We start from the raw sequence: 288,358 nt of genomic DNA on the forward strand, positions 1-288,358 counted from the left end.
TTGCTCTTTCAAGACTGCTTGTGTGGTCTTTGGAAATCTCTCTTGCTGAAGGAATGATGGACAGAATGCACATTCTAAAGACAAGGGAGAGGGTGAGGTGCACACAGGTCCAGTGTGCCAGTCAACCAGATGTCACCTTCTCCAGATGACCTCCTCCCATGGTCCTAAATGAATCTGCCAAATGAGTCCCTTTATGTGCATGAGTCCTAAGTTGCTTCAGTCGTGTCTGACTCTTTGTGACCCTCTGGACTGCAGCTCACCAGACTACTCTGTCTATGGGACTCTCTAGGAAAGAACACTGGAGTGGATTGCCATACTCTCCCCCAGGGGATCTTCCTGGCCCAGGGACTGAACCTGCATCTCCTGCAGCTCAGCAGGCAGACTCTTTACTGCTGAGCCACTGGGGAAGCCTGAATCCCTTTATACACAGTGTCATATCCATATTTCCAGAAGGAGTTGAATGCAGTTAATATCTTGAAAAAATTGTATGAGATGGCCGAGCTACCCTATGAGTAGTCAAGTAAAGTGTCTTGTGTCCCTTTAGAGGTGAAAGCAAACTTCCTCTGAAAGGCAGTTGAAGTAGGCACTGAACAGAATATATTAGCTAAATCTGTCTGCAGAAGACTTGACACTTGCTAATGGAATGAAGTCAGTAACTTCATTGCTATTGCCTAGTCAAGGCTATGGTTTTTCCAGTGGTCATGTATGGATGAGAGTTGGACTATGAAGCAAGCTGAACACTGAAGAATTGATGCTTTTGAACTGTTGTGTTGAAGAAGACTCTTGCGAGTCCTTGGACTGCAAGGAGATCCAACCAGTCCATCCTAAGGAGACTAGTCCTGGGGTGTTCATTGGAAGGCTGATGCTGAGGCTGAAACTCAGTACTTTGGCCACCTCATATGAAGAGTTGACTCATTGGAAAAGACTCTGATGCTGGGAGGGATTGGGGGCTATTTTCACCTCTCTATTCTGGTTTCCATTATTATCAATTCAAATTAATTTTATGTTCCTGTAAATATTTTGTAAGCCACTTAAAATTGTTTTGGGGATAAAGATAGTTAATTTAAAATGATGATCTTTCAGTGTGGTTTCCAAATCGTGTTTGTCTTTGATGTTATGCATATTTAGCCCTTTTACTATAAAACCAAATCAGTGAGCTGACCATTGGGTATTATGGGATACTATTTATTTTTTACAAGTGTGTATTTCAATGCAATGTCTATAAAAGCAACAGTCATTTTTTAATATATAATTTCTGTTTTTATTCATTTATTTATTTCAGTTTGGCCACAAGGCATGTGGGATCCTAGTTCCCAGGCTAGGGATCAAATCTGGACCCTTGCAGTGGAATCAGGGAGTCTTAACCACTGAACCACCAGGGAAGTCCCAATAGTCATAATTTTTATGCAGATTTTCCAACTTGGACAAAAGAATCATTAAGCTGATCTTTCTGTCCAGGAACACCCAAGAGATAAGAAGTAGGTACATCTGGCACTTAGGTTTCAGCTAGGAGTTCTAACTAGAATGCTCACCCCTCACATACTTACTGCATGAAAGAAACATCAGCCACAATTCATCTCTCAATCTTCCTAAATTACTCACATCCTTGATAATTGCTGTTGTTCTGCTGGCCCCATTTAATTCATTCATGCTTGTGGGGTTTTTTTGTTTTGTGTATGTTTGTTTATGTGAATGTAATATGTTGAGCTGAGGTTGCCCGTCTTCATTAAGTACTTGTCCTTTGCTATATCTAGATTTTAAGTTCTTGTGATATTCTATACATCTTTCTGGAATATAGTATATTTTCTCACAAAAGCAATTTCTTAATTTATTGAATAAATTAAAATGAGTCAACTTGATTGTTTCTTTACAATAGACCCCAAGATATAAGCAGGATTTCTACCCAAAATTCAGAACAACCTCCTGTACCCTCCTGTTTTATTTACTTATTTAATTCAGTGTAGACTGTAGTACTTGGATACTGATTAAAATTGCTTGTTGAAAGAATCATCAGTCTTTTTAGACCAGTACAGTTCAAGTGTAGAGGGTGTGTGTGTCTAGAAATTATATCTTCACTCACTCTTGTAGCAGTTGCAAATTACATCATTGTTTTCAGTATATCATACATAACTTCCATGGTATGTGCTAACTAATTTGAAAGTTCACAGAGACGAAGCCATTGCAAAGAAGAGACACCCTATATCCATATTCTAACAGTTTTAAGTGAGGACGAGGGTCAACATTTCAGCTACAGAAGTGTAGACACACATATGGGGCAGAAGGAACAGTCCATCCAACACTTGAGCACCCTGGGGAATTCCTTTCCCTAGGAAAGGAAAGCTAAATAAATCCATTTTACAGCTACATATTTCAGACTACTTATATATTTATATTTTACATATATATATATTAAGGATCAGAAGGTATTTAAACTTATTATTATAGAATTTTCCCAATGAAAATGTGATTTTAAAAATAAAAATGCTTAGACTGAGTCTTTAAAATGATCAGAAACAGGGGTCTGATAGGTGACATTATTAAGATATGATTTTATGTGTATAAGACTGTGAAACAGTGCCTATTTTTTTCATTACCTTATCCTGACACCTTTATCCATGTTTATTCACCTATTTAATTTAAATTAGAGTGTAATACTTGGATACTGATTAAAAAATTGCTTGTTGAATGAGCCATCAGTCTTTTCAGTCCATTATGCATCATGCCCTACATTTGATGATTAACCTCTGCCTTCAGAAACTACTGTCAGTTTTTTTTTCTTTTATTGTATCTTCTTTTTATATAAGGTCTTCTCTCATTTTTTGGACTTCTGTCTAAATTATTCCTTTCTGTTCAAGTAGGATAGTACATTTGAATATCCCTAGGTCAAGAAGATCCCCTGGAGAAGGGAAAGGCTACCCAGTCCAGTATTCTTGCCTGGAGAGTTCCATGAACAGAGGAGCCTGGTGGGTTACAGTCTATGGGGTCACAAAGAGTCATACATCCCTGAGCTACTAACACTTTCATTTTTTCACACAGGGTAGTCCATTTGAAAATTATACTGAAACTCAGGTTCAAAAAATAGCCAGAAGAAGTAAAAATACAGAACTTGCAATCAAAAATACAGTGTTCTTAATGTACTGAAATATTTTTTATTCTTAACTTTGCTTTTCTTTGTCAAATAGACCAAGATTTTATGAATCTTAAGTGGAATTACCAATGTAAAATCATATTTAAAGTAAGAAATATTAAAGCTATTCAAATCCTACCCAAGTTACACTTATTTTATAAACTCAATCTCATCAAAATTTTTCTTCTCAAATCTTGCAATGTCGCTGCTGGTTTCCAACTTCCGGAAACCTTTAGATAGCACGACTACTACACTCGAAAGAAGAGCCACTAACTTGTTCAGGTTATGCAGCCACTTTTGTTTTTATCCAAATAATCATGTTTGCTTTTCCAGTCTTTCCACTATGTGAGGATGATAATAAGCATGTACTCTGCTGCTGCTGCTGCTAAGTCGCTTCAGTCGTGTCCACTCTGTGCACCCCACAGACGGCAGCCACCAGGCTCCCCCATCCCTGGGATTCTCCAGGCAAGAATACTGGAGTGGGTTGCCATTTCCTTCTCCAATGCATGAAAGTGAAAAGTGAAAGTGAAGTCGTGAGTCTTGTCCGACTCTTAGCGACCCCATGGACTGCGGCCCACCAGGTCCTCCGCCATGGGATTTAAAATGTACATGCTTATTGAAAGCAAGTTTGTAAAATCAAATTGAAGATAGGAAATAGAAGTCTAAAATGGTGACTCCAGAAGTCTAATTCCTTTCTGCTGCAGTCCATGGGTCACAAAGCATCGGAACTGAATTCCTTATTTGAATCTTCTAAAGATTAAAATGAAAACATACCAAAATCTCTTTCATATTGTCAGATTCAGTTACCATAAAAGTTATTTTTAACAAACGGATTTGATGTAAATAGGGTGAAAATCCTTTTAATAAAGTTCATTTGCTATCTTATTCCTTAGTTATATACAGTTAATTTTAATGAGATATTGCCAGATTTAATACATGCAAGCTTCTTAAATACATACAAACACATAGCAATCACTTAATAAAAGTTAGCATTTAAATTATTATGATAGTGATGCAGAAGTTGGTAAACTTTGGTATACTAGCCCACTATATTATAAAGTACTTTTGTAATTTTTTATTTGATAATATAATGATGTGGGTCAGAAAAGTAAAAAGACTATCTGAATCAGGGTTTTGAAATTAAACAACAATAACAACAAAAGTCTCCTTGCTAAATTTTCTGAAATGAGTGGTTTTTGCCTGATGTTACATATAAACAGATACATTTAAAACGAAATTCGACATTGGACTAAAATGAGGCATGCTCACCTGTTTAGATGAAGTTAAATATGATGCTTAGCTTTATTAATTGAGTTATTGAGTTAAAAGCTGATAGAAACTGTGAAAGGTTGTTGTGTGTGTGTGTGTGTTTTGGCAGTTAGGTAATTAGTGATACCAAGAATTTGATACCAGGCTTAACCGCCCTCTAAAATATCTTCTATCTTCATAACAAATAGGGCTCTTTAAATAGGAATTATTCTTACCCTTGGCATCAGCTTCTTCCCCAGGTCACTTTCTAATTGAGCTAAACCTTTCTGCCTGCCACTTAAGAAATTTGGTGCAACAAGCAAAACCAAACCTGTCTACACCATGTGTTCTCCACATTCTCTATATCTCTTGCTGATTTTTGTAATTACTAAGAAATATAAGCATTGTAAAACAATAATTCAAGATGATATATTATTTTTAAAATAAAGATGATCTAAGAAGATGTAAATATACACTGTCTTACAGGGAATTTTGTTTTTCTGACATTAAGTGTTCTGCAGTAAGAAATCCAGGACTGTCAGGGCAGCTGTGTCATCTTCAATACAGATCTTCCATATCTACGTCCACATGAGCCAGATAGTCCTCACCACCTCCCAGACTACAGGGGGATACAGAGGAACGCTCACTCACTCCTTTTCAGATGTACAAACTGGAAACAGAATACTGAATTTCCAGGCATGACCCCTCATATCAACATTAGTTACAATCAGGCTAAACTGGAAGAGAGGATGGAAATATTTCTAGCTGTGCTGCTGTGTGTCCAGCCAAGACTCCCATTTCTATCAACTGCCCTCAGTTGTCACAAACTAAAGCTCCAAGAAGTTACTGTACTGTCTTCCCAGCCAAGCATGCCCTTAAGTTAATTGTGGCAACTCTTGGTACAGTGATTATAAAGTAATAGAACTGTATTTTCTGTAGCACACCCTACAAACACACATAGACACCAACTCACAAAATGCAATAGAGAAGAATATTAGATTTAACTAAGGCAATGGCACCCCACTCCAGTACTCTTGCCTGGAAAATCCCATGGTCGGAGGAGCCTGGAAGGCTGCAGTCCATGGGGTGGCTGAGGGTCGGACACGACTGAGCGACTTCACTTTCACTTTTCACTTTCATGCATTGGAGAAGGCAAAGGCAACCCACTCCAGTGTGCTTGCCTGGAGAATCCCAGGGACGGGGGAGCCCGGTGGGCTGCCATCTATGGGGTCACACAGAGTTGGACACGACTGAAGCAACTTAGCAGCAGCAGCAGCATACGGAGTAGGAATAGATTTATACTCTTACAAAGATTAATAATTAAAGAGATAATTTAGAAATTTGATGCCCTGCATTGAAAGCTATTCAAAAGTTATATATATACAAACCAATTTTGAATTATATCATTTTGTAATTTGTTTAACTCTAACAATTGAAATACATGTTTAGCATAATCTCATTTTTGTTTTCATTTGCATTTTATAATGACTAATGACAGTGACTATCCTTTATGTGATCATTTGACTTCTGCTTATCTCCTTTAGTAAAGTATCTATTTAAGAGTTGTGTATATTTAGTGAACATTTAGATTACTTCCATGCCTGGCTGTTGTAAATAGTGCTGCAGTGAACATTGGGGTCCATGTGTCTTTCGAATTGTGGTTTTCTCAGGGTATATGCCCTGGAGAAGGCAATGGCACCCCTCCAGTACTCTTGCCTGGAAAATCCCATGGACGGAGGAGCCTGGTGGGCTGCAGTCCATGGGGTCGCTGAGTCAGGCACGACTGAGCGACTTCACTTTCACTTTTCACTTTCATGCATTGGAGAAGGAAATGGCAACCCACTCTAGTGTTCTTGCCTGGAGAATCCCAGGGACGGAGGAGCCTAGCAGGCTGCCGTCTATGGGTCGCACAGAGTCGGACACGACTGAAGCGACTTAGCAGCAGCAGCAGCAGGGTATATGCCCAGTAGGAATTCTTGAGTCAATGGCAGTTCTACTTTTTTAGTTTCTTAAGGAACCTCCATACTGGTCTGCACAGTAGCTGTATTAATTTAAGTTCCCACCAACAGTGCAAGAGGGTTCCCTTTTCTCCATACCTTCTCTAGCATTTCTTGTTTGTAGATTTTTGATGATGGCCAGAGAGCTAGTGGGAGCCTACTGTAAAGCACAAGCTCAACTCAGTGCTCTGCGGTGACCTAGATGATGGGATGTCAGGAGTCGGAGGGAGGGGATGTATGCAAACATATAGCTAACTCACCTCACTATACAGTAGAAACTAGCACAGTACTGAATAGCAGTGATACTCCAATGAAGGAAAAAAGAAAAGTCTTGTACACTGATGTTAGATGGCTTCTTTTCTTCCTGTTGGTTTTGAGACTTCTTTGCATCATCTTTCTATATATTTCTTATTTGAAATGTGTGACTTTCAAATATTTTCCCTTTTAGCTTGTATTTTCTATTTGGGCTTCCCTGATAGCTCATTTGGTAAAGAATCTGCCTGCAATGCAGGAGACCTCGTTTGATTCCTGGGTTGGGAAGATTCGCGGGAGAAGGGATAGGCTACCCACTCCAATATTCTTGGGCTTCCCTTGTGACTCAGCTGGTAAAGAATCTCCCTGAAATGAGGGAGACCTGGGTTCGATACCTGGGTTGGGAAGATCCTCTGGAGAAGGGCAAGATTACCCACTCCAGTATTCTGGCCTGTAGAATTCCATGGACTGTAGAGTCCATGGGGTCACAAAGAGTCAGACACAACTGAGCGACTTTCACCTTCATTTTATATTTGTGAAGACAATTAGGACAACTGACTCCTCCTTTAGAGACCTTTCAAAAACATTTTGCCGACTTTATCTTAATGATAAAATTTTAGATGTAGGAGTTTATTAGGACTCTATGAATATTCAAAACAAAAATAGATTGAAAATAAGTACAGATCAGTGCAGATACAGGTATTATTAACAACGTCTCTTGAAATCATTTTTATCTTTGGGCTACTATTTCAAGTAATGATGAAGGGGTCATACTTGTCATGAACCAAGTTATAAGAAAAGTTCAAGGCCTGCAGTTTAACAATGCTTTTACATGTCAGAATTATACAACAAAAATTGATTATAAAATGAAATATTATTTAAAATGTAAGGGATTTGTCTAACAACTGCTTTAAGATCATCAAATTCCTAGCTGTGGAATATCATAATTATGAAAGCCACACTTACAGAAGCATGCAATTCTTTTCTGTGAAATATCAAGATCATTCCAGGGCCTTTCTTACTATTCTTCCCATTGACATTGTGGATATATTAAATTCTTGCAAAATGCTTATGAAATGTGTCTATATTCACAGCTATCTACATCCACAGAAGTTCAGAAACTGGATGAAGTTGGGTTGAATGCATGCACAGAAAAGAAACGCACACGTCCCTTGGAACACCCAAAATGTCAGTCATAACACACACATTAAAGTATTAAAAACTGATATTATTCAGCTGCTAAAAAGAATGAAGTGATGTAATTTGCAGCAACATGGATGGACTTAGAGATTGTCATACTGAGTGAAGTCAGACATAGAGAAATACGCACGGTATCATTTACATGCAGAAATTTAAAAAAAGATATGACGAACACACTGCTATACTTAAAATGGATGTTGAATGAAGACCTACCTACTGCACAGGGTGCTGCTCAATATTATGTAACAATGTAAATGGGGAGAGAGTTTGAAACAGAAAAGGTACATGTATATGTATAGTTGAATCACTTGCTTTACACATGACATTTGGTGAATTTAGGGAACAGCACTATTCCCACGACGTTGTGATTCCTGCTTTCCTAAATTTCAGAAACAAAACTGCTATCATCATCTTTATCATCACTATTATAATCCTCATCCTAGATTACATTACAGACTATATATAAAAGTATATAAACATACTAAACATTTAATTAGAAGGTATATGTGCATATAGACACTATGAATAAAATGCCTAAATAACTAAACCTCGTACTGCCTAGATATTAAAGGAAGCAAATAGACTGAGACGTGAACTATGCCTAGCTTCACCATGGGAGCTAACATTGCCTTAACACATGTGGACAATTATAACTAAAACAACAAAAGAGCATACTGTCCAAAGCACTGCCAGCAGACGTAATCTCTAAATGAGTTGCTGAGTGTGTGTGTGTGTGTGTGTGTGTGTGCGCGCGCGCGCACGCGCTCAGTCGCTCGGTCGTTTTTGAGACCGCCTGGACTGTAGCCCACCAGGCTCCTCTGTTCATGGAATTTCACAGGCAAGTAGACTGGAGTGAATTGCCATTTCCTGTTCCAGGGCATCTTCCTGACCCAGGGATCGAACTCATGTCTCTTGCATCTCCTGCATTGGCAGGCAGATTCTTTATCACCATGCCATCTGAATGGAATTGGGAGGATACCTGTTAATGATTCTATTGACAGATGCTCATTTTCCTTGTGAATATCAGTTCAAAGGTTTAAAAATTATATCACTTATAGAAGGTTAAAACTATGGAGGATTAGGCAAGGCACACTAATGTAAACGCAATTGTGGAAACTTTGTGCCATTCTGAAAAGAACTAACATTTTCTTTACATTAAAAATGCATATATTTTATTTTTAAAATATGAATTAGCATTGGGGTAGTTTGGAAGGCAGTGATGAAATAATTCTAAGCAGATTATTTTGGGGTCAAAATTGTTGCATAGTATATAGAAATATATACAAAGTAAAAGTGTTGAGACAAACAGGGAGATTCTTCTATAACATGCAGTTAGGAAAAGTACTCAGTACACGAAAGATTTTCTTTTGCTATGATTATTGAAGTAATTCCTCATGAGGGTACAGTGGGCTAAATAAACATACTCCTAGTGTTTATTGATTCTTTGAAGTTTTAGACTTTGCCAGGAGTCTGACATAGGGCAGGGTAATATGCATTTGTTCATTCACTTGTTCAATTCCTCCTTCAAATGGTCATTACTTAACTGCTACTGGTCAGTTTCCATGCAATTGAACCAAAAAATGCCAACAATAGTAGAAAAATAGAAGCTGTGATTTAGGTAAGGAATCTTGCATGTTTTAAGGTATATTTAAGCCAAAAGTCTTAAGAGCTTGAATTCTATTTTGTTTTTTTCATAAAGTATGTCATGAACATTGTTGGTTATTCACAATACAGGATTATTTAGGTATGAAATATTGAAGACAATTTTACTAATTATCCCACCAGGCACCTGTGTCTGTGGGGATTCTCCAGGCAAGAATACTGGAGTGGGTAGCCATTCTCCCCCCAGGGATCTTCCCAACCCAGAGATCAAACCCAGGTTTCCTGCATTGCAGGCAGATTCTTTACCAGCTGAGCCACCAGGGAAGCCCAAAAATATTTAAGCACAGTCAACTGTGGGTTATTTTAAAGTACCTAAAAGTATCTTATAAGCTAGAAATAGTTAAGTTTTTAGGGGAAAATATAGATATTTAAAATCTTTCTCTGATAACTGTGTGACAAACAGCTAAAACATTTAAAATACTCATCACTATATTATGTTTTCAGTCACACAGTGGAGTCCAATTCTTTGTGACCCCCATGGACTGCAGCAGCCAGGCCTCCCTGTCCATCACCAACTCCCAGAGTCTGCTCAAACTCATGTCCATTGAGATGGTTATGCCATCCAACCATCCCGTCTTCTGTCATCCCATCTGCTCCTGCCTTCAATCCATACTTTAAGTAACAACTTTCTCAATGCTGCAATCACATCCTTGTTCTGAAGGCTGTCTATCATGGGATTGAACATCCGAGTCACTATGGTATAGAACAGAGAGAGAGTCTGTCAGTTCCTGCAGAATGTCTGGATTTGGCCCTTAAGTAGGTAATGGTAGCAGAGCCAAAGAATAAAAGCACAACCAACAGGTGAGAAGAATACGTGGAGAGGCTTTGGCTCTTCTGGCTGTTGGCAACCTTAAAATAGTGCAGACATTTTACTGTAAGAGGCAAGTATTAATATAAAAGGCACTGCAGCAACCAGCAGAACTGCTACACAGACTGAGAGCGCATGTGCAAAAGTGTCTCTGCAGGCCAGCTTCAGAATGGGGAATCACAGAAGTGGTTAATCTCGTTCGAATGACAGAAGTGCAGAGAGAAGATCTGGCACATTTGCCCTGTCTGCACTGGGATTCCACTGACCCGGAGCCCACAGCCAGCTGGAGGCACACCTTTGGGGTCATGACCAGGGGACAGTGCAGAGGGCCACAGATGGCCACGCAGCAGTCACAGGCCATCACCGCCAGGAGGAAGCACTCAGTGGCTCAGAGGATAAGGAAGAAGCACGTTTGGGCAGCACAGTCCAGCACAGAAATGCTTCTGTCCTGAGTCCAAAGGTTCACCAGAATCCTAGGGAGAGTGACGGACACGGAACAGATTTCCAAGGAGGAAAAGTTTGCCAGGAAGAAATACATGGGTTTCTGCAGAGTTGGGTCAAGCCTAGTTAGTATTATTATGAGACTATTTCCAGTTAAGATAATGATGTAAATGATGGAGAACACCCCAAATAATAGCCCTTGAAGGTTTGGAAGGTCAGAAAACCCCAGGAGAACAAGTTGTATCACTGCAGATACGTTGTCTTCTGCTTCCATCTCTTCATATCTCATCTGTGGAATGATACAATCAGAAATACCATTTTTCACTTTTTGACTTTTGTTTCCTTACTATAAACAAGATGCTATGTCCTCTTATTTTCCCAGTTCCCTATAAAAACAAAACCTATTACTTATAAGACCTGTGGAAGTGTAGTGAATATATTTTTCATTAATATTAAATATATTTTTAAGAAAATAAATCTCTTCATCTCTTTTATCTATCATGGGTTATCATATATTTTTTATATCAAAGCTCATATGTTTATAATGTAAGTATGTGTCTTCAATTAAACAATAAAAAATGTAAAATATGAATTTGTATTCAGTTCTATCAGTCATTTCCCTATTCTGGCTGCTCTGTTTTGCTCCTCACCTCTCAATTCTGTTTTTAATCATTATCAATGTGAAAGTAATTTGGTTGCACAATTAAACTATTTGTAAGCCATCTGAAAGAGAAATACCAAACCACCTGACCTGCCTCTTGAGAAACCTATATGCAGGTCAGGAAGCAACAGTTAGAACTGGACATGGAACAACAGACTGGTTCCAAATAGGAAAGGAGTACATCAAGGCTGTATATTGTCACCCTGCTTATTTAACTTCTATGCAGAGCATCATGAGAAACGCTGGGCTGGAAGAACACAAGCTGGAATCAAGATTGCCGGGAGAAATATCAATAACCTCAGATATACCACCCTTATGGCAGAAAGTGAAGAGGAACTAAAACCTCTTGATGAAGGTGCAAGAGGAGAGTGAAAAAATTGGCTTAAAGCTCAACATTCAGAAAACTAAGACCATGACATCTGGTCCCATCACTTCATGGGAATAGATGGGGAAACGTGTCAGGTTTATTTCAGGGGGCTCCAAAATCACTGCAGATGGTTGAAGCCAGGAAATTAAAAGATGCTACTCCGCGAAGGAAAGTTATGATCAACCTGGATAGCATATTGAAAAACAGAGATATTACTTTGCCAACAAAGGTCCGTCCAGTCTAAGCTACGGTTTTTCCAGTGGTCATGTATGGATGTGAGAGTTGGACTGTGAAGAAAGCTGAGTGACGAAGAAGTGATGCTTTTGAACTGTAGTGTTGGAAAAGACTCTTGAGAGTCCCTTGGACTGCAAGGAGGTCCAACCAGTCTATCCTAAAGGAGATCAGTCCTGGGTGTTCATGGAAGGACTGATGCTAAAGCTGAAACTCCAATACTTTGGCCACCTCATGCAAAGAGTTGACTCATTGGAAAAGACCCTGATGCTGGGAGGGATTGGGGCAGGAGAAGAAGGGGATGTACAGAGGATGAGATGGCTGGATGGCATCACTGACTCGATGGACATGAGTTTGAGTGAACCCTGGGACTTGATGATGGACAGGAAGGCCTGGCGTGCTGCTATTCATGGGGTCACAAAGAGTTGGACATGACTGACGACTGAACTGAACTGAAGCCATCTAAGAAATTTTTAGGGGTAACTACAGTTAATCTTTTAAATTTCTTTATTTTTTATTGAATTATAATAGCTTTACAGAATTTTGTTGGTTTCTGCCAAACATTGACATGTAGTTAATTTTGAAATTGATAGTTTACCTGCTGCTCTTACTTTGGAAATTTGCATATTTAGGCCATTTTATCTGAAAACAAAATTGACATGTGACCAATAGTATTATGATGATAATATAATAATGTTTAAAATGATGCATTTCAATGTAGGGTCTATAAATAAAGCAGTCATAATTTATATTCAGATTTTTCAGTCAGAAGAAAAGGAACTAAACTCATCTTCCTTTCCAGGAACTCTAGAGGTAAGAGGCATGTTCATCTATCACTTCTGTTCAAGCAAGTAATTCTAACAAGAATGTTCACTCCTCACACACTTATTTTAAGAGACATCAGCCCAACTCACCTCTGAAACCTTCCTAAATTACCCCGTTCCTCTATAATTGCTATTGTTCTGCCAACCATTTAATACATTCATTCTTTCTTTTTGTTATGTGTATGTCTGTTAGTTCAGGCATGAGATGTATTGAGCTGCGATTGCCCATCATTATGTTATACTTTTCTTATTGCTATAATTAGATTATAAATTTATTTGGATATTCTATACATTTTTTGTACAAGCTTAGCATATCTCTTCCATAAAACTTGATACATTAACTGCTTGAATAATTAAAAGTGAATCAATTTGATTCTTAATTTTTTAGAATAGTCCTCAAGGTGTAAGCAAAGGTTCCTACCCCAGATTCAGAACTTCTCTCCCCATCTCTCCTGCTAGAGTTTAACCATGCCTTCAGTGGTGTGTGCGTAGGAGAGTTGCTGTTATTCAGTGGCTAAGTCCATCTCTTTGCAACCCATGAACTGCAGCACAGCAGGCTTCCCTGTCCTTCATCATCTCCCTGAATTTTCTCAAACTCACATCCATTGAGTCAGTGATGCCATCCAGCCATCTCATCCTCTGTCGCCCCTTTCTCCTCTTGCACTCAATCATTCCCAGCATCAGGGTCTTTTCCAATGAGTTGTATCTTTGCATCAGATGGCCAAAGTATTGGAGCTTCAGCTTCAGCATCAGTCCTTCCAATGAATATTCAGAGTTAATTCCTCTAGAATTGACTAGTTTGACATCCTTGCTGTCCCAGGAACTCTCAAGAGTCTGTGTTAGAAATTATACTCTTTCTACTCACTCTTTCACAGTAGCAAATTACTTCATCATTTTCAGTATGTTGTATGTAACTTGCATACTATATGTTAGTTAATTTGAAAGCCAGTAAATCCCTGCAAAGGAAACACACCTATATCCATATTCTAAAATGATAATAAGTGAGGACAGTGGTCAAGTTTCAGCTACAAAAATGTAGAGATACACGAGGCAAAAACAATAGTCCAAACAAGATTTGAGAATCCTGAGGAATACTGTAACTTAGAAAAGGCAAGTTAAGTAGAAATTTCTTTTACCATCTACACTATTCCAGACTATATACATACTAAGGAACTGAAGGTATTTGAACCTTGCCTCATTATTATACGTCACTTCAGTCGTATTCTCCCAAAGAAAATGCTATTTTAAGAAATATAAAAATGCTATAACTGTGTGGTTAAAAATGATCAGAAACAAGTGGCTGATAGGTGATGTTACTAAGAAATGGTTTCATCTGTATAAGTCTAGACAACCATGAATATTTTTTACTACCTCATCCTGACAGTTTAACCATGTTTTATTCACCTGTTTAATTCAATGTAGATAATAGTACTGGGACACTGATTAAAGTTGTCTTGTGGAATGAATCGCACTTTTTGTTTCAACTAGCTTGTATCATCCACCTACATTTGATGAGCTAACCATTGCTTTCAGAAACTGTCATCTGCTTTATTCTTTTTATCGTATCTGCTCTTTATGTAAGGTCTTCTCACAATTCTTATTGTTCCCCTCTCTCAATTATTCCTACTGTTCAAGCAGAGTAATGCATTTGAAATGCATACAGAAATAAAATATTGCCAGAAAAAGAAAGAACAACAGAACTTGATAGCAAGACTGTAGTGAAATCTTGTTTTGCCTCAATTTTTATTTGTCAAATGGAACCACATTTTATGACTGTTAAGTGGAATTATCAGTGTAAAGCCATGATTTGAAAGTAAGAAATATTATAATTTTTCAAATTCTATCAAATTGGACTTATCTTCAAAACTCTAAGTGTTAGTTGTTCAGTCATGTCCGACTATTTTGCCATCCCATGGACCGTAACCTGCCAGGCTCCTCTGTCCAAGGGTTTCCCAGGCAAGAATACTGGAGTGGGTTGCCATTTGCATTCACAGGGATCTTCCTGACCCAGGGATTGAACCCGGGTCTCCTGCACTGCCGGCAGACTCTGTGCCATCTGAGTCACTAGGGACCACACTTCTGAACTCTATCTCACCAATAATTTCCCTCAAATTATGCCACACATGTTCTGGGTTCTGTGACTTCTAGAAACTATTGGGTCCTTCTATTATACTATTCAGAAAGAAAAACAAATAGCTAATTCAGCTATATGTAGCAACTTTCTTTTACTTAAATTATTCATTTTTTAATATTTCCACTAAAATAATGATTTTGTTTGCTGTGGGGGTTATGATATTAAGTGTAGGTGGTATGTCATAATTCATTTATTACAACTGACAGCAAGTTTATAAAATCAAATTGAAGACAGGAAATAAAATCTAAAATTGATGAATGAAGTACAGAAACCTTTCTTTTAAGGAGAATTCTCCAAAGACAAAAAGAAAACATGCCAATATATTTTTAATACTTTCAAATTCATTTACCACAGAACTTAATTTTAACAATCAAACGATTCCCTTGGTGTTAGTAGGATGCAAACTCATTATAATAAAGTCCATTCTCTTATCTTACTCCTTAGTAATATACAATTACAATTTTAAGAGCTTGAATACATACAAACTGTTTGAAAGAGGTATAACACATAGTAATCAATTAATAAATACTCACAGTTAAGATGATAATGATGATGATGAAGATGTCAGTAATCTAGTATATTGGACCATTGTGTTACAAAATACTTTGTAATTTCTCATTTGATAATATAATGATGAGAACAAGAAAAGTAAAAAGCTGTGTGAATCAGGGTTTGAAGTCAAACAACAACAATTACATGCAACAATTTCTTTCTTAAATTTTCCAAAGTAAGTTTTGTCTTTCTGATGCTAATTATCTACAGATATATTAAAAAAATAATTTGCAATTGGAAAAAAATGGTTCATGCTTACCTGTTTAAATTGATATCAAATATAATGCTTACCTTTACAGATAGAGTGAAAAGACAGAGAGAAAATGAGAGTTTTTCCCTCATAGTTAGATAATTCAGATTTATTTAAAACAGAGGTTAATTGGCATCTAATATATGTTATATTGTTTTACCATGTAGAGTTCTTTAAATAGGAAATATTTACTCCTGGGATCAGCTCCTTCCCCAGGTTACCTCCTAATTGAACTAAACTATTCTCCCTGACACTCAAGGACTTTATTACAACAACCAAAATCATATCTGCTCATACCACTCCTCAAAATTCTCTACCTCTCTTATGGTATTTTGTGATCATTAAGAAATATACACAATGTAAAATCAGAAGTTTATGATTACATATTACTTGTGATATGAAATAAAGATGTTCTTAAAAAGGATGCAATTATACAATGTTTCAAATTGAAGATAATTTTCTGAAGTAGGAAAAAATTCAGAAGTAGGAAATCCAGGGATGTTGGGGGTGGTTATGCCATCTTCAGCATGAATCTCATCTACACAATCACAGAGTAGCCAGGTCTGCCTCTTAACTTCCCAGACTACAGAAAGGGAGCTGGTGATCAGGGGAATCAATCACTAATTCCTTTTTTGATGTACAAGCTGGAAACAGCATGCAGTTTCCAGAAATAGTCCCTCATCTCAACTTTAGTTGCAAGATCACTCCAAGTAGGAAGAGAGGATGGAAATATTTCTAGCTGTCCTGCCATGTGACTGGCTAAGAATCCTTATTTCTATCATTAATTGCCTTCGCTTGGAACAACCTGAAATTCTAAGTAGTTACTGTATAGACTTCCCAGTAAAGGATGTTCTCAGATTAGGTCGGGCTAGTCAAGGCTATGGTTTTTCCTGTGGTCATGTATGGATGTGAGAGTTGGAGCATGAACAAAGCTGAGCACCGAAGAATTGATGCTTTTGAACTGTGGTGTTGGAGAAGACTCTTGAGAGTCCCTTGGACTGCAAGGAGATCCAACCAGTCCATTCTAAAGGAGATCAGTCCTAGGTGAAGGACTGATGCTAAAGCTGAAACTCCAGTACTTTGGCCACTTCATGCGAAGAGTTGACTCATTGGAAAAGACTCTGATGCTGGGAGGGATTGGGGGCAAGAGAAGGGGACGACAAAGGATGAGATGGCTGGATGGCATCGCGGACTCGATGGACGTGAGTCTGAGTGAACTCCGGGAGTTGGTGATGGACAGGGAGGCCTGGCGTGCTGCAATTCATGGGGTCACAAAGAGTCGGACACGACTGAGCGACTGAGCTGAGCTGAACTGATGCCAAAACTATTACTGCTGCTAAAGAAACAATGTGTCAATGTCCCTTGTGAAAAAGCATTCTTCAACATATAACAACATCCAACCAAAATGAACCCAGACAGGAATATGCATGTTTTCTGTCTCATTAAACATACATTTTTGGTGGTATATATTTTGAAGCCATTGTTTTAACATAACAGAGAATCTAATCTCACTAAATGACTCACAAAGTCATATACTGGGTAGCCCTATCAGGTGGCCAGAGGTGAAGAAACGCTGCTACCCAGAAAGCAGGTATAATTTAAAATTCTGTAAAAACAAGATACAAGAAATAATGTTTGGTCTTTACTTCAAGAGATTAATGGAGCCCCAGATGGCAATCTTTGGCTAATTTTTCAAAAAAGTATAGATAAAGTCCAGTGTTTTTATGAACCATATCATAAATTTCTTTCCTGTCAATTTAAAATATATTACCTGGTAATGGGTAGAAAACAAAAAAACAAATGTCAAGAAATAATTTCTAGGGGCTGCCTCATGTGAATTAAAAGTTTGGGAAGACAAGGCTTAGAGAAATAAAAGGAATAAATATAAACATCACAAGGAATTTTGTAATGGTATAATCCTGCCCTTGTTAATAAACACTGAGTTCACAATGATATACATGTTTACTGAGTTTCATTTGAATATTACTGAAGGTTTAGCTCTGACTTAGAACTCAGTGCATGAAAGCCTTTCTTTTGGTATTCTGATTGGAGTAATTCCACATGAGGGTAAAGTGGGTTAAATAGCTATGCTCCCAATGTTTAGTGGTTCTCTGAAATCTCTAGATTTTTTGACACCAGTCTGAGGTAAGCCATAGCAGTGTTTATTTCTCTATTCATCCATTCAATCCCTCTGTCACATATTATTTAAGTGCTACTGAGCAGTTACTGTGCCACAGAATCAAGGAAAGCCAACAAGTACAGGTGTGGATAAGTAAGCAATTATGTAGGTAAATAATCTTGCATATCTGCAGTATATTTGAGCCAAAAATCTTAGCAGACTGAATTCTGTTGTTGTTGTTGTTCACTGGCTAAGTCATGTCTGACTCTTTGTGATCCATGGATTGCAGCATGCCCAGCTACCCTGTCCTTCACCATCTCCCAGAGTTTGCTCAAACACATGTCCATTGAGTCAGTGATGCCATCCAACCATCTCATCCTCTGAAACGATGCACCTAACACTTTTATTCATAAACAGGATTATTTTTAGACAGAGTATTGAAGATAGATTAATTTGCCTGTTATATATATAAGCACAATAAATTTTGGTTTATTATTTAAAAGTATCTAAAAGTGCATCATAAGCTAGAAGTAGTTAACTTCTTAATAGAAGAATGTAGAGATTTATAATGATTCTCTGATAAGTACATGCAAGTAGATAAAGCGTTGATAATTAAACTCATCATGCTATATTTTAAGTAATAATTTTCTCAGTGCTGCAATCATATCCTTGTTCCAAAGACCTGTATATCATGGGATTGAACATCGGAGTCACTATGGAGTAGAACAGAGAGAGGAGTCTGTCAGTTCCTGCAGAATGACTGGATTTGGGCCTTAAGTATGCAATGGTAGCAGGTCCAAAGAATAAAAGCACAACCAACAGGTGAGATGTGGAGAAGGCTTTGGCTCTTCCTCTGGCTGTTGGCGACCTCAGAATAGTGGAAATGATTTTGCTGTAAGAGGCAAGGATCAACATAAAAGTACAGCAACAAACAACAGAGTTACTGCATAGACTGAGAGCTCATGTGCAAAAGTGTTTCTGCAGGCCAGCTTCAGAATAGGGGGATGTCACAGAAGTGGTTAATCTCGTTCAAATGACAGAAATGCAGAGAGAAGATCTGGCACATTTGCCCTGTCTGCACTGGGATTCCACTGACCCGGAGCCCACAGCCAGCTGGAGGCACACCTTTGGAGTCATGACCAGGGGACAGTGCAGAGGGCCACAGATGGCCACGCAGCGGTCATAGGCCATCACCACCAGGAGGAAGCACTCAGTGGCTCCGAGGATAAGGAAGAAGCTCATTTGGGCAGCACAGTCCAGCACAGAAATGCTTCTGTCCTGAGTCCAAAGGTTCACCAGAATCCTAGGGAGAGTGATGGACACGGAACAGATTTCCAAAGAGGAAAAGTTTGCCAGGAAAAAATAAATGGGTTTGTGCAGTGCAGGGTCAAGTCTAGTTAGTATTATTATGAGACCATTTCCAGTTAAGATAATGATGTAAATGATGGAGAACACCCCAAATAATAGCCCTTGAAGGTTTGGAAGGTCAGAAAACCCCAGGAGTACAAATTCCATCACTTTGGATAGGTTGTCTTCTGCTTCCGTATCTTCATATTTCATCTGTGGGAATGATCCAATCAGAGGTACTATTATTTCACTTTCATTAGCTCTTGTTTTCTTATTTATAAAACAGGATGTTGCAACTTTCTATTTTTCAATTTCCTATAAAAACCAAACCTATAACACCAGGTGCTCTAAATGTGTGATAAAGTGTGTTTTTCATCATTATTAAATCTATCTGTAAATTAAAAAAAACTTTAATCTTTCTTTTTCTGCTGTATACAATAGTTATTTAGTTCTGAAGATAAGTGATTGTAATTTTACTATTCGTCTCAACACTCAAAAATACAAATTCTAAATTTAAGTTCCTTTGTGAAATAACTTGATATGTGCATTTGATGTGTTATTCTTTTCACCTCTCCATTCTGTTTTTCATTATCAATTCAAAATTAATCTTTTTTGCTCTTTTAAATGTCTTAAGCGATATAAAATAGTTTTAGGGATACATATAGTTAATTTTTAAAAATGAGATTTTTTTCAGTTGTATTTCCAATGTCTTTTTAACTTTGACATATTTAACTTCTGCATATTTAGCTATTTTATTATAAAACAAAATTCATCAGCTAACCACTCAAGATTTTTTGAATGGTATTTAATTTTTAAAACTGTGTATTTCAATATAGTGTCTGCAAATTCAGCATTCATAATTTTTATTCACAGTTTTCTGCTCAAAGACAAAGAATTCTAAGCTGGTCTTCCTGTCCAGGAACTCTCATAACGGTGAGAGGCATGTTCATTTAGCATTTATATTCATTAAAGCATTCAAACTAGAATGTTCACCTGTTACACACTTATTGTAAGAAATACATCCATCACAATAGCTATCTCAGAGCCTCCTAAATTACAAAGGACTTCAATAATTGAAACAATTCTGCTGAATACCTTTAATTAATTAATTGTTGTGGGGTTTTTTGCCCCATGTGAGTGTTAGTTCATGCATGTGAAAGCCTTGGGTTGAGATTGTCCATCTTTCTTTGCTATATCTAGATTTTAAGCTTTTGATCATCAGTGTATCTTTGTATGTAATGTGTAATATATTTCTTCCACAAAAAGTGATTTACTAACTTCTTGAATTAATAATTAAACTTTCTGGCAAGCTGCAGTTACAAGGCATCAGGAGAAAAGGCTCAGCTTTGTCAACAATCTGTTAGATATCTGGGCCTAATCATATCAGAAGGGACTAGGGCCATAGGCCCCGAGAGAATTAAACCTATGCTGCTGCTGCTAAGTCGCTTCAGTCGTGTCCGACTCTGTGCGACCCCATAGGCGGCAGCCCACCAGGCTCCCCCGTCCCTGGGATTCTCCAGGCAAGAGCACTGGAGTGGGTTGCCATTTCCTTCTCCAATGCATGAAAGTGGAAAGTGAAAGTGAAGTCGCTCAGTCGTATCTGACTCTTAGCGACCCCATGGACTGCAGCCCACCAGTCTGTGGGAGTTTCCAGGCAAGAGTACTGGAGTGGGGTACCATTGCCTTCTCCGATAACCTATACACGCTAGTAAAATAATGCTCAAAATTCTCCAAGCCAGGCTTCAGCAATACGTGAACCGTGAACTTCCAGATGTTCAAGCTGGTTTTAGAAAAGGCAGAGGAACCAGAGATCAAATTGCCAACATCCGCTGGATCATGGAAAAAGCAAGAGAGTTCCAGAAAAACATCTATTTCTGCTTTATTGACTATGCCAAAGCCTTTGGGTGTGTGGATCACAATAAACTGTGGAAAATTCTGAAAGAGATGGGAATACCAGACCACCTGACCTGCCTCTTGAGAAATCTGTATGCAGGTCAGGAAGCAACAGTTAGAACTGGACATGGAACAATAGACTGGTTCAAAATAGGAAAAGGAGTATGTCAAGGCTGTATATTGTCACCCTGCTTATTTAACTTCTATGCAGAGTACATCATGAGAAATGCTGGGCTGGAAGAAGCACAAGCTGGAATCAAGATTGCCGGGAGAAATATCAATAACCTCAGATATGCAGATGACACCACCCTTTATGGCAGAAAGTGAAGAGGAACTAAAGAGCCTCTTGATGAAAGTGAAAGAGCAGAGTGAAAAAGTTGGCTTAAAGCTCAACATTCAGAAAACGAAGATCATGGCATCTCGTCCCATCACTTCATGGCAAATAGATGGGGAACCAGTGGAAACAGTGTCAGACTTTATTTTGGGGGGCTCCAAAATTACTGCAGATGGTGACTGCAGCCAGGAAATTAAAAGATGCTTACTCCTTGGAAGGAAAGTTAAAACCAACCTAGACAGCATATTGAAAAGCAGAGACATTATTTTGCCAACAAAAGTCCGTCTAGTCAAGGCTATGGTTTTTCCTGTGGTCATGTATGGATGTGAGAGTTGGACTGTGAAGAAAGCTGAGCGCCGAAGAATTGATGCTTTTGAACTGTGGTGTTGGAGAAGACTCTGGGAGTCCCTTGGACTGCAAGGAGATCCAACCAGTCCATTCTAAAGGAGATCAGTCCTGGGTGTTCATTGGAAGGACTGATGTTGAAACTGAAACTCCAATACTTTGGCCACCTGATGCGAAGAGTTGACTCATTGGAAAAGACCTTGATGCTGGGAGGGATTTGGGGCAGGAGGAGAAGGAGACGACAGAGGATGAGATGGTTGGATGTCATCACCAACTTGATGGACATGAGTTTGAGTAAACTCCGGGAGTTGGTGATGGATTGGGAGGCCTGGAGTGCTGCGATTCATGGGATCGCAAAGAGTTGGACAAGACTGAGCGACTGAACTGGAACTGGAACTGGAACTGAAATCATCCCCTACCTATGACTTTAAGACAATTGAGAGGATTTGGGGGAATCACAGGCTACAGTCACATTGGGATTCCGGGTTATGGGGAACTTGCCCGGCCTTTATATAAACTTATAGCTGAAACTCAGCAGGCCCAAACCGACAAACTGGTTTGGTCTCCAGATACTCAAAAGGCTTTTAAGGTTCTTCAGACTGCTCTCCTGCAAGCTCCAGCTCTGAGCTTGCCCACAGGGTCAGAATTTAATTTGTTTGCAACTGAAAGAAAAGGTGTGGCCTTGGGAGTTTTGACACAACCCCGAGGGCCTCACCAGCAACCTATTGCTTATCTAAGCAGAGAATTAGATGTAATTTCATGTGAGTGGCCCCACTGCCTAAGAGTAATTGGGGCAGCAGCTTTATGAGCACCTGAAGCTTTAAAAATAATTAATGGATGAAACCTTACTGTCCTGACTTCTCATGATGTGAGTGGAATCTTAAATCCTAAGGTTAATATTTGGATGACAGACAGTAGACTTCTTAAACATCAGTCATTGTTGTTAGAAGGACCAGTAACTAAGCTTAAAGTCTGTAGTAATTTAAATCCTGCCACTTTCCTTCCTGAGAAGGAAAATGAAACACCTGATCACGATTGTTCCCAGTTCCTAACTTTAAACTATGCAGCTTGGGAAGATCTAATGGATACCCCATTAGACAATCCTGACATGGAAATATTTACTGGTGGCAGTTCTTTTGTTCGGGATGGAAAGCATAAAGCAGGTTACGCCGTGGTGACTGCTGAACAGGTTTCCCCTCTTCATCAGTGGAAGGCTTCCCATGGTGGACATCTCCACTTCAAGGAAAAGACTTTCTCCAAGTCTGAGAATACCTTCAACAACAATCATATGGGATGCCTCTTCTTCAACTGATGACATCTAACAATCCTAAGATGGACTGATGTAACTATGGACATAATATGACTTTTAATTTTGATTTTAACTTGTTTTAATGATTATTTTGCCTTACATCTGTAACTGTGTAATTGGATTTCTTTCTAGTCGCATGAAGGCTTTTAAGTTACAGATGGTTGTCCAAGCTCCTACTAGCGCCACAGCCTCCTCCAGCAATCACTTGGGGCCCCTGGATCAGAGACCCTCAATATGAGGGTTAGGAGAATACGTTGCCTTAACAATTTAGGGACCACACCCCTAAATAGCAGGAAGTAGTTATGGAACGAAAACGACGCCCCTTTCCCTTGGCAACATAATTCTCCTATAAGAAAAGGGGGGAATGAGACAGTCACTTCCTAGGCAGGTTGATAAGAAGTCTAGGGGTCCCCAAGGAGAGAGGGGTCTGGAATTTTCAAGGAGGAAGAAAGGACAAACTTTTTTTGTCCCTCTACATTCCTTAGGATTATATAACAATAATGTATCCTGCCTGAGGACAGTCTCTGGAAAAAACCTTCTGGCTAATCCTGTTATCTTAAGGTGTAATTATTGGAGTTAGTGAGGTCTTTACAACCTCCAGACATTCTTTTGATTCACTGTAATAACTAATTAGAGAGTATATAACTCCATTTCTAACACTAGCAAGGGGGTACTCTTTCTACCCCCTTCTGATGCCTATGTCAGAAGCTTTCTCTATCTCCTTTATACTTTAATAAAACTTTATACACAAAAGCTCTAAGCAATCAAGCCTCGTCTCTGGCCCCAGATTGAATTCTTCTCCTCTGGAGGCCAAGAATCCCGGTGTCTTTGTGTGGTTCAGCAACAACCTTTCATGGGAAGGGTCTCACCCAAGAGATTGTAGACATATGACCCCAGATACATGGTCAGTGAGATGGGGTCACCCTGGAGACTGTGAATATGTTACCTCAGGTGCAGGTTCTTGGAGGGGTTTACCCTGGAGACTATGGTCATGAGAACCCAGGGGCAGGGTCTATAAGGTTAAGTCACCTCAAGACTGTGGTCCTGATACCCCAGACCAGGGTCAGTGAGATTGGGTCACTCTGGAAAATGTGGACGTGTGATCCCAAGTATACAATCTGGGGAAGACTGTCACCCTGGAGACTGTGGACATGTGATACCAGGTGCAGGGTCTGGCAGGGATGTGTCACAATGGAGACCAGGGACGTATGACCCCAGGTGCAGGGTCTGGGAGAGGTGTCACCCTGGATACTGTAGACTTGTGAACTGAGGTGCAGGGTCTGGATGGGGTCACATATGAGACTGGATATGTGAACCCAGGTGCAGTGTTAGGGAGTTGTCACCCTGGAGACTGGATACGTGACCCCGGGTACAGTGTTTGGGAAGGGTGTCACCCTGGAGACTATTCAAGTGTAACTCCAGGTGCAGGCTGTGTGAGAGGGGTCACCTTGGAGACTGGACGTGTGACCCCAAGTACATGGTCTGGGAGGGAAATCACACTGGAGAGTGTGGACATGTGACATCAGGGACAGGGTCTGGGAGGAGGGGTCACCCTGGGGGCTCTGGACCTGTGAGCCCAGGTGCTGGGTCATGGAAGGGGCTCACCCTGGGAGACATGGATGTGTGTCACCAGGTACTGGGTCTGGGAGAATGCACATGGTAGAGACTGGATATGTGACCCCCAAATACAGTGCCTGGGAGAGGTCACCCTTGGGACTGAAGACATGTGATCTCAGATACAGGTTCGGGGAGGGTGTCACCCTGGAAACTGTGGACATGTAACACAAGGGTAGGGTCTGGGAGGGGAGCTCACAATGGGAACTGTGGCCATGTCATCCCAGGTGCTCAGACTGATGTGGCAGTGTCACCGTGAAGTCTGTGGTCTGTATCCACAGGTACGGGTCTGGAGGGGGGTCACCCTGGAGACTGGAAATGTGACCAGAGGTTCAAAGTCTGGGAGTGGTGGTCACCCTGGAGACTGTGGACATGTGACCAGAGGTAAAAGTTCTGGTGAGGTGGGGTCACCATGGAGAATGTGGAAGTGTGACCCCAGGTGTAGGGTCTAGGAGAGGCAGTTACCCTGGAAGCTGGAAATGTGACCCCAGGTACAGTGTCTGGGTGAGGTGTCACCAAGGAGACTGTGGACATTTGACCCCAGCTGCTTGTATTTCAAAGGGGTCACCCTTTAGCCTGTGGATGCGTGACCCCAGGTGAAAGGTATGGGAGTAGGGGTCACCCTGGACTCTGGCCGTCTAACACCAGGTGCAGGGTCTGGGGAGAGGGCTTTCTGTGGAGACTGTGGATACATGACCCCAAGTGCAGGTTCTGTGAGGTGTTTTCTCCCTGGGGAAAGTGGACGGGTGACCCAAAATGCAGTGTCTGGGGTAGAGGCTGACCCTGGAGCCTGTGGATGTGTAAAGCCAGGTGAAGTGTCTGGGAGAGGGTTCATCCTGGAGACTAAGGACATGTGCCCCTATGAATAGGGTCTATGAAGGGGTTCACCAGGGAAGCTGTGGCCATGTGACACCAGGTAAAGGATCTGATGTGGGGTATGAACGTGGAGACTGTGGTCATATAACCCCCTGTGCAGGGGGAAAGGAGGTCACCCTGGAAACTGTGCGTGTGTGATCCCAGGTGCATGGTCTGGGAGGGGTTCATCATGGAGACTATGGACGTGAAATTCCAGGTATAGGGTCTGGGAGGTGGGGTTACCATGAAGATTGTGTGCAGGTGTTTCTGGTTACTGGATCTGGGTGGTGGAGTCACCCTGAGGACTATGGACGTGTGACTCAAAGTGCAGGGTCTGGGGAGGGGCTTTCCCTGCATACTGTGGATTGTGATCCCAGATGCAGGATCTGGGACGTGGGGTCACTCTGGAGATTGTAGACATGTTACATCAGGTGAATGGTCTGGGAGGGGGTTACCCTGGAGACTGGACATGTTACCCTAAGTACAGGGACTGGGAGGTGGTGTCACGCAGGACGCTGTGGTCATGAGACCTCAGGTACAAAGTCTGGATTTTAGCTCATACTAGAGACTGTGGACATGTGATCCCATGTATATGGTCTGGGAGGGAGTCACCCTGGATACCACAGGAATTTGACCCCAGGTACAGGGTCAAGAAGAGGTTACTCTGGAAACTGTTTATGTGTGACCCCACATGCAGTTTCTGGGAGGTGGAGTCACACTTCAGACTGTAGACATGTGACCCTGGCCCAGGGTGTGGGAGGGGGTCACCCTGGATCTTGTGGACATGGGACCTTAGGTGCAAGGTCTGGGAAGTGTTGTCACTCTGGGGATTGTAGACATGTTACTCCAGGTGTATGATCTGGGAGAGGTTCACCCTGGAGACTGTGGATGGGCAACCCTAGGTGCAGGGACTGGGAGGAAATGTCACACTGGGCACTGTGGTCATGTGACCCCAGGTACATAGTCTGGAGGTGGTCTCATCCTGGAGACTGTTTACGTGTGACCCCAGGTGCAGGCTCTGGGAGGTGGGTCACCCTTTAGACTCTAGACAGGTGACCCCAGGTACAGGGTCTGGGAGGTGGGGTTACCCTGGGGACAATGGACATGTGACCCAACGTCCCAGGTCTGGGAAGGGGGTCACGCCAAGGAGGCTCTGGGAGGGTGTCACCCTGATGAATGTGGACTTGTGAACCTGGTAAGGTGTAGTCACACTGAAGACTGTGGACATGTGAACCCAAGTGTGGGGTGTGGGTGCTGTCAACAAGGAGAATTTTGACATGTGACCCCAGGTACAGGTACTTTGAAGCAGTCAACATGTGGATGTGTGAACCCAGGGCAAGGGTCTGGGAGAGGGGGTCACCCTTGAGACTGGACATGCGACCCAGGTGCAGGGTCTTGAGGCGGGTTCACCTTGGCAACTGTGGATATGTGACCCCAGGTTCAGGGTCTTGGAGGACATTCACTCTGCAGAATGTGGACATGTGATCCCATGTATGGTCTGCAAAGGTGTTCACCAGGGAGACTGTGGACATGTACACCAGGTGCTTGGATGTGGGCTGTGGTCACCCTGGAGACTGAATATGTGACCCAGTTTCAGTGTCTGGGGTGTTTGTCACCCTGGAAACCTTTGACCTCAGGTACAGGGTCTGGGGGTGCTGTCACCCTGGGGACTGTGGACATATGAGAGCAGGTGCAGGGTCTGAGTGATGGGGTCACCCTATGGACTGTGGACATGTGATCCCACATGTAGGGTCTGGAAAGGGGCCTCTGTAGAGACTGTGGATGTCGTACCCTAGGTGCAGGGTCTGGGAGGAGGTCACCATGAACACTGTGGATGTGTGACCCCAGCTACTGGGTCTTGGGGGCAGGGTCACCCTGGAGACTGTGGACATGTGACCCCAGGTACAGCGTATGGGAAGTTGGGTCAACATGGGTAATGTGGACATTTGACCCAAAGTGTAGGGTCTGGGGAGAGGGCTAACCCTGAAGACTGGATGTGTGATTCCCGGTGCATGGTCTGGGAGGGTGTAACCTTGGAGACTGTGGATGTGTGACTCCACATATAGGGTATAGGAGATGGGGTCACACTTTAAACTGTAGACATGTGACCCCGGTCCAGAGTCACCCTGGAGATTGTGGACATAGGATCCCAGGTGCAGGGTCTGGGAGGTGGCTCACCCTGGAGACTGTGACATCAGATGCCAGGTACATTGGGAGTTGGATCACCCTGGAGACTGTGGACATGTTACCCCAGGTGCAGGGTCTTGAAAGGGGGTCACCCTGGAGACTGTGGACATGTGACCCCAGGTACAGTTTCTGGGAGAGTGTCACCCTAGACTCTGGACATGTGACCCCAAGTGCAGGATTTGGGAACGGGTTCACCCTGGTGACTGGACATATGTCACCAGGTGCAGGTTATGGGCAGGAGGGACACCCTGGATATTGTCGAAGTGTGACACCAGGCACAGGGTCTGGGCATTCCCTCACAGCTCAAAAGCTTCCCCCATAGCTCAGTCGGTAAAGAATCTACCTGCAATGCAGGAGACCCAGGTTCGATTCCTGGGTCAAGAGGATTTCCTGGAGAAGGAAATGGCAACCCACTCCAGTATTCTTCCCTGGAGAATCCCATGGGTAGAGGAACATCGCAGGCTACAGTCCATGGAGTCACAAGAGTTGGACATGACTTAGCGGACTAACCACCAACACTAAGGACTGTTAAGGGGTAAGAGGTTAGTAAATAGAAAATAAATAGACAGGGTCTGGGAGAGGGGGTCACCATGGAGACTGTGTACGTGTGATCCCAGGTACAGTGTCTGAAAAGGGGGTCACCCTGGTGACTATGGACATGTGACCCCAGGTACAGGGTCTGGGAAGAGGGTCACCCTGACCCCAGGTACTGGGTAGGTGGTGTGAGGTCCCTGTGGAGACTGTGGACATGTGACGCCAGGTGTAGGGTCTGGGAAGGGTTCACCTTGGAGACTGTGGACAAGTGACACAATGTGTAAGGTTGGGTGTGGGGATTACCCTGGAAACTGGAAATGTAACTCCAGGTACATGGTCTGGTAGGTGGGGTAACCATGGAGACTGTGAACTTGTGACAACATATCTATGGTCTGAGAGTGGTTAACCCTGAGACTATGTACATGTGACCACAGGTGTAGGCTTGTGAGGGAGTGTAAGAGTGTGTGAGGGTGTGAGAGGGAATGTAAGAGTGTTCAATGGTGTGCAAGGGAGTGTAAGAGTATGCAAGATGTGCGAGGGAGTGTAAGACCATGCAAGGGTGTGCGAGGGAGAGTAAGAGTGTGTAAGGTCATGTGAGAGAGTGTAAGTGTGTGCAAGGGTGTATGATGGAGTGAAAGTGTGTGAGGGTGTGTGAGGGAGTTGCAGAGTGTATGAGAGAATGTAATAGTGTGCAAGGGTGAGTGAGGGTGTGTACGAGTGTGTGAGGGAGTGTAAGAATGTGTGAAGGTTTGCAATGGAATGTAAGAGTTGAGGGTGTGCAGGAAAGTGTAAGAGCATGCAAGGGAGTGTAAGAGTGTGCAAGGGTGTGCAAAGGAGTGTAAGTGTGTCAGGTTGTGCTACAGAGTGTAAGAGCATGCAAGGGAGTATAAGAGCATGCGAGGGTGTCTGATGGAGTGTAAGGGTGAGGGAGGGTGTGCAAGGAAGTGTAAGAGCATGTGAGGTTGTGTGAGGGAGTATAAAAGCATGATAGTTTAAGTGTGCAAGGTTGTGGTAAAGGGTGTAAGAGCATGTGAGGGATTGTAAGAGTGTGTGTGTGTGTGTGCAAGGAAGTGTAAGAGCATGCAAGGGAGTGTAAGAGTGTGTGATGGTGTGCAAGGGAGTGTAAGAAGGTGTGCAAAGGAATGTAACAGCATGCAAGGTAGTGAAAGAGTGTGCAAGGGTGTGTGATGAAGTGTAAGGGTGTGCGAGGGTGGGCAAGGAAACGTCAGAGCATGTGAGTGAGTGTTAAGAGTGTGCAGAGATGAGCAAGGGAATGTAAGAGTGTATGGGCATGCAAAGGAGTGTAGGAGGGTGTGAGGCAGTGTCGTAGCATGCAAGAGAGTGTAAGAGTGTGGGATGGTGTGCGAGGGGGTGGAAGAGCGTGTGAGGGAGTGTAACAGTGTGTGAGGGTCTGCAAGGGAGTATAAGAGTGTGTGAGGGTGTGTGAGGGAGTGTAAGAGTGTGAGGGGGCATGCCAGGGAGTGTAAGAGTGTGAGAGGGCATGCCAGGGAGTGTAAGAGTGTGCAAGGGAGTCTAAGAATCTGCGAGGGTGTGCAAGGGAGCATGAGTGTGTGAGGGTGTTGTGAGGGAGTGTAAGAGTGTGCTAGGGTGTGAGATGGAATGTAAGAGTGTGAGATGGTGTTCCAGGGAGTTTAAGAGAGATCCCAGGTTCAAGGTAGGTTGGGAGTGACCCTGGAACTAGTGGTCATTTCAGGGATTGTAAGAACATGGGAGGAAGTATAAGAATGTGTGAGGATGTGCAAGAAGTGTAAGACTGAGCAAAGTAATGTAAGTGTGTGAGGGTGTGCAATGGAGTATAAGAGTGTGTGAAGGCATGCCAGGGAGTATAAGAGTGTGCAAGGGTATACAAGGTAGTTTACGACTGTGACAGTGTGTGAGGGAATGTAAGGGTGGGTGAGGAAGTGTATGACTGCAAAGGTGTGTGAGGAGTATAACAGTGTGTGAGGTAGTGGGAGGGAGTGTAATAGTGTGCAAGGTGTGCAAGGGCATGTGAGGACATGCAAGGACATAGAGGGAGTTGAGAGCATGCGAGGCAAGGCAGTGTAAGTGTGTGAGGGTTTGCAATGAAGTATAAGAGTGTGTGAGGGCATGCAAGGGAGTGTAAGAGGGTACAAAGGTGTGCGAAAGTGTATGAGGACGTGAGGTGTGAGAGAGTGTGCGAGGATGTGTGAGTGTGTGATGGTGTGCAAGGGCAGGCGAGGTCATTTGAGGATGTGTGAGGACGTGTGAGAGCATACAAGGATGTGTGAGGGTTGCAAAGCTGGGCAACAGCGTGTGAGGGTGTGCACGAACACGCAAGGACATGGAAGGGCGTGTGTGGCCATGCGAGTGTGTGTGAGGGCATCTGAGCATGTGCAAAGGCATGTGAGAGCGTGCACGGATGTGTGAGAGTGTGCGAGGATGTGCGAGGGCATGTGAGGGCATGCAATAGCATGAGAAGGCATGCAAGGGTATGTGAGGACATGCGATGGTGTGTGAAAGCAGGCAAGGGCATAAGAGAATGTGCGAGGATGTGCAAGAGTGTGCAAAGATGTGCAAGGGCATGTGAGGACATGCAATGGCATGTGAGGACATGCAAGAACATAGAGGGAGTGCAAGAGCATGCGAGGCACTGCGAGAGCCTGCAAGGGCATGTTAAGCCATGTGAGGGTGTGCGAGGGTGTGTGAAGGTGTGTGAATACATGTGAGGTCGAGCAAGAGTGTGCAAGGGCATGCAAGGCCGTGTGATGATGCGCAAGAGCAGGCAAGGGCAGGCGAGGCCGTGTTAGGGAGTGTGAAGACATGCGAGGTCATGTGAGAGTGTGCAAGGACTGCAAGCATGTGCAAGTGCATGCAAGAGCATGTGAGGGCCTGCGAGAGTGTGGGAGGGCATGTGAAGGCACGTGAGACAGTGCAAGTGGGTGTGATGGTACGTGAGACAGTGCAAGGGGATGTGAGAGTATGCAAGAGTGTGTGAGGGCATGCAAAGAATTGCGAGAGTGTACGAGGACATTCGAGGGAGGGTGAGGCCATGTGAGAGCATGTGAGGCCATGCAAGCATGTGTGAAAGGGTGCAAGGTCATGCAAGGAGAAGCAAGGGCACGTTAGGGCTTGTGAGGATGTGTGAGGACATTTGTGGGTATGTGAGGCTGTGTGAGGGTATGCAAGTGTATGCAAGGATATGTGAGGGAGTGCGAGGCCATGTGAGAGCACGTGAGGGCATGTGAGCATGTGTGAGAGGGTGCCAGGGGATGCAAGGGCACGCAAGGGCATGCTAGGGTGTGCAAGTGCATGTGAGGGTGTGACAGAGTGTGTGATGACACACGACAGCATTCATGATGGTATGTGAATATGTGCGAGGGGATGTGAGAGCATGCAAGAGTGTGGGAGGGTGTGCAAAGAATTGCGAGAGTGTATGAGGACATTCGTGTGAGAGTGTGTGAGAGTATGTGAGGGAATATGAGAGCATGTGAAGACATGCAAGCGCATGCAAGAGGGTGCAAGGACATGAAAGGGGATGTGAGTGCATGTGAGGGACTGCTAGGGCGTTCGAGTGCATGTGAAGGTGTGGCATTGCGTGTGATGATGCATGAGAGCATGCGAGGGTGTGTGAGGGTGTTTGAGGGCATGTGAGGGCTTGCAAGAGTGTGTGAGGACATTTGAGAGTGTGTGAGAGTGCATGAGGGCTTGAGAGCTTATGTGAGGATGTGCAAGGGCATGCAGGAGTGTGTGCAGGCATGTGAGGCCATTTGAGGTCATGCAAGTGCATGCCAGGATGTACAAGATTACATGAGCATGGGCGAGAGTGTGGTAGGGCCTGCGAGGGTGTGTGAGGGCATGCGTGGTCGTGTGAGGGCTTGGGAGTACTTTTATGGCTGTGTGAGAGTGTGTGAGTGCATGCAAGAGCATTTGAGGGTGAACAAGGGTGTGTGAGGACATGCGAGAATGTTGGAGGGCGTGTGAGGCCTTGTGAGGCCTTGCGAGAGCATGGGAGGGCATGCAAGGATTTGTGATGCCATGTGAGGACATGAGAGGGCATGCGAGTGTGTGCAAGGATGTGCAAGGCCGTGCAAGAGTGGGTGAGCACATGCGAGGGTGTGGAAGAGCATGCAAGGCTGTGCAAGAGTGTACAAGGGCTTGCAGTGGCATGCGAGGGTGTACAAGGATGTGCGAGTGTGTGTGAGGCCATGGGAGAGTGTGCGAGGGTATGCGAGGATGCGTGAGAATCTGAGAGGGCATGCAAGGACGTGCAAGAATCTGTGAGGGCATGCGAGAGCATGCCATGATGTGCGAGAGCGTATGAGGACATGTGAGGGTGTGCGAGGCCGTGCGAGGCTGTGCAAGAGTGTGTGACGGCTTGCAGTGGCATGCAAGGGTGTACAAGAATGTGCGAGTGCGTGCAAGGCCATGGGAGAGTGCGCGAGGACATGTGAGAATCTGTGAGGGCGTGCAAGGGCGTGCAAGAGCGTGCCATGATGTGCGAGAGCGTATGAGGACATGTGAGGGTGTGCGAGGCCGTGCGAGGCTGTGCAAGAGTGTGTGACGGCTTGCAGTGGCATGCAAGGGTGTACAAGAATGTGCGAGTGCGTGCAAGGCCATGGGAGAGTGCGCGAGGACATGTGAGAATCTGTGAGGGCGTGCAAGGGCGTGCAAGAGCGTGCCATGATGTGCGAGAGCGTACAAGGACATGTGAGGGTGTGCGAGGCTGTACAAGGGTGTGAGGGGCATGCAGGATTTGCGAGAGTGTGGACATTAAAGGACATTCAAGTGCGTGCAAGGCCATGTGAGAGCATGCGAGGACATGCAAGAACGTGTGACTGCCTGCTCGGGCGTGCATGGGCATGTGAGGGCGTGTGAGGGCATGCAAAGATGAGCGAGAGCATGTGAGGATGTACATGAATATGTGAGCACGGGCAAGGGCATTTTAGGGTTTGTGCAGGCATGTGAGGGCATTCAAGGACGTGTGAGAGCATGTAAGGATGCGTGAGCATGGGCGAGGGCATGCTAGGGCATACACAGGCATGTGAGGGTGAGTCAGGTCATCCGAGAGCATGCGAGGATGTGCAAATGTGTGAGTACATGAAAGAGAATGTGAAGGTGTGCAAGTGTGTGCAAGGACGTGAAAAAGTATGTAAGGGTGTGTGAGAACGTGTGACAGTGGATAAGGGCGTGGGAGAGCTGGCGAGAGTGTGTGAGAACGTGCGAGGACTTGCAAGAGGGTGCAAGGCTGTGTGACAGTGTGTGAGGGTTTGTGAGTGCATGGGAGAGTGTGAACGAGCATACGAGGACATGCGAGGGTGTGCAATGCCATGCAATAGCACGCAAGGTCGTGGGATGGTGTGTGAGGATGTGTGAGAGCATTTGACAATGTGCAAGAAAGCATGGGGGTGTGCAGGGGTGTGTGTGGACGTTTGAGGATGTGCTAGGGCATGGGGAAAGGTGTTAAGGCATGCAAGTGTGTGCAAAGGCATGCAAGGAGGTGTGTGGCTGTGCAAGAGTGTGCATGTGAATGTGAAAGCATTTGATGGTGTATGAAGATGTGTGAGGGTGTGGGAGTGCATGCAAGGGTATGCAAGGGCATGTGAGGGTGCGCAAGGATGTGCGAGAGTGTTCAATAAGGTGTGAGAGGACACGAGGGCATGAAGGTGTGTGCGAGGGCGTTTGAGGACACGTTAGGTCATGGGAGGACATGCTAGGATGTGCAAGTGCATGCAAGGTGTGTGGCTGTGCGAGATACCCATGTGAGTATGAGAGCGTTCGAGGGCGTATGAGAGCGTTCGAGGGCATCTGAGGGCATGAGAGGATGTGCGAGGGTGTGCAAGTGTGTGTGAGGGCGTGTGAGAGCATGTGAGGATGTTCAAGGGCATGTGAATGCTTGCAAGGGTGTGCAAGGAAATGTGAGGATGTGCAACCCTGTGTGAGGGCGTGCAAGGATGTGCAAGAGTAGGTGAGCAAGTGTGAGGGCATAAAGAGCATGCGAGTCCATGTGAGAGTGTGCAAGGGCATGGGAGGACACGCAAGAGTGTGCAATGGTGTGTGATGGCATGCCAGGTTATGTGAGGCACCCTCTGTGCGACCACCTGGACTGTAGCCCACTAGATTCCTCTGTCCCTGGGATGCTCCAGGCAAGAATACTGGACTGGGTTGCCATGCCCTCCTCCACGGGATCTTCCTGACCCAAAGACTGAATTTCCGTCTCTTATATCTTCTGCACTGGCAGGCAGGTTCTTTTCCACTAGCACCACCTGGGAAGCCTCCCAGGGCTGGGATCTTCTTTAAAGAAGGAAAATACTTCCTGTTCATGTGAAAATTCTGCTTCTGTGACACCCCATGTCTCAATCACCTCTTGTATCATCAGGGCAGCAGAGACTGCTAGCTGTCTACTCGAATACCTTTCTTCCTTTCTAAGAACTCTCAAACCAAACAAGGTCGGCCCAAGAAAGGAACGTCAAAAATTAACCTCATTTATGAGCAAACATGGAAAAGTCCTGAATGAAACACATGCATCACTTCCACTTAGATTTCACTGGACAGAACATACATGTCATGTTGCAAAGAAGATGAGAAAATATATTCTTCACTCCAGGCAGTGTTGTGCCCCAATAGAAACTGGTTTTAAATTCTCGGGGAAGTCGTCTCCCCTTCTCTCCATTCAGAAACAAGGTCAAGATAAGCAAGTTTCCTTACTGGCCACTTGTGTGATGTGCATTTATTTCTACTTTACCCTGACACACAGGACTTAGCATTTTGCAGGCTCAGCTTTACAGAGAGGCCTTCTACTAAACTCTGTGATGGTTTGTCACCTATCCTCCTGCATTACAGTCAAGTATCAAAACTGAAATTTAAATTTGTGAGATGCCCCGAGGGAAAAATATGGCTTTTTGCTTTTTCTAAATTCCTGCTTTCCTCACTCTTTTGATTTTTTTTTTCTTTTTCTGCCACCTCTGCAATGCAGTTACATAATTTTAAAAAATTTATTCTAGCATGCACAGTTGTTTTACTGGAAAGTTTGTCCAGGGTATCCAGATATCATCCTGCCCAAGTGAGAGTTCACTCTGATATTTTCAGAGGTTTGTTTAATAAAACTTCAAAAGACAGTTAATCTTCATCTTATATAAACCATTTCAGAGAACAAAAAAGAAGCAAAGTTACACAATTATTTTACAAGACTTATTTAGTCGTGACACCAAAACCAGACAAGGTCAGCACAAAAAGAGAAATTTAAAAATCACTCTTGCTTATAAACATAGGTGGAATGACCATTGTAATTTCCAGTTAAATGGACTAAAAATTTCTCTTTTGTGCTTAAAACATTGTTTATAAACATAGATGGAAATATTTTAAATAAAATATAAACAAACCCAGTCCAATGGTGTATTTAAAAAGAATGATTCCAAAATAGTACAAGGATGGTTAAATATTAGAAGATCTATCAATGTAATTCATGAAATTAACAGATTTAAGAAGAAAGCCACATGATATTCCTATGGATGCAGAAAACACATTTGATAAAGGTCAACTCTCATTCATGACAGACTCAAAATAGAAGGAAACTTCCTTAATGGAAAATGGACTTGTCCTAAGACCTTCAGTGCTCATGCATATTGCAGTCAACATCTGTATCCTTACAAGCCAGAAGCAGCTTGTAAGGATACTTCACATCAAAGCTTGACTTTGATGTGAAACCAGCAACATGTCAGGCTCCTTATCTGATTCTTGGTAGTATGATAAAATTCATTCATCCCAAGGAAGCAATCTCTCTCAAGTCATGTCATCCCAGAAGAGCAATGAACCTTTTTCCAAGTTTCTAACTGCTACTTCATTCTGGTCACTAACCCATGATCACACGATAGCTATAGATAGGCAAATGTAAAAGCAGCCCTCATGATCATCTAGTTCAATTCACTTATCTTACAATGACATCCCAAAAGCCCAGAGTTAAATGTCAGTGATAACCTGGCTCAGCTAAAATGTGCACCTGGGATGGGGACCCAGCCTCATGAAGCTCAGTTCCTCATAAAGCTCAAGCGCTTTAACTTCCTCCTCATGAGCAAAAACAAATTCTTCTCAATTTCCTATGTCAGTTTAACTATCTCCTTTAAATATTTTGGGCTTCTATGGACACTCATGGGAGAAGGCAATGGCACCCCACTCCAGTACTCTTGCCTGGAAAATCCCATGGACGGAGGAGCAGTCCATGGGGTCGCTAAGAGTCGGACACGACTGAGCGACTTCACTTTCACTTTCCACTGTCATGCACTGGAGAAGGAAATGGCAACCCACTCCAGTGTTCTTGCCTGGAGAATCCCAGGGACGGGGCAGCCTCATGGGCTGCCGTCTCTGGGGTCGCACAGAGTCAGACACGACTGAAGTGACTTAGCAGTAGCATGGACACTCATGACCTTGGGGATGACCTTGGGGATTTACCTTCTATCTCAAGTAGTAATAGTGGCAGGGGCTGGAGGAAGGAGGTCAGCAGATGAAGAACTGGAGACTTTCTCAGAAGGAAAGCAACACCTATTTTTAGCAACGTTCTAGTGTAAGGAGTTAGAAGCACAAAGGGGCTCTGGAGAAGCACTTCCCACTGCAGGAGGCAGGGAACACAGGCCACTGGGTCTGATTATACAGGTTGTGGGTGGCATGACTTTGGTGGGCACCAGTCACATCATACTCATTGTGGATTTGTGCATTTATTGCTATTATCTTGGGGTTCCCTTGTGACTCAGCTGATAAAGAATCTGCCTGCAATTTAGGAGACCTGGGTTCCATCCCTGGGTTGGGAAGATCCCCTGGAGAAGGGAAAGGCCACCCACTCCAGTATTTTGGCCAGGAGAATTCCATGGACTGTATAGACCACGGGGCTGCAAAGAGTCAGATACAACTGAGCGACGTTCACTACAATCATCTTGAGGCAGGACAGCATCCTGGAAGGAGTGTCTAGTTCTAATTCCTACACAGGTGCTATGGGGCTACCTGTAATGCTGAGGGGAGGGTCTGGCTGTAGCAGGGCTGGAATAAGATCTGGAGATGGACCAGCCCTGCCTGATTCTGGAATTAAGCTTTGGGTGTCAGGGCAAGATGCTGTACAGCAGGAAGTCCTGGGGGACCAGGAAATCTTGAGCTCTAACTTTTAATGGACTTTTTTTCTCAACCTGCTCTGCCAGGAATCCATTTCATCTGGACCCACTGTCTGTTCTGGGCCCAGTTCCTGTCTCTGGCACCAGCTGGCCTCAGCCTTCTCTCTTCTTGGCCTCATCACCTTCCTCCACTGCAGTCCCTATAGCCTGATTTTTCAATACATGCCTTGACAATCTATAAGCATAACTGCCTTACTAGAGAGTAATTACTCTGGAATTTTCCCGGGGTGGGGGCTGGGGGGGGGGGGTTGCTTCTGTCCACAAATAGAAAAAGATGAAATGACTGGCAGTACACTGTGCAGAAAGTTAAAAGCCTCTTGGGAGAAAAAAGAAACTCTTTAAGAGTTGTCAGATTATCAATACATCAAAGCTACAAAGACCTTTTTGGAGGAACCCAAGACACAAATAAGAATCTCTTTGAGGAAAGGGCCTTAGAGCTGCAATCAAAGGACTCTAAGAAAAAAATCAAGTGCCAATGGTAACCTCACTTGTTATTTTAGGCCCCAAGAACAGGAATGTAAAGAACCAGGGTAAGATATTAGACTGCAGGAACTCAGTGGAAATAGTACTCATTTTTACAAAGAATTTTGCAAATTTTCAGAGTTGAAAAGAGCCTATAATGAAGTTAATTTTAGTAAAGAGATAAAATCTGAATTCTCAAGGGTTGAACAAAAATATACTGGATTTAAGAGACTTAGACACCTACAACTGGAAGCAGAAAACTGAAAAAAACCTCTGTGATCTAATCATACATTGTCAGAAATTGCCAAAAGACATAACAAGTGCTCTTGCTCACAAAGAAAATGAAATTCAGATTTTGAGTAATGGTTTTATGTGGTGGAAATACCCAGCAGGTGACCAGACTGAGAAGTTAAGAAACACATGATAGATGGCTCGCAAAATGAACCTTTGTTAACAAAAGATAAAGGCCATTTCCAATATAAGCTAAATGCTGAGTTGCTAGCTCAGCAAGGGCTGGAAAACAGAAATGTTGAAACAAAAAAAATCATAAAATTTCTGTCTCCTTTATTAACACAGCTAATTATGGCTTTTACTTAGTGTGCATTAAGTCAAATAAACAACTCAGAAGTTCACCAAATTAAAAATAAGGATCATTCATATAAAAAATCTGAAACCCGGTGCAAAAAGATAATAGAACTAACCTAGGTCAAGTAAGTCTCCATGCTGTTATTTGAAGGGCGTGGACTCTGTGGGAGAGGGAGAGGGTGGGGAGATTTGGGAGAATGACATTGAAACATGTATAATATCATGTATGAAACGAGTCGCCAGTCCAGGTTAGATGCACAATACTAGATGCTTGGGGCTGGTGCACTGGGACGACCCAGAGGGAGGGTATGGGGAGGGAGGAGGGAGGAGGGTTCAGGATGGGGAACACAGGTATATCTGTGGCGGATTCATTTCGATATTTGGCAAAACTAATACAATATTGTAAAGTTTAAAAATAAAATTAAAAAAAATACACAAAGACAACTGAAAAAAATCAGTAAAAAAAAAAAAAAAAGAAAAGCCTACATTTGCTCTTGGAGTAAGATTTCCCTTGAGCACTAAAGGATTATTGAAATTTCCAACACAAGGGGGCTCCAGCACTGGCCTCGAGCTAAGAATGCCGAGTCAAGATCTGTTCTGCTCTTTCTCCACCTCAAGTTTGGTGCTGATCACTGCCAGCCTCTCATGAGTCCTGGGGAAGATGGAAAACACCAACTTAATGATTTGCATTTTTAAAGTTGCCATATAGTAAATGGAATTCCCAATAAACTGTTTGAACACTGAAAACACAGAGCAGACCTCCTGTAAACAATGATAGCTGTAACCTTGCTCTAAAGAAGTACACGTGTGTCTAGGGCTCCTCAAGTAAAAGTCACAGTTGGGAGAGGAGAGAAAGGGCATCAGGGAGAAAGGGAGGTGGCCTCACAGTGACACCTGCTGCCCTCTGGGACACACCTGCCTCCAGGAAACAGTTCAGGGATAAAGAAACACCACATCCCACAAAGCCACTTTCAAGCATTTGCTTTCACCACCCTTGTATACACACTCGTTTCACTCATGACCTCAGAGAAATTAAGTTTTGGCTCTGAGGAATCATCTAGAGTCACAATCTAGAGGGGAAGACAAGAAAGTCAATGGGTTATTGGAAAGAGCTAAAACAGCCCCAGGAACAATTACAAGTATCCCCTGCTTTTCCAAAGTTTACTTTATGTTACTTCACTTCTAGGAAAGGCCTATGTCAGCATCTGTTTTTGATAATCAAAAAACAAAAACAAATTTTTTTGAAGAGACTTTTTGATTTCATATAAAAAGTTTCCGTGTACGTTTTACAGTGAGAGGCATCGCGCTCCCCAAGCAGGGAGACTGGCCCCACTGAGCTCCTTCCCTGGAAGCCACATCCCACAACTCAGTGTCAAGTCACCACAACCCTGAACCCTCTATGGGAGCACCTGTGCTTCACTTGTGCATATTCATTTTAGGCTTCAACTAGCAGAACGTGCCCTCGGGTACCTGCTTCTTTGCTGTATGCTGCTTTGGCTTATGAAAGGCTTCCTAGAAATGCTCTGCTTTCAGACAGTGGGGAAACCCGGACTAGGCACTGGAGGTGCCATCTGCCCTTCCCATCCTCCACACCCCCTCCCTCAGTCAGATCACCATACTATTTCTAGCCACTCTGTGAATTATCCCGTCTTTCACTCCTGTGTTAATTGCCCCCAGTTTCACAAGCATGCCTTTATGCAGTGTGCTGCTGTTGCTAAGTCACCTCAGTCGTTTCCGACTCTGTGGCAAAACTTAAAAGGACACCGTATTAATAGTTTGTCTTAGGCCGCCTTCTAGCAGTGACCATCTAGTTAGCTTTCACTTCCTACTAATCTCATGAACTGTGCTCTATAAAAATTAGGCTTTAGAGACAAATTAACGAACTAAATTTACTTTCTGTGTTTTGACTTACTTGTCTAGTTTACCTTCCAATGACTTTCTAACTTTCAGTTCTACTAGGTAGAGTTGCTTATATTTTTCCAACTCTGCTTTTTGAGAATCTTCTTGCAAAGTTTTCACCTTGGAGAGTTCAGATTCCAAGTCTTTAATTCTGAGTTCCATCTGAATTCTTCTCTTGTAACTGCTCTAAATTCTCCTGAGATGCTGCTTGTATCTAAGGCAAATTTTAAAAGATAACATTTTAAAAATAATCATTAACCTGGAAAATGGTATTTGCTCCCTTTACTTTTGAGTCAGTGATTCAGAAAGCAATTTTAAAGGTAAAAAAAAAAAAGAGAGAAGTTTAAAACAATTATTGTCAATGTGAAGTGAATTAAATGTGAATTATAAAATTAAAGTGGAATTATTGTTATAGTGGTGCTTATATAATCTGATAATTCAAAGAACAAGAGGATCAACTTAAAATTTTAAAAACTGAACAAGACAACTTAAACATAATTCGAGAGGTTGGTACCAGTTCTAAGCCACAATACTTTCTTTTCCTCCTAGTAGTCTTGTTTTATACCAATTGGTCTTATAAATGAAAGGATTCTCTAGTGAGAATCATTCTGATAGGTCAATTTGGTGATAACTGTGATGGAAACGGAAATATTTAAAGGGAGAAACAAGTGCCCCCTTCCTTCCAGAAAACTACCAAACCAACTGCTCTAAGGGAAGTAGAGGAAACACGTAAGCTGTATAGATCCAAAACGTAATTTACAACGAGGTGAATTCAAGCACATGACAGATGAACAAATTAGCCTGCAAAAATAGGTTGACTTACTTTAATTTCTCTACAAGATCCTGTCTCGCCGTTTCTTCAATCTCCCATTTATACTGCTCTACTTCACTGTGTTCTATCATATTCATTTCTATATGACTTCTGAGGTGCACTACTTCTTGCTCCAACTTCTTTTTATTCTTCTGTAGTTTTTCACATTTCTTTTGCATTCCTTTCATAGATAATAACTCCTCTCGAAGAACTTGATTTTTTGCATCCAGGTGCAGACCTTTTGAAGATGCACTTTCCAGCTCTGCTGTAAGATCATCAATCTGCAAGAATAAAACAATACTCTTTGGTAATGAGGCAAGTGGACTGAGCACAGCCTAACTCAAACCCAGGATCAAATAGATATGATGGTATCTGTATTGTAGAATGTAGGACCAGGGATTACTCAGAGAATCAAGTAAGAAGTTCAAACCACCAAGAGTCACAAAATATATTCTTCACCGTCAGCATCATTGTCACACAACATTTGCACCTGATTTTACACTCTTTTCTATTTTTTCTCCATAAAATGACTACAAGTCACCTCTTAGTAGAATGTCTTTTATTCCTTCCCCCCATCTTAATGCCCCATGTTTTAAAGAAGTTTGAGGGATACTGTATTGAGTTATCTAGGGCTGAGTTAATAAACGCTTCCCAAAAGAAGATTGTGAAAATAAGACTCTCATTAATAATTTTTATAAATATGGATTCTAATCCCATAAGTCCTTTTCTGAACTATGAATAATAGTTTTTGCTAATTTGAACTGCAGTCCAAAGAAAAATAATTCAAAAGGTTAAAGAAATCCCATCTCCTAATAGCTTAGTAAGATGATCCATACATTTTTCTGAACAACAACAACAAAAAAAGCCTCGTTTTTGTAACCATTTGTTACTTTTCACAGAACAGAACATACAAAACAAAACAACAAACAAAATTTGTGCAAATTTCAGTGACACCGAGTTGCAAAGAACTTTCCTTTAGACAGAATGATTACTCGGTAAGTCGAGGTGAGTGGAGGTGGTGGTACTGAAACTGTCTACAAATTCTTTGACACTTTTCTCTGAAATTCCCTCCCCTTAAATATGTGTTGGCCTCGGTAACTGATTTCTACTGGACAGAGTCTGGGGAAACTGACTTTTGCTCTGTGGGAAAGCCCACCCTTAGCATCAATTACTACACTGTGAAGAAGCCCAGACCACATACTGAGCACCTTGTCAGTGCCCCCACTGACCACCCCCAACTAATGACCATCCAAAAACCAGCTCCAACTACCAGACATGTGCATGAACTAATCTTCAGATGACTCTGGTCCCCACCTTCACGACATCCCAGCTGATGCCAACTGGAAAAGAAATGTGCTGGTCTCACTCACTGAGCCTTGCCTCAACACAAATTTGTGAACAAAGTAAATGCTGTTTTGAGCCACTAGGCTTTGATGTGGTTTATTATACAATTTGCTAGCAATAAATACCTGGCATAGATACTGATATTAAAAATGCCATTAAAAAATAACTAAAAGATGTGAGAATGCCTTTCAACCTGGAGGTAGTTGAGATCTGAATGGATGCAGAGAAAGAAATGAAAACCCAAAGGGCTTCATGACATTGTAGACTGAATCCTGATGGCCCTTAAAGAGGCTGCTGGTGACAGCTTCTAGGCAAGAGAAGAAAACGACACTGAAACACAGGGGAAAGGAGACTCTTGCTATGATCCAGCTGAAAGTAACATCAATGAGAGGGATAAGCTATCAAAAAAAGGGGAGGGGGGACAATTAAATATAAAGGAATCAGGCTCAATTATATTTGGGTTCAATATATGTTATCTCCTTTACAGCATCTCCACATGTCCAGTGGTCACATGATGCTAAAAGAGAGAAACAGCTTCTGGGCTAAGATCAAATCTAGGGTGCTTTCAGGAAAATATGGTCTAAAGGTGAAGCCTGTAAAACCCTTCATTAAGACCCTGGAAAGACTTAAGATGGTGCCTCAAATTCCTTTAAAGATCTTAAGGGCATAAGAATTTTAAAGGCATCATCCTACAAAGCTTCACAAGAAGCCCATGGTGCAGAGCTTCTCTCAAAAAAGATTTGTGAGGGTAGCCTCTCCAATGACATGAACCCCAATCCAATTCACAGGACACTAAAATCTTTAAAGAGAATCTTGGAAGCAAAAAAAACAGTGCTTGGCCTAACAGAGACCAAGACATGCAAATGAGAATAGGCCTTTGGGATTTTCTTAGAAGTTCAACAAAGAGGAAGCTGGCTTAAGAAACATGACTCAGCTACAGACAGAGGTCATTTCTTATGAAAAGGACAGCACACAGAGCTCAGAGGGTAGAGCAAAGGAGAAGCACTCCTATGGGCAGGACCAAGTCCTCATCAAAGAGCTGGCAGCACCAAACTGGACCTCAGAGCTGCTATGGACTACGCTGCCTCCCGTTTCCCGTTTCTGAACAGGAGAGTCTAGTCATTCAGCAGAATGGTGGGGGTGTGGGTGGCAGATAACTTGTCCCTTTAGTTCTCAAGTCTTAGTACTGAGAGGGTTGTGCTCACAGGGTCACACTTTAGAAATCACACCTGCCGGGGTCCAGCCCCGGCTGATCCAGGGTATTCGAAGCAGGGACGGCATCGGCGACCTATTTAATTACTTATTCATCAAAGATATAAAGAGTAATAGAATAAGGACAGCTCAGTAGGAAAATTCAGTGGAGAAAAGAGGCTGAGTAGCTTGGTTTACGCGGGAGACCAATAAAACTTCAAGACAAGAAGTTTGCACCACTTATGGAGGCCGCAGGCGTCCTTCCGTTCTCCCAAAGGAGAGGAGATACTGAGGCCTCCCCGGTCGGATCTTAGAAGCCCAGGCATAATTAGTAAGCATGGCAGGTTCCGTGCTCCAGGTGGAGATTCAGCCAGAGTGAGAGAGAGCGCAACATGGGGAGACCAGTATTTTGAGAAACTGATCCCAATTCTTTATTTTCCAGAGTCTGTTTTTATACACTGAGATGTTATGCAAAAGTCACGTGGGGTCAGCAGTCCTGACTTTTATCAAAGTCAGGTGCTTCATACAAATGTACACAGAGGTCTTAGGGGTGTTACATCATCTTCTGGCCAGGGGGCCTGCTGACAATTTATGACCCTCTCCTTGTGACAGCGGTCAGTCAACCAGGACACTTATTTCTCCAAGGGTGATTATTCTTAAAACAGACGCCACCCAAATAAAGTTACATTCCTATAAGGTGAGGGTGTAGTGGGTTTTAGTTAAGGAAAGAATTTACTTAGCCTAAGGTCTAATGTGATTTATATCAAAGGTTAATACTTATTTCTTCTATATATTCATTAATGTGTGTAAGGGCAGGGGATATGGAGTTGGCTCAACAAATGAAAAACCCTTTACCAATACAATTTCTAATCAGCCCACTATACTTATACTAATGGTTTTCTAACTTTTCTAAGGAACCTGTTTTTAGAAGGTTTAAAGCACCTCGTGCCTCTCACAGTTGGGAGGCTGTGAGCAATCACATGTGGCCGGACAAGCCTGTCAGGCAGGCTAGAGAACCTTCAGAGGAGTTTGTAGGTTAAAACACTCTTGTCACGCCCAGGAGTTTTTATTAACTGGAGCTCTAGGTAACTCCTTCTCCGAAAGAGGTGGTGGGGGACAGCCCCCCGTAAAGTCAGAGGTGTAGGTGAGAGCACAAAGTAGTAAAGTAGGCAGGCTCTGGTTATGGGGGTAGATGCTCGAGGATTTCCAGGGGGACTCCTGAGGCTCAATCCCGCCTTTGTGTATGTCGAGCCTCCTTCCTCATGACCTTTGCCATGGGCGGAGTGCCTCATGCCAGCCCCCAGCACACACCCAGAAACCTCATCCCCATGTGCCATCTGTACCTGATGAAGATAGTAAGACCTCTACTTGAGCCTGAGCCTGACACTGTTAACAACTGAGACTTGTGAGGGAATGGGTGGGGAAAAGGGTATTTTTCATTGGAAGGAATATAAAAAATTTTGGCCAGTGAGTAACTGTGCTAGTTTTTAAATGTACCCATTAGTTTTAAAAACTTTATTCTGTAAAAAAGGTAGAATATAGGCCAAGTATAAGTGACTTGCTCCTATTGAACACAAAATGATGAAAGTGATGCTGTGTGAACTGCAAAGTGAGGTTAGACAAGCCAGCAGAGCTTCTGCCTGGCTCTCAACCTGAGAACCAGGCTCCATGTTGCAAGTAAGCCCAGGCTGCAAAGAGAGCCTAGGTGTTCAGGGTAGGTGTTTCACTTGTCTGCCTTTACCAAAGTCCAGCCAACCACAGATGCCAACTATCAGACATGGGCATGAACACACCTTCACCCGATTCCAGCCCCCAGCCCTCGAGCTGTCTCACCTGAAGCTGAGGGGATGAGAAGCCAGCCATCCTGGCCACCTTTTCCTAAGTGTAGATTTTGAATGAAACCAATGTTGTTTATTGAAGCCACTAAACTTAAAGCTGATTAGGAAAAAACAGAAAAATGGATTTTTGGAAAAGAGAAAATAAAAGCATAACTTAAATGCAGGTAGAAACTGATCTCTTATAAACTGGAATATAATATAAAGGGTGAGATTTTTAATGACAATGTTGATGAGAAGAAGCAAATAACTAGAAGAAAGACTTAAGAACTATTCAGGAAGAAGTTTTTTCGGGTTCCCTTCAATGACAATTTCTTACAAATAGGCAGGTGTGACTCCTTAGAATTTCTGCTCAAGTTTGAAAGCAATGAAGACTAGTAAGCAATGAGACATATGATTTGAACTATAAGAAATAACTAGAAATAGTTTATTTACCAAAATCAGACTTTTGACCTCATCTCAATGTACTGAAATTCTAAAAGAGATGGGTAGCTTTGAGTAGTTACTAATCTAGAACTCAATCTTCATTGTCCTCTCCTCAGAGAGAGAAATAAAACACCACGAGATGCCACTTCATACTTGCTAGGATGGCTATACTCACAGAGACAGGTAATGACTAGTGTTGACAGGAATGTATAGAAATGAGAACGTTTTACATACTTTGGATACAAATATAAAATGATGCAGCCATGCTGGAAAACAGTATGGCAGGTCCTCAAAAGATTAAACAGAGTTGCTGTGTAATACAGCAATTCTATTCCCAACTATATTCCCAAAAGAAGTGACAAAACATGTTCACAAACAAACGTTCACAGCAACATTACTGACATTAGCCAAAAAGTAGAAATAACCCCAAAGGTCCATCAGATGATCAATGGATAAGTAAAATGTGGTATATCCATACAATAGAATACTATTGAGCAATAAAAGCAAGAAAATACTGATACATGTTAGATGTACCTTGAAAATATTATGCTAAATGAAAGAAGGCGGTCACAAAGGATCCCATATTGTGTGATTCCACTGACACGAAATGTCCAGAAAAGGGACATCTACACAGTCAGGGAGTGGAGTCATGGTTCCCTCAGGCTGGGAAGATCAGGAAGGGAAAACTGGCACAGGGTGATTTCTTTGGAGGGTGATGAAAATGTTCTAACGTGGTAATGCCTGTATAACTCTTTAAACACAATAAAGTTACTGAACTGTACAGTTTAAATGAATGAACTGCATGGTATGTTCATTAGATTTCAACAAACCTGTCACCAAAAACAACGGATGCTTTGGGGTCATTAATGCTGTGCTGCTCAGCTTCAGATCACCAGCCAGGGTTCAAGACAGAGAGAGTCAAGAGTGTGCCCTTTTTATCTCAAAATGATATAGGGAAAAGCTGTCTTTTTTACTGGTGTCCAACCTAAAAAATTAATAGACAAATCTGTGTTTCACTGTTCAAAGCATGAAACGATTTATATTTCCCCAAATTAAGTGATTTGGGGGTTCTAAAACTGATTAAAAATTACCTTATGTTTTAGCATATTACTTTGAATATCCATTTCAGTTTGATTGGTTTTTAAATCTCCATGGAAACTAAGCTCTCCATTTTTATATTCATTTAACTTCCTTCTTGTCATTTTTAAGAGTTTCTTAAATCTGTAGAAATGTATAGAATAAGTAAGTTCTTTAAGAGCAGATATTTAATAATTAAACAGATATATGTTTTCTCAGATAAAACAAACAAATCTCTAAATTATAATCCTTTTTCATTGTTCAAATTTAATATTCCTTGAAAGCATAATAACTAAATTCTAATCTTAGATAAACAGTATGAAGAAAAATTTTATCACATTTAAATATACTGTGTGTGATATATGTAATATATGAGTTCTTATAAATAAGTTAATGTCAATATTTAGCATGCTAGTGTGAAATATTAATTTATTATTAAATATTAGTTATAAACCAGAGATCAGTATTCAAGCTAAAGATGAAGAGATATGATATATGAATGTTTTTTGAAAAGACACAAGATACGTTTGTTCATACTGACCACAGCCTCTACAAAAGGAAAAGAAAGTAGATACAAAAAACCAACAAGATTCTCACTCAAAATTGAAAAAAGAAAGAAAGAAAGAAAAATCTTTGGAGCCTGACTTAAGTGGGAAATAACCCAGGCTGAGAGTTTTAGAAGAAAGGAAATCAGAAGAGAGATAGAGTGTACCAGTCTCTTCAAGACTGTTTTAAGAGATGTAGAAATCTTGCCCAGCACATTGTTAACAAAATGCAAAGCAATGTAGAGAAAATTAAAAAAAGAAAAATATTAATGAGAATCAGAGAAGAACCCTTTGTATAATCATCCCTTGGCATCCACAGAGGACTGGTTCAAAAATCCCCCAACACTCCATGGATACAAAATCCACAGATGCTCAAGTCTCCCTAAGCACATCTTCCCTATACTTTCAGTCATCCCTAGATCACTTACATTATCTAATGCAATGTAAATGCTTTGTAAATAGTTATAAATACATAATATAAATATTAATTTATATTAATAATTATAAATAATTAATGTATTTATATATTAAATATTAATAGTTATAAATACATAATATAAATATAAATATTATGGACATAGTTGCCAGCTTGAGACCACTCCAAGTTTTACTTTTTGGAACTTTCTCAAATTTTTTTCCCTGAATACTTGTCATCTTGGGTTGGCTGAATCTGTAGATGATGAGGATTAACTGTACTCAGCAAAAAAACAGAAGCAGTTTTTTATCTTACTGATCAAAACATGGTCACTAATTTTATTATTCTTTAAGTTACACAAAGATTTTTGTATGTACATTTTATAACTAAAATTTTGGGGCAAAAAGAAAATATAAGCCAAATCAAGATACTTTTTAATGTTGTTCAACAATAGCACAGGTAGGTTTTTAGATAATAAATTACTCAAACGATGAAGGGAAGGAACACAATTAAAAGAAGGCAGGATTGCCAAAAAGAACAAAGAAACTTTGCAGAAGTAAAAATTCAGCATAGATGATGAGGAAGAGAGTGACATTACTATATGCAGGGGCACGGTTGTTACTGTTTTAGAAATCATTAGAGATAGTATAACACTGCTGCACTCAAAAACATTTCAGATTGTGCTGACATTCCACAGTAAACTTTGAAATAGGATAATGTGTTTAATTATGAAAATACACATAAAAATGAATTTGTGTCTAAGGTTTGAAATAAAGTAAAATTATACTTTTATTCATAGTTGAGATTATCAGAATTATTAAAATTTTACCCAGTGATCTCTTTTTCTAACTCACTGTTTTTCTTCTTTTCTTGGTCCAAGCTATTTTCCAGAGATTGTTTTAATTCAATGTATTTCTTTAATTGTTCCTTGTCATCCTCAGACTTAGAAAAAAACAATTTAAGAAAAATTAGTTTTAAATACCTAGAGAGACTTATTCTTTCTTAAAAATATGATTTCTCATGAATTCCCAAGTTAATATGAATTTATAGTAAACACAGTTTTTAAACCAGATTGATGCCAATAACAGATTTCAAAATTGATGACTTTTCTTAAAACAACTTAAAATGATTTTTCATTTCATCATTTTTCTGGAATTTAAATTGCCAACATTTATTTGTTAAAAATAGAGACTTTTACACATAAAATACTAGATGTTAATGAAAGTTTTTTAAAGACTGCCTATATTTACATTTTACTTTCTAGAGATGCTCGAAAATCATTTTCATCAATGGTTCAAGATATTCCAGGTTTTGTTAAGTCACAACTTACTAAAATAATCTTTGAAAAATTCCCATGCAACCCCCATCTCTTAAAAAAAAAAAATCCAACAAATGAAAAATACAGTCATTCAGAAAAATGGTTCTATACAGATATAGTATTCATTCTTAACGAAGAGAACAAACTACAATATTTAAAATGATTCATTCTCAAAAATATCACAGAAAGATCTGGATTACAAAAGAAACTCAAAATTCTCAATCAAATCGTTACTCAAATTTCTGGACTCAAATAGATATTTGTGTACCAATGTTCAAAGCAGCATTATTAACAATAGTCAGAAGGTGGAATGTCATTGACAGATGAATGAACAAACAAAAATGTGGTCTCTATAAAATATTGCTTTTGGACTGTCACAATTTTTTAAATTAAAATCTTACTATAAAAATCATTAATTTTATGAATTCAGTCGACTTCTTCTATAGAGGAATCACAGTACTAGTAGCAAGCAGTATCAATAAAAATACAATAAGCTAATAAATGAAACTTTTCACATTGTCCAACATATTCTTATATATTACTAGTAAAAAAATTAAAATCTTTTCTCAGTATGACAGAAATTAAGAGGTTGACTTACTGATTTTGTCCTTAACAGGTTTTTCTGAAGCTGTTCAATTTTGCCCACTTGCTTTTTGACTGTAGTTTGTAACTCAGCATTTTCAATTTCAAGACTAAAATTCAGATTTTAAAATAATTATTCTCACATGTAAGTTTTTTTTTTAAGATTTTTTTTGGACGTAGACCATTTTTAAAGTCTTTATTGAATTGACTGCAATATTGCTTCTGTTTTATGTTTTGGTTTTTTGGCTGTGAGGCACGTGGGGTCCTAGCTTCCCAACCAGGGATCAAACCCACACCCTCTGCCTTGGGAGGCATAGTTTTAACCCTTGGACTGTCATGACATTCCTTCACATAGATTTTTAAAATATCACACTGTTTTTGAACAAACATCTGCAGGTTCAATTACATAGGTTCTTAGAATTTTGAAAAGTAGATGATTTGGCAACTGTACTGTTTTTCTATTTGTGACTAATCGCCTTCCCTGGTGGCTCAGATGGTAAAGAATCTGCTGGCAATGCAGGAGACCCAAGTTCAATCCCTGAGTCAGGAAGATCCCCTGGAGAAGGGAATGGCAACCCACTCCAGGATTCTTGCCTGGAGAATTCAATGGACAAAGGAGCCTGGAAGGCTCGAGTCCATGGGGTTGCGCAGAGTCAGACATGACTGAGTGATTAAAACTTTAACTTTTCACTTGTGGATAATGTGCAAAATATGGAAATAATGGGGGGAAATTATGCATCTCAAAACAGCTCAAAGCTGAAATGTTACACAGCTTCACGATCATGTGCTTATTATAACTATTGATCTATTCTCATATTATACTGTTTATCTGCTTTATACTTATTTTCTATGCTGCTTTAAATCGTACTTTTGGACATGATCCTGTGTTTTCTCAGCACATCTCACAGCCTCTGTAAGTTGATCCTGTGCTTCTTGCAACTAAAAAAAAAAAGAAAAAACAACTGTTTTAACTACTAATAACATAGTAAATCCGCCATCATTGGTTTTTGTCTCTTTTGTCTGCATATTGTTAACAGCTGCTTTCCTGCCATACAGCAGAGATGAGTTGTTGCAACAGACACCTTACAGTCCACAAAGTGAAAATATTTCCTGTCTGCCCTCTGCAGGTTACTGACCTCTCCTCCAGCACTCAAACACATCATCCATGCTTTCAATCAGATTTTCTCAAATAAACACATAAATTTATAAATTACTCAAATGGGGAAAGACAGAAAACTACCTTATGGTAAACAAGTTTTTTTTTTTTTAATCCAGGCTCCACATCGGCCATCACTTTAAATATCCACATATGTAAATGACCACAGATCTTCCAGTAGTTACGAGAGCTAACACTGCTATTGATGACAACCTAGTGTGAGAAGCAGTAGCTACACAGGAGCCAGAATGCGTGGGCCTGTGTCACAGTTCCATCAGTTCTGAGCTGCGTGTCCTGGAGCAAATCACTTAATCTTTCTGTATCTCAGTTTCTCCATCCATAAAATGGAGATAATGGTAGCATCAACCTCAGTGGGATGTTTGGAAGACTATATTGTGGAGTTTACATACTGTACTTTAGAGAAGGAAATGGCTCCAGTATTGCCAGAAGGAAACCTGCTCCAGCATTCTTGGCTGGAGAATCCCATGGACAGAGGAGCCTGGTGTGCTACTGTTCATGAGGTCACAAAGAATTGGACACGACTGAGTGACTAACCACATACACAAACTATTTAGAAGATGAAGTGGCACAGAATAAGAACTGTTTGTAATTGGCATTATTACGGTCACTGCATTTTACCTGCAAAACAATTTGATATATCAGGCAGATGTCATGCCAACAGAAGTAGTCTTCAACACAAGTCACACTGAAATCACTCTCCATACCATTGCAAGTGGCAGTAAGGAGGAGCCTGAGGCCCAGAACATATGCATCCAGTACTTCAGAAATGTTCACTGACTCCACTAACCAACTAGCAGTGTTCTCCACTTATAATAATTTGTAACTCACTTCCTCTCTGTACTACTAAGTGGACAATGACCACGGGTTAATACGCAAATAGCACCTCCTGGATGGAGTGGCACAGAACTTACATGACCATCAGAGGAAGGGTGAAGTCACTGCCATGGAAATATTACCCTACTGCTAAATCAAAGTTCTGAATCAATTCGTTCCCAGGAACTGGTAATGTTTAGCAAGTACTCAGATGAGAAAATTAAGGTTACAAGCTATGAATATCAGAGAAGCCAACTCCAGAACTTCACAGGTGGTGAAAGGCTAGAAATCTGTAAATCCCACTTCTGGCTGCATATTGAAGGAAGGAAAATTTACATTTTTCTTCCAGAGTCAGGGAAAAAAATGAGCATTTAATTGAACAATTCTATTCTATTAGACTAATAGAATTTAGTTTCTTCATACTATACCAGTATCTCCAAGAAGAAATTATTGGTATGGTAAAAAGTACCTAGTTGTGTCCTAACAACTGTTAAGCTAAAATATTTTCCATTTATGCAGACAAGTATTGTGCATATCAATAAATATTCCCTGTTAAACCAATGTATACTTAGACAAGATTCTCCCTCATGAAAAAAAGGACAACAATGTAAAATTAAGGGCTAAAATATTCTTCACAGACTAGATGAGAAAGGCTAAAGAGAAAAGGCTCAATGAGAACTGGACAGTCAGGAAAGCTCCATGGATGAGAAGAGACTGGGCACCAGGTCCGAATAAATGGAGGACTACCCAAGAGAAAACAAAACTGTGAACACCGAAAGGACAGTCTGAGCAAAGGCCAAGAAAAGGTGAAATCAGCCAGTTATCTCTGAGGATAAAATCCAACCACAGGAAAACAAAAGCATGTCGACACAGAAACTTGTAAATCAGTGTTCATAGCAGCATTTTTAATAGCCTCAAAGTGGAAACGACCCAAAGCTTCATCAACTGGTGAATGGATAAATGGCTTAGCCACATACTGTTTATTTTTTGACAATTAACAGAAATAGAAGAACTGATAACGTGCTATAACATGGATGAAACTCAAAAACATGACATCAAATGAGAAAAGCTAATCACAAAGGAGCACACACTGTGTGATTCTGTTTATATAAAATACCAAGACAGATACTGCACTGGTGTTTGCCTGGGGCTGAGGGAGATGGGGGGCCATGAGGGGTGGCTAAAGGATGCAGGATTTCCTTTTCGGGGTGATGGAAAGGCTCTAAAATAGGTCACAGGTGACACTTTTCTACACCAAGAGACAGTGAACTACACATTTTCAGTGGGTGAATTATATGATACGTGAATTATATTTCAATAGCTTTTTAAAAAAATCCAATGGCAGGATCTAAATAATCTTCTTAATTCTCTATTTTGGATGTACATACTATACACCATCTGAGTACCTCCAGGCTTTTATAATATATCTAAAATGAAAAGAAGGCAATGCCTTACTTCAACTAGTTTGTATAATACCCTTTCCGCACAAGTTATTCTGAAATCCATGAAATAAATATATATATAACTCTACAGTCATTGACATAAGTGAAGATGAGAAATGATATTTTCCTGAAACATTCCATTAAACATCCTCTGATTTTATCTGGCTTGCCTTATCATGGCAATACAGGTATCACACAAAAAAAGTATTGTTTCAAAGAAACAGTCTCTCAACTTCAGTGAAGAATGCTGCACAATTCTTAACTTTCCTAAGGGTAAATAATATAAGAAAAAATATATATATAATGCAAATGGCAGAATGAAAGTCAAGTTTTAGAAATGAGTGTATTATAAAGATAATAAATTTGTAGTAAATTACCTGCAATGAAAATACAAAAGAAAGCTGTCCATGAAAACGAGTGTCCTAAAACACTTAATCCTACATATAAACAGTCAACACATTCAATTTCATACATACCTGACTTGTGAGTTGACATAACTTCTTTAAATCCTGTGCCTCAACTTCTAAGTTGGCACGATAACGTGACAAGACCTCCAGTGACGCCTCTGACATAGACTGCTTTCTGAGGGTATCAGCCAGTTCTTGTTGAAGTTGTCTCACACCTGCCTAATAAGATGCTCTGTCACTGAGTTTATCAAATCACTTTACTATTACATTATGTTAATAATAAATAACTCCAACATATGGACTTGGAAAATTATCACCAGAGACAGCAACTCACCTTCTTTTTCCTCCTCACTGAGTTTGGTTACAGACACAGAAGGGGCCACCCTCCAGCCTTCCTGATATTAAGTTACTCAGACAACAGATGTGGCCCCACTGTCCACGCCCTTTCCCTCCCAATAAATCTGCAGAGCTTCACCACCTCATGTCCAGAAAGAAATGAGTGTGTAGGTGGGAAAAGTGATGGAAAATTCCACACTGTGGAAACATTTTCCCTTCCTTTTTTATTAGAAGCTTTGATTAACTCAGAGATCTTCACATATTCCAACCAGTGCTCAGATCTTTCCAATAGATTCCTACCTCAGCAGAAAAAGGAGGCCATTCCCTTGTTGCTTATCTATTTTATATCCAGTAGTATGTCTATATTAATCCCAAACTCCTAATTTATCCCTCCTCCCCACCTTTGCCCTTGGCTAACCGTAAGGACATACTGGAGAGCACAGGGAACTCTACTCAATATTCTGTAGTCACCTACCTGGGAAAAGGAACTGAAAAAGAATGGATATATGTGTACAAATAACTGAATCAATTTCCTGTACATCTGAAACGAATACAAAATTGTAAATCAACCATATTCCAATATAAAAGAAAAATGAAATTTTAAAAATGAGGTTGCTCCCATAGCCTTCAAGGAGCCTCGATATCCTAACCTCCACCTGCCTCCAGACCACAGCCCCTACAACCCTCTCCCTGACCCTCTATTACTGCTGCTCACGAATCCTGCCATCCTTTATTTTTAGTGAACAAACTTGTATTCAAACGATACTAATTGATTCTTAAAACGAGAACTATGTGCAAATTGTTTGTAAAAATGCTCTAAGTAAATAACATAAATAGCAATGGGAAGATTAAATCAGGAATAGTTTGGCTAAAACTCGAGTCCCAAATTATGATTCAATGACAAACAGATGCCTTTAAAGAGTTGAGAGGCCATAAGAAAAAATGATTCAAGGCTGAAATTTTCCCAAATTAATTCAAATTGATGGAAATAAAATTAAAATTATACCAACAAATATGACCGAAAGGTATGACAAGCTACTGAAGCCAAAGTACAATACATAAAATATAGCATCTGGGAAACCTGGAATTGACTGTCAAGGTAATCCATGTAAGTGAAACTTATTTTTGAAATATTCATTTTAGGTTTGAGCATTTAATTTATCCACTTCATCATGATACTGAAATGTGGTAACACAAAGATTAAAATCCTTATCCTAATAGTGAAAGAGTAAATTACTAACACTATCTATATTAATAATTTAGAACTGAATCTCTTAACATTTCATAAGCAATATGATGTCTCTACTCAAAGTAAAGCATCTCTTGGGTCCAATTTTTATTTTCTGATACAAGGTGTGCTTTTAGGCTGGTTTAGAGACCATAGATTCACAGCCTATTTATTTTTTATGTTCAACTAGATTCAACATTTAGCCAGAATCAAGAATCACTTTAAACTTTCTTTCAGGAAGTCTGAGAATTTCTTCTTCTGGATATTCACTTCTCTTTCTGCTTTCTTATTTTCGTACTGACACATTCTCTCTTTTAAATGATTACACTCATTGATTAACTCCTTGTTTCTTTCCTCCAGCACCAGACCTTGTTTCTCACGTTCACCATCTGCTGAAACTGGTCTTGGATGCTAATGACCATCTTATCTTTACTGTAGGCTCTGTTTTGTGTATCATCCAGTTGCTGTTGGAACATGTTTTCACTCCGGAGTTGAGATAATCTCTCCTCTAAGGATTCCTGCTTTCCAATATATTTATTCACTTTGCCTTGTTCGTTCTGATACATGTGTTCAATTTCCTGCTTTTGACACTCTGGCTTAGGTCTCTCTGGACACGTTCTAACATCAAAATCTTTTCTCTGAGAGAATCTCTCGTGTGATTCAGCTTAATTTCTAGGTTACTGAACTTACTTTTCACTCTAGAAAGTTGCTGGGAAAGCATCTCGTTGTTATCTTTCAGGTTAGCCACATCGGACTTCATTTAGTCATGCAAGTGTAACCGCTCGTCTCTTGCTCTCTGGAAGGCAAGTTCCAGGTCTCTTTTTGATGTCTGACATTGATCATGATCGTGTGAGGCAGCAGCCAGTCTAGAACGGTAAGATTCCACTTTCGTTTCCAGTCTTCATTTGCTTTCTTTTTTGTTCTCCAGCTTAGAGTTTAGCATTGTATTCTTAGCTGTCAGAGCATTAAGCTTGCTTAATATACTTAATATACTGGGATATAGTCTTTGTTAACGTTTCCTCATTCCGTTTTATTGTCTTTTGAAGATCATCATTCTTTCCTTTTACAATTTCAATGTCCTCAAAATATTTCTTTTCCTTTTCCTGGTACCGATTTTTCACTGCATCTATCTCGTCTTAGCATGGCAATTTCATCCTTCAGCATGTAGTTTCTGCACAACAGGTCTTTTGCTTCTTCACAACTATCAGAAACCTAAGTGAAACAAAGGAGACTTTTAGCTAGTACTCAATAAAGTGACATTTCATGATTTCCTCTAAAATGAAAGACTAACCTCTATGTTTATACAGTGAAAAGACTGCACCAAGTGTGTCTCCAAATGGAAAAAATAAGGTTCGATACAAATCTCAGACATTACACAAGCAGAAATATCCAAAAGTTCAAAAATTTAATTGAAGACAACGAATCCATGAAAGTAAAAAAGAAACCCCAAGAGACTTTTCAAGAAGCTCAGAACTGGAAAGGCTTTTTTTTTTAATTACAATGAACTTGGGAAAGCTTAAACCAAAGATGTATAGATCTGACTACACTTAAAAATTGCATCTGATGTGGTATATTTGTACAATGGAATACTACTACACCATAAAAAAGAATGAAATGCTATTTGTAGCAACAGGGATGTTGGACCTAGACATTACCACACTAAGTGAAGTAAGTCAGACAAAGACAAGTATTATATCATACTGCTTACATGTGGAATCTAAAAATGAACTTATTTACAAAACAGAAAGAGCTTCACAGACATAGAAAACAAACTTACAGTCACCATAGGCAAAAGGGAGGTATGGGAAGGGAGAAATTAGGATGTTGGGATTAATATATACATACTGCTGCTGCTGCTGCTAAGTTGCTTCAGTCGTGTCTGACTCTGTGCGACCTCATGGACTGTAGCCTACCAGGCTCCTCCATCCATGGGATTGTCCAGGCAAGAGTACTGGAGTGGGTTGCCATTGCCTTTTCCTAACATATACACACTAGTATATATGAAATATATGAATTGATACTTTTGAACTCTAGTGTTGGAGAAGACTCTTGAGTGTCCCTTGGACTGCAAGGAGATCCAACAAGTCCATCTTAAAGGAAATCAGTCCTGGGTGTTCACTGGAAGGACTGATGGTAAAGCTGAAACTCCAGTACTTTGGCCACCTGATGGGAAGAACTGACTCATTTGAAAAGACCCTGATGCTGGGCAAGACTGAAGGCGGGAGGAGAGGGGGACGACAGGGGATGAGATGCTTGGATGGCATCACAGACTCAATGGACATGAGTTTGAGTCAACTCCGGGAGTTGGTGATGGACAGGGAGGTCTGGCGTGCTGCAGTCCATGAGGTCACAAAGAGTCAGACATGACTGAACTGAAACTGAACTGATATATAAAATAATCAACAAGGATCAACATAAGGAACTACACTTAATATTCTACAAGAAAAATCTGAAAAGGAATATGTGTGTGTGTGTGTGTGTGTGTTAGTGTGCACGTGTGTTAGTCACTCAGCCATGTCTGACTCTTTTGAACCCCCATGGACCGTAGCCGATCAGACTCCTCTGCCCATGGAATTCTCCAGACAAGAATACTGGAGTGAGTAGTCATTTCCTTCTCCAAGGGACCTTCCCAACCCAAGGATCAAACCTAGGTCTCCTGTACTGCAGGTGGATTCTTTACAGTATGAGCCAGCAGGGAAGCCCTATATATATATATATATATATATATATATATATATAGCTGAATCACTGTGCTGAATACCTGAAACAACACAATACTGTAAATCGACTATAATTCAATAAACAACACTACTTGCTAGCTTTAAAAACACTGCATCTGATATCTAACCTATACAGCTACCTCACAGTAAGAGCCTTAGCCCTATATATATTTAAACAGACTAAATTTCATAAAAAAAAAAAACTTTTCTGAGACTATGCTATCTTTCTAACATTTTAACAATTAGAAGAATTATCCCTCTTGATAACTGTACTAAGCACTTCTACAAATATCAATTAACTCATTAGCTATAATTCTGGAAAGGAAGAAGTTAAAAATATAAATAAGCTGCAGGCTTTTCACCAGGTCTTCTCACTCTAGTAGGCCTCTTACATCAAACCACAGTTACTTCTCTAGTACAAACATACAAAGTAAGCCTCTTATTTCACTCATGGTACACATGCTAATGATAAATAAGGTAAAATGTAGAGAGCTCTTCTTAGAAAATCATGAGATTATTTGCTACAGCAATAACTTTCATTCTCTCTTCATAATGTTTAAAACAGTAAGATGGGGGAAATACAATGAAAAACACAATAATCATCACTAATATATATTATGGCATATCTATCACTGTTTTCAAAAGTTCCCTGTACGGAAACAGGGCACTCACAGAGTGCTCATTTTCTCACAAGTAGAAGAATGACATCCAAAATGTGGCTTCTGAACGGCCTATAGTTTCCTCCTTACCATCAGGGAAGTGATAAAGTAACCTAGTGATCTTTCGAGGAAACAACATCACTACCAACAACCAGAACATCTACTGTCAGTAGCAAAAGTTTGTTTTCTTTAGAGGGGGAGGGGGGACTTTTATAAGTTTTTTCTATAGAAACAACTTTTTAAGGTGTTCAAAAGTGTTTTAACAACTGATGGCACAGTGTTTACAAATTGAAAACCTGTAAATGATGTAGAAAGGTCGTTGATAGGGTATTGGTTAAAGAAATGACAGCAGAGCCAAGAACAGACTCCGATTTAGACACTGAAGATGATGACGTGCATGGAGTGACCGACACGTTCACTCCAAAGCAGAGGGACTTGGTCGGGTAGCACAGTCGATGGTGGACCACACACGGTCTTCCTTGCCTAAACCACAATCAGGGTGCCAGCTCTTCCAAGACAGTTGCAAAAACTTTGAGATCAATTCCTATGGAAAATATTAAAGGCCTCTCCTTGGATGAGGCCATCATGTGTCACTACCTATCTGCAGCAGACAAACAGATTTGAATTACAAATATTACTTTATCCAACAGATGGAAAATGTTGCCCTCCTCAAAACATAGATATATAGGCTTTCAAAACCCTCTACACTTTCTATGATGTATAGTGTTGGTTTTTAAAATATATACATACACAGAGACATATACACATCTTTGAAAATGACTATAGAAAATACCTCAGAGTTCATTTCCTTATTAGCCCTTTCTATTTCCTTTTGTTTGGCAAGGTGATTGGCCAGAATTCCATCCCATAACATTCTGCCATTCCATTCTCGAGAAAGCTGCTTCTGAGTGTCATTTCGTGCTTCTATAACCTGGAGAGACATTATATGAAGTTTGGGGTCTATATCATTAAAAAAAAAAAAAAGTTAAAAGCTTAGGAGAAGAATTTAAAATGAAAAAAACTGTTTAAAGGAAGTAGGCTTTTTAAGCACAAGGATCTGTATTCCCACATGAATAACTCAGATCTTAATTTAAATGCCTGCTAAATTTATCACAGAGCAAAAACATAGGCAGACATAGTATTGTGAAGGAAAATTTCTTTACAAAGCACTTAGCTAGTTTCTTCACAGTGTCAACGCAAGTTAGCCTATATTTTAACACAAGAAAGCCAAAATTAATACATGGATTGGAATTAAGAATATTACTTTGCCTAATGTATCAAAAATGCCAACCATTATGTTAATGATTCAGCTTGATTTATGTCCATTCCTCCACTCAGTAAACATACACAGAGCATCTATGAGAAGCCAAGAATGGCAAGAAATTAATAACTTAAGCTCTAAATGTCACCATTCATACTTTAGATAACAATTTTGTTCTAAACCTAAAAATACATATTAAATTAAAGGGATACTATAAATAATATTGACGAAATAGTGTCAGAAATTTGAAAATTTCACCAAAGAATGCCCTACCTGATTCAGATCATTTCTCACAGTCTTCAGTTCCATATCTAGTTCTCTGAGAGTGAGTTCAAGTTGCTGTTTCATTTCAACTTTTTTACTATATTGGTCTTCTTTTCTTCTTAACTGCTCCCTAATATTTTCATACAACATATCAGCATTTCTTCTCTGCTCTCCTTCTTGCTTTAAGGTCAATCTGCAAAACTCATACAGCTCTTCTTAGAAAATCATGAGATTATCCACTGCTACAATAACTTTCTCTACATAATGTTTAAAATAGTAAAATAGGGGAAAATACAATGAAAAACCTTAATAATTTCACAGTTTTCATGCTGAGGGTTAAGAATAAAACTGCATCCATTTTTTTTTTTTTCTGTCTTGAGAAAAATGACTACTGTATACATCTGTGCATGGGAATGTAAAGTAATATAAACTTCAAATATAGATCAAAGATCTTTTTTAAGTTCTCATACTTTGACCAAATAATACGATATTATTAAAGAAAATGTATTCAAAATAATTAGAAAGGTAGAAATGAATTTATAGAAAAACATTTCATGTCATATTAAATATAATACAGAAAAGTGAAAAACAACCGAAAGTCAATTTGCTAAATAATTAATAAGGTTTCCATTATGGTGGACTTCTGTACGGTCATGAAAATGATGATTTGGAAAAACATACATTAAGTTATTAGAAGCACTCACTGTTAACAACCTGCTATATTATTTCCAAGAATTTCACACTCCACAATACTAGTAACACTTTCTCCTCTGTAAAATCCTAGAGGATAAGCTAGTCCTTATAACACTTCTATGTCTCTGCAGTATTAAAGGAAACAATAGTTCAAATATTTCTCTAAAAGCGAGATGTACAGTACTTCAAGCTGCCGAGCTCTCGTTCCCACTCCACTTTCTGATGCTCAACTGTGATTTCACTTCTTTGGTTTCTGACAGCTCTTTCTGTAGCCCACAAACCTTACTTTCCATTTTTTTAATCTTTCCTCTAAGCAGTTCACAGTGGCTTTTTTTTAAGTTCCACTAATTTTTCATACGAAAGAATCGTATCCTGGATTTTCAACAAGCTAACAGAATCTGCATAATGAAGAAAACAAAGATAAAAACAACAACAAACAAAAATTTATGTGAGTAAGTTTTGAGTACAAAGGACTGTGCCTTTCACGTTCACGCATCCACACATTGAACAAATATTAATTCTCTATAATGTGGAAGACATTATTCTAAGCTCTGCAGATGAAACAGACTCCCCTGGCTCTTGTTTAGCTTCAAGTCTAGTAGAAGAGAAAGATAAATAAAATAATTATGAACTCAGAAGGATATTATAAGAAAAGAGAGTTCTATGATCACATAATAGAACTTGACATAGATTGGGTCCAGGAAAGATTTCCCTGGGGAAGAGATGTCACACTGAGAAATGAAGGATGAGCAGGAAGTAGTAAGTACAGTAGGAAGAACAACATTGTGGACAGTCTCCAGCTGCCATATGTTTTTAACCAAGACAGAGTGAACAGCTACTGATTTACCTTCCTGAGTGAAGTGAGCAAAAACGACACCGACAAAATACATTAAACAATGATTTTCATGACAAAGGACTTCAGGGAATGAAAGACAATGATCCTGGAAACACTTGGGGTTAGCCTAAGGAATGCCCCAGCTCACTGCCTTGAGAGAATTTCCAGGCCCCAACATGAGGAGAAGGAATGGAAGCTGAGTCAGCCAGACTCCCTGACAGGAGGTGATGAAGCTGACAGTCCGGTGAAACCAAAGTGGGCAGAGATCACAGATCAGAACCACAGAGAGGAGAGAGTGGAACAGAGAGAAAAAGGACCCTGGAGATCTGAGGAGGAGCCCCTCGGGTACTCAGCAGAGGAACAAACAGCGCCCATCTGGGAAAAACCACCTGAGACCAGGGAGAAACCATCTGAAAAGACTATAGGAACCTGTGACTGGTGCTCACTCAGTCCCAGGAATTCTATCTAATCTCATGAGCCAGGCTGGAAAAACTTCTCCTTACAGTAGAATGAACAGGGTAGTCAGTAAGGTCTTGCCTTCGAGGGAGGAAATAATCAGCCCTAGCCCCCGGGTCCCTCTGGATGCACGTATTAAATCACAAGAAGCAAGAGCACAGAAGGATCTCTGGAAAACTCTCAATATTTGGAAACTAAATCACACGGATCTAAATAACCCTTGGATAAAAGAGGTAATGAAAAGAAGAATTACAAAGTATTTTGAACTGAATGAAAATGAAAATGTAAGACCAGCAGACATTTTAGGAAATTGACACCCTGATGCTAAAATTCATGTAGAAAGAAGGGTAAAAAATAAAACAAGGTGAAGCTAGACAATTGTGACCTTTAACCATGAAGCAAAGAGAAGTAACAGTTGGGCTTTAAGCAAAAGGGTAACATGATGAGATCTGAATTTTTAAAAATAGATAATCATTATAGTTGCTGTGTGGATTGAGGTTCCAGGAGGTAGAATGGGAGGGAAAGAAGTTCTGAGATTATTTCAGTTATTCCAGGAGGAAAGTGATGCTAACCTGACCTTGGGTGAGGGCACAGGAAAGAAGAGTCAACAGAAGGTACAGTGAGTGAGAATGATCATAGGCCTGTGGTGCAGAGTATACACTCATGTTCATGTTCTTTTAATACAGAACCTATTTCTGAGATGCCCAGCACTGTAACATATCCCTGGCTCTAGAGCAGTACTAGACATATATTACTACTACACCATACACAAACAGGCTTTGTATTTATATTTACACTGCAGTCCTACCTTTACACCCTGTGTCAAGTTGTTCAATTAACAACATGGAATTCTTATAGTAAAGCAACTCACCATCCTCGGAAGCTGTTTCAGATGACTGAGTTAAGTCATCACGGTCATCCACAGAATTAATTTGTTCTTTGACCTACACATAAATAATACTATTTCATAATGTCCTTAAAATATTTATAGAACATACTAATTGTACAAAGGTGATAAACATCTCTTCATTAAAGCAAAAACAGACACTTTTTAAAAGGACAGATTTTTTTATCAAAAGGATAACTTTATCAATAGTGTTTCTAAATTAAGTTGTCAAAGTATATGTCTCTACAACAAAGGAAGATTTTATATTTTGCTACTCTTCCTTTTACAAAGTATTTTTTACTAGGAAAATATTTTTTATAGTTAACTTTTTGACTATACCTTGTTATTTTCATTAGATGTTTTCTTTGCAGGCCTGAAAAAACAAATGATTCTTTTCAGACTAATATTAAATACTTAAAAATACAAATACCTAAACTTTGTTTTTTATATAAAATCTTTGCATTTGCATTGGTAAGTAATTTTTATAAAAGGATTAAAACAATAAAGAAGAGTAACATTAAAGGACAAACAAAATACATTTATAATACTAATAAAACATTTAATTTAGATCAAAGAAAAGGAAAAACACAACATTACTTGCATTATGTGAAGGGAACCAGTATACCAGGATTTCTTGCAGTTGTTATTTTCAATAAGAACTATGTTTTGCAGCAATAAAACCTATCTGGGATGTATTCCTTAAGTCCTTATAAGAAAGAAACCCATTTTTAATAACCATGATATTAGCCTTCTGAGGACTTCCTATGCAACTGCTATGCATTATTATAAGCACTTTATATGTCTTAATGGCATTTTAATCCTCACAAACTTTCTGGGAAGTAGGGAATACATTAGGTCCTCTACAAAGGAAGAAACGGAGCACAGAAAGGCTGAGTAAGTTGCCCAAGCCCACACAGCAGATCACCAACAGATCCAGAGTTCAAACTCAGGAATCTGGCTTCAACACTGCGGTTCGAAAATATGCAGAGAAAGTAATATTTAAATAAGTCTTCTTAAGGAATATGATAGCAAATGAATCTATATTATTATTCCATGTCCAGTTATAACTATAAATAATACTTTCTGAATCTTAACACGTTTCTCAAAAAATAAAAAGACTTTAGAGGTAGGCAATATTGGAAATCTACTTTCACTAAACACTTGCTTTTGTAAAGAAATTTATCAGTAGGCCTTCATTTAGCCATTCTGCTGTTTATTCATGAATCTGATATACACTTATTGAATACACAATATGTGTTAATAACACTCTTACTATGGGAAGCATAATTTTTCTAATTTAGAACTTTATAAACCAAAATTAATAATTTGTGAAAGATTGTTAGTTTTTTTTTCTGTTGAATATAAACAAAATTTTTCCCTTTTCCTTAGAATCTATAAACAACTATTACGTTGATATGATGTAATGTTTAAGAGTACCTTACAAAATCATAGCTACTCACGATGTTACTATCAACTAGAATCATCTAGGAATGATCAAATCCTATTCAGCATAGCCTAAGTGTTAGTAAGTTCATGATTATATAATTTTTTAAAATCTATGTAGGATAGAATTAACTGAACTAATCATCTACACATACAATTACATAGGAATATTACACTTCAGAACCAACAAACAAGCCCTTACCATAAAACTATATATAACAGAAGTATTATGTACAATTAGTTTACTGTAATAGTTTAAAGATAATGTCATATAATCAATAAGCTTTCTAATATTGGAAATGCAAACAAGATTAACTCAATAAACATGTCCTCTTCTGGCTCATTTCTAGCAGCACACATACTCTAAAAGCTCCCATCTTAACATAAAACAAGAAACTCCTTTGAACTCCACATTCCTCTTCAGTTACCATCTAGTTCTCTATTGCCTGTCCCAGCAAATATTCCATACAGGGCTGTTTATATGTATTCACTACAGACCAGCTTTCAAGGAGACTATTTACTGAAATGATTTCTGGCCAAAGGCACTGGTCCTCACTTTAATCTTTCAGCAGTGTTTTCCACTATAGTTGAGGAATCTCTTGTTTTGGCCTGTACACTATATTATGTTGCTCCATTTCCAGAAGTATTCAGTGCTTATTTCTTCCTCTAGAAATAAAAAATTTGTAGATATTACCTGTCATCATCCTGATCCACTTCACTTAAAATGCCGTCATTATTAACACGCAGCAGACCACCAGTCAGTGAATCGGTCTTTTCAAATATTGTTGCAATCACACGTTCTTCTGGTGTCCATTTGCTATTGTCCTTTTTCTTTACTTCCTTTCTATACATGCCAGGATTGCTACTTTAAAAAATTTCAAAAAAAGCCAATGTTTTCTAATAATTCAACTGAATAAAAAAAGCAATTCTTGTAAAATTCCTACTCTTACCCATCTTAAATCATTGATTAATTCACAAAATAGTTATTAAGTACCAACCATAGGCAAGAAAACACAAATTCTTGCCTCAAAGACAGATATACAATTATGATATGATGTGATATGTAAGAGTTGATATATGAAAGTTATCAGTGAAATAAAGAAGGCTTTACAGAAGAAGTGAAGAGAGAAGGTTAAAAGGAAAAAAAAAAGGGAGAAAATCATTCTACTTGGAGATTAGAATACAGAGCACAAAGATCAGGCACGTGGCATCTAGGCTGTTTCCTAGGAACCTGGAAGGAAAAGTACGAAGCACATGAAAGAAAGCAGAGAGGTGCATCTTTGGAAAGACACTGGGAAGAACCTCAAGGGCTACACTGGAAACCTAGAGTTCACTGCCTAAACACAATGACTCTTACCCATGGGAGTCATAATTAGATTTACACTATATTTTCTGTTTTGCTTTTAAATACAATAATGCTTAATTTAGGGATTTCCCTGATGGTCCAGTACTTAGGAGTCTGCCTGCCAATGAGGGGACAGTGGTTCAGTCCCTGGTCCAGGAAGATCCCACATGTCACGGGGCAACTAAACCCATGCTGCACAACTACTGAAGCCAGCACCCTAGAGCCCATGCTTGGCATCAACAGAAGCCACCACAATGAGAAGCTCAAGCACTGCAGCAGCAAAGAACCAGAGCAGCCAAAAAGAAAAAAAAAAAAAAAAAGTAACGCTTAATTTGGGTCACTTTTTAAATGACATGTGGCACATATACCATGAAAGAAAAAATCAAGGAAATATTTGGTGGTGGAGGGGTAGTGAGGCAGTTTACTTTTAAACCACCCACATGATGCAGTGATTTCAGCATTATGGATGAAAGACCAGTACCTCATCAGTTCCCCTGCCACCAACAACAATTTGGCTTCCATCCATGGACATACTCAAAATGATATGATAAAAAAAAAAAAAACCTGCCAACCAAGAATACTCTATCCAGAAAAGTTATGTTCCAGAAATGAAGGAGAAATAAAAACTTTCCCAGAAAAACCAGAGCTGAGGGAGTTCCTCACCACTAAACCTGTCTCATAAGAAATGCTCAAAGAAGTGCTCAAACTGAAATGAAAAAACGTTAAGTAGTGACATAAAATATATTTAAATATACCACACACTGGTAAAGGCAAGTAGGCAGTCAAATTCAGCATACTCTAATACTGTAATATGGTGGTATGTTAAGAAATTGACTTTAGTATTATGTCTAAAGGACAAAAAAATAAAAATAACTATATCCCTGGCAAAATGTATTCTTGCCTGCCAAATCCCATGGATGGAGGAGCCTGGTAGGCTGCAGTCCATGGGGTCGGGAAGAGTTGGACATGACTGAGCGACTTCACTTTCACTTTCCACTTTCATGCATTGGAGAAGGAAATGGCAACCCACTCCAGTGTTCTTGCCTGGAGAATCCCAGGGACGGGGGAGCCTGGTGGGCTGCCATCTCTGGGGTCACACAGAGTCAGACACGACTGAAGCGACTTAGCAGCAACAGCAGCAAAATGTAAAATGTGATCATCACAACCATTAGCTCAGTTCAGTTCAGTTCAGCTCAGTTTAGTCACTCAGTCATATCCGACTCTGTGCGACCCCATGGACTGCAGCACGCCAGCCCTCCCTGTCCATCACCAACTCCCGGAGTTTACCCAAACTCATGTCCATTGAGTCAGTGATGCCATCCAACCATTTCCTCCTCTGTCGTCCCCTTCTCCTCCTGCCCTCAATCTTTCCCAGCATCAGGGTCTTTTCCAATGAGTCAGCTCTTTGCCTCAGGTGGCCAAAGTATTGGAGTTTCAGCTTCAACATCAGTCCTTCCAATTAACACCCAGGACTGATCTCCTTTAGGATGGACTTGTTGGATCTCCTTGCAGCCCAAGGGACTCTCAAGAGTCTTCTCCAACACCACAGTTCAAAAGTATCAATTCTTTAGCGCTCAGCTTTCTTTATAGTCCAACTCTCACATCCAAACTTATTTCACAGAAAAATAACAAATGACCTGCTGTTAAATAGGCTTACCTATCAGAACCTTCATTCTCCATAGCAGCAAACTCCTGATTGCTGTTTCCTCCACTCTTTGTCTGCTTAATCAATCCACTCTCATCAGCAGTATCACATACATTGTCTGATACTTCCACTTCACTACTTTTGTGCTTCTTCTTTTCTTCTTCAACCTTTAATGAAAGTTTGATACTAAGAAATTCTTTTACTTAATTATAAACATCTTTTTTTTGTTGTTTTCATTAATTTTATTATTTGACTCAGGGTTTGTCCTGATTTTAAGTGATAAAAAAAATCTTTTTGTGCTTACTTTATCACTAACAAGTCACTGAAATATTTGTAAATCCTATTTCTTCTTGTTTGATGAAAAGAAACAAAATTCCCAAAATTTCAAAAAAGGCTTTCTTAAGATGATGCAATTATTCATCCCTAGTCTTCCCCATCTAACTGGCAGAGATAGAGAAATAAAAGGACAAAACACACAAAATCTGTCCTCTTCAGTCTTTACCACCTGGATTTTCCACTAAACAGCCAGATTTAGAGGATGTGACACCTTAGTGCCTCAAAAACACTAAAGCTATTCTTTCCCCATGGCCTTTTACATTTCTTTGTTCATTTGGATCCAGGCTATATATAACAAAAAAGTGATGGTGTTCACTAAAATATATGAACCAAAGTTTACCAAAACACAAGGAGCAGAGTGAAACGGATGAGTTGTTAGTGTGGAATTCTGGAATATAAATAATGCTTCCCAATTTCACATTCAATAACCATCAAACTTTATAGCTAGAGGATATAGAAATAATTACCTATTGTAGCCCCACTATTTACCAGAAATAGGAGCAAAACCAAGAAAGTTTAAATGATTTTTTTTTCAAATTAACTTATTTTTTAATTGAAATTGCTTTACCAAATTTTGTTTTCTGTCAAACCTCAACATAAATCAGCCAAAGTTATACATATATCCCCTGCCTTTTGAACGTCCCTCCCATCTCCCCCCATCCCACCCCTATAGGTTGATACAGAGCCCCTGTTTGAGTTTTCTGAGCCATACAGCAAACTCCGGTTGGCTATCTTTTTACATATGGTAATGTAAGTTTCCATGTTACTCTTTCCATGTTACATCTCACCCTCTCTTCCCCTCACCCCAAGTCCATAAGTTTATTCTCTATGTCTGATTCTCTACTGCTGCCCTGTAAATAAATTCTTCAGTGCCATTTTCCTAGATTCCATATATGTGTTATAATACGATATTTATCTTTCTCTTTCTGACTTACTTCACTCTATATAATAGGTTCTAGGTTCACCCAGCTCATTAGAACTGACTCAAGTGCATACCTTTTTATGGCTGAGTAATATTCCATTGTGTATATGAACTGCAACTTCTTTATCCATTCATCTGTTGATGGACATCTAGGTTGCTTCCATGTTCTAACTATTGCAACAGTGCTGCAATGAATTATGGGATACATGTGTCTTTTTCAATTTTGGTTTCCTCAGGGTATATGCCTGCTGCTGCTGCTGCTAAGCTGCTTCAGTCGTGTCCGACTCTGTGCGACCCCATAGACAGCAGCCTACCAGGCTCCCCTGTCCTTGGGATTCTCCAGGCAAGAACACTAGAGTGGGTTGCCATTTCCTTCTCCAATGCATGAAAGTGAAAAGTGAAAGTGAAGTCACTCAGTCGTGTCCGACTCTTAGCAACCCCATGGACTGCAGCCTACCAGGCTCCTCTGTCCATGGGATTTTCCAGGCAAAAGTACTGGAGTGGGGTGCCATTGCCTAGGAGTGGGATTGCTGGGTCTTATGGTAGTTTTAGTCCTAGTTTTTTAAGGAATCTCCATACAGTCTTCCATAATGACTGGATCAATTTACATTCCCACCAACAGTGTAAGAGCATTCCCTTTTCTCCACACCCTCTCCAGCATTCATTGCTTGTAGACTTTTTGATGATGGCCATTCTGACTGGTGTAAGGTTATATCTCATGGTAGTTTTTATCTGTATTTCTCTAATAATGAGCGATATTGAGCATCTTTTCATGTGTTTGTTAGCCATCTGTATGTCATCTTTGAAGAAATGTCTATTTAGGTCTTTTTCCCACCTTTTGATTGGACTGTTTTTCTGGTATTGAGTTGTATGAGCTGCTTGTATATTTTGGAAATTAATCCTTTGTCAGTTGTTTCATTTGCTATTATTTTCTCCCATTCTGAGTGCTGTCTTTTCACCTTGCTTATAGTTTCCTTTGCTGTGCAAAAGCTTTTAAGTTTAACCAGGTCCCACTTGTTTACTTTATTTACAGGTCCCACTTTATTTACATTACTGTAGGAGGTGGGTCACAGAGGATGTAGCTTTGATTTATGTCATCGAGTGTTCTGCCTATGTTTTCCTCTAAGAGTTTTATAGTTTCTAGTCTTACATTTAGGTCTTTAATCCATTTTAATCCAATCAAGCTGGAGAAATCAACCTTCTTGACCAGATTATATGACAAAGCTACAGTCATAAAGAAAGTATGGTACTGGCACAAAAACAGAAATATAGACCAATGGAACAAGACTGAAAGCCCAGAAATAAACCCATGCACCTATGGGTACCTTATTTTTGACAAAGGAGGCAAAAATATACAATGGGGCAAAGACAGCCTCTTCAATAAATGGTGCTGGGAAAACTGGACAGCTACATGTAAAAGAATGAAATGAGAACCCTTCTTAACATCATACACAAAAATAAACTAAATGATTTCTTCAAAGCCCCTAAGGTGGCATTCCCTAGCATTTTATGGCACCAAAAGAGATGATAAAATTCTGTAACTTGAATCTCATAAATTACCAAATGAATTTATAAAATGAATAGGTAAGTTAAATGGAGAAGGTGATGGCAACTCATTCCAGTACTCTTGCCTGGAAAATCCCATGGATGGAGGAGCCTGTTAGGCTGCAGTCCATGGGGTCACTAAGAGTCGGACACGACTGAGCGACTTCACTTTCACTTTTCACTTTCATGCATCGGAGAAGGAAATGGCAACCCACTCCAGTGTTCTTGCCTGGAGAATCCCAGGGACGGGGGAGCCTGGTGGGCTGCTGTCTATGGGGTCGCACAGAGTCGGACATGACTGAAGCGACTTAGCAGCAGCAGCAGATAAGTTAAAAGCATGACTTTACCCAAGTAATTTAATGTCTTAGCTGGGGATAGGGCTGATCTCCTTTTTCTTTTAAAGGACAATACCTACAGATTTTTGTCTGTTGTTAAAACTCAGTCAAGGCACCTCTTACACAAAAGAGCAAACAAGCAAACAAAGAAATTTAAAAATATATTACTGGAAGGAAGAAAAATCTCACAGCATCTCAAAACTCAGTTTTCTCCTTTGGAGATAAATATTTAATTTTCGGGGGGTGGGAGTTTATACTACTTATGTGACAAAATCACATGTGTCAAAACTTACTACATTTTAGTAAACAACATAATGGAAAAGTCTGTCTCAAAAGAAACATCTTCAAGTGATGATTAAAGAATATGTGGGAGTACATGTGAAAGTTAAAGTGAAAGCCACTCAGTTGTGTCCGACTCTTTGCAACCCTATGGACTATACAGACCATGGAGTTCCCCAGGCCAGAATATTGGAGTGGATAGTCTTTACTTTCTCTAGGGGATCTTCCCAACCCAGGAATCGAGCCTAGGTCTCTTGCATTGCAGACAAATTCTTTACCAGCTGAGCCACAAGGGAAGCCTTATACATGTACGGGGAAGGGAGTACATGTATTTGTTATTAATTTTTTAATTTGTTTTGTATTGTTTATTCTATTCTTTATTTTATGTTTATTGTTATTAAATTTGTTATTAAATACATAAAGGGAAGGGAGTACATGTATTTGTCATTAAAAATATCCTGAAGTGTCCATGTTGGAAATCTAAAATTTATTAAAATTTAACTCTTAAACTTCTTAATCTATGCTTAGCTACTCACAAATCACTGGATCATGAGGAAGAAATGAAAAATAACTTGCCTTAGCCTAAAATAGGGGAAAAACATGAACTCACAAACCCAATTTTATCACTGTTTGAATTAATTCATATATGTTAAATCTACCAAAAATTAATTAGATAATTTTTAATGTTATAAAGGCTTCCTCACTTAAAAATATTTCACCTCACTAAACCTTAAATAGGGAATCCCTATAGTACATTTGTAAGATTTTTTTTTAAGGACCAATACGTGCAAAACAGACAAACTTTACATTACTAGGAGCCAAAATCAAATTAACAACAATCAGAAAGAGGAACAAATCCCTAAATTTTAATGCAAATTATATTTTATGATAGTGTTATTCATCAACACATATTACCTGCTTACATTCACTTATGTGTATGCTCAGTCATGTCTGATTCTTTCCATCCCTAAGGACTGTAGCCCACCAGGCTCCTCTGTCCATGGGGATTCTCCAGGCAAGAATCCTAGAGTAGGTTGCCATGCCCTCCTCCAGGGGATCTTCCCAACCCAGGGATTAAACCTAGGTCTCGCACATTACAGGTGGATTCTTTACCATCTGAGCCACCAGGGAAGCCCAACAATACTGAAGTGGGTAGCTGAACCCTTCTCCAGTGGAATTTCCTGACCCAGGAAATGAACTGGGGTCTCCTGCATTGCAGGTGGATTCTTTACCAGCTGAGCTACCAAGGAAGCCCCTACATTCAGTTATATTATATTCTAATATCTACCAATGAAAGTGGATAAAGCATTTTTAGTAGTATTTACTGATTTCTCACCCCAAAATGAGATAAATTAAAAAGTTATTATTTGTGCCCTAACAACAAAGGTCCAATCTGGAAGCTTCGATTCTCTTAATAGGTAACTGGATTGATTCTATGACCCCACTCTCTCCCTGAATGTACATCCCTAATCAATTACGCCAAGATCACAGACAGAATGAATCTTTCATCTTGGCATCACTGACTGGTAATTTCAATGGAAAACCCTGAACCACTGGGAATGATTTCTCTCTCCATGTATCTAGGTCCGGGATCATCATTGTCATATTGTTCATAATTTCAACTGTTTACTCTTACAATTCAGTATTTGATATCACCTTCATAATCATGTAATGAAGTTATAAAAATGGAAGAAGTAAACAATAGTCAGGAAAATTTTTTCCCTCAATTCCAAAAACAAACTATAAACAGATTCTAAAAATATTTGAAATTTTATAATTAAGGTGCTATAAAAACTATTAAATTTTTATCTATTGATTAAATTTTGAAAGGTAATTTTATTTGTCATGACCTTTGTTACACACTGTATTATGCTGTTGAAGCACAGGAAACAGTATTAAACCAGAAATTTAAATTTACATTTTTACATACCTGGGAATGGTTGTTTTCATCTCCAACAGGTTTTTCCTCTTCTTCCTCTGATGTCATTTCTAAGTCTAGTTCTGCTGACAAATCTGTATGTTTAGTTAAAATTACTTAGAATATTTAGATAAAAGACATAATCTTTATTTAAAACATAGATTTAAAACACTGTATCAAATGACATCTTAAATCAATCTTAATCTTCAGCTGAATATTTACTTCCTTAAGAAATACTTCCAATGATCTAAAATTTCAACTAACAATTTGGAAAATACCAGATGTCACCAGGATACAGGCACACAAACAGCTCAAAGATTCATTCACAAAATCATCCAAACATCAATGAACAAAACAATCAGAAACCAAACAAAATTTCAAAATACAGGACAGACATATAAAGTCACAATACATTCTCTTCTCTACTTCATAACATTACCTTTTTAACAACATGCCAAGCTTTAATTGCAACATTATTCATGGTTTACAAAATTCCTTATTTTTTTATACTTTTATCAATTCCTTAATCTGAAATGCTACCCTGTACTCTTCCTGACAAATAACTTTTCATCTTTTAAGACTCAACCTGCTTTGTGAAGTTGTCCTTGATTACAGCTATCTTTTCTCAGATAAACAGGTATCCCTTTCCTTGTAGCTACCTTAGAACTTTATAGATTTTTCTAGTGTATCTTCATCACCTGAATTGTAAATTATTTTTTCACATGCCTATCTTCTTGGCTCCTAAACTGCACAGGACAAGCTCTTAAAAATCACTTTTGTATAAATAGTCCTTATTTATTTTATTCAATAATTATTTATCAGCTTTCTGCTCTGTACTAGACACTGGAGTTTAAAGAAAATGTAGATAAAAGATGTCAGGGAATGCTTTTCTAGAGATAATGCCTGAGAGGAGACTTACACAGTCCAAGGGAAGGAGAGGGAAGGCATGCAAGGCTGTAACAAGACAGGGAGAGAAGCACACACACAACAGGGTAAATATCTGTCGAAAGTACAGAGACAGGTCAGGAGGGCATCACAAGCAATTCAGAATTCCATAGCAAAAGACAGAAAGGGCGAGAGATGAAGTGTCAGGCAGAAGTCAGATTAGGAAAGCCTCACGTGTCACTTTATGATGCTTGGAGATTAATGTGATTTGAAAAGTGGTTCACAGTCACACTTGCTTTTGAGAGAGGTGACTCTAAATGCTACAAGAGGAATGAATTTGAAGGGCATACAAATAAATGGAGGGAGATGAATCTGAAGGCATTATTAATGGAAGAAAACAAAGGTGATGCAGGCCTGGACTGGGGGAGCATTTCCAGAAATATTTAGGATATAATATTATCTGAGTCCAGTATAGAATAAATCATTATGAAATGAATAAATGTACAAATCCGGGGGCCCTGAAGGAGTAGACTCTGCTGGTTACTTTCTAAAAGGTATCGACTGAGATGAGAAATGATCTACATGAACAGTCTGAAGTTGCTTCTATTTATTTTGTAGTTTCCCTATTTCCCATCTTCCTCTGTTGAAGGGACTGGATAGATTTTATCTGAATTTGTGTTTTGTGGACATACGAAGCTAATGGACAAACAAGAGCAAACAAGTCACTTCTATAGATTAAAAGAAACAAAACACTGAGTTTATAGCTTGTAGTCACTATTCTAGGAAATAACTGAGAATCTTTTGTAAATGCAAAGTTAACCCTATAGGTGAGGATAGAAAAGAAAAAACTAGGAGTGAAAAAAAGAAACAGTATATATTTCTTACTATAGCTCTGACAATATGACTGATTAAAGGTGCTAAATTAATTAGTATTTATGGACAACACATATTAGACATGGTTACTCAATAGACTGGGCATCCTAGTAGAATCAGAATTGACTTTCTATATACAGCTTTTAATGATACAGCACTCCTTCAATATTGCTATGAAGTTACATTTTGAGAAGGCAATCTCTAGTTGTCTACTGAGGTCTCCCAACTAGTCCCAGAGTTCTAAATATAATCCTGCTACCCACTCTCAGGTGTATGCTAAATACTAAGCTAAACAAACTTACTTTCTCCTAACTCTCGCTGTATTTATTGTATTACTATGGTCAGAGGGATAATGCAAACACCTTGATAAGAGGTATTGCTTGGCTGTAGGTTGCATAAAAGGAGTCAGCACAAGGTAGGTTTTGCCACAAAATCTAATTTGGAACCGTCAGAATAATGGTTAGGCCATGCCCAGGTGGCCCACAGCTGAGTGCCCTGGGCTTCTGCATTACCTTGTTTGCTTTTTCTGTTTTCTGGCAGCTGAAACTGGCACAGCTCATTGAGCGTGTAATTCCCCAGAAACACCACTCCAATAGTCATCTTTTATCTATTACCATCACCTGTCCAAATTCTGTGGATGCTGACTGATTTTTGGTCATTGATTGTGACACCAGTGGACACTGATCAACTTTCAAATGCCCCGCTCTTTGATAAGTCTCATTATTGCGGCTCAAACTAGGAGAATCAGAATCTGAAAAATCTGAAAACAGTTTCCATTTATTAGAATGTAAGTAAGAATACTGCTCTAACTAACTTCTACAGTCTTTCTTCAGAGAATCAGTTCCATGTCCTCCTCTCCCCTCACTCACTAGTCCTTCAGAGCTTATTATATCTTACACTCCACTGCCATTCATGAAGAGACGTTAACTAGTGTCTCATTTTTTCTACTTGCTAATTTTCTAGTATTACTTACTTTAATTCACTCAATCTCTATTACATATTCTGTATTCGATAAGAACTTTATTAATTATTTTTCTTCAACATACAAATATTTTATTAACAAAATGTATGGCATTTATTTTACATTTAATTATGCATGACAATATTGTGTGTTCTAGAGACCATGGTTTTAAAAACACTTTTAATGAATGATACTACCTTAATTAATGGTACAAACCAAGACATGTATTAAAAAGCAAAGACATCACTTTGCCGACAAAGGTCTGTACAGTCAAAGCTATGGTTTTTGCAGTAGTTACAGAGGGATGTGAGAGTTGGACCGTAAAGAAGGCTGAGTGCCAAAGAAATGATGCTTTCAAATTGTGGTGCTACAGAAGACTCTTGAGAGTCCCTGGAGAGCAAAGAGACCAAACCAGTCAATCCTAAGGGAAATGAACCCTGAATACACACTGGAAGGACTGATGCTGAAACTGGAGCTCCAATACTTTGGGCACCTGATTGATGTGAAGAGCCAACTCACTGGAAAAGACCCTGATGCTGGAAAATATTGAGGGGAGGAGAAGGAGACAGCAGAGGGTGAGATGGTTGGATAGCATCACTCATTCAGTTGACATGACTAGGCAAACTCGGAGAGATGGTGAGGGACAGGGAGGCCTGGTGTGCTAAAGTCCATAGGGTCACAAAGAGATGGATACGATTTAGCAACTGAACATCACCAACAGCAACTACTTTAATTACAAAGAGACAGCCTTTTTTCAGTGTATCAGTGTCTTCAGAACCCATCTTTTAAGCCTTGGATAAACATCATAAACATATAAGAAATGATAGGCTTGTGTGCGGCTAATTGTTTCCACGTGAAAATAGGATGTCGAGGACAACACTGGATCTAAAGAGCACAGAGCACCATGAGACAAGAATGAATACAACACAAAAATATTTGCTTCAAAAAAAAAAAAGCTGTCAGGTCCAAATTTCTTAAGAGAAGTCAAAGGAACAAGCAAGAAATGTATAAGTGAAACTTTAAACCCCATTTCAACTCAAGGCCCCCTTTATCATTTCACATCTAACCACTTCAACAGTTTAAAATTGTGGTTCTCAAGTGTGTCCTGAGAATCCCTGAAGTTCAGAGACCATCAGGTCAGGGGGTCCAAGAGGTCAGAACTATTTTCACAACAACACTAAATGTTACTTCCATTCTCATTCTCTTCTGAGTGCACAGTGGAGTTCTTCAGAGACACGACATGTGATATTATAACTCTAATGACAAATGGAATTAGCCATTATGATTCTGTGCTCTTGTATTTTAAGTTTTTCAGCTTTGTTTTCCAATACAGTGAACATCAATAAATACAACCTACTTAAACAAAAGTTCCGTGGTATTCTCAATGATTTTTAGAAGTACAAAAGGATCCTAAAGCCAAACTTTCAGAATCACTGTTTTAAAAGATTATGTCTATCAAAAAGTCATTAAAGTATGAGTACTTCCCCTACTTCTAATAATCAAAGATACCACAAAAACAACACACACACAAAGCCTGCTAAACAAAACATCTGTTTGGCCTACATTCATCTGTGTAACAACACTAAAATGAAATAATTATAAGCTGAAATACAACTGATATATTAGCAAGAGAAGCTTTACTCTAGGTAAAGGTCAAAGTTCAAATAAGCATTTTTGGACACTGGAACAAATCTTAGGATCTAATAATTAATTTCTGAGAATCCCTAAGAAGTATACAGACTGCAAACTGAGAACTTCAGGGTATTGAAACATATACAGAAACATATTGAGTTCAAGTTTACATTTTAAAAATTTCTTGTTCTTATGCTTGTACCTATCTTTTTTTCAAAACATGGATACCAATAATAACATTTGCCTTATGTATGTCAAATGCTTCAATTAAATTTGCAAAAAAAAAAAGTTAGCAGTATGAAGACTGAGCATTTCAAATACTTCAGTGTCCCTCTTTTCAAAGTGTGTATTGCAAAATTTACCTGAACTGGATGTTTGTAAATCCTTCATTCTGACTGTTTTACTAGGAACAGAATCTTTCACTAAGACTGCAGGCTGAATGGGTTTGGAAACAAGTTGGTTAATAAATAATGTACCTTTGATACTATCCACAGTTCATAATTCAAGATAAAAACATAAATGATTTTACCTTCACGTTAGGATATTTCTCAGGAGAATCTAAAAGGCAAAAGGCACATAGAGTTAATTACATGTAAATATGAAAGCCAGCTCTACATTCATGCAGAATTAGTACTGAGCAGAAATCCTTGTGCTCAGCCTTGGCAGCGAATACATTTGGTTTTAGTGTCTTGTTTTCAGGGGGATGTTAGGACACCAGCAAGACAGACTATGAATCCACTATAGATAGTGAAGAAAAAATAGAAATAAAGGTTTAACAAAACATGCAGTTAAGATTTCAAAAGTAACATTACGTTTTCAATGACTTAATAAAATATTAAAGTACACACAGACCAATGTGAACATGCTGACTGATGAGGAGAAAAGTGATCTTAATCAGAGGAACAAATCATGACCCCAAAGAGATAAATGTGATAGTAGACGGTAAACTGCAACAGCATTATCTTGAATGCAATACAGCAGTATCATTTACACCATTATACTACAAGTATTTACCATGTTCTTCAATCTGTCCAGTCATTTAAGAAGTGCACAGCTGGGATGACAGTTCAACTGAATGCATAATTCATTTCTCATCAGAGAAAGAGTAATGAACAGATTAGCTGGGATACACACTTGTAGAATAATGGTTCATAAAAATATTCACTTTTTTTCATACCCATGTGGGCTACTGGTATGCCTACATGTCTTGGCTCCTCTAGTTTAGCCATCTTAAAGTTTCTCGATCCAATCATGCAAGGTATATAAGACACATCTAGAAAATAATGTATAATAAGTTCTCAATATTGAAATACAATTATCAAAAAGGAAATAATAAATGTAACTGTCACACAATTATTAGATATTAAAAACCTTGCATGTTTCAAAATCAGTGTCAGATCAGATCAGATCAGTCACTCAGTCATGTCCGACTCTTTGCGACCCCATGAATCACAGCACGCCAGGCCTCCCTGTCCATCACAAACTCCCGGAGTTCACTCAGACTCACGTCCATCGAGTCAGTGACGCCATCCAGCCATCTCATCCTCTGTCATCCCCTTCTCCTCCTGCCCCCAATCCCTCCCAGCATCAGAGTCTTTTCCAATGAGTCAACTCTTCGCATGAGGTGGCCAAAGTACTGGAGTTTCAGCTTTAGCATCGTTCCTTCCAAAGAAATCCCAGGGCTGATCTCCTTCAGAATGGACTGGTTGGATCTCCTTGCAGTCCAAGGGACTCTCAAGAGTCTTCTCCAACACCACAGTTCAAAAGCATCAATTCTTCGGCGCTCAGCCTTCTTCACAGTCCAACTCTCACATCCATACATGACCACAGGAAAAACCATAGCCCTGACTAGACGGACCTTTGTTGGCAAAGTAATGTCTCTGCTTTTGAATATGCTATCTAGGTTGGTCATAACTTTCCTTCCAAGGAGTAAGTAAGCATCTTTTAATTTGATGGCTGCAGTCACCATCTGTAGTGATTTTGGAGCCCAGAAAAATAAAGTCTGACACTCTTTCCACTGTTTCCCCATCTATTTCCCATGAAGTGGTGGGACCGGATGCCATGATCTTCGTTTTCTGAATGTTGAGCTTTAAGCCAACTTCAGTGTAGTACTTACCAAAAATAACAATTCTAGCATTTAGGGAAGGAACCCTATTAATCTGTTTTGTTTCAAAACTTAGTTTGGTTTGGTACACCATATTACTGCTTCAAAGGATTTCTGTGAAACAACTTTCAAAAAAAGTCAACACCCCCATATTCACATTAATCTAATTTGAATAACAAATACCGATATAACATATATCTTTGATGCCTGATAGGTATTTGGAGTGGCTGGAGTTTCCTCCACTTCTAGCACCCCCTCCCACCTCCAGTAATCTCTGGAGCAACAATGATCTTATCTCTTCTCATTGCAAATACACTGAAGCCATCTAGGAGTTTCTTCAAGTTTCCTCAACTCCCAACTCACCTCCCTAAGGCCTTGCTTTCTTCCCTCCATCCTTTCACTAGATTCTTTCCTCTATAAAGGGTAATCTCTGGATCTGTGGTCTTAATTCTTCCCCCTTTACATTCTTTCTATGGATCATCTTCACCACTTCTTTTTCCCTCTTTGCTTAGCAATGGTATCTTTCACCTGTAATTGCTACTTCAACTCTTTGCTTCCCTCTGGATATAGACGTGTTTAGAAAGAAAAACAAAATAATGCTTTTCCTTGATCCTTTTATGTCCTGAACTCTCCAAAGCTCTACTTCCAAATTTCTCTAAATGTAAGGCTACACCCTTGCTACTTGGAGAGCTTGTTAGAAACACAAATTCTCAGACTTCCTGCTCAGTATGTGCACTTCACACAAGGTCCCCAGGCTACTAGTTAAAATCTGAGGAACTCTGGTCTATATTGAGTCTGCTTCTACATTACTTCAACTTAATTTATTCTCCTGGAATCTTAGCCTCAACTTCCTCACTCTAACACTCCCCCCAAAGTGAAACTGCATTACAAGTTGGAAACTTTCCAGTGGACTCTCTATCAAGCTGTAGGTTACTTGATCTCCCTATCACGCCCCTGCTAGCTCCTTCTTTCTAGTTCTCTTTTGTTGGCCTATGTGACACCATCCTATAAAGCAGCAACATTTCGTATGACACCAATTTGCACACATTACAGCAGAGCACCTATGCCCACACTCCCCCACAGAGGATTGCACACCGCTCTGCACACCCAGGGACCACAATCCTGAATGCCTTCCCAACAGTGAGGAAGACAGGAAGAGGGGAAAGCTTTGCTATTCTTCTCTGACACGTTTTGGTGCTGGAAGCTCACTTCAAATGCATCGTCCATATCAAATACTCTCCCTTTTTCTAAAGTGTTATCTTACTTATTGCCACCTTCCCCACAGACCTGTGCTTCCTTTTCCTTCATTCCCTCCCTATACCCTCTGCCTCTCTAATCCTTCATTCCCTCTTTCCTCTTGTTTCTCAACCTTCCTTAGGTCATAGAGTATCTTGAAACAGAATCTTTTTTTTTTTTTGTCCCATATGTCAAATGGAATCTTAGTTCCCTGAGTAGGGATCAAACCAGCACCCCCTGCATTGGAGACTCTTAACTGCACAGAGTCCTAACCACTGGACAGCCAGGGAAGTCCAGGAGCTAAATAATTTAGCTCCTTAAACTGGATTATCAATATACTCTGTGGCTGACACCTGATAAGAGACACTATTTCCCTCCTTTTCTCGTCTTTTATCTCACTACACATCTGACAGGTGATTTTCTTTGCCTATTAGAATATATCAGCATTTCCATTTTAAATCAACATTCTGTCAAATGACTTTTCTATAAAATATAGTTCTTACCTTCCACTTGTCCATTTAACATATTTTTTCCTCTTTGACCAGCAGCTCCAGATAAAAGATCCACATACTTTAGTGGAAGGCTATCAGAGATACTCTGTTAAAATTAATATTGAGTTGCATGAAGATTTCCTAATTCCTTTTGAAGAAAATATCCTACTTTTAAAAACTGCCTACATTTAACCAAGTAAGACAGGTTTGCCAAGATCCACAGCTGCTAAGTGACAGATTCAGGATGCTGACTTCAAACGCAGTGCTGTATCACCAAGCAGTGGCTACCTGCACCTTAGAGATCAGGCCCTTCTCATCTCCTTCCATAGCTGCCGCCTTCAAACAGAGCACAGCTACTTCATGTTACTTCAAGTACGGCTGCCATAAAGGTTCTCTGCGCTTGCTGGTTAAACTATCCAAAATGGTTTGTACTTACTAAAACATCACAAAGCAAAGCTAACTGCTGTTATTATACCACATATTTCTTACTATTCCCTATGCTTTTGCTCCTCTTGAAATGTTCCTCGCAGATTAACTTGACAATCCAAACGTAATAATACTTTCAGGTTTCAAGCACTATCTTTTCAATGTTGACGTGGTAAAAAACCACAATTCAACCCGTTTCTCTCTGGCCCTCTCTAGCAGTTTTACACAGGCACATGTACCAAAGAAACATACATTTGTTTGGGAGATTGGGGATGACACAAACACACTACACACTACAGTGTATAAAACAGATAACTAGTAAGGACCTACTGTACAGCACAGGGAACTCCACTCAACATTCTGTAATGGCCCATATAGGAAAAGAATCTAAAAAAGAGGTGATATATAGAGAGAGATATATAACTGATTCACTTTGCTGCACACCTGAACCTAAGACACTATTGTAAATCAACTGTACTCCAATAAAAATCGAAGGAAGAGAGGAAGAGAGGAAGAAAGAAAGAAAGGAACATTTGATCATAGACTCACCTGGAACAATGCTTCCATTTTTAGATAAATGCAACTTCAGAACACAAAGAGATTCCTTATGACTTCTAAGCCTTGATTTCCGTATTACACTGATTTCATTAGGTAAACCTTGAAAATTAGCTAAAGTGTACTATGTGGTAGTATTTAGCACAGAATTATCTTATTGATTAAAAATCAATAATTAAAAATAAAGATTAAAATCAGATTAAAAATAAAAAAATTTTGATGGGCAAATGCAAAGGTGGGAAAGTCACAGCATCTTCTGATTTTATGTTTTTACATCACTCGGTTGTTTACATTTCAAAATAACAGAAGACAGTACCTCAGAATCCCAAGGTGATTCTATATCTTCCTCTTCTCCCAATCCTAAGGCTGACATCATATCTGTAAAATGGAGTCACAGATACATTAATGAGAACATTTACTACTATGAATTTTAATACATATATGTCTATCTCTATCCACAAATTGGAGAAGGAAATGGCAACCCACTCCAGTGTTCTTGCCTGGAGAATCCCAGGGATGGGGGAGCCTGGTGGGCTACCATCTATGGGGTCGCATAGAGTCGGACACGACTAAAGTGACTTAGCAGCATCCACAAATAGTTCAATAAAATGAACTAGTGGAAAAGAATTTCAGAGGGTTGAAGCATTTTCAGGAAAAAAAGCTGGTAGTACTTGGGACACTTCTGAAGAAAAGACAGCAGAAGAAACATACTTACAAAGAAATGGATGCCATATTTGCATCTATGCACTTTAAAGGTTTTTATTTGAGCTTTTACGCATAGAAAAAAATCCACAGACATTCACTAACTTACCACTTCTATTATTTTTATGTGTTCCGTCAACAGAATTCAAATGGTCATGATTTATTTGCTCTTGTGGAGCCCTTTCAATAATATCTGTATCACTTTCTTTGTCTACAATCTCTGGCTTTGTGGCTCCTTCCTATAAAAACGAGACAAAATAAAACAAAAACCCAACTTCAGAAAACATATTCATTTATTTGGTCATTCAGTCAATCAGTTAGATGATAAACATTCACTGTTGTCTAAGAAATCATAGACACTGTCCTCGGAGAAGTTAGAAATGTAAAGAAAAGAGCAATTATGTTCTGTGTTCTAGGCAAGGCAGAGACACATGAAAACAAACAAGAGGGCAGAAAAGTATCAGCTTTTCAATAGCTCTGCAACTGAAGCGGACAGAGCACAGGAAGGGAACAAAGGAGAGAGGAGGCAGGTGAACCTGTGAAGCTCAAGGCACGCTGTGACAAAGGGCTGTGTCTCAGAAGAGAGAGTACAGAACTGGGATGTGAGGGGGATTCTGGAAAGGGCAGCCCAAGAAAAGGACGAGGTGTGAAACAGTGTGAATAAGTCATGTGGAAAAATAGAGCACAGTTACTGGGAACCCTACAGAGAGACAAAACGGAAGGACCAGGATCAAATGGCAGAAACCAAGTGTCATCTTCTTTCTTCACGTGACAGGAATCTACTACACAAGTAAAGGGTTCAGTTCAGTTCAGTTCAGTCGCTTATTCGTGTCCGACTCTTTGTGACCCCATGAATCGCAGCACGCCAGGCCTCCCTGTCCATCACCAACTCCCAGAGTTCACCCAGACTCACATCCATCGAGTCACTGATGCCATTCAGCCATCTCTTCCTCTGTTGTCCCCTTCTCCTTCTGCCCCCAATCCCTCCCAGCATCAGAGTCTTTTCTAATGAGTCAACTCTTCGCATGAGGTGGCCAGAGTACTGGAGCTTCAGCTTTAGCATCATTCCTTCCAAAGAAATCCCAGGGCTGATCTCCTTCAGAATGGACTGGTTGGATCTCCTTGCAGTCCAAGGGACTCTCAAGAGTCTTCTCCAACACCACAGTTCAAAAGCATCAATTCTTTGGTGCTCAGCCTTCTTCACAGTCCAACTCTCACATCCATACATGACCACAGGAAAAACCATAGCCTTGACTAGACAGACCTCTGTTGGCAAAGTAATATCTCTGCCTTTGAATATGCTATCTAGGTTGGTCATAACTTTCCTTCCAAGGAGTAAGCATCTTTTAATTTCATGGCTGCAGTCACCATCTGTAGTGATTTTGGGGCCCAAAAAAATAAAGTCTGACACTGTTGCCACTGTTTCCCCATCTATTTCCCATGAAGTGGTGGGACCCGAAGCCATGATCTTCGTTTTCTGAATGTTGAGCTTTAAGCCAACTTTTTCATTCTGCACTTTAACTTTCATCAAGAGGCTTTTGAGTTCCTCTTCAATTTCTGCCATAAGGGTGGTGGCATCTGCATATCTGAGGTTATTGATATTTCTCCCGGCAATCTTGATTCCAGCTTGTGTTTCTTCCAGTCCAGCGTTTCTCATGATGTACTCTGCATATAAGTTAAATAAGCAGGGTGACAATATACAGCCTCGACAAACTCCTTTTCCTGTTTGGAACCAGTCTGTTGTTCCATGTCCGGTTCTAACCGTTGCTTCCTGACCTGCATACAAATTTCTCAAGAGGCAGATCAGGTGGTCTGGTATTCCCATCTCTTTCAGAATTTTCCACAGTTTATTGTGATCCACACAGTCAAAGGCTTTGACATAGTCAATAAAGCAGAAAGAGATGTTTTTCTGGAACTCTCTTGCTTTTTCCATGATCCAGCGGATGTTGTCAATTTGATCTCTGGTTCCTCTGCCTTTTCTAAAACCAGCTTGAACATCAGGAAGTTCACGGTTCACATATTGCTGAAGCCTGGCTTGGAGAATTTTGAACATTACTTTACTAGCGTGTGAGATGAGTGCAATTGTGCAGCAGTTTGAGCATTCTTTGTCATTGCCTTTCTTTGGGATTGGAATGAAAACTGACCTTTTCCAGTCCTGTGGCCACTGCTGAGTTTTCCAACTTTGCTGGCATATTGAGTGCAGCACTTTCACAGCATCATCTTTCAGGATTTGAAATAGCTCAACTGGAATTCCATCACCTCCACTAGCTTTGTTCCTGGTGATGCTTTCTAAGGCCCACTTGACTTCACATTCCAGGATGTCTGGCTCTAGGTCAGTGATCACACCACTGTTATCATCTGGGTCATGAAGATCTTTTTTGTACAGTTCTTCTGTGTATTCGTGCCATCTCTTCTTAATATCTTCTGCTTCTGTTAGGTCCATACCATTTCTGTCCTTTATTGAGCCCATTTTTGCATGAAATGTTCCCTTGGTATCTCTAATTTTCTTGAAGAGATCTCTAGTCTTTCCCATTCTGTTGTTTTCCTCTATTTCTTTGCATTGATCGCTGAAGAAGGCTTTCTTATCTCTTCTTGCTATTCTTTGGAACTCTGCATTCAGATGCTTACATCTTTCCTTTTCTCCTTCATCATCACAAATACATTTTATTTTATTTGGTGCCATGCTTTTTTTCAAATGAAAGGGGAAAGACTACACTGCACCAGGGAGTAGCAAACATGATATTATTTTACAGGACAGCATTGTAAAAAAAAAAAAAACACTACAAGCAATGCTCCAGAGTGGACAGGAAGCAAACTAAACACTGCATATCACCCAAGGTTTCCATGAAACTATAATTAAAAAGTTGAATTGGCTTTAAAAACAGCCAAATAAAAACAGTAAAAACCATTCTAAAACAAACTGTAAAGCCAAGAGGAATGAAAAGATTGACAAACATATTTTAGGAAGATTACTCTGGCAGCAACATAAAGATAAACATCAGGGAAGTAAAACTTGAAAAGAATATTTCAAGATTATAGGTGAGAAAGTGGATTATGATAATAAGACATGAAAAATGATAAGCAGGTAGAAAATACTGAATTTGCTGAGTGACTGGATGCAGTAATTTCAAGGAAGTTTGGCATCTGGGATCTTTCCTGCTGCGGCATTTCAATGATGCTGTCTACTAGGATGGGGAAAACAGATGACAGTGTAGCTTACAGAGAGTCAGGGATGAGGGAAGCGTCAGGAACAAGGCCTTCAGTTTGGGGAGTAATTAATTAATCTGAGGCATGCAAGGGACTCGGAAGAAAGGATTTGGGTAAATACCTTTGGGTTCAAAATAGATAGCCTTATTCAGGAAAAGCATAGCTGTTAAGATAACTATTTGTAAAATATGCTGCTGCTAAGTCACTTCAGTCATGTCTGACTCTGTGAAACCACATATACGGCAGCCCACCAGGCTCCCCCGTTCCTGGGATTCTCCAGGCAAGAACACTGGAGTGGGTTGCCATTTCCTTCTCCAATGCATGAAAGTGAAAAGTGAAAGTGAAGTCGCTCAGTTGTGTCTGACTCTTAGCGACCCCATGGACTGCAGCCCACCCGGCTCCTAATTAATGCAAACCTATGCCTGGAATGTGAAGTCAAGAGGGCCTTAGAAAGCATCACCAGGAACAAAGCTAGTGGAGGTGATGGAATTCCAGTTGAGCTATTTCAAATCCTGAAAGATGATGCTGTGAAAGTGCTGCACTCAATATGCCAGCAAAGTTGGAAAACTCAGCAGTGGCCACAGGACTGGAAAAGGTCAGTTTTCATTCCAATCCCAAAGAAAGGCAATGACAAAGAATGCTCAAACTGCTGCACAATTGCACTCATCTCACACGCTAGTAAAGTAATGTTCAAAATTCTCCAAGCCAGGCTTCAGCAATATGTGAACCGTGAACTTCCTGATGTTCAAGCTGGTTTTAGAAAAGGCAGAGGAACCAGAGATCAAATTGACAACATCCGCTGGATCATGGAAAAAGCAAGAGAGTTCCAGAAAAACATCTCTTTCTGCTTTATTGACTATGTCAAAGCCTTTGACTGTGGGATCACAATAAACTGTGGAAAATTCTGAAAGAGATGGGAATACCAGACCACCTGATCTGCCTCTTGAGAAATTTGTATGCAGGTCAGGAAGCAACGGTTAGAACCGGACATGGAACAGCAGACTGGTTCCAAACAGGAAAAGGAGTTTGTCGAGGCTATATATTGTCACCCTGCTTATTTAACTTCTATGCAGAGTACATCATGAGAAGAAACGCTGGACTGGAAGAAACACAAGCTGGAATCAAGATTGCCGGGAGAAATATCAATAACCTCAGATATGCAGATGCCACCACCCTTATGGCAGAAATTGAAGAGGAACTCAAAAGCCTCTTGATGAAAGTTAAAGTGCAGAGTGAAAAAGTTGGCTTAAAGCTCAACATTCAGAAAACGAAGATCATGGCTTCAGGTCCCACCACTTCATGGGAAATAGATGGGGAAACAGTGGCAACAGTGTCAGACTTTATTTTTCTGGGCTCCAAAATCACTACAGATGGTGACTGCAGCCATGAAATTAAAAGACGCTTACTCCTTGGAAGGAAACTTATGACCAACCTAGATAGCATATTCAAAAGCAGAGACATTACTTTGCCAACAAAGGTCGGGCTAGTCAAGGCTATGGTTTTTCCTGTGGTCATGTATGGATGTGAGAGTTGGACTGTGAAGAAGGCTGAGCACCAAAGGATTGATGCTTTTGAACTATGGTGTTGGAGAAGACTCTTGAGAGTCCCTTGGACTGCAAGGAGATCCAACCAGTCCATTCTGAAGGAGATCAGCCCTGGGATTTCTTTGGAAGGAATGATGCTAAAGCTGAAACTCCAGTACTTTGGCCACCTCATGCGAAGAGTTGACTCATTAGAAAAGCCTCTGATGCTGGGAGGGATTGGGGGCAGGAGGAGAAGGGGATGACAGAGGATGAGATGGCTGGATGGCATCACTGACTCAATGGACGTGAGTCTCAGTGAACTCTGGGAGTTGGTGATGGACAGGGAGGCCTGGCGTGCTGTGATTCATGGGGTCGCAAAGAGTCGGACATGACTGAGTGACTGATCTGATCTGATCTGATGCAGATTCTGAGCTTTTGAAAATAAAATACCAGGGGAAGAAAACTATGACATTAAAATTTTCAGTTATATATTTTAACATCTGTTTCAAGAACATAAAAATATACTTTTATAAATATGTGCAAATATTCATTTCTGGGATATTACAATAATAAGCATTTTTTAGTGTAATGAAAAGGTTTAATAGTAAAACACCAATTTAAGATGCTACAAGAAGACTCCTTTTTAAAATTGATCTTAAAAGACAAGTTTTAAGTTGTAGATGAGAAATGCTTATGTAAGTATGAAATTATGAGTCATTTTAAAGTACTACTATGAGGTAAGAAAGAAATATAAAACCTTATTTGAAAATTCACAAGGTTTTCTTCTTATTTCCCTGTAAACAGCACACTAACAACTCTAATTTCCTATCTGTGCCTTCTGGAATAGTAGGTAAAGATTGAAGGAATGATCTAGATATTAAAAATAGTAGTAAAATTATGATTATCCAAGCTGGAGATATAAAGGTTTCAAATACATCTATGATTATCAAGCAGGGCTCAAACTTTATATCAGGAAAGAACAAACAAACTAAAAAAATCAAGTAACCACAATTTCTGGGTTTTGGATACAAAAGAATTTATATGTTGATTTCATATGTATAACAAAGAATTGACAGGCTAGTTTAACACCTATAAATACTGAAGTTAATATAAAGTTTCTTAAGAATAACATGGAGTATACATATAGCTAGAGATATTTTAAAAAGTAAAAAATTATCTTCCAGAGATAATTTTTAAACTCTGTTGGTAGTTTTTCTTTCCTTATGACTTTATAACAAGTAGTCTGTATAAGAAAAAAAAATCATAAATTGTGATTTCATTCATTTACTGTAAGTGCCATTACATGTAGATATTAGGAAAAGACAAATCAGAATCTCTTCAGCAAAAAAAAAAGTTCTACATTTTTTCTTTAAGACTATTGCAGCTGAAAAGTTTCTCATTTAATGAAGAGAGAGTAAGAATCTCATTTATATAATTATAGCTTTGGTAAAAAGACTAGATAAAATGCTTATTTATTTCCTCTTTATTTTCAAAAAGATCTAAAACACCCACCAAGATTATACCAAACAGTAAGATAAATTAATTAAGTACATTAAGTATTTATCAAACAGTAAGTTAGAAACCACAAGAAACAGAAAAGCCAAAAATTCTTAAATCGTAATAAATCTGCTAAGGCCTAAAACAGAAGTCACCTTGAATTGTCTATGAACTAAAGTTCTGCTATATTAAATAGAAGACATCACTTCATTACTTTCAAAGTGAGAATTTTTTTTAAAAGACAAATCACTTCAAACTGAAATGAACTTCCAGAGGGAACTATATTCAATATAGATACATACATACATGTGTGTGTGCTAGTCCCTCAGTTGTGTCCAACTCTTTGTGACCCTATGGACTGTAATCCACCAGGCTCCTCTGTCCATGGAATTCTGCAGGCAAGAATACTGGAGTGGGTTGCCATTTCCTTCTTCAGGGGATCTTCCCGACCCAGGGATTGAACCCAGGTCTCCTGTATTGCAGGCAGACTCTTTACCAACTGAGCCACCAGGGAAGCCATATATACATATATAAGTATAACCAAGTCACTTTGCTGTACACGTGAAAGTAATACAATATTGTAAATTGATTATACTGTAATTAAAAAAAAACAAGAACCACCACCAACCTCAAAAACAACCACCAAAAAAGGTAAGGAACAAATTTTCTTTCAGTTCTTCATAAAAATCAGCTATATGTCATTCAAAAGAGTATGAGCATTGTTTTTTCACAACCTCACTGTCTCCTCTTAAGTTGAATTTGAAATAATTCTTCTCATATTTATAATATAGAGTTCCTCGTCTGACATAGCCCCACTATTTCCATTCTGTTTGTATAATAATCTGTCTCATCCTGACCCTCATTCCATTTCATATTCATCTTGTCCTTCTTAAATGAATTCTTCCGTTTCATCCCCCTCCCCATGTTCATATTCATCTAGCTGTTCTTCCTTTGTAATTTTTTTCTTTCATAATGGCATACTTAGTATGCCAACATTTATAAATCTGAGTCATGCACATATATTGCTCTTATTATCACGCCATTTTGTATCGTGACTTTGAAGGCTTCCATTTCTGTGGTAGGATCCTTTTTGTCATGTAAGGGGACATGACATGTGAATGGCATGTAAAAAAGTACAGGGAAAAAAGAGTTACAAACAAAACAACTTGCCTTTGTAAGACAAGGCCTGTGAGAGACTTGAGAGGTTGTGGAAGAGGCTCAGGCAATGGGAAGGCAGGATGAGAGAAGCCCTGGACTCCAGGTGATGGTTCGGGAATGGTTTCAACCACATCTTCAATTTCCCTATCAGAATTATTGTCCTCAGAGAAGGTTGTACTCTCTGGTCTCACAATGCCACATTTTGCTTGTACTACAGTGAAAAAAAGGGAAAGTACATGAGAACATCTATAATTTCAAATCAGTGAATAATTGAACTGAATTTCAAATCAGTGAATAATTGTCACCAGGAGGACAGTCTTAGATAACTTACTGTTTCTTTTGGATTGCTGAGAAGCATTCATTAGCTTTATTAAGTTTGGTTTCAGGACATTCTGGAGAAGAAAATAAGAATTTTAATACACAATGGAGTATTATTCAGCCATTAAAAAGAATACATTTGAATCAGTTCTAATGAGGTGGATGAAACTGGAGCCTATTATACAGAGTGAAGTAAGCCAGAAAGAAAAACACCAATACAGTATACTAACGCATATATATGGAATTTAGAAAGATGGTAACGATAACCCTGTGTACGAGACAGCAAAAGAGACACTGATGTATAGAACAGTCTTATGGACTCTGTGAGAGAGGGAGAGGGTGGGAAGATTTGGGAGAATGGCATTGAAACATGTATAATATCATGTATGAAAGGAGTCGCCAGTCCAGGTTCGATGCACGATACTGGATGCTTGGGGCTGGTGCACTGGGACGACCCAGAGGGATGGAATGGGGAGGGAGGAGGGAGGAGGGTGCAGGATGGGGAACACATGTATACCTGTGGCGGATTCATTTTGATATTTGGCAAAACTAATACAGTTATGTAAAGTTTAAAAATAAAATAAAATTTAAAAAAAAAAGAAAAAAAAAAGAATAATAAGGGTCAAATTTAATAAAATAAGTAAAACATCCCCCATTCCTCTATGATCTTACACAAAAAGCACAGGCTCTGGAGTCATTTGGATGTGGATTCAAATCGCAGTTCTGCCACTGATTAACCTTCTCATGGGGTAAGGATTATGACAGATGACATAGGAAGCCCTGGATGTTTCTCTCTTTACCCCTAATATACTGCTATACAAATACTATGACACCCACTAGATTACTTTCTCTACCAAAATGTTCTAGAATAAAAATGTATCCCCAATACTTTAGAGTACTATATCTGAAAAACTAAGCTATTTAAATTAGTTGCTGTATTTTGAAATTTACTTGCATGATTTCTATATGCATGAATTATCACTTGGGAAGGGAAATATGAAAGTTTAATTTTTAGCAGAACCTTATTTAGATGAGTTAGAACTGTGAACAGGAAAAGTTATTTCTATTTTGTTTGTCAAAGAGCTAAAGACAAATGATTATTTTTAATTCAGCTCATTCTAAGGAAGAGGGAAAAAAATGAGTAAACCTGTAGGGCAGTGATCATGAATGAAAGCCACAAACACTCTAAACAGAAAGCCATAAGCAAACATGTTAACAACAGAGGCAGAGAGAGACGGACTCAAAGAACAGACACTGAAGAAATGTATTCTGCAAGGAAAAATTAGGTTAACAGGAAATATTAAAAATGACAAAAGGTAGGGGAGGAAAAAGAAACGAAAAAGTGAGATATGCCTAGTGAAGTACAAACTTAAGGGAAAAAAAAGAAAAGCGTAAGTATAATGAGGTATGTGGAAAAACATATATATTTAGAATTTATATAAAATAAATTCTAAATATATATGTTTTTCCACATACCTCATTAGTAATATACCAGTATTGTTAAGGATACACTATGAAGAAAGCCTGTGCTTTATATATTTTTATTAATACATAAATTATATATCTACACTGTTCAAGTTTTATGAAAATATCAACATAAATTGTATATAAAACATATATTTAAAACAGAGGCTTTTGTTCATTGTGTATCCCTAATAATAGTGATACATATTACTTTAAAACTGTTTATAAATAATACTGTAATAAAGAGTTTAATTTTGCCACTATAAAAAAGTCATTCAATTAGCCACACATGGTCATCTATCACTACCTGAATGCTGTCAAGTATTACTAGAGAGAGAGGAATTGATAAAGAAATATTCCTAACATTTCACTGGGAACAAGGACTGGTAGTCAGAATTCTAAGGAGAATATATGGTATGAAAAAAAAAATTAATGGAATACAAGATGGAGCTAAAAAGAAGGTCAAGAAATATTAATCTAAAATTCTCAGCTCCCAGTTGGACAACAGTGAAAAATATGCAATAACATTTTTATCACGTATTTCTTATTTATTTTCTTGTGCAGGACCTCCTTCCTCAACATAACTCAACTGAACTTCTACATCCTAAATATTAAGAAAATCTAAATTTAAGTCATATTTTTAGAATTCAAACAGATTTAACTGCTATATTATATATATTAGTTGTAACATTATGTAGGATTCCATTTGTCTCTTCATTTATTCACATTCAAAAACTATTAAAATGGTTCTTACATTTGAGATATATGTTACAGGCTGTAGGAGAGGCACAATTGTTTCCTGAACTCCACTAGTTTATACTGATACAGGGGCTATAACATGAATATTTAAATAGCAAAATACAAAATGTCTGAAATCTGAAATTTTAGAATATGACACAAGAACTTTCAGTAGACTTTTTTTTTTTACTACAATACAAAAAATATCTGAAGTTGTAAGTTTTATCTTATGGTTATTAAAAGCCTGTGCTTCTACAAACTGGTTATTATTTTAGGCAAACATGTGTTCTTCAATGAGATGAACAGTTGGGAATATCTTCTTAATGGAATGCTTTAGAAAACACAGTGGAATCCCTTTATAATATGGATTTTGAGAAACAGATTTTTAATTTTTATATTTCCATAATTACAACTATTACTTTAGTTTTAATGCAGAGCCAAAGACAGAAACAGAGAAAGAAAGAAAAAAAATAAAAAAAAGCACCCTCCTAACACTTCTAAGAAACCAAAATAGTGTCTAAGGGTAGAAAAAAATCTAGATGATATAAACTATATAGTTTTGGAACTGAAAAGCTCCAGGAAGATTTCATGATTATTACAGTAAGTAGTTGTATCCACTATGAGTATTATAAAAGTCAAGTCAGTATGGTTTAAAATTCACAATAAGATTCTTTTTCCTTGACCAAATTTTGTATTTCCTCCATTGTAAGAAAGCTTTTCCCAATACGATTTTCCTCTCACTGTGTATTTTCCAACCCATTTTTTTTTTCTTCACTCCACCTTCAGTATTTGAGACTTCCCTGGTGGCTCAGACAACAAAGCATCTGCCTACAATGTGGGAGACCTGGGTTCAATCCCTGGGTCGGGAAGATCTCCTGAAGAAGGAAATGGCAACCCACTCCAGTACTCTCGCCTGGAAAACCCCATGGACGGAGGAGCCTAGTAGGCTACAGTCCATGCGGTCGCAGAGTCGGACACGACTGAGAGACTTCACTTTCACTTTTCACTATATACTAAAGTAAAAAGAAAAAAAAGTCAACTACTCATATTTTTATAAAACAGTTTGTTCTCACCAACATTCCATTACAAACATAAAACAGTGAGAGGGACACCACTGCTGAATATTAAGAGTAAATGCTATATGAAACTAAATTCAGAGCAGGAAAACTGTTTACAGAAGAGAGTACTTTACCTTGGTTTCAAATCTAAGCCTTCATCATCTGATGTAGGCCATGAATCAACACCAGGTTTGTTGGAAAACCTTTAGAGCAAAAGCATATACAACAAAAATGAGTGAGTTCATTTCTTTAAACAAAAAAACGAGTCAAAGTTTGGCTATCTGCGTATTAAATGAAGTTTCTTGACATAATTAAAACTTGGTCTCTGTTTTTAAAAAGCTTTAAAAAAAAAAAAAGATATTTTGATGTGGACCACTTTGAAAGTCTTTCTTGAATTTGTTCCAATGTTGCTTCTATTTTATGTTTTGGCTTTCTGACCCTGAGGCATGTGGGATCTTAGCTTCTGGAACAGGGATCGAACCCACACTGCCTACACTGGAAGGAGAAGTCTTATTAACTATCTTAACCACTGCAATCCCAGGGAAGTCTCTAAAAGATTTTTAATTACCTATTTCTGTTTCCATCTCTCCCAAGTATTGAAATATCTAGTTAAGACTCATTCTTAGTTTCCACGACATACAGTGACAGCCAATAATACACTGGCAGAGCCTGAGAATAATTTGTTTTCACCAAAAGTCCTAATAACTGAACTGAAAATCGAATTGGTGGATTGAAATAACTCGTTTGCCCAAACTCGAATAAACCTGATGACTTTTGGATGCTTGCGGCTGGTGCACTGGGACGACACAGAGGGATGGTACGGGGAGGGAGGAGGGTGGAGGGTTCAGGATGGGGAACACATGTATACCTGTGGCGGATTCATGTTGATATATGGCAAAACCAATACAATATTGTACAGTTAAAAAATAAAAAAAAAATAAAATGTTATGGTTGAAACTGGAAAAAAAAAAAGTGGAAAGCTATGCTGTTCCTTCTCCATTCTCTGTCCCTAGTTCAGAGACTAAATAAATGGCATCCATCAAAAATGGCAGTCATGGTCCTTCAGCAGCAAAACCACTTACTGAGATGCACCCCCCCACACCCCCCCTTTACTCTGGAACAGTACAGGAGTTCTTGGCAATGTCTGAAACTTAAAATGTACAGAAATCAAAGAACTAATTTATATGTTTAACTTATATACTACACAGTACTTCTCAGTCTCTGCTGAGGGACGTGAGAGTGGACAGGGGAGCCAAGCAGGCCAGCCGTCAAATCACAGGTCAACTCATTTTAACCATGGAATCATGGGTCAATTCATCAACCTCCTGAACCACAGTTGGCTAATTAAGTAAAAGTAGGACACAGCTACTTTACAAAGCTGCTGTGATGACTCTATGAGGTCACAAATGTTAAGTAAGTATTGCAGTGTCTAACCCAGAGTAGAACACTCAACAAACATTAGTTTCTCTTCTCCATGTTCCCTTACTTAAACATATAATTTTAAAACATCCATAAAATCCTACTGCTTAAAGAGTCTTCTTCAGAACTCTCATTCTCCACTAAAGAAAAAAGTAAGACACATTTTAAATCAACAAAAGAAAAATACAGACTATTAAAACCTCAAGACTGATGCTCTGTTTAAAAGTATTCCTTTGGGACCACACCTGGCGACCACACTAGAGGGAATAGTGGTTGTACTATACTCGCAGGCTATTAATGCCTAAGAATCACTCCTCTCCTTTATAGTCATCTAATGCAAAACAAAAAAAAGAAGAAAGAACTGCTGTTTAAAATGTCTATAATCCTAACCAAACTCTAGGAGACTGATAGAAAACGGCATTATACCATTAATAGAATCAGTATGATAAACTGACAATAGCACACTTAAACAGCACAGGATTTCTGGACTTCCACTGCCTGGAGCAGTGAACAGAGAACACAAGTGTCTTGCTGGGACATAACACAACTTCTCTGGCTCTTCAGTTCAGGATGAAAACACCCTTTCACAGGGAAGCTTGGTCTAGAGGCGCTGAACTTCAGAGTGTGGTAAAACATAGGAAACAAAGTCTTCCTGGCCCTATTTCCAGATGCAAGAGAAGTGTGAAAGATGTAGTGATTCCAGATTTAGAAAGAATAATCTCTTGAAAGGGAGGTGGGGGAGGGTAAATGGGGGTCAGTGGTGAGGATGGGGACTAGACTTGTACTGGTGAGCAGGCAGTAGGGTACACATGAGCTCAACTTTTAAAAAAAGTTTTAAATATATATATATATACACACACACACACACACACACACACTAACTTTTTTAAAAGTTTTTTTTAACTTTTAAATATATATATATATTTAACTTTTATATATAAACTTATATATATATTTATATATATACTTATATATACTTTTATATATATATAAACCTTTATGTTCAAGCTGGTTTTAGAAAAGGCAGAGGAACCAGATATCAAATTGCCAACATCCGCTGGATCATAGAAAAAGCAAGAGAGTTCCAGAAAAACATCTATTTCTGCTTTATTGACTATGCCAAAGCCTTTGACTCTGTGGATCACAATAAACTGTGGAAAATTCTGAAAAAGGTGGGAATACCAGACTACCTGACCTGACTCTTGAGAAATCTGTATGCAGGTCAGGAAGCAACAGTTAGAACTGGACATGGAACAACAGACTGGTTCCAAATAGGAAAAGGAGTACATCAAGGCTGTATATTGTCACCCTGTTTATTTAACTTATATGCAGAGTACATCATGAGAAATGCTGGACTGGAAGAAACACAAGCTGGAATCAAGATTGCCAGGAGAAATATCAATAACCTCAGATATGCAGATGACACCACCCTTATGGCAGAAAGTGAAGAGGAACTCAAAAGCCTCTTGATGAAAGTTAAAGTGCAGAGTGAAAAAGTTGGCTTAAAGCTCAACATTCAGAAAACAAAGATCATGGCATCCAGTCCCACCACTTCATGGGAGATAGATGGGGAAACAGTGGAAAGTGTCAGACTTTATTTTTCTGGGCTCCAAAATCACTACAGATGGTGACTGCAGCCATGAAATTAAAAGACGCTTACTCCTTGGAAGGAAACTTATGACCAACCTAGATAACATATTCAAAAGCAGAGACATTACTTTGCCAACAAAGGTCGGGCTAGTCAAGGCTATGGTTTTTCCTGTGGTCATGTATGGATGTGAGAGTTGGACTGTGAAGAAGGCTGAGTGCCGAAGAATTGATGCTTTTGAACTGTGGTGTTGGAGAAGACTCTTGAGAGTCCCTTGGACTGCAAGGAGATCCAACCAGTCCATTCTGAAGATCAGCCCTGGGATTTCTTTGGAAGGAATGATGCTAAAGCTGAAACTCCAGTACTTTGGCCACCTCATGCGAAGAGTTGACTCATTGGAAAAGCCTCTGATGCTGGGAGGGATTGGGGGCAGGAGGAGAAGGGGACGACAGAGGATGAGATGGCTGGATGGCATCACTGACTCGATGGACGTGAGTCTCAGTGAACTCTGGGAGCTGGTGATGCACAGGGAGGCCTGGCGTGCTGCGATTTATGGGGTCGCAAAGAGTCGGACAGGACTGAGCGACTGATCTGATCTGATCTATTTTTAAACTTTTTAAAAAGTTTTAAATTATATATATATATATATACACACACACTAATATATTTTAAAAGTATAATCTCCTGAGACTATGTCCTTCCATTGTTCAAGAGTATCTGGACCACAAAGAGCACGATGATCCAAACAGTGCTGTGTACTAGTAAGGGATGTCATTATATCACTCCTCCCCATTATATGACAAATGTTGATAGAAATCATGCTTTTTCAGGTTGAAAGGCATACATCATCAGATCCAAAGCTAATCAACAAAGGGAGGGATGGAAGGAGGGAGGGAGTGATGGACTCTGGTACTGTTGGACAACATTTCACGTGTCGTCATGATCTGATGCTGGAGGGATGACTCACATGCAGTGACTCCATGGGGCGAGGAGTCCTGCAAGCTTGAGCCTGGAGGGCAGGGGCAGTGACTTTTAAATGTTTGTACTCTGTGACATCAGAACAATGCTTAGTACACATAAAAGACATACAATGATTTCTTCAGTGAACAAATGAACAAATAAGAATGTTTTCTTTGAAAATTTTGTTTATAAAAATACAGAAATTAACCAGGGACAACTCTATTTTATTCTGAGCATATTGAAGACCAAGACTCTATGTCTTCTTTGTGTCTCCTCTAATGTGTAAAACCAACCTACAGGAGTTCTTTGATGGATGTTGTTGTTAAATCACTGAGTCAAGTCCTACTCTTTGTGACCCCATAGACTATAGCCCACAAGGCTCTTTTGTCCATAGGATTTTCCATGCAAGAATACTGGAGTGGGTTGCCCTTTCCTTCTCCAGGGAACCTTCCCGACCCAGGGATCAACCCTGCATCTCCAGCATTGGCAGGCGGATTCTTTATTACTGAGACACCTGGGAAGCCCTCTTTGATTATATAGAGGTCTACTAAGTTAAAGGTTCCTCAGACAGCTTGTGCAACGTGCTAGATGCCACATCGAGGGGCCGTGATGGTGTTTTTGTTAATGTGACGTGTTTTTGTGCTTTTATTAAGAGTCTGCAGAGTCCCAATTTGATCTATGTGAATATTTTATACAATAATCTTTTAACTAATGGCAAGAGAACATCTTGTTCTAAAAAAACTATACTGTCATGACAATTATCCAACACACAGAAGAAAACATCTGGTTCTAATGAAGTCAATCTATCTCACTCTTGTTGGATCTGTAAGGAATGAAGTTGGTAATAGAGACCTTGTTGGTACAACAATATGCAAAATAACTGGTTCTCAACCAGGCATTGCTTCTCTGTCTCCTGTACTATTGGTAGGTACTTTTCAAAAATAATCTCTTCCTGGTATGCTGCACACTGGCTCAGCTTTGCAGTTCCTATTGTTTATCATTTGGTATCCTACCAGGAAGGTATTGGGAGGTTCCCAGTTGTAACGATGGTAACTTTTTTAGTGAAATTACTCACTACACAGGAACTACTTACTAACTGAAAACCATTTGTAAAAATTAAAGTTCCCCTTTTATAAGATGTCTAATTTGCCATAATATGATTATACAGAAAATATACATCATATTAACTTAAAAAGTTTTTTCTATCTACAAGAAGATCTAATACAGGATTTTAGGGGCCATGATTAAATACATGGATTTGTTTTAAGGTAATACAGTCTCTGATTTTAAGTTACCCTACAATTAATTTCTTAAACAATTCAGAATACTAGACTATTAAGAAATTAATTTAAAAAATAAAATACACATGCAAATTAATATGCTTTTTCATTGTTCTTTCATCACTAAAAGTTGCTCATTCCTATTTTATCTGTGGTAGAATCACCAATAGTAATTCATTGTCAGATGACTTACCTGGGTTGCTGTCTTCAGGAGGAGTTTTAGGTCTCTCTTCTTTATATTCAGAAATCAGTTGGTGAATGCTATGTATTAAAACTGTGATAATATTTTAACACCAATATGAAAAACAACTACCAAAGTCTTAGACTATTTCAGAAAATATCACAGATAATATCAAAACTTCAATTGTTCCATCCATTATAAGTTTCTAAGTTCTACAAACTTTTATTTAGCATGTAATTAAAGGAGAACGAAAAGGAAAATGAAGAACTCATGAACTAAAGGCAGTATAGCTCAGTAAAATAACTAGAGTTAACTTGGCATATAAAAACTCTCTTGAACTCAGAAAACCAACTGCTTGTCATTCTGGAGAAGTTACTTCTCAATTCAAAGTCTTCCTCTACACAACTGGGATCTTACTGCCTTATTTCACAAGGGGATTAAGAGGATTTAATGAGATAATATACCCCCAAAATGCTTGGAAAAACAAAGAATGGAATAGTTTGGTCTAGAACTTTATTACTGGAACTACTTTAGAATTCCAAATAAAATCTAATGTGTGTTTTTTCATACCTTTAACATTCAAGTGTTGCAGGAAACTGTTAATTATGGTGATTAGCTGTTATTTGTGGTTTGTAAGTTAGGGAATCTCAGCTATTATATAATCTGAACCTAAATTTATTTATAAAATACAAAAACTCACTACATTAGATAACATAATTGTCTCCAATTATTGCAGCTAATTACACCAAGAGCAGAAAACTAATCACAATCAAAACCTGGCCTGGACCACTACTCTCCTTCTCTACCTACTCAAACTCTGAACCAGCAGATCTTTCTGAGATCAGTATCTAATCTCCACGCTCATCTTCGTTTCACCTGGAAGACATACTTCTTAGTCCCTACTCTTAGAATGGACACTGGCAAGTCCTGCACAGGGCTTACCTCACTTAATTCCAACTAACTTACTTGAGACTTAGGGATTTCTGGTGAATAAGTTCCTTATGAGGCAGACTCTGAAAACAAGAGCTTCCCTTGTGGCTCCCAATGCAATGCAGAAGACCTGGGTTCAATCCCTGGGTTGGGAAGATTCCCTGGAGAAGGGAAAGGCTGCCCACTCCAGTATTCTGGCCTGGAGAATTCCATGGACTGTATAGTCCATGGCGTCACAAAGGGTCGGACACGACTAAGCGACATTCACTTTCACTGCACTGAAAACATTTAAGGCTGAAGCACATATAAATCCTCTGAAAGACTTTCATTATTATAGGAAACAGATCTCATGAGGGGCCAATCGTCAATATGGACTCTCAGGCAAGCTGGCACCCACTACTCTGGGAAGGATGACAGGGAACCTATGACCTAAGAAAATGTGCCCCTCCTGCCCCAGGACAGAAAGCCACCTTGAGGTTCAGGTCTAGAAACAAAGGAGAAAAGGAAGTCTGCTCAACCCCTGCAGGAGCACTTGAACCTCCCTGACAGACTAAAATGGTCCGCACTGGTATCTGCTAGCAGAAAAGATAAATAACAGCCTCAATGGACACCTCATTGTGAAGATCGAGGTTTAGATCTAGGCTTACACGTGGGCTCCACATAAGGTTTCTGAGTGTGGGGGGAGGCTACGAGGCCCAGCTGCCAGAACTGGATGCTGGTGCTTTGCAACAGTGGCTGAGCTACAAACATACGTATGAGAACTAAGAAGTTGTCACTAATAACATCAGCATTCTTCTAAGAAAGTAATTTAAAGCAAAGAGTCATCCAAAAGACAAAATCAAGTCTTTTATGTTCAGTATGCAATTTTTAGGAAAAATATATACAAAGTAGAGATTAAAGAATTATTACAAAAGAATTAAGAAATTAAATATTGTGTCATAAACTAAAAAAGCAGAATCCATATTTTATAAAGCTAATAAAAGCTAATATGAAATCCCTCAGCAACTACAAAATCAATGAAAAAAAAGGGAACCGGATGCATGTGACATCAGTCAATATTATAAAGGAATATGAATCCTGCTATCTATTCCTGCTATATATTGTTCATGATTCCCAATCAGAATAATTGATTTTCTACCTGCCTGATGATGTGTTGATTACAAATTAGTCCTTTTATTAATTTAATCTTGATGTTACCACCTTAGAACAGCACAAAGGTTTTTAAAAAGAAAAAGGACTGTACCTTTTCATCTTATCAACTGCATGTATATTTGCTTCTTTCTTTGTGAAAAACTCCACCATTTGCTGTTTCCTTTCACTTATAGCAAGCGACAACGGTGTGAGGTCATCCTGTAAAACAGGGAAAACCATTTCTAACGTACACAGTTAACCTATTTCAAAGCTGAACTTTGAAATCATGCAATAGATTCTCTGAACTTAAACACAGAATTCAGAGAGCAAATAAAAGGAGCCCCCTCTTCCTTATGCCCCTGCATGCCTTCTTTCTCTCAAAGATGCTCCTCCTCTGGGCCTTCCCTGGTGGTCCAGTGGCTAAGACTCCTAATGCAGAGGGTCCAGGTTCCATCCTTGGTCAGGGAACTAGATCCCACATGCCTCAACTAAAGATCCCATGTGCCACAATTAAGACCCAGTGCAGTCAAATATGTCTTTTTTAAAAATGATAAATAAAATGTTCCTCCTCTACCTCTTTAAAAGACAAATCACAGAGTCATTCTCTAAAACTCACTTCTAACATTTACTGGCTCCAAGGATATTTGCTCCTATCATACTATTTATCAGGGATATCATAGTATTCACTTGCTCTATTACTACACTCAACACTCCTCCAGAGAGAATCAATTAACTACTCAATCAACAGCATATTTTAGGAACAATGCTGAGGCAGAAATATATATTATTATCTGTAGCATGTATAACCAATCCAAGGATGATGATGAGTAACCTCACAAGGTTTACAGACATTCCAATGGGAATATTATTCTCTATATGAACATGCAAAGGAAAAGAGTTTGTTTTTTGTTTTTTTTTTTCCAAAAACACCAACTAATAATTTCTACTTTGAAAAATTCAATCTCATTCTTAAGAAATCCTTTTAAAATATGAAATCAATTACAGATTAATTAGAGTGTCTCTAAAATATTGAAATAATTATCAAAATAAACTATAAAACAAGAATTGGAAACTCAAATGCGTATGGAAGGAAAGTTGGTGACCTGAATAAGTGAAAAGGCCAGGTAAGGCCAGCAAACCCAAGAACACATGCTCCATACAGAAGGGGCGGCCTCTGCATGCTGACCAAACAGTAGAATGGGCTCAAGAGGGACCAGATTTGGTTCTTTGAGAAGCCTGAAATGCAGACCTCTGCATGAGTCTCCTAAATTTTAAATGTTGACTCAATTTGCAGAGGTAAATAAACATATCCAAGGGCCATGCTTGGTCGATGGCCCACTTGTGGTTTGACGTTTGCTGTTCCCACCCAAACAGGTGGGAATAAAGCAAGTATTTGTATGTGAAACCGTCCCTTCTTCATATCATGTGTTTCACAAAAAGTAGGCCCAACACATAATAAAAATTGCTATTAAGGCTCATAATTTAATTAAACATAATTTTTTAAAAAATCATAATTCCACTTCAAGAATGTTTCCACTACCTGTTGAAACTACAATCTATCTCTAGAATTCCTCTAGATTGTTAATCAAATGGATATTCAGTACCTAAGACTGCTGAAACTAAATCATCAAAACAATTCCCATCTATACTATTACTAACTTCATGGGTTTTGATGTTTAAAGCTTTCATTTTGCTTATGCCAGGGCTCAGCAAATCTAACAGGCACACTGCAAGAGTCTGTCCTGCAGCTGACACGAAAAGAAGGCTCATGAATTACTATTACTGCAGTCAGGAAAACCCTGTTGGTAACAAACATCTGTTGACCTAATGACCTGGATGAAAACAGAAGGTGCAAAATCCTAAAAAGGTCAGACTCTACAGATGAACTGACCTCACCATGAGCAAATCTCTGAAGACTGAGTACAACTGAATAATTAGTGGTTGAAAGGAAAAGGAGTTATCATTCAAGCCAGTAGATATTGCCAATAATATTCCTTTTAACTTCTTAATCACACAGGCAGAGAAAAAGTCAGGTTAATACTGTTGCAAAGGAAGGGAGCTGATGGAAGTAGCTAGCATTGATCAAACTCCAACTCTTCTAGAGATTACTTATTTTTGAGATAGGTGCATTTAGAAATTACACTTATTCAGTCCATAGTTCTTCACCACAGATCATATCAGAATTTCAAGGAAACAGCTCTAAATACACACATCCAGGCCTTCCTTGATTTATTCCATCAAAATCTTCAGGGAACAGCCTAGGCTTGTAAAAAAAGTTTTCCCAGGTGATTGTGGTTTTCACCAGCACAATCTAACCAAGAATTAGCACAGCAACCACTCCAGTCTCATCCCTTACCCACATGGCCAGTTCCTTCTCTTACTTGAAGATTTGAATAAAAAAGAAAAGTGTAAGAGGTGGAAGTCATCAAAACAGCATGAAATTTTCCTGGGTAAACACTGGTAGAACAGGGACTGCCGCTGCTGCTGCTGCTAAGTCGCTTCAGTCATGTCCGACTCTGTGCAACCCCATAGATGGCAGCCCACCAGGCTCCTCCATGCCTGGGATTCTCCAGGCAAGAGTACTGGAGTAGGGTGCCATTGCCTTCTCCAGAACAGGGACTAGTAAACTCAAAAGGCTACCTGATCTCATTATTTATAAACCACTTACTTTCCATCAAGACATTCTAGACTGGAGAGCAGAATCTAGACTCTTATCTAAGTGGGTGTTTCTGCCAGAATAGGATAAGATTGCAGTTAATTATTTGTTCTTCTCTCTTATTTCCCACTTAATCACCACCTGTTCACTGCCAGTCTGATTTCCTCAAATTCTTCCTAAAATTGATATATAGGTTACTATACCATCCACTCACCCTCTTTCTCAAAATAACAAGTATTATCCCTGAAAACTGAAAAGCACCTTACCAAATTATATAAACTGAAGGGGGAAAAAAAAGACAAAAACAAAAATCTCAGGATTTCTGTGGTGGTCCGGTGGCTGGGTCTCCAGGCTGCCAGTGTAGGGGCCTGGGTTTAATCCCTGGTCAGGAAACCAGATCCTGCGTGGTGAAACTAAGACTCAGCACAGCCAAATAAATAAATATTTTTTAAAAAAACAACTCTTTTTGGCATCTCCCAAAGGCCGAAATTCCAACTTGACCTACATTTTTCACCTGCTCTCTCCTTTTCCCTTTTCCTTTACTTTCTTAAGCTTTGGGAAATAAGAGAGGAATCATTTTTATATAAATCATTTTTTTATAAAATAGGAATTTGTTAACAACAGCGAGATGTCTATTATGTTGTAAAATGTTTATGCTATGTTTGAGTTTGAAGACAAAGTCTATTTCTAAGGCAAATTTTGCTTTACTGTGTTTTTATGCCAATCAAAAAAAAATTCAGTGGGGGGCAAAGTATTTGGAAAGTTTTACCTTTAACAAGTGCAGTGTTACCACAAATATCTGTCATAAACACATGAATGAATGCTTTACTCTCTAATACATCTTTAGAAATATGTATAAAGTGAAATCTTAGACAATTCAGTTCTTTCAAAATACTTGCACTCAGGGAAGGCTGCAGCTTCCAAACACGGAAAACTGAGCCCACCTGTGAGAGTGGAGGGAGTTCCTGGAGGGGCTGCAGCTGCAGGACGTCACGTGTGTCCTGGAGAAAGAGCAGAAGGGGCGGATTCACCATCACCAGCTCCACGTGCACAGCTGCAACCCCAATGAGTAGCTCCCCAGGGCTGAGAGCAGGAGACTCCGAGGTGTACATCGCAAACCAAGCGGTCACCAGCACAAGTGAACACCCTTGCTGGGAGTCAAACATGATCTGAGCCTCTTGGCTGGGTCTCAGAACTGGGGTCCTGGAGGGCTCAGGGCTCCAAGCCTGCTGCCTCCCAGGCCCACTTGCACTCACCTGGCTCCCCCTCAGGGGCTCTGGGTCTCCTTCCTCCTCCCACCCACCCTCAGGGGCACCCATTCCCTGAGCCCCTGGAAGCAGCCACTCCTCACATCGCTTCACTCCCCCGAGGCCTTCATCATTTGTGGGCTCTGAGCCTACTACCCACTCCCGGGCACATTCTGATGGGAAATCTTCCTTCAGGGGTAGACGGGTGGCTGGGAGACAGAGCTTTGTCCTTTCTGTGGACACAGACACACATCCCCCACCCATGCCTTGGTCTTGGAGTTGTTTCCATAGTAACACGGCTTGATGGACACTATTCAGTTTACCTATTTACATACTGTTATAAATAAAACAGTTGTAGACTAAAAAAATGCTTCACAAATATTTTGTAAATAAAATTAGTTGAGATATACCTTCTTCCTGGCTTCTATATTGGCCTCGCAGGAAAGCAGCTTTGCTGTGAGTGATATAGTCTGGCAAATGATAGCGTAGTGGAGAGCGGTGTTCCCACAGACGTCCATGACATTAGGGTCGGCACCATGCTCCAGCAGAAGAGTTGCACACTCCTCTTCTTGGCATTATATGGCCTGTCAGTGTTGTGCCAAAAAACAGAGTGTAAATTCTAGGAATTCAAAGTAAACAGTCCACAAGCTTCATCGGTTTGCTATATCTAAACGAGATGAATTCACTTTAGTCTCAGTAGTTAAATCACATCCACCTCTGTGGACACGGTTCGCTGCCCCATACCTTCATCAGCGCGGTCCTGTTTTCATTGTCACAGAGGTTAAGCAGGCGTTTTCTCTCCAGGAGCAGAGTGACCACCGCTGAATGGCCATTGGCACAGGCCAAGTGGAGCACAGTCCTAGGAAAGCAAGAGGAGTTTTCAGGAAACTGTAGTTTTACTGTTTCAAAACAAACAATTGTTCCTGTGATTGAAAACATTCAATAGCATGCTATTTCTATCCCTCTAAAACAAATATTTTGTTTCCTTCTGGAGAAAGAACATTATATATTAGTTTTAGTTCTTCTTACCACATTAATGAAAGAACAATCTACTTGAATAGAATAAGCATGACCTCGAGATTCAGCTCAAGTTGGGTTGGAATTTGACTTTCACTCTGTCACTTATTAGCTGTCACTCACCCTCTCTGTACCTCAATTTCCTCATTAACATAATGGAGAGAGAGTAGTAGTTATCTCACAGAACACCACCATGATGCTTAAATGAGATCCAAGGAAAGGATTTAGAACCACTCCTCAAACAGATAACAGCTCAGTAATTGCTAGGTAATATTATCATACTTATTACTATTATCTTACAAGGACAACATTTCAATAAAGTCAAAAGTTATTACACATCCTTTGCAAATATGTTTTGAATATTAGAGACAACATTGTACTTCGCTGATTTTAATATCCTCATTTTCTTACTTTTTAACGTCTCTAACATTGGGATGAAATTTATAATTCACGTCTTTACAGTTATAATTGGTAGCATTTTTGTTTGTTTATTTCTCATTTTTTTTGTTCATCTAATTACCGTAAGGTCTTTCTTTCTAAGGTTGAAGTATAGATGATGTATATTGTATATTATTATATTTTATAGGTGCACAACATAGTGATTCACAATTTTTAAAGGTTATACTCCATTTAAAGTTATTATAAGATATAGCTATATTCCCTATGTTGTACAATATATCCTTATAGCTTGCAGGATTTTAATTCCCCCACCAGGGATCCAACCCCAGGCCCACAGTAGTGAGTCTTAACCACTGGACTGCCAGGGAATTCCCAAGATTCCCCTGACTTCTGAAAAGGCTGAAAGTTGTCAGAGGATACCAGTCTCAAAAGAATTCTAAAAAAAGTTATAAGTGAGCAATTATTTTTATCTGTACCACATTCCTATTAGTGCCAGAAAGACAAGCCCTGTCTGCTATTCCGACTTTCGTACAGACAGCTTGATCTACAGAGAGTTTTAAGTTTTTTGTTTGTTAAATCAACCTCCAGATTTCTTTTCCTTTTTTTTTTTTTTTGGGGGGGGGGGGTGCTGAAACTCAGGAAACTCCAGAATTCTTGCTTTTGAAATCATTCTTAGGAAGGTCTTTGGGGTGGGAAGGAGACTCAGGACTAAGAGGATATATGTATACTTAACAACTGATTTACAATGTTGTTTAGCAGAAAGCAAAACAACATTGTAAAGCAATTATTCTCCAATTAAAAATAAAATTAAGGTTAAGAACCAGTAGAAATAGAAAGAAAAAGAAGGTCTCTGTCAGCACACACACAAAACATGTATAAACAGGAATTTGTGTTTTCTTCTGGTACTTTTCTCACTGTGCGTATTTAAAATTTTTGATCTGTACTCCATCTGAAGCTTTTTTGTGAGATAAAAATCTAGTTACTTTTCTCTAAATAGTTACCAGGTTATTTCTCCACCATATACACATAATTTATCTTTTCTAATAGAAAATGTCACCAGTATCAAGTTCTAAATTCTTACATATATTTGGGTGTTCGGGTAGTTTATATTCTGTTCCATTCATTTATCTATCTTTTCAGTTGTCAGTAAATGAATACTTTGTGGGCATTTACAGCACATTTTGTGGAGAAGGCAATGGCACCCCACTCCAGTACTCTTGCCTGGAAAATCCCATGGACGGAGGAGCCTGTTGGGCTGCAGTCCATGGGGTCGCTAAGAGTCGGACACGACTGGGCGACTTCACTTTCACTTTTCACTTTCATGCATTGGAGAAGGAACTGGCAACCCACTCCATTGTTCTTGCCTGGAGTATCCCAGGGACGGAGGAGCCTGGTGGGCTGCTGTCTATGGGGTTGCACAGAGTCAGACACGACTGAAGCAACTTAGCAGCAGCACAGCACATTTTGACATCTAGAAGGGCAAATCTTTGTCTACTATACAAAACTTTTAATTTAATCACAACAATTAAAGACAGAATATGTAACCCAAAATCTTTAAAACCACAATATGTTGATTTGGTTTAAATATTGAAAGACCATACATCCTAAGAAAATGTCTTCCTATTCAAGGACACAGCCAGCTCCGTACTTCAAAGCTTCTAAGGTCCTTCAGCAAAGAAAATATATACCTAGGCATACACTGATATAAAACAGATATTGAATTGTATCTTAAGAATTTTCAATCCAGAAGTCGATCTGGCATGGGAGTTATTTTGTTCACTATGCGGTTTTCTATAATATATAACCTTAAGGTATAAAAATGTGTACATTACAAATAAGATGCTAACAACCTCAGAAATCTGTCCACTGCCATGATCCACAATAGGCGATCCATAAAGAAGTATTTTCATAAATCACATGAGGAAAAATGTGAGAGCCAGGAGATTCCAGATTTCTTGAAAGCTATATAACTTAAGAGCTCTTACTCATGAGTACATCATGCTAACCCATGCATAATAACAAATAAAAAGGAAGATGAAGAAGGGAAAAAAAAGATATTTATGTTTCATCTCATTGATCACCGACATTCAGTTAAACGACTTCAAAACTTATCAGTAAAGTGCTCTATAAGGGAAATTATAAGTGGGTCCGAAATGAGCTAAGGCTTTTTGCTGCCTATAAAGTCTGCAGGGCGCTGGATCCCGGGAAGGTGTCCGCGAGCCTTGGAGAGGAAACTCACAGGAGGGACCTTTGCCAGGCCCTTCCACCCCGCTTACCTGTTTATCTTGTCCCTGTCGTTCAGGCCATTCTTGCCCAGCAACAGAATCTGCTGCACTTTGGCTACATTCCCTACAATAGCAGCTTTGTGGATCGTTCCGAGGTCCTTGTGTAGGATGCGATACCCAGGCTGGAAGTGGATTCTATGACCGCCTTCTCTCCCTTGACTGATGGAGGAGCCTAAGGGCAACTGGCCCTTCTTACTCCCGAAGCCAAAAATCTTCATCACAGAGCCCACGGGCTTCAAACACACCTCACCTCTCCCTCGGCTCTTCCCTGTCCCCAAAACCCAATATTAATGCTACAGATAGCCTAAGCAGTTTCCCCACAATATCCCAGTTGGGAAGCTCCATGGTTTTCCAATCTTTCAGCCCAGAAGAGTCCTAGCTAAGCACGCCGCGAAACACAGCGCGCCTGCGAGCCTCGGAAGCGGGCATTCCCTCGTGTAAGCACGGAGACGTTGGGCCATACTGCCCAGTGCGCATGTGCTAGGCCCTGCGGCTCAAGTCTGAGATTGACTGTGGGCGGTGCTAGGCACATTCCAATCAGCTGTGCCAGTTGGCTAAGTGTTTCCAGATGCTTAACAAAAGATAGTGCAGGTGAGAAAGGAGTCTTTGCTGGAGGCAAGGAGCTTCAGGATGCTGAAAGCCTGTCCCCCAGAGCTTTTTTAGGGCTCTTCTAAAAAACAACAACAACTCTAAATCTACTTATCCCTCAGCTTATTCATTTCCACATCCCTCATGGACCAGCGAAATTTAGCAAGTGTAACTACAGAAAACTGTTTTCATGGTTCCAGAAATTGTGGTAACAGGTATTATCAAGTGCAAATTTAGTGGAAATCAACTCAGGTTCTCCGGATGAAATGAAACCGCGTTTCCGTATCCCTCTGATCCTCCCGTGGGCCAGCCTTCATCTACACATTTTCTTCATTTTAATTTTTTGCTTTTATTTTCCCCAAATCTTTAATCAACCTGTCAGGCGAGTGTATGCTCCTCGGTTCTTTGTCTCATCACAACAAAGATTTAGAGTGACAGACATTAAAGCCCCCTCGGAGTGTCAGGGCTCTCAACCCTTTGGCTCCTCTTTTTATGTTTTTTTCTTCCCCCTGGGCCTGCCCTATGCAAACTGAGCTTAGTCACAAGAGCTGTTCTACCTGAAGTCCTCACCCTGGTCCTCAGACCTTCCTTTGACCTTCCTCTGTTCTATTTCCGCAGGCTTTTCCATTGTCTTTTAGCCACCACCATTTTAGACTCCTTTTCCCTATTCTAACTAGCTAACAAACCCAAGGTTTATTTTGGAGCATAGTGTAACATTTGAGAACTTTTTTAAAAAATTATCATTCACATGTCTGAAATAATCCATCTTTTCTCATCTAGTTTAAAATACCACTTTTTAACTCTGATGTTCTGTCTCTGGGTTTTCCATTCTGTTCCATTGAATGGTCTGCTGCTTCTAGCATAGGTAGTATATAAAATATATTTTAATATCCTTTATGGGTCCAAAGTTCCTCCCCTTATTTGTCCTTTCCAGCATTCTCTTGGCAATATTTATTTCTACTTTATTTGAGATGACTTTTTAATCACCATGCCAGTTAAAGAGAATTCTCAGTGAAATTTGTATTAATTAGGTTAAGAGAAGTAATTTTAACTTGACAATCACTTGTATCAGTGTATCCAGGTAGTTGTTATGTCTCTGTCCTATTTTATGTCCTTCATTAAACTTTGGAAGCTTTTTTTTTTTTTAATGTAAATCCTATACCCTTATTGATGTATTTATATCTGGGCTTTTAAAAAATTTTGCTGTGATGGTACATGATTTTTCATAATAGTTTATGAATGATTACTGTTTTGATGTCTGGGTATTCTTTTGACAACCAGAATGAAGAACTTTTAAAATTATAATCTTGTCATAGGAAGAAAGAGTTGAGTTTCTGGTGGTACTTAAGGAAGGCACAAACTTTTGGTATAGATTTCACCAGGAAGATGTAATACTGATAATATGCAAGACTGTAAAAAATCAAGCAAATGCAAACAAGATGGGCTTTTTTAAAAACTGAAGTGTAAGACCATTGCTACAAATTAAAAAACATTTAATATAGCTAAATTTCACTGAAATCCTATTAGCCAGATTTTTCAGTAACTTGCTAACTAATGTGTGTGTGCGCATGCTCAGCTGTGTCTGACTCTAGGGACATCTTTTTTGGTTCCTCTTAATAGTCTCTTTGTTCATTTGCTTTATTCACCCAAATCTATTTTCCACTCTGAAGTGTGTGTAATCATCATAATGGCCTTGCAGAATATTATCAACTCCATTTTTATGAGGCATCTTATGCTCTATACTTGTTCCATCCTCTTTAACATTTCCCAAACTTTAAATAACCTTTTCCCTTGTTTCCATTTGCCCGCAACTTGTGTGTTTCCATCTTTATTCCATTTCTTAGGAATAAAGCAAAACAGGTTGAATCCATACTGCCATAAACAGGTAAGTATATACCAAAACTTCTTTCAATGTAGTTATTGATCCAGTAGTTACAATTGGACTAAGCCTAGTATTGTGGGTGAAGCAGAAGCAGGCTCACAAGTTAATAGAAAACAGGCTAACCCAAAACTCCCCAAGTTCCTGTTCCATTTGTTAATGATTTGAAGTTAATGACTTCAAGAATTTTGATTAACCAAATTCAAAGGGAACAGATACCTCCATTGCACAAGATGCACCAGCAAAGTCTGAATGTATGGCAGACTTATTTTATAGCGAGACAAATTAATTTACATACTTATTCTTCAGAGGCCATTTAATGCCATTTCATTCTTTGTAGACTGAATGAATTGACAGCAAATTTTTGGGATTAGTGACTCAGAAGCCAAGTGTCCAGACCTTCAGCAGAAATTGCTGCTGGGATGCACCAAAGGACTCTGAAGAGAGGCTGGGTCCCTGTTGAAGTGATGTCTGGTTCCAGGACAGCGTTTTCACTGATGAAAGAGCAATGAACAAAAATGAAAACAAAAAAAAATATTTCTCAGGGCTATCCAGCTTAGCTACACCAAATGGTTTTGGTGTATGTGACTGGTATCAATTCCTGATCACCAAGCATTTGCTTCCTACAATAGCCCAACCAAAAAATTATCTTTTGTCTTCTGCCTCCACAGTATTCTCCAGAATGACCTATGAGACCAGTAAAAACTATAGTGATACCTGAAAAAGACTCTTGACACTTCCTGAAGCAGCCTGGAATGAGGGTCAAAGCCACCACCAAGCTGCAGGGAGATTAGAACTACACACCAGGACTTCAGGTAGGTTGTCAAAATTTGGTTTACTCTAGTGTTTTTGTATGGACCAAGATACTCAAGGAGTCTTCATTAGATCATCCCTACACTTCTGTATTTCCTTCGTCAAATGCTGTCTGGATCCCCAAGCAATGGAAACCTAAGATTTCCCAATCCCAATTTCTATGGAAACAGATGCCCTCTAGAAAGTTGTTGCCTAGAATACCCACAACTAAGACTCCTACTAAGCCTATCTAAGATTCAAATAATGCCCTGGTGGTGAATAAGCATATTACTGGAAAACAATATAGAGGTGAGAACTTATTAATATAACAAAAACTACACAAATCAATGAGAAATTATATGGATTAATAATAAATGGTTTGGGATAAATCAATTACTGATAAGAAGTAACTACACATCTCAAGGTATCACCAAAATAAACTCCAGGTTAGTACATGTTTAGTCTTTTTATAAAAACCATTAAATATTTTAGAAGAAAATATGGATGAGTGGTATTATTTATGTTTAGAAGGTCTTTCCAAAAAAATGGAAATTAGAAAATATCAGTACATTTGGCCACATAAAACTTGAAACCAAAAAATTTAGTATAAATCCAAATATAGAAAATGAACAAAAAGACATAATTAATGAAACATTCTTAGCTTGCAATTAAGGAACTACGTTTTTTTTTAAATGATCAAAGGATACCATTGGTTTACAAATTAACCATGGGTACCAGACATTTTCTACTCTTATTTGACATTTCAATTTCATCAGTTTCATCATCTTGCCTTAAGACATTTGCTCTTCAGTTCTGTGATAATTTAATCCACTGGGAACTTGATATTCTCACTGCCTTACAGCTCATCAAATTTACCCATTAAGTGGATGACTTCATACTGATGATACTAGATGCATAAGAAATGGGATATAGTTTGAAAGTCCTGGTAAAAATTTATGCAAGAATTTATGTTAACCCACTTAAAAAAAAAACAGATCAGCATTATCCATTTAAAGAAATACCCACAAATTAAGCACAAATCTAAACTATCATCTTAGCATCACAAATTTTTATAAAATATATATTTACAAAATATAATGTTAACAGTATAATCAGTTCTAACAGTGGCCAACAGCTTTGGTGGATAAATGAACTTTGTGATTTAGGATAGTGAGAAGCATAGTAACAGCTCACTTTTCTTAAAAAAAGGTTAATTTTTAAAAGGTCTATTTTTTAAAAAAATAAAATCTAACCAAAGGAGATATTTTATTTTCTATGTATTCCTCCAACAACTGTTTCTTCAAATTATTTATGAGGATTTGAGATTTTATGACACCAAGAAGCAGCATGAACTTAAGAATCTTAAAATCTAACAAAGATGAAAAAGCATACAGAAAGTGGAACCAAACCACAGCACAGGTAAGCACTTGCCCATCTGTCAACTTCTCAAACAGGAAAAAAAAAAAATCACATTGAAAGTGAATGTTAGTCGCTCAGTCGTGTCCAATTCTTGCAACCCCATGGACTGTAGCTTACCAGGCTGCTCTGTCCATGGAATTCTCCAGGCAAAAATACTGGAGCGGATAACCTTTCCCTTCTCCAGGGGATCTTCCCAACCCACGGATCAAACCCAGGTCTCCTGCATTGCAGGCAAATTCTTTACCATCTGAGCCACCAGGGAAGGCCAAAATTTTGCTGAATTTTAAAGTTAGTTTTCTTTGTGCTATAACAGTATAAAACACTACCTTTCACCGAAGTTAAAAACTGTGAACCTTTTGGCCTTGCATTGTTAATACTGACAACATGCTTCTACCTGGCAGGTGCTATGCTTTCTCCCCACCAGGGAACACTGCACCAGACTTTGCAAAGTTTGATTCACAAATTTCTTAACAATCATTCAGTTATTTCGTATTTTTTTATTATAGTGGATTTAGGTTTCTTTTTGAACAATGATGCTTATTTCCTAATAATATAGAAAGAGTCTCTTTTGTTCTTCCTGAAATCCTTTAGCAACCATCTTCTTCAATCCTATTTTGTCTTCTTCCTCCATCTTCTCCAACCTCTGCATCTTTCATCACCTAGTTCAGAATTTCTAGGAGAGCTATACAGACATTACTAACATCTCAACTTTACTAACAACTGGTCTTTAACATGTGAAAGGAGGAAACTGGTTGATAAAAGATGAAATACCTCTTGTGTGAAATCAACCCATAATACCTTAAGGAATTTCACATGCTACAGGTCTTGAAATTATCGTTTTACCCACTTAACAGATCCTTCTATCTACAAGATACTGTTAGCCTGGCACTCGATCCTACCTTGCATATTTTATCTTCTACTACTATATAAAAAATAAATAAGGACTTACTGTATATCACAGAGAATTATACTGTATCTTGTAGTAGCTTATAATGGAAAGAAAGCTGAAAAAGAATATAAATATATATATAACAGAATCACTTTGCTGTACACTTGAAACTAATACATTATAAATTAACTATACTTTGTAAATTATTTTACATTGTAAATTAACTATAGTTCAACAAAAAATTAGAAAGTACAAAGACAGCAGAAGCTTTGTTAGTTTTTCACACATGTATCCCATACATGATTATGATGGAAACTACAAATAGTTCAATCCTGAAGAATCTTATGAATTGTATCACCCAAAAGTGTTCAAACAAAAATCTGTTAATATGTGTAATCACTATTTTTGACTCATGGAATATAATTAGAAGGCAACATCATCTCCCACTACCCTTTGAAATTTTCACAGAGTTTCTTCTCCCAACCCAGGTTGAAAAACCTTACTCTCAAATAATAAAAAGTCCAGAATTGCTTTCACTCACAAAGTACTTAAAAAGAATTTCCAGTCTCTAATTATAAAAACACCAAGTCAGGGTTAACCAGCTCAGCCACACTACAGGATGCCCACGTGCAGTAGGGGTGGAAGGCAGGCATGGTCCTCTTTAGCTTTCCTGCCTAATTCCATTCTCCCTCCTTTAGATGGCAGTTTATGGTTTCCAAATTTGCTGGCATATTGAGTGCAGCACTTTCACAGCATCATGTTTCAAGATTTGAAATAGTTCAACTGGAATTCTATCACCTCCACTAGCTTTGTTCATAGTGATGCTTTCTAAGGCCCACTTGACTTCACATTCCAGGATGTTTGGCTCTAGGTGAGTGATCACACCATCGTGATTATCTGGGTTGTGAAGATATTTTTTGTACAGTTCTTCAGTGTATTCTTGCCACCTCTTCTTAATATCTTCTGCTTCTGTTAGGTCCCTACCATTTCTGTCCTTTATTGAGCCCATCTTTGCATAAAATGTTCCCTTGGTATCTCTAATTTTCTTGAAGAGATCTCTAGTCTTTCCCATTCTGTTGTTTTCCTCTATTTCTTTGCATTGATCGCTGAGGAAGGCTTTCTTATCTCTCCTTGCTATTTTTTTGAACTCTGCATTCAGATACTTATATCTTTCCTTTTCTCCTTTGCTTTTTGCTTCTCTTCTTTTCACAGCTATTTGTAAGGCCTCCCCAGACAGCCATTTTGCTTTTTTGCATTTCTTTTCCATGGAGATGGTCTTGATCCCTGTCTCCTGTACAATGTCACAAACTTCAGTCCATAGTTCATCAGGCACTATCTATCAGATCTAGTCCCTTAAATCTATTTCTCACTTCCACTGTATAATCTAACCTTGTATAATTGAGAATGGTCTGTTATCCTTATTTGCAGTCCTGTAGTAAGAAGCCCAGTAAACTCTTGCTTCCTTCCTTGGCTTAGAGGAACCTCCTTCATAACAGTAGGGGGTACACTGTCCCCTTTCTCAGGTCTTTCCAGGGCACTTGGGGTGGATGAAGGGTGGGTGGAGGTGTTTGGTATGGCCATCAGGCTGAAGCTGAAAAAGACCAGAATGGCATGAGCTGCCATCCAAGACACTGGCCCATCACAACTCTGGCAGTAGTCTTAGCTCTCAACATATCAAAGCTTCGGGAGTGGAGGTGTGGATTGTGCTGGGAGGGGGGTGGGCAGGGGAGTGGACAGGGACTGCTTCCTTCTTTGTCTGAGGCCTTCATCCTTCTTTGTCTGATCCTTCCTCCTGATTGCCTCCTCCTTCTCCTCTCTGCCCTCCATTTCTTTAAGAAAGCACACACTCTTTCCATGTCCCATTGTTGGCACAGGTCAGGGCATCGTTCTGTCCAGAATGTCCATGCTTCCTTACTTGGCTTAATGGAACCTCCTTTGTAAGAGTAGGGGGTACACTGTCCCCTTATGTGGGTCTCTACAGGGCACTTGGGCTGGGGGGTGGGCTGGGGAGATGCAGGTATCAGGCTCCACCTGAAAAAGCCCCAAAGGGCGTGAGCTGCCATTTGAGATGCTGGCCCACTGTGTCTCTGGCAGTAGCCTTGAGCTCCAGGCAACTCAAAGCCCTGGGGGCAGTGGACTGGGACTGCTGTAGGGAAAGGACGCCAGGAGGCCACGGAGGAGTTGGGGAGGGATGTGGGAAATGGAGGCAAGGAAAGCGAGGGATCTAGGTGGAGGAACTGGAGAGAGTGTCCAGTGTCCGGGAATGCCTGGAAGGAGCCAGCGGAGGCAACTGGGACCAAGGTATGTGTGGAATGTGAAAAGGTGGGAAAACCCAGAGCATTTTGGAAGGCAAGGCAGGCTGGGAAAGGGGCATGGGCGACAACTTCAAAGGGACCTAGGGGAATTCCTGGGAAGTTAGGACTCTGTGCACTGCTAACAGCACTGAGGCTGAGGTTGATCCCACGTGCTGCATTGGCAGGGCCACAGATCAAAGACCTGAATGGCCCACCCAGCCCAACATGGACCTTGGGGGTCTGTGAAACAGGCCGTGCCTGTGAAAGTCCACTCACTCCACAGGATTCTTTCCAGGGTCTCTGCTTGGAAAGAGGCCAGGGCGTCCCCTCCATCTAAGCACCCACCTCTATTTACATAAATGGAGGCAGAGCCACCTCACACTCTCCAAAGTCCTGAGCTACTGGATCCTGGCCCGCTAGGCCAGCAGTCTGCAAAATCCTTGTGGCTTTCCCACCATGCCTTCATCCAGCTACTCCAGCACCTCAAGCAGTACATTTAGCCTCAGTCCCTGAGGTTAGGGTTAGGGTCAGTGTTAGCCCCAGCCCCCCCAGCCTTAAAAGATCGACAAGCCTCCTATATGAGCTCTTGGCAGCCACGGGTGTCCCGGACATGCAGGCACCTTCTCTAGGGGTGGCTGCCGATGCAGGAGTGCACACTGCCCTCCCAGGCGCACCCAGCTTCCTAGACGAACTCTTGGTGGCCACAGGCATCCCGGACAAGCTGAGGCCTTACACGTGGGCCTCTGTAGTCACAGCACAACAGCCAGCTCTCACCAGCACACCCAGCCTCTTAAAGGAAATCTTGGCTGCCACGGGCAGCCTGGACATGCCAGGGCCTTCCCTGGGGCCCTCTGCCAATGCACGAGCCTGGGCCCATGGTTCCCAGGCGTCAGGTGTGCCCAAAGAGGCATCATTTGTTCATTTTGCTCCTTTGGCACATACATTGCATCTCCTTTCTCTTTTCTGTGATGATGGTGTTTGTTGAGGTGTCGGGGGGAGGGGGGATTGGGATGGGGCCCTCTTTCCTCATCTTCCTGTGGAAATGGGAGTCGGGGAGCTCTGTGGCTTTGCCACCTTCAGTGGCTTTCTCTCCACAATGACCTAGTGCCTTCTGTCTTCTGTCAGGCGTTGCATGTTGGGCTTCACTTTGGCTTCCTTCCCTTTCCTTTCCTACGGCCCGTGGTCGTGTTAGCCCCGAGAAGCTAGGTGCTCTCCCATTGGCATCGTGATGGAGGGAAATCTGGGAGAAGCCCCATCAAGACGTTTCCCAGGCATCTCCCTAGACAGGAGGAAAAATGAGGCAGGATAGCATTGTGGTCTTTGGTGGGTGGGAGTTCTTGCCGCCTTTGTTTTGGGGCTGGGTTTGGTTTCCTTTCTGCTTGCTCGTGTTTCTTGGATTCTGGCGTGGGTCGGGGTGGGGGATATCCCCACCACCCTTTCCTCCCAGCCTGGCTGTCAGGGTGTAGCCAAATGACTTTCAAATGCACACCCATCCCCGGGTTCCCAGCTTTGCTCAGGCACAGGGGCAACTAGGCTGGGTGGGGAGCATTCTTGGATTCTTCCATCGAGTCCTCCCCCATGTCCTCTGAGACTTTTCCCTTTCTTCTGTTGCACATGTCCCATCACCACAGGAGCTCAAAGGAGGAGGCTCCTTCTGAAGTTGAGCTGAAAAGATGCCCTACAAGTGCTCTTTCAACAGAACCCCTACCCTGGGATAGCAGAGAACGACTGGCCCGAGAGCTTAGCATTGCCAAATGCAGAGTTCAGGTAGGCCCCCATCTCTCCATCCGTTCTCCTTTTCAGGCTCTCCATGCTGATCCAAGTCAGTTGAAAGCATCTGGCGGCCTTTCTCTTAAGAAGGAATTCTCTCTGTTTGCCCATAGGTCTGGTTTCAAAACCAACGAAGAAAACGATTAAAACAGAGCCAATTGCCTTCTGAAAATGTGTCCCAAAATGGGGAAGGGGCACCAAGGTGCACGCCCAGGCCACCATCGCCACCTCTTTGTCCTCAGTCTTGCTCTCAAGGTAATTTACCCAGTGTTCTGCGAAGGCTAGTCCCCCAGAGGGGGCTCTGAACCCTGAGCCTCTTGCCAGAGTATTCTCTCTGCTGGTAGATGAGCACCGGAGGCCCAGAAACAACAAGGAGGGAGGAAACAGGGCCATCTGGTTCTTGCGCCTATCAGTGACCCAGACAGGGGGACCACGCCCCCAGTCGGTGGGGACAGGCAGCACTGTTGCCCTTTGCACCCCCTCCCCAGCCCCCATCGGGAACATTAGCCTCTGGCTGCCCAGGCAACCTTGGCCGAGGAGCATGCTTCAGGACACTCCATGGCAAGACTGGAGGAGGAAGGAGACACACATGGACATGCATCTGTGTGGAGTTTGCCTGTGTGCGTGTGTGCACGCACACATCCACAATGGATCCAGGCACATGATCCATCTGTGGGTGTATTCCTTAGAGCCCTGCCCCATCTGCAGAGCCACATGAAGTGATTCAGGTGTGTGGGACTCTCCATCCTCTCCATACCATCTAGGTTATCTGTGCTGTGAACGTTCCATGGCCTTAAGGTCCTCTCCTCTCGGTGTGTTCTTTCTTTGGTAGAATACTCAGCCAGAGAGGCCAGCAGAAAGAGGACAGTCATTTCTCCTTCTCGAACAAGTATCCTTGTGCAAGCCTTCAAGAGGGATTGCTTTCCGGGGATTGTCACCAGGGAAAAGCTGGCTCATCAGACGGGAATCCCAGAACTTGGTGGGCCGAGTGGTGGGTTGTGGGCTGCTTTTGGCTTTGCAGGCACCCCTCATTTCCCAGGACCAAGGGACTCATTTGCAGAAAATGGCCCTGCAGAACTCACGCTGGACCTGACAAATCAGAGAACGGGCAGCCAGGTGGGGTGTTGAATGGGCGCTGGGGAGGCACCAGCACGTTGATCTAGATGGTAACGACTTCTGATGTGCCTGTCTGCCTTTTGCTCCCCTGGACATGGTTTCAAAACCGAAGATCTCAGTACCCCTAGCAGAGCACAAGGGGCCTGGGAATGTCTGGGCCCAAGGCCCAGGCGGCGCATCAGCGATGACTACTCCTGCTCCAGAGAACTGAAGGGCCCCTCCCACTGTTCAGAGCACCTCTCCTCCCCTTCACACCTCTCAACCACAGGAGAGCATGCCATCCTTGGCTGCAGCTACACCTTTGGGCACCCCACCTTCTGGGTGCCTGGTACTGCCTCTGGGGTCTGTGTGGGCCAGCCGTTGATGATCTTCATGGTCCAGCCCAGCCAGGTGGATCTCCAGCCAAGTGGGAAGCCACCACCTCCTTCCCAGGTAGCAGTTCCCTGGGCCAAGCTCTCCCCTGCTGTCACGGCCCCTTGGCAGCCTGGGCCAGGTGCCATCTTGCCACCTGGGCAGCCTGAGACACACATCCCATGGTGGCCAGAGTCACCCTATGGTGAAGTAGTGGCCCCTCCACTACAACCACAGCCCCATCCACCCAGGCTTCCAAACTCAACAAGCCTCCTAGATGAGCCTGTGGTAGCCACGGGTGTCCCAGACATGCAGGCGCCTTCCCTGGTGGCCGCTGCAAATGCAGAGGCACACTCTGCCCTCCCAGGCGCACCCAGCTTCCTAGAGGAGCTCTTGATGGCCACAGGCATCCCGGACATGGAGGCGCCTTCCTTGGGGGCTGCTGCAGATGCAGGAGCACACCCTGCCCTCCCAGGTGCACCCAGCTTCCTAGACGAGGCCTTGGCGGCCTCGGGCATCCCGGACATGCAGGCACCTTGCGCAGAGGTCACTGCTGATGCAGGAGTGCACCAGGAGCCCCCAGCTTCCTAGACAAGCTCTTGGCGGCCACAGGCATCCCTGACATGCAGGCACCTTTCCCATGGTCTTTTGCGGATTCAGGAGCACATCCTGCCCTCCCAGGAGCACCCAGCTTTCTAGATGAGCTCTTGGTGACCCTGGGCATCCAGACATAATGGGGCCTTCCCTGGGGCCGTGTGCAGATGCACCAGCACACCTCCCCCTCCCAGGCTCACCCAGCCCCCAAGACGAGCTCCTACCTGCCACATGCATCCCAGGCTCGCCGGGTCCTTCCCCAGCGTCCTCTACTGTCATCACGGGGACCATCTAGCCCTCCCCGGGTCACCCAGCCTCCTAGAGGAAATCATGTCTGCCACGGCCATCCAGGACATACCCCTGGTCTTCACTGGGGTCCACTGCAAGGGAAGGAGTTGAGGTAATCCTAGAAGCACCCCTCAGTAAGGATGATTACCAGGCCCTCCTGGACATGCTGCCAGGCTTGCCAGCCCCTCTGGCTTAGAGGGAGAGGAAGGAAGGAGCACCATCCCCCAGAGCACCTTTCGGGTCTCCTTTTCTGGGATGTGGAGCCATGGAGCTCGGGGAGGGGGGCTATATTGGGTGCGAGGAGGAGAGAATACAGATGGGATGTCTACCAACAACTTTGGGGACAGATCCCAGAGCTGGACATTTGGGAAGCAAGAGCCCCCCAAGAGGGAGAGAGTAGGGAAGGCTGAGTGGGAGAGGGAGGGAGGGAGAGAGGGAAGGGAAGCAGGGAGAGTTGGAGACAGAGGGAGGGAAAGGTGGGTCGGGGGAGGTGGGTGGAGCCCCCATCTGGGACTCAGCTTCAAGCCACGGGCAAACCTGGCAGGTATCCCTAAAATACTCGGTCAGGGACATGCTTCCCTGGGTTTCAGGATGCCAGCTCTGGGCGGGTTTCCCAAGGTCAGATCCTCTGAGCCAGCAGTAGGGACCTACTCAGACAACCGCTTTCACAACCAGACTCCATGTGAACACACAGGCCCGCAATAGCTACAAAGGCCAATCATCTCCATGTGTCTCTCTGATCCTCACAGTGTAGTGACTGAGCTCGCCCTGCCACCAGCAACACCCACCCCCACCCCCGTCACCCGCAGACATAGAGACCTTTTATACTTGCAAACCCATTCCTGAATTTGTAGATCCAGTGGTTTTGAAGTACATCCAAACCCCTGACTGTTCTCATGTGAACCCCCGTGGTTGGGTTGAGAGACCTGGGTGGCCATAGAATACATTGCTAAAGATGGCTGTGGGTGTGGTGTTGTGGTTCATTCGTTTCTTTTCAATTCATTGGGACCTGTTCAGAGCGAAAAGAGAAGTGCCTTTCTTCGTGCATCACCCGCGTTGCCTCATGCAGCCTCCTTCCTTCTTTGTCTGCTCCTTCCTCCTTTGTCTGCTCCTTCCTCCTGATTTCCTCCTCCTTCTCCTCTCTGCCCTCCATTTCTTTAAGGAAGAACACATTCTTTCCATGTCTCTTTGTTGGCACAGGTCAGGGCTTTGTTCTGTGCAGAACGTGCATGCTTCCTTCCTTGGCTTAGTGGAATGTCCTTCGTAAGAGTAGGGGGTACACTGTACCCTTTCCTGGGTCTCTCCAGGGCACTTGGGCTGGGGGGTGGGCTGGGAAGGTGCGGGCATCAGGCTCCATCTGAAAAAGCCCCAAATGGTGTGGATTGGCCCATCACATCTCTGGCAGTAGGCTTGAGTTTCTGGCACTCAAAGACCCATGGGTGTAGGTGGGGGTGGGGGTGGGCATGGCAGTGGACTGGGACAGCTGTAGGGAAAGGATGCCAGGGGGCCCCAAGTAGCTGGGGAGGGATGTGGGAAATTGAGGCAAGGAAAGGGAGGGGTCTAGGTGGAGGCACTGGAGAGAGCGTCCAGTGTCTGGGAATGCCTCAGAGGAGCCTGTAGAGCCCATTGAGGCCAATGTATGTGTGAAATGTGAAAAGGCAGGAAAACCCAGAGAGTTTCAGAAGTCAAGGCAAGCTGGGAAAGGGGGCATGGTCGGCAACTTCAAAGGGACCTAGGGGAATTCCCAGGAAGTTAGGACTCGTGCACTGCTCATGGGGCCCGAGCCTGGGGTTGATCTCAGCTATTGCCTGTGTGGGCCACAAACAAAAGCCCCGAACAACCCTCCCAGCCCAAAGTGGACCTTGGGGTGTGGGGCATGGGCCATGCCCGTGAAAGCTTACTTGCTCCATGGGATTCTTTTTTAAAAAATATATAAATTTATTTATTTTAATTGGAGGCTAATTACTTTACAATATTGTATTGGTTTTACCATACATCAACATGAATCCGCCATGGGTGTACACATGTTCCCCATCCTGAACCCCCCTCCCATCACCCTCCCCATACCATCTCTCTGGATCATCCCAGAGCACCAGCCCCAAGGATCCTGTATCATGCATCGAACCTGGACTGGCAATTCGTTTCACGTATGATATTATACATTGTTTCAATGCCATTCTCCCAAATCATCCCACCCTGGCCCTCTCCCCCAGAGTCCAAAAGACCATTCTATACATTGGTGTCTCTTTTGCTGTCTCGCATACAGGGTTATCGTTACCATCTTTCTAAATTCCATATATATGTGTTAGTATACTGTATTGGTGTTTTCTTTCTGGCTTACTTCACTCTGTATAATAGGCTCCAGTTTCATCCACATCATTAGAACTGATTCAAATGTATTCTTTTTAATGGATGAGTAATATTCCATTGTGTATATGTACCACAGCTTTCTTATCCATTCGTCTGCTAATGGACATTTAGGTTGCTTCCATGTCCTGGCTATTATAAACAGTGCTGCGATGAACATTGGGGTACACGTGTCTCTTTCAATTCTGGTTTCCTCAGTGTGTATGCCCAGCAGTGGGATTGCTGGGTCATATGGCAGTTCTATTTCCAGTTTTTTAAGGAATCTCCACACTGTTCTCCATAGTGGCTGTACTAGTTTGCATTTCCACCAACAGTGTAAGAGGGTTCCCTTTTCTGCACACCCTCTCCAGCATTTATTGCTTGTAGACTTGTGGATAGCAGCCATTCTGACTGGTGTGAAATGGTACCTCATTGTGGTTTTGATTTGCATTTCTCTGATAATGAGTGATGTTGAGCATCTTTTCATGTTAGCCATCTGTACGTCTTCTTTGGAGAAATGTCTATTTAGTTCTTTGGCCCATTTTTTTATTGGATCATTTGTTTTTCCGGAATTGAGCATTCTTTCCAGGATTTCTGCTTGATGGCCAGGGGTGCCCTCTCTGACTAAGCACCCAACACTATTTACAAAAATAGGGGTGGAACCGCCTCACCCTATCAAGTCCTGAGCTGCTGGGTCCTGTCCCAATGAGACAGCAGTCTGCAGCGTCCATGTGGCTTTCCCACCATGGCTTCGTCCAGCTCCTCCAGCACCTCAAGTGATACATTTGCCCTCGCTCCCTGTGGTGGGATCATGTCTCCGGGGGTTTGTGGATCACCCGGCCAAGGGTTCATTGCAAACCCATCAACTGACCGCCTGGAATGGCAGGGACCAATTGGCTGGGCCCCTGGTTTCCAGGCATCATGTGTGCCCAAAGAGGCACCATTTCATCATTTTACTCCTTTGGCATGCACATAACATCTCCTTTCTCTTTTCTGTGATGATGGTGTTGGTTGCGGGGTTGGGGGGAGGAGGGAGGAGTGGGGCCTGGGATGGGGCACTTTTTCCTCATCTTCCTGTGGAAATGGAAGTCGGGGAGCTCTGTGGCTGTACTACCTTCAGTGGCTTTCTCTCCACAATGGCCTAGTGCCTTCTCTCTTCCATCAGGTGGTGCGTGTTGGGCTTCACTTCAGCATCCTTCCCTTTCCTTTCCTTTTCCACTAGTGAATCATATATGGCCCGGGCATGTGTTAGCCTGGAGAAGCCAGGTACTTTCCAATGGTCATCGTGATGGAGGGAATTCTAAAAGAAGCCCCATTGAGATGTTTCCCAGGAATCTGCCCAAACAGGTGGGAAAATGTCTCTGCAGACAGGCAGGATAGTGTTGTGGTCTTTGGTGGGTGGGATTTCTTGCCAGTTTGTTTTGGGGGTGGGTTAGGTTTCCTTTCTGCTTGCTCGTGTTTCTTGGATTCTGCAGTGAGTGGGGGTTGGGGAGTTTCCCCACCAGCCTTGACTCTCAGCCTGGCTCTCGGGGTGTAGCCAAGTGACTTCCAAATGCAGACCCATCCCTGGGCGCCAGGCTTTGCTTAGGCACAGGGGCAACTCCCCTCAGCGGGGATCATGCTTGGGCACCCCCGTCGAGTCCTCCCCCACCCCCACGTCCTCTGAGACTTTTCCTTTCTTCACTTCCACAGGCCCCATTGCCAAAGGATATCGAAGGAAGAGGCTTGCTCTGAAGCTGAGCAGAAGGACGACCTGCAAGCCCTCTTTCAACAGAACCCCTACTCTGGGATAGTGCCCAGAGAATGAGAGCTTGGCATTGCCGAAAGCAGAGTTCAGGTAGCGCCCTCTCCCTCTCAGGCTCCCCGTGCTGATCCACATCAGCCGAAAGCATCCGGCGGCCTTTCTCTTCAGAACAAATTCTCTCTGTTTGCCCCTAGGTCTGGTTTCAAAACCAATGAAGACGGTTAAAGCAGAGCCGATCACCTTCTGAGAATGTGTGCCAAGACGGGGAAGGGGCACCAAGGTGCACAGCCAGGTCACCATCACCACCTCCTGGACCTCAGTCTTCCTCTCAAGGTAATTTACCCAGCGTTCTGCAAAGGCAAGTCCCCAGAGGGGGTCCCGAACACTTCCCCACTTGTCAGAGAATTCTCTCTGCTAGTGGATGACCACTGGAGGCTCAGAAACATCAAGGAGGGAGGAAACAGTGCCATCTGGCTGCTTTCCCCATCAGTGTCCCAGATAGCAGCACCATGCCCCAATTCGGCATGGATGAGCAGCACTGTTCCCCCTTACATCCCCTCCCCAGTCCCCATCAGGAACTTTAGTCTCCAGCTGCCCAGGCAAACTTGGCCAAGGAGCATGCTTCAGGGCACTCTGTGACAAGACTGGAGGAGGAAAGAGACACACATGGACATGCATCTGTGTGGAGTTTGCCTGTGTGTGTGTGTGCACGCACACATCCACGATGGATCCAGGCACATGATCCATCTGTGGGTGTATTCCTTAGAGCCCTGCCCCGGCTGCAGAGCCACCTGAAGTGATTCAGGTGTGTGGGACTCTCCATCCCCTCCACACTGTCTAGGGTATCTGTGCTGTGAACGATCCATGGGCCTTAAAGTCCTCTCCTCTCGGTGTGTTCTTTCTTTGCTAGAAGATTCAGCCAGAGAGGCCAGGAGAAAGAGGACAGTCATCTCTCCTTCTCAAACAAGGATCCTTGTGCAAGACTTCATGAGGGATTGCTTTCCAGGGATTGCCACCAGGGAAGAACTGGCTTGTCAGTAGGGAATCCCAGAATCTGGAATCCGGGTAAGTTCTCCACCCAGCACATGGGCCCAGGACATGGCCCAGGAGAAAGGAGTGTTAGGCCCTGCTGAGCGTCTGGAACTGGATACACATAGGCTTGGGCTGGGGCTTGGGCTATGGGGGAGGGGGCCAAAAGTTGGTTTGGGGCCAACTGTGGCCGTGCAGGCATCCCTCATTTCCCAAGGCCAAGGGATTAGTTTGCAGAAAATGGCCCTGCAGAAGTAGCCCTGGGCCTGAAAGATCAGAGGATGGGCAGCCAGGCAGGCTGTCGAATCGTAGCTGCAGAGGCATCAGCATGTTGATCTGGACGGTCATGACTTCTGATGTGCCTGTCTGCCTTTTGATCCCCTAGATATGGTTTCAAAACTGAAGAGCCTGGCACCCCCAGCAGAGTGCTACATGGGCTGGCAGTGGCCGGGCCCAAGGCCCAGGCGGCGCATCAGCCAGGAGTACTCCTGCTTCAGGGAAGCAAAGGGCCCCACCCACTGTCCACAGCACCTTTCCTTCCCTTTGCCCCTCTCAACCACATGAGAGCATGCCACCCTTGGCTGCAGCCACTCCTTTCACACCCCCACCTTCTGGGTGCCCAGGACTGCCTCTGGGGTCTGTGTGGGCCAGCAGTTGATGATCTTCATGGTCCAGCCCACCCCGGTGGTTCTGCAGCCAAATGGGAAGCCACCACCTCCTCCCCAGGTAGCAGTTCCCTGGGCTGAGTGCTCTCCTGCTGTCACGGACCTTTGGCAGCCTGGGCCAGGGGCCATCCTGCCGCCTGTACAGCCTGAGATACATTTCCTGCAGTGGCCGCAGTCAGCCTATGGTGATGGCATGGCCCCTCCGCTACAGCCACAGGCCCATCCGCCCAGGTTTCCAAGCTCAACAAGCCTCCTAGATGAGCTCGTGGTGGCCATGGGCATCCCAGACACACAGGCACCTTCTGCGAGGGTCGCTGCAGATGCAGGAGCGCACCCTGCCCTTCCAGGTGCACCCAGCTTCCTAGGCGAGGTCTTGGAGGCCTCAGGTGTCCCGGACTTACAGGTGCCTTCTGTGGGGGCCGCTTCTGATTCAGAGGCGCACTCTGCCCTCCCAGGCGCACTCAGCTTCCTAGATGAGCTCTTGGCGGCACTGGGCATCCCGGACCCACAGGCACCTTCCCTGGGGGCCACTGCAGATGCAAGAGCGCACCCTGACCTCCCAGGTACACCCAGCTTCCTAGATGAGCTCTTGGCGGCCACAGGCATCCTGGACACGCAGGCGCCTTCCTCAGTGGCTGCTGCAGATGCACAATCACACCTCACCCTACCACACTCACCCAGCCTCCAAGACGAGCTCCTGGCTCCCATGTGCATCTCAGGCTCACCAGGTCCTTCCCTGGGGTCTTCAATTGTCATCACAGGGGACCACTCAGCTCTCCCTGGGTCATCCAGCCTCCTAGGGGATATCTTGGCTGTCATGGCCACCCAGGACACGCCCTGGTTTTCCCTGTGGGCCACTGCAGAGGAGAAAGGAGTTGAGGCAATCCTGAAAACACCCCTCAGTGAGGACGATTACTAGCACCTCCTAGACATGCTGCCAGCCTCCCCAAACCCTTGGGCTTAGAGGGAGAGGAAGGAAGGGGCACCTTCTCCCCTGAGCCCCTTTCAGGTCTCCTTGCCTGGGATGCAGAGCCATGGAACTCGGAGAGGGGGGCAGTTTTCGTTTGGGAGAGAAGAGAATACAGACGGGATGTCTACCAGTAACTTGGGGACAAACATAAGAGCTGTACCTTTTGGATGCATGGGTGGGGACAGGAAGGCTCTTTTTTGCCAGTGCCCCCTCCCAATGAAGCGCTCAGCCGTCCTTCCCTACCCACCCCACCCCCCAACCCCTCCGTGGCCTCTCAGCATCTCAAGCCAGCCTGGACATTCTAAAAAGATCCATGTGTCTTAGCAGAAAGACAAGAAAGGCATATGGGTGCAGCCTAGGAGGGACACCCACTCACTCACTGATCTTGCATCATCGGAGATCACAAGTGCGCTCGTGGTAGGTGGTGGTCGGATGGTGGGAAATTCAATGAAGCAGCAGACGTCTAGGCGTCCACCATGAGCTAAGCTACAGGGCTGCAAAATCCTAGGTGAGATGGGGAGTGTTCAAGCCATGCTCCTGCTCTGCCCCACCTGCCTGCCTGCCCCTGCCATTCCAGTGGGCTGGTAACTGATCAGAAGGGGAGGAAAGGCAGAATTGGAGCCACCCGCTCTAGTGAGACTGCATCCCTCCGCATGATCATGCCAGGGCAAAAGGGCAATAGGTCTATTTCCCGCTCCATGACTGAAGCTTTGCGACCCCCTAGACTAGTTCTGGAAGCCAGATGGTAGCTTTCTCCCTTCTCCAGGGGATCTTCCCAACGCAGGAATCAAACCAGGGTCTCCTGCATTGCAGGCGGATCCTTTACCAACTGAGCTATCAGGAAAGCCCTGAGCACAGGCAAGCCAAGTTCAAGGCCATGCCCCCAGGAGAGAACAGGCTAGCTGATCTCAGCGTCATCCATCCGCCACCCCCCAGCCCCCCACATCCCAGCCAACGGCACGTCCCAGCATGAATGAGGAGGCATAGGTCAGAGGAACGAGCCCCAGTGGAAGCACAGTCCTCCAGGGACTGGCTTCTTTCCCCTGGCATCGGTGTCCTCCAGGTTCAGCCATTTGGCTTACACCATGCAGAAAAGTGTCTTCTTTTTGAGAGGTGGGAGGAGAAAACGCATTGGGGTGGACGCAGCAGCTTATCAGCGTCCACACACCTTTCCTTTTCCCTGGAGAGTTCGGGTGCTTGACAAAAGTTTTCATGCTTGAGAACCTTGGTGCCAATAAACAGGGCATAGCTCCCATCTCTGCCAGGGGCCTTACCCCATTTCAATTCTTCTTGGTTTGGCGGGAGGGGCAGTGTGGTGAGCCCGGCCTGACCTGCTTGATCCTGTGGTAGGTCCTTCCACTCCACTGCTGCAGGTCCAGGGCAGCATCAGCATCTGCACCTGGCAGGACCAACACTCACAGCCAGGCTCCTTTTGCCACGACTTGCCCTCCTCAACCCTGCCCCCGTGACCCAAGGACACTCCCCCTCTCAGGTGCTTTTTGTGGTGGGGAGGGGTGGGCAGGGGAGACTAGTTTTTCTTTTTCAAAAACAATGATGTTGGCCATAGGGCCTTTTACCAAGCTTAGTAAGCGGGATGGGGTGGCATGGTGTGGTTAAAATTTGAAGGAAGTTCTTGCTATATATCCCCAGGCAAACAAGAGGAGCCTTTCTCTAGTAGGACTTCTCTGGCCTACACCCTCTGGGGGAAAAGGTCATTGCACGCATCCTAGGCCATTAACCATCCGGGCTTTCCAGAATTCCCCTGCTTCAGGTGGCGGACAATTTGAGCCTTCTCCATTGGTCCTGGCCAGGAGAGTGCACTCCTTCAGGCATGGGTGGAGGCGTGGGGCGAGGCTCCACTCCTTTCTCCTCTCAATCCCTGCCCACCGCCCCCTGACCAAGGTTACTTAAGGCCTTGCCCAGGGGGCTCTGGGTCTCTGTTTGGTCATGGACATTCATAGGAGGGACACTTTGGTTGGACCTTCTCCCTGTGCCTAGTGCTTACAGCGTCCTGCGACCTGGAAGCCCATTGCCAAGACAGAAGGAGGGAAAGCCTGAGTCTTTGTCTGTCTGTTTTGTTCTTATATCTGAGCTGCTGGATGGTGTGGGGAGTGTTGCTTTTGCTCTTGTTTTTGGTGGTGGTGGTGGGGCGGGGGGACGCGTTCCATCCTTGACCCTGCAGGCGCTCACCTACACGTTCACGGAACCGCTATCCTGACACGCTGCACACGCGCGTGCACACACACACACACACACACACACATGTACATGTACACATACCTCACCCCCCATTGCTGTTGAGGGCAGTGGAGGAGGAGAAGAAGGAGGAAAAGGGGTGTGTGGTCAGGGTGTCCTAAAAGCCAAAGGTTTTCCCCAGTTGTCTCATGAAGAGACAGACACAATGGACGTCTCTCACCCCAACGGTCCTCTGGCCTTCACTGCCCACATGGTGGGCCTGGCTCACCCAGCCTCTCAGGGTGCAGAGGTGATGCCTCAGCAGGGGCACCGCAGGGGCAGGTTGCCTGCACCCCCAGGCCAAGCACCTTGGTGGTTCCACCTCTAGCACCCTCCTTGGATTTCCCACTTCCCTGGGGAGAGAGCACGGGGCAGTCCCCACCGGATTCAGGGGGCTCGACATCAGCTTCTTCCCGCGTGGTGTCCTCGCTGTCCCCTGGCTTCACCACGAGGTACCATATGTTTGTCCTGTCGTCGCCTAGTCCTTCACGCCCTCCCCTCATGGAGTCCTCCGTGGGCCACAGCTGCTTGTCGCCCAGCACACCTCCCAGACCCTGGCAGGAGTCAGAACCCAGTCCTTGGGACACCAGCGTTACCTGGCAGAGTTTCCCCATGTCTTGCGCAGGGTCACCCCTGGCATCAGCAGCAGCCGCCTGGGACTCTCCTGAGGACACCAGCTGTTCTCCAACTGTCTCCAGGCTTGTGGGTCCCTGGGCCTGTCCCACGCAGGAAGCATCAACCCAAGCACTGAGCCTGCCAGGTGCTGGCCCAGGATCTTCCCTGGGTTCACCCATGGCCCTTGGCTCCTCGCCACCCTGCACCCTGCCAAGCTACCGGCAGGAGGCAGAGGCCAGCCCCTCCGGGCACCGAGGGGCCCTGGCAGACCTCCCCCGTGTCCTTGGCTGGCAGAGTCCCCCCTGAGATGGGGTGCAGAGCCCTGGGAGCCCCGTGGGGACCCCTGCAGCTGCCAGAGGCGCCGGCGGGAGGCAGAGGCCAGCCCGCCAGGTCCCTGGCAGACCTCCTGGGTCTCTTCCACGGAGTCTTCCATGGGCTGCATCAGAGACCCTGGGGAGACCCCCAACTCTCCCAGCTCCTGCCAGCCCTGCAGCCCACCAAGCCGCTGTCTGGTCCCTGATGGCAGCTCCACGGGTCCCTGGCAGACCTCCCCAGTCTCTTTGACAGGGTATCCCCTGAGCTTGGGCCCCAAACCAGGCAAGCCCCTGTGAGGCCACCAGCTCCTGGCCACCGTGCACCCCTCAGATGGGCTGGCACGATGCAGAGGGCAGCCCAGCGGGCACACCCGGGCCCTGGCAGACCTCCCCATGTCTTTGTCCAGATCTCCCCTGAGCTGGGGCGCAGACCCCTGGGAGCGCCGCGGGTACCCCTGCAGCCACCAGAGGCGCCAGTGGGTGGCAGAGACCAGCCTGCCAGGCCCCTGGCAAACCTCCTCAGTCTCTTCTGTGGAGTCTCCCATGGGCTGGGACCTAGATCCCATGGAGTCCTCCTGATGCCCACAGCTCCTGGCTGCCCTGCATCCCGCCGAGCCCCCAGCGGGTTGCAGATGGCAGCTCCCCAGATCCCTGGCAGACTTCCCCTGTCTCGTTGACAGAGTATCTCCTGGGCTGGGAACCTAAATCTAGCGAGTCCCCTGAGGGCCCCAGCTCTTGGCCACCCTGCACCTCTCTGACGGGCTGGCGGGAGGCAGGGCCCAGCCAGCCGTTGCCCTGGCAGACCATCCACATCTCTTTGGCAGTGTCTCCCCAGAGCTGGGGTGCAGGCACCTTGGAGACCCATGGGGCCCCATGCACTCTTCCAAGGTACCAGCAGGAGGCAGGCAGGAGGCAGAGCCCAGCCCACTGCCGGGGCCCTGGCAGACGTCCTGTGTCTCTTGGGTGAAGTCTCCTCTGGGCTACCCTGCAGCGAGCTGGGGCTCTCCCATGGCTCTGCACTCGTCTCCCACCAGCCCCACCCGTCTGCTGGAGTGGGCAGGTTCCAGGCTGGAAAGCCCTGTTCTGGCACAGACCTAATGGCTTGACTCCCTTCCCTTTGCCATTTCCCCAGCAGGGACTCTGGCCTCTTTTTCCATGCTCCCATGCTCACCTGGCTTCCCACTGGGATGGACCCAGGGTGTCCCCACCCCTCCCCCTGACAGTTTCTTCCAGGACAGGAAGGCATTGTCTTGAGGATCAAATGGCAGATTCAGGATTTTTGGAGTCAGCAGCAGTAGGCTCACATAGATTATCAGGCCCATCTGAAAAATACAGAGTCAGAGCCTAGAAAGTAAAGACATAAAATGACATCACTTAGTTCTCCTCAGGGTGCCATCTCTTAATTCAAGTGTGGTATATGCACAAATCAATTCCTGGCACTTTGACAGCTGTGGGAGAAGAATAACCTGGTAAGGGCCTTCCCAGAGGGGCTTGAGGGATTGGCCCCCAGATCCCAATGTTTTTATCAGGACCCTGGTTCTTGGCTCAAAGGGCAGCTGGCTTGACTCAGAGGCTGGGTCAAGAGTCACCTCTTGGACTTCCATTAAGGCCTGTTGAAAAGCTGAGAGATGAGTTTCATAGTTAATTCCAAAGTTCTAGGAAAACTTTTCCATTGAGCATTTTCAGGAATTATTAATCATCCATCCTCTGACTGTAACCACCCTTTATCAGTGATCTTTAGTCCTCTTTTCTCATATCTTTCTAATTCTTCCTCAGTATATTATAGTTTTTCCTGTTCCACAGGACATGTTCAGATCAAAGGTGTTTGCATTGAAGGGGTTTTCTAAAGTGTGGCCTTTCTGGCTTGACAGTCAGCCAGCTGATTACCTTCGGCTACTTTAGTCCTGGCCCTGCTGTGCCCTTGGCAATCCATAACATCTACTTCTTTAGGACAATATATAAACAGATGACAAGAGTGAACATCAACATTCTAGGTATCAGTGAACTAACATGGACTGGAATGGGTGAATTTAACTCAGATGACCATTATATCTACTACTGTGGGCAGAAATCCCTTAGAAGAAATGGAGTAGCCATCATAGTCAACAAGAGTCTGAAATGCAGTACTTGGATGCAATCTCAAAAATGACAGAATGATCTCTGTTTGTTTCCAAGGCAAACCATTCAATATCCTGGTAATTCAAGTCTATGCCCCAACCAGTAACACTGAAGAAGCTGAAGTTCAACAGTTCTATGAAGACCTACAAGATCTTCTAGAACTAACACCCAAAAAAGATGTCCTTTTCATTATAGGGGACTGGAATGCAAAAGTAGAAAGTCAGGAAACACCTGGAGTAACAGGCAAATTTGGCCTTGGAGTACAGAATGAAGCAGGGCAAAGGCTAATAGAGTTCTGCCAAGAGAATGCACTGGTCATAGCAAACACCCTCTTCCAACAACACAAGAGAAGGCTCTACACATGGACATCACCAGATGGTTGACACTGAAATCAGATTGATTATATTCTTTGCAGCCAAAGATGGAGAAGCTCTATAGGGTCAACAAAAACAAGACTGGGAGCTGACTGCGGCTTGGATCATAAACTCCTTATTGCAAAATTCAGACTGAAATTGAAGAAAGTGGAAAAAACCACTATGCCATTCAGGTATGACCTAAATCAAATCCTTTATGACTATATAGTGGAAGTGAGAAATAGATTTTAGGGACTAGATCTGATAGACAGAGTGCCTGATGAACTATGGATGGAGGTTAGTGACATTGTATAGGAGGCATAGGCATCAGGTTTCAGAGGATACTTCTTTTTATGTGGAAATAAATGTGCATCTTTGCATTTGACAACTACAGAAATAGCATTTTGTGCTCGACCCACAGATTTTCCATCAGCCCACACTCTAGGATTTACATTTTGTTCAATTAAAGGGAGAAAAAGGGAGGGCTTCATATTCATGAAAACAGAGGCATGTACCTTGCTCAGTATATCCCTCCCTAAAAGGGGTGAGGGAGACTCTAGCATGATCAGAAACTCATGTGAAAATAGCACAGAGTTCCAGCTGCAGCTTAGAGGACGACTGAAATAACAACGTTTGGCTCATCCTGACAGTCCTATTATGGAAGTGGATTGGGGAGAAATAGGCCAGGGTCTTCAGTAAGCACAGAGTAAGTTGCCCCAGTGTCTAAAAGGAAATCGATGGATTGTCCCCCACAGTTATTAATACCCGGGTTTCCTCAGGTGTAATTAGGACGGGAGCTTGTGTACAGATCCCCAGACACCTTCAGTCCTGATTGTCTTGAGAGTCCGACCCCTGAAACCTACGCCTCTAGGGGCAGTCTTTCTTCGAGTGTGGTCCCTTCCAAACTGGATATGTAGCCAGGGGCAACTTAAATGCCCGAGAGCAATCCCACTTGAGGTGCCCTCCTTTCCACAGTAATAGCAAGCCCATCCCTTTTCATCTAGGTCCCTTTGCGCATTTTTCTCTGGCTGTTTCCAGCTGCTTCTGACAGCCATTACAAGGGCTTCTGCCTGTTCCTTTGTCTTTCTTTTCCTCATATTTTCTACCATAATAGACTGAGCCAGTTGCAACAGATTATTTAAAGACTGATTTGGTCCATACACCTGTTTTAATAGTTTACGGCAGATATCTGGAGCCAACTGACTGAGAAATCTATATTTTAAGATCACTCTTCCCTCTTCACTCTTGGGATCAATTTCAGTGAATCTGTGAAGGGCTTCACTCAGTCTAGGAATTTACCAGGAGCTTCCTTCTCTTCCTGTTCTATGTCTGCCAATTTGGTATAGTTTAAAGTCTTAGCACGCACTTGCCTGAGTCCTTCAAGAATACATCTGACAAAATGACTTTGATCTCATCTTCCTTTAGCCGTGTTATAGTCACAATCTGGTTCTATAGTCAGGACCACCTGATTCCCAGCAGGGAGGGCAGCTATATCATCCTCCCCCTTCCCTACTGATTCATCACTAAGCCATTAATCTCCATAGGCAACAGCTTTCCCCAAAACTCGAATTTTTGAGTCAGGAGTTAGCGTTTGTCCCAAGTAAGGGCCATTGTCCTTCCAAGTAAGGTCATAAAGCAGAGTAACACCCTTAAAAGCTCTAATATACTTTTCTGGGTTCTGTAAATAATCTTCCAGATAATTCTTGATTCTTTGTATTTCTTCATAAGAAAAGGGCTTATTAACTCTCATAGATAGATTATTTCTCCTGGTGGGTGCTTCATGAAGAGGCAAAAGCTTGTGTGGCTGTTCCTCAGCCTCTCTGGCTGCGTGGTGCATATGATCCTATGGATAGACTGGAGAAACTTGCTTTTCTTTATCTCTTTGTCTCCTGTCCTCCATCTCAACCTGTATTTCACCCTTAGTTTTTGCTGTCTGAGCTTCTCTTACTTCAATTGTCTGAGTTTCCTTTGAAACCTCAGAGTTCTGAGGTTGTACTGAGACAGGGGTTGTTTGGACCTCTACTTGGACAGTTTGAATCTGTTTGGGTTTTTAGTGACACCAAGGGAATCCTTTCTGGGGGGGGTTCCCTGACTTTCAGTTTGTTCGGTTTGGAGCCCCAGGTACGGGGGCAAAGTAGGAGGACAGGAGGGAGCAGAAGGCTTCATACCTAAATCTATACTCTTAGGACATACGTCTGACATGTCTCACAGAGAGAAAAAGGGCAACACATATGCTACTTCTATCCATTTACCTTGTTTTCTACAGAACTGGTCTAATTGTAAAACAGTATTATAATTAAGAGACTCTCCAACTGGCCTCCATTCACCATTCTCCAGTGGATATCGTGGCCATGTACTATCACATTGGAAGATCAGGCATGCTTCTTCAAGCTCTGGGGATCAAATCTATCCCAGTTTTTCAGGATACAGTTCAAAGGAGTGAGGCTGGAATTGTTAGCTCCCATCTGTATGAGAGGAAAAAAGTGACCAGTGCCATCTTTCTACTGGAGATGTCCCTCCCTGATCTAGATGGGGGTGTAAACAGACTTTACAAGAAAGCTTTCCTTCCCTGGTCAGACTTAGTCTGTCCCTTTCCAATGCAGGCACCATACTCAGCCCTCCCAGTTCTACCACTGAGGCAGGATGGCAATGCACCAGGGGTAGACCTGATGGCATCCCAGACTAGTATCCAGTTCCTCACCATTAAAACCTTGTTTGCCTCTGATGCCATCTGGGGTGCAATCAGAGTAACCTTCCAGAATGCCTCCAAGCTAAGACCACTGGGGAAAACATTTGTCTCCTGAGTGCCTGTGCATGACCCTGAGTATATTCCTGACCATAATAAGACCGGTATGAACATAAAACCAATATGTTCCTTTCAAGCGTCACCACACCAGTATGTGATAGCAAAAGAGACAGTGAAGGGGTGGCCAGTGAGGAAAAAGTGATTTTTGTCCTCAAGTTATTAGAGCTAGTCCTTCCAGTTCATTCCCACAGATTCCACAGAAAGGATATCTAAGGAGTTGGGACAACAGCCACTGGAGAGCCTCCACTGGTCCACTGAGAGCTAGCTTTACAAAAGAAGACCGCTGTACTTCCTATCTGAGCAACCTTTAACCTGAGAGATGCTCTTGGACTAGAGCTCCATCTAGCTTTCGAACTTTCGACTCCTAGCAAGTCTAGGTGCTTCCTGACTACCAGTTCAAGTTTGGGACCTAAGTAACAGTACACAGTAGCAACATAGATCACAAGTCCCTTGAAAGTCTATGATCTGAGAGATTGGGTTAGTATTTCTAATTCCCAGGAAGTTATGAAATAGTCAAAGAGACTGGAAAGTTTGACCAAGAAAGGAGAGTTTGGTCCACGTGCTTTGTCCGTTTCTGGCCATTCCCGAAGGAGGCATTTGGTGCCTCTTGACATTAGCAGGGGGCTATAATCCCCTGACAGGGTTTTCTGCCATAAACTGTATGAGGTCACCTCAGAACCACAGATTAGGACACAGCTCTTTGTTTGCACGTGTGTGCCTCTTTCAATTGATCACACACATAAGCACCCCCTAGAGTTAGTAAAGTACAGCAGAAAACGTGTTTGCTAGGAGACGGAGAAGGCACTGGCACCCCACTCCAGTAGTCTTGCCTGGAAAATCCCAGGGATGGAGGAGCCTGGTAGGCTGCAGTCCATGGGGTCGCACAGAGTCGGTGGCTACGAGTCGGACGCGACTGAGTGACTTCACTTTCACTTTTCACTTTCACGCAATGGAGAAGGAAATGGCAACCCACTCCAGTGTTCTTGCCTGGAGAATCACAGGGATGGCAGAGGCTGGTGGGCTGCCGTCTATGGGGTCGCACAGAGTCGGACACGACTGAAGCGACTTAGCAGCAGCAGCAGCAGGAGAACAAGAACTAGAGTTTCAAGCGTCCTTAACTTGTCCTGAAGAATCCCAGATGAGTCCCCAAGATGAAAGGTTGTTGCTGAGCCATGAAGACACCAGGATTCTTGGCCTCTGGAGGAGAATTCAATCCAGAGCCAATGAGGAGGCTTGATCACTCAGAGCTTTTGTGTAATAAAGTTTTATTAAAGATAGAGAAGGATTCTGACATAGACATCAGAAGGGACAGAAAGAGCGCCCCCCTGCTAGTCTTTAGCTGGATGTTATATAGCTACTAGCAGTCTGATAATTAGAAAAAGGAAATGGCTCTAAACTCTGAGACTGGCACAAGGCCCCTCACCCACAACATGCATTTTGAGATAACATTGGCACAGAACAACAAGGTGAGTTGTCCTGGGCCATAAAATGATTGACATGAATCTTGAAGAAAGGCAGGTTTCCAAGCAAATACAGTCTCATTAACATAGCTTAAAGAACATTTGCATAAGTAAAACATACTGGTTTGTCAAGTGGGTTCTGAGTCTTAGGCAGAACAGACTTGAAGACAGAGTCTAGGGTAAATACATAGTTCATTAACATAGCTTAAGACAAACATTTCCATAAGAAAAACGCATTGGTTAGCTCAAGGTTTGAGAAAGGTTAAGTTCAGCTGGAGCGAGGCATTGTCATGGCAACCCAGAATTTTAAGAGAAACCCCTTTTAAGTTTGTATTAGTTCAGTTCAGTCCCTCAGTTGCCTCCAACTCTTTGTGACCCCATGGACTGCAGCACGCCAGGCCTCCCTGTCCATCACCAACTCCCTAGGTTTACTCAAACTCATGCCCACTAAGTCGGTGATGCCATCCAACCATTTCATCCTCTGTCATCCCCTTCTCCTCCTTCCTTCAATCTTTCCATCAGGGTCTTTTCAAATGAGTCAGCTCTTCGCATCAGGTAGCCAAATTATTGGATTTTCAGCTTCAACATCAGTCATTCCAATGAATATTCAGAACTGATTTCCTTTAGGATGGACTGGTTGGATCTCCTTGTAGTCCAAGGGGCTCTCAAGAGTCTTCTCCAACACTACAGTTCAAAAGCATCAATTCTTTGGCACTCAGCTTTCTCTATAGTTCAACTCTCACATACATGACTCCTGGAAAAACCATAGCCTTTGTTGGCAAAGTAATGTCTCTGCTTTTTATTATGTGGTCTAGGTTGGTCATAACTTTCCTTCCAAGGAGTAAGTGTCTTTTAATTTCATGGCTGCAGTCACCATCTGCAGTGATTTTGGAGCCCAGAAAAATAAAGTATGCCACTGTTTCCATTGTTTCTCCATCTATTTGCCATGAAGTGATGGGACTGGATGCTATGATCTTAGTTTTCTGAAAGTTGAGCTTTAAGTCAACTTTTTCACTCTCCTCTTTCACTTTCATCAAGAGGCTCTTTAGTTATTCTTCACTTCACCACCATAAGGGTGGTGTCACCTGCATACCTGAGGTTATTGATATTTCTCCTGGCAGTCTTGATTCCAGCTTGTGCTTCTTCCAGCCCAGTGTTTCTCATAATGTACTCTGCATATAAGTTAAATAAGCAGGGTGACAATACACAACCTTGACATACTCCTTTTGCTATTTGGAACCAGTCTGTTATTCCATGTCCAGTTCTAACCATTGCTTCTTGACCTGCATATAGGTTTCTCAAGAGCAGGTCAGGTGGCCTGGTATTCCCATCTCTTTAAGAATTTCCCACAGTTTATTGTGATCCACACAGTCAAAGGCTTTGGCATAGTCAATAAAGCAGAAATAGATGTTTTTCTGGAACTCTCTTGCTTTTCCGATGATCCAGCAGATGTTGTCAATTTGATCTCTGGTTCCTCTGCCTTTTCTAAAACCAACTTGAACATCTGAAAGTTCATGGTTCACGTATTGTTGAAGTCTGGCTTGGAGAATGTGTAGAGAAGGGGGAAAATCTAGCACTTATTTGTTTCCTCCTGCAGCTTAAGAGAGAGATAGGAAATGTCTGACACTTGCAGCCTATTTCTTCCGTTTGGAGACTCCAGTCCTTCCTGCCTGTTACCCTCTCAGTAGGTCATTTGTTTTTGTTTCTCCTTGCCATCTACTGGTGCCATTTAAGAAGTGATTTTCAACTGGGGCAATTTTACCCCAACCCCCCACACCCAGGCAACAAGTGGCAATGTTTGGAGATATTTGGGGCAGCTACCACTGAGGAGGTGCTAGTAGGCTGAGAACAGGGGTGCTATTCAACATCCCACAATTAACAGGGAGCCCCCACACCCAAGAATTCTCCAGCCCAGAATGCCTTTGATGCTGTGATTGAAAAATCTTGCCTCAGAGCAAGAGTAAAGAGCTTAAACTTCACACAGTGTAAATTGTGCACTTTTAAAGCAGTGTTTGACTAATATCTTTGTACAGAAAGTACAGACGTCTTTGAGGTGAGTTGCATTGTAACATCTTTTATTGAAACTCACCCTCCAAAAATGCAGTTCTTTTCCTGAGCTTCTGGTATATATTGGAACTGTCTACAGCCAGATGTGGGGCTATACAAAACTCTGTTAAGAGGATTATACTGCCAGAGGGGAAAAGAGCATGCAGATGAAACAAGCTCTGAGAGCTTAGAGTGCCCACAACAGGGAGTGGAGTCTCTGGATAAAAGCTGCAATCACAAACTATGAGAAAATTAGGAGTGTATGCTCATACAGTGTCGACCACTCTGTCCTTAGTAAGTGTTCGTGGAATGCCTGCTACATGCCAGGCATGGAAATGTCACAGCCTAGCCTCAAGCAGCTCCCCTGTGAGCCTGGACCCTCAGGACATGGAATAGGTGCTGTTATAGATACTAGAAGATTCTTCAGTTGAGGAGGGCACAAAGCATAGCCTGGGGACAGCAGAGGCTCTAATGTGTAAACCTTGAGGCTCCAAGTGTCCTGGTAATGTGAGAAGCCAAAGAAGACCCTGATGAACGGCCAATATTCTTACTCTGTGTTTCCCTAGGAAGGCTGTCTGCCTGGGGCGCTGAGAGACCAGCCCCAGGGAGGACATGGCCAAGATGCCACCACAGCTGCCTCCATAAAAGATCTGAACTGTCTGCTCCCACCAACCATGCTGGGCCAACTTCCTCTTTTGTGTTAACAGAAAAGGTCTCTAGTTGACTTTTCTCTGACACCTCTCTGGATGATTATGCAATAACATTTTAAAAGTAGTCAGACACTTTTGACCAAATTAAGTGTTTTGCAGAGTTTTCTACATTAAATTCCTGTTTAGTCTGCCATCTGGAAAAAATGGCAGCTAATAAATTTCCCAATGACCAATCTTTGCAAATCTGAGTAGAAGTTAGAAATCTCTTACTTTAAACATGTAGAAAACCAAGTGTACGAGAATAAGCTCACTCAAATTCTGAATTTATTCAATCATCCTACTTTTATCAAGGGAGTTTTCTTCTTCTTATTTTATTTATGAACTACAGCTTAAACCAACTCACTGTTTGTGCTTAAGTGGAAAGTATTAATGACCTCCAATCCATTCTAGCATCCCCACTTGGGGGAATTCAGAATTGCCCTTAGTTGGCCTGCACATCCAACCATCTGGAAGGGAGGAAGCTGAGAGCAGGCATCCAGGATCTCCAGCCAGCTCTAAAGGAGGAGGATAGGGGCAAGGACAGCTCACTGACTGGAAGGAAGGTGCATATGTCTGGCTGTGTCCCCAGCCTGGGTGGCACCAGCCGGAGAGAATCAAGGAAGGGAAAGAAAAGAAACGGGAGGGAGAAGAGTTGGGAGACAGTAACTTGACTTCTAGATAGCCAAACACAAGTGTCAGAGCAGACACTGGGGAGGAGAAAGAGGGTCCTTTGGGAGGGGCTGCAGAAGAAATACCTGGAGGATGCTTCCTCCTCTGCATCCTGCACTCCAGAAAGGGTGTGTGTGTCAGGAGAGGGAGTTTACATCCACTCCTTTCACTAAAACTGTGCAGTTCAAGTTGGTCCTGATAACACACTTCATGCTTCACTTGTGTAATTTAGTTCTGGTGCCTTCCCTATAATTTCCCAGAGAAGCTGGGTCTTCTGTGCCCACTTCCCCCTCATGCTTCACTATGGTCTCAAGTCTTCATTTGGGGGGGGGGGGGCAAACAATATATAGTCAGTGGGCAGAGCTGACCATGCAAAAGGCAAAGGATTGATTCCTAGGCATAATATATATTCATATTATTATATTAGTTTATTTATACTTATTAATTTAACTAATTATAATATACATCTTCCCTCAAAACTCAGTCAGTAAAGAATCTGCCTGCAAGGCCAGAGACCTGGATTAGATTCCTGGGGTGGGAAGATCCCCTGGAGAATGAGATGGCAACCCACTCGAGTATTCTTGCCTGGAGAATCCCATGGACAGAGGAACATAATACTATATAAATGATGTGTATATATAATGTAAATAAAAAGTTAAATATGGTTAGTATTATTATTTTAATATAACAACATTTATATTAATAATATATAGGCTGATTTAGTTAGTGACATCCTTAGTAAGAAGACTGGTAAATACTAAAGAAATCAGAAGAACCCAGAATTTTGAAAACCTTTGAGGGAACTCCATGCCCATGACGTAAATGGAGAGAAGTATGGGAGGGCCTCCTGGCCAGGCTACTAACAGGGCTTTTCTAAGCCCCTTTTACTGGGTCAAGAGTGAATCATGGAGCCCTGAGTGTATGGGCAAAGCAGGAGCCTGAAGGCCAGGGCTCAACCTCCCTGGCCAGCTCCCTTCCTTTTTTCACCACATCACAGTGGCCCCAGCCCACCTGTGTATCACCTCCTCACTTACACTAGTATGAACAAATATTATCACTTCTACAGAATGAAGTGTACATGCTGTATGCAAATTGGCACAAACCCAATGGTGACACACATCTTAAAAATACAGAGAGAAGGAGGAGAGGAGAGGTAGATAAATAAATAGACATATATTCCCCAGTTTAAGACTATAGTGTAAGATTTATGAAAATAGAAAATGATAATAAAGCTGTTTAGCTCTCAGTTTTTGTTTTTATCAAACAAAAAAAAAAAAAAAAAAGAACTAAAGGCTCTTGATGAAAGTGAAACAGGAGAGTGAAAAAGTTGGCTTAAAGCTCAACATTCAGAAAGCTAATATTGTGGCATCTGATCCCATCACTTCATGGCAAAAAGATGGGGAAACAGTGAAAACAGTGGCTGATTTTATTTTTCTGGGCTCCAAAATCACTGCAGATGATGACTGCAGCAATGAAATTAAAAGACACTTACTGCTTGGAAGGAAAGTTATGACCAACCTACACAGCATATTAAAAAGCAGAGACATTACTTTGTCAACAAAGGTCCCTCTAGTCAAGGCTATGGTTTTTCCAGTAGTCATGTATGGATGTGAGAGTTGGACTATAGAGAAAGCTGAGCACCGAAGAATTGATGCTTTTGAACTGTGGTGTTGGAAAAGATTCTCGAGAGTCCCTTGGACTGCAAGGAGATTCAACCAGTCCATCCTAAAGGAGATAAGTCCTGGGTGTTCATTGGAAGGACTGATGTTGAAGCTGAAACTCCAATACTTTGGCCACCTGACGCGAAGAGCGGACTCATTTGAAAAGACCTTGATGTTGGGAAAGATTGAAGGCAGGACAAGGGGATGACAGAGGATGAGATGGTTGGATGGCATCACCAGCTTGATGGGCATGGGTTTGGGTAAATTCTAGGAGTTGGTGATGGACAGAGAGACCTGGCATGCTGCAGTTCATGGGGTCCCAAAGAGTCGGACACGACTGAGCGACTGAACTGAACTTTGTTTTTATCAATGCCTGAATTAAACAATTTATCAGTCACCTGAGTACAGTAGATTCTAAATCATAAAATAAGATTTTAACTTTTGGAATAATGCATTACAGTTTTTTACATTACCAAAATGTATCTTTGGAACCAATGTTCAAATCCTCCAGTGTCTTAAAAAAAAAAAAAAAATCCTTTGTTGCATCTTTAGAGGGTTTGTCAGAATATTTCCCAGAGGGTAGGGAGAAGTTTACTGGAACATAGCTGGCCTTTCCCCAGTTGAAAGAAGTAAGAATGCTTATATATGGATGTTAGTTTTGAGAGAGCTTGGTGAACTGATCCAGCTCCTACAGATGTGGAAGGAATTTGTCTCCATCAACATTCTCCCAGAGGTTCAGCCTCCACTTGAATGTGCCCTAAATCCTGAGTCACTATGCACGCCAAAACCCTTGCTGTCCCACCGCCCCCACTGCTTCCACCTGCAAGGATCTTGGAACCATGGGATCCAGAATGGACTGAACTCTCTAGGCCATTTGTCCCTTTCTACCCTTCTTCACAGGCATAGGCAAGTCAAGCTCCTTGCCCTAGTTTAAGGAGTAAGAAGGTCCAGCAACCATCCTGATAAAGGCACATTGGAGGGGTCCTGCCACTCACAGGGGACTGCGGACTCATCTTTGGATTGAATGGATCATGATGGCTGGAGGAACCTTACCATCTAACACCTGTGGGAGCTTGTCTGCTGAAGAGACTCAGAAACTGTCTATGGGTTGGTGGAGCTGGGGAACAGGGGAGATTTGGATTGGCTGAGGATAGAGGGGGAGGGTTTTCTATGTTCCAAAGCACAGGGCTGTGGTCTTTCTGAGCTGGAAATATTGACAGCTCAGCACCAGCTCCCACCAAATGGAGGATATTAGTGGGAGGTGTTGAGAGTTTCTTAGGGAGATGAGAGGAGATACTGGGAGAATGTGAAATGGCTTGTTGAACCTTGAACAACATACCTAGCATTCTGACCCCAGCTGTGGGAGGTAGCAGTTATGTTTAAGGCTGTCCCAGGTCAGGGCAACTCATTTCCCGGGGCCTGATCAGAGAGGAACAGAGGTGGGTGTTGCTACTAATGAGCAGTGTCCCAGAGAAGAAGACAAACAAGGGCTCCCAAGCAGCCAGAACACAGGTTGCTGAGTCAGCAAGACAGTCATGAAGGGGGTGAGGAGGACATCATACTGGAGCCTCTCCCTGCTCTCCCCTCAGTGCGCCCTACTTTCCATGGTTTGGCCTAAACATGTAACGGGGGAGGACCTTTTGTATTCCTTTTTTTTTTTTTAATTCTTTTTTTTTTTAAACTGTATAATTTTGTATTGGTTTTGCCATATATAGAAATGAATCCACAACAGGTTTACATGTGTTCCCCATTCTGAACCCTCCTCCCTCCTCCCTCCCCATACCATCCCTCTGGGTCATCCCAGTGCACCAGCCCCAAGCATCCAGTATCATGCATCGAACCTGGACTGGTGACTCGTTTCATATATGATATTATACATATTTCAATGTCATTCTCCCAAATCTTCCCACCCTCTCCCTCTCCAACAGAGTCCAAAAGACTGTTCTATACATCTGTCTCTTTTGCTGTCTCATATACAGGGTTATTGTTACCATCTTTCTAAATTCCATATATATGCGTTAGTATACTGTATTGGTGTTTTTCTTTCTGGCTTACTTCACTCTGTATAATAGGCTCCAGTTTCATCCACCTCATTAGAACTGATTCAAATGTATTCTTTTTAATGACTGAGTAATACTCCATTGTGTATATGTACCACAGCTTTCTTATCCATTCATCTGCTGATGGACATCTAGGTTGCTTCCATGACCTGGCTATTATAAACAGTGCTGCTATGAACACTGGGGTACCCGTGTCTCTTTCCCTTCTGGTTTCCTCAGTGTGTATGCCCAGCAGTGGGATTGCTGGATCATAAGGCAGTTCTATTTCCAGTTTTTTAAGGAATCTCCACACTGTTCTCCATAGTGGCTGTACTAGTTTGCATTCCCACCAATAGTGTAAGAGGGTTCCCTTTTCTCTACACCCTCTCCAGCATTTATTGCTTGTAGACTTTTGGATCGCAGCCATTCTGATTGGTGTGAAATGGTACCTCATAGCGGTTTTGATTTGCATGTCTCTGATAATGAGTGATGTTGAACATCTTTTCATGTGTTTGCTAGCCATCTGTATATCCTCTTTGGAGAAATGTTTGTTTAGTTCTTTGGCCCATTTTTTGTTTGGGTCATTTATTTTTCTGGAGTTGAGCTGTAGGAGTTGCTTGTATATTTTTGAGATTAGTTGTTTGTCAGTTGCTTCATTTGCTATTATTTTCTCCCATTCTGAAGGCTGTCTTTTCACCTTGCTTATAGTTTCCTTTGTTGTGCAGAAGCTTTTAAGTTTAATTAGGTCCCATTTGTTTATTTTTCCTTTTATTTCCAATATTCTGGGAGGTGGGTCATAGAGGATCCTGCTGTGATGTATGTCAGAGAGTGTTTTGTCTATGTTCTCCTCTAGGAGTTTTATAGTTTCTGGTCTTACGTTTAGATCTTTAATCCATTTTGAGTTTATTTTTGTGTATGGTGTTAGAAAGTGCTCGTTTCATTCTTTTACAACTGGTTGACCAGTTTTCCCAGCACCACTTGTTAAAGAGATTGTCTTTTCTCGATTGTATATTCTTGTCCTCTTTGTCAAAGATAAGGTGTCCCTATGTGCGTGGATTTATCTCTGGGCTTTCTATTTTGTTCCATTGATCTATATTTCTGTCTTTGTGCCAGTACCATACTGTCTTGATGACTGTGGCTTTGTAATAGAGCCTGAAGTCAGGCAGGTTGATTCCTCCAGTTCCATTCTTCTTTCTCAAGATTGCTTTGGCTGTTCGAGGTTTTTTGTATTTCCATACAAATTGTGAAATTATTTGTTCTAGCTCTGTGAAGAATACCGTTGGTAGCTTGATAGGGATTGCATTGAATCTATAAATTGCTTTGGGTAGTATACTCATTTTCACTATATTGATTCTTCCGATCCATGAACATGGTATATTTCTCCATCTATTAGTGTCCTCTTTGATTTCTTTCACTAGTGTTTTATAGTTTTCTATATATAGGTCTTTAGTTTCTTTAGGTAGATATATTCCTAAGTATTTTATTCTTTTCGTTGCAATGGTGAATGGAATTGTTTCCTTAATTTCTCTTTCTGTTTTCTCATTATTAGTGTATAGGAATGCAAGGGATTTCTGTGTGTTGATTTTATATTCTACAACTTTACTATAATCATTGATTAGTCCTAGTAATTTACTGGTGGAATCTTTAGGGTTTTCTATGTAGAGGATCATGTCATCTGCAAACAATGAGAGTTTTACTTCTTTTCCAATTTGGATTCCTTTTATTTCTTTTTCTGCTCTGATTGCTGTGGCCAAAACTTCCAAAACTGTGTTAAATAGTAATGGTGAAAGTGGGTACCCTTGTCTTTTTCCTGACTTTAGAGGAAATGCTTTCAATTTTTCACCATTGAGGATAATGTTTGCTGTGGGTTTGTCATATATAGCTTTTATTATGTTGAGGTATATTCCTTCTATTCCTGCTTTCTGGAGAGTTTTTATCATAAATGGATGTTGAATTTTGTCAAAGACTTTCTCTGTATCTATTGAGATGATCATATGGTTTTTATTTTTCAATTTGTTAATGTGGTGTATTACATTGAATGATTTGCGGATATTGAAGAATCCTTGCATCCCTGGGATAAAGCCCACTTGGTCATGGTGTATGATCTTTTTAATGTGTTGTTGGATTCTGATTGCTAGAATTTTGTTAACGATTTTTGCATCAATGTTCATCAGTGATATTGGCCTATAGTTTTCTTTTTTTGTGGCATCATTGTCAGGTTTTGGTATTAGGGTGATAGTGGCCTCATAGAATGAGTTTGGAAGTTTACCTTCCTCTGCAATTTTCTAGAAGAGTTTGAGTAGGAGAGGTGCTAGCTCTTCTCTAAATTTTTGGTAGAATTCAGCTGTGAAGCTGTCTGGACCTGGGCTTTTGTTTGCTGGAAGATTTTTGATTACAGTTTCAATTTCCGTGCTTGTGATGGGTCTCAAGATTTTCTGTTTCTTCCTGGTCCAGTTTTGGAAAGTTGTACTTTTCTAAGAATTTGTCTATTTCTTCCATGTTGTCCATTTTATTGCCATATAATTGCTGATAGTAGTCTCTTATGATCCTTTGTATTTCTATGTTGTCTGTTGTGATCTCTCCATTTTCATTTCTGATTTTATTGATTTGATTTTTCTCCCTTTGTTTCTTGATGAGTCTGGCTAATGGTTTGTCAATTTTATTTATCCTTTCAAAGAACCAGCTTTTGGCTTTGTTGATTTTTGCTATGGTCTCTTTTGTTTCTTTTGCATTTATTTCTGCCCTAATTTTTAAGATTTCTTTCCTTCTACTAACCCTGGGGTTCTTCATTTCTTCCTTATCTAGTTGCTTTAGGTGTAGAGTTAGGTTATTTATTTGACTTTTTTCTTGTTTCTTGAGGTATGCCTTTCCCCTTAGGACTGCTTTTACAGTGTCCCACAGGTTTTGGGTTGTTGGGTTTTCATTTTCATTCGTTTCTATGCATATTTTGATTTCTTTTTTTATTTCTTCTGTGATTTGTTGGTTGTTCAGCAGTGTGTTGTTCAGCCTCCATATGTTAGAATTTGTAATAGTTTTTCTCCTGTAATTGACATCTAATCTTACTGCATTGTGGTCAGAAAAGATGCTTGGAATGATCAATTTTTTTCAGTTTACCAAGGCTAGATTTATGGCCCAGGATGCAATCTATCCTGGAGAAGGTTCCATGTGCGCTTGAGAAAAAAGGTGAACTTCACTGTTTTGGGGTGAAATGTCCTATAGATATCAATTAGGTCTAACTGGTCTATTGTATCATTTAAAATTTGTGTTTCCTTGTTAATTTTCTGTTTATTTGCTCTGTCAATAGGTGCGAGTGGGGTATTAACATCTCCCACTATTATTGTGTTATTGTTAATTTCCCCTTTCATACTTGTAAGCATTTGTCTTACATATTGTGGTGCTCCTATGTTGGGTGCATATATATTTATAATTGTTATGGTTTCTTCTTGGATTGATCCTTTGAACATTATGTAGTGTCCTTCTTTGTCTCTTTTCACACCCTTTGTTTTAAAGTCTATTTTAGCTGATATGAGTATTGCTACTCCTGCTTTCTTTTGGTCTCTATTTGCGTGGAATATCTTTTTCCAACCATTCACTTTCAGTCTGTATGTGTCCCTTCCTTTGAGGTGGGTCTCTTGTAGACAACATATATAGGGGTCTTGTTTTGGTATCCATTCAGCCAGTCTTTGTCTTTTGGTTGGGGCATTCAACCCATTCATGTTTAAGGTAATTATTAATAAGTATGATCCCGTTGCCATTTACTTTATTGTTTTGGGTTCAAGTTTATACACCCTTTTTGTGATTCCTGTCTAGAGAAGATTTTTAGCATTTGTTGGAAAGTTGGTTTGGTGGTGCTGAATTCTCTCAGCTTTTTCTTGCCTGTAAAACTTTTGATTTCTCCTTCATATTTGAATGAGATCCTTGCTGTGTACAGTAATCTGGGCTGTAGGTTATTTTCTTTCATCACTTTAAGTATGCCCTGCCATTCCCTCCTGGCCTGAAGAGTTCTATTGAAAGATCAGCTGTTATCCTTATGGGAATCTCCTTATGTGTTATTTGTTGTTTTCCCCTTGCTGCTTTTAGTATTTATGCTTTGTGTTTGATCTTTGTTAATTTGATTAATATGTGTCTTGGGGTGTTTGGCCTTGGGTTTATCCTGTTTGGGACTCTCTGGGTTTCTTGGACTTGGGTGATTATTTCCTTCCCCATTTTAGGGAAGTTTACAACTATTATCTCCTCAAGTATTTTCTCATGGCCTTTCTTTTTGTCTTCTTCTTCTGGGACTCCTATGATTCGAATGTTAGGGCATTTAAAGTTGTCCCAGAGGCCTCTGAGATTGTCCTCATTTCTTTTAATTCGTTTTTATTTTTTCCTCTCTGATTCATTTATTTCTACCATTCTATCTTCTACCTCACTAATACTATCTTCTGCCTCCATTATTCTACTATTTTTCCCTCCAGAATGTTTTTTATCTCATTTATTGCATTATTCATTATATATTGACTCTTTTTTATTTCTTCTAGGTCCTTGTTAAACCTTTCTTGCATCTTCTTAATCCTTGTCTCCAGGCGACTTATCTGTGATTCCATTTTTATTTCAAGATTTTGGATCATTTTCACTATCATTATTCAGAATTCTTTATCAGGTAAATTCCCTATCTCTTCCTCTTTGGTATGGTTTGGTTTGGTGGGCATTTATCCTGTTCCTTTACCTGCTGGGTATTCCTCTGTCTCTTCATCTTGTTTGTATTGCTGTGTTTGGGGTGGCCTTTCTGTATTCTGGCAGTTTGTGGAATTCTCTTTATTGTGGAGTTTCCTCGCTGCAGGTGGGGTTGTATGGTGGCTTGTCAAGGTTTAGAGAAGCTTGGTCAGTGTTCTGGTGGGTGGTGCTGGATTTCTTCTCTCTGGAGTGCAAGGGAGTGTCCAGTAATGAGTTATGAGATGTCAATGGGTTTGGAGTTACTTTGGGCAGCCTGTATATTGAAGCTCAGGGCTGTGTTCCTGTGTTGTTGGAGAATTTGCATGGTATGTCTTGCTCTGGAACTTGTTGGCCCTTGGGTAGTGCTTGGTTTCAGTGTAGATATAGAGGCATTTGATAAGCTCCTGTTGATTAATGTTCCTTGGAGTCAGGAGTTCTCTGGTGTTCACAGGATTTGGACTCAAGCCTCCTGCTTCTGGTTTTCAGTCTTATTTTTACAGTAGCCTCAAGACTTCTCCATCTCTACAGCACCATTGATAAAACATCTAGGTTAAAGATGAAAAGTTTCTCCACAGTGAGGGACACCTAGAGAGGTTCAGAGTTACATGGAGAAGAGAAGAGGGAGGATGGAGTTAGAGGTGACCTGAATGAGATGAGGTGGAATCAAAAGAGGAGAGAGCAACCTAGCCAGTAATCACTTCCTTATGTGTGCTCCACACTCTGGACTGCTCAGAGATGTTCATGGAGTTATACAGAGAAGAGAAGAGGGAGGAAGGAGACAGAGGTGGCCAGGAGGATAAAGGGAGGAATCAAACGGAGAGAGACAGATCCAGCCAGTAATCAGTTCCCTAAGTGTTCTCCACCGTCTGGAACACACGAAGAGATTCACAGAGTTGGGTAGAGAAGAGAAGGGGGAGGGAGGAGATAGAGGTGACCTGGTGGAGAAAAAGGAGAGTACAAAGGGGGAGAGAGCAGTCAAGCCAGTAATCTCGTCCCAAGTAAAAATGGGTACTGAAGATTGGGTTCTTAAAGGTACAACATTGATAAGAAATACCAAAAAGCAAAGATTAAAAATCTAGAGTACAAGTTGGATTTTCAAAAATACAATATTAAAGAAAAGAAAAAAAGTCACAAAAATTATTAAAATATATATATATATGAAGTTTGCTTTAAAAAATAGGGGCTCTCTTTTTTTTTTTTTTTTGCAAAGTAATAGTACATTGTAAAAATGAAAATTAAAGGAGTAATCGAGGACTTAAAAGTTAAAAAGATAAAGAATGATAGTAAAAATAGTAAAAGTATATCTAGGACTTTCTCTGGTGTTGTGGTGGGCAGTGTGGGGTCAGTTCATTTTCAGATAGTTCCTTGGTCCGGCTTATATTTCTCAAGATCTATAGGCCCCTTCCTATGTAGTCGGTACTAACTACAGGGTTTTAATCTATTGCACCTGTCACTTCCAAGGCGGTTCCCTCTGTTTTAGCTTCTTCTGTTTGCTGGTCTCTTCAGTGTCTGATTTCCACCCTGACACAAGGGGGCAGTGGTGGACACTTTTTTAGGCTCACTTGTTCAGTCGCGCTGTGGGGAGGGAGGGATGCTGCAAACAAATAACACTGGCATGTGCTTGCAGTATCTCAGCCACACTGGGCCTGCCCCAGCTCATGGCGCATGTGCCCTCCCTGCCCACACTGCTCAGGCTCTAGGTTGCTCCGCCGGGAACTGTCTGAGGCTGGCCCTGGGTTGCATGCACCTCCTAGGTCTAAGCCACTCAGGTTCAGGCACTCAGGTAGTCTTCAGAGGTGCAGACTCGGTTGGGCCTGCATTTAGTGCCCTTCCCAGGTCTGAGCAGTTAAGGTGATCAGGTATTTGGAGAGCGTGGTCACTGGGACTTATCGCCTCCCCCATACCTGCCACTGGGTTTTCTGGGTGTACAACCAGCGCACCTTCTCAGGTGCATGTTGACCATCCAGAATCCCAAGAAGTCTTAGTTGGCAAAGAAGCCTGCTTACAGTTTGGTAGATAATGCCTCTCTGGAGCCACAATTGCCCCCTTCTGGCTCTGGCTGCCTGTAACCAGAAGGGGATGGTCTGCAGCCGGCTAGCTCTGCTTTTAGACCTTTGTTCTGTGAGCAGGCCTAATGGTGTCTCAGGTTAGGGCTTTTTGCGTAGCTCTAGTCAGTCCTTTCTTCTGGGAGCAGTCCTGGCGGTGTCTTGGGGCTTTTCGCGTGGTAGCTATCCCACAGTCTGGTTTGCTAGCCCAAGTTAGTTCCCTCAGATTGCCCTCAGGGCATTCAGGCCCAGTCCTTACTCTAAGCAATGCAGCCCGCGTCTCCCTGCCCAGCCCCCGCTTGCTAGTGGCGGATGCAGGCGTCTGCACTGCTTCTCCGCTGGGAGAGTTACCACTGGACATGTAATCTGTGGGTTTTAATTATTTATTTTTCCTCGCAGTTATGTTGTCCTCTGTGGTTCCAAGGCTCACCACAGACTCGCAGTGAGAGTGTTTCCTGGTGTTTGAAAACTTCTCTTTTTAAGACTCCCTTCCCAGGACGGAGCTCAGTCCCTACCTCTTTTGTCTCTCTTTTTGTCTTTTATATTTTTTCCTACCTCCTTTCGAAGACAATGGGCTGCTTTTCTGGGTGCCTGATGTCCTCTGCCGACATTCAGAAGTTGTTTTGTGAAATTTACTCAGCATTTAAATGTTCTTTTGATGAATTTGTGGGGGAAAAAGTGGTCTCCCCATCCTATTCCTCCACCATCTTAGGACTGCCCCTGTTTTATCTACAATTTTAATAACCAACAACTATATTACAATGATGTAATGTTATTTTATTTTTCATATAAATTTATTTTATTGGAGGTTAATTAACTTAAAAAAAAAAAAAGCAGCCTTGCTTAGGGAACTGACAGAAAGCAGCACCTGGGGAAAGCAATGAACAGAGATTAGAGTTCCAGTCTTGTTCTTCAGCGATTGTATTCTCTGAACTTCATTAGCAAACGATGAGGACAGGATTCTTAGCATCTGCATGAATTGTTCTTGATTTTACTACTGTTTTGCCTCCTCCTTCTGTGCCTCCCCCCAGTACTGCTAACTTGCTTCCTCTCTCCAGATCTGACATCTTTTGAGTTCAGGTGGGTACTGCTTCTCATTGGTAGTCTTAGTGGTTTCTTGACACAGCCCTCTGGCTGCACCTTCTCCACTCTCCTGTTTGCCTTCTCTGTGTGATAAGTGATCTGTTTTAACTGCAGCTCTGAACATGTCAGGTCTCTGTAGAATTTGAATAGCTCCCCATTTCTCTTGGAAGGAGAATGGCATGTATGGCCAGGCCCTAACCCTTTCATTCTCTCTTCCTTGTCCCCTTCTCTGCTGCACCCACTCTGCATGAACTCCTACAGCCCATGCTTCCTTTGACATCCTCCAGAAGCTTAAATGTATCCTATTCCTTCTCACCTGCCTTTTTCAGAGACTTTCTCTCTATGTTGCACCTACCATTGGCTCCTGGCTCCAGATTCTTGGCTGCTAACTGTATTTCTCAGGCCTTGCCTGATAACCATCTCCTCTGACTCCCTCAGGCTGAGTCGCATCTCCTTGTCCATTCTTCTGGTCCTCTGTGACATTTGCTTGGTGAGCATCTACCATATGGTGGGACAAATATTTCTTGTCTGACTCCCTTCCTAGGCCCAGGGCTTCCTAAGAGCAGGAACCCAGTCTCCAGCCTTGCATCGGCACAGAGGTGCTCACTGTTTGTCTGCCCAATGACTGGAAGCTGTGACTGTTTCATAAGGCCTCCTGGCTTCCTTGGTCTTTCATCACAAACACTGTCTGTGCTGTGGAGGAGCAGCTTTTCACTTTAAGAACCCCCATCTCTCCATCTTTACAACAGAGTCGCATGCTTTCCAGTTTATCCTACTCTACTCCTTCTCCCATTCACTCTTCAGTGTCTGCTGTCTACCAGGGCTATGGGAGCCCAAAAACACAGACGTGCAGGATTCATCAGCCCTGCATTCCAGGAGCTTCCAGAGCAGTGGGAGGTGTGGAGAAGGAACAGACAGGCAGGAATTTGAGCACGCCACTTAATATAGGCCCTATGTGTGTTAGGGAAAACAATAACTGAAACCACTCACCCTACCCAGGCACCCTGTAACCATCTGCATGAGCTATTTTATGACAGGAGGTCCTGGCAAGGAACATAGAACAAATAAGCCACCACTTACCAGAAGAATCTCAGTTAAAGATTCTTTAACTCAGAATGGGTGAATTTAATTCAGATGACCATTATATCTACTACTGTGGGCAAGAATCCCTTAGAAGAAATGGAGTAGCCATCATGGTCAACAAAAGAGTCTGAAATGCAGTACTTAGGTGCAATTTCAAAAACGACAGAATGATCTCTGTTCGTTTCCAAGGCAAACCATTTAATCTCACAGTAATCCAAGCCTATGCCCCAACCAGTAACACTGAAGAACCTGAAGTTGAACGGTTCTATGAAGACCTACAAAACGTTTTAGAACTACCACCCAAAAAAGATGTCCTTTTCATTATAGGGGACTGGAATGCAAAAGTAGGAAGTCAAGAAACACCTGGAGTAACAGGCAAATTTGGCCTTGGAGTATAGAATGAAGCAGGGCAAAGGTTAATAGAGTTTTGCCAAGAGAACGCACTGGTCATAACAAATACTCTCCTCCAAAAACACAAGAGAAGACTCTACACATGGACATCACCAGATGGTCAACACCAAAGTCAGACTGATTATATTCTTTGCAGCAGCCAAAGATGGAGAAGCAAAGACAGTCAGCAAAAACAAGACTGGGAGCTGACTGTGGCTCAGATCATGAGCTCCTTATTGCCAAATTCAGACTTAAATTAAAGAAAGTAGGGAAAACCACTAGACTATTCAGGTATGACCTAAATCAAATCCCTTATGATTATACAGTGGAAGTGAGAAACAGATTTAAGGGACTAGATCTGATAGATAGTGCCTGATGAATTATGGACAGAGGTTCGTGATTGTACAAGAGACAGGGATCAAGACCATCCCCATGGAAAAGAAATGCAAAAAAGCAAAATGGCTGTCTGGGGAGGCCTTACAAATAGCTGTGAAAAGAAGAGAAGTGAAAAGCAAAGGAGAAAAGGAAAGATATAAGCAACTCAATGCAGAGTTCCAAAAAATAGCAAGGAGAGATAAGAAAGCCTTCCTCAGCGATCAATGCAAAGAAATAGAGGAAAACAACAGAATAGGAAAGACTAGAGATCTCTTCAAGAAAATTAGAGATACCAAGGGAACATTTCATGCAAAGAAGGGCTCCATAAAGGACAGAAATGGTAGGGACCTAACAGAAGCAGAAGATATTAAGAAGAGGTAGCAAGAATACACAGAAGAACTGTACAAAAAAGAGCTTCACGACCCAGATAATCATGATGGTTTGATCACTCACCTAGAGCCAGACATCCTGGAATGTGAAGTCAAGTGGGCCTTAGAAAGCATCACTACGAACAAAGCTAGTGGAGGTGATGGAATTCCAGTTGAGCTATTCCAAATCCTGAAAGATGATGCTGTGAAAGTGCTGCACTCAATATGCCAGCAAATTTGGAAAACTCAGCAGTGGCCACAGGACTGGAAAAGGTCAGTTTTCATTCCAATCCCAAAGAAAGGCAATGTCAAAGAATGCTCAAACTACTGCACAATTGCACTGATCTCACACGCTAGTAAAATAATGCTCAAAATTTTCCAAGCCAGGCTTCAGCAGTACGTGAACTGTGAACTTCCAGATGTTCAAGCTGGTTTTAGAAAAGGCAGAGGAACCAGAGATCAAATTGACAACATCCATTGGATCATCAAAAAAGCAAGAGAGTTCCAGAAAAACATCTATTTATGCTTTATTGACTATGCCAAAGCCTTTGACTGTGTGGATCACAATAAACTCTGGAAAATTCTGAAAGACATGGGAATACCAAACCACCTGACCTCCCTCTTGAGAAACCTATATGCAGGTCAGGAAGCAACAGTTAGAACTGGACATGGAACAACAGACTGGTTCCAAATACGAAAAGAAGTACGTCAAGGCTGTATATTGTCACCCTGCTTATTTAACTTCTATGCAGAGTACATCATGAGAAACGCTGGGCTGGAAGAAGCACAAGCTGGAATCAAGATTGCCGGGAGAAATATCAATAACCTCAGATATGCAGATGACACCACCCTTATGGCAGAAATGAACTAAAAAGCCTCTTGATGAAAGTGAAAGAGGAGAGTGAAAAAGTTGGCTTAAAGCTCAACATTCAGAAAACGAAGATCATGGTATCTGGTCCCATTACTTCATGGCAAATAGATGGGGAAACAGTGGAAACAGTGTCAGACTTTATTTTTCTGGGCTCCAAAATCACTGCAGATGGTGACTGCAGCCATGAAATTAAAAGACGCTTACTCCTTGGAAGGAAAGTTATGACCAAACTAGATAGCATATTCAAAAGCAGAGATTTTACTTTGCCAACAAAGGTTCGTGTAGTCAAGGCTGTTTTTCCTGTGGTCATGTATGGATGTGAGAGTTGGAGCATGAACAAAGCTGAGCGCCGAAGAATTGATCCTTTTGAACTGTGGTGCTGGAGAAGACTCTGAGAGTCCCTTGGACTGCAAGGAGATCCAACCAGTCAATCCTAAAGGAGATCAGTCCTGGGTGTTCATTGGAAGGACTGATGCTTAAGCTGAAACTCCAATAGTTTGGCCACCTCATGCGAAGAGTTGACTCATTGGAAAAGACCCTAATGTTGGGAGGGATTGGGGGCAGGAGAAGGGGGAGACAGAGGATGAGATGGCTGGATGGCATCACTGACTCGATGGACATGAGTTTGAGTGAACTCCGGGAGCTGGTGATGGACAGGGAGGCCTGGCGTGCTGCGATTCATGAGGTCACAAAGAGTTGGACACGACTGAACGACTGAAGTGAACTGAACTGAACTGAACCAGAATTCGGTAAAGGGCAAAAGGAGACTTCCCCTGCCACCTCCCAGAATCCATCTTGGCTGAGCAACATATGTGACACTATAAAGGACCCTGAGTGAGAATGATTGGTCAGAGACAACCTGGAAACCAACCCATTATCATTAAACCTGAGAATGTGAGCCATGTGGCAGAGCAGTTCTCCTGGGTTCCCTTACCCTCTATTCTGCCGAGTTTTAATTTTCATCTGAGGTTCAAATGATTTGTTAACAAAATAAACCACTTGTTATATACATATTAACAATACTAATATTTATTAGAGAATTATCAAGCTTATTTTCAAGACACTAACAGTAAAGTAAAAGAGACAGAAACAGCAGAGGATTCATCAGCAGATTTCAATCAACATTTAGACTTCAACAGCACTGGGACATCCCATGTCATAGCTTGTCCAGAGTCCCAATTGGGAAAAGGTCCCAGGCAGTACGTTTGCTCCATGGGTGAGACTTCAAAAGTTGCAGTTTGGTGTTCCTGCTTATCATCCTAGGGCCACAAACTGATATCATCATCAGTCTGTGAGCAAACTGCAGCTCCGGTTTCATGTTAATGCTGTTTATCTTGTGAGTGTTGATATTCTCTAGATCTGGGAGATTGGTTGGATCTCCAGGGCTTGGGAGAATTCCACGACTCACTACCTATCCTCTCTATGACGCTACCCAGCTGGCTGGTAACAAGTGCAGGCAGGCATGTAGCCAGGGTGTCATCCAGGCAGGTCAGGGACAAGTCAGAGGCCTGCTATGCTTTGTCTCTGAAGCCTGAACAAGACTATAATTTTCATTTCCCTAACACCCCTCCTGCTTTCCATCAGGGTGCCCCCTTCCCAATAAAGTCTCTCCTTTGTCAGCACGTTGGATAATTCATTTCTGAGTGTTAGGAAGGGGTCCCCATTCCTGCAACATGCACAGACCACATGGGTGGCCCAGATGGGGTGCAGAGAGAGGACTGGCTACCCAACTGACTCCCAGGATGCTGGCCTGTGTGCATCAGAAGGTAAGAAGAAGAGGGCCATCATTTCAGGACATGGTGGGGACCAGATAACGCCTGTAGCTGCCCCAACACCACAGTTGTCCCTTCCGTGTCTGCAGTGACACCACTTGGCCAGAGCCTCCCCAGCTGTTTGCAGGGGCTCTGGTACTATGGAGTTGCCAGACAGAGACCTCACACTCCTGACACCTGCCAACTTTGTTGATGCCCAAACACTGTTGGAAAATCAAGTCACCCCAAGGAACTCTTAAGAGTAGCCTCATTTTACATATGAGGACGTTGACCCCAGAGGTGTCACCCAGTGTGTGGTAGAGCCAGAGCCCAGGGTCTCTCCTGAGCCCACTGCCTTCTCCCACATCAGAAATAAAAGCCCTGTGTCCACACCAGGCCACTCAGGGCCACCGGGCCATCAGGAGGTGTGTCCGAGGCTTGGGGGCGTGGACATCACCTTTAGTCATAGAAGCTGAGAGCTAGGAGTAGCCCATCTGGCTCCTGTGTGGCACAGATGTTTCTTTTCCTTCCCAACTTTCTACTCCTCACAGTGAAACACAATTTAAAGCTTCTCAAGCAAGTCCATTTCATTTTTTACCAACTGTAGCAAAGATTCCTCCCTATATTGCTTTAAATCGTTCATTTCCCACTGGAGCCTTGAAACAATGATGACAAACTGAGTGAAGTCCTCATGGAAAGTGTGACTGTAGACACTAAGAAGGGTTCCCAATGAGCCCTCCAAGAAAAATTAAATGCCCAGAATGTTAAACCACTTGAGTTATATAACCCAGTCTGTGAAAACCACTGATTTATTTTTCTCTGTAGCAAGGAAACACTACCTCAGTTCACCCACAGCTATTTCAGGTTGTCAGGAAAGGAGGCCAAAATGGCCCTTGTGCTCCACTCATTATAATTGTAATCTGATCCCTTAGAAACCAGCCCAGCTAATCTCCACCCTCAGGTGCTTTAAGACCTTGCTGTGGGCTTCCCTGGTGGCTTAGTGGCAAAGAATCCACCTGCTAAGGCAGGAAACATGAGTTTGATCCCTGAGTTGGGAAGATCCCCTGGAGAAGGAAATGGCAACCCACTACAAAATTCATGCCTGGGAAATTCTGTCTAGAGCATTTTGAGCCTAGAGGCCTAGAGTCCATGGGTTCACAAAAGAGTCAGACATGACTGAGTGACTAAACAACAACAAATTCAAAATACAACCCAGGGACCTGAAGTACTGGCATTTTCTTTTCTGGGTGCTTGTGAGAAATGCAGGATCCCAGTCCCATCCCATCCCATTGTATCAACGGCCGTATGTATCCTTTACCTTAATGACAAGAAGGGAAGACTGCAAACCCTGAAGGAAAGTTCATCGTTTTGGCTTTGTTTGGAATTGTTAGAATACTTGTTGCCCTCTCCCCACTCTCCCCTGGCTTTTTTCCTGTTTTTAATTGATGCGTAATTCACATATACCATTATATTAGTTTCGGGTGTACAATATGATGACTGAATATTTGTATATATTGTGAATGATTATCATACTTCCACTTCACACCCATCATCTATTCTGTTGTTGTTCAGTTGCTCAGTTGTGTCTGACTCTTTATGACCCCATCGACTGCAGCACAGCAAGCTTCCTTGTCCTTCACCATCTCCCAGAGTTTTCTCAAACTCATGTCCATTGAGTCAGTGATGCCATCCAACCACCTCATCCTCTGTTGTTCCTTGCCCTCAATCTTTCCCAGCATCAAAGTCTTTTCTCATGAGTCAGCTCTTCGCATCAGGTGGCCAAAGTTTTGGAGCTTCAGCTTCAGCATCAGTCCTTCCAATGAGTATTCGGGGTTAATTTCCTTTAGGATTGACTGGTTTGATCTCCTTGGTGTCCCAGGGACTCTCAAAAGTCTTCTCTAGCACCACACCTCAAAAGCATCAATTCTTTGGCAGTTAGGCTTCTTTATGGTCCAACTACACCTGTACATGACTACTGGAAAAACCACAGCTTTGACTATACAGATCTTTGTTGGCAAAGTGAGGTTTCTGTTTTTTAATACATTGCCTAGGTTTGTCATAGATTTCCCTCCAAGGAACAAGCATCTTTTATATAATAGCTGAGAACTTCCCAAACCTGGGGAAGAAGCTGTATATATAAGTCCATGAAACTAAGAGAATATCTACCTACTTCAATGCAAAAACCTTCTCCAAGACATATGAAAATTGTCAAAAGTCAGTGACAAAGAAAAAATCTTAAAGGCAGCCTGTGGGGGGAAAAGAAAGTAATCCACAAAGGAATCCCCATTAGGCTATCAGCAAAGTTCTCAGAAGAAACTCCACAGGCCAGGAAAAAGTAGAATGACATACTCAAAGTGTTAAAAGGTAAAAACTGCCAGTTAAGAATACTTTTATCTAGCAAAGTTAGCCACCAGATCAGAAGGAAAATTAAAGGCTTTCTCAGATAAAGCTGAGAAACTTCACCACCACTAGATCTACCTTTCAGAAAGACTGAAAGGAGCTCTTCAAGCTGAAATAAAGACACTAACTAGTGACATAAAAGCAAATGAAAGTACACAATATTCTTAACAAAAATGAAAAGTAAACAGAATGAGAAAACTGTGACTCCATATATTACAATGGTACATCAACCACTTAATATAAAGGCTAAAGGGACACAGCATTCATACAACTACAGCTATTATAATTTCTCAAAAAATTCACAGCATAAAAAAGGTAAATTGCAACATTAAGAGATGTAAAATGGTGGAAACTTTATAGGTGGATAAAGTTAAGGTGCTATCTGCATAAAAATGATTATTTCGCCTGATATGTTTCACATAAATCACATGGTAACCACAAAGCAAAAACCTACAGTAGAGTCATGAAACACACACAAAGAGAGGGAAGCTGAGAAAATTCCATGAAAAAGCAGACAGAAAGATGAAAAGAAATGATGCAAGACTTCCCTGGTGGTACAGTAGATAGGAGTCTACCTGCCAGTGCAGGGGACATAGGTTCAATCCCTTGAAGATTTCACATGCCATGGAGCAGCCAGGCCCATGTATCATAGCTACTGTGCCCACACTCTATGGCCTGCAAGCTGCAACTACTGAGCCCACATGCCACAACTACTGAAGCCCACATGCCTACAGCCTGCAATAAATAAGGTGACAGCAGTAAGTCTTTACCTGTCAGTAATTACTCTAAATGGACTGAAGTCACCAGTCAAAAAATAAAAAAATGGATGGATTGATTAAAAGACAAGACCCAACTATAAGCTACCTACAGGGAACTCATATCAGCTCTACAAATACACAGGTTTAAAGTGGAAATATTGAAGAGGATATTCCATGCAGGTAGAAACCAAAAGTATGCACAGTCATAGAGCTATCAGACAAAATAGACTTTAGCCCAAAAATGATAATAAGAGACAAAGAAGGACAGTATATATTGATAAAAAGATCAATTGTAAATCACACTGGAGCACCACAATATAAACAAATACTAACATATCCAAAAGGAGAAGCAGACAATACATTAATAGTGTGTGCATGCGTGCTCAGTCACTAAGTTGTATCCAACTCTGCAACCCCATGAACTGTTGCTTCCCAGGGTTCTCTATCCGTGGGATTTCCTAGGCAAGAACACTGGGCTGGGTTGCCATTTCCTCCTTCAGGGGCTCTTTCTGACCTAAGGATCAAATTCGTATCTCTTGCTTGGAAGGCAGATTCTTTACCACTGAGCCACCAGGGAAGCCCATATTAGTAGTAGGGGACTTCAACACCCAACTGCCAGCAATAAGTAGATCATTCGATGGAAAATCATCAAGGAAACAGTGGAATTGAAAAATACTCCAGAACAAATGGAATTAACAAATATCTATATTTTTAAATTTCATTCAATAGCAGCAGAATACAAGTTCTTCCCAAGGGCACATTCAAAATTCTCCAGGACAGATATTAGATAGAAAACAGATCTCAGAAAATTTAAGAAGACTGAAATCCTATCAACTATGTTTTCTGACCACATGGTATAAAACTAGAAATCAACAACAGAAAAACCTTGAAAATCTACAAATATATAGAAACAAAACAGCATATTTCTGAACAACCAATGCGTCAATGGGAAAATTAAAAAAAATCGCCAACAACTGAAAATGAAAAAACAACATATAAAAACTTATGGAGTGCAGCAAAAGCAGTTTGGAAAGTTTATAGCAAAAAATACAAATATCATCATCAGAAAGACATCAAAAAACACAACTCAATGCACTAGAAAAGGAACAAATTATGCCCAAAGTTAGCACAAAGAAGGAAATAATAAAGATCAGAGTGGAAATGAGTGAGAGTTCAGAAAAACAATAGGAAGAATCAACAAAACTAAGAGGTGGTCTCCCCAAAGATAAAATTGACAAAACTTTACCTAGACTAAGAAAAAAAGAGAAGACTTAAAATAAATTAAATTAGGAATGAAAATGGTGGGGTGGTGGAGACATTACAACTGATCTAACAGAAATACATAGGTTCATAAGAAATTATTATGAACAAGTATAAGCCAAAAAAAATTAAATAACCTAGAATAAATAGATAAATTTATAGAAACACACAAGTTACCAAGACTGAAGAGACAGAAAATCTGAACAGACCAATAACAAGTAAATAGATTTAATCAATAACCAAAAACCTCCCAACAGAAAACCGCAGAACCAGAAATCTTCAATGACAAATTCTACCAAGCATTCAAAGATTTAAGACCAGTCCTTCTCATACTTTCAAAAACCGAGGAGGATGGAATACTTCCAAACTTATTCTAGGAAGCCAGAATTACCCTAATAGAGCAAGATAAGGACGCAATGAGAAAACTAGACCAATATCTCTGATGAATACAGATGCAAAAATTCTCAACAAAATATTAGCAAACAGAATTCAAAAGCACATAAAAGATTATACACCATGATTAAGTAGGATTTATGAGGAGCTTCAAGATGGCAGAGGAATAGGACAGGGAGACCACCTTCTCCCCCACAAATACATCAAAAGATCATCTCCATGTGTAACAATTCCCACAGAACAACTTCTAAACACTGTCAGAGGACCCCAGACTTACAGAAAGGCAAACCAATCTCCTCGGAATGAGGTAGGGCAAAAGAAGACGAGAAAGGAGACAAAGGATTTTGGGACGAGACGAGAAGGAAGACCAAAGATTTTGGTACAGGGGACCCATCCTAAGGAGGGAGCCATGAAGGAGGATATGTTTCCACACAATAGGAAATCCTCTCACAGGTGGGGTCAGGGATGAGTTTAGGAATGTCAAAGGGAAGCACAATGAGGCAAAATGGAGAAAATTCACTACAAAGACTGCACCAAAATGCAACTTCCAGCCAAGCAGCAGCTCCCACACTTGTGTCCAGCAGGAATGAATGGGGGCTGGGTGCAGAAGCACAGGCTGTGTGGGTCAGTCCTAAGGAAAAGGACTGAGGTTGAATGCCATGAAGACATGCTGAGGAGGCTAATGTGACACAGCATAGCCAGGATAGAGAAAACCCTGAAACCACCAGAAAAACAAAAGATCATTCCCACAGGAAGGCTCTAATGCCGCACTCTAACTCAGTGCACTCACAGAACAAAGGACTGTACCCTAGCAAATACCGAAGTGGGGTGGGCTAGCTGTAGTCTACAGCTCCAGAGGAAGACAGGCAGGTGCATGACTGCCAGAATCAGAAGGCAAGGGCCTGCTGCTGCCAAGCTGTGAGCAGCCACCAGTTGCCACCCACTTCCTCCTGTGATCCTCGGTGGCTCGTATCCGCCAGCAGCCTAGGGAAGCGCACAACCCACCTGGGACTGTGACCTCATGGACTAGCCAGGAGCCCAAGCGGCTTGGCCAAGGGTCCCACAGACTGAGACCGACTCTCCTGGGAGGTGCATGCCCACCTATGGCAGTGGCAACCTCCCATGTGGTCCAGCCACAGCAACTGCACCCCATACATGTAGCAGCGTTTACAGTGTCCCTCCCTCTCCACAGCATAACTGAGCAAGTGAGCCCAAATAAGTGGCCCCTTTCACCCCCTCATGTCAAGGGGTAGATAAGACATTGAAGAGAGACTTGCAAGCAGAGGCAGGCCAAAAAACAAAGCAGAAGTGTGAGCAAAGCAAAGGGGGAATCACACCAGAAGTGGCAAGTGCAACAGATTAAAATCCTACAGTTAACTTCAGACTGTGTGCTTTAGGCAAAACTGTAGGCTTTCAGAGCAAGTAAAAACCTGAACAATGGAAGATCTTGAGACTGAACTGATTCCACACCGCACACAAGTCCAGAAACCTTCCAAGATATATTGGAGAACCTTCTGAGTAGGCAAAGCGACTGGAGCAGAAAAAGGGAGGAATCACAAACATTTCTCTCACTACCACCGTATACATACTATCTACCTCCTATAAATTTATTATTTTTAAATTTTTTATTCTTTTAACCCCCTTTTCCCCCCTTATAGTGTTCTAATACAGTTCTTTATTACTCCTTTTTTATTTTTATAGCCTTTTACCTTTCTTAAAAAAATAAAAACCTTATTTTTAAAATAAATTCCATACTTTACTTTTGTGTTTGATATTTAGTGTTTTTATATTGGACTTTTGAAGGACTAATTTTTATACTAGGTTTTTAATTTTTGCTTTATGATCTTTTGTTAACTTTTTTTTTTCCTTTGTTAATTTTAATCTTTGAGAATCTAAGTTTTAGTATCCATTTTCACTTAAGAATTTGATTGTTGGCTTGGTTGCTCTCTTCTGACTTTCCCTTTTCTCCTTTTCACCTTCTTCTGTTCTCTACATAACTCTGTGAATCTCTTTGGGTGTTATTGTCTGTTGAGAGTTGTTTCACCATTAACCTATGGGTTTTGTTTCCTGTGCTATGTGGCCTGAGAAGTTCTGGTCCTCCTGTAAGAGGTCGGAATTAAATCCAAGGCAAGAGACTCAACTCCAGGACTTTGGAACATCAGAGAACTCCCAAACCCATGGAACATTAATAGACGAGATCCCGCCCCAAAAGTTCCATAACTACACGGAGACCTAGCTCCACCCAAGAGCCAGCAAGCTCCAGTGCAGGACACCACATGCCAATCCTCCAGCAAGAACACAACCCTGCACATTAACAGACAGGAGGCCCCAAACCACATCAAACCCACAGACACTCCCAAACTCACTACTGCACACTGCACTGCCCTCCAGAAAGATGAGATGGAGCTCCATCCACCAGAACACAGGCACAAATCCCCCCAACCAGGAAACCTTCACAAGGCACTGGTGCAACCACACCCAAAGGGAGCAGACTCCACAACTAAGAGGAACTATGCCTCTACAACCTTCAGAAAGGAGATCCTAAGTATAGCAAACTAAACAAAATGATAAAACAGAAATATCTAGCAGGTGAAGGAACATGGTAAAAACCCATCAAACAAAAGAGGAGATAGGGAATCTATCTGAAAAAGAATTCATAATGATAGTAAAGATGATCCAAAATCTTGAAAACAAAACAGAGACACGGATAAATACATTGGAGGAACAGATTGAGAAGGGGTAAGAAATGCTTAATAAGGATCTAGAAGAAATACAGAATAGTCAATCAGCAACGAACAACACAATAACTGAGATTAAAAACACTCTGGAGGGAACCAACAGTACAGTAACTGAGGCAGTTATAGATAAGTGAGCTGGAAGATAGAATGGTGGAAATAACTGAAGCAGAGCAGAAAAAAAGAAAAAAGAATAAAAAGAAATGAGGGCAGCCTTAGAGACCTATGGGACAATACTAAGCACCCCAACATTAGAATCATAGGTGTTCCAAGAGAAGACAACAAAAGTAAAGGGCATGAGAAAATATTTGAGGAGTTAATAGTTGAAAACTTCCCTAAAATGGAGAAGGAAATAGCCACCAAGTCCAGGAAGCCCAGAGAGTCCCACAGAGGATAAACCGAAGGAGAAACATGCTAAGAGATATACTAATCAAACTAACAAAAATTATTCACAAAGAAAAAATCTTAAAAGCAGCAAGGGAAAAGCAAAAAATTACATACAAGGAAATTCTTATAAGGCTAAAAGCTGATCTTTCAACAGAAACTCTGCAGGCCAGAAGGGAATGGCAGGATATACTTAAAGTGATGAAAGGGAAAAACCTACAACCAAGAATACTCTATCGAGCAACGATCTCATTCAGATACAAAGGAGAAATAAAAAGCTTCAGATAAGCAAAAGCTAAGAGAATTTGGCACCACCAAACCAGCTCTTCAACAAATGCTAAAGGAATGTCTCTAGACAGGAAATACAAAAAAGGATTATAAAAACAAACACAAAACAATAAAGTAAATGGTAACAGGAACATATTTATCAAGAATTACCTTAAACATAAATAGGTTAAATGATCCAACCAAAGACACAGACTAACTGAATGGATACAAAACAAGTACCCTATATATTCTGTCTACAAGAGACCCACCTCAAACCTAGGGACACATACAGACTGAAAGTGGGGAGTGAAAAAAGATATTCCATGCAAAGTGAAGGTGAAAGTGAAGCCGCTCAGTCATGTCTGACTCTTTGCGACCCCATGGACTATAGCCTACCAGGCTCCTCTGTCCATGGGATTCTCCAGGCAAGAATACTGGAGTGGGTTGCCATTTCCTTCTCCAGGGGATCTTCCCAACCCAGGGATCGAACCCGGGTCTCCTGCATTGTATGCAGACGTTTTTACCATCTGAGCCACCAGGGAAGTCACTATTCCATGCAAATTGAGACCAAAAGAAAATACAAGTAGCAATGCTTCTATCAGGTAAAATAGACTTTAAAATAAAGATGGTTATAAGAGACAAAGAAGGACACTACATAATGATCAAGGGATCGATCCAAGACATAATTATTACCATAGTCGCTCAGTCATGTCCGACTCTTTGTGACCCCATGGACTGTAGCCTACCAGGCTCCTCCCTCCAGGGGATTCTCCAGGCAAGAGTACTGTAGTGGGTTGCCATTTCCTTCTCCAGGGGATCTTCCTAACCCAGGGATGGAACCCAGATCTCCCGCATTCCAGGCAGACACTTTAACTTCTGAGCCACCAGGGAAGCCCAATTATTAACACACATGAACCCAACAAAGGAGCACCTCAAGATGTATAAGGTAAATGGAAATAATTATTAAAGAGGAAATCGACAGCAACACAGTAATAGTGGGGGACTTTAATCCATTCACTCATGGATGGATAGATCATCCTGACAGATAATTAACAGGAAACACAAGCTTTAAACAATACATTGGACCAGTTGGACCTAATTAATATCTTCAGTACATCTGATCCAAAAACAATCAGTTCAGTTCAGTCACTCCATCATGTCTGACTCTTTGCAACCCCATGAACCACAGCATGCCAGGCCTCCCTGTCCATCACAAACACCCAGAATCCACCCAAACCCATGTCCATTGAGTCGGTGATGCCATCCAACCATCTCATCCTCTGTCGTCCCCTTCTCCCCCCGCCCTCAATCTTTCCCAGCATCAGGGTCTTTTCAAAACAATAGATTTCACTTTTTTCTTAATTGCACATGGAACATTCTCCAGAATAGATCAAATCCTGGACCACAAATTAAGCCTTGGAAAAATTTAAAAATGAAATCATTTCAAGCATCTTTTCTGATCACAATGCTGTAAGCTTAGATATTAACTACAAAGGGTGTATTAAAAAGCAAAGACATCAGTTTGTCAACAAACGTCCGTATAGTCAAAACTATGATCTTTCCAGTAGTCATCTATGAATGTGGGAGTTGGACCATAAAGGCAGAGTGCCAAAGAATTGATACTTTTGAACTGTGGTGCTGGAAAACACTCTGAGAGTCCCCTGGACAGCAAGAAGATCAAATCAATCAATCCTAAAGGAAATTAACTCGGAATGTTCACTGGAAGGACTGATGCAGAAACTGAAGCTTCAATACTTTGGCCACCTGATGCAAAATCTGACTCATTGGAAAAGACCCTGATGCTGGGAAAGATTTAAGGCAAAAGGAGAAGAGAATGACAGAGGATGAGATAGTTGAATGGCATCACCAATTCAATGGACATGAACTTGGGCAAACTCCAGGAGACAGCGAAGGACAGGAGGCCTGGTGTGCTACAGTCCACAGGGTGACAGAGTCGGGCACAATTTGGTGACTGAACAACAACAGGATAAAAAAACTATAAATAACAAGAAACATGGAGGCTACACAATGCACTTCTGAATAACCAATAGATCATTGAAGACGGGGGAGCCTGGTGGGCTGCCGTCTATGGGGTTGCACAGAGTCGGACACGACTGAAGTGACTTAGCATAGCATAGCATAGCAAAAGGAAATCAAAACAAGCTTAGAAGAAAATGACAATGAAAACAAGACAATCCAACACCAATGGGATGTAGTAAAAGCAGTGCTAAGGGGGAAGTTCATCACAATAAAAGCCTACCTCAAGAAACAAGAGACAATCAAATCAACAACCTAACCTTACACCTAAAGCAACTAGAAAAAGAAGAACAACAACAAAAAAAAAACAAAGTTAGTAGAAGGGAAGAAATCGTAAAGATCACAGCAGAAATAAATGAAAAAGAAATGAAAGATAGCAAACATCAATAAAAATAAAAGCTGGGTCTTTGAGAAGATAACATTGACAAACCGTTAGCAAGATTCATCAAGGGAAAAAGGGAAAAAAACTCAAATCAATAAAACTAGAAATGAAAAAGAAGCTACAAAAGACAACACAGAAAAACAAAGGATTGTAAGAGACAGCTATGAGCAACTATATGCCAATAAAATGGACAACTTGGAAGAAATTGACAAATTCTTGGAAAAGTACAACCTTCCAAAACTGAACCAGGAAGAAATAGAAAATATGAACAGACCAAGCACATGCATGGAAACTGAAACTGTAATCAAAAATATAGATCAATGAAACAAAACAGAAAGCCCGGAGAAAAGTCTACACACCTATGAACACCTTATTTTTGACAAAGGAAGAAGGATATACATGGAAACAAGATAGTCTTTTCAATAAGTGGTGCTGGGAAAACTGGTCAACTAATGTAAAAGAATGAAGTTAGAACACTTCCTAACACTATACATAAAAATAAACTCAAAATGGATTAAGACCTAAATGTAAGACCAGAAACTATAAAACTCTTAAGAGGAAAACAGAGGCAGAACACTGATATAAATCACAGCCAAGATCCTATATGACTCTCCTCCTAGAGTAATGGAAATAAAAACAAGAATAAACAATGGGACCTAATTAAACTTATAAGCTTTTATAGAACAAAGGAAACTACAAACAAGATGAAAGACAACCCTCAGAATGGGAGAAAATAATAGCAAATAAGACAACTGACAGAAGATTAACTTCAAAAATATACAAGCAGCTCCTGCAATAGCAAGGAAAAAAAAATTTTTTAAGATATTTCCAGAGAAGATATACAGATGACTAATAAACACATGAAAAGATGCTCAATATCATTCATTATTAAAGAAATGCAAATCAAAACCAAAATGAGGTATCAGCTCACACCAGTCAAAATGGCCATAATAAAAAATTCTACAAATAAATGCTAGAGAGGGTGTGGAGAAAAGGGAACCCTCTTACAATGTTGGTGGGAACGTAAATTGATACAACCACTATGGAGAACAGTATGGAGAGTCCTTAAAAAACTAGGTATAAAACTATCATACAACCCAGCAATCCCACTACTGGGCATATACCCTGAGAAAACCAGAATTGACAAAGACACATGTACCCCAAAGTTCACTGCAGCACTATTTACAATGGCCAGGACATGGAAGCAACCTAGATGTCCATCGACATTGAATGGATAAGGAAGTTGTGGTTGTTCAGTTGCTCAGTCATGTCCAACTCTTTGTGACCCTGTAGATTGCAGCATGCTAGGCTTCCCTGTCCTTGCCCATCTCTCAGAACTTGTTCAATGAGTCAGTGATGCCATCCAACCATCTCATCCTCTATTGCCCCCTTCTCCTCTTGCCCTCAATCTTTCCCAGCCCTCAGGGTCTCTTCCAATGAGTTGGCTATTCCCATCAGGTAGCCAAACCGAAGCTTCAGCATCAGTCCTTCTAATGAATATTCCGGGTTGATTTCCTTTAGGATTGATTGCTTTGATCTCCTTGCAGTCCAAGGAACTCTCAAAAGTCTTCTCCAGCACCATAATTCAAAGGCACTAGTGTTCAACCTTCTTTATGGTCCAACTCTCACATCCAACCATCACATCCATGGCTACTGAAAAAACCATAGCTAGGTATATACAAATCTTTGTCAGCAGCAATGTCTCTGCTTTTTTATACACTGTCTAAGTTTGTCACAGCTTTTCTTCCAAGGGGCAAGCACCTTACAATTTTATGGCTGTAGTCACTGTCTGCAGAGATTTCAAGATTAAAGAAAAAAAAAAAAAAAAAAAAACACTCTCAACAGATTGGATAGAGAAGTAACATACCTAACATCAGATCAGATCAGATCAGATCAGTTGCTCAGTCGTGTCCAACTCTTTGCGACCCCATGAATCGCAGCACGCCAGGCCTCCCTGTCCATCACCAGCTCCCAGAGTTCACTGAGACTCATGTCCATCAAGTCAGTGATGCCATCCAGCTATCTCATCCTCTGTCGTCCCCTTCTCCTTCTGCCCCCAATTCCTCCCAGCATCAGAGTCTTTTCCAATGAGTCAACTCTTCGCATGAGATGGCCAAAGTACTGAAGTTTCAGTTTTAGCATCATTCCTTCCAAAGAAATCCCAGGGCTGATCTCCTTCAGAATGGACTGGTTGGATCTCCTTGCATAGTAACACCATATATGACAAAACAGCCTTGTCATCATGAGCAGGCTTGCAAAACTTAATGAGGCTATTAGCCATATCTTGCAGAGCCACCTAAGAAAGATAGGTCATAGTGAAGAGTTCTGAAAAACAAGCTCCATGGGAGGAGGAAATGGCACACCACTCCATTATTCATGTCACGAGAACCCCATGAGCAGTAAGAAAAGGCAAAAAGAAATGAAACCAGAAGATGAGCTCTCCAGGATGGAAGGTTTCCAGTATGCTACTGGGGAAAAGCATAAGGCAATTACAAACAGCTTCAGAAAGAATGAAGCTGCTAGGCCAAAGCAGAAACAATGCTTAGCTGTGGATATGTCTGGTGGTCAAAGTCTGATGTTGTAAACAACAATATTGCATAGGAATCTAGAATGTTAGATCCATGAATCAAGTTAAGTTACAAGTGATCAAGCAGGAGATGGCAAGAGTGAACATCAACATCTTAGTAATTAGTGAACTAAAAAGGATGGGAATGGGAGAATTTAATTCAAATGACCATTATATCTACTATTGTGGGCAAGAATCCCTTAGAAGAAATGGAGTAGCTCTCACAGTCAACAAGAGTCCAAAAGGCAGTACTTTGGTGCAACCTCAAAAACAACAGAACGATCTTTGTTCATTTCCAGAGCAAACCACTCCAGGTCTATGCCCCAACCACTGATGCCAAAGGAGCTGAAGTTGACCAGTTCTTTGAAGACCTACATGACCTTGTAGAACTAACCAAACAACTAACCAAAAAAGGGATGTCCTTATGTCATAGGGAAGTGGAATGCAAAAGCAGGAAGTCAAGAGATACCTGGCTAAACAGGCAAGTTTAGCTTTGGAGTACAAAATGAAGCAGAGCAAAGGCTAACAAAGTTTTGTCAAGAGAATGCACTGGTCATAGCAAACACAATTTCCCAACAACACAAGAGATGACTACACATGGACATCACCAAATGGTCAATTCCAAAATCAGGTTGATTATATTCTTTGCAGCTGATAGAGAAGCTCTATAGAGTCAGCAAAAACACAACCAAGAGCTGACGGTGGCTCAGATTGTGAACTCCTTATTACAAAATTCAGACTTAAATTGAAAAAGGTTTTTAAAAAAATAACTGCTTTATAATCTCCAAAAATGGATCTTTCCATTTTAAGAGAAAACAAAGAACTTCAGGTAAAGTTCCTGACACAGTGATTGGCACAGGATATGCACTGAACCATAGCTATTACCTAAACCTCAGGTAACTGGCAGCCTTCTTGGGAACCCTGGGGCATCCTCAAAGACCCTATTCTAGTTCTCTAGACAGACGAAGAAGCAAGACAACATGGAAAGTCTATTTATTCAATAGCAACTCTGAAGACAAAGTCTCAGAAATCTGAGGGGATGTATTTCCCCTATTTCTACTTCAGTCCATTTTCACAAGTTTCTGTCCTTCGCAGGCTACAACTTGATGTAAAAAGCTTGATGTATGTCCTAGATATACTTATACACAACCTTTGAGGGAACAGTTTGGAGGTGCAGACGAACAGGACACTTGTAAAAGTGGGACAGCAGGGTCTCACTGTAGCCCACAAGGAAGTAGAACTTGTGCGCAGGTAGCTGCCTCAGAACCAGGGCACAGATCTCCACCTGGTTAGCCCGGCGCTTCAGAATAAGCTGGTCAGCCAGGCAGCCTGGGAAGGTGCCCAGCATAAATTTGCGAAGGAAAACATCTTCCACTGTTCGCTCGGCAGCGTGGTCCTCCCCATCCAGGTTACCTGAAAAGAGAAGTGTACCATGGTGAGTTGGCCAAAATTCCAGAGGTAACATCCAAAAGCACTGGGCATTCAATTCCCCACCCGCCTCTTCTCTTTTCTTCTACAGTGGAAAAAGAATAATACTCTGAAGCTTCAAGAACATTATTTCAGTAATCCCCAAACAAATCCTGTGAAGCATGTATTATCATTATCTTGTCTCACAAAAGAGAAGGGCACAAAACTGAGATTCCTTTATGTAGACACAGAGTACCCCTTTCCCACTCTCTCCTCACTGCCATACAAAAGCACTGGTCATTCCATGGGCCAGAGAGATGAGGCCATCAGCTACTTCTGAGGTGTGAGCGCTCTCATTAACTAGAGCCATGGCCTCAACAAGTAAATTCTCACTGTAGACCATAAACCTTTGCACCTCTTACAATATTTGTTATGAGTCTCCACACCCACCCCCTAGACCTCAGAACAAGAACTTGAAAAGGGTTTGGGATAGAAATCCATACTTTAAGTAGGTTCTCTAGACAGATGTATCTCAAACGTTCAAGTTGAGAACCCTTATAATGAACAAAATATTGTTGATTCTCATTAATTCACAGTAGTTATGCTTTATAAAGTTAAGAGTTATGTTCTATATAATCAAAATGAATAACAAATTAGTAAATACTAAACTAAACCACTGCTCCTGGTGGAAATTCTGCAAGTCTCTGGTTACAATACTTTTATCAACAGATTGATATTAAGTTTTATTTTATTTCTCTGTTAAAGACACCTACAAATGGCTGATTAACACTGAACTCTCTCCCAACAGCTCTGTAACACATGCCTGAAGAAAGCTTTTCTAACAATCGTGCCCTGTAAGGTACAACACAGTCTTCTTGTGCTTAGAAACACTAGATGGTGTTGCAGTGAAAAGGGAAAAAAAAGCAATGAGTTTCTCTTTTTTCTTTCTCTTTCCTGAGAACAAAGGAAATAATGAAAACAGTAAACAAGCTGGAGGGCAAATATAAACAGGCCTGAAAGAGATAATCACTCCTAATTTTACTTAATTCCCAATCTGTAGTCTGTATCTAGGTTTACTTTTCCCCAAACTAATCTGACACTATGTAAATTACATCCTGGACCTATAGCCCCCTAACTGCATGAGTTACATCCAGAACCTATTACCCTTTCCTAAGTGAAGTTATTAAGCCATGTCCGACTCTTTGTGACCCCATGGACCGTAGCCTACCAGGCTCCTCCATCCATGGAATTTTCTAGGCAAGAGTACTGGAGTGGGTTGCCATTTCCTTCTCCAGGGGATCTTCCCGACCCAGGGATCGAACCCAGGTCTCCTGCATTGTGGGCAGACGCTTTACCATCTGAGCCACTAGGGAAGCCTATTACCCTTTAAATGAAAGTGAAGTGAAGTCGCTCAGTCGTGTCCGACTCTTAGCAACCCCATGGACTGCAGCCTACCAGGCTCCTCCGTCCATGGGATTTTCCAGGCGAGAGTACTGGAGTGGGTTGCCATTTCCTTCTCCATTACCCTTTAACTCTTTACTAATTACATCCAGTGCCTGGTGTATACCCCTATCACATTCCCTTTGTAGACCACTCCTTGTAGCTTTTTCATTTCAGAAAGAAGGCCACACTGAATAAACCAGAGACAAAAGAACCCAATTACTGGGTTACCTGATGCCTGCTATTACTGTTTTAAAACAATGCAAGAATGCAACACCTTCATTACTTTGAGCCTTATCATTTACCCTAAGACCAGGAGACCCAGGCTATATAAAGTCTAAAGAAAAAAAAAAAAAAAAATGAAGTCTCTTGATTCACAGTTCCTGAGGCACTAGCATGCTGTGTTCTCCCCTCAGCTAACTTCTTCCTCTAAACTCTGTCTCCATAATTTTTATTTGGCATGGGTGGGCAGAGAAAGCCAAGATTTTGGCAGCAATAAATGGGAGCTCATGCAGAATCTGCTTGCAGGCAGGTGACTCCACAGGGCCCCTTGGCTTGATAGGAAGTTTAGGGATCTCTCTCCACACCAGGCTCTTTCAGGAAGAATAGCTCATTGGGGGATTTCTCTGAGGCCAGATGGCCTGGGACTCCCTGTTGTAGGGCTGTACCCCAAACACACCCAACTGGCCACCTTGGCTGCAGAAATCTGAGGCTATGGTGGAGAACAGGGGAAAAGATGCCCTACAGCTGCAGAAGCTTTATTTCTGCCTTGAGGACACCTTCTCTTCCACTGCTCTCTCTGGCACAGATTTCTACTCCGAGAAGACATTAATTCGTGGAGGATAAAAAAGAGGGAGTTTGGTATGTCCCAAACTGCTATGTTTGGTAAGCCCTCTAGAGACCGTTGATGTTTCCTATTTGGGGAATAGCTTCAGTCCCAGTTTGGAAAATTCTATGAAGAGAAACTGCTTTCACAAGGTGCCACTTTGGACAAATATCCCAGGTTTAGCAGGACTTGGAAGTCACATTTGAGGCATTCTTGCCATTTGGCTTTTTGATTTTTGGACATCTTCATGCCATCCTTTTGGGGCACTTTTCTGCCCCCTTGCTTTTGATTTCTGGGCATGTCTTTGCCATTCTCTTTCTTTTTAGTGACTTTCTGCTGCTGCAGTTTGGTTTGTTTATATTGTTATGAGCATGCAAACATCCAGTACTAACTGTTCAAGCTAGAATAGGAAGCACTTCCTCTAAGGTTCCATCACAGAGTCCCCTAGGAAAAATTCTAAGTTATTGTCGACCTATAGATAACAAGGGGTGGCCGCCAGGAGGAGCTACCCCTCGCCTGAGGTCAGGGGTGGTGGCCGAGGAGCAACCCCACGTCAAAGGGGAGGTGGCTGCGCCTAGAGGAGCTACTCCATGTTCAAGGTCAGGAGGGGAGGCGGTGAGGAGATACCCCTTGTCCAAGGTAAGGAAGGAGCAGCGGCTACGCTTTACTGGAGCAGCCATGAAGAGATACCCCACGTCCAAGGTAAGAGAAACCCAAGTAAGACAGTAGGTATTGCAAGAGGGCATCAGAGGGCAGACACACTGAAACCATAATCACAGAAAACTAGCCAATCTGATCACACGGATCACAGCCTTGTCTAACTCAATGAAACTAAGCCATGCCCTGTGGGGCCAACCAAGATAGGCGGGTCATGGTGGAGAGGTCTGACAGAATGTGGTCCAATGGAGAAGGGAATGGCAAACCACTTCAGTATTCTTGCCTTGAGAACCCCATGAACACTATGAAAAGGCAAAATGATAGGATACTGAAAGAGGTACTCCCCAGGTCAGTAGGTGCCCAGTATGCTACTGGAGATCAGTGGAGAAATAACTTCAGAAAGAATGAAGGGATGGAGCCAAAGCAAAAACAATACCCAGTTGTGGATGTGACTGGTGATAGAAGCAAGTTCCGATGCTGGAAAGAGCAATATTGCATAGGAACCTGGAATGTCAGGTTCATGAATCAAGGCAAATTGGAAGTGGTCAAACAGGAGATGGCAAGAGTGAACGTCGCCATTCTAGGAATCAGAAAACTAAAATGGACTGGAATGGGTGAATTTAACTCAGATGACCATTGTATCTACTACTGTGGGCTGGAATCCCTTAGAAGAAATGGAGTAGCCTGCCCATTCCTGCCACTATTTGTCAACATAGTTTTGGAAGTCCTAGCCATGGTAATCAGAGAAGAAAAAGAAATAAAAGCAATCTAGATCAGAAAAGAAGGAAAATTCTCACTGTTTGCATATGACATGATACTATACATAGAAAATGCTAAAGATACCACTAGAAAATTGCTAGACCTAATCAATAAATATCATAAAGTTGTAGGATATAAAATTAATACGTAGAAAGTCCTTGCATTCCTATACACTAACAATAAAAAATCAGAAAGAGAAATTAAGCAAACAATCTCATTCACCATTGCAACCAAAAGAATAAAACACCTAGGAATAAACCTACCTAAAGAGACAAAGAGCTGTATGCAGAAAAGTGTAAAACACTGATGAAAGAAATCAAAGATGACACAGAGATGGAGAGATATACTATGTTCTTGGACTGGAAGAATCAATATTGTGAAAATGACTAAACTACCCAAGGTAATCTACAAATTCAACACAGTGTCTATTAAACCACAGATGGTATTTTTCACAGAACTAGAATAAAAAATTTTCACAATTTGTATGGAAACACAACATACCTTGAACAACCAAAGTAATGTTGAGAAAGAAAAACAGAGCTTAAATCCCTACTACTCACAAACTCCTTTCTATGAATCTGAGCAACCTTCCTGACTTCAGACTATACTATGAACTACAGTCATCAAGACAGTATGGTACTGGTAGAAAAATAGATAAATAGATCATTCTTTAACTTTACACACAAAAATAAGCTCAAAATGGATTAAAAACCCAAATGTGAGACTGGACACTATAAATTTCATAGAGGAAAACATCAGCAGAATGCTCTCTGACACAAATTATAGCAGCATCTTTTTTGATCCATCTCCCAGAATAACGTAAATTAAAAAAAAAAACCAAAAACCTACTTAAAACTCAAAGCGTTTACACAGTGAAGGAATAAACAAAAAGACAACCCACAGATTGGGAGAAAATATTAAAATATTTGCAAATGATGTGACTGACAGGGTTTTAGTCTCCAAAATTTACAAACAGCTTATAATCCTCAACAGCATCAAAAGAAACAGCCTGCTCGGGCAGGAGAACTGAACAGACATCTCTCCAGAGGACATACAGACGGCATATGGACAGCTGCTAAACATTGCTAATCATTAGAGAGACGCAATCAAAGCTACAACGAGATACCACCTCACAGGGGTCAGAGTGTTATCACCAAAAAATGCAGACAGTAAATGCTGGCGAGGGTGTGGAGAGGAAGGGCGCCTTCTACACTGTTGGTGGGAATGTAAGTTGGTACAGCCACTACAGAGAACAGTACAGAAGTTCCTTAAAAAACTAAGCTACCATATGACACTACAATCCCAGTCTTGGGCACATATCTGGAGAAAAACATGATCCGAAAAGATATGTGCACCTCAATGTTCATTGCAGGACTATTTACAATAGCCAAGACATGGAAGCAACCTAGATGTCCATAGGCAGAGGAATGGATAAATAAGATGCTACATATATACAATGGAATATTATTCAGCCATTAAAAGGAATGAAATAATGTCATTTGCAACATGGGCAACCTAGACAGGGTCAAACTGACAAATAAGAGAAGAAGAAACATCATATGACATCCCTTATATGTGGAATCTAAAAAGAATATAAATGAACTTACGTACAAAACAGAGACTCAGACTCAGAAAACAAACTTATGGTTGTTGGCATGAAGGGATAGTTAGGTTGTTTGGGGAGGTCACGTATACACTAATATACTCAAAATGGAAAATGAAGAAGGAACTATTATACATAGTAATGATGGAATTCCAGTTAAGCTATTTCAAATCCTGAAAGATGATGCTATCAAAGTGCACTCAATATGCCAGCAAATTTGGAAAACTCAGCAGTGACCACAGGACTGGAAAAGGGCAGTTTTCATTCCAATCCCAAAGAAAGGCAATGCCAAAGAATGCTCAAACTACCACACAATTGCACTCATCTCACACGCTAGTAAAGTAGTGCTCAAAATTCTCCAAGCCAGGCTTCAGCAATACGTGAACTGTGAACTTCCAGATGTTCAAGTTGGTTTTAGAAAAGGCAGGGGAACCAGAGATCAAATTGCCAACATCTGCTGGATCATGGAAAAAGCAAGAGAGTTCCAGAAAAATATCTATTTCTGCTTTATTGACTATGCCAAAGCCTTTGACTCTGTGGATCACAATAAACTGTGGAAAATTATGAAAGAGATGGGAATACCAGACCACCTGACCTGACTCTTGAGAAATCTGTATGCAGGTCAGGAAGCAACAGTTAGAACTGAACACGGAACAACAGACTGGTTCCAAATACGAAAAGGAGTTCGTCAAGGCTGTATATTGTCACCCTGCTTATTTAACTTATATGCAGAGTACATCATGAGAAACGCTGGACTGGAAGAAACACAAGCTGGAATCAAGATTGCTGGGAGATATATCAATAACCTCAGATATGCAGATGACACCACCCTTATGGCAGAAAGTGAAGAGGAACTAAAAAGCCTCTTGATGAAGGTGAAAAAGGACAGTGAAAAAGTTGGCTTAAAGCTCAACATTCAGAAAACGAAGATCATGGCATCTGGTCCCATCACTTCATGGGAAATAGATGGGGAAACAGTGGAAACAGTGTCAGACTTTATTTTGGGGGGCTCCAAAATCACTACAGATGGTGACTGCACCCATGAAATTAAAAGACGCTTACTCCTTGGAAGGAAACTTATGACCAACCTAGACAGCATATTCAAAAGCAGAGACATTACTTTGCCAACAAAGGTCCATCTAGTCAAGGCTATGGTTTTTCCTGTGGTCACGTATGGATTTGAGAGTTGGACTGTGAAGAAAGCTGAGTGCCGAAGAATTGATGCTTTTGAACTGTGGTGTTGGAGAAGACTCTTCAGAGCCCCTTGGACTGCAAGGAGATCCAACTAGTCCATTCTGAAGGAGATCAGCCCTGGGATTTCTTTGGAAGGAATGATGCTAAAGCTGAAACTCCAGTACTTTGGCCACCTCATGTGAAGAGTTGACTCATTGGAAAAGACTCTGATGCTGGGAGGGATTGGGGACAGGAGGAGAAGGGGACGACAGAGGATGAGGTGGCTGGATGGCATCACTGACTCGATGGACGTGAGTCTGTGTGAACTCCGGGAGTTGGTGATGGACAGGGAGGCCTGGCGTGCTGCGATTCATGGGGTCGCAAAGAGTTGGACACGACTGAGCGACTGAACTGAACTGAATGCAACTCTACTCAATGTTAGAGTGGTGAGGGGGTGTATGGGAGGGGGGTGTGGGAGAAAATGGATACATGTAAATGTATGGCTGAGTCCTTTCACTGTTCACCTTAAACTACTACATTGTTAGCTGGCTATACCCCAATACAAAATAAAAAGTTTAAAGTTAAAAAAAAAAAACTACAATATGGTATCACCTCACACGGGTCAGAAAGACCATCACCAAAAAAATCTACAAACAATAAATGTTAGAGAGGGTGTGGAGTAAAGGGAACACTCTTGCACTGTTGGTAGGAATGTAAACTGATATATCCACTATGGAGAACAGTATGGAGATTCCTTAGAATATAAAGAATGAAACTATCATGCGACCCAGCAATCCCACTACTGAACATATGCCCTGAAGAAACCATAACTGAAAAAGACACATGTACCCCAATGCTCACTGCAGCACTATTTACAATAGCTAGGACATGGAAGCAACCTAGATGTTTATGGACATATGAATGGATAAAGAACTTGTAGGACATATATACAATGGAATATTATTCGGCCATAAAAAAAAGAACGCATCTGAGTCAGTTCTAATAAGGCTCTAATAAACCTAGAGCCTATTATACAGAGTTAATAAAAAGAAAAATAAATATCCTATATTAACACATATTGATGCAATGGTAAAAGAATCCACATGCAAATGCAGGAGATGCAAGAGACGTGGGTTAAATCCCTGGGTCAGGAAGCTCCCTGGAGTAGGAAATGGCGACCCACTCCAATATTCTTGTCTGGAAAATTCCATGGACAGAGGAGCCGAGCAGGGTCCAGTCCATGAGGTCACAAAGAGTCAGACACAACTGAGTGACTGAGCACTCCTGCAACGCATATATATGGAATCTAGAAAGCTGGTACTGATGAACCTATATTCAGGGCAGCAACGGAGACAGACATAGTAAACAAACCTGTGGACACAGTAGGGGAAGGACATGATGAGACGAACTGAGAGGAGCATGGAAACATATACATTCCCATATGTAATATAGCCAGTGGGAATTTGCGTTATGACTCAGGAAACTTCAAACTCGGTGTTCTCTGAAAACCTACGGGGTGGGATGGGGTGAGAGATGGGAGGGAGGCTCAAGAGGGAGAGGACATAAGCACACCTATGGCTGATTCATGTTGATGTATGGCAGAAACCAATACAATATGGTAAAGCAATTATCCTCCAATTAAACTCAACATTAAAAAAACTATGCTCATGGCATCCAGTCCCATTACTCATGACAAATAAAAGGAAAAAATGGAAGCAGTGAGATTTTTTTTCTCTTCAGCTCTAAAATCACTTCTGACAGTGACTGCAGCCCTAAAATTAAAAAATGCTTGCTCCTTGGAAGGAAAGCTATCACAAACCTTGACAGAGTATTAAAAAGCAGAGACATCACCTTGTCCACAAAGGTCTGTATAGTCAAAGCTATGGTTTTTCCAATAGTCATGTATGGATGTGAGAGTTGGACCACAAAGAAGGCTGAGAGCCGAAGAATTGATGTTTTAAAATTGTGGTGCTGAGAAGACTCTTGAGGGGCCCTTGGACTGCCAAAAGATCAAACCAGTCAACCCTAAAGGAAATCAACCCTGGATATTCAATGGAAGGGCTGATGCTGAAGCTCCAATACTTTGGCCCCTAATACAAAGAGCCGACTCACTGGAAAAGACCCTGATGCTGGGAAAGATTGAGGGCAGGAGAAGAGGGCAGCAGAGAATGAGATAGTTATACAGCATCACTGACTCGATGGACATGAATCTGGGCAACTCCGGGGGATAGCAGAGGACAGAGGAGCCTGGCATGCTGCAGTCCATGGTGCTGTCAAGAGTCAGACATGACTTAGTGACCGAACAACAACAAAGATTATACTGTATGGTACATGTGTGCATGCTCAGTCATGTCTGACTTTTTGTGAACACATGGACTGTAGCGCTAAATTGTTACCGAAATTGCAAGTCTGTGTGCCAGATGCATGGTGAGGTCCATCAATACTAAAACATTACAGTTTAGAACAGAGAAAGGTTTATTATAGATTCATACAAAGAGATGGTGGCTCATCCCCTAAGAACCCCAGAGTTACTAAAAAGATTTCAGCAAGCCCTTTAAAAGAAAGGGTGAGGGATGGGCATGGTTACTTGTTGCAGACTTCTCCGTGTCAGATCCTTTGTTCTCAAGGTCAGGTCATGATTAAGTAACAATGTTCCTGTAAATCTCTACCAGCTGAATGTTATTCTCTGTCCTGACAAGAAAGGGCAAAGTCCCAAAGCACAACAACTTTCACCCTCCGAGGTCCCAGTCTGGCTAAGAGAAGGCAGATCTCAGTTGGCAGCCCCTTCCTACAGTCTGCCCAGCTGTCATCCCTGAGGGAGCCAGGCACCCAACCAACTGATCGTCAGTCTCCTCAGCCCATCCAAATGGGGAGACCAGGTCCCCCAGACTGCGGCCAGGCAGAAGGCAACTGCTATCAGGTTGCAGAGACAGGGATGAGGAAAGGGGTTCACTGCTGCCTCAAGGCCTGGGCCAAGGCTAGTGGAGGGCCTCAGTAAGGGCTATGAAGCCCTGCAGGACATAGTCCCCAGTCTATTCCCTGGGCCCTCCAGCTCACCTGCTGGCCCAAGGCTGGGTAAGCTGTAGGGCCTCCAGGAGAAGGCCTGAATCTGCCTCTTACCTCAATGTCTACCTCATGACCACACCACTAACCCTTGACTGAATCACTTCCCCAATAGTCCTTCATTGACAGTTAGCAGTGGATAGGGCCAACTGTGGCACTGACTGATAGCTAAGCAGGACCACTAATGGTCGCTCACTGACAGATGGTTGCTTGTGAGCAGGGCCCACTGAGGCAGCAAGCAATGACTGAGAAAAACCTGTTGCTTAGTAACAGGGTGCAGAGTAACAAGGGACAGCAATGGCTGCCTGCTAAGGGCTATGCTCATCCTGTTGTTACAGCCTGCCAGGATCCTCTTGTAACAGCACAGTGAGCTCAGCCTTTAGCATACAGCCACTGCTGTGCATCATTACTCTGCACCCTGTTATCAGGCAACGGGTCCTACTCAGCCATTGGTTAGTGCCTCAGTGTGCCTCACCCACTGGCAACCAACTGTCAATGAGCAACAGTTAGTGAGAGGATTCAGACAATAGATGAATGTTGGTCAATAATGGAGAGTGAGGTAAGAGGCGGATCCCAGCCTTCTTCCCAAGGCCCTCCAGCTCACCCAGCCTTGGGCCAGTGGGGCAGATGGGGGGCCCAAAGAACAGGCTTGGGGCTGTGTACTGTAGGACTTTTCAGAGCCCTCACCAAGGCCACTCACTAGTTTTGGCCCAGGCCTTGAGGCAGCGGTGAACCTCTCCCCCATCCTGGTCTCTGCGACCTAACAGCCATGGTGGTGTGGTGGTCCCAGATGGGACCCAAGGCATAAGGGGCCTTTCCCTCCCTGGCGCTGGCCTGCATGCTCCACTAAGACAGACACCAGCTATAATGGTTCTCTCAGCCATTGGCCCACTCCGGTGGGCCCCTCCCCCAAAGCAAGTGAGCAACCATAGAGAAGTGACCATTAACAGCCCTGCTCTGCCATTGGTCAGTGCTACTGAAAGCCCCTCCCTCTAATGTATAGACCCTGAATTCTAACGGTTTTTGAGGGGCTAGTCTGCCATCTTCTCTGTTTGCTGACCTTCCAATTAAAGTCATTATTTCTTGCTCCAACAACTCATTTCCAAATTTATTGGCCTGTTATGCCGTGAGCAGAATGAGCTTGGGCTCAGTAACAGTGGCAGTTTGCCTGGGACACAGTTTGTGGGACCTGGTCTCCCCTCTTTAGAGGCCTGAGGACTACTTGGGTTGGGCAAAGCCTGGAGACCTGGCCCTGAAGGAACTGTCAACTGAGCTCTGCGTCCTCTTAGCCAGGACCAGGACTTTGGAGTGTAAAAGTTGTGCCTTGAGACCTTGTCCTTTCTTGTCAAGACAATAACATTCGTTTGGGTAGAGATTTACAGGAAAATCATTACCTGAACATGACCTGACTTCAAGAACAAAGGATCTAATATCAGGAAGTTTGCAACAACTAACCATGTCCCTCCATCACCTTTTGCTTTTACAAGGACTTTGCTGAAAACTGGGATTCTTAAGGCATGAACCACCTGTCTCCTTACATGGCCCTGAAAAAAAAAAACTTTTCTCTGTCCCAAACTCCAATGTTTTAGTATTGTTTGGCCTTACTGTGCATCAAGCACACAGACTTGACTATGTTCAGTAACACTCTGTCCATGGGATTCTCTAGTCAAGAATACGGGAGTGGGTTGCCAATGCCCTCCTTCAGGGGACCTTCCTGACTCAGGGATCAAACCTGCGTCTCCTGCATCTCCAGCATGGCAGGCGAACCTGGTAAAATGTCAACAACCATAACCCTAGTTATTATCTGAAAGTGTTTTATGTCACACCAGTAACCTAGTTACTCTGTCAATTGCATTGTAATCAGATTTTAAACATGATTTAAGTCTTTTGTCATTATATATACCTATGGGTTCACTCTGATGTCTTTGAAAAATGCTTCAGCTGCAAGATTTATAGAAGGATTTTTAGATAAATACAAGTTTCTGATCTTCACACCATAATGCTGAATTGGCTAAGAAATCAAAGAATCCTAATAAGTACCTGATGGCTTCATAAAATGCTAACAAAAGGATTAAATGGACAGAAGATATGGTTTTAATTTTATGATTTCTATCTGAAAAATAACAGATTTGAATTTGTGTTTTCCGATGTAAGGAAAACCTTCTTCTCAAACTGATTATGACGTAAAGTAATTTGGTAAATTTTCTTTGTAAGCAGAATGGAAACATTTATCTTTTCCCCTTTGTCTGCTTTCTAGAGATTAGGAACTCTTAGATTCCCAGAAGCTTATTAGCTAAGTCAGGAAGCCTACCTCACTAACAGGTACAAAAATCTCAAGATTTGGGGGACCTTAAAAAGGAAGGAAGTCAGTGGGTCTGATAAGTAAAATCTGTGACAAGCCCTTGGTGTGATTTTCTTAGCCCTGAGAAGTCTTTTAAAAGTTCAGTCTGAGAATCCTTAAAAAGTTTCAGCAAGCAAAAAGCCTCTATGATCAACTGTAATTATATACATCATCAGGCCAAGTTCATTGAAACTAGACTGAAATTTGGTTCTTTCTCTTAAGAGAACAAAGTTTTCATGGAAGGCTGCTTTTAATTAGTCTGTGTAAACTTATTTGCCTTTAAGTGACTTATATTTGTTGTTAAAATCTTCTGTTATTTTGGTAAGGTAAACAAGTATTATCTCACAATGATCTACAAAGGTTATGGCATGTGTAGGTAAAGCTCATTCTGCTTCTACAAAATTTTTTATCTTGATGTCCTTAAAACATGGCAACAATCTACTACTACATCAGGGGATTAAAATGGGTAAACAATAGCTGTAAATCAGACTCAGGACTACGGAAAACCCAAGACGGCCACCTGGCTTTTCCCAGCCCCCTGACAAATCAAAATTTTTTTAATTTGATGGGTTTAATGTCCTCACAATGGAAACAATTATGTTTCACTTAAGAGTTTTGTTAACTAAGGTCTCCGTTTACCAAGACTCATTTCCCAGTTTCTTGCTATTATGTTATAATGCTAAAGAAGTTTAATTAAGGAGTACTTTTAAGTTTGTTTCCGAAGCTTATCTCAGTAATCTTATCTTTGAATGGAGATCAGATGCCCTGTGACCTGAAACCAGGGTATTATGCATACTGGAAAAGATCTAATTCAAAGGACAATCACCAACCTAGATGGAAGGATCAGGTACTCTTAACTAGCTCATGCACAGTGAAACTAAGAGGAATTATCTCTTGGATTAATTTTCACTCACAAAGGGTCTCTGCATTGGATTGGGTTATAGTGAAGACTGCTGATCTCAAAATTACCTTAAAACAATGCTCAGAGGAGAAACTACATTCATACCAGGATGAGAAGACATCAGAAGGAGACAGCCTACCCAAGATCCTGGACCTGACTCATATGATTCTTTAAAATATTTTCTTGACTTCTTGGACCTCTGCATATGAATCAAACGTTTTTCTATCACAGACATGATCCTATGCTAGTTTTAAACATCAATCCAATTGTTGGGTTTGTAGCCAATTAACTGTGTCTAGTACTTCTGGGTTACTTTGGTGGATTTCTCCACTCCAAGGCTCTAACTGGCTGACTGTTAGGGAATTTATTTTAAAGAAAAATTATAGTCATGTTCAGGCCACTATTGATATTAATAGATATCCCCTCACCTGATCAATTAATAATACCTGCTCTGAACTTGGCCATAAACATAAAATTTCCTTATCACTCAAGTTCAGTCACAGCAACAAGCAAAATTTCAGCCAAGGAATAAAAGCCTCTCATAAGTATGAGATTTATGCAGTTAACACCAGGCTACGGTAATTTAAGTATTAATGGTCCTCTATGTTAGAAACAATTAGACTACACTAAGGATAATCAGTCTAGTAACATTAGGAAATTAAGCTGGGTGTCTTATAAACAGTGATAATGTATAATTTCCCTTAAAGATAGGGACTGTAACAGAACAGACTAAGATAACCTGGGGATATACTGGGTTACACCTAATGGAAGTTCTTGACTTAAATTCTAACTTAACCCTACTAATACTATTAGGTATTTTCTATACTGCCTGCTTCAGAAAATTGTTTCTTACATTACCAAATGTGTGATTGAGCCTCTGATAAAATGATGATATATAGTTCCATATGAGAGCAGTGATTCTAACAGCATAACTCCAGATATGAGAAGAAGCAACAAGAGGGGATATCTTCCTGGACCACAAGAGACTAGTAAAGACAGGTAATTCAGAGAATTCTGGATATTGTTTTATGGCCTAACCCAGTAACAGCACATTGAGTGGCCTGTCAATGAAATCTTCACCAGACCTGGGAATAAGCATTCCTATTTGGACTGTGCAAAGTAATTGCAGTTGGGGCAAAAGTAATTGAGGTTCAAAAGTAATTGCAGTTGAGTTTTGCACCAACTGTAATTACTCTTACTTTTGCATCAACCACAATTACTTTTGAACCTCAATTACTTTTGCACCAACGAAACAGCACACTGGGACAAAATGGCCATGAATGCCCCCAAACCATGGTCAAATTTATGACCCTGAAGGGAATCTACCAACTAGATATTGGCACTTGCCATCTACCTCTACAAAGATTAAATCATGGCCACTGCAGCTGCTGACTTTCAATATCTCTTGAAAGGAGTTCTGGGTGGAGATCAGGAATGAAGCACTCTGTGCTCTGGAACAACTGACAGAACAGACCTTCAAATACTTAAAATACTTTCAAGAGGAGATTTTATGAGCCCAGACTCTTGCTCATACCTAGCTCATCTTCTCATACCTAGAGAAACACTAACGCCATTGACAGTGACATTTGCTTTGGCTATTAAGGAGAAAACTACAATTAAAAGTCAAAATACAGTAGCTGTGGTTCAGACATTCAAGGAAATAACCAGATGGCACAATGGGTATGATTTCAGACTAGTCCTTGTATTGTTAAAAACTTGACTTTTCTGAGTTGTATCCAACTTGGGATACCATTCAGTTTAGTTAAGTTCAGTCGCTCAGTTGTGTCCAACTCTTGGCAACCCCATGAATTGCAGCATGCCAGGCCTCCCTGTCCATCACCAACTCCCGGAGTTCACCGAAACTCATGTCCATCAAGTCGGTGATGCCATCCAAGATGCCATTAGCCATTCTCCAAACAATGTCTGCTAGCAATGGGTCACACAGTGTTACTTTTTAAAGGTCACTTCTTGTAATTATTGTATGTTTAGACAATGAAACTGCCTCAGATCACATGTTAACAAAAATAGAAAACACACGTGCAGTTACCAATAGCCATATTAAAGGTTAAAACCTACTTGGATAAAACCAGACAACTGGCTACCCTGGCTTCAAGTCTCCTTGAAGTGTAAAGTCTAGATTAGGATTCAGGTGTATTTTCCTAAAAAAAAAAAAAAATAATTTCTATCCTGTTTACTATCATTCTCAGTTCAGTTCAGTCGCTCAGTCGTGTCCGACATTTTGCGACTCCATGAATTGCAGCACGCCAGGCCCCCCTGTCCATCACCAACTCCCAGAGTCCACCCAAATCCATGTCTATTGAGTCGGTGATGCCATCTAACCATCTCATCCTCTGTCGTCCCCTCCTCCTCCTGCCCTCAATCTTTCCCAGCATCAGGGTCTTTTCAAATGAGTCAGCTCTTCACATCAAGTGGCCAAAGTATTGGAGTTTCAGCTTCAGCATCAGTCCTTCCAATGAACACCCAGGACAGATCTCCTTTATTATGGGCTGGTTGGATCTCCTTGCAGTCCAAGGGACTCTCAAGAGTCTTCTCCAACACCACAGTTCAAAAGCATCAATTCTTCGGAGCTCAGGAATAAGCATCTTTTAATTTCATGGCTACAATCACCATCTGCAGTGATTTTGGAGCCCAGAAAAATAAAGTCAGACACTGTTTCCCCATCTATTTGCCATGAAGTGATGGGACCAGATGCCATGATCTTAGTTTTCTGAATGTTGAGCTTTAAGCCAACCTTTTCACTCTCCTCTTTCACTTTCATCGAGGCTCTTTAGTTCTTCACTTTCTGCCATAAGGGCGGTGTCATTTGCATATCTGAGATTATTGATATTTCTCCCGGCAATCTTGATTCCAGTTCTAACTGAGTGCAAATGGTTCCATTCCTTTGGACAGGATAACCCAAGCAGTGATCATTATCTGGACCACACTCAAAATTGTTATCAAATGTAGCTTGGTTCTTATTCCTGCTTTGACTCCTAGTTTGACTCCTTGTTACAGTAATTCTTTCACTGATCTTTGGCCTCTGCTTTTTTTAAGAAAAACAAAAAAACTACTTGTTAAATTTTGCCTCCTCCAGATTACAACAGATTCACCTCAAGGTAATGACGATACAGAGATTACAGCACTCCTAAGAACGAGTGCCTGATGAACTATGGAATGAGGTTCATGACATTGTACAGGAGACAGGGATCAAGACCATCCCCATGGAAAAGAAATGCAAAAAAGCAAAATGGCTGTCTGGGGAGGCCTTACAAATAGCTGTGAAAAGAAGAGAAGCAAAAAGCAAAGGAGAAAAGGAAGATATATCCATTTGAATACAGAGTTCCAAAGAATAGCAAGAAGAGATAAGAAAGCCTTCCTCAGCGATCAATGCAAAGAAATAGAGGAAAACAACAGAATGGGAAAGACTAGAGATCCCTTCAAGAAAATTAGAGATACCAAGGGAACATTTCATGCAAAGATGGGCTCAATAAAGGACAGAAGTGGTATGGACCTAACAGAAGCAGAAGATATTAAGAAGAGGTGACAAGAATACACAGAAGAACTGTACAAAAAAGATCTTCACGACCCAGATAATCACGATGGTGTGATCACTCACATAGAGCCAGACATCCTGGAATGTGAAGTCAAGTGGGCCTTAGAAAGCATCACTATGAACAAAGCTAGTGGAGGTGATGGAATTCCAGTTGAGCTATTCCAAATCCTGGAGGATGATGCTGTGAAAGTGCTGCACTCAATATGTCAGCAAACTTGGAAAACTCAGCAGTGGCCACAGGAATGGAAAAGGTCAGGTTTCATTCCAATCCCAAAGAAAGGCAATGACAAAGAATGCTCAAACTACCGCACAATTGCACTCATCTCACATGCTAGTAAAGTAATGCTCAAAATTCTCCAAGCCAGGCTTCAGCAATACATGAATCCTGAACTTCCAGATGTTCAAGCTGGTTTTAGAAAGGGCAGAGGAACCAGAGATCAAATTTCCAACATCCACTGGATAATGGAAAAAGCAAGAGAGTTGCAGAAAAACATCTATTTCTGCTTTATTGACTATGCCAAAGCCTTTGACTCTGTGGATCACAATAAACTGTGGGAAATTCTGAAAGATATGGGAATACCAGACCACCTGACCTGCCTCTTGAGAAATTTGTATGCAGGTCAGGAAGCAACAGTTAGAACTGGACATGGAACAACAGACTGGTTCCAAATATGAAAAGGAGTTCGTCAAGGCTGCATATTGTCACCCTGCTTATTTAACTTATATGCAGAGTACATCATGAGAAACGCTGGACTGGAAGAAACACAAGCTGGAATCAAGATTGCCGGGAGAAATATCAATAACCTCAGATATGCAGATGACACCACCCTTATGGCAGAAAGTGAAGAGGAACTCAAAAGCCTCTTGATGAAAGTGAAAGTGGAGAGTGAAAAAGTTGGCTTAAAGCTCAACATTCAGAAAACCAAGATCATGGCATCCGGTCTCAACACTTCATGGGAAATAGATGGGGAAACAGTAGAAACAGTGTCAGACTTTATTTTTCTGGGCTCCAAAATCACTGTAGATGGTGACTGCAGCCATGAAATTAAAAGATGCTTACTCCTTGGAAGGAAACTTATGACCAACCTAGATAGCATACTCAAAAGAAGAGACATTACTTTGCCAACAAAGGTCCATCTAGTCAAGGCTATGGTTTTTCCAGTGGTCATGTATGGATGTGAGAGTTGGACTGTGAAGAAGGCTGAGCGCCGAAGAATTGATGCTTTTGAACTGGGGTGTTGGAGAAGACTCTTGAGAGTCCCTTGGACTGCAAGGAGATCCAACCAGTCCATTCTGAAGGAGATCAGCCCTGGGATTTCTTTGGAAGGAATGATGCTAAAGCTGAAACTCCAGTACTTTGGCCACCTCATGCGAAGAGTTGACTCATTGGAAAAGACTCTGAGGGATTGGAGGCAGGAGGAGAAGGGGACAACAGAGGATGAGATGGCTGGGTGGCATCACTGACTCGATGGACGTGAGTTTGAGTGAACTCCGGGAGTTGGTGATGGACAGGGAGGCCTGGCGTGCTGCAATTCATGGGGTCGCAAACAGTCGGACACGACTGAGCGACTGAACTGAACTGAACTGAAGAACAGATCCTAGAGGAATAACAAGAGAACTCACCAGAGGGCCCCTTAATAAAATATAATGAAACAGAATGAGAACTCCACAATCCCAACCAGGTAGGGTCGATGAGTCCCTTGTTAGCCTGAACAAGCTACAGAAGACAGACCATTGCCCCTCATCTTCCCAATAAAGATTTCTTGGGGTTCACATCTCTCAAAGGGGATTTGAAATAGGACATAAATGAGCCCCTTGGTTGGACAGCTGGTGACTGTCAAGTGGAGCAAAACTGAGGTTTTATCCTCAGCCAGACAAGAATGATGCCTATTTCCCTTCCTCCACTGATACGGAGTAAATAAATTAACACTGGGGAATTTGTTGCAGTGAAAAGGAAAAAAGAGGAATGAGTTTCTCTTTATTTTCTTTTCCCTTTCCTGAAAATAAAGAGAACACTGAACAGGCTGAAGAAGAAACATAAACAGGCCTGAAAGAGCTCATTTTAGTTTTATTAGTTTTACTTTAGATTAGTTTACCTAGTTTTAGTTTACCTATTCCCAATCTTAGTCTGCAACTAGGGTTGCTTTTCCCAAAACTAACCTGACTTTACGTAAACTACACCCTGCACCTATTGCCCCCTAATTCTGCATGAGTTACATCCCGCACGACTATGCTTTAACTCTAATGCTAATTACATCCTGGACCTGTGCTTACTCACCTTCATGGCACTCCCTTTGCAGACCACCCTTGTAGCTTTTTGCATTTCAGAAAGAAGGCCACAGTACAATAAACCAGAGACAAATGGACCCAATTACTGGGCTACCAGATTGCAAGACTCAATTACCAGGTTATCTGATGCCAACTATGACTGTTTTGAAAGAATTCAAGAAAAATTCAAGATCTTCATTACTTTAAGCATTATCATTTACCCTAAGACCACAAGACCCAGGCTATATAAACTCTCGTTTCCCCTAGGAGTGGGGCGCAGCTCCTCAGACACTAGCCTGCTGTGTTCTCCCCTCAGCTGGCTGAAGATTAAAGCCATCTTTCTATTCCCTCGAAACTCTGCCTGTATTTTTTTTTTTCAGCATCAATGGGCAGAGAAAAGCAAGATTTTGCTGGTAACAAGAGCATGTCAGGGGAATCAACAACAAAAAGCACAAAACTTGAAAACATTGCACTCTGGCTAAGTTGCTTAGTCGTGTCCGACTCTGTGTGACCCCATAGATGGCAGCCCACCAGGCTCCTCCATCCCTGGGATTCTCCAGGCAAGAACACTGGAATGGGTTTCCATTTCCTTCTCCAATGCAAGAAAGTGAAAACTGAAAGTGAAATCGCTTAGTCGTGTCAGACTCTTCGCCTCCCATGGACTGCAGCCTACCAGGCTCCTCCTTCCATGGGATTTTCCAGGCAAGAGTACTGGAGTGGGTTGCCACTGCCTTCTAACAGATCTCAAAAAGAGTACTTGTTTACACCATGAAAGCTGAAACAAGAAGGCAGAGAGCCTTATTCAACCTCAGCTGGGAAGGTATACGCAGAGTTGTTGCTCCGCCCACATCTGAGGATGAATGTCAAAATGAGGTAGGAGATAGATGGAATTCAGGCTGGACATTTATAATTAGCCACTCTTCTGCTTGCATTTCCTGAGATAAGAGACAGGTGCGCTTCAGTTGAGGAATTTACAGGCAACAAAACAGGGCATATAGCCAGTCTTTGTCTCTTGCTAACACCTCAAGGGAATAATCATGGCAAGGACAAAGAAAGGAAAAAACCCTGTCTGATAAGGGGAACACTACACATGCACGGAAGGGCTCCTTGGGGTGAAAAGTCAGAGGATAATTCCAGGCCACAGTGACTCTTGCTCCTCCCAGAAGCCTTCACTTAAAGATCCATCTTGGCTAGGGTGTGCGTGGGCACCCTAGAGGAGGTTCCTGAGACAAATTAACCAAAGGGAACAAAGCAAGGTGACTGGCCTGAGGGAAGACACAGACTTGGAAAACTGCCCCTTTACAAAGGATTTAAACTTCCCAAAGGCTTGGCTCTCTCTGAGCTTGTCTATGCACCTTTCTACATGTATTTTTCGTTTCAATAAACTTTCTACTTTATTCTTTACCTTCTGCCTCCTTACCTGAATTTGTTCTTGACTAGGCAGGCAAGACTAGGGAACATGGCCCTAATTGCTGGCTTCTGCAGTACAGTGGTTAGGACTCCCTGTCTGGGAAACTAAGGGCCTGTTATTAGCTACCGCTTACTGCTACTTGCTGCAAGCTACCGCCTAGTGTTACGCAGGTCTGAAATCAAAAAGCACCTCAAGCAGGCAAATTCACAAACATGGAATCTGCAAATAATGGTATCAACTGTATGTAGATTTGTGCTCTGGTTGAAAACTGCAATATTTAGAACAGTTTCCTGGGTTGTTCAAATTCTACAAGGTTTCACTTTTTTCACTGCCTCTGAGCTATTTTATATCTCTAAATTATAATCAAGTTTTATTGTTTTAGTCATTTAGTCATGTCTGACTTTTTTTGCAACCCCTTGAACTGTGTTACCCACCAGGCTCCTCTGTCCATGGGATTTTCCAGGCATGATTAATGGAGTGGGTTGCCATCCCATCCCAGGGATCAAACCAGTGTCTCCAGGTTTCCTGCACTGCAGACAGATTCATCACTGCTGAACTATGCTGCTGCTGCTAAGTCACCTGAGTCGTGTCCGACTCTGTGTGACCCCATGGACGGCAGCCCACCAGGCTCCCCCGTCCCTGGGATTCTCCAGGCAAAAAAACTGGAGTGGGTTGCCATTTCCTTCTCCAATGCATAAAAGTGAAAAGTGAAAGTGAAGTCACTCAGTCCTGTCCGACTCTTCGCGACCCCATGGACTGCAGCCCACCAGGCTCCTCCGTCCATGGGACTTTCCAGGCAAGAGTACTGGAGTGGGGTGCCATTGCCTTCTCCAGGCTGAACCATGCAGGAAGCCCCAAATAACCGACAGCAATGCAAAACAATTATCTTTAGGCATGCAAGTAATTTCTGTGAAAGTTCAACAAAGTCCTTGCCCACCCCCCATGGAAAAAAAAAACAATTTTGCATCCCTTCAAATACATTTGGACATTCCGTATCACATACCTCTCATCTATATTAATTCTCCTTTACTTTAACTTATTTCTGATCCACCCATTTAATACTGAGTTAACTAAAATCTCTGACACGTGTTCAATTCGTGTTTTATGTGACAGTCACGACACAGCACGTCTCTGTCCCGCACCGTCCCCTCACCTGTGTGCAGTGACAGCCAGCCCTTGCGGTGGGCGATGTAGTGAGGCGCATGCGCTTCCTCGTAGGTCACTGGTTTGTTCCCCTTGCCCACTCGGACTCGGGCCGCCCGGTTCTGAAAAGAGAAGCCGTGACTTTCCGCGACCACTGACCAAGGACGAGCCCTAGGTCATGTCCCCACCCCCAAGTCCCAGACCCCGAGGCCGCGAGTCCCCATGCTGCGCTCACCTTGAAGCAGACCGCGGAGGTATGCAGGGCGCGCCAGATGCACGGCAGATCCCGGCTCCAGGACAGCATCTGTAGGGACAGTGAGGGGTGAGACCCAGACAGCGGCCCTCACTTCCACCCGGCCGTCCGGCCCGCACCGCCCACTCACCAGAGGCCTGAGCCCGCCACCGCAGTGAAGCGCCACCATCTTGGACGTGGGGGCGGGGCGGGGCGGGGCGGGGCGGGCCGTGTAAAGACAAACCGCGCGAGGCTTCCACCAGGGCGAGACCACCCGCGGGCCGGCGCAGGGGCGCGAGCCTCTCGGCCTGGCGGGGCTGCGCACCGTCGGCACCGACCTGCTGTGGGCAGTGGAGGCCCTGGCTCCGGCTTCAGGAGCCGGGCTGTGTGGGGCCGGGAGGTGCGGGGAGTTGGACTCAGCGCCTCCCCCCGCAGCCCTGTGCATGTCTCGCACCACTCCGCCGTGCCACAGTCGTGGTTTGCGTCATCTATGCGGAAACTGAAGGATGCTGAACGCGAGGATTCGCTGTCTTGAGAGTTCTCACAGGTGGAATGACGAGTGTTTCGGAGGGTTGGTGCTAACCCTACCGCCTGGCCAGGGTCTCTAGGGAAACAGCGTTTTACCACGTCTGACAGATTAGGCTGCTAAGCTCTGTCTTCAAATAATATCCTTTTTTAAAAAAAGGTGGGGGTACTGACTTATCCACAAATAAAGAAGAAATATCTTTTGGTTAGAACTTTATACAGTTCTTGGGAGGGGCAAGATAGGGGTACGAAACTGTGAAATGAAATATTTCCTGCCATATTGGTGGGCAAGCGATGTCACAGCTTTCTGCGAGATTCCAACCTTCCAAATGTGAATTCCTGAGCCATGCTGGCACTCGGCACCACTCCCTACATAACGTACTTAAGGATGTCGCAGTCACCAGTGATTGACCAAAGTCACAGTTACAGCCTCCAGTGTGACCCAGAAGGCCCTAAGGGAACTCAGGAAAGAGAAATTATCTCTGTAAATACGCAACATGGTGGCCCCAAGCTGAGAAGCATATGAAAGGAATGACTTAATTAATCCCACACTCTTGCATCTTCCCATTACATAGAAGAATACTAAATTCCTAAACTTGATAGCTGGGTTTCTTTACTTAACAATAATCTTCTATGTTTAGATTGCCTGCCCCTACCTCTCCCTTTGTTGCAAACTTAACTGCACACCTGGCACCCACGCCCGCCTCCTTGGAGCAGTGTTCTCAGAGCTACTGAGCTGCTGTCTCCCAGGCTCAGGGTCCTAAACATTCCCACCAAATAAAATAACTATTTACAGGTTGTAACTAATATTTTTTAGTTGACAGGGTTCAGGGACACAGACTGCAATGTAAAAATAAATAGGGTAAAAGAAATATTGTTCAATACAGGGAATATAAAAAGTTTTTAATTTATAATAACTTTAAATGAAGTATAATCTATAAAAATATTGAATTATTAATATTGTTGTACACTTGCCTGGAAAATCCCATGGATGGAGGAGCCTGGTGGGCTGCAGTCCATGGGGTCCCTAAGAGTCAGACATGACTGAGCGACTTCACTTTCACTTTTCACTTTCAAGCATTGGAGAAGGAAATGGCAACCCACTCCAGTGTTCTTGCTTGGAGAATCCCAGGGACCGGGGAGCCTGGTGGGCTACCGTCTCTGGGGTCGCACAGAGTTGGACACGGCTGAAGTGACTTAGTTTAGTTTTTTAGTTTAGCACCTAATATAATATTGTACACTAATATTAATAAATTAGCTGTAACTTAAACTTAAAAATCATCCAAGTCTTCAAGGATGGGTTATGCAGAGGGTAGGTTTTCACATCTGACCATACCCTAGGATCTGGTCCTTGAGGAAAGGAAGTTTTAAAGGAGAAAAGACTGATGGTCAGAAAATTCTTGAAGATATTATAGAACCTGGTCTACTCAAACCAAAGCATTGCCATTGTAATTGTATCCAGAAATTGTCAGAGGGGAAAATATCAACACTGGATATCTTAGTTCAGAATTCAACATAGTAATGGAAAAAACACAGACTCTGGATTCGGGTATAACAATTTTTGTACAGCTGAGCCTCAGTTCCATAATCTATATAATTGGTTTTGTTAATAATACCACCTCATAGTGCTGTTATTGGTACTGTTAGGGTGAATCATGTGAAGTTGCCACCATTTGACCATTTTGACTTAAATCATTCACCTAATGCTGTTTAAAACTGCTGTGGTTTCCCATGGGAGGGAGGACTAGATTATCATGTGTGTGGAAGGGAAACAGAGGCAAAGGCAAACGGTGAGCTGCCTCAGACGACACGGGGAGGTTTGGAGGGGACTCTTGGCTTCAGTGCAGTCCATTTTCCATGATCACGTTTCCTCTGACCATTGGGAGCTGGCTTCTCCAAAAAGGGACAACGTCTTTCAAGCCCACTTTACTAGAACATTTTATTTCTAAAATTTTTAACTGTGGCCTCCAACTGTTCTGCATATTGAATAAGGGGACAGAATAGGACTAAGATGTTCTTCAATCACAATATTTTTCAAATATAAGAAATTTCAACTTTAACTGAAGGACTTTTTTAAGCTGATAGTATTTTTTTCTTTTAAAAGTTTCCATAAAGTTTGGTAATTTATATTTTGGTAAATTTTTGAAAAGTGAAAGTTGCTCAATCATGTCTGACTCTCTGCGACCCCATGAACTGCAGTCCATGGAACTCTCCAGGCCATAATACTGGAATGGGTAGACTTTCCCTTTTCCAGGGGACCTTCCCAACCCAGGGATTGAACTGGGTCTCCAGCATTGCAGGTGGATTACTTACCAGCTGAGCCACAAGAGAAGCATTTTTAAATCTCCAAAGTGGTGAGGCACGTGGGATCTGGTAGATATAGATCAGGTAGAACTACAACTTCCTGGCTTGTAAATTTAGGCAAGTGACTTGACCTTCCTGAGTCTCAGTTTCTCTTATCTATAAAATGAGGACAATGATGGTTGTTGTGAAACTCACATTGTAAAATGCCTGACGGAGTGAGCAGCTAATAAATATTTTGTTGTTGTTGTTGTTTAAATAATAAAGTCCCTGATATCTATATCCTCTTAGAGAAATGAACCAGCCATTGAGGGTTCATGAGAATTCACTGAAATACCACCTTCACTCAAGGAAAGGCCTGGTTTTCCATCAAGGTGACAGTGGCCTGGACTTCACAGCAGAAGGCAGTGCTGTCCAGCCGAGCAGGAGCTATTGTACTTGGGGTTCAAGTTTTGCCACTCTTCCTTATGCCTGAGAGTCTCCCAGGAATTCCAAACTGATCCAGACCATTTGCTACCTTTTGTTTATTATCTTTATTTTATACTATGTCTTGTTGCAAAAAGGGATTCAGCTGGTTCCTTGAAAGGGGGTGGTAGAGGAGGGGGGATCACATAAATGTGTTTGCATGATTTAAACAACTTAAAAGTACATTTTAATACATTAGCATGAACTTACATTGCTTTAGATCACCAAGAGAAAAAATTTAGTAGGATATTTATTTTTCTGTAATTTCCATTTAACAAAACACTAACGGTGTTTTTATGTATTTTGCTTCTCCCATCAATCCTAGAAAGGAGGCAGTATTGTCCACGTTTTGCAGATCAGAAGATGGAAGCTCAGAGATTCCTCTGAGGTTACAGAACTAGCAAAGGGTAGCAGACTTCTTGTTCCAAAGCATGTGCTCATTCCGTATCTGGGGTTCCACTGCATCACTGAGTGGGGGTGAGTGTTCAGAACCATAGAGAATGGACGAATGGCCCATGTGTCTGTGGTTGGGCACAGAGTGCTCAGGATTGGCCCTGGGGGACTCCCTTGCTGGGAGTCCAGACCAGAACCCTGGGGAGACAAGGGTGTCCGGCTGTTTATTCTCACAGGTGAGCTCCTTTGCTCTCCTCATGGTAGCCAGGAGGATCCAGATTTCCCTATTTACTCTCAGAGCAGCGATTCTCCACCCTGACTGCATATTAGAGCCCACTGGACCCCATACCACAAGGACAGTGCTGGGCAGAGGAGTGGCACCTGTCCTCCTGCAGCACTCCTTAGATAATCCCAATTTACAGCCAAGGTTGAGAAACAGCATCCTCAACTCCAGGTTTATGTGCAAGACCCTCAGAACCTGATCTGTAGAGACCCCTTTGCAGGAGAGGGACATTAGATGATTCTTACAACCCTTTCCTACCACCAGTCTTGTGAGACCATCACAGCTCTTATTCTGAGGGGACTAGAAAAAGGAGGGGGCTGCTGTGTGGTCTGGACTTTTTTTTTAAGATGGTGTGTTCGGTGGGTCCAGTGTAGCCCAAAGGCTGACTTGTATCAAAGGATAGAGCAGTGGCTAGGCTGTGGGGTGGCCCTGTGTGAGAAGGAGACTCTGCATAGCACAGCACAGCCTAGAACAGTGTTTGTTTCCTAGAACTCACAAGAATGCACCCTCTGGGAGAGGTGTCTTAGGCAGAGACGTCTGCAATCCTGTTGGCTGTGGGGTCATGGAGACAGCTCCACTCATGTTGATTCTCCTCACAAGATGGACTTGTTCTAATTCAGAACTGCTGATACTTTAAATTTTGTAACCCTATGGTTTTTGTGTCACTGTTGGTAATTCATATTCTGCTAATAACCAACCCATTCACCAAGAGAATCCCAGAGGTTCTCACGACCTCTCTTCTGTGAATTATGCCAACCACTGAAACCAAATTAAAGAAGAGTCTTGAATTGTCTTCTCTCTTGCATAGGAAGCTAAAGGGGCCCTAATCCCATGTTTCCCCATAAGCTTCTACTCCTACCCCTCAACTCTCCTTCTGTTGAGGCACAAGAAGAGGGGTTACATCCAAAACTATCATTACTGACCAGCATTGCCATCCTGAGGAAGTCCAGTCTCCAATGGTGGAACCAATTAGAAACACCCTTTGCTACACTGATAGCCTAAACTAAAACAGTCCTACTTCAGGACCCCTTGAAGTAGATGGATAGGAGTGGGCCTCATGTATGAAAGACATTGAGACATCACTCCCTGGTTCTTAGCTACTGTGCTAGACCTGGACATAAAAAAATGGGCTTGATATCCTTCTTCTGATGGGGAGGGCAGAGAAGGAGACAAGTAAAAGGGGCTTAGATGAGGACCATGACCCCCTTAGGTGGTAGAGAGGAGGTGGGGCTGCTGTCAAAGCCATCCTGAAGAAGGGCCAGCCAGGACCAAGGACAGGTGGACGGAGGCCCCAGACAAACAGCGTAGATGCAGCCATGGAACCCAGAGTGTGGGTGCTGCGGATGCGGGCTGGAAAGTCACAGAAACCGGAGCAAGACCACCGTGGAGCTCTCTTTTGCGGCTCTGACTTATGGTGCTTGTAAGGCTGCATTCTGATGTAATTTTGTTGAAATTTTAGGAACTCAGGATAGGTTTGTAGCAAAAATCATTTTTTTACTACTGACTCAGAAAGAAAGGATTTCTCTTTATTGGGCTAATTCACATCTGAGGAGCTGGGGAGAGCTACCAGATCAGGTTTACACTGGTACAGATTTCTCAACAGTAGCCCTGCTAGACAATATGTTTCAGTAAATCTAAGATCACATCGCTTAGAAGACATCACTAATTAGAAGAAAAGGCTGTAAATTAAGATTCACTAATCAATTACAAGATAAATCCTTTTTGGCCTGTTAAAATGAATTTGATGGAGAAGGCAGGCAGCTTCCTTTGCATGAGTCTCATAGGTATGCAGACTGGTGTAGACACATCTTTAGATGCCTTACTTGTTTGTGCACACAGACTGGCTCCTCCAAAACCAGCTTTTGTGCACTCACCACAGAGGAGGTGCTAGGAGTGACAGATAAGGCTTAGAGACGTTGAATGACTCTGTTCAAGGGCCATGTAATTAGCAGGAAGCAAGGCCAAGTTCAAAACCAGACCTTGAGTTCCACACCCTACTTTCTGTCTCCAGAGAATGGGGCAGGCGCTCTGTGCCCAATCTTAAGACTCACAGGCCCATTTACTCCAAGATCATTGACATGGTTTATGTTTTCACCAAAGCACCTGATACCCTGTGAGCTGTCCACCCACCCATTCCTCTGAGACACTCTCACATTACAAAGCTGGGCTCTAAAGACATTACTGCCCAGTAGCCCTACAGCAAGTTCCATGACCTCTCAGACCCTAAAGATGTCTTCAGGTCTGATGCAGGGAGGCCTTCTGACTGTGGTGTACCCGTGAATGGCTATAGTAGGCTGATGCTTAGTGTTCTGAGCTCGAGGACCAGGGTCACCTGTCTGAGCCGCAGACCCCAACCCTAGCTGTGTCACTAGTTCTGGAAATCTCTTGCTTGGGCCTAGGGCCTCCTCCCCTCTGTAATTTGCGATTTCAGGAAAATGAGGCCTCCAGGTGGGGACCAGGAACTTCTGTCTGTTCCCTGAACTCCTTCTACCAGACTTGGAAAGGGAGCCCTCCAGACTGGAACCCTTTCTTTAACGGCAGGCTCCTCAGCCCCTGTTCCAAAGCTCCAGGATGTTCCGCCTGCTGCCCCTGATGTTCAGAATGTGGTCCCTGTGCTCTGGGAGCCTGGCTCTGGATATGTGAAACAGAGGTTGGAAGAAGTGCTGGAACTTGGGGAACCTAGTCTTTTGCTAACAAATTTAGGAAAACCTTATCACTTCTGAGGGCCTCTCTTGTGGCTCAGATGGTAAAGAATCCACCTGCAATATGGGAGACTAGGGTTCAATTCCTGGATTGGGAAGATACCCTGGAGAAGGGATAGGCTACCCACCCCAGTATTCGGCCTGGAGAATTACATGAACTCTACAATAGGTGGGGTTACAAAGAGTCGGACATGACTTTCACATATCACTTTTGAAACTCAAAAGAGTTTCTAGTGCTCAGGCACTAAAAATTCATTTCTTCCTGGATCATTATATACACAAATAGTAAGATGTTGGTTTACCTGGAAATACCAAAACCTGTCCTTCCTTTTTCCCTCTTAGAGTCATGAAAACTACCCAGTTGCCTCTCTAGCACTTATAGGAATTTCACCCAGGACATTCCTGGGTCCCAAATTCAAGCACTGGAAATCTCTTTACGATGGATGAAAATCAGTCAGTTCCTTTAAAAATTGATTCAAGCTGTTCCAGCACAGACAGATTCCAGCTGGAGACTCACCAGAGGAAAAACTCCATGTTCTGGCTCATGGTGTCAAGTGGGCCATGGATGATGTCAGGGGTCTTGCCCTGGAGGCATGAAACTGGGGACACCCAAGGGCCAGGCTCGGGTTCAGCCTGGAAGCTGTGGAAGTTTGGGGACAATAAGTAGTCACAAGCAGAGGCGCAGGGCAGAGGGCACCCGCTTCCTCATCAGCTCCTCACCTCCGATGCAGGTTTGCAGGCTGGATGAGCTGCTAAACTGCTCCAGGCCTCCTTTCCTAAAATGGGTAATGATGGAGCTATCATCACCATCACAGAGTTCCCGTGAAGATATTTAGTTCAGTTTTCTATTAATACCCTGAAGACTGGATCTCTGCTTAAAGAAAGGGGACATGATGGCATTTTTAAAGATGCTCTCCCAGGTGTCCACTATTTCAGATGTTCTAGTAAGCAACCCTCTAAGACAACACTGTGATCCTCTTTGAAGAAAAAGAAAAATCAAGGCACAGAGAGGAACCTGCCCATTACTTACCATTTGTGCATTCACTAATTTCATTCATTCAACACACATTTATTAAGTGCCTACAGTGTGTCAGGCTCTGGGGGTACAGATGTGGGTCATGTACTCTCAAGGAGCTCACAGGTCTAGGCAAGAGGCAAACATATGCACAGGTAAGACACTGCACATGTTGAGTGTTGTGGCGGAGGTGTAAACAAAGTGCTGTGGGTGCAACAGAACCAGCAGGAGCCCTCCTGAGGCACGGGCAGTCCATACATCGCGTGCACACAGCAGGCACTCCCTCAGTGGGCAGGACCGGGTCACCCATGTTGATGCTGAAGTTTGCTAGTTGGGAAGGCCTACCTGCTTCCTCAGGGCACCTTCCCAGCCCTATCCTGATTACTGTCTGCCTGGGCTGCAGTTTTCAGGAGCCACTCTCTGCTTCAGAGGCTAATGACAGAGAGTAGCTGTACAAAAGGCAAACCACCAGGGGCTGCAAAGTTCAGAGACAAAGAACACTTTACTGCTTGTGTCAATAGCCCCTGCCCCAAGTTGTTATACTCCTGAAAGCATCTCTGAGCTGGTCTGTAAGGTAACTTCCTTTCCTAACACTGTGTAGGCAACTCCAGACCCAGCCCCATTTTCACTTTTCTCCCCTCTCAGAAGCTGGGCACAGCCCCACATGGACAGGCCCATCAGAACAGGTTGCCCAGAGGAGGCCTCTGGCAGCTGATCTTTTCTTTTGATGACTCACAGCCGTCTTACTAGCTCAATGAGCTGCTGAATGTTTTTATTTTGGTTGGACAGGCCATTCCTGATGTTTTCTAGCAGGCATCTCTTCAGTTCAAAAATGGCTTCACTGTACGCCAAGTTCACAGCGGCCATGGGAGGCACTCCATGCCATAAGCCAGGGATGTGCCAAATGTGCTGCTTCTCAGGGTCCCAAAAGGCCAGGTCAGCCAGCGTCTGGATCCCGTCACCCTGTTTCTCCATTTGCACTGTGGCTCTGCCCACATCACTGGGCTGGTCCAGGAGCTGCCTCCGATCTCTTGGCTTGGAGCCAAGGGCAGACACATCATGAAGGTTCTGGTATACAAACTGATAGTTGGGCATGTGCCCTGTTTTTTCCAGCCTTAGAAATGCATGCAGAATAGCTGGTGGAATGTTCCTTGTTTCAGCTAAACTGACCACAGTGACATTGCTCAGCCCCATAATCAAAGTGGCCAGGGAAGCCTCCCGCTCAAACCTCTCCCCTGCCTCGGTCCGGACTCCAGCTATCAAGCCCCCAGAGTCTATTACCAGGATGTGATCACAGCCCAGGTCCTGGCTAAAGCTCTCAGCCACCTTAATGAGCTGCATGAAGGCCCCTCGAGGACCACGGCCCCTTCCTGTGACAAACCGCAGCCCGAACATGGTATTGAGAAGGGTGGACTTGCCCGTGCCTGGCATGCCAAGTGCTGACAGGACTACCAGGCGTGACCTCCTCTCCAGGTGGACGTGTAGCTCCTTTAGGAGCCCTGTGACCCAGCGCAAGGCGGGGCTCAGGGTGTTCCCATCGATCAGCTCCAGGGGAAGCCCCTTCAGCAGCAGCTCCAAGGCCAAGCCTGGGAAGTGGGCAAACCGCCTCTGCCCTGCTGGCAGCTTCCCTGCCTCCACAAGGCAGCTTTCAGCCTCGTAAAACTGTCCCATCTCCCGCAGGAAATGCTCCACCCCCAGGGGCTCAGGCCAGAATGGCTCACTGAAGTCCACGGCCCCACAGTGCTTTGGTCTCAGGGCAAAAATCATCTCTGGAGATGGTCTTGGCCTTGGCTGGGCCACCCGGGCCAGTCCCCACTCCATCCACTTCAGGAAATACTGCTTCTCCCCCAGGGAGGGGCTGCTGATGCCTGAGATGAACTCCTGGACCCCCCAGGAAGGGTCATGGTCATTCTGCTGCATTCGAAGTTCCAGTAACCGATGCCTCAGCTCAGCCCTGTACTTCTCAGGAGGGTCGCTGGCCCACTGGATCTGGCAGAGCTCCTTCTCCACCTGGGCCACCTTTCTCCAAGTTTCCCCCTGTAGCCTCAGCTCATCCCTGCGGTAGGCATCCAAATCCTTGATTTTCCTGGTGATCTGCTCCATCCGGTCCTTTGCCCGCTGACACTCCTCACAGTCCTCATCGACCTTCAGCCCCAGCTTTCGGGCCGCGTTCGCCATGTCCTCCACGGATACCCTCCTGCAGGGGGACCGGGTCACATGTGCGACGATGGCGCGGACCCTACGCACAAAGCCTACACTGTCTGTGCTGCTGACCTTCACGAGGACATGAGAGTGGTCCATCTTCAGCACAGGAATTAACCTGTTCAGAAATCTCAGGTTTGTGTTTCGTTTCCCACGGTAGGGGCTCAGGATGAAGTAGTATTTTGTGGCTGACCCCTTCATGGAAGACAGCAATTTGTATTCCTTCTTACTGATGTTGTCAGTCAAGATGAATATGGCCGAGGAGATTTCTGTCAAGAGCTTGAACTGCAGCCAGTGAGACCCAATGTCACCTCTCAAGTTTAGGAAGGCCATGGGCTCTGGGAAAATGTCCAAGTCCTCCCTGCCACTGGGAAGAAACCAGGAAATTTCTACCAGCCCGTCTGCTATCTCCCGAGGGTTAGTGCCCAAGTTCAGATCCCGATGCCAGAAACAGTCCTGCTGCCTGTGGCCAGGGCTGAGCACGTCGTTGAGAAGCTGGGATTTGGAGTTGCTGCTGACCTCCATGCGCACAAAGGCGAAGGCAGGTGCTCGGGACAGGACCATGCTGTCTTCTCTGAAGCTTCCCATCACCCTTGGGGGCTGTGACCCCCATGTCCGCACAGTCCCCCTCATGGCCCACAGCAGAAATGTGTGGTAGTGGTTTTCTGGGTCAGGCAAAATGAGAGGGAGTGCAAACTGGCAGAGAGACATTTTTGACACAATTTCCTGTTGCAGGAAACTATCAGAGGAAAGCAGAAGGGCACAGAGAAGGTCCAAGGGATTCACAGGTGTGTCGGGTGTTGGCAGCTCGGAGAAGGAATAGATGTCTGCTGAGATGTCCTCAGCCGTGTCCCAGTAGATGATCTCCTCTTCCATTTGGCTCTCCTTCTCCACAGGCCTGGTGTCCAGGGGAATGTCCAGGACCATGGTGGTATTCCTGGCTTCAGCATTGAGGGCCTGCAGCTTCCTGAGGAAATTCCAGGGCAAGTCTTTGGGAGTCTGAGGAGCCCAGTTCTTCATGCTGTCACTGCTGATCTGTAAGGCGTCCTGGAGGCTGAGTTTCTGTGTTTGGTATGTCTCTAGTCCCAAAAGGAACAGCATTTCTTGTAGTCTGCTCCTCTCCTCTGTGGAGAGAAATGAAGATATAATTGCATACTCTGCATGTCAGAGGACCCAGGTTAGAGGTGGGGAGGGAGAGCCCAACTCAGCAGGTAGGAGATGGCCTCCTTCAGAGCAAAATGCAGGCACCCCTAGGCCACCTGAGAACAAGACAAAGGTAACATCACCCACCCCAGACCCAAGTGTGGCCAGATACATGTGACATTAGAGACGAAAAAGAAAGGGACATCCAGGGGCTACATTTAAGAATTGGGAGATTTTATGTAAAAAATGTCTTGTTTCTCTTGAAGCCGCCAAGATTTAGCAATGCCAAGCCCAAATTTAATTGGCTAGAGTGAGCAGCTATGCACTTTAGATGTGGAACACAGGCCTCATTCTCTGGCCACACCCCCCTCCCTTCAACATACTCCTGTGCTTCTGGCCCAGCAGTGGATTCCCTCACACTGTTACCAGGAACTTTCCACAGTGGACACAATCACTGATTCACTGTGGTTTTCTGGTTGATGTTCTTTTCTGTCTACAAACAAGCTGGAAATTTTGTAAAGGAAACAGGGAGTTACTCTTGGTACAGAGTAATAGCAATCACTTTTAAATAACATTTCTCCAAACTTGAAGCCGCTAGTATGGTTCTAAATTTTCACTGTATTAAAATATTTGGTAGAGATCATAAGTCTGTACTTATTTGTTCAGATTTTCAGCCATAACATCCAATAGAGTGAATTCTTACAAGCACTAGATGCTCAGAACAGTAATGCCACCTGCAAAGGTTTCCTCCACCATCCCTGTTCTTGGCCACAGCACCTTACCAATTTTCATTGCATATAATTTACTGCATATAATTTGTTCAGTCGCCAATTCGTGTCCAACTCTTCACGACCCCATGGACTGCAGCACACCAGGCTTCCATGTCCCTCACCATCTCCTGGAGTTTGCCCAAGTTCATGTCCATTGCATCAATGATGTCATACAACCATGTTATCCTCTGTCACCCTCTTCTCCTCCTGCTCTCAATCTTTCCCAGAATCAGGGTCTTTTCCAATGAGTTGGCTGTTCGCATCAGGTGGCCAAAGAACTGGAGCTTCAGCTTCAACATCAGTCCTTCCAATGAGTATTTGTGGTTGATTTCCTATAAGATTGACTGGTTTGATCTCTTTGCTTGAGAGTCCAGGGGACTCTCAAGAGTCTTCTCTAGCACCACAGTTCAAAAGCATCAATTCTTCAGTGTTCTGCCTTCTTTATGGTCCAGCTCTCACAACCGTTCATGACTATTGGAAAGACCACAGCCTTGACTATACGGACCTTTGTCAGCAAAGTGATGTTTTTGGTTTTTAACACACTGTCTAGGCTTGTCATAGCTTTCCTGCCAAGAAGCAGTTGTCTTCTAATTTTATGGCTGCAGATTTTAGAGCCCAAGAAGAGGAAATTTGTCACTGCTTCCACCTTTTCCCCTTCTATTTGCCATGAAGTGATGGGGCTAGATGCCATGATCTTAGTTTTTTTAACATTGAGTTTTAAGCCAAATTTTTCACTCTCCTCCTTCACCCTCATCAAGAGGCTCTTCAGTTCCTCTTCGCTTTCTGCCATTGGTAATCATCTGCATATCTGAGGTTGTTCATGTTTCTCCCGGCAATTTTGGTTCCAGCTTGTAATTCATCCAGCCCAGCATTTCACATGATATGCCCTGTGTATAAGTTAAATAAACAAGGTGACAATAAACAGCCTTGTCGTACTCCTTTCTCAATCAACCAGTCAGTTGTTCCATGTCTGGTTCTATCTGTTGCTTCTTGACACATACAGGTTTCTCAGGAGACAGGTAAGATGGTCTGGTATTCCCATCTCTTTAAGAGTTTTCCACAGTTTGTTATGATCCACACAGTCAAACGCTTTAGCATAGTCAATGAAACAGAGGTAGATGTTTTTCTGGAAACTCCCTTGCTTTCTCTATGATCCAGTGAATGTTGGCAATTTGATCTCTGGTTCCTGCCTTTTCTAAACCCAGCTTGGACATCTAGAAGTTCTCTGTTCATGTAATGCTGAAGTCTAGCATGCAAGACTTGGAACATAACCTTACTAGCAGGGAACATGCGTGCAATTGTCCAGTAGCTTGAACATTCTTTAGTATTGCCTTCTTGGGGATTGGGATGAGGATTTACCTTTTCCAGTCCTATGGCCATTGCTGGGTTTTCCAAATTTGCTGACATATCAAGGGCAGCACTTTGATAGCACTGCATATAATTAGAAAACTTTAAATGTTAAATATATTAACAAAACAAATAAACATAAATCCTGCCGAGCTCTAGGATTCTCTCCATTCTTTTCTTAAAAGAGGAAGCTATGCCTATGATGCTACGTTAGGTGCTGACAGGAGGAAGTGCAGGTGATCAGCCTTCTTCTTGTTCCCAGTAAGTTATACGATGGGATCAGGACCATGCTTGGGTGAAGAGCAGGACTCAAAGCACTCATTCCCCTGTAGGGATCCACTTGCTGCCTAATGTCTCTCTTCAGAAGCTCAGCCTTCCACAGGGGCTAACTGGCCATACCATCCCAGAGAGTCAAGAGCTGGCAAACTTGTTGCAGAAACAAAAGAACCACATGGGGAGAGACACCTTAGTAGAAATCCATCATAGAAGTAACTTAGTTTTCTGATTGTTGCCTGAATTAAAACCAGGGACACTGTTTTTCTTATCCAGGCATAGAATAACTTTTTTTAAGTAGCATGTAGCTAAATGTGACAGGGAAAGCCAGAGCAAACAAACCTAATAATGTGTACACCCATGCCCAGTCCATGACCCTTGGCAGATCTATAAATGAAACCACTGGATCAGATGACTGACTCCCAAACTTGGATAAGCTTTAGAATCACTTTGGGAACTTGTTAAAAATAAGATTTTTGAGCTTTACGTCCAAATATGCAAATTCATTATGTTACTCTATATGGTAACAGCTCCCCAGGGGTTATTTTCCTGGCAGTATTATTAATGGCACATAAAGGATTAATGGACTAGCAGTGCTTTTGATGCAGTCAGGGGTTGAAACTATCAGCCCAGATGATGTTTTCCATCAATAACACAGACAGAGCAGAGAGATGAAACATACCTATTGGAAAGTCACTATCCTGAGCTTCATTTGGACCCTCTAAAAAAACAAAAACAAAAAAACAAAGGAAAATGAAATATCAATCAAATCAAGGGGCTTCAATTGACACAAATTAATTTAGGCTAAACTTAGAACCCCCATTCTTTCTTACTAAGGTAGTAACTTCTCCCAATTGTTCAAAATCTAAAATCCCAGTTATTTTTTTTCACTTTGCCTATCTTTGCCCATCACTTCCTTATCTCTTTCCCTAATCCAATCTGTTGCCAATCCTGTAATTTCTACCTCCATAATGAAACTCGCAGTCATCTCCTTCCATTTCTCTCCATTCCAAATCTGGAAGAAAAAAACATATACACATTTAGTTTCATCAGCAAGTTAGGACCTTTCTACCGGAAAACTCAAGTGAAGATACAATGTTTATTTTGGGTACTATTATTGGTTTCAGTTTTTCCTGTGTAAATTTCATTTGCTTTCAACCCCAAATATGACACAAAGTAGTAATAACCACACACACAAGATAATGATTTGCTCTAGGATTACCAGTCCAAAAGCACAGACCACAAAAAACACATAAACTGGACTTCATCAAAGTAAAATTCTCTATGCATCAAAGAACATTCTCAAGAAAGTGAAAGACAACCTATGAATGTGGAAAATATGTGCAAACCATATGTGATTAGATCTAGTATCTGGAATATGTAAACAAGTACAACTTCACAACAAAAAAGACACACACAAAAAAACCTCAATTGAAAAGTGGAATATTCAAAGAACTTGAATAGACATTTCTCCAAAAAAATATACAAATGATCACAAGCACATAAAATGATGCTCAACATCATCAGCCACGAGGGAAATCAAATCAAAACCACAGTGAGATAGCACTGCACACCTGTTAGGATGGTGACTTTAAAAAAGGATGGAAAATCGTAAGCATTGACAGGATGGGGGGAAATCAGAACGCTTGTACATTTCTGGTAGGACTTTAAGTGGTGCAGCTGTTGGGAAAACAATTTGGCTGTTCCTCAAACAGTTAAACACAGAATTACCATTTGACTCAGTAATTCCACTCTGAGGTATCTGCCTAGAAGAACTTAAAACTGGGACTCAAACAAGTACATGTACATGCATGTTCATAGCATTATTATTTACAATAGCCAAAAGGTGGAAACCAAATAGCCAAATGTCCACTGACAGATGAATAGATAAACAAAATGCAGTCTATCCATACAATAGCATATAATTCAACCCTAAAAAGGAACAACACGGAGTAACTCCAAAACACTATGCTAGGTGAGAAAAAAAAACACAAAAGGGCACATATTGTATGACTTCATTTATAGGAAAATACTTAACATAAATATAAATAAAGACAACACAGATTGGTGGTCCAGTCTGGAAACTGGGAGGAGAGATGGGAGAAACTGCTCAAGGGGTAGAGAGTTTTACTTTCAAGTGATGGAAATGTTTTGGAAATCAATAGATAAGAAGTTGTGCTTTCATAAGTTTATGAATGTACTAAATGTCATAGAATTATTCACCATAAACCACTTTTTTCCTTCAGTATTTTTCCGTTTTTAAAAACTGTGTTAAAATACACGTAACATAAAATTTACTATTTTGGCGGGGTCGGAGGGGCATACCACACAGCTTAGAGGATCTTAGTTTCTGGACTATGGAGTGAACCCAGGCCCTGGGAAGTGAAAGCGCAAAGTCCTAACCACTGGACCACCAGGGACTCTTGAGAGTCCCTTGGACTGCAAGGAGATCCAACCAGTCCATCCTAATGGAGATCAGTTCTGAGTGTTCATTGGTAGGACTGACACTGAGGCTGAAACTCCAATACTTTGCCCATCTTATGCGAAGAGCTGACTCATTTGAAAAGACCCTGATGCTGGGAAAAATTGAGGGCAGGAGGAGAAGGGGATGACAGAGAATGAGATGGTTGGATGGCATCACCAACTCAACGGACATGGGTTTGGGTAGACTCCGGGTGTTGGTGATGGACAGGGAGGCCTGGCATGCTGAGGTTCATGGGGTTGCAAAGAGTCGGACACAACTGAGTGACTGAACTGAACTGAACTGAACTGATAGATATGTATAATCCTATTACTGTTTTCTTAATTGTTTTGGGTTTATTTTCTGTAGGTCTTTTCCTACTCTTGTGTTTCCTGCCTAGAGAAGTGCTTTTAGCATTTGTTGTAAAGCTGGTTTGGTGGTGCTGAATTCTCTTAACTTTTGCTTGTCTGGAAAGCTTTTGATTTCTCCATCAAATCTGAAGGAGAGTCTTGCTGGGTAGAGGAAGTATTCTTGGTTGTAGGTACTTCCCTTTCATCAGTTTAAATAAATCATGCCATTCCCTTCTGGCTCATAGAATTTCTGCTTAGAAATCAGCTGATAGCCTGATGGGAGTTCCCTGTATGCTATTTGTTGTTTTTCCCTTGTTGCTTTTAATATTTTGTCTTGTCTTTAATTTTTGTCAGTTTGATTAGTCTGTGTCTTGGTGTGTTCCTCCTTGGGTTTTTACTTTCTAGGACTCTGTCTTTCCTGGACTTGGCTGACTATTTCCTTTCCCATGTTTGGGATGTTTTCAGCTATTATCTCTTCATGTTTTCAGCTATTATCTCTTCAAATATTTTCCCAGGTCCTTTCTCTTTCTCTTCGTGCCCCTCTTACTGTCTCACTGCAGCTTCTTGTTTGTCTTAGGATGTGCGGTATCTTTTTTTGGTGGTTTCCAGCATCCTCCTGTTGATGGTTGTTCAACAGCTAGTTGCAATTTTGGTGCTCTCATGGGAGGAGATACACGCACATCCTTCTACTCCATCATCTTGAACTGGAATCTATTAGTTTTCTATTCTCTATTTCATTGATCTCTGCTCTAATCTTTTATTATTTCTTTCTTGGTGTGAGCTTTGCATTTAGCTTGTTTTTCTTTTCCGGTTACAACTTAAAGTTGTAAAGTTAGTCTGTTTATATGGGCTGTTTCTTGTTTTTAACATGAGCATTTATAAATTTCCCCTTAGTACCACTTTGGATGCAGTCCATAAGTGTTAATATGATGTGTTTATATTTTCATTCATGTCTTCTTAACTATTTAATTTCTTTGTGATTTTGTCTTTGATCCATTGGTTGTTTGAAAGGACATTATTAGGCCTCCAAAATTTTGTGAATTCTCCAGGTTGTTATTGATTTCTAACTTTATCTCACCATGGTCAAAGAAGATACTTTGTATGATATCTTTTAGAAACCACTGACACTTACTTTGTGGCCCTATATATGGTCTACCCAGGAAAATATCCTATATCCAGTTGAGAAGAATGTGTATGTTGTTGTTGTTGCTGGCTGGGGGAGGGGGGTGTTCTGCATATGTCTCTTAGATCTAGTAGGTTTATTGTGTTGTTGAAGGCCTCTATTTCCTCACTTATCTTCTGTCTGGTTGTTCTATCCATTATTCTGAGTGGGGTATTGGAATCCACAACTATTACTGTAGAACCGTCTATTTTCTCCTTCAGTTCTCTCAGGTTTTGCTTTTTATATTTTGATGGTCTGACATTACATAAATGCTTATAATTGTTATATCTTCTTGCTATATTGAAATGTTTGTTAACATGTAATGTCCTTCTCTGTCTCTTGTAGTTGTTTTTTACTTAAAGCCTATTTCATCTGAAATTAGTATAGCCACTGAAGTTCTCTTTTGATAATTATTTGCACATAATATCTTTCTCCATCTTTTTACTTTTACAAGTTGTCTTAGATCTCAAAAGTGAGTCTCTTATGCTGCTGCTAAATTGCTTCAGTCGTGTCCGACTCTGTGTGACCCCATAGACGGCAGCCCACCAGGCTCCCCTGTCCCTGGGATTCTCCAGGCAAGAACACTGGAGTGGGTTGCCATTTCCTTCTCCAAAGCATGAAGCATGAAAGTGAAAAGTGAAAGTGAAGTCGCTCAGTCGTGTCCGACCCTCAGTGACCCCATGGACTGCAGCCTTCCAGGCTCCTCCATCCATGGGATTTTCCAGGCAAGAGTTAGGTCATGTGTTTTTATCAATTCTGCCAATCTCTGTTTTTTGATGGGAGAGTTTAATCCATTTACATTTAAAGTAATTACTGATAAGGAGGCACTTATTTCTGTCATTGTGCTATATCTTTTTGTCCCTCATTTCCTGCATTCCTTTCTTCTTTTGTGTCTATTTATTTTTTGGTAGTGAAATGTTTAAATTCCTTCTTGATTCCCTTTTGTGTATATTCTATAACAATTTCCTTTGTGGTTGCCATGGGGATTACAGTCAGTCTCCTAAGTTTATAACATTCTAATTTGAATTTATACTAATTTAATGTCAACAACATATATTCTAATTGTTTACATGCTGTAAAACCAAAAACCCCTTTTGTTTTTTGATATCACAAAATTACATCTTTATATAATGTGTGCCCCTAAACATAAACTAATAACTCTTCAAATGTATTAGTCTCCTGAATTACATACAGAACAAGATTTGGAATTACAAATCAATGTTACAGTAATGCTAGCTATTATATTAATTTTTCATTTAAATATATTGGTCTCTTACATCACATAAAAAACAAAAACTGCAGTTACGAACAACTGTTACAATAATACTAACTATATAATTGCCCATGTATCTACCTTACTGAGATCTTTATTTCTCATACAGCATAAGGTTACTGTCTAATGAATGTCCATTCTCTTTGCAGCACTCCCTTAAGCACTTCTTTTAGGAATAACTAGTGGTCACAAACTCCCTCAGCTTTTGTTCATCTGGGAATGTCTTCATTTCTCCCTCATTTCTGAAGCACAGTTTTGCTGGATATATGAATCCTGGTTGACAGTTTTTTAAAATACTTTGACTATATTTTCTGGCCTTCAAAGTTTCTAATGAGAAATCTGCAGATTATCTCTTTGAAAATCACTTGTAGTGACTTATCACTTGCTGCTTTCAAGATTTCTTCTTTTTCTTTGTATTATGTGTCTTGGTGTAGGTCTCTCTGAATTCATTTTACTTGGAGTTCACTGAGCTTTTTGGATGATTACATACACATCTTTCTTTAGATTCAGCAAGTTTCAGCCATTATTTCTTCAAATATTCTCTCTGCTTCTTTCTCTTCTCCTTCTGGGTCTCCTACAATGAGTATCTTGGTCCTTTTGATGGTGTCAAACAGGCTCTGTCTGCTTTTATTCAATCTTTTCTCTTTCTGTTCCTCAGCTTTGATAATTTCCACTGTCCGATCTTCAAGTTCACTAATTCATTCTTCCGCCTGCCAAGTCTGCCTTTGAATCCTGCTCGTGAATTTTTCATTTCAGTTGTTGTACTCGTCAGCTCTAGAATTTGTTTTGGCTTATTTTTAGGTTTTCTATTTCTTTATTGATATTCACCTTTTGTTCACTCATCATTCTCTTGACTTTCTCCATATCCTCCTTTAGTTCTTCTAGCATCTTTAGGATTGTTGTTTTCAAGTCTGTCTAATATATCTGCCACAAAGTCTTTTGAGGGGCAGATTTTGTTGATATATTTTTCCTTTTGAATGGACCACATAATCCTGTTTTTTCTATGCTTTATGATGTTTTTGTTGAACACCTTTGAATCTAATAATGTGCTAATTATGGAAATAAGATTATTTCCCCTTACTCAGGGTTTGCTATGGTTATTTTTTTATTGTTTGTTTTTGATTGCCGTTGACTGTTGCTGTGCTGAGATTCAGCTTAAGATGTAAACTTAAAGTCTTCTCTAAAGCAGAGACATTACTTTGCCAACAAAGGTCCATCTAGTCAAGGCTATGGTTTTTCCTGTGGTCATGTATGGATGTGAGAGTTGGACTGTGAAGAAAGCTGAGCGCTGAAGAATTGATGCTTTTGAACTGTGGTGTTGGAGAAGACTCGAGAGTCCCTTGGACTGCAAGGAGATCCAACCAGTCCATTCTGAAGGAGATCAGCCCTAGGATTTATTTGGAAGGAATGATGCTAAAGCTGAAACTCCAGTACTTTGGCCACCTCATGCGAAGAGTTGACTCATTGTAAAAGACTCTGATGCTGAGAGGGATTGGGGACAGGAGGAGAAGGGGACGACAGAGGATGAGATGGCCGGATGGCATCACTGACTTGATGGACATGAGTCTGAGTGAACTCCGGGAGTTGGTGATGGACAGGGAGGCCTGGAGTTCTGCAATTCATGGGGTCACGAAGAGTCAGACACAACTGAGTGACTGAACTGAACTGAACTGAACTGATCTTTTTTGAGCATTTTCCTGGGAATGCACAGTTATTTTCTAATTTTTCCCATATATGCAGTTGTTTTTGAATGTTCTACTCTTTAATGTGTGGCTTACAAAATAGAAATAAGCAAATAATGATAGATGGGAGGTGTTGATCTTTTGACTCTCCCTGTAAGGCCCTTCAGCCAGAGTGGGAGGGGCTTGCAACAATGTTTGGAGTTCTGACAATTGCTGTCCCCCTCTTTGCCTTCAGTTCTGTGATCAGAAACAGCAATCAGCAATTAGAGCACAGATACTGGATATTTATAGGATGGGTTTTTTTTGCTCACCCTGGATCCCACATGCTGTGTCAAGTTACTCCAATACCATGTACACAGTTGCCTGCCACTTGGCTGTGGGTAGAGATGGGTAGCTGCTACTGTATTAAGAGCTGAAACTGACCAAAATTAAGTGCAGTTTACCCTCTAATTCTTCCCCTGGAAGTTGGAAGCCTCCATCAGACTGCAGAGTCCCAGAGTAATTACATCAGACAGATTCTGCCAGCACAACTGCTGTCCAGGTGAGGAGAGGTATTTCTGGCACATCTTGCTATGCCATCTTCCAGAATTCTCTTCAATGATTTAAATAATTTTTTTAAAGAAAAAGTTATGAAGTAATTAGAGTCCTCAGACTTGAGATAAAGCAAAAGCAAATATATTCTATAGGATAATTATATAAAGCACAAACCAAGCAAAATTTATCTAAGCTTTTAGAAGTCTAGAGAGTGGTTATGTCTGGCAAAGGCATGGTAGGAAGTGATTAGAAGGTGGACTTCTTAGGTAATGTTTTTGTTTAGCCTCTTCTCCTGGATGCTGGCTAACATAGGTCAGTCTTTGTGAAACTTTATGAAGCTATGCACTTACAATATGGGCTCTTTTCCATATTTATATTATACTTCAATACAACTTTTTTTTTAATCTTATAGGTTGAAAAGCTTGCTTTAGGTCTTAAAAATATGCTTAAGAGGAATTCACATGCCTCAGGAAGAAATTTTTCTTAATAATTACAAAAGCCTTATTCACTGGGAAGATAGAATTTTGGAGAAGGGCCATTACATCTCTGAACCTCAGTTTCCTCAAATGAAACAAAGGACTGATAATGACTACCTTATGAGGCTGTTGTAAAGAACTAAATAGGGCAACCTAGCTGGCACCCCACTCAAGTACTCTTGCCTGGAAAATCCCATGGATGGAGGAGCCTGATAGGCTGCAGTCCATGGGGTCGCGAAGAGTTGGACACGACTGAGCGACTTCCCTTTCGCTTTTCACGCATTGGAGAAGGAAATGGCAACCCACTCCAGTGTTCTTGCCTGGACAATCCCAGGGATGGGGGAGCCTGGTGGGCTGCCGTCTATGGGGTCACACAGAGTCGGACACGACTGAAGTGACTTAGCAGCAGCAGCAGCTCACAATAAGCCAGTAAGGCCACTGCTTTTCCCCAGCCCACCCTGAAATTTTCTTTCCTGATTTTATACAGCACTGCCTGCCAATAGATTGCCTTGTTCTCTATCTACACTGTTAAACATGCAGTCACTAGCTGTATGGCTACTGAGCACTTGACATATGGCTAGTGTGAATGAGGAACTGGATTTTTAATTTTATTTAATTTTAAATGTGTGCCTAGTGGCTAATGAATAGTACAATTCAAGGTCTTGAGAAACTGAAGGGCTTTGAGCAATTATTGCTTGATCTCAGCTTTGCTTAGCCTTGACCAACTGACCATGAACTCCCACAATGCCTACCTTCTAGAACTTAAGTTCCCAAAAGACTAGGATTTTTGGTTATTGCATTCACTATTGTTTCTTATATTCACAATCCCTACAATAAAACCAACACATGGTAAATAGTCAACAAATATTTGTTTGAATGGATAAAATAAAATTTGATTAACCCAAACTTATTTGCATATTTTTGTAGAGTTATTTCTGCATAACACTATTAATATCCAATAGGACACATTCATTTTGAGGAGCACCAAATTAATAAAAGATAGATCCAAAATGGGGGCTTCCCTGGGTTGGGAAAATCTCCTGGAAAGGAGAATGGCTACCCACTCCAATATTCTTGCCTGGAGAATTTCATGGAAAGAGGAGCCTGGCAGGCTCCTTATGCTTATGTATTTTTGAGGTCCATGATCCTGCCCAGTATGATACTGGAATCCAGAATCCCAATGGGACAGAAGAAATGGATTTGCTTCAGGGTGGGCCCAAGCCCAACTTTACCTGCAATGGCCACAGCTGCTCGTCTCTCAGAAGCTTTTATTTCTGATGTTACTTCTCCCAAATCTGAGTGTCTGAAACAATTTCAGAAGAAAATTATTATTAAATTAATGAAATGTCACTTTCACCTATCAAATTGGATGCACATCAAAATGTCTTAAGAAGCCTTTAAAAACTACAAATCCTGGTCACACTCTAGATCCTCAAAACTAGAATCTCGAAGCCAGGCCCACATGTGTCTAGAAAAACCAGCACTCAAAAACTGTGGAACAGAGCAAACAGCCATCCAGAAAAGCATAAAATATATATATATATATATATATATATATATATATATATATATCCTTTGACCAGTAAGTCCACTTCTATCCTACTGAAACAATTAAAATTGAGTTACAAATATGTTGATGCCAAGTGGATAAAAGATAGATTTTCATTCTTTTACACTATTATGTGAAAAATTGGACATCTTTTAAATCAAAGTCCAAAAACAGGGATTATGGTAGTCTTATTGTGCAATCATTAAAAAATATTCTATGGATCTCTTTTGTGGAAAAAAAAGATGTTGTATGATATGGAATGATGTTAATGATATTTTCATTGGTTGGGAAAAGCCAGGTTACAGAAGAGTATGTAGAGTGTGATTACTATTTAATAAAACTGTCTTTTTATCTAAAGGTGTATACAGGGAGATCTAGAAGGATATTCATCAAAAGTTAATAGTGTGGGCAGGGAGGGATGATCCTGAATTAATTTAAGTAGCCTGGATAAGTATAATCTATTTAAGAATAAACTACTTAAGGTATATTATAGGAATGATTAAATGTGTTCATTTTGTCAGAAGTCAGGATTCCATTGTTGAAGAAAGGGCACACAAATAAGGAATGAAGGAAGTTAGAAAAAGAATTCACAGAGGTACACTGGGATTGGAGGTACTGGTATGCACTCGTGATTTCTACATGCGTGTTCATGTATCTGTGTACACATGCATACATTTCCTAGCTCTGTCCATTGAAAAGGCCCGAAGCAAAGACACTACAGTATTAGTGAGCATACCAAGTACCCTTCAATATCACACCACACTAAAAGCTATCAGGTCTCCTTGGAGAAATTAGAGAATCCAGGGCTGGAGCAGCAAAAGAACAAGATGCGCCTGAGCATTTTATTTCTGAAGACTAAAAGTGAAAGTGAAAGTCGCTGAGTTGTGTCCGATTTTTTGTGACCCCATGTACTATACAGTCCATGGAATTCTCTAGGTCAGAATACTGGAGTGGGTAGCCATTCCCCTTCTCCAGCGGATTTTCCTGACCCAGGAATTGAACTGGGGTCTCCTGCATTGCAGGCTAATTCTTTACCAGCTGAGCTACCAGAGAATCCCTCTGAAAACTAGGAAGTAGTCGAAAAAAGAAAATGCTGGGGTACGTCAGAGGACACAGAAGCCACCTTGAAGGGGCTCCCACTACCAAGTGTTAGTCAGTTTGAGCATGAATATAATATAATGAAATACAGTAATCAATTTAAAACCACTGAAAAACAGGTATTAGTGCGTGCATATAGATAAGAAACAGATAAACAAATGGCAGGGGAGGCAATGAGGGCCCTTGCTTGCAACAGAGCTAATGCGGAGGTGCTGCAGGTAGCACAGCCGCACTTTTAGAATTACCCGAATAAAGAGTGGGTCAAGCCAGAAACACCAACCAATGCCAGTTCTGGCAAGAGAATGTTGACAGGGAGCAAGATATTTGCCCAGGCCCAAAATGTTTCCTCACAGATTGCTTATTAGGTGCCAGGAGGAAAAAAGAAAAACTAGCAATTATACTTGACGGGGTAAGCAAAGCCAGTGAACACGGGGATAGAGAGCTGTATGTGTCTCCAGCTGTGGTACCTTGAGGAAGCACACACCATCACCTGCAGCACTCTGGCTGAGACTGTACAACCTTGATGTAATCATAAGGACAAACCCAAAATGAAATGTATTGTGACAGGGGAAAAAATATTATCACAAAGTGTGAACGTCTTGGGCTTCCCTGGTGGCTCAGCAGAGAAGAGCCCGCCTGTGATGAGGGTGACCCGGGTTTGATCCCTGGGTTGGGAGGAATCCCTGGAGAAGGGAATGGCAACCCACTCCAGTATTCTTGCCCAGAGAATTCCATGGACAGAGGACCCTGGAGAATGGGGCTCCTCTACAGTCCATAGGGTCACACCGAGTTGGACACGACTAAACAACAACAATGAATGTCTCAAAAGAAAAAAAAAAATATTGAGGAACTTTCCAGATTAAGGGTGCTACAGAGATAAGGAAAAAATGTAGTAACCACCCCTAGACTGGATCTTAAACCAGAAGGAGACATTTTGTGATCTATTGACTAAATTGAAATATAGGTGCTATCCATGTCACATTTACTGATGTTGATAACTGGTACTGTGGTTATGTAAGAGAATATCTCTACTCTTAGGAAATAAGGTACTGAAGAATTTAGGAATAAAGGGTAATAATACATGCAAGTTAGTTTCTAACTTTTTCTTAACTTCTAGTTAAGAAAAAAGTATATATGTATGTATTTATGTGTGTGTGTATACACATGCATACCCATAGAATGATAAATGGGAATGGTAAATGAGCTAAAAGATTAAGAATAGGAGACTCTGTATGAGGTGCCTTTTTAATTTTGTAACTTATCTCTAAGTAGAAGTTATTTCCAAACAAAATGCTTTAAAGTTAATAGTGTTAGTTATTTCTGGGTAGCATGATATCAGTTTATTTTGTCTTATTCGAATTTTTTAAATAGAAGAGGCACATACTGATTTAATAAAGCTAAATGAGCTATTAAAGTAATGCTATTACTCAGGGTCAGGGTGAGAACTGTGTGTGTGTCTGCCCCAAGAAAACTTGTAATCTGCTGCCCCTTCAAACCAATGTTTTTCCAAGAGTGTAAAACACTGTGGCAGGCCCCCTTAGAGACAAGTAATCTAGCTCCATTTAATTCATCAGCAAAACAAATGTTTTGTGTTCATGAAATTGATCCTCCTAGAGGAAAGAAGGATTTCAGGACCATTGGTTATTATTCCAGCATGTTCCTTGAAGGTCTCATCTTCAGCCCTCTCTGAAATGAGTTCTGGTAACTCCAGTGGTTACTGTGTTCACAGCTGTTTTAGCCATTTTAACAATGCAGTGTGTGTGTGCTCAGTTGTGTCCAACTCTTTGTGACCCCAGGGACTATATAGTCTACCAGTCTCCTCTGTCCATGGAATTTTCAGGCAAGAACACTGGAGTGGATTGCTATTTCCGACTCCAGGTTATCATTGCAGAGTACTAGGCAACTCTCTAACTAAATCTGATCCTATTGCTGACAAAAATGGAGGTTTTCATTGTCTTTGCTTCATTTTTCTGTAAAGAACATATATAGCTTTTGTAAAAAGAATAAAAAATTAACCATGACTGGTTAAAAATAGTTTTCCAGAGGGGAAGAAGCAGGCCTGTCCTGGCGGTGACATGGAGCCCTGTGCTGAGACACAGGGAGGACAAGGGCAGAGGACAGGTAGTTCCACCCACGGTATTCCCTGGCCTCTTCCCCCTGCACAGAGGCTTTCAGGACACACTTGTCAGAAGTTCCCAAGACAGGAACTTAACTTCAGCCCTTTCATTTCCATGCAAGAGGTAGAAGACAAGAGTGTAATTATCACAGGGACAACCCTGAATTTGTGCCCTTTTCTAAAAATATACATATAAATCTCTTCTTTTTTCTCATCAAAGAACTTCACATCTAATTGAGTCTCTGTGTTTCAATTGGAAGCAGAGCCAAGTCCTGCAGGAGAGAGCAGCAGCAGAATTGCACCTTTGTCCCATGCATTTTAGTTTACAACTCTCCTTTCAATGATTGCACGGCCTGAATTATATTCCCCCAAATTCCTATAGTGAAACCATAACCCCCAATGAAACTACATTTGGATATATGACCTTTAGAGGAGTAATTACTGTTGAATGAAGTCACCAGGGTAAGGCACTGATCTGACGAGATTGGTGTCCTATGAGAGGAGGAGACCCCCAAGAGCTTGCTATCTCTCTCTGAGAGAACAAGAGAACACGTTGACCATAAGGTCATAGCAAACACCTTCTTCCAACAACACAAGAGAAGACTCTACACATGGACATCACCAGATGATCAACACTGAAATCAGATTGATTATAATCTTTGCAGCCAAAGATGGAGAAGCTCTATACAGTCAGCAAAAACAAGACCAGGAGCTGACTGTGGCTCAGATCATGAACTCCTTATTTCCAAATTCAGACTTAAATTGAAGAAAGTAGGGAAAACCACTAGACCATTCAGGTCTGACCTAAATCAAATCCCTTATGATTATACAGTGGAAGTGAGAAATAGATTTAAGGGCCTAGATCTGATAGATAGAGTGCCTGATGAACTATGGAATGAGGTTCGTGACATTGTACAGGAGACAGGGATCAAGACCATCCCCATGGAAAAGAAATGCAAAAAAGAAAAATGGCTGTCCAGAGAGGCCTTACAAATAGCTGTGAAAAGAAGATAAGCAAAAAGCAAAGATACAAACATCTGAATGCAGAGTTCCAAAGAATAGCAAGAAGAGATAAGAAAGCCTTCCTCAGTGATCAATGCAAAGAAATAGAGGAAAACAAAAGAATGGGAAAGACTAGAGATCTCTTCAAGAAAATTAGAGATACCAAGGGAACATTTCATGCAAAGATGGGCTCGATAAAGGACAGAAATGGTATGGACCTAACAGAAGCAGAAGACATTAAGAAGAGGTGACAAGAATACACAGAAGAACTGTACAAAAAAGATCTTCACGACCCAGATAATCACGATGGTGTGATCATTCACATAGAGCCAGACATCCTGGAATGTGAAGTCAAGTGGGCCTTAGAAAGCATCACTATGAACAAAGCTAGTGGAGGTGATGGAATTCCAGTTGAGCTATTTCAAATTCTGAAAGATGATGCTGTGAAAGTGCTGCACTAAATATGCCAGCAAATTTGGAAAACTCAGCAGTGGCCACAGGACTGGAAAAGGTCAGTTTTCATTCCAATCCCAAAGAAAGGCAATGACAAAGAATGTTCAAACTACGACACAATTGCACTCATCTCACATGCTAGTAAAGTAATGCTCAAAATTCTCCAAGCCAGGCTTCAGCAATATGTGAACTGTGAACTTCCTGATGTTCAAGCTGGTTTTAGAAAAGGCAGAGGAACCAGAGATCAAATTGCCAACATCCACTGGATCATGGAAAAAACAAGAGAGTTGCAGAAAAACATCTATTTCTGCTTTATTGACTATGCCAAAGCCTTTGACTGTGTGGATCACAATAAACTGTGGAAAATTATGAAAGAGATGGGAATACCAGACCACCTGACCTGCCTCTTGAGAAATCTGTATGCAGGTCAGGAAGCAACGGCTAGAACTGGACATGGAACAACAGACTCGTTCCAAATACGAAAAGGAGTACGTCAAGGCTGTTATTGTCACCCTGCTTATTTAACTTATATGCAGGGTACATCATGAGAAACACTGGACTGGAAGAAACACAAGCTGGAATCAAGATTGCCGGGAGAAATATCAATAACCTCAGATATGCAGGTGACACCACCCTTATGGCAGAAAGTGAAGAGGAACTCAAAAGCCTCTTGATGAAAGTGAAAGTAGAGAGTGAAAAAGTTGGCTTAAAGCTGAACATTCAGAAAACGAAGATCATGGCATCTGGTCCCATCACTTCACGGGAAATAGATGGGGAAACAGTGGAAACAGTATCAGACTTTATTTTTTTGGGCTCCAAAATCACTGCAGATGGTGACTGCAGCCATGAAATTAAAAGATGCTTACTCCTTGGAAGGACAGTTTTGACCAACCTATATAGCATATTCAAAAGCAGAGACGTTACTTTGCCAACAAAGGTCCATCTAGTCAAGGCTATGGTTTTTCCAGTGGTCATGTATGGATGTGAGAGTTGGACTGTGAAGAAAGCTGAGTGCCGAAGAATTGATGCTTTTGAACTGTGGTGTTGGAGAAGACTCTTGAGAGTCCCTTGGACTGCAAGGAGATCCAACCAGTCCATTCTGAAGGAGATCAGCCCTGGGATTTCTTTGGAAGGAATGATGCTAAAGCTGAAACTCCAGTACTTTGGCCACCTCATGCGAAGAGTTGACTCTGATGCTGGGAGGGATTGGGGGCAGGAGGGGAAGGGGACAACAGAGGATGAGATGGCTGGGTGGCATCACTGACTCGATGGACGTGAGTCTGAGTGAACTCCGGGAGTTGGTGATGGACAGGGAGGCCTGGCGTGCTGCGATTCATGGGGTCGCAAAGAGTCGGACTCGACTGAGTGACTAAACTGAACTGAGGAACTTTTCTAGGAGTTCAGGATATATCTGTGAAGGACATAAATACCTCTGCTCTTAGTTTACGTTCAAGGAGGTAGGGGAAACTGACAAACTATTTTTGAAAGTTTAAATAGAAGATACACTGGGAGGTGTCAAAACACTGTGGAAGAAAGAAAGAAAGTGTAGACTAAGATCAGGGTACCAGACATGTGGTGAACGGGCAGCACAGACTGCAGTAATTAGGTCAGGGTGGGCCTCCTGGAGAAGGGGACATCAAGTGCAAGCTTGGCAAGTGGGGGCATATGGTTGGCTCCATGAGGAGAGTGTTCCAGGCACCACACAGGCCAGAATGGGCTCAGCACTCAGTGGGAAGATGGTGCAACTGGTATGGAGTGAGTAGGAGGAAGACACAGAAGAGGTCAGGTAAGACCAAACTTTCCAGGCCATAGAAAAGACTCCTGTTTTTATTCTGGGAGGTGGTCTGAGTGCAAGTCAATATGCCTGTTTCATATTGGGAACAGACTAGAGATGAGGAAGATCAGATCTGGGTGGCAGCACCAGAGGCAACAACACAGGGTTGGGCTCTGAACTCTGTGCAGGACTGGAGAGCATGTGAGAAAGAGTCTGGTAAACCTCAAATGTTAAGACTCAGTAGGGCTGCTACTGTCTCAAATGGGAAGGCTATAGATGAGCCTGGCTGGAGGGCACCATGAGCAAGCCAATGCTTATGTTCTGGCCCAGGACCCACGAACAACCTCCTTGGAGATGCTGAGCAGCAAAGGGGCTGGGGGCACTTAGGGAAAGCAGCATTCCACCATGGACCCAAAAGACACACAGTCTGCCCATAGCAAAGGAAGAATCAACTTGTTATTTATCCGTGATAACAGAAAGAAAATAGAAGAGATCAACTGAAAAATTGCTGTGAGCAATAAGAGAACTTGGTAAGCTGGGGACATACAAAAAAAAATTGTAATAACCAAATTGCCTTCCTATATACAAACAAGTTTAACAATGTGAAAGGAGGACTCCCATGTAGAATATCAAAAAGAAAAAAAAATTTAATATACATAAAAATGTTCAACCTCTAAATGAAAAGAATTTCTAAATACTAAAGAAGAGAATGGCACTGAAACATGTATAATATCATATATGAAACGAATAGGCAGTCCAAGCTCGATGCATGATACTGGTTGCTTGGGGCTGGTGCACTGGGATGACCCAGAGGGATGGTACAGGAAGGGAGGAGGGAGGGGGGTTCAGGATGGGGAACACGTGTATACCCATGGCAGATTCATGTTGATGTATGGCAAAACCAATACAATATTGTAAAGTAATTAACCTCCAATTAAAATAAATGAATTTATATTAAAAAAAAAAAAGATTTGAACAAATGAAAGCCCATATCCTTTTTGGATAAAGAAAGGCTTACCATAATTTTAAAGTCAATTCTCACTAAATTGACCTATAAGTGAATTTAGGTTTAAAAACAGATAATCTGGCTCTATTCAGGAATATCTGTACAATAATAATCAGGAAAATTCTGAAAAAGAATAGTAATGAAGGAGGACAAAACCTGCCAGACAGTAAAACATAGTATAAACCACAAAAAATTAAAGCTGTAGTACTGGTTCACAAAGAGACGAAGAGTTCAGTAGAAGAGGACCCCAGAGTAGGCCCAAATACAGTTGGGAATTTTGTCCCTGATCCAGGTAGCTCTAAGTATCTGGTGATTATTCAATTATAACAACTTGGAAAAAATCAAGGTAAATTCTTACTCCTCCTTTCACCAAAATGAAAACTACCTGGATCAAAGAGTTAAATTAGAAAATGAACCAAAAATGCACTGAAATAAATATTTAAGACTTTAAAATTTGACTTCATAAAGTCAAAAGGCCAGACAGTGGAAAAGCATGTATAACGCAAAGGATGAAAGTTAGTTTTCTCAATGTACAAAGATCTACAAATCCATGAGAAAGAACCAAGCTAAATAGAAACAAAGTAACAAAGATATCCCCAAAAAACATTCTGGGTTTAAAACAGAACAAGAAGGACTGGAATCCACACTGTGCCCTGCCTCCCAGGAGATGCTTCTCTAATGAGGATGCCAGCTTTTCAGACAGGAGCAGGAGGCAAGGTGCCTGAGTTTTCATTTATGTTCATTTTGAAAATTTTACCATGTGCATTTAAGACAACTAACAGTTTTATAAAAAGTTACAATACAGAGAATCTAAGACAGACCACGTCTGAACTACAAGAGAAAAAAAGGCCTTCCTGACATGCAGGTCATCTCACTAGGAATGTAAAACCTCCTAGAGGGAATTCTTCTTTAAAATAAAGAGCTGTGTCTAAATTATTCTACACTCAGCCATATTTCATACAAGCAAAATTGAGGGTATAACCACTCTGCTAAAACAGCTTCTTGCTCCAATAAACCAAGTGAATACATCCTCACTTCACTTTCATTCCGAGCATGCCAGAGATGCTGCACGTGCTTTGTGATCAGAACAAAATACTGAATCGAACATTTTTGTTGTGCCTCAGTAAATAAATTTAAACCAGTTATCCATAATGGGCCTGTTAGGCATCAAGTTTTAACTTAAATTGCTTAGCTGGGCCTCAATTTCTTTATCCTTACAATGCAGGTAATAATAGTACTTACTATAGGGTTGCTATGAAGATTAAATAACACAATATATACAAAAACACTTCAAGAGGGCCTAACAACACACTCCTTAGAAGCAGGCAGGATCTAAATTTAAAAGAACATTCCTTTGGGCTGGAAAACTCCTGACACTCATGGTTATGTGTAAGAAGAGGTTCTCCTTTAAGCTGAGAGAGAAGTCACCACATGGCACTCCATCTGACGAAGCACTGGCACATCTGACACCCGTGAGCATGTAAGTGGAGTCTGGAGAGCTGCTCTTGCAGAGCCAGGGATGCTTCAGCTATAACAACCCTCCCAGTTCTCTAGTTTTCTCCAGCAGGGAGCCACTGGGGTGGCTGCTGGTTCACTGAGCAACCCCAGATCTACAGAGGAAGAGCGAAATCTGCATCCTGCTGCCAAAGCCACATGCATGCATTCTTTGGAAGCCACAGCAGCTCCTGAGCAGAGGCTCACAGCTCTTTTGGACTTCACCCAGGAGCAGATATATATACCTCACATGAATTCCTCAGTGTCTCATCCCCATGGTGTGATCTGTGGGCCTTTTCCTTCCTCCCCCTGGCCTGGCCAGAAGACCCATCCTCCACCCAGTGTGAAGAGCTTGAAGCTCTTGTGGTCCATTTGGACCAGAACAGGCTTCAGTGGGAAAGCTGAGTCCTTCCCAGGAAGGGAAGCCCAGGATCCTTTCCTTTCCCACAAAATGTTGGTGTTGGAGAGAATCTTCCTGGACAGGAAAGACAAAAGGTTGCATTAAGTCTGGGGGACTTTTAAATATCCAGTCAATGTTAATGGGAGTTGCTTTCAGCTGCCAAGAGAGATGAATCCTGGGAGAGTGGCCAGGAGGGCAGGTGAGGTGTTCTGTGGCTCTCCTTGCTTCCCATACTTTCAGTCCAGGACAGATCTCATCATCACTCCAGGCCTTGTGTAGAGACTACTTAAGTGTTACAATGACCACATTTTCTGAAACAAAAACCTGAGGGTATGAGTTTACTTATGAGATATTATGGGTGGTTAGAGTTCAATGTTATCAACCAGATCAAAGAAATTAGGACTATTTCCAAGGGCTTTCCTGGTGGTTCAGATGGTAAAGAATCTACCTGCAATGTGGGAGACATGGGTATGATCCCTAGGTTGGGAAGATCCCCTGGAGGAGGGCATGGCAACCCACTCCAGTATTCTTGCCTGGAGAATCCTCATGGACAGAGGAGCCTGGTGGGCTACAGTCCACGGGGTCACAAAGAGTTGGACACTACTGAGCGACTAAGCACCAAGGGGATATAAGGAGTCAGGGATGAAGTTTCTATTTTGAAGACAGGGTGAATGAAGATGCCATTAGCTTACTATTTCTTGATTCAATAATTCCATCAGACAGGCAAAACTTTTAAAGTTTGATATCATCACATGTTGGAAGGTGTAGAGGACCCTTACAATGTGGTGGTGGAAGGGGAATGTGGTACAATCATTTATAAGGATATTTGGTAGCATCAGCTAAAAAACAGACAGGTCCTCTGACCACAATGCATTGTATCTATTTTAGAAAAACACTTGTGCATGTCCATAGGGAGATACCAATTGTACAGCATTATCTTATGAAGAAAACTGAAAGCATTCTTAACTAGATAACATTAGCATGACAAAATATTATATAACTGTCAAATTTTAGGTAGATCTGTTCTTTGCTTTCACATGTAAAGCATTTCAAAGCATACTGCCGGGTGAATAAAGCAAGCTGCAGAACAGTATGAGACCAATTATGTAAAAGAGAGCAAATATTTAAGACGGCAAATTTTATGTTATTTGTAAAATAATAAATTAAAAAATGGGGGGGAAGGATAAAACATGTAAATGCAATAGAAAATGTCTGTCAGGATACCTGCCTAACTAAGATGGTGGCAGGGGCAGCGGGGTGGTGGGGAGCGGAGCATGTCTCTCTGATAAAATAATGGCCTGATTTTAAAAATATCAAATGTTTAAACTGGTGGTCTATAGAAACTCCGACTACACTTGATTTTTATTTTCTGTTTTATACTTTTTTTGTTTTTAAATTTTATACTTTTGTTTATCAAATTATCTGCCATTAACAATATGATATATATATGTGTGATATATATATATATATATATATATATATATATAAGTCATGTGTGACTTATATATATATATAAGTCACTCATATATATATATATATGAGTGACTTTGCTTTCACTTTTCACTTTCATGCACTGGAGAAGGAAATGGCAACCCACTCCAGTGTTCTTGCCTGGAGAATCCCAGGGACGGCGGGGCCTGGTGGCTGCCGTCTATGGGGTCACACAGAGTCGGACACGACTGAAGTGACTTAGCATAGCATAGCATATATATGTGTATATAGGTTAACTAGGTTAACAGTTAACTAGGTTTGCTATCCCTCTAGATGGGTATGGATAGATGGTTGTAAAGTTGCTCTGGGTAGGAGCCCCTTCAAGACAGGCTGCAGATGATGAAGGCCACAGAGTTTGGTCCCAGGAAAACACACACTTTGTACAATTTATTTATATAATAAAGAATACTAATTCTTTATTAGTATTTTATACAAATTCAAGTATATCCAAATACTTTACACAATTTCAAGGAATGCAGGACCTTGGAAGCCTACGCATAAGTTATGAACCCCAGGTTAAGAACCTTTGATTTGGACATTTAAAGCTGCAGAAATGGATGCAATCATGCAAAGAACATGCACTACACAGGAATTAACAGAGATAGACTGTAGAACCCCAAAAAACCCCAACGATGAAGGAGCAGGCAGAGTAAAGAAGAGATGCGGGCTGTAAGGAGTGGAGGCCTGCAGAAGAGTAGCCGGTAGCAGGCTGATGAGCTCCGTCTCTCCTGTCCCCTCTGCCACCTCCAAACTGCTGTCACATGGATTGCCCAAGAACTGTATGACAAACATCCTCCCATGAACAGTGGGCACTGGAGGAGGCTAGGTCCAGGAGCTGACTGTGGCTCAGACCATGAACTCCTTATTGCCAAATTCAGACTTAAATTGAAGAAAGCAGGGAAAATCACAAGACCATTCAGGTATGACCTAAATCAAATCCCTTATGATTATACAGTGGAAGTGAGAAATAGATTTAAGGGCCTAGATCCGATTGATAGAGTGCCTGATGAACTATGGAATAAGGTCCGTGACATTGTACAGGAGACAGGGATCAAGACCATTCCCATAGAAAAGAAATGCAAAAAAGTAAGATGGCTGTCTGGGGAGGCCTTACAAATGGCTGTGAAAAGAAGAGAAGTGAAAAGCAAAGGAGAAAAGGAAAGATATAAACATCTGAATGCAGAGTTCCAAAGAATAGCAAGAAGAGATAAGAAAGCCTTCTTCAGCAATCAATGCAAAGAAATAGAGGAAAACAACAGAATGGGAAAGACTAGGGATCTCTTCAAGAAAATCAGAGATACCAAAGGAACATTTCATGCAAAGATGAGCTCGATAAAGGACAGAAGTGGTATGGACCTAACAGAAGCAGAAGATATTAAGAAGAGGTGGCAGGAATACACAGAAGAACTGTACAAAAAAGATCTTCATGACCCAGATAATCACGATGGTGTGATCACTCACATAGAGCCAGACATCCTGGAATGTGAAGCCAAGTGGGCCTTAGAAAGCATCACTACGAACAAAGCTAGAGGAGGTGATGGAATTCCAGTTGAGCTATTCCAAATCCTGAAAGATGATGCTGTGAAAGTGCTGCACTCAATATGCCAGCAAATTTGGAAAACTCAGCAGTGGCCACAGGACTGGAAAAGGGCAGTTTTTATTCCAATCCCAAAGAAAGGCAATGCCAAAGAATGCTCAAACTACCGCACAATTGCACTCATCTCACACGCTAGTAAAGTAATGTTCAAAATTCTCCAAGCCAGGCTTCAGCAATATGTGAACCGTGAACTTCCTGATGTTCAAGCTGGTTTTAGAAAAGGCAGAGGAACCAGAGCTCAAATTGCCAATATCCGCTGGATCACGGAAAAAGCAAGAGAGTTCCAGAAAAACATCTATTTCTGCTTTATTGACTATGCCAAAGCCTTCGACTGCATGGATCACAATAAACTGTGGAAAATTATGAAAGAGATGGGAATACCAGACCACCTGATCGGCCTCTTGAGAAATTTGTATGCAGGTCAGGAAGCAACAGTTAGAACTGGACATGGAACAACAGACTTGTTCCAAATAGGAAAAGGAGTTCGTCAAGGCTGTATATTGTCACCCTGCTTATTTAACTTCTATGCAGACTACATCATGAGAAATGTTGGACTGGGAGAAACACAAGTTGGAATCAAAATTGCCGGGAGAAATATCAATAACCTCAGATATGCAGATGACACCACCCTTATGGCAGAAAGTGAAGAGGAACTCAAAAGCCTCTTGATGAAAGTGAAAGAGGAGAGTGAAAAAGTTGGCTTAAAGCTCAACGTTCAGAAAACGAAGATCATGGCATCCGGTCCCATCACTTCGTGGGAAATAGATGGGGAAACAGTGGAAACAGTGTCAGACTTTATTTTTTTGGGCTCCAAAATCACTACAGATGGTGACTGCAGCCATGAAATTAAAAGACACTTACTCCTTGGAAGGAAAGTTATGACCAACCTAGACAGCATATTCAAAAGCAGAGATATTATTTTGCCAACAAAGGTCCATCTAGTCAAGGCTATGGTTTTTCCTGTGGTCATGTATGGATGTGAGAGTTGGACTGTGAAGAAGGCTGAGTGCCAAAGAATTGATTATTTTGAACTATGGTGTTGAAGAAGACTCTTGAGAGTCCCTTGGACTGCAAGGAGAACCAAACAGTCCATTCTAAAGGAGATCAGTCCTGGGATTTCTTTGGAAGGAATGATGCTAAAGCTGAAACTCCAGTACTTTGGCCACCTCATGTGAAGAGTTGACTCATTGGAAAAGACTCTGATGCTGGGAGGGATTGGGGGCAGGAGGAGAAGGGGACGACAGAGGATGAGGTGGCTGGATGGCATCACTGACTCGATGGACGTGAGTCTCAGTGAACTCCGGGAGTTGGCGATGGACAGGGAGGCCTGGCGTGCTGGGATTCATGGGGTTGCAAAGAGTCGGACACGACTGAGCGACTGATCTGATCTGATCCTGCAGTTTGACCCTGCTTCCATCTCTGGCCTTATCTCTACGTAGCTCCAAACACACTGAGCTGTGAGTCATCTCAAATATATCTTTTCCCTTTCATGACTTCATTTTGCCATTTTCTTTTGTATAATGCCTAGCACATTGGTAAGGTCCTCAAAACTTGTCAGAAGTTCTTCTTTCCTTACCAACCCTCTTATGGAAATTGTCACTTAGAAAAGAACACTAGGTTTGGAGGCTCATCCATAAACAGCCCAGCAGAAATCATGGCTCCCCTCCCATCCCTGCCCTGAATCTCTGGACTTATTTCTGCAGCACCTAATCTAGTAGACTGACTTGGAAAGGCCAAAGGATCTTAGAAAACCAGGTCTGCCTGGCTAAACACTGGTCTATCAGCAAAACCTGCAGACATCTGGAGATGTGGACTATTCCCAAATTTGTACATACCATAGTAAGTACATAGTTCTTTCCATGAAATGAAAATAAAGTATACTAAAAATGTGACCTCAGTTTTCAAATGGGTACCTCTAGGAAATAAGTAACAACTGCAGACTTATGAGATCACTCAAAAATACTTCAAACTGCAAATATCAAATCTGCACTTATATGATCTACCACAGGGACACAGTTTAGGGACTATTGGCTCATAGAAGGGCATACCAGCCCAGCATTAAGTCCACCTCTGACCCATGACTACAAAGTAGTGGACACCAAATGCACCTTGTTAAAAGGCCTCATGGAAGCCCCACACAGGCTCAGCCAGCCCTTGCTGCTTCCAGTCTGCCCTGCCTCACCCTTTCCTGACAAGAGGGCCAGCAACACAGTGGGACCTTGAACCTCTGGGTGAATCAACCTGGCCTTCTGAGGAATGACTGTTTATTACATTTACAACCTCAAAGTACTGGGTACTTCTGACTGCTGCTCCCCAAACCTAGAAAGGCAGCAGGTAGATGGAAAATGCCCATGACTTGGCTGGAGTCAAATCCAGCTTGCTCCATTAAGACCCACTCCACTGAGTCAGTTCATTAAGGCATGGCATGAGTGAACTTCCATCCCCTGTAAGGGTCGTAATATCCATCATTTCTACCTCGCAGCAACCCCACCCCCACACCACGAACAGGTAAAAGCCCTTTGAGATGTTAAAGGATCTACAACTTGAATTGCTATCGCAGCCACTAGGTCTATGTCACTCTCAACAGTGGACAATAGTCAAATGAATACTAGTAACAACTAAAGCAATGACCTTGAGACTAATTTTCCTCCTCTGTTAAGCATAGCTGTTTGATTAATTCTGTCAATCCTAGCTTTCATGATCATAATGAACTGCTGAGGTTTTACTTTGCAATAAAAAAATTTTTTTAATTACAAACTCCGTGTGTCACCATCACTTCCTAAAAGAACATTTTAATACCAAGACGGTAGAATGGAGGTGATGTCGGAATCGCGGTAGCCACTGTAACCAGGCCCACGGCCCAGACCAAGAAGGAGGCCCCGACCTGGCCAAGTCGAGGGCTGACCCTGCCCTTACCCCCCGACGTTCGGGTACATTCAGGCTGCGTCCTGACTGCGATGAGAGCCCAGCATCAACTCTAACGAGAACAAGAGGAGAAAACAGATGCGGAAGGCAGGGTGGCAAACCCCAGCCGAGCTCCGGGCGCTGCGGCTCCAGGCCCCGGGCGCCAGTGGGGGTGGGGAATTGCCGCGCCCGCGCTCCAAGCCCTCGTCCCCCCGCGCTGCCCGCCTCCGCGGCCCGGGACCCCGATCCCGCCCCCCACGCTCAGAGCCTCAGCCCGCGCCCCCAGCCCGCCCCTGCCCCCGCCTCGGCCGCCCGCGACCAAGGTCGGCAGCAGAGGGCCGCAGGGCCGGGTGGGTGGGGGTCCGGAGCCGCGAGCCGGGGAAGGCCGCCGGCGGTGGGCCGGAGCACCCACCGCGCAGCCCGCACCGGCGCGGCCGCGAGCGCCGTACTCACCCGGACGACGCCATGAGCGCGACGAGGCCGCGGTACTCTCGCAGCCTGTGCTTCCTCCGCGCTGAGCCGCTCCGCCGGGGAGGGGCCTCTCGCCGGCCCGACTCCACCAGCAGGCGGCGGGGACGGCGGGGAGGGCCCGGGGTCAGCCGGAGAAGGGTGTGAGCGCGCCGGCGGCCAGATGAGGCTGAAGCCAGGCATCGGTTCTGAGCGTCTAGGGCGGTGGGGCCTCGGGAGGGGGTCCAGGGCCCGCTCCGAGCGGCCCAGAGTTGGGGGCGGGGGGCAGTTGGCGCGCTGACGGCGCTGGGTGGCACCGAGAACGAGGGCGGTGCGCGACCCGCAGGCCTGATCCTCCCACCTGCTCAGGTGCACCGCTGCCTAGAGGCCAGCAGTCGCTGGAAGACGCCTTCGGTGCCAAACCAGCGGGAGAACCTGCCCTGGGGCCACTAAACAGCTGCAGGACCCTGGTGAAGTCAGAACCTCCCAGATTTGAGTTTGATTTCCTTAAGAAAATCCTTTAGCGCTGGTGTGTGAAGATGTGTTGTTATTAAGCAAAACAGTAACTTCACTATTTCTTACTTGGTGTACTGTGTTGCATGAATGTTGGCTTCGGAGTCAGTTATCCATTATAAAAGATGTGTAAAATCACATTGTGAAGGCTTGAGGACTGTGGGGGCACATTTTTATTATTCTTTACATTATACTATTTATCCATAGTAATGGCTCTGGAATTCTTGCAGTGGGTTTCACAGCATCAATGATGGGTACTTGAACCTCAGTTCTTGTCTCAACAAAATGAGTTTTCAGAGGTAAATGAGCTCTTGTAAGTAAGAACACTTAGTAAAAAGCTCTGGACAATGAAAATCATCATTGATTACACTTCAGTGTTATATTAAATAGTATTAATCATTATTTCATTATTTTTACTAATAATAAGAGTTAAGAGACAATAAAGTTGTGACTGAAAGCCTTGGCTCTGGAGCCAAAACACCTGGATTGAAATCTCACCTCTACTAATTATCATCTGTGGAACCTTAGGAAGATAGAACCTTCCCAGTTGAAAAACGAGGATAATGATAGGGCCCTTCATCTCTATAAGGATTGAATGAGTTAATATTTGTAAAGTGATTAATACATTGCCTGGTAGATGGCCTTGTTGACTTAAAGATTAACAACATAAAAGCTGAGAGTTATGTTTTATACAGTGGGAATTTTTAGGAATTTAAGCCTGGAGAACTGCTTGGAGAAGGTGAGGGGAGGAGCCAAGTTATATAGAAGTTTTGTAACAAAGGATAGGTAGTCTGAATATCAAAAGGTTATCATTAAAGAAAACTAGATAACCCAAGTTAAGGAATTTAGCACTTTTCTATGTATGGAGAGATATAAGAGTCTGGGCTTCCTGAAACCATTCCTTTGATATGTACTCTAGCTTTCTGGGGCCAGTATCCTATTTTTACATCCTGAGCTTCCTGGAGGTTCACTGTAGGTAGTGACTGCAGTCTGACAGCTGCTAGATGGCATATATTCTGTTGTTTGTTTGTTTTTTTTTTAATTGAGGGATAATTGCTTTATGATATTGTGTTGGTTTCTGCCACACATCATCGTGAATCAGCCATAGGTATACCTACATCCTCTCCCTCATGAACCTCCCTCCCACCTCCCGCCTCCCACCCCATCCCACCCCTCTAGGTTGTTACAGAGTCCCCATTTGAGTTCCCTGAGTCATACAGCAAATTCCCATTGGCTGTCTATTTTACGTAGAGTAGCGTACAGAGGATGAGATGGTTGGATGTCATCGCCAATTCAATGGACATGAACTTGGGCAAACTCTGGGAGATGATGAGGGACAGCAAAGCCTGGCGTGCTGCAGCCCATAGGATCACAAAGAGTTGGATACAACTTGGTGACTGAATAACAAGCGTATATGTTTCCATGTTACTCTCTCCATTTGTCCCATTCTCTCCCTCCTCCCACCCCCCGCACCATGTCCATTAGTTTGTTCTCTATGTCCGTGTCTCCATTGCTGCCCTGCGAGTAGGTTCATCAGTACCATCTTTCTAGATTCCATATATATGCATTAATATACAACATTTGTTTTTCTCTTTCTGACTCACTTCACTCTATATAATAGGCTCTAAGTTCATCCACCTCATTAGAACAGACTCAAATGCATTCCTTACTATGGCTGTGTAATATTCCATTATATATATGTACCACAGCTTCTTTAGCTATTCTTCTGTTGATGGACATATAGGCTGCTTCCATGTCCTAATTATTATAAATAGTACTGCAGTGAACATTGGGATGGCAGGTATTCTTTCCTTCCTGAGTCCCCTCGTGGCTCACCAGCTCACCATATATGGTAGCTGTAATCACTGGTGACTGTGACATTCTTGTTTAATGTATGGGAGGAAACACTCCATTTCTCAGCCTCTTAACCTCCAGAGAACCCATCCAATGTTTTGAGAATCCTCTTTCCTTCAGTAAAATGGAATGTCACAATTGATGCCTTGAGTTCAGAAGATAACGCTCTGTAAGTGTGAGCTGAAAAGTAAAGCTACAGGGGTTTGTAAGACCCAAAGTAGGTGTAAATCTTAGAGGGTTAAAGAAGAGTTTGGGGAATGGGCAACTGATAAAGTGGCCTGATTCCAGGCAGCAGTGGTTGCCATTGGAGCAGAGGAGGTCCAGTGTTTTTTAAAATAAGCTGTTGGTTTTAAAATATGTTTTGAAATAATGACTAGTATTAGTTCAATGAAAGTAAATATTCTTCCTCAATATGAGTTATACTAGGTATGTAGCATTTCACTGCATGGTGGACCATCATATGTTTTAACAAATCCCTATTGTTGTGGTCCATGTGTGGAATGGAAAATAATTTTCATATGTGAGGCAGAATGAGAGGAGAATAAAGTTTATTAGAGTGGGAGGCACTGTTAGAACAGAAGGCCGGCCCGAGAAAGACCAGAACCCTTTCGCAGGCTTATAGCCAATTTTTATAGCCTCAAGACACAGAAAATTCCTACTGGAATGGTGGCATTAGGTGATTGGTTAGGGTTCTATAGGGTGGGTAATGAAAAGTGAAAGTGAAAGCCACTCAGTTGTGGCCAACTCTGCAACCTGTGGACTATACAGTCCATAGAATTCTCCAGGCCAGAAGTGGAGTGGGTAGCCATTCCCTTCTCCAGGAGATCTTCCCAACCCAGGGATCGAACCCAGATCTCCCTCATTGCAGGCAGATTCTTTACCAGCTGAGCTACCAAGGAAGCTCAAGACTACTGGCGTGGGTAGCCTATTCCTTCTCCAGGGCATCTTCCTGATCTAGGAATTGAAGCTCAGGGTGGGTAATAGGGTGGACATTTTACCTAATATGGGGTCAAGGAACTGGTCTGTTTAGATCCAGAGGCTCAAGGCAACAGTTGCTATGAGGCTTGGTCAGGTCTAGAGGTTTTTGTCCTGTGACCTTCGTACAGGGCTCCACACCTATGACTTTGGGCTTCCCTGGTAGCCCCAATGGTAAAGAATCCACCTACAGTGCAGGAGACACAGGTTTGATTCCCAGGTCGGGAAAATCCCCTGGAGGAAGAAATGGCAACCCACTCCAGTATTCTTGCCTGGTGGGCAGGCTTGTGGGCTGCAGTCCTACAGTCTTGGGGTCACAGAGTTGGACATGACTGAGCGACTAACACTTTCACTTTTTCCATACATATTATTAGACAAAATTTTGCTTCCAGTATTTCATTATTACAGAGAATGTGGACTATAAATATAGCAAAAACTCTGTATATATACCCATGAGTATTTCCTTAAGCTAAGTTCCCAGGAGTCAGATGATTACTAGTATTTTAGGTCTCTTCAGATACATATATAATCTCTGTTTGTATTTGTGTACTTAATTACACAAACACACACACACATATATACTTATGCATGCACACAGACACACCCACACACACACATATACTTACTAACACACACACATAGACATTGCTGTCCCAGCAGTCACCAACACCAATGATGGTGCCAGTTTGCCAAAACTCTCAATAAATTTTATTATTTCTTTATCATTGCAAATTTAATAGATTAAAAAACAGTATTTTGACAAAATGGCAGACTAGGAAGTTCCAAGCTCTCCTTTTCCCATAGAAAGAAACATGAAGAAAGCAAACAAGTTGTCTGAACTAATTTTGTAGATACTCTGAAAAAAATCAAAGATTCATAGGAACCAAGCAAACATTCAAGCAAGAAAAAGCCATCTTTAAAATGACACAAAAGTTTTGTGGCATTTTCAGATTCCATTGCCCTACTCATTCTCTAGTGTGGCAGTGGTCTTGGTCTTGAGATGGTAGCATCCTATTTTCCATTCCCTACATTCCTATCACCTTGAACTGGAAGGAGCAGAGCAGACTTTATTTGTATACTACCTGACCTGTAAGAAATGGTAAAAATCAGTCCTTCAGTTTGAAATGAAAAGATGCTAGACGGTAACTCACAGCAGTATGAAGATGTAATAATCCAAAAAAGAAATCCATGGGCAATATAAAAGTAATGCATGGGCAATATTATTTTAATTTTGATAGCAATTCCATTTTTTATTTCCAACAAGACTTTAAAAATACATATTATAAATATATTATTGGGCATACAACATATAAAGATGTAATTTGTGATATTAACATAAAGGGGAAACAGAACTTTTAGGGAGTAGAGTTTTTGTATGCAACTGAAGCTAAGTTGGTATCATCCAAATTAGATTGTTAATAACATTAGAATGTTATATGTATTCCTCATGGTCACCACAGAGATAATATCTATAGAATATACAGAAAAGTATATGTGAGAAGGGAACTAAAAACATGTCATTACAAAAAACAAAAAGCTGAATAGAAAAGATGGCAGTAATAGAGACCAAAAAAAAAAAAAAACCTATAAGACTTTTTCAAAAGTAGCAAAGTGACAGTAAGAAGTTCCTCCTCACAAGTAGTTATTTTATATGTAAATGGATCAAACTGATCAAAAGGCAGAGATAGCTGAATGGATTAGAAAAATGATCCAAATATATAGTCTTCAAGAGACTCACTTTAGATGTAAAGATAGAAGACTGAAAATGAAAGGATGGAAACAGATATTCCATGTAAATATTAACCAAACGAAAGCTGGGTAGGCTATACTAATGCAGACAAAATAGACTTCAGTTTTAAAACTTACAAAGGATAAAGACATTATGTAGTAAACAAAAGTTAATTCAACAAGACCTAATTATAAACATATATGTACAAAAATGAGCCTCAAAATATAATGAAGCAAACATTCACAGAATTGAAGGGAAAATAGTTCCACAGTCATAGCTGAATACTTCAGTAATCATTTTCAATAGTAGATAGAACCAGGCAAAAGAAAATAGATAACTTAAACAGTACTACAAGTCAGTTTTACTTAACAGGTGTCAACTGAAAAAAGTGCACAATCTAAGAGCTGGCAATGATGTTTTAAGGCTTTCTGAGGACTTAATTCCAGAAGACAGCCTTTCATATAGCTGTGAGGGACTGCTCTGAAGAGGTAAGGGAGGAGACAGGACATATAGAAGTTTTGCAACAAAAACCAGGTAGTCAGAACTTCAAAAGACGATTAATTCAAGAAAACCCAGACATCTCAAGTTAATGAATTTAGCACTTTTCTATGTATGGCAAGGTTCAAGAGTATAGGCTCATTAAAAATATTCCTTTGCTGAGCACCTTAACTGTCTAAGACCAGTATCCTGTTCTTAACCATCCTGAATTTCCTTGGGATATAAAGTCTGGGGTGGCTATAGACACTGATGGCAGCAACATAATTTGTTTACTGATATGGGAGTCCACACAGACATATACAGTACACTCCACTCAATAACAGCAGAGTACACATTCTTCTCAAGTGTACATGGTACATTGTTTGGAATAGACCCTATGTTAGGCCAAATTTGTAGAAGACAAATCATCCTTAAAGATCTTTAAAGATACTGCAAAGTTACTTTTCTGATCACAGTGGAATGAGACTAGAAAAAAGAAGGAAAACTAGAAAATTCACAAATATGTGGAAATTAAAAAACTGACTCTAAAAACCAGTGGATTAAATAATAAATCATAAGGAACATTAGGAAATACCATGATAAAAATAAGACACACAGTATGTTAAAGCTTATGTGACACAGCAAAATCAAGGCTAAGAAGGAATTTTATACTTGTGAATATCTGTGTTAAAGAAGAAAGATCTCCAATTAATAACCTAACTCTGTATCTTAAGGAAAAACAAAACAAACAAACAAAAAAATGAAGAGCACTCAAAGCTAGCAAAATGAAAAAAAAAAAAATTAAAGATTAGGGCAGAGAAAATAAAGAGTAGAGGATAAACTAGAGAGAAAAATCCATGAAGTAAAAAGTTGATTCTGGGACTTCCCTGATGATCTACTGGCTAAAATCCTGTGCTCTCAGTGCTTGGGTCCTGGGTTTGACCCGTGGTCATGAAACTAGATCCTGCATGCCAAATAAGAGTTCATATGCCACAACTAAAGATCCCTTATGCATAAACTAAAATGATTCCACATGTTGCAATGAAGATAGAAGATCCCACATGCCACAACTAAGACCCAGCATAGCCAAATATTTTTTAAGAAGTTGACTTTTTGAAAAGATCAACAAAATTAACAAATCTTTGCTCAACTCACTAAGAAAAAACAAAGGAAGACTCAAATTACTAAAATCAGAAGTAAATGTGAGGGCATTACTATAGATTTTACAGAAACAAAAATAATTTTAGAGAACATTATAACAGATGTATACCAATGAATTGGATAACCTAAAAAATTTTCCTAGAAACACACTGTCAACCATAACTCAATAAGGAATAAGTTGAACCACACTTTTGACTAGGAATGAATCCAGTTTGATCCTTTTTTATGTATAGTTGGATTTAGATTGCTGACATTTTGTGAGGATTTCTATATCTATAATCATCAAAGATATTCACTTGTAATTTTCTTTTTTCTTTCTATCTTTCTTTTTTTGTGTGGTGCCTTTGAGTTTGGTATCAAGGTGCTGGTGACTTTATAGAATGAATTTGGAAGTGTTCCTTTCTCTTCAATTTTTTGGAATATTTTGAGGAGGATAGGTGTAAATTCTTTGTATGTTTGGTAGAATTCCCTGGAGAAGTTGTCCAATCCTGGAATTTTGTTCACATGGAGTTTTTATTATTATTATTGCAAATTCTATTTCACTTCTAGTGATTGGCCTGTTCAAATTACCTAATTTTTCTTTACTCAGTTTTGGCAGGCTCTATATTTCTAGAACCTTGTCTGTTTCTTCTAGGTGGACCAATTTGTTGGCATATAACTGTTAATAGCTTTCTTTTATGATTTTTTTTTTCCTGAGGTTGTTACTTCTCCTCTTTCATTTCTTATTTTGTTTATTTGGGTCCTCTCTCTCTCTCTCTCTTCTTGATGAATCTGGCTAAAGGTTTGTTGGCTTTACCTTTTTAAAAATCAGCTCTTAGTTTCATTGATCATTTTTATTGTTTTTAATATTAATATATATTTATCTCCTCACTGATTGTTATTATTTCCTTCCTTCTGCTGACTTTAGGTTCTGTTAGTTCTTCTTTTCCCAATTCTTTTAGGTGGTAGGTTAGATTTTTCTATTTGAGTTTTTGTTTGTTTCTGGAGGAAGGCCTATATTGCTATGAACTTCCCTCTTAAAACTGCTTTTCTGCACTCCATACATTTTATAAGACTATGTTTTCATTGTCATTTGTCTTGAGGTATTTTCTGATTTCCTCTTTGAGTTCATAATTGACTGATTGGATTTTTTGGGTAGTATTTTGTTTAGGTTCCACATGTTCTTTTCCCATTTTTCTTTTTGCAAATTGATTTCTAATTTCATATGACTGTGGTTGGAAAAGATGCTTGCTTTAATTTCTATCCAACTGAATTTGTTGAGACTTGTTTTGTGACATCAGATGTGGTCCACCCTAGAGAACTTTTCCTGTGTGCTTGAAAATAATATGTATTTGGATGTAGTGTCCTGTAGATATCAATTAAGTCCAAATGGCCTATTGTGTCATTTTGGTCCTCTATTGCATTATTGATTTTATTTCTGAAATATCTGTCCATTGGTGTCAGTAGATTGTTAAAGTCTCCTACTATTATTGTATTATTGTCCATTTCTCTCTTTATTTCTATTATTATTTGTTTATATATTTGGGGACTCCTCTATTGGGTGCATATGTTAAAGAGTTTAATATATCCATCTTCTTCCCTTTATCATTATGTAATGTCCATTGTTTTCTTCATGGGCTTTGTTCTAAAGTCTATTTGGGAGACCCACACAAGGTGGCAGAAGAGTCAAATTGGCATATCACCTTCCTGCCCACAAATACATCAAAAATACATCTGCATATGACCAACCCCTATAGAACACCTGAACACTGGCAGAAGACCCTAGACTTCCAAAAAGCAAGGTAATCTCCACAGAATGATGTAGGGCAAAAGATATAAAAAAGTAAATAGACAAAGGATTTGGGACAGGGACCTGTGTCTTGAGAAGGGAGCTATGAAGGAGAAACACTTTCTGCACACTTGGAAACTCCCTTAAAGGTAGGGACAGGTGGAGATTTGGAATCTCAGAGGGGAACCAGCAACAGGTGCTTGGAAAACAAAGTGGAAAGTTCACCATAGAAATCATTGCCAACCAACACTTCCTAGCCAAAACACTGTTTGCACACCTGCCACGGTGAGTAGGGGTTGGATGCTGAGGCTCAGGCTTTGGGGGCTGGACCCCAGAGAGAGGACTCTGGTTACTTGCCATGAATATACTCTGAGGAGGCCAGTATGACACAGCTGAGGGAGTCCAGGGGAAAGCCTGGGCCTGCCAGAGAGACAAGAAATCATTGCTGCAGTAACTTTGCACACTTGCAAACTTCAGGACCCCATCTTCAAGAGCGGCATAGGGAAAATACCCTGATGTTGGGAAAGAGTGAAGGCTGAAGAAGGGGGTGACAGAGCTTGAGATGGTTGAATGGCATCACTGTTTCACTGGACATGAATTTGGGAAAACTCTGGGAGATGGTGAGGGATAGAGAAGCCTGGCGAGCTGCATGCAGTCCATGGGGCTGCAAAGAGTCAGACAGGACTTGGCAACTAAAGAACAACGACAAATCATGATAAAAACTCTCTAGAAAGTAGGCATAGAAGGAACCTATGTCAACTTAATAAAGGCCATATATGACAAATCCACAGCAAACATTATTCTCAATGGTGAAAAACTGAAAGCATTTTCTCTAAGATCAGGAACAAGACTAGGGTGCGCACTCTTGCCACTATAATTCAACATTGTTTTGGAAGTCCTAGCCATGGCAATCAGAGAAGGAAAGAGATAAAAGGAAACCAGATTGGAAAAGAAGAAGTAAACTCTTACTGTATGCAGATGACATGACACTATACATGGAAAACCCTAAAGATAACACTAGAAAATTACTAGAGCTCATCAAAGAATATCATAAAGTCACAGGATATAAAATTAATGACCCGAATTCCCATGTATCCCTATACAGTAACAATGAAAAACAAGAGAAGGAAACAATCCCTTTCAACACTGCAACAAAAAGTATAAAATACCTAGGAATAAATGTACCGAAGGAGGCAAAAGTCTTCCCAGGTGGCACTGGTTGTAAAGAGCCTGCCTGCCAATGCAGGAGACTTAAGAGACGTAAGCTCGATCCCTGGGTCAGGAAGATCTCCTGGAGGAGGGCATGGCAACCCACTCCAGTAGTCTTGCCTGGAAAATCCGAGAACCCCATGGACAGTGAAGCCTGGTGGGCTATTGTCCATGAGGTTGCAGAGTCAGACACAACTGAAGTGACTTAGCACATTGAAGTTAAAGGGCTGAAAGAGTGGATTTTGATTATCAAAAAATCCAGACTATCTTATTCAGTTTGACCCTAATGCTATAAAGAATTTTAAAACTCTGGGAAATTTTAAAAATATTAAATCTCTCCAATGAGTTCATAAGAAGTTAAGAATTCTTTGGTTAGAAACAAAGTGAACCTACAGAGTATCTTCAACCTCTTTCTTCTTGGAGATCTTTGCCTTACCAAGTGAAAGTTTGAGAGTCTGAGAAACAGAAAACAAATCTCAGGATCCACCCAAGGCAATAACTGTAAAAGAACAGCCTCCATGTCTAAAGCTGGTACCACAAAGGGCCGTATACACAGGACTGAGAGTGAAATAGCAGCAAACTGGCATCCATTTCAGAGGAGAGTTGATTGTCTCCAGTTTGGCTTAGGAGGATAACCTCTGAGAATATCAAAGTGAGAGGTGGCCCTCACATGAGTTTACAGCCTGAATTAATATTACCTGGGAAATCTGAAAATTGAGAAGTAAATTTAGAGTAAATTCTGGATTGGGAGTCCTTCCAGGAGCCTGGAAGACACAAGCACAAATCCCCTCTGGAAAAATACACATTTTATTCCAGGCCTCAAAGAATTTCTGAAATAAAATTCCAAGAAAAATGAGCATCTGATAGTCAAAAATAACACAAACAGAAACAAGGCACCATGAGTGAGAAAAAACTCAAACCTTCAAGAATTTTAACTAAATGGAATTATTATCCATAGATTTTATAGTAACTATGTTTAATACTTTGAAAGAAATAAAAGATAATCTTAAATATATTTACCAAAACATGTGAATGAGATTTGAAAAATAATCAAAACATAAATTATAATTAAAATCACAAGTGTAATGGGTGGGTTTAACTGCAAATTAGACATACTGAAAAGAAATTGGTGAATTGAAATATAGAAGTTAAAAAATTATCTAGAAAGGAAAAAAAGTCAAAGATAAAATATGAATAAGGGTTAAGAAACACAGAAGATGAAGAAAGTTTAATGTATATGTAATTATTGATCCAGCTAAAAAGGAAGGGAATGTGGAGAAGAAGCAATATCTGAAATACCTGCAGCAATATCTGAAAACATAATGACTAAGAAGTGATGAAAGGGAACAACTCACAGATCCAACAAGCTAAACAAATCTCAAGCAGAAGAAACAAAAAGAAATCCATACCTGGTTATATAAGAATGAAATGCATAACACGAAGAATATACTCTAGGGAAAAGGAAAATTAGCAGGTAGAAGATCTGGGCAGCAAGAGGTAATAAAGAGCACAAGAAGCAGTAACTTCGAGGTTAAATTTAAACTAACGTTGGCCTTAAAAACAATAAGGATGTATTTGGGGTGGCTGCAACCGGCGCACTAAGCGGGGCCGTGAGGAGCTACCCCACATCCGAGGTCAGGGGCAGAAGCCGGGAGGACCCCATGCCTGAAGGGGGGGCGGCCAAGAGGAGTTACCCCACATCCAAGGTCAGGGGCAGCGGCCGAGAGTGCCAGGCTGTGAGGGCGCAGGAACAGCCGAGAGGAACTACCCCACGTCTGAGGTCAGGGGCAGCGAGGAGAGGAGTTATCCCATGTCGGACGTCAGAAGCGGCAGCTGGGAGGAGCTACCCAACACCTGAGGCCAGGGTCGTCAGCTAGGAGGACCAACCCCACGCCAGAGGCCGGGGGCGGCAGCTGGGAGGACCAACCCCACGTCCAAGGAGCAGTGGCTGCGCGGGCACAGGAGGGCCTAGAGGAGCTATCCCACGTTGAAGGTTAGGAAGGGCAGCGGTGAAGAGATACCCCTCGTCCAAGGTAAGGAGCAGCGGCTGCGCTTTGCTGGAGCAGCCGTGAAGAGATACCCCACACCCAAGGTAAGAGAAACCCAAGTAAGACGGTAGGTGTTGCAAGAGGGCATCAGAGGGCAGACACATTGAAACCATACTCACAGGAAACTAGTCGATCTAATCACACTAGGACCACAGCCTTGTCTAACTCAATGAAAGTAAGCCATGCCCGTGGGGCAACCCAAGATGGGCAGGTCATGGTGGAGAGATCTGACAGAAGGTGGTCCACTGGAGAAGGGAATGGCAAACCACTTCGGTATGCTTGCCTTAAGAACCCCATGAACAGTATGAAAAGGCAAAATGATAGAATACTGAAAGAGAAACTCCCCAGGTCGGTAGGGGCCCAATATGCTCCTGGAGATCAGTGGAGAAATAACTCCAGAAAGAATGAAGGGATGGAGCCAAAGCAAAAAGAATACCCAGCTGTGGATGTGACTGGTGATAGAAGCAAGGTCCGATGCTGTAAAGAGCAATATTGCATAGGAACCTGGAATGTCAGGTCCATGAATCAAGGCAAATTGGAAGTGGTCAAACAAGAGATGGCAAGACTGAATGCTGACATTCTAGGAATCAGAAAACTAAAATGGACTGGAATGAGTGAATTTAACTCAGATGACCATTATATCTACTGCTGTGGGCAGGAATCCCTCAGAAGAAATGGAGTAGCCATCATGGTCAACGAAAGAGTCTGAAGTGCAGTACTTAGATGCAATCTCAAAAATGACAGAATGATCTCTGTTCGTTTCCAAGGCCAACCATTCAATATCACAGTAATCCAAGCCTATGCCCCAACCAGTAACACTGAAGAAGCTGAAGTTGAACTGTTCTATGAAGACATATAAGACCTTTTAGAACTAACACCCAAAAAAGATGTCCTTTTCATTATAGGGGACTGGAATGCAAAAGTAGGAAGTCAAGAAACTCCTGGAGTAACAGGCAAATTTGGCCTTGGAATACGGAATGAAGCAGGGCAAAGACTAATAGAGTTTTGCCAAGAAAATGCACTGGTCATAACGAACATCCTCTTCCAACAATACAAGAGAAGACTCTACACATGGACATCACCAGATGGTCAACACCAAAATCAGATTGATTATATTCTTTGCAGCCAAAGATGGAGAAGCTCTATACAGTCAGCAAAAACAAGACCAGGAGCTGACTGTGGCTCAGACCATGAACTCCTTATTGCCAAATTCAGACTTAGAAAGTAGGGAAAACCACTAGACCATTCAGGTCTTACCTAAATCAAATCCTTTATGATTATACAGTGGAAGTGAGAAATAGATTTAAGGGCCTAGATCTGATAGATAGAGTGCCTGATGAACTATGGAATGAGGTTCGTGACATTGTACTGGAGACAGGGATCAAGAAGATCCCCATGGAAAAGAAATGCAAACAAACAAAATGGCTGTCTGAGGAGGCCTTACAAATAGCTGTAAAAAGAAGAGAAGTGAAAAGCAAAGGAGAAAAGGAAAGATATAAGCATTTGAATGCAGAGTTCCAAAGAATAGCAAGAAGAGATAAGAAAGCCTTCCTCAGTGATCAATGCAAAGAAATAGAGGAAAACAACAGAATGGGAAAGACTAGAGATCTCTTCAAGAAAATTAGAGATACCAAGGGAACATTTCATGCAAAGATGGGCTCAATAAAGGACAGAAATGGTAGGGACCTAACAGAAGCAGAAGATATTAAGAAGAGGTGGCAGGAATACACAGAAGAACTGTACAAAAAAGATCTTCACGACCCAGATAATCACGATGGTGTGATCATTCACATAGAGCCAGACATCCTGGAATGTGAAGTCAAGTGGGCCTTAGAAAGCATCACTACGAACAAAGCTAGTGGAGGTGATGGAATTCCAGTTGAGCTATTTCAAATTCTGAAAGATGATGCTGTGAAAGTGCTGCACTAAATATGCCAGCAAATTTGGAAAACTCAGCAGTGGCCACAGGACTGGAAAAGGGCAGTTTTCATTCCAATCCCAAAGAAAGGCAATGCCAAAGAATGCTCAAACTACCGCACAATTGCACTCATCTCACACGCTAGTAAAGTAATGCTCAAAATTCTCCAAGCCAGGCTTCAGCAATATGTGAACCGTGAACTTCCTGATGTTCAAGCTGGTTTTAGAAAACGCAGAGGAACCAGAGATCAGATTGCCAACATCTGCTGGATCATGGAAAAAGCAAGAGAGTTGCAGAAAAACATCTCTTTCTGCTTTATTGACTATGCTAAAGCCTTTGACTCTGTGGATCACAGTAAACTGTGGAAAATTCTGAAAGAGAGGAGAATACCAGACCACCTGACCTGCCTCTTGAGAAATCTGTATGCAGGTCAGGAAGCAACAGTTAGAACTGGACATGGAACAACAGACTGGTTCCAAATAGGAAAAGGAGTATGTCAGGGCTGTATATTGTCACCCTGCTTATTTAACTTCTATGCAGAGTACATCATAAGAAACGCTCAGCTGGAAGAAGCACAAGCTGGAATCAAGATTGCCGGCAGAAATATCAGTAACCTCAGATATGCAGATGACACCACCCTTATGGCAGAAAGTGAAGAGGAACTCAAAAGCCTCTTGATGAAAATGAAAGTGGAGAGTGAAAAAGTTGGCTTAAAGCTCAATATTCAGAAAACAAGGATCATGGCATCTGGTCCCATCACTTCATGGGAAATAGATGGGGAAACAGTGTCAGACTTTATTTTTCTGGACTCCAAAATCACTGTAGATGGTGACTGCAGCTATAAAATTAAAAGACGCTTACTCCTTGGAAGGAAACTTATGACCAACCTAGATAGCATATTCAAAAGCAGAGACATTACTTTGCCAACAAAGGTTCATCTAGTCAAGGCTATGGTTTTTCCTGTGGTCATGTATGGATGTGAGAGTTGGACTGTGAAGAAGGCTGAGCGCCGAAGAATTGATGCTTTTGAACTGTGGTGTTGGAGAAGACTCTCGAGAGTCCCTTGGACTGCAAGGAGATCCAACCAGTCCATTCTGAAGGAGATCAGCCCTGGGATTTCTTTGGAAGGAACGATGCTAAAGCTGAAACTCCAGTACTTTGGCCACCTCATGCGAAGAGTTGACTCATTGGAAAAGACTCTGATGCTGGGAGGGATTGGGAACAGGAGGAGAAGGGGACGACAGAGGATGAGATGGCTGGATGGCATCACTGACTCGATGGACATGAGTCTGAGTTAAATCCGGGAGTTGGTGATGGACAGGGAGGCCTGGCGTGCTGCAATTCATGGGGTCGCAAAGAGTCAGACACAACTAAGTAATTGAACTGAACTGAACTGAAAACTATTTTAAGGGCAAGATTAGTAGACAAAGTACAGTCCCCCCAAAATGCCCATATTACTTGTGAATATGTTATGTTACATGGCAAAGGGAAATTAAGATTAAAGATGGAACTAATCAGATGGTTTTAACAAGGGAAGAGTATATGGGTTACTGGAGGAAGAACAATGTCCACTACACAGCGTCTTTAAATGTAGAAAAGGGAGGCAGAATAAAATGTCAGGGTGATGCTCTCAAGGATTTGATCTACTGTTGCTGGATTTGAAGAATGAGGAAGGGACCTGAGCCAAAATATACAGCCCATCTCTAGAAGCTGGAAAAGCAAGGAAACAGATTCCCTTCTAGGACCTCTAGCAAGGAGCAAAGACTTGCCAACAGCTTGATTTTAGCTCAGTGAGATCTGAATTGAACTTCTACAGAACTGGAAGATAATACATGGTGTTGTTTCAAGTCACTAAGCTTATAATGATTTGTTACAGCAGCAATAGAAACTTAACACAGAGTTAACATGTCAACAATAGTATAATAGCAGATGGAAGAAAAGTACTTCTAAGACCTTTTAATTTATTGAGGGTGTAAGTAGTATGAAACTTACATGCCATTTCTGGACATTTCTGACTCCCACTGTTGGTAAGTTGAAATCAGCCATGATGGGAGTACTTAAATCACAGAAATAAGTACATGCTACAAACAAGGCTTTTATTTACTAATATTATTTTTAATTTATTTATTGCCTTTTGTTAAATAGAAAAAGCATATTGTAATTCTTGGAATATAGAAGCATTATAGTCCTAACCCTAACTTCCAGACTAATACTGAATTTATTTAAAATGTTGTTGTTGTTCAGTTGCTAAGACAGTGCTGACTCTTTGTGACCCAACGGACTGAAGCACACCAGGCTCCTCTGTCCTCCACTATCTCCTGGAGTTCGCTCAAATTTATGTCCATTGAGTTGGTGGTGCTATCTGTCTCATCCTCTGCTGTCCCCTTCTCCTTTTACCTTCAATCTTTCCCAGCATCAGGATCTTTTTCAATGAGTCAGCTCTTCACATTAGATGGCAGAATTACTGGAGCTCCAGCTTCAGCATCAATCCTTTCAATGAATATTCAGGGTTGATTTCCTTTAGAACTGACTTGCTTGATTTCCTTGCAGTCCAGGGGATTCTCAAGTCTTCTCCAGCACCACAATTCAAAAGCATCAATTCTCTGGTGCTCACCCTTCCTTATGGTCCAACTCTGACATCTGTACATGACTACTGGAAAAGCCATAGCTTTGCTGCAAGTTCCTTGTAGTCAGCAAAGTGATGTCTTTATTTATTTATTTTAAATTTAATTTATTTTAATTGGAGGTTAATTACTTTACAGTATTGTATTGGTTTTGCCATACATCAACATGAATCTGCCATGGGTGTACACGTGTTCCCCATCCTGAAGCCCCCTCATACCTCCCTTCCCAAACCATCCCTCTGGGTCATCCCAGTGCACCAGCCCCAAGCATCCTGTATTCTGCATGGAACCTGGACTGGCGAGCATTTCTTATATGATATTATACATGTTTATGCTGTCTAGGTTTGTCATAGCTTTTCTTCCAAGGAACAAGTGTCCTTTAATTTCATGGCTGCAGTCACTGTCCTCAGTGATTTTGGAGCCCAAGAAAATACATATAAAACAGGTGAGACAATAAAAAGTACAAAGATGACAGTTATAAATTGGAACATTAGTGATTACAATCATAAAAGGCAAAAGTTGTCAGACTGTATTTTTTAGAAATGTACTACATATTATTAAAGAGGCACTTCTGAAGTACAAGAACGCTGAGAATTTCAAAGTAAAAGGTTAGAAAAAGACATTTAGGGTAATTCTAACAAAAAAAAGTTGCTAAAGTTACATTAATACTAGGTAAAATAGATTTCAAGGCAAAAATCACTACAAGTGAAAAATAGGGAAAGTTCATAAAGTGTTATTTCACAGATAGATACAACAATTTTAAATTTGCATGTGCCTAGTTATATAACATTAACTATAGAAAGTAAACATTGATACAATTATGAAGAGAAATAGATTTATCTACCATCATAGTATAAGATTTTAACACATTCAGCACATGAGAAACACACAAAAAGTAAGTTAAACACATAATATATTTTCATAACTTGGCATAAGGCATATTTTCAGTGGACAGAAAATCCGCAATGATTGTGTTATATTCTCCTATGTTCCTCACTCAGCATCCTGTAATGTTAATATCTGTAGAACCATAATACAATTGTCAAAATTGAGAAATTAATATTGTCACAATACCACTAACTAAACTACAGACTTTACTCAGATTTTACCAGTTTTTCCACTGATGTTCTTTATTTCTTCCAAAATTCAATCCAAGATTCCACTTTGCTTTTGGTTGTAATGTTTCCTTATTTTCTTCTACTCTGTGACAGTTCCTCAGTCTTTCCTTGCCTCTTATGACCTTGACACTTTTGAAAAGTACAGGTTCAATATTTCAAAGAATGTCCTTCAATTTGGGTTTGCCTGATGTTATCTTATAAGTAGTCTGAGGTTATAAGTTTTGGGAAATACCACAGAAATATTACTCAAATTTTTCCAGCTGTGATAACGGGAGCTCTTTCAGGCTGACTACTGTGTCTTTCTACATGTTCCCATCTTCTCTCAGGTTTCCCCTAGCACTTCCTGACTTTCTGCCACAAAAGAAACTACAGAATTATCTCACATTTTCCTTGTCTCAGCCCTGAAATTAACCACTTTTCCAGGGGGCCCTGGTCATTTTTAATGGAGAATGGTACTTAGAAACCAAAATCTGTGTGCTAGGTAGTTAGTTCATCACCATTGTTGTGTTGCTGCTTCTAGGTCCTCTCAGCTGGCAGAAAAAGGAAATATGTATATACTAAGTCATATAGACACACATCTATATTTAAAAATCCATTAACATATATATATATATATATAGGCAGAAAACAAAAAGTGTTGGCAAGGATGTGGAGAAACTGGAACCTTTGTGGGTTTATAGTGGAATTATAAAATGGTGCAGTCATTGTGGACAAATATGGTTGTCCTCAAAATATTAAACACAGACTTAACATTTAACCTAAATATTTGCCTCTGTGTATGTAACTAAAATAATTGAAAAGATGAACTCAAGCAATTGTCTGTAATCAGTGTTCAAAGAAATATTGTTCACAATAGCCAAAAGGTGGAAACGACCAAAATGTCCATCAATGGATGAATGGATAAACAAAGTGTGGTATCTATAGTCTTTTAAAAAGAATGAAGTTCTGATACATGCTACAATGTAGCTATACCTTGAAGACATTATGCTACGTGAAATAAGCCAAACAAAAATATATAAATATTGTATGCATACATTTATATGAAGGAGTTTGAAGAGTTAAAAACACAAAGAAAGTTGAACAGAAATTATAAGGGGCTGGGGGGAGGGAGAATGGGGAAATATTGTTTAGTAGGTGCAGAGTTTCAGTTTGGGATTATGAAAATGTTCTGGAAATTGATAATGGTAATGCTTGTACAATGATGTGAATATACCTATTTTCACTGGACTAATACTTTAAAATTATCAAAATAGCAACTTTGCGTTATGTATTTTTTATCACAATAAAAATGCATATTAAAAAGGTCAAACTAATACTTCAGAATCTAATTCACTGCAAGCAATAGCATGGCATTTTTCCCTCTGACAGTGAAAAACATGATGTTCATTATCATAGTATATATTAGAATGCATGCAACTTTTATTGATTAAATTCACTGTCTTACTTAAGGATAGTTTGTGGCATCCCAAAACAATTACTGTAGTAATATCAAGATCACTGATCACAGATCACCATAACAAATGCAATTCATTTACTAATGACTGCATAATAAATAACCCTAGTAAAGATGTACTCTAGTTTGGCCAAACATTCTATTGATTGGCATTAAGGTAGCTTTCAGTTGTTAATTGTGTATATATTTATGTACATAGAAAAATATCTGTGGAAAATGCATGTTTGTTTGTGTTCATGTAAGCTTAATTTTCACAAAATACATTATCTAAAATGAAATTTCAGAGAGTATGTGTATTTTTCATCTTAAATCGACCTCCAGGCTGTTATTCCCAAAGAGTGGAGCAATCAATACTCCCATCAGGAGGATCTGAGGCCCTGCTCTGTAGTATTGTGACTATCTGCTGAATGGAAAAGAATATCCCTTTGTTGTTTTTCAATTTCATTTTCCATGATCACTAATGAGGCTAGGAATCATTTCAAACTGTCTTCAATCATTGGATTTGCTCCATTGTAAGTTGTTATTCATACTGTTCACCTGCTTTTTCCATTGAGCCTTTTCCTTATTAATTTTTTATTGGAATATAATTGCTTTACAATGCTGTGTTAATTTCTGATGTACAATAATGTAAAATAGCTATGCTATGCTATGCTATGCTATTATGCTATGCTAAGTCACTTCAGTTGTGTCCGACTTTGTGTGACCCCATAGATGGTAGCCTACCAGGCTCTGCCATCCCTGGGATTCTCCAGGCAAGAACACTGGAGTGGGTTGCCATTTCCTTCTCCAATGCATGAAAGTGAAAAGTGAAAGTGAAGTCACCTAGTCGTGTCCGACTCTTAGCGACCCCATGGACTGCATCCTACCAGGCTCCTCCGTCCATGGATTTTCCAGGCAAGAGTACTGGAGTGGGATACCATTGAAATCCCCTCCTCTTGAGCCTCCTTCCTACCCCTCCATCCCACCACTCTAGGTCACCACAGAGCATTGGGCTGAGCTCCCTGTACTATACAGCAGCTCCCCACTAGCTATCTATTTTTTATATGATAGTGTATATATGTCAATGCTACTCTCTCAGTTGTCCCACCCTCTCCTTCCTTTCCTGTGTCCACAAGTCCATCCTCTACATCTGTGTCTCTATTCCTGTCCTGCAAATAAGTTTATCAGTACCATTTTTCAAGATTCCATATATATGTGTTAATATATGGTCTTTTTTTTTTTTTTTTCCTGGCTTACTTGACTCTGTATGACAGGCTTTTGTTATTGTTCTTCACTCACTTAGTCGTGTCTGACTTTTTGCGACCCCATGGACTGAAGCATGCCATGCTTCCCTGTCCTTCACTATGTCCCAGAGTTTGCTCAAACTTATGTCCTTTGAGTCAGTGATGCCAATCAACCATCTTATTCCTCTGTCGTTCTCTTCTCCTTCTTCCTTCTATTTTTCCCAGAATCAGGATATTTTCCAATGAGTTGGCTCTTTGCACCAGGTGGCCTAAGTATTGGAGCTTTAGCCTCATCATCAGTCCTTCCAATGAATATTCAGGATTGATTTCCTTTAGGATACACTGGTTTGATCTCCTTACTGCCCAAGGGACTCTCAAGCGTCTTCTCCAGCACCATAGTTCAAAAACATCAATTCTTCAGAATTAAGCCACTCAGTGGTCCAATTCTTACATCTGTACATGATTACTGGAAAAACCACAGCTTTGTCTATATGGACCTCTGTTGGCAAAGTGATGTCTCTGCTTTTTAATATGCTGTCTAGGTTTGTTATAGCTTTTCTTCCAAGGAGCAAGTATCTTTTAACTTCATGGCTACAGAAATATATCAAGATACTGTACCTTCTGCTTCTGTAAATACTTTTGTAAATACTATTCAATTGGAAATAAAATTACATAGCTCTTTACTTAAGAGAGAAAATATAAGTGATGTAAGAGATGAAAATACAAGAAAAAACATAGTGAAAATTTAAAATCCTGTTATCTAATGTAACATGATTAATGAACTTTTCCCCAAAAGAGGTAGATTAGGTGTAATAAGACATTTAAAATTATTTTCTTTTCATGTAGATTATTTGGTATTTGTGCATATCAATTAAAATTTATAATATATATATAAATTTATCATCAGTTCAGTTCAGTTCAGTCGCTCAGTCATGTCCAACTTTTTGTGACCCCATGAAAGGTTAGTTTCCTGTTTTCTTTACAACATAGTATTTCTTTATATTCTCAGAATTGGATTAGAAGTTTCAAGCCTAATTCAAATTATTTTATTTTTATTTAAATTTTTTTTTTAGTCTCAGTCTTTCTTTTCCTTTTATTATTTTTTAAATTTATTTATTTATTTTATTTCTTAATATAAATTTATTTATTGTAATTGGACGCTAATTACTTTACAATATTTTAGTGGTTTCGCCATACATTGACATGGATCTGCCACAGGTATACATGTGTTCCCCATTATGAACCCCCGCCCCGCCTCCCTTCCCATCTAATTCCTCTGGGTCATCACAGTGCACCAGTCCTGAGTACCGTCTCATGCATCGAACCTGGACTGGTGATCTATTTCACATATGATAATATACATATTTCAATGCCATTCTCCCAAATCATCCCATCCTCACCCTCTCCCACAAAGTCCAAAAGACTGTTCTATACATATGTGTTCTTTTGCTGTCTCACCCGTGGGGTTATCGTTACCACCTTTCTAAATTCCATATATATGCGTTAGTATACTGTATTGGTGTTTTTCTTTCTGGCTTACTTCACTCTGTATAATAGGCTCCAGTTTCATCCACCTCATTAGAACTGATTCAAATGTATTCTTTTTAATGGCTGAGTAATACTCCATTGTGTATATGTACCACAGCTTTCTTATCCAGTCATCTGCTGATGGACATCTAGGTTGCTTCCATATCCTGGCTATTATAAACAGTGCTGCGATGAACATTGGGGTACACGTGTCTCTTTCCCTTCTGGTTTCCTCAGTGTGTATGCCCAGCAGTGGGATTGCTGGATCATAAGGCAGTTCTATTTCCAGTTTTTTAAGGAATCTCCACACTGTTCTCCATAGTGGCTGTACTAGTTTGCATTCCCACCAACAGTGTAAGAGGGTTCCCTTTTCTGCACACCCTCTCCAGCATTTATTGCTTGTAGACTTTTGGATCGCAGCCATTCTGACTGGCATGAGATGGTACCTCATTGTGGTTTCGATTTGCATTTCTCTGATAGTGAGTGATGTTGAGCATCTTTTCATGTATTTGTTAGCCATCTGTATGTCTTCTTTGGAGAAATGTCTGTTTAGTTCTTTGGCTGATGTTTTGATTGGGTCGTTTATTTTTCTGGAATTGAGCTGCAGAAGTTGCTTGTATATTTTTGAGATTAAATCTTTGTCAGTTGCTTCGTTTGCTATTATTTTCTCCCATTCTGAAGGCTGTTTTTTCACCTAGCTTATAGTTTCCTTTGTTGTGCAAAAGCTCTTAAGTTTAATTAGGTCCCATTTGTTTATTTTTCCTTTTATTTCCAATACTCTGGGAGGTGGGTCATAGAGGATCCTGCTGTAATTTATGTCGGAGAGTGTTTTGCCTATGTTTTCCTCTAGGAGTTTTATAGTTTCTGGTCTTACGTTTAGATCTTTAATCCATTTTGAGTTTATTTTTGTGTATGGTGTTAGGAAGTATTCCAGTTTCATTCTTTTACAAGTGGCTGACCAGTTTTCCCAGCATCACTTGTTAAAGAGATTGTCTTTTCTCCATTGTATATTCTTGTCTCCTTTGTCAAAGACAAGGTGTCCATAGGTGCGAGGATTTATCTCTGGGCTTTCTATTTTGTTCCACAGATGTATATTTCTGTCTTTGTGCCAGTGCCATACTGTCTTGATGACTGTGGCTTTGTAGTATAGCCTGAAGTCAGGCAGGTTGATTTCTCCAGTTCCGTTCTTCTGTATCAAGATTGCTTTGGCTATTCGAAGTTATTTGTATTTCCATACAAAGTGTGAAATTATTTGTTCTAGTTCTGTGAAAAACACCATTGGTAGCTTGATAGGGATTGCATTGAATCTATAGATTGATTTGGATACTATACTCATTTTCAGTATATTGATTCTCCCAATCCATGAACATGGTATATTTCTCCATCTATTTGTGTCCTCTTTGATTTCTTTCATCAGTGTTCTATAGTATTCTATATATAGGTCTATTGTTTCTTTAGGTAGATATATTCCTAAGTACTTTATTCTTTTCATTGCAATGGTGAACTGAATTGTTTCCTTAATTTCTCTTTCTGTTTTCTCATTGTTAGTGTATAGGAATGTAAGTGATTTCTGTGTGTTAATTTTATATCCTGCAACTTTACTATATTCATTGATTAGCTCTAGTAATTTTCTAGTGGAGTCTTAAGGGTTTTCTATGTAGAGGATCATGTCATCTGCAAACAGTGAGAGTTTTACTTCTTCTTTTCCAATTTGGATTCCTTTTATTTCTTTTTCTACTCTGATTCCTGTGGCCAAAACTTCCAAAACTATGTTGAATAGTAGTGGTGAGAGTGGGCACCCTTGTCTTATGCCTGACTTTAACGGAAATGCTTTCAATTTTTCACCATTGAGGATACTGTTTGCTAAAATGGTGAAAAATTGAAAGCATCTCCCCTAAAGACAGGCATAAGACAAGGGTGCCCACTCTCACCACTAATGTTCAACATAGTTTTGTCCACAGCAATCAGAGCAGAAAAAGAAATAAAATAAACTGTGGAAAATTCTGAAAGAGATGGGAATACCAGACCACCTGATCTGCCTTTTGAGAAATTTGTTTGCTAGAACTGGACATGGAACAACAGACTGGTTCCAAATAGGAAAAGGAGTACATCAGGGCTGTATATTGTCACCCTGCTTATTTAACTTATATGCAGAGTACATCATGAAAACACTGGACTGGAAGAAACACAAGCTGGAATCAAGATTGCCGGGAGAAATATCAATAACCTCAGATATGCAGATGACACCAGCCTTATGGCAGAAAGTGAAGAGGAACTAAAAGGCCTCTTGATGAAAGTGAAAGAGGAGAGTGAAAAAGTTGGCTTAAAGCTCAACATTCAGAAAACGAAGATCATGGCATCTGGTCCCATCACTTCATGGGAAATAGATGGGGAAACAGTGTCAGACTTTATTTTTCTGGGCTCCAAAATCACTGCAGATGGTGACTGCAGCTATGAAGTTAAAAGACGCTTACTCCTTGGAAGGAAATTTATGACCAACCTACATAGCATATTCAAAAGAAGAGACATTACTTTGCCAACCAAGGTCCATCTATTCAAGTCTATGGCTTTTCCAATGGTCATGTATGGATGTGAGAGTTGGACTGTGAAGAAAGCTGAGCACAGAAGAATTGATGCTTTTGAACTGTGGTGTTGAAGAAGACTCTTGAGAGTCCCTTGGACTGCAAGGAGATCCAACCAGTCCATTCTAAAGGAGATCAGTCCTGGGTGTTTTTTGGAAGGAATGATGCTAAAGCTGAAACTCCAGTCCTTTGGCCACCTCATGCGAAGAGTTGACTCATTGGGAAAGACTCTGATGCTGGGAGGGATTGGGGGCAGGAGGAGAAGGGAACGACAGAGGATGAGATGGCTGGATGGCATCACTGACTCGATGGACGTGAGTCTGAGTGAACTCCGGGAGTTGGTGATGGACAGGGAGGCCTGGTGTGCTGCAATTCATGGGGTCACAAAGAGTCAGACATGGCTGAGCAACTGAACTGAACTGTCATATATAGCTTTTATTATGTTGAGGTATGTTCCTTCTATTCCTGCTTTTTGGAGAGTTTTTATCATAAATGGATGTTGAATTTTGTCAAAGGTCTTCTCTATCTATTGAGATAATCATCTGGTTTTTAATCTTTCAATTTGTTAATGTGGTGTGTTACATTGATTGATTTGCAGATATTCAAGAATCCCTGCATTACTGGGATAAAGCCCACTTGGTCATGATGTATTATCTTTTTAATATGTTGTTGAATTCTGTTTGCTAGAATTTTATTAAGGATTTTTGCATCTATGTTCATCAGTGATATTGTAGTTTTCTTTTTTTGTGGCATCTTTGTCTGGTTTTGGTATTAGGGTGATGATGGCCTCATAGAATGCGTTTGGAAGTTTACCTTCCTCTGCAATTTTATGGAAGAGTTTGAGTAGGATAGGTGTTAGCTCTTCTCTAAATTTTTGGTAGAATTCAGCTGTGAAGTCGTCTGGTCCTGGGCTTTTGTTTGCTGGAAGATTTCTGATTAGAGTTTAAATTTTCGTGCTTGTGATGGGTCTGTTAAGATTTTCTATTTCCTCCTGGTTCAGTTTTGGAAAGTTGTAGTTTTCTAAGAATTTGTCCATTTCTTCCAAGTTGTCCTTTTTATTGGCATATAGTTGCTCATAGTAGTCTCTTATGATCCTTTGTATTTCTGTGTTGTCTGTTGTGATTTCTCCATTTTGATTTCTAATCTTGTTGATCTGATTCTTCTCCATTTGTTTCTTGATGAGGCTGGCTAATGGTTTGTCAATTTTATTTATCTTCTCAAAGAACCAGCTTTGTTGATTTTTGCTATGGTCTCTTTTGTATTTATTTCTGCCCTAATTTTTTAGAGTTCTTTCCTTCTACTAACCCTGGGGTTCTTCATTGCCTCCTTTTCTAGTTGCTTTAGGTGTAGAGTTAGGTTATTTATTTGATTTTTTTTCTTGTTTCTTGAGGTATGCTTGTATTGCTATGAACCTTCCTTTAGCACTGCTTTTACAGTGTCCCACAGGTTTGGGGTTGTTCTGTTTTCATTTTCATTCATTTCTATGCATATTTTGATTTCTTTTTTGATTTCTTCTGTGATTTGTTGGTTTTTCAGCAGTGTGTTGTTCAGCCTCCATATGTTGGAATTTTTAATATGTTTTCTCCTGTAATTGAGATCTAATCTTACTTCATTGTGGTCAGAAAAGATGCTTGGAACGATTTCAATTTTTTTGAATTACCAAGGCTAGATTTATGGCCTAGGATGTGATCTGCTTGGAGAAGGTTCCATGTGCACTTGACACAAAAGTGAAATTCATTGTTTTGGAGTGAAATGTCCTAAAGATATCAATTAGGTTTAACTCATCTGTTGCATCATTTAAAGTTTGTGTTTCCATGTTAATTTTCTGTTTAGTTGATCTATCCGTAGGTGTGACTGGGGTATTAAAGTCTCCCACTATTATTGTGTTATTGTTAATTTCCCCTTTCATACTTGTTAGCATTTGCCTTACATATTGTGGTGCTCTTATGTTGGGTGCATATATATTTATAACTGTTATATCTTCTCCTTGGATTGATCCTTTGATCATTATGTAGTGTCCTTCTTTGCCTCTTTTCACACCCTTTGTTTTAAAGTCTATTTTATCTGATATGAGTATTGCTACTCCTGCTTTCTTTTGGTCTCTATTTGCGTGGAATATCTTTCTCCAGCCCTTCACTTTCAGTCTGTATGTGTCCCATGTTTTGAGGTGGGTCTCTTGTAGAAAACATATATAGGGGTCTTGTTTTTGTATATATTTACCCAGTCTTTGTCTTTTGGTTGGGGCATTCAACCCATTCATGTTTAAGGTAATTATTGATAAGTATGATTCCCGTTGCCATTTACTTTATTGTTTTGGGTTTGAGTTTATACAGCCTTTCTGTGTTTCCTGTCTAGAGAAGATCCTTTAGCATTTGTTGGAGAGCTGGTTTGGTGGTGCTGAATTCTCTAAGCTTTTGCTTGTCTGTAAAGCTTTTGATTTCTCCTTCATATTTGAATGAGATCCTTGCTGGGTACAGTAATCTGGGCTGTACATTTTCTCTTTCATCATTTTGAGTATGTCCTGCCATTCCTTTCTGGCCTGAAGAGTTTCTATTGAAAGATCAGCTGTTATTCCTATGGGAATCCCCTTGTGTGTTATTGGTTGTTTTTCCCTTAGTGCTTTTAATATTTGTTCTTTGTGTTTGATGTTTGTTAATTTGATTAATACATGTCTCAGGGTGTTTCACCTTGGGTTTATCCTATTTGGGACTCTCTGAGTTTCTTGGACTTGGGTGATTATTTCTTTCCCCATTTTAGGGAAGTTTTCAAGTATTATCTCCTCAAGTATTTTCTCATGGCCTTTCTTTTTGTCTTCTTCTTCTGGGATTTCTATGATTCAAATGTTGGGGCATTTAACATTGTCCCAGAGGTCTCTGAGTTTGTCCTCATTTCTTTTAATTCTTTTTTCCTCTCTGCTTAATTAATTTCTACCATTCTATCTTCTACCTCACTTATCCTATCTTCTGCCTCTGTTATTCTACTGTTGGTTCCCTCCAGAGTGTTTTTGATGTCATTTATTGCATTATTCATTATATAATGACTCTTTTTTATTTCTTCTAGGTCCTTGTTAAACCTTTCTTGCATCTTCTCAATCCTTGTCTCCAGGCGACTTATCTGTAACTCCACTTTGTTTTCAAGATTTTGGATCATTTTCACTGTCCTTATTCTGAATTCTTTATCAAGTAGATTCCCTATCCCTTCCTCTTATGTTTGTTTTGGTGGGCGTTTATCCTGTTCCTTTACCTGCTGTGTATTTCTCTGCCTTTTCATCTTGTTTATATTGCTGTGTTTGGGGTGGCCTTTCTGTATTCTGGCACTTTGTGGTTCCTCTTCATTGTGGAGGTTCCTTGCTGTTTGTGGGGTTGGATGGGTAGCTTGTCAAGGTTTCCTGGTTAGGGAAGCTTGTGTCAGTGTTTTGGTGGGCGGAGCTGGATTTTTTTCTCTCTAGAGTGCAATGAAGTGTCAAGCAGTGAGTTTTGCAATGTCAGTGGGTTTGGAGTAACTTTGGGTGCCTGTATATTGAAGCTCAGGGCTATGTTCCTGTGTTGCTGGAGAATTTGCATGGTATGTGCTTGGTTTCAGTGTAGGTATGGAGGCGTTGGATGAGCTCTTATTGATTAATGTTCCCTGGAATCAGGAGTTCTCTGGTGTTCTCAGGTTTTGGACTTAAGCCTCCTGCCTCTGGTTTTCAGTCTTATTCTTACACCAGCCTCAAGACTTCTCCATCTATACAGCACCGATGATAAAACATCTAGGTTAATGATGAAAAGTTTCTCCACAGTGAGGGACACCCAGAGAGTTTCACAGAGTTACATGGAGAAGAGAAAAGGGAGGAGGGAGATAGAGGTGACCAGGAGGAGAAGACGGGGAAGCAAAAGGGGAGAGATCAGGCTAGCCAGTAATCACTTCCCTATGTGCTCTCCACAATCTGGATCCCTCAGAGATGTTCATGGAGTTACACAGAGAAGAGGGAGTAAGGTGACAAAGGTGGCCAGGATAAAAGGGGGAATCAAAAGGAGAGAGACAGATCCAGCCAGTAATCAGTTCCCTAAGTGTTCTCCACAGCCCGGAACACACAAAAAGAATCACAGAGTTGGATAGAGAAGAGAAGGGGGAGGGAGGATATAGAGGTGACCTGGTGGAGAAAAAGGAGTGTCCAAAGGGGGAGAGAACAATGAAGCCAGTAATCTCACTCCCAAGTCAAAATGGATACTGAAGATTGGGTTCTTAAAGGTACAAAATTGATAACAAATAACCAAAAAGCAAAGATTAAAAATCTAGAGTAGAGATTAGATTCTCAAAAATACAATATTAAAAAAAAAGTACAACAATTATAAAATATGTATGTACAAAGGTCTTTCTTTGCAGGGTAATAGTAGGTTATAAAAATGAAAATTAAAAGAGTAATAGAGGACTTAATTTTTTTAAATTTAAAACAATTATAATAGTAAAAATATATCTAGGAATTTCTCTGGAGCTGTTGAGGACAGTGTGGGGTCAGTTCATTTTCAGATAGTTCCTTGATCTTGCTTATATTTCTTCTCAAGATCTATAGGCCCCTTCCTATGTAGTTAGCACTAACTACAGGGTTTTAATCTGTTGCACCTGTCACTTCCAAAGCGGTTCCCTCTGTTTCTTTTAGCTTCTGTTTGCTGGTCTCTTCAGTGTCTAATTTTCGCCCTGACACAAGGGGGCGATGGTGGTCACTTTTTTAGCTTCACTTGTTCAGTCGTGTTGTGGCGAGGGAGGAACACTGCAAACAAATATCACTGGCATGTGTGGGGAGTGCTTGCTGTCAGCTGCACTGGGTTTGCCCCCGCTCAGGGCTTGTGTGCTTTCATGGTCTACACTTCTCAGGCTCTAGGTTGCTCTGCTGGGAACTGTCAGAGGCAGGCCCTGGGTTGCGTGCACTTCCCAGGTCTAAGTTGCTCAGGTTCAGGTTCTTGGGTACTCCACAAAGGCGCAGACTCGGTTGGGCCTGCGTTTTGTGCCCTTTCGAGGTCCAAGCAGCTCACGTGACCAGAAAAATCACTAAGATAATAGCTTTCTAGACTTTTAGCTGTAATATTAGATGCCAGAATAAGTGGAACTATATCGAAGTTTTGAGTGAATAAAATTAGAAATCTAACATTCTATTCATACTTAGTCAAACAAGTGGAATTATATGTTATATTGTTTTTATTTATGCAAAAACATAAGTTTTCTAACATATATATTATATTATACATGCTATTTATAGATATATATGTATACAAAAGCTTTCTACTATGCTTGATAAAGGCTTAAGAATGAACAACAAAAAAAGAGATCGAGAAATTGGAAAGTATAGATTAAATGAAATGGGAGCACTCAATATGGAACAGAAAAAGTGAAACAGACTAGATAAAAGATCATGATATAGTCCAGTTTTTAAACATGGCTGCTCATTAGAATTGTATCTGGAGCTTTGGAGGAAAAAAATAATACCTGGGCATTCAATTCAGTTCAGTTCAGTCGCTCAGTCATGTCTGACTCATTGTGACCCGATGAATCTCAGAACGCACCTGGGCATTAATACTTTTCAAAAAATTCCAAGATAATTCTAATGTACATTTGGATTTTGAAAAGTAATTACAGGTTTTTCTATAAATGGTAGTTTTAGTGATATAGAATTATATCATTTTATGTTGACCAATCAAGATACTATTAAAATGAGTAACAGTTAATTTCAATAGTAAAAAAATACTTATCATTTTTTAATAAACAATAGCCAGGGAAAAGAAAGATTATTGCATTTGCGAGCCATAATGGAAAAATGATTCACCTAATAATATAAAATAATTATATACAATTTTTGAAGTTAAGTAGAGTGATATGGCAAGTGAAAGTGCATACATGCACATGTTTTCATTCACCCAGCTAGTCTATGTCTTTTTATTGGTGTGTTTAATCCATTTACCACATTTTTTTTTTTTTTTGAGTTATGATTTTCTCAGGATGTATGCCCAGTAGTGGGATTGCTTCGTCATATGGTAGTTTTATGTTTAGTTTTTTAAGGAATCTCCATACTATTTCCACAGTGGCTGTATCAATTTACATTCCCACCATCAGTGTAAGAGGGTTTCATTTTCTTCACACACTCTCCAACATGTATTGTTTGTAGATTTTTTACAATAGCTGGTGTGAGGCAGTATCTCGTTGTAGTTTTGATTTGTATTTCTGTAATAATTAGTCATGTTAAACATCTGTTCATGTCCTTCTTGGCTATCTGTGTGTCTTCTTTGAAGAGAGATCTATTTAAGCCTTGCATCCATTTTTTGATTGGGTTGTTTGTATTCTTGATATTGAGCTCCATGAGCTATTTGTATATTTTGGAGATAAAACTTGTTTATGTTATTCATTTGCAAATATTTTCTCCCATTCTGACAGTTATCTTTTCGTCTCATTTTGGTTTCTTTTGCTGTGCAAAAGTTTTTAAGTTCAGTTAGGTACCATTTGCTTATTTTTGTTTTTATTTTCTTTATTTTAGGAGGTAGGTCAAAAAAGATCTTGTGTGGTTTATGTCAAAGAGTGTTTTTCCTATGTTTTCCTTTAAGAGTTTTATAGTGAATGGTCTTGCATGTAGGTCTTTAATCCATTTTGAGTTTATTTTTGTGTGTGATGCTAGGTAATGTTAATTTCATTCTTTTATATGTAGTTGTCCAGATTTCTCAGCACCACTTCTAGAAGATGCTGTCTTCTCTATTGTATATTCGTGCCTCCTTTGCCATAGATTAGGTTACCACAGGTGCATGAGTTTGTCTCTGGGTTTTCTATTCTGTACCACTGGTCTATATTTCTGTTTTTGTGCCAGTACCATGCTGTCTTGATTACCGTAGCTTTGTGGTATAGTTTGAAGTTGAGGAGCCTGATGTCTCCACTTCTGCTTTTCGTTCTAAAGATATTTTGGCTATTCAAAGTGTTTTGTGTTTCCATACAAATTGTAAAATTATTTGTTTTAATTCTGTGAATAATGCCATTGGTAATTGGTCAGACTTGCACTGAATCCATAGATTGCTTTGGGTAGTATATTCATTTTCAGAATATTAATTCTTCAAATCCAAAACATGGTATATGTCTCCATCTGTTTGTCATCTTTGATTTCTTTCATCAGTGTTTTAAAGTTTTCAGAGTACAGCTCTTTTGCCTGCTGCTGCTAAGTCACTTCAGTCGTGTCTGACTCTGTGCGACCCCATAGACGGCAGCCCACTATGTCTGCCGTCTGTCCCTGGGATTCTCCAGGCAAGAACACTGGAGTGGGTTGCCATTTCCTTCTCCAATGCATGAAAGTGAAAAGTGAAAGTGAAGTCCCTCAGTCGTGCCCGACTCCAGCCTACTAGGCTCCTCCGTCCATGGGATTTTCCAGGCAAAAGTACTGGAGTGGGTTGCCATTGCCTGCTCCAGCTCTTTTGCCTCCTTTGTTATTATTGTTCTTTGGATGGTGACTGCAGTCATGAAATTAAAAGCTGCTTGCTCCTTGGAAGGAAAGCCATGACAAACCTAGAGTGTATTAAAAAGCAGAGATATCACCTTGCCTGGTGATATAGTGGTGCATATAGTCAAAGCTATGGTTTTCCCAGTAGTCATCTACAGATGTGAGAGTTCAACCATAAAGAAGGCTAAACACCAAAGAATTGATGCTTTTGAATTGTGGTGCTGAAGAATACTCTATAGACTCCCTTGAACAGCAAAGGGAACAAATCAGTAAATTCTAAAGGAAATCAACCCTGAATATTCATTGGAAGATCTGTTGCTGAAGCTAAAGTTCCAATACTTTGGCCACCTGATGAGAATGGTCAACTCATTGGAAATGACCCTGATTTTTTTAAAGATTAAAGATTTGGGCAGCAGAGGATGAGATGGTTAGATAGCATCAACAACTCAATGGACATGAATCTGAGCAAACTCTGAGAGTAAGTGGAAGACAGAGGAGCCTGGCATACTACAGTCCATGAAGTCACAGAGTCACATTCTTAGCAACTGAACAACAACAACAAGTCTTGGATTTGATTTTTGACTCCATTATTCACAAGGCTGTCAAAACTGTCAAGATCAAAGATTAAGTTTCCAGTGCACATGGGCTCAATTGTCTTTTATTTTTTACTGTGATGAAATATACATAACAGAGACACAGAAGTGCTTCAGAACAACAGCTAAACGTGGACAGGAGTACCTAACCACCAGAAAGGAATATATAGACCAATGCAAAACTTGGATGAAGGAAGTAGGGGGAAAAACAGGAGAGTTAATTGGACTGGACCTGCCTTAGGTGGGTGGGGGAACTGAAGGAAGGGTCTGATCCCCACAAAAGAGCACTTGTTTGGGTCAGAGGAGAAACATTTGAGGCTCAGAGTGAAGCAGCTGATCTGTGGCAGCCTAAATGGAATAAGGATCAGACTATCTTTGCTGCAGCTATTTGTACCCTGGACAGGGACATGGGTCCCCTAGAAGGTGTCATCTGCATATCTGAGGTTATTGATATTTCTCCAGGAAATCATGACTCCAGCTTGTGCTTCATCCAGCCAGGCATTTTGCATGATGTATTCTGCATATACTGCATATTCTGCCAGACATCCTGGAATGTGACATCAAGTGGGCCTTAGAAAGCATCACTATGAACAAAGGAGTGGAGGTGATAGAATTCCAGTTGAGCTATTTCAAATCCTGAAAGATGATGCTGTGAAAGTGCTGCACTCAATATGCCAGCAAATTTGGAAAACTCAGCAGTGGCCACAGGACTGGAAAAGGTCAGTTTTCATTCCAATCCCAAAGAAAGGCAATGCCAAAGAATGCTCAAACTACTGCACAATTGCACTCATCTCACACGCTAGTAAAGTAATGCTCAAAATTCTCCAAGCCAGGCTTCAGCAATAGATGAACCGTGAACTTCCAGATGTTCAAGCTGGTTTTAGAAAAGGCAGAGGAACCAGAGATCAAATTGCCAACATCTGCTGGATCATCGAAAAAAGCAAGAGAGTTCCAAAAAAACATCTATTTCTGCTTTATTGACTATGCCAAAGCCTTTGACTATGTGGATCACAATAAACTGTGTAAAACTCTGAAAGAGATGGGAATACCAGACCACCTGACCTGCCTCTTGAGAAATCTGTATGCAGGTAAGGAAGCAACAGTTAAAACTGGACATAGAACAACAGACTAGTTCCAAATAGGAAAAGGAGTACGTCAAGGCTGTATATTGTCACCCTGCTTATTTAACTTATATGCAGAGTACATCATGAGGAACACTGGTCTGGAAGAAGCACAAGCTAGAATCAAGATTGCTGGGAGAAATATCAATAACCTCAGATATGCAGATGACACCACCCTTATGGCAGAAATTGAAGAGGAACTAAAAGGCCTCTTGATGAAAGTGAAAGAGGAGAGTGAAAAAGTTGGCTTAAAGCTCAACATTCAGAAAACGAAGATCATGGCATCTGGTCGCATCACTTCATGGGAAATAGATAGGGAAACAGTGGAAAATCTTTCCTCTGCTCACAAGGTTTTTAAATATCTCACTTATGCTTTGGCATCCAGAACTGTATATTCTAAATGTGGTTTGATCAGTGGTAATCTTGTCTTGACATTTCACATCTATTAAAGCAATAGTTCTTAGAATTTTTCATATTGTTTACTTAATCCTTCTATGTTTTTATTATGACTTATTTTATATTTTATATATTCTAGCTGCTTCAATGCAAGTAATTTATTATCTTCTTTATATTTCTTCCCTTCTTTTGTTCCTGTTATAAATCCTATGGTAGCTTCTGGAGCTTTAGAAATATCCAAGTTGCAGTCACTGCTGAATATACTGCAGAAGGTGTTTCCCTGCAGGAATGAAAGAATTAGGGTCATTTGGCCTTACTTGCATAATCTAATTTTTTATGTTTACTAAGCAACTACCACAGCAGCATTTCTCACCCTCACTCTATTTCATTTATCTCTGTTCTGATCTTTATGATTACTTCTGAGAAGTGGTTGCTAAACCATGAAAGACGCCGGGATTCTTGGCCACTGGGGGGGAAGAATTCAATCAGGGGCCAGAGACGAGGCTTGATCGCTCAGACCTTTTGTGTAATAAAGTTTTATTAAAGTATAAAAGAGGTAGAGAAAGCTTCTGACATAGACATCAGAAGGGGGCAGAAAGAGTACCCGCCTGTTAGTCTTTAGCTGGATGTTGTATGGCTACTAGCAGTCTGTTAATTAAAGAAAGGAAATGTCTCAAAACTCAGAGAAGGTCACCAGGCCCCTCACCTACAAGATGCATTTTGAGATAATCTTGGAACCAGATGAGTCATCCCGGCCATAAACGATTGACTTGAATCTTGAAGAAAAGCAGGTTACCATACAAATAGTTTCATTTACATAGATTAGGAGAACAATGTAAGAGTATAAGATACTGGTTTGTCAAGTCAGTTCTGAGCCTAAATCTGAGCTTTTAGGCAGAACCAAAGGCAATGGCAAACCACTCCAGTACTCTTGCTGGAAAATCCCATGGGCAGAGGAGCCTGGTAGGCTGCAGTCTATGGGGTCGCGAAGAGTTGGACACGACTGAGAGACTTCACTTTCACTTTTCACTTTAATGCCTTGGAGAAGGAAATGGCAACCCACTCCAGTGTTCTTGCCTGGAGAATCCCAGGGACGGGGGAGCCTGGTGGGCTGCCGTCTATGGGGTCGCACTGAGTCGGACACGACTGAGGCGACTTAGCAGCAGCAGCAGCAACAGACTTGAAGATAGAGTCTAGGGTAAATGCATAGTACATTAACATAGCTTAAGACAAACATTTGCATAAGAAAAATGCATTGGTTAGCTCAAGATTTGAGAAAAGTTAAGTTCAGGTGGAACCAATTATCATTATGGCAGCACAGTATTTTAAGAGAAACCTCTTTTTAAATTTGTATAGAGAAGGGGAAAAAATATATCACTGGTTTGTTTCCCCCTTTCTCTTGAGAGAGAGAAAAAAATGTCTGACACTTGAAGCTTATTTCCTCTGTTTGGAGACCCCTGGCCTTCCTGCCTGTTAGCCTCTCACTTCCTTTCTACTAAGTTGCTTTAGGTATAAGGTTAGGTGTATACCTGAGATATTCCTTGTTTTCTGAGGTAAGACTTTATTGCTGTAAACTTCCTTCTTAGAACTGCTTTTGCTGTGTCCATAGGTTTTGGATTTTTGTGCTTTTATTTTCATTTGTCTCCAGGCATTTTTAAATTTTCTCTTTGATTTCTTTAGTGATCCATCAGTTGTTTAGTAGCATATTCTTTAGCCTCCATGTACTTGGGGTTTTTTTACCTTTTTTTTTTTTTTTTTTTTTCTTGTAGTAGATTTCTAATCTCATAGCATTGTATTCAGAAAAGGTGACTGGTATGATTTCAATTTTCTTAAATTTACTGAGGCTCACTTTTTGGACCAGAATGTGATCAATTCTGGAGGATATTCCATGTGCACTTGAGAAGAATGTGTATTCTGCTTCTTTTGTATGAGGCTCACTTTTTGGACCAGAATGTGATCAATTCTGGAGGATATTCCATGTGCACTTGAGAAGAATGTGTATTCTGCTTCTTTTGTATGGAATGTTCTATAAATATCAATTTAGCCCATCTGATCTAATTGGCCATTTAATGCCTGTGTTTCTTTACTTATTTTCTGCTGGATCATCTGTCCATTGATTAAAAAGTAGGATGTTAAAATCCCCCACTATTATTGTGTTACTGTTGATTTCTCCTTTTATGGTTGATAGTATTTACCTTAAAAATTGAGGTACTCCTATTTTGGATGCATATATATTTACAATCGCTGTATCTTTTGGGGGGATTGATCCCTTGATCATTATGTAGTGCCCTTTGTATCTCTTACAATAGTCTTTAAAGTCTATTTTGTCTGACATGCGTATTGCTACTCCAGCTTTCTTTTCATTTCCATTTGCACGGAATACATCTTTCTAGCCCCTCATTTTCAGTCTACACGTGTCCCTTGATCTAAAGTGAGTCTTTTGTAGACAGCATGTGTGTGTTGTTCAGTTGTGTCTAACTCTTTGTGATCTCATGGATGGTAGCCTACCAGGCTCCTCTGTCCATAGAATTCCCCAGGCAAGAATACTGGAGTGGGTAGCCATGCCCTTTTCCAGGGGTTCTTCCTGACCCAGGGATTGAACCTGGCTTTCCTGACTTATAGGCATATTCTTTACTGTCTGGGTCACCAGGGTAGCCTATACAGGTCTTGTTTTTTCATCCATTTAACCAGTCTAGGTCTTTTGGTTGGAGCATTTAATCCATTTACATTTAAGGTAATTCTTGATATGTATGTTCTTATTGCCACTTTGTTCATTGTTTTGGATTAGTTTTTGTAGGTGTTTTTTTCCTTCCCTTCCTCTTTGGTTCTCTTGTGATCTGACGACTAACTTTAGTGTTCTGTTTGGATTCCTTTTTCTTCTTTGTGTGTATCAGTTCAGTTCAGCCACTCAGTCATGTTCAACTCTTTGCAACCCCATGAACCACAGCACGCCAGGCCTCCCTGTCCATCACCAACTCCCAGAGTCCACCCAAACCCATGTCCATTGAGTGTATATCATTATAAATTTTCAAATGCTGTTCCCATGAAGTTTTGATATAGGAGTCTATATATGAAAAATAATATATTGTAATTTCAAATGCATTTCCAAAATTCTGTATTTGTGCTCTCTTCTCGTTGTTGCTGGTTTTGATACCATCCTTGGGTACAGATGATTTCCTCCCTAAACTGTATGTATGATTTTACCAGTGAGCTTTTCCATTTATAATTTTCTTGTTTCTAGTTGTGGCCTTTTATTTTCCACCTAGACAAGCTCCTTCAGCATTTGGTGCAAAACTGGTCTGGTAGTGCAGAATTCTCCTAGATTTCACTTTCGTGTTAAGATTTCACTTTCTCTGTTAAATCTGAATGAAGATGTTGCTGGGTAGAGTATTCTTGGTTGTAGGTTCCTCCCTTTCATCAGTGTAAATATATTGTGCCATTCCCTTCTGGCCTGTAATGTTTCTGCTGAGAAATCAGCTTATAACTTTATGGGTTTTCCTTATGTATTATTTGTTTTTCCCCTGTTGCTTTTAATATTTTTAATTTTTTTAATTAAATGAAAAAATTTAAAACAAAAAGTTTTTCATCTTTAATTTTTGTCAGTTTGATTACTATATGTCTCAGTGTGTTCCTCCTTTGGATTATCCTGGCTGGGACTCTGCACTTCCTGGATTTGGGTGACTGTTTACTTTCCCACGTTAGGGAATATTTCAGCTATTATCTCTTCAAATATTTTCTCAGGCCCTTTCTCTCTCTTCTTTTCCTGGGACCCCTATCATGTGATTGTGCATTTAATGTTTTCCCAGAAGTCTTGTACACTGTTCTAATTTTTTTTTTAAATTTTGTTTTGTAGCAGTTCCACCATTTTGCCTTCCAAGTCACTTATCCATTCTTCTGTCTCAATTATTCTACTATTGTTTCCTTCTAGTGTAGTTTTCATTTATTTTATTGTTCACCTTGTTTGTTTGGTCTTTAGTTCTTCTAGGTCTTTGCTAAACATTTTTTGTGTCTTCTAAGTCTGTGCCCCCAATATTTTTCTGAGATCTTGGATAATCTTTAATATCATTACTCTGAATTCTTTTTTGGCCAGATCCACCTCGCTTAGTTGTTTTTCTGGATAGATTGCCTATCTCCACTGCTCTTAGTCTGTTCTTAGTTGTTCTGTTCATGGTTTATCATTTTCCTTTATCAGGACATATTCCTCTGCTGTGTCATTTTGTCTAACTTTCTGTGATTGCAGTTCCATGTTGCTGCAGGGTTGTAGTTCTTCTTGCTTCTGTTGTCTGCCACCCATAGCTGAGGCCTCCTGGTGGGAGAGACTAGTACTTGCCCAATGGTGGGTAGCATTCAGTCTTATCCCTCTGTTGGGCAGGATCATGTCTGGGTGTGTGTTCATTATTGGGCAGCCATTTATCCTGAAAGACTTTAAGAAGCCTCTCTGCTAATGGGTGGGGTTATGTCCCCACTCTGTTGGTTCTTTGGCCTTAGGCACCTCAGGTCTGGAGCCTTCAGGCTGTTGGGTGGGGCCAGGTCTTAGGGAAAAAGTGGCAGCCTCCTAGAGGGCCCATGCCAATTAGCACTTGACAGAGTCACTTTTACCAGTCTCCCTTTCCCCACAGTACATCACAGAGGCCCCCTGCCTCTGCAGGGGACACTCCATCACTTGCAGCTAAGTCTGGCCCAGTCTGTTATCAGGTCACTGCTGTTTTTCCCAGGTCCTGGTGCACACAACACCTTCTAAGAGTGAAGTTTCTGTTTCCCCAAGTTCTGTGGAAGTCTTATGGCCAAATCCAAATGGTCTTCAAAGCTAAACTCTCTGAGGGCTACTCCTCTCGTTCCCAGACTCCAAGGCTGAGAAGCCCAATGTAGGGCTCAGAAGTTTCACTCCTGTGGGAAAACTTCTGTGGTATAACTATTTTCCAGTTTGTGGACTGTTCACCCAGTGTGTTTGAGATTTGATTTTATCATGATTGTGTCCCTCTTATCATCTCTTTGTGGCTTCTTCTCTGCCTTTGGATATGAGGTATCTTTTTGGTACGTTCCAGCATTTTTTGTCAGTGGTTTTTCAACAGTTATTTGTGATTTGGGTGTTTCTATAAAAAAGGGTGATCTCACGACCTCTCCTGTGCCATCTTGCCCCTCTTCTGCCATAAACTCTATTCAGGGTCAGATTTCGTTGATATACATTTTTGTCTTTGAATGGGTCACACTTTTCTGTTTCTTTGTATGTCTTGTGATGTTTTTGTTGAACACTGGGCATTTGAATGTAATAATGTGGTAGCTCTGGAAATCAGATTCTTCCTCCTTCCCCAAGAATTTGCTGTTGTTGTTTTTGACTGCTGTTGACTGTCTCTGTCCTGAGAATCAGCCTAAGGTGTAAAGTCAAGGGCTTACGTATTTTCTGGGAATTTTCTTAGGCATTTGCAATTACCTTCTAATTTTATCCATATATGCAGTTGTTCTTTTTTAAATAGTCTTGTCTTTAATTCCTGCCTCTCAGAGAAAAATCTGAAAATAAAAGTGTGAGGAAGAGTGCTGGCTCTTTAAGTATCTTGGAAGACACTTGAGCTAGGAGGGGTAGGAGCTTGCAATAATGGGAAGAGGTGCAACCACAGCGGCTCCCTTCTAGCTCTATTTATCTGCACCTCGCTGATCAGAAGTAGCAATCAACAATTATATCAGAGATCCCTGATACTTGAAAGAAAGGGTACTTGTTGCCCACCCTGACTCTCACAAGTTGGGTACAAGCCACTTCAGGAACACAGTTACAGCTGCCTTCCATGTAACTGTATGTTGGAAACCGGTAGCTGCCACTGTGCTAAATGTTGATTGCTGACATAAAATTTACCATCCAAATGTTCCCGTAAATGTTACTTGTGTTCAACAGACTCCAGAGCTCCACAATAGTTTCATAAGATAATGCAGCTGTCAAGTTATTTGTCAAGATAATAGTTGTCTAGTTGGGTAGACAGATTTGTGGTGCTTCTGCCTTCACCATCTATCCAGAAGACTTTTTTTTTTCTTCAATCTATCTAGGTAAAAATTGATTTTACATGGTCTTTAAATAATCCTTTGTTTTCACTCATTTTCTCTATAATCTTTCTAATTTATATTTCATTCATCTTTGTTCTAATCTTTATTATTTATACCTTGTGCTAGATTTTGTTTTAATTTTTCCCTCCCTTTTGACAGATAGAGGATTCTTGATTGACATTTTTTAGAGTTTTTCTTCAGCACACACTTTGAATATACCAACCCTGGTATATACTGAATATATACCAGGTTGACTATATACCAGGGTTGAGTATGTCAACCCTGACCTCTGGTCTCCAAAGTTTCAAGGGAGTAATCTGCTTATAACCTATTGAAGATCACTTTATGTAACAAGTCACTTCTCTCTTGCTATTTTCAAGATTTTCTTTTACTCTCAACAGTTTTTGTGTCTCTGCATCACATGACTTTCTTTGAATTATTCTGATTAGGTATTCATTAAGGTTCTTGAGTGTTTATGTTCAGGTGTTTCTTCAAATTTGGGAAGTTTTTAGGCCTTATTTCTTTCCCTTTGCTCCTGTTTCTCTCTTCTTCTGGAACTCCAAAATGCATGCTGATCCTCTGGAAGATGTTCCACAGATTCCTTGCACTTTTTTTCACTTTCCTTCACCCTGTATTCTTTGTTCCCCAGACTTGACAATTTCAATTATTTTATCTTCTGGTTCACTGATTCTTCTCCTACTCAAATCTGTCTTGATTGCCATCTAGTGAGTTTTTTATTCAAGCTATTGTACTTTTCAGTTTCAGAATTTCTTTTTGGTATGTTCTTATATTTTCTCTTTATTCATATTTCCATTTTGTCCATACATCATTACTGACCTTCTCCATGTCTTCCTTTAGTTTTCTGAACATCTTCAAGACATTTTTTCCCCCGATTTTTTGTCTATTGTGTCTGCTATCTGGCCTTTCTCACCAGTTTCTGTTGATTTTTTCCCTTGGAATAGAATTTTTCCCCTGTTTCTTTGCACATCTTATATTTTTTTCTAAAAACTTGATAAGTGAGTCCAGGAATGGAGTAAGTCTGTAAATCAGATTGTTTCAGTTCTCAAGGGATTTCCTTTTGCTTTTGTTTATTTTATTGATATTTTTGTTGTTTTATGTTCTCTTTCCAAGGGATTTGCCTGAGGTATAAACTTAAGGTCTTATCAGATCTTTTTGAGCCTGTATTTTTTCCTTAGGCATGTATGGTGACATGCATATGTAGTTGCTTTTAAATGTCCTAGTCCTTTAATGTCTGGCTCCCAAAATGAAGAAAAGAGATAAATAAAAATGGAGAGAGAGTTGCCAACTCTTTAAATCTCCTGGAAGTTGCTTAAGCTATAGAGCAAAGGGCTTGCAACAATGGGAGTGGTGGTGCAGCAATGACTGCCCACCTCTTTGTCTGTACTTCCATTATCAGAAGCAGCAATCAGCAATCAGAAAACAGATCCCTGATATTCGGAGCACAGAGTCCTTATTGCCCACCCTGGGTCAGCAAGCTGCATGTAAACTGATCCTGGTAGAAATGAACAACTGTCTGTCTCAGAGATATAAGTGGAGGATGGGTAGCCATTGCTGAAATTGACCAAAATTAACTGTAATTTCCCATTCAAACCCTCTCCTTGAAGTTGCAAGTCTGAATAGACTCAAGAGTTACAACATAGCTATATCAAGCAGATTCTGACAGTACAACTGTCTAGGAAAGATAGGTTCCTGACACTTTATACTCTATCATCTTCCCAGAATCCCATAGTTCTTTTATATATTGCTGAATTCCACTTATTAATGTTTCTTTGAGGATTTTTGCACATGTTATCATGAGAGCTATTAATCTGTTTTCCTTTCTTGAGTGGTGGTCTTTGTAAAATGAGTTGGGGAATGTCTCCTTTTCTGTTTTCTGGTAGATAATGAGTAGAATTGCTTTTTCTTTAGATGTTTGGTATAATTCTCCATTGAAAACATCTGATTCTTTCCTGGAAGTTTTTATTTTTATTTTTAAAATGTTTGAATCATTTATTTATTTATTTGGCCATACCATGCAACATGTTTAAGATCTTGGTACACTGACCAGGGACTGTACCCATGCCTCTGCATTGGTAGCTCAGAGTCTTAACACTAGACCACCAGGAAAGTCCCTTCTTGGGCATTTTTAAATTAAAAATTCAATTTAATATTTACAGAACTACAGAATTATATATTTCTTTCATATTAGGTGATTTTTTAAAGAACTAATCTATTTCCTTTTAGTTGTCAATTTTGTAAAATTTATATTTGCTTATTATTCTTTGACATCTACAAGATCTGTGTAATATACCATTTCATTTCTGATATTATTAATTTCTGTTGTTTGGCAATATTATTGGTCTTTTCAAAGAACCATCTTTTGTGTACTTTATTGCGTTTCTATTTTCAGTTTCATTATTTTCCTACTTCTGCACCTCTGGGTTTACCCTGCTCTTCTTTTTATATGATCCTAAGGTGAGAGCTTATATTATTTTCTTCAGACTTTCCCTTTAAATTTTTTTTTAAATTTATTTTTGGCTGCATTGGGTCTCTGTTGCAGCCACAGGCTTTCTCCAGTTGTGGCATGCAATTTAGTTGCCTTGTAACATATGGGATCTTAGTTCCTGGCCAGTAATCAAACCTTCACACCCTGCAAAGGAAGATGGATTTTTAACCACTGGAGCATAAGAGAAGTCCCAACTTTGCCTTTTTTCTAATGTAAGAATTTGGTGCTATAAAATTTTCACTCAACACTACTTTAGTTGTGGTCCACTCAACTGGGTACATTTTACTTTCATTTTAATTTAGTTCAATGTGTTGTTTTTAATCTCCCTTGAGATTTCCTCTTTGATACAAAGATTATTCAACAATTTATTGTTTAGTTTCCAACTATTCGGAGATTTTCCTATTATCTTTCTGGTATTGTCTTTTAGTTTGGTTCCTTTGTGGTGAGAACACACACAGTATGGCTTCAAGTATTTTAAATATCTTCAAGTCTGTTTTATGGTCCTATTATGCTAAGTGATCTGTCTTGGTAAACTATCCACAGGAGAAATGGAAAGTGTGTGTGTGCACGCATGCACGCTGCATCCTGTTGATTATGATGCTGTTCATAACTATATATCCTTGCTGATTTCCATGTAGCTAAATTATCGAAAGAGAGGCCCTGGGTGTTCTTTGGAAGGAATGATGCTAAAGCTGAAACTCCAGTACTTCGGCCACCTCATGCGAAGAGTTGACTCATTGGAAAAGACTCTGATGCTGGGAGGGATTGGGGGCAGGGGGCAGGAGGAAAAGGGGACGACAGAGGATGAGATGGCTGGATGGCATCACTGACTCGATGGACGTGAGTCTGAGTGAACTCCGGGAGTTGGTGATGGACAGGGAGGCCTGGCGTGCTGCGATTCATGGGGTCGCAAAGAGTCGGACACAACTGAGTGACTGAACTGAACTGAACTGAATTGAAGGTCTCCAACTATAATCATGGATTTGTCTATTTCTCTTCTCAGCTCTATCCATTCTGCTTTAAGTGTTTTGCAGCTCTGTTGTTTGGTACATACAAATTTATGATTGCCCTGTCTTCTTGACAAACTGCCTTTTTATTCTTATGAGATGCCCCTCTCTGACCATAGCAATTTTCTCTGCCCTAGAGTCTACTTTATTTAGCATTAATATATCTGCTAATGCATTTTTCTGATTAATGTTTGTATTGCATATCTTTGGCCACCTTTTTCCTTTCAACCTATCCATATGAGAGGGTAAAAGGCAGGAAGGCCAGGGGTCTCCAAAAGGAGGACACAGGCTGCAAGTGTCAGACATCTCTTATCTCTCTCTTAAGCAGCAGGAGGAAACAGTACAAGTGCTAGATTTTATTCCCCTTCCCTATACGCATTTAAAAAGAAGTTTCTTTTTAAATTCTGTATTGCCATAAAGACACCTGGTTCCACCTGAACTTAACTTTTCTCAAACCTTGAGCTAACCAATGCATTTTTCTTGTGGAAATGTTTGTTTTAAGCTATGTTAATGAACTATGTATTTACCCTAGACTCTGTCTTCAAGTCGATTCTGCTGAAGACTCAGAAGAGTCATAAGATATTACAACAGGTGTATGGACAAAATCAGTCTTTAGATAACCTGTTGCAACTGGCTGAGCAGTCTACTATGGCAGGGAATATGAGGAAAAGAAAGAAAGGCAGAGAAAGACAAAAGAACAGGCAGACGCCCTTGTAATGGCTGTCAGAACCGTTCTTAAACAGTCTTGAGAAAAATGCCCAGAGGGACCCAGGTGAAAAGGGATGGGCTTGCTATTACTGTTGAAAGGAGGGGAACCTCAAGCGGGATTGCCCTCAGGCATCTAAGCCACCCCTGGCTCCATGTCCGGTCTGCAAGGGACTACAATGGAGGAAAGACTCTCAAGACAATCAGGACTGAAGGTGCCCAGGGGTCCCCACACAAGCTCCTGTCCTAATTACACCTGAGGAACCCCAGGTATTAATAACTGGGGGGGAGGAGGGCAATCCATTGATTTCCTTTTAGACACTAGGGCAATTTACTCTGTGCTTAGTGAAGCCCTTGGCCCACTCTGATCCGTTTCTGTAATGGGACTGTCTGGATGAGCCAAACATTATTATTTCAGTCGCGCTCTAAGCTGCAACTGGGACTTTATGCTATTTTCACACGAATTTTTGATCATGCTAGTCTCCCTCACCCCTTTTGGGGAGGGATATATTGAGCAAGGTCCATGCCTCTGTTTTCATGACTATGGAGCCCTCTCTTTCTCTCTAGTTGAACAAAATGTAATCTTAGAGTGTGGGCTTATGGAAAATCTGTGGGTCAAGCACAAAAATGCTATTCCTATAGCTGTCAAGCTCAAAGGCCCACATTTATTTCTACATAAAAAGCAGTATCTACTGAAACCTGAGGTTAAGGAAGGGTTAAAACTCATCATTGAGAATTTAAAGGAGCAGGGGCTATTAATTCCCTGAAACAGTGCATGCAATACTCCTATTTTTGGTGATAGAGACTAGTTCAAGATTTACAAATAATAAATGAGGCTGTAGTTCCTTTACACCCCATGGTGCCTAATCCTTATACTCTATTGTCTGAAATTCCTGAATGAGCCAAATATTTCTGAGTAATTGATTTGAAATACAACTTCTATTCTGTACCTTTGGCAGAGGAAAGTCAGTTTCTATTTGCCTTTGAAGACCCTATTCAGCCAGCTTCTCAGTTAACCTGGACAGTTTTGCCCCAGGGATGTCGTGACAGCTACCACCTATTGGGCAAAGTTTGTCACAGGATCTAAAAAACTTTTAATAGCTCTGAGGCAGTTACAATATGTAGATGATATTTTGCTCTGTTTTGAGACAAAGGGAGCTTGCTCACAAGCCTCAGGAAACTTCCTAAACTTTTTGGCTGGCTGCAGTTATAAGGCATCAAGAGAAAAGGCTCAGCTTTGTCAACAATCTGTTAAATATTTGGGCCTAATCATATTAGAAGGGACTAGGGCCATAGGTCCTGAGAGAATTAAACCTATACTAAATCATCCCCTCAGTTCAGTTCAGTTCAGTTGATCAGTAGTGTCCGACTCTCTGCAACCCCATGAACTGCAGCACACCAGGCCTCCCTGTCCATCACCACCTCCCGGAGTTTACCCAACTCACGTCCATCGAGTTGGTGATACCATCTAACCATCTCATCCTCTGTCATCCCCTTCTCTTCCTGCCTTCAATCTTTCCCAGCATCAGAGTCTTTTCAAATGAGTCAGCTCTTCACATCAGGTAGCCAAAGTTTTGGAGCTTCAGCATCAGTCCTTCCAATGAACACCCAGGACTGATCTCCTTTAGGATGGACTGGTTGGATCTCCTTGCAGTCCAAGGGACTCTCAAGAGTCTTCTCCAGCACCACAGGTCAAAAGCATCAATTCTTCGGCCCTCAGCTTTCTTTCTAGCCCAACTCTCACATCCATACATGACTACTGGAAAATCCATAGCCTTGACTAGATGGACCTTTGTTGACAAAAGTAATATCTCTGCTTTTTAACATGCTGTCTAGGTTGGTTTTAACTTTCCTTCCAGGGAGTAAGCCTCTTTTAATTTCTTGGCTGCAGTCACCATCTGCAGTGATTTTGGAGCCCAGAAAAATAAAGTCTGACACTGTTTCCCCATCTATTTTCCATGAAGTGATGGGACCAGGTGCCATGATCTTAGTTTTCTGAATGTTGAGCTTTAAGCCAAGTTTTTCACCCTCCTGTTTCACTTTCATCAAGAGGCTTTTGAGTTCTTCTTCACTTTCTGCCATAAGGGTGGTGTCATCTGCATATCTGAGGTTATTGATATTTCTCCCAGCAATCTTGATTCCAGCTTGTGCTTCATCCAGCCCAGCATTTCTCATGATGTACTCTTCATGTAAGTTAAATAAGCAGGGTGACAATATACAGCCTTGACGTACTCCTTTTCCTATTTGGAACCAGTCTGTTGTTTCATATCCAGTTCTGTTTCTTCCTGACTGCATACAGATTTCTCAAACGGCAGGTCAGGTTGTCTGGTATTCTCATCTCTTTCAGAAGTTTCCACAGTTTATTGTGATCCACACAGTCAAAGGCTTTGGCATAGTCAATAAAGCAGAGATGTTGGCAATTTGATCTCTGGTTCCTCTGCCTTTTCTAAAACCAGCTTGAACATCTGGAAGTTCACGGTTCACATATTGCTGAAATCATCCACTACCTTTGACTTTAAGACAACTGAGAGGACTTTTAGGAATCACAGGCTACTGCTGCATTTGGATTCCTGGTTACGGGGAACTTGCCCAGCCTTTATATAAATTTCTAGCTGAAACTCAACAAGCCCAAACTGACAAACTGGTTTGGTGTCCAGATACTCAAAAGGCTTTTAAGTCTCTTCAGACTGCTATTCTGCAAACTTCTGCTTTGAGTCTGCCCACAGGGTCAGAATTTAATTTGTCACTGAAAGAAAAGGTACAGCCTTAGGAGTTTTGACACAACCCCGAGGGCTTCACCAGAAACCTATAGCATGTCTGAGCAGAGAATCAGATGTAGTGTCACATGGGTGGCCACACTGTCTAATAGTAATTAAGGCAACTGTTTTATTAACACCTAAATCCCTCAAAATAATTAATAGGTGATTTCTTACTGTACTGACTTCTCCTGATGTGAGTGGACTGTTAAACTCTAAGGTTAATACTTGGATGACAGACAGTAGGCTTCTTAAATATCAGTCCTTGTTGTTCCAAGGACCAAAAATTAAGCTTAAAGTTAGTGGAAATTTAATCCTGCCACTTTCCTTCCTGAAAAGGAAAATGAAACACCTGATCACAATTGTTCCCAATATCTAACTTTAAACTATGCAGTTAAGGAAGATCTGATGGATACCACACTGGACAATCCAGATATGGAAATATTTACAGATGGCAGTTCTTTTGTTCGGGATGGGAATTGTAAAGCGGGTTACACCGTGGTGATGGCTGAACAGGTTTTAGAGGCAAAATCTCTCCCCCAGGGAATGAGTGCTCAGTTAGAGGAGCTTGTGTCCTGAGCTCTAGAGTTAAGCAAAGGGCAGCAAGTTAATATCTACACTGATTCTAAATATGCTTATTTGACTTTACATGCTCATGCTGCAATATGGAAAGACAGTTTAAAATGGCAACAGGAGAACCTATTAACCATTTCAGAGAGATTCAAAGACTTTTAACTGCTATATATTGTCCTAAAGAATTAGCTGTTATGCACTGCAAAGGGCACAGCAGGGGTAAGAGTAAAGTAGCTGAAGGTAATCAGCTTCCTGGCTGTCAAGCCAGAAAAGTGGCACTTTCCAAAACCCCTTCACTACAGACACCTTTGATCTAGACAGGTTCTGTGGAACAGGAAAAACCACAATATACTGAGGAAGAATTAGAAAGATATGAGAAAAGAGGAGCAAAGATTACTGATAAAGGATTTTTACAGTCCAAGGATAGACAATTAATAATTCCTGAAAATGCTTAATGGAAAATTCTTAAGGGTTTACACCAGAGTTTTCATTTAGGTGTAGAGAGTACTTACCAGATGGCTTCTCATTTGTTTGAAGGTGAAAATGTAATGAAGACTAAAGAACATTATGAAAAGATGTGAGGTTTGTCAGAAAAATAACCCAAAGACTGAAAAATCTAACAAAATCCTGGGTTACAACGAAGTGGAAAATATCCTAAAGAGGACTGGGAAATTGATTTTACTCATATGCCAAAAGCAAATGGATATTCTTGCTTACAAGTTTGGGTGGATACCTTTACCGGATAGATGAGGCTTTTCCCTGTCGTAGTGAACAGGCTAAAGAATTTTAATCCATGAAATTATTTAATCCATGATTAAATTATTTAATCCATGAAAATTATTTAATCCATGAAATTAATTCCAGGTTTGGGCTGCCATGGAGCCTTCAGAGTGACAATGGCTCCGCCTTTAAAGCTGCTGTAACTCAGGGCGTGTCAAAAGTTCTAGGAATAGAATATCACTTACACTGTTCCTGGAGACCCCAGTCCTCAGAAAAGGTTGATAAAAGCTAATGACATTATTAAGTGACATCTGCGCAAATTAACTCAAGAGACGCAAGACAATTGGATAAAATTTCTACCTACAGCTTTAGTTCAGTTCAGTTCAGTCGCTCAGTCGTGTCTGACTCTTTGTAACCCCATGAATCGCAGCACGCCAAGCCTCCCTGTCCATCACCAACTCCCGGAGTTCACCCAGACTCACGTCCATCGAGTCAGTGATGCCATCCAGCCATCTCATCATCTGCCGTCCCCTTCTCCTCCTGCCCCCAATCCCTCCCAGCATCAGAGTCTTTTCCAATGAGTCAACTCTTCGCATGAGGTGGCCAAAGTACTGGAGTTTCAGCTTTAGCATCATTCCTTCCAAAGAAATCCCAGGGCTGATCTCCTTCAGAATGGACTGGTTGGATCTCCTTGCAGTCCAAGGGACTCTCAAGAGTCTTCTCCAACACCACAGTTCAAAAGCATCAATTCTTTGGTGCTCAGCATTCTTCACAGTCCAACTCTCATATCCATACATGACCACAGGAAAAAACATAGCCTTGACTAGACGGACCTTTGTTGGCAAAGTACCTGAATGATCTAGTGGTTTTCCCTATTTTCTTCAATTTCAGTCTGAATTTAGTAATAAGGAGTTCATGCTCTGAGCCACAGTCAGCTCCCGGTCTTGTTTTTGTTGACTGTATAGAGCGTCTCCGTCTTTGGCTGCAAAGAACATAATCAATCTGATTTCGGTGTTGACGATCTGGTGATGTCCATGTGTAGAGTCTTCTCTTGTGTTGTTGGAAGAGGGTGTTTGCTATGACCAGTGCATTTTCTTGGCAAAACTCTATTAGTCTTTGCCCTGCTTCATTCCGTATTCCAAGGCCAAATTTGCCTGTTACTCCAGGTGTTTCTTGACTTCCTACTTTTGCATTCCAGTCCCCTATAATGAAAAAGACATCTTTTGGGGGGTTAGTTCTAAAAGGTCTTGTAGGTCTTCATAGAACCGTTCAACTTCAGCTTCTTCAGTGTTACTGGTTGGGGCATAGACTTGAATTACTGGGATACTGAACAGTTTGCCTTGGAAATGAACAGAGATCATTCTGTCGTTTTTGAGATTGCATCCAAGTACTGCATTACGGACTCTTTGGTTGACCATGATGGCTACTCCATTTCTTCTGAGAGATTCCTGCCCGCAGTAGTAGATATAATGGTCATCTGAGTTAAATTCACCCATTCCAGTCCATTTGAGTTCGCTGATTCCTAGAATGTCGACATTCACTCTAAGGAGGGCTCAAATTGCCCCTAAAAGGAGGAACTGTCCCCCTTTGAATGTATTTATGGAAGGCCTTTCTTATGTACAGACATTGTTATAGACACTGAAGCCTTGGAATTAACTAATTATGTAACTCAGCTCTCAGCTTTTCAACAGGCATTAGCAGAACTCAGGGAGGTGACTCCTGACCCTGCCTCTGAGTCAAGCAAGCCTCTATTTGAACCAGGAACCAAGGTCTTCATAAAACCATTGGGATCTTGGGGGCAATCCCTTGAGCCCCTCAGGGAAGGCCCTTACCAGGTTACTCTTTCTTCTCCCATAGTTGTCAAAGTGCCAGGAATTGATTCCTGGGTGCATCACACTTGATAAAAGAGGTAGCATCCTGACCAGATGCTAAGTGATGTCATTTTATGTCTTTATTTTGTAGGCTCTGACTTTGTACTTTTCAGATCAGCCTGATAATCTATGTGAGCTTGCTTCTGCTGACTCCAAAAATCCTGAGTCTGCCGTTTGATCCTCAAGACAATGCCTTCCTGCCTGGGCTCACTCCTATGCTGCATTCCACAAGTGGTCTAACTGTTGGGTCTGCAGAGCGCTCCCCTCTTCATCAGTGGAAGGCTTCCCGTAGTGGGCATCTCCACTTCAAGGAAAGAACTTTCTCCAAGTCTGTGAATACCTTCGACAACAACAATCATGTGTAATGCCTCTTCTTAATGTGATGACATTTAACAATCCTAAAAAAAAGTGCAACATTTTGTACTTTAGCGATAGATATGTGACTTTCAATTTTGATTATGCATTGTCTTGGTTTAATGACTATTCTGCTACATATAAGAAGGTAAATGGGTCTAGATCTGGTGGCTACCTGACGTTTACCAAATATGGGATGAAATTACATGGCTAACTCCTGGAAAGGGACACCTAATATCTAGTATCCCCATATGCTGGGAACAAATAAAGCCATCCCCAGAAATTAGCCAACAACTTAATTATGATGATTGGAAACATTTGGGATTTTTGCCTCAGGAAATATGCAACATAATCATTCCTGTGTTTTCCAATACCAGTTCAGGTCCTCCCTTTGCCTGGCCAGGCACTAGTTGGGACTGGATATCTCAGTCATGCTGGCTTGCTCCAAACGGGACCTATTGGATATGTGGCTCTTACGTATGGGCATGGCTTCCCCCTGGCTGGATAGGGAGATGAACCCTAGGTCTACATTTTCCTCAGGGTTTCATATTTTCAGAGCTTCTAGAGAAGCCTGCTAATTTATGACAACTTAGAACTTGCATCTGAGAAGGCAATGGCACCCCACTCCAGTACTTTTGCCTAGAAAAATCCCATGGACAGAGGAGCCTGGTACGCTGCAGTCCATGGGGTCACTAGAGTCAGACATTACTGAGCGACTTCACTTTCACTTTTCACTTTCATGCATGGGAGAAGGAAATGGCAACCCACTCCAGTGTTCTTGCCTGGAGAATCCCAGGGACGGGGAAGCCTGGTGGGCCGCTGTCTATGGGGTCGCAGAGTCGGACACGACTGAAGAGATTTAGCAGCAGCAGCAGCAGCAGAACTTACAGGGCAAGGTCTGTATTTCACTGGTATGATTATTTGGCTGCAGTATTTGTTCCCTCTCTGGGAACTACAGATGTTATACTTCAAGTGGACACTCTAATAGGCTTTACAAGATTCTCAAAAAGCTATTTCAGCTCTTAATGCTGAACAAATACAAATTAGAAACATGGTTTTACAAAACAGATTGGCCTTATTCTGACAGCTGCACAAGGAGGAACTTGTGCCATTATTCATACCCAGTGCTGTACGTATATACCTGATATGAGCACTAATGTTACTCACTTTACTAAACATATGAACAAAATGATTCCAGCTATAGATACTCCTGAATCCTCAACTGCCTCACTTTGGGAGATGCTAACTAGTTCATGATGGAAAACTATCCTAATTGTAATGATTTCAATTGCTCTGTTCTTGCTGTTTTCTCCATCCATCTGTAATTGTGTAGCTGGATTTGTTTCTAATTGCATGACAGCTTTTAAGTTACAAATGGTTGCTCAAACTGTTGCAGGAAGAGGGACCCCTTCCAGGGCCTGAAACTGGGCTCTTGTCTAACACTCAGAAATGAATTGTCGGAGGAGACACATGCGCTAACAAAGCAAGGGATTTTATTGGGAAAGGGCACCCAGGTGGAGAGCAGTAGGGTAAGGGAGCCCAGGAGAACTGCTCTGCCTCATGGCTTGCAGTCTCGGGTTTTATGGTGATGGGATTAGTTTCCAGGTGGTCTTTGGCCAATCATTCTAATTCAGAGCCTTTCCTGGTGGCACACGCATCGCTCAGCCAAGATGGATGCTAGCGAGAGGGATTCCAGGATGTGGACGGACACGTGGTGTCTCCTTTAGACCTTTCCTGAAATCTTCTGGTTGGTGGTGGCTTATTAGTTCTGTATTCCTTATCAGGATCTCCTGTCATAAAACAACTCATGCAAATAGTTACTATGGTGCCTGGCCAGGGTGGGTGGTGTCAATCAGTGTGCTTCCCCTAACAAAACTCCTACAACTGTGGCAGCTCCCTCCAACTCTTACTTGGGTCCTTGGATCAGAGACCTTCAATATTAGGGTTAGGAGAGCATCTTGTCTCACCAATTTAGTGACGACACCCCTTATCAGCTTGGAAGCAGTTATAGAATGAGAATGACGCCCCTTTCCCTAGGCAACATAATTCTCCTAAAAGAAAAGGGGGGAATGAGAGGGTAAGGAAGGCAGGCCAGGGGTCTCCAAATGGAAGAAATAGGCTGCAAGTCTCAGACATTTTTTCTCTCTCTCTTAAGCAGCAGGAGGAAACAAACTACAAGTGTTAGATTTTTTCCCCCTTCTCTATATGAATTTTAAAACAGGTTTCTCTTAAAATTGTGCTGCCATAAAGACACCTGGTTCCACCTGAACTGAACTATTCTCAAGTCTTGAGCTAACCAATGCATTTTTCTTATGGAAACGTTTGTCTTAAGCTATGTTAATGAACTATGTATTTACCCTAAGACTCAGAACCCACTTGACAAACCAGTATGTTTTACTCATGCAAGTGTTCTCTTAAGCTATGTTAATGAGACTATATTTGCTTGGAAACCTACCTTTCTTCAAGATTCATGTCAATCGTTTTATGGCCCTGGACAACTCACCTTGTGCCAATGTTATCTCAAAATGCATGTTGTGGGTGAGGGGCATGGTGCCAGGCTTGGAGTTTTGAGACATTTCCTTTCTCTAATTAACAGACTGCTAGTAGCTATATAACCTATGGCTAAAGACTAGCAGCGGGGCATTCTTTCTGCCCCCTTTTGATGTCTAAGTCAGAAGCTGTCTCTATCTCTTTTATACTTTAATAAAACTTTATTACACAACAGCTCTGAGCGATCAAGCCTTGTCACTAGCCCCGGATTCAATTCCTCTCCTCTGGAGGCCAAGAATCCTGGCATCTTTCATGGCTCAACAACAACTTTTAACACTATTCATTTTGAATTCAGTTTCTTCTGGGGAGTATAGAGTAGGGTATTGTTTTTATGTACTCTGTCCCTCTCTTTTAGTTGATATATTCGAACATTTACATTTAATATAATTATTGCTGGGCTAGGACTTCAGTGGGATTTGTTTCTTCTATTGCTTTGGGTTACTTGTACCATTTTTAGAATTCCATTTTATCAATAGTGGTTTTGATTCTCTTTCTGTAGATATTTAGTTCTTGTACTATATTATGTATATGTAAGTTTTCATAGTCCTCTGGTGTCAAGATTTCACCAGTTCCAGTGAAGTGCAAAAACCTTTCAATCCTTTAAGATCCTTTACTATTAGTTGTTCAGTTGCTAAGTCATGTCCGAATATTTGCAACCCCTAAACTGCAGCAAACCAGGCTTCCCTGTCCTTCACTATCTCCTGGAATTTGCTCAAACTCACATCCATTGAATCAGTGATGCTATCTAATCATCTCATCGGTTTCTGCCCCCTTCTCCTCTTGTCCTCAATCTTTCCCACCCACAAGGTGGCCAAATTATTGCAGCTTCAGCTTCAGCCTCAGTCCTTCCAATGAATGTTCAGGACTGATTTCCTTTAGGATGGACTGGTTGGATCTCCTTGCTGTCCAAGGGAATCTCAGGAGTCTTCTCCAGCACAATTCAAAAGCATCAATTCTTCAGCACTCAGCCTTCTTTATGGTCCAACTCTCACAAACATATGTTACTGGAAAAACCATAGCTTTGACCATACAGACTTCTGTCAGCAAAGTGATGCCTTGGCTTTTTAATACACTTTTTCATAGCTTTTCTTCCAAGGAGCAAGGGTCTTTTAATTTCATGGCTGCAGTCACCGTCCACAGTGACTTTGGAGCCCAAGAAAATAAAATCTGTCACTGCTTCCATTCCCCCCCCACCCCTTGTATTTGCCATAAAGCGATGGGGTCAGATGCCATGATCTTCGGTTTTTGAATGCTGAGTTTTAAGCCAGCTTTTTCACTCTCTTTTTTCACCTTCAAGAGACTCTTTAGTTTCTCGCTTTCTGCCATTAGGGTGGTGTCACCTGCATATCTGAGATTGCTGGTATTTTCCCCAGCAATCTTGACTCCAGCTTGTAAATCATCCAGCCCAGCATTCTGCATGATGTACTCTGCATATAAGTTAAATAAGCAGGGTGACAATATACAGCCTTGATGTATTCCTTTCCCAATTTGGAACCAGACCATTGTTCCATGTCTGGTTCTAACTGTTGCTTCTTGTCCTGCAAACAGATTTCCCAGGAGACAGGTAAGGTGGTCTGGTATTCCCATCTCTCTAAATTTTCCACAGTCTGTTGTGATCCATACAGTCAAAAGCTTTAGTGTAGTCAATGAAGCATATTTTTTTTGGAATTTCCTTGCTTTTTCTATGATCCAACAGATGCTGGCAATTTGATCTCTGGTTCCTATGCCTTTTCTAAATCCAGCTTGTACATTTAAAGTTCTTGGTTCACATACTATTGAAGCCTACCTTGAAAAATTTTGAGCATTATCTTGCTAGAATGTGAAATGAGTGCAACTGTATGGTAGTTACTATCAGATAATGTTATAATTTTGCTTCAGATACAATTTAGAAAACTTAAGAAAAAATTTCACTGTATTAACTAATATATTTACTCTTTGTATTGTTCAATCTCCTTCCCTAATGTTTCAAGTTTCCTCTTTTTATCATTTCCTTTCCAATTCAAGAACCTCCTGCAGGTCTTTTACTTTTTTTTAAATTAGGTAGATCTACTGGGGACAAATCCTTCTAGTTTTCCTTCATCTGAGAATGTCTTGATATCTAACCCCTTTATTCCTGAAGAATATTTTCACTGCATATCAAATTCTCAATTACAGTTCTTTGTTTTCAGCACTTGGAAATGTAATGCTCCTTCTTTCTGGCCTCTTTGGTTTCTGATAAGAAACTTGATATGATTCAAATTGCTTTTCAGTTATAGGTAAAGTATTTTTTTCTTTCTGCTTTCAAGATTTTTCACCATTAGTTTTCAGAATTTTGATTATGATGTATCTTGGCAAGATAATTTTTGGGGTGTATCCTATTTGGGGTAAGCTCAGCTTCTTGAATTTGTAGGTTTCTGTCTTTCACCAAATTTTTTTTTCCAGACATTAAATAGCTTTTCAACCCCACCCTGTTTCTCCTCGCCCTCCAGGACACAGATGAAATAAATATTAGATCATTTGTTATATTACCACAGATCCCTGGGGCTCTATTTACTTTTTTTCCAATCTATTCTCTGCTGGTTAATTTCTATTGCTTTATCTTTACTTTCACTGATCCTTTCACTATTGTTTCCATTTCCACTCTGCTACTGGGTCCATCTAGTGAGCTTATTATTTCCTTTATTGTATTGTTCAGTTTTTAAATTTCCATTTGGTTCCTTTTTATATTTTGTACTTCTTTGCTGAGACTTTACAGTTTTGTTTCAAGCATTTTCATAAATTTTCATCCAAGTATTTTTATCATGCCTGCTTTAAATCCTGTCAGATAATTCCCATCTCTGTATCAAGACAGTTGTCTTACTCAAGATAGTCCTGATTCTTGGTATCTATCAGTGGTTTTCAGTTGTAGCCTGGACATTTTTGATTACTACATTAGGAGACTGGATCCTACTTAAATCTGTTTCACAGGTGCCTCTGACATCAGCACAGAAAGGCAGACCTCACCCTATTTCTGCCAAGTCGGGGTGAAAGTCCACCACCCTGGCTGGGAGAGTATGATAATTAATTTTATGCTTCAATTTGATTAGACTACAGAATACCTAAATAGCTAAAGATTATTTCTGGATGTCTGTGAGAGTGTTTCCAGAAGCAATTACTAGCACTTGAATTGGTGAGCTGAATAAAGCTAACTGTCCTCCCCAAAGTGGGTGGATATCATCCAATCTATCAAGAACCTGAACAGAACAAAGTTCAAGCCTGAATGCTTGAGTTTAAGATACCAGTCTTCTGCCCTTAGTGTTTCTGGTCAATCTCCTCTTCTTTCTACCTTCCTCCAGTTTCTCAGGAGAACCCTAATACCAAGTGCCAGTTTGAGGGTAGGGGAGAATGCCTTCAATTGTTCCCTACATTACTTTCAAAAACACTATAGAGGAAACGTCTCCTTACCACTGAGTCACCATGACAGTCCCAGCTTCTCTTAGCCTTTTCTGAAATCATATCAGCACGACTATCATGGAAGTCTAGACTCCCCACTTAACCTATGCTGAGGGGGATAAGGGCCCATTTTATTTCACCGTGTTTGGCTGCAGTAAAGCATTTATTGTCTGTTAATTTTTCTCTCTTGCTAAGTTTCCTCTTTCTTGGTCCTTATTTATTTTCCCCCAAAGTCCATATGTTGAAGCCCCCAGTGTAGCTATACTGGGAAATGGGGTTTTCTAAGTAATAATTAAAGT

At 41.5% G+C, this 288,358-nt stretch overlaps 4 protein-coding genes and 2 pseudogenes across 6 annotated transcripts; 1 reads left to right on the forward strand and 5 right to left on the reverse strand.

The window, feature by feature from the left end:
• Window positions 1-8,137: 8,137 nt before the first annotated feature.
• Window positions 8,138-11,024, reverse strand: LOC123465266 (annotated as a pseudogene).
• Window positions 11,025-18,305: 7,281 nt separating this feature from the next.
• LOC123465263 lies at window positions 18,306-19,433 on the reverse strand (annotated as a pseudogene).
• A 21,750-nt stretch (window positions 19,434-41,183) lies between these two features.
• On the reverse strand, window positions 41,184-109,002 carry LOC102392711 (ankyrin repeat domain-containing protein 26-like). The gene is given in 37 exon segments (XM_045163999.1): window positions 41,184-41,466; window positions 47,073-47,202; window positions 48,848-48,960; window positions 49,935-50,028; window positions 50,787-50,857; window positions 53,827-53,976; window positions 55,592-55,713; window positions 55,716-55,913; window positions 55,916-56,300; window positions 56,302-56,455; window positions 56,457-56,533; window positions 59,494-59,631; window positions 60,235-60,418; window positions 61,103-61,148; window positions 61,151-61,256; window positions 61,258-61,316; window positions 63,018-63,153; window positions 63,435-63,468; window positions 65,233-65,400; window positions 67,541-67,695; window positions 72,876-72,949; window positions 77,577-77,649; window positions 77,744-77,772; window positions 78,392-78,487; window positions 81,058-81,151; window positions 82,343-82,404; window positions 82,838-82,967; window positions 90,122-90,324; window positions 90,445-90,505; window positions 93,826-93,845; window positions 93,848-93,896; window positions 95,216-95,250; window positions 99,132-99,199; window positions 101,293-101,399; window positions 105,494-105,667; window positions 105,828-105,942; window positions 108,776-109,002. Coding segments are annotated over 37 exon segments (4,410 nt in total). The 3' UTR covers window positions 41,184-41,193.
• A 6,165-nt stretch (window positions 109,003-115,167) lies between these two features.
• LOC123330972 (double homeobox protein 4C) lies at window positions 115,168-121,088 on the forward strand. Of its 3 annotated transcripts, XM_045163890.1 has the most exons (4): window positions 115,168-115,222; window positions 118,277-118,412; window positions 118,529-118,670; window positions 119,248-121,088. In XM_045163890.1, the coding sequence occupies exons 1-4, from the start codon at window positions 115,173-115,175 to the stop codon at window positions 119,541-119,543; spliced, it is 624 nt and encodes a 207-aa protein (XP_045019825.1). In that variant the 5' UTR covers window positions 115,168-115,172; the 3' UTR covers window positions 119,544-121,088. The 3 variants fall into 2 exon arrangements, with proteins under 3 accessions (XP_045019825.1, XP_044789702.2, XP_045019824.1); XM_044933767.2 differs by lacking the exon at window positions 115,168-115,222 and having other exon boundaries at window positions 118,152-118,412.
• A 50,254-nt stretch (window positions 121,089-171,342) lies between these two features.
• On the reverse strand, window positions 171,343-193,612 carry LOC102392405 (28S ribosomal protein S24, mitochondrial). The gene is made up of 4 exons (XM_006074782.4): window positions 193,295-193,612; window positions 193,147-193,215; window positions 192,922-193,033; window positions 171,343-171,779 (listed from the first exon to the last, which is right to left on the reverse strand). The coding sequence occupies exons 1-4, from the start codon at window positions 193,586-193,588 to the stop codon at window positions 171,496-171,498; spliced, it is 759 nt and encodes a 252-aa protein (XP_006074844.2). The 5' UTR covers window positions 193,589-193,612; the 3' UTR covers window positions 171,343-171,495.
• A 7,248-nt stretch (window positions 193,613-200,860) lies between these two features.
• Window positions 200,861-232,271, reverse strand: LOC102392068 (up-regulator of cell proliferation). Its single transcript, XM_006074781.4, has 5 exons — window positions 231,838-232,271; window positions 215,733-215,803; window positions 207,527-207,577; window positions 207,245-207,283; window positions 200,861-204,153 (listed from the first exon to the last, which is right to left on the reverse strand). Exons 1-5 carry the CDS (start codon window positions 231,849-231,851, stop codon window positions 201,560-201,562), a joined length of 2,769 nt encoding a protein of 922 aa, XP_006074843.3. The 5' UTR covers window positions 231,852-232,271; the 3' UTR covers window positions 200,861-201,559.
• Window positions 232,272-288,358: the final 56,087 nt, after the last annotated feature.

Source organism: Bubalus bubalis, chromosome 21 (genome assembly GCF_019923935.1).
Source record: "Bubalus bubalis isolate 160015118507 breed Murrah chromosome 21, NDDB_SH_1, whole genome shotgun sequence".
Classification (NCBI taxonomy): Eukaryota; Metazoa; Chordata; class Mammalia; order Artiodactyla; family Bovidae; genus Bubalus; species Bubalus bubalis.

Excerpts from the sequence above, each read along its gene's own strand:
- LOC123330972 (XM_044933767.2), top strand. The coding sequence starts at position 119,595 with ATGTGCCTGTCTGCCTTTTGCTCCCCTGGACATGGTTTCAAAACCGAA.
- LOC102392405 (XM_006074782.4), bottom strand. The coding sequence starts at position 193,588 with ATGCACAGGGCTGCGGGGGGAGGCGCTGAGTCCAACTCCCCGCACCTC. Across the intron at positions 193,216-193,294 it reads GTGGCGGGCTCAGGCCTCTG|ATGCTGTCCTGGAGCCGGGA; the intron begins GTGAGTGGGCGG and ends CTGTCCCTACAG. Across the intron at positions 171,780-192,921 it reads CTGGCTGTCACTGCACACAG|GTAACCTGGATGGGGAGGAC; the intron begins GTGAGGGGACGG and ends TTCTCTTTTCAG.
- LOC102392068 (XM_006074781.4), bottom strand. Across the intron at positions 207,578-215,732 it reads AGCAGCTGTGGCCATTGCAG|ATTTGGAATGGAGAGAAATG; the intron begins GTAAAGTTGGGC and ends TTTTTCTTCCAG. Across the intron at positions 204,154-207,244 it reads GGATAGTGACTTTCCAATAG|AGGAGAGGAGCAGACTACAA; the intron begins GTATGTTTCATC and ends TTCTCTCCACAG.